Source organism: Malaclemys terrapin, chromosome 5, assembly GCF_027887155.1.
Source record: "Malaclemys terrapin pileata isolate rMalTer1 chromosome 5, rMalTer1.hap1, whole genome shotgun sequence".
Classification (NCBI taxonomy): domain Eukaryota; kingdom Metazoa; phylum Chordata; order Testudines; family Emydidae; genus Malaclemys; species Malaclemys terrapin.
This window is the reverse complement of record NC_071509.1, coordinates 124,207,397-124,473,673: the sequence shown is the minus strand read 5'-3', so window position 1 is coordinate 124,473,673 and position 266,277 is coordinate 124,207,397. Positions and strand designations below refer to the sequence as shown.

At 41.1% G+C, this 266,277-nt stretch overlaps 2 protein-coding genes and 1 long non-coding RNA gene across 9 annotated transcripts; 1 reads left to right on the top strand and 2 right to left on the bottom strand.

Annotated features, from left to right (window-relative positions):
- Positions 1-19,726: 19,726 nt before the first annotated feature.
- LOC128838356 (uncharacterized) lies at positions 19,727-35,300 on the bottom strand. Of its 2 annotated transcripts, none has more exons than XR_008445165.1 (3): positions 35,230-35,300; positions 26,774-26,867; positions 19,727-19,808 (listed from the first exon to the last, which is right to left on the bottom strand). It is a non-coding gene; the product is annotated as an uncharacterized LOC128838356 (long non-coding RNA). The 2 variants fall into 2 exon arrangements; XR_008445166.1 differs by lacking the exon at positions 35,230-35,300 and adding an exon at positions 27,262-27,331.
- A 21,956-nt stretch (positions 35,301-57,256) lies between these two features.
- HPGDS (hematopoietic prostaglandin D synthase) lies at positions 57,257-123,806 on the top strand. Of its 3 annotated transcripts, XM_054031176.1 has the most exons (7): positions 57,257-57,336; positions 66,094-66,326; positions 79,917-80,058; positions 106,741-106,833; positions 113,140-113,249; positions 121,943-122,041; positions 123,300-123,806. In XM_054031176.1, exons 3-7 carry the CDS (start codon positions 79,926-79,928, stop codon positions 123,462-123,464), a joined length of 600 nt encoding a protein of 199 aa, XP_053887151.1. In that variant the 5' UTR covers positions 57,257-57,336; positions 66,094-66,326; positions 79,917-79,925; the 3' UTR covers positions 123,465-123,806. The 3 variants fall into 3 exon arrangements, with proteins under 3 accessions (XP_053887151.1, XP_053887152.1, XP_053887153.1); XM_054031177.1 differs by lacking the exon at positions 66,094-66,326; XM_054031178.1 differs by lacking the exon at positions 106,741-106,833.
- A 3,389-nt stretch (positions 123,807-127,195) lies between these two features.
- SMARCAD1 (SWI/SNF-related, matrix-associated actin-dependent regulator of chromatin, subfamily a, containing DEAD/H box 1) lies at positions 127,196-198,116 on the bottom strand. Of its 4 annotated transcripts, XM_054029933.1 has the most exons (24): positions 198,029-198,116; positions 197,227-197,471; positions 181,943-182,117; positions 176,731-176,899; positions 173,552-173,615; positions 168,922-169,013; positions 162,434-162,523; positions 161,447-161,531; positions 158,045-158,442; positions 144,525-144,727; positions 143,022-143,112; positions 141,369-141,468; positions 139,179-139,238; positions 138,907-138,982; positions 136,130-136,265; positions 134,989-135,126; positions 134,526-134,621; positions 133,070-133,187; positions 132,754-132,875; positions 131,448-131,636; positions 130,100-130,218; positions 129,089-129,271; positions 128,336-128,445; positions 127,196-127,764 (listed from the first exon to the last, which is right to left on the bottom strand). In XM_054029933.1, the coding sequence occupies exons 2-24, from the start codon at positions 197,441-197,443 to the stop codon at positions 127,703-127,705; spliced, it is 3,093 nt and encodes a 1,030-aa protein (XP_053885908.1). In that variant the 5' UTR covers positions 197,444-197,471; positions 198,029-198,116; the 3' UTR covers positions 127,196-127,702. The 4 variants fall into 4 exon arrangements, with proteins under 4 accessions (XP_053885908.1, XP_053885910.1, XP_053885911.1 ...); XM_054029935.1 differs by lacking the exons at positions 181,943-182,117; positions 197,227-197,471; positions 198,029-198,116 and adding an exon at positions 181,599-181,740; XM_054029936.1 differs by lacking the exons at positions 168,922-169,013; positions 173,552-173,615; positions 176,731-176,899; ... (1 more) ...; positions 197,227-197,471; positions 198,029-198,116 and adding an exon at positions 164,521-165,118.
- Between the last annotated feature and the right edge of the window lie 68,161 nt (positions 198,117-266,277).

Sequence of the window (266,277 nt, the reverse complement as noted above, 5' to 3'; positions counted from 1 at the left end):
GGTTCCATGTTTGTCCCTTAAGGCCTGAGCTAAATCCCATTCAAGTTAATAGGAGTTTTTCTACTGACTTGAGTGGGAATTTTCTTGGGTCCTTAATGACAAGCACATCAAGTTGGTTCAGCTGACAAGTGGAAAAGCTAAGTTTTTAACTGCCAGCTCTACAAATTCAACATGGGATATGAAAGTCAAAACTCTGTTCCTTTTGAGTTAAGCATCACCAGGAATAATAAAGATTCCAACGCTGGAATCTATTTAACACATCTGTTGAGGATACATATGTCCAGAAAAAATAATCCAACTCACTCTTTCAGCTGTATTGGATCGGCATTGCTAGCAGGAGTAAAGAATAGCAAAATGTACTCTTCATGTTGGTCAGTAGACAGCTACTAGAATACACTTCCTGGCGAAGTTTACCCATGTGCAGTAGGCCACCACAAAGCCTATCCATCACTTAAGTTCCTCTAAGTGAGTTTAAGTGCTTCCTAAGCCTGGTGCTGGCCCTTAAGGGGCAGAATTATCGCTGTTTTATATAACCATTTTCCAACCACAATCACATTTTAAGGTCATAACTCTTCATTACGGTAAGGGACAACTGTTCCAGGTACTTCAAAGTGTATGACATGTTGAATGCCAAGAAAAATTTCTTTTAAGTATCTCTGTTTCATCTATTTTATATCAAGGGTAAATTTCTCATCTCAGATGCCTGTGGTGAACCTGGCATTCAATATCCTACTTTCCCCCTGGGAGTTAATGACGCATAGAAAGGGCAGAATGTCACAGCAGAGATCCTCCAGGTATAGTTGAGAATTTAGACCATCATGATGTTATGACGAGGAAATAGACAAAATCTTTCAGTGACTTTCATAAACTTGGGCACAGTGTTTCCAGGAGTTGGATGAAATAATCACATTGTTGTTAGCACCTAAAACTACACCAAAGTGTACACCAGAGTATCATCAAGTTATTTTATCATCCAAGTTTAGATTATCCAGTCTCTAAGATAAACAATTTATATTACACACAAAAACCCTACATTAAAAGAACATTAACAAGCACTTAGAAATTAGGAAATGCCAGAATTAAGGTGCCTATGCCTACTTTATTTGGCCCCTTGTGCATATACACTAGGATATAGTTTTTAATTACATGATCACATATTATATTTTGCAGAAGAGCTTTACCTCATTTAGTGCACAGGATGGATGGCGCTCAGTTAAAGAGCAGCTATTCAATATTTTGCTTTATTCTCATTCTTCAGGATGTAGCCCCAAGCTTTATTTATTGCATTCTACTCAAACCCTGCCCTGAAGACAGAATTAATAATTTCTTCATGGGTTTTTCTATGCTGATCATTATAGCATTTGAGTACTTCACAAATACTAATGAACTTATTTTCACAATACCCCTGTGAGGTGAGGGCGTATTAATACCCTCATGATAAAGATAGGAATGAAGGCATAGAGAACAGAAGGTCAAAAGTATCCACTAATTTTGTGTACCCAATTTGAGAAACCAAGGACCTGATTTTTCAGAGTACTTAGCATTACATAGTATTCTATATGTTCAAAGCACATCTCATTGACTTCAGTTGCAGCTATGATTCTTCAGCCCTTTTGCAAAACTGACCTTAGGATCTCAAGTCAGGTACCCAGAAAATGAGGAACACACCATTACTGACCACCTGAGAAAAGCTTGGTTTAAGTGACTTGCCCCAGTCTTTTTTCCTCCAGCCAGTCCCAGTTCTCCCAGCACACTCTGGCTTCTCATCAGATGTCTGTCTCTCCTTCCCCCTTCCTCACTTGTTCTCAGTTCCAGGTTTCTTTTCCAGCCAGTCCATTCCCACCCAGCTCCTCATCTGCATTTAAAAAAAAAAAAAGAAAAGAAAAAAAAAAACAGTCAAGCTGACAACTAGCATGCAAAAATTTAGCCTGAATGGTTAAAGTTTGGCAAAGTTATAACAAGCAACTGAAAACAGGATTTTCAAATGGAAAGTATTAGGCAACCTTAATAATAAGTGGTGTTACCTGCTCTGCATATAATGATATAAAGGTAATGGGAATTCAGTTAAAAGTCATTTAATGTTTTAGAATCCTAGAGAAGATATAGAGTTTTTATAAATGACAAAAATATAGTAGAACCAAATATATTTTGATATTTAAATTTGCAAAGTGAGGGTTTGCTCTGGTCACAACATTTATTAATATCACAAATGTATGTTAGGTGTATGAAGATAAATGTAGGCAAGCACACTGACAGTGTTTAGTAATAAAAAGCTTCTCTTTATGTGATTGTATTTTACTGTCACAAAACCAAAAATCTTTACAATATATTTTGCTGGAAACAGAAAAACATTCTGCAGTATGCAGTCAAATTAATTTGCAAAAATCAAATTCACCAAATGTACCTAGGAAATATACAGACATAAGTATACGTGAAATGTTTAAAATACTAATAGAGATGTCAATTAATTGTAGTTAATGCATGCGATTAACAAAACAAATTAAACTAGATTAAAAAAATAGTCAATTAATCGTAGTTTTAATCACACTGAAACAATAATAAAATATCCATTTAATTTTATTATAGATAATTTTGGATGTTTTTCTACATTTTCACAAAGTATACAGTGTTCACTCTATATTATTTTTTATTACAAATATTTGCACCCATACAAGTCCACTCAGTCCTCCTCCTTGTTCAGCTGATCGCGAAGACAAAAAAGTTTTTTTACATTAACAAGAGATAATACTGCCTGCTTCTTGTCTATGTCACCTGAAAGTGAAAACAGGCGTTTGCATGGTACTGTTGTAGCTGTCATTGCAAAGTATTTACGTGCCAGATATGCTAAACATTCACACACCCCTTCATGCTTCGCCTTGTAGGCTCCAACATTTTAGATTGTTTTGGTTTTGAGTGCAGTTATGTTAAAAAAATTCTACATTTGTAAGCTGCACTTTCATGATAAAGATTACCCTACAGTACTTGTATAAGATGAATTGAAAAATACAATTTCTTTTATATTTTTATAGTGCAAATATTTGTAATAAAAATAATATAAAGTGAGCACTATACACTATTCTGTGTTGTAATTTAAATCAATATATTAGAAAATGTAAAAAATAAAAAATATTTATAAGAAGTTTAAATTGGTGTTCTATCATTAAGTGTGATTAAAACTGCAATTAATTGTAACTTTTTAAAATCTTGTGATTAAAAGCGATTTTTTTAATCGTTTGACAGCCCTAACTACTATCAACACAAAGTTACAGCATTTAATAATCTGAGCCTATCACCTTTCATGCACTATTGAACCATCTTGTTTCAACTCATTTATTTCGCTTGGCAGCTTCTGCTTCTCTATCCTGAAGATGGCACATGAAATGGAGGCTTTGTATTTGCAGCTATTTCTTACAGCCAGCTCTGCCTCATCATCTTCCTGATGCTTTATTTCTTCACTCTACTTGTCCATTTGATCTCCATGATCTGCCTCTTGATGGTTATCCAAACCTCTTTGCTTTGCAGATTAGGAGTGGAAAATCTAATGATCACAGCACATTTCCTGGTTTGGGCTGGGTTTGGAATCCCAAGAGAAAATGGTTTCATTGTGTGGTAGTTCAACAGAAACCAGGAAAGAAAGAGTCAGCTGAAAGTTCAACAAAGTGAGAGAGACTAGGTGGGTGAGGTAATATTTTTTTTGGATTAACTTCTGTTGGTGAAAGAGACAAGCTTTCAAGTTCCATGGAGCTCTTCTTCAGGTCTCAGCATGGAAACAAAATAACTTTCAAACCTCAGGAACTAATTTGGGTTCAGACTGAGTTTTGGTGAAGGTTTGGGTTGGTTCTCTAACAAAGTCTGGACATAAGGTGGTGATTTTCCTCTAGCTAATGCAACCAGACAGTACTTGGGCTCAGTCCTACAAGCACTGAGCAATCTGACTCCGATATAAGAAAGCACTCATACACTTAAAGTTCAGCACATGCTTGTGTATCCCCACTGAAGTTAGCATCTAGCAAATGGAAAAAATTAAGTAGGTTTCTATGGCCACACAGTGACGTCAGAAAAGAGGAGCATTTCATGAGAAAACGATGGCTGAAAGAGGCCCCAGGCAACACACCAATAGGTTGTTTTAACAACCAATAAATAACAAATGAATAATAATAATCATCCCCAAAAGTGTGGTTGGGACTGGGGGGAAATGTGCGAGGATGGGTTTTAGACACAGCACTAACTCCGGTGCTCTGATGAGCCAGCACACAAGACCACTGAAGATTATCCAGCAACGTGGCCCCAGAAAGGGGAAGGGCAAAACCACCCATATGTGTTCGACTAGCAGCAGACAGGATAAAACAGCAACAGGCAGAGGAGTTCCCAAAGGAGGTTCTTCAAAGTGAAGGAGGTGAAATGATAAATGTGGGTCAAGATGCTGCTTCCCCAATTTAAGGGATTAACCAAACTAAACAGATATTTAAAAAATAAAAGAATAAAGGCCTGGATGGCACACAAAATACGGAGAGAAAGTATGAATTTTTGGAAAATAGAACACACTGATTTAAAATGTATAATGGAATTTTATATTTATATAGCACCTTTCATCCCAAAGGTTCCTAAAGTGCTTGGCAAATCTAACAAATTGATGTACACGCTATACTATACATTGGAATCATTTTATCTGCCACTGAAAGGTATCCCCATTGGGGTGAAGAGTGGCAGCTGTTTAACAGCTTAGGCTAATTTGTGAAGACTACTGTATCTAATTAAAGCTGCAGGGACCTTCAGTAGGCATAATATAATTAACAGTTGGAATTTGGTCAGAACCCGAGGTCAAACACCTAACTCTTGCAAAAAGCATTGCAGGATTTTTAAATGATCGCCAATGGTCAAGACCTCAGTTTTATACTGACTGCTTATACAGCCCCCATCACTACAGCATTTGAATATTATCCTCATTTTACAGATAGGGAACAGAGGACAGACAGTAAGGATACAGCTACACTACCCGCCAGATTGGCGGGTAGCGATCGATCTATCAGGGATTGATTTATTGCGTCTACACTACACGCGATAAATCGATCCCCAATCGCTCTCCCGTCGACTGCTGAACTCCAGCTCGGCGAGACGCGGAAGCAAAGTCGACGGGGGAGCCGCGGCAATCGACCCCGCGCCGTGAGGACGCGAGGTAAGTCGAACTAAGATACGTCGACTTCAGCTACTCTATTCTCGTAGCTGAAGTTGCGTATCTTAGGTCGATCCCCCGCCCTAGTGTAGACCAGGCCTAAGTGTCAAGGAACAGATTAAGGCAGAGGGATAAACCCAAGGTCACACAAAGTCTGGCAGAGCTGCAAACTGAACTCAGATCTCCTGTGTGACAGTCCAGTGTCTTAAGCACAAGATCATCCTTCCTCCATCTCATCTGAAGGATGGCAACTCCAGAAAAATGTTATCCTTCCCCAGCATAATAATTGGGTATTAGTTCACTGGAGTTTCAGACAAAAGAACAACAACAACTGAAATAGCAGCACTGCTTCCTGTGGAACCTAAGATTGGAAGCACAGTGCCCGACCAACACATCAAGAAACCCAGAACGCTGTTAATCTAGTGAGCAAAGGCAGATAGGATGGAGTGCATAGCTATGGAATGTCAAACAGACTGGACATCAAAGGAGCAGTGCAGAAACCACAGAAAAGATCCTACTGGGTATAGATTCAACAGGATGAAGAGTTTTTCTTTCACATATTAATGTCAGGAGTCTCAATCCTTTTAAGAAAAGTGTTTTTTGCCCACTGTCAATGATGCTATTTTCACCGGATGCAAGACAATGTGCACAAGCAGAGCCTGGTTATTAATTTACAAAAAGCAGCAGTCGAATAGTATTAGGTATGTGAAGTGCATAGTCACGGAATAGGTGCATTATGTTACAGAAGGAAAAGAAATGGTGTCTCCAGACATCGCAGGATGTTTAGTAGCCAAAGCCAGAAAGGAGCTGGAGAGAGCCAGAGAAATGTTACATTGTCAGAGATCACAAGATAATCTGTGATCCTTTTGTTTTCTATGTGCTGTACCACATGGGATTATAAAGCAGCATATTTGGAAATTCATCTGTTGATTTGTAGCCTAAAGCAGAAGAGAAACGTAAAACAGGAGTACCACCATGCGTCAATGAGCAAAGTGGATTGACCCGGTGGTTGGATTTGCTACAGATGAAATTTGTCAATGCTTTAGGAAAGCTACAGGTTGGCCTGCCAATTAGCATGAGCATTATTTCTGAGTCACATGGCAAATGCTCCCAAGTGACAAGGCTCACACAGTCAAGATTACTGAAAACCAAAATACTTCTACATATTTCAATAGGTTTCTACCACATTTTCACTTCAAAGAAGTAGAATTGAGAGCTGACAAGAGCCAGCATGCCTTGCTCAACGTATGAAAGAAGTACGGAACTGGAATACATTTAGGTCACATTCATTTTTTGCCTTACAGAGCTAATTCCTGAGATGCATTCCAAGTCACTGCTGCGTTAGAGAGCCAGCTGGATGTCCACTGTGTGACAAGGGAGTGTATTCATGTAGGCTGTATTTTATAATCAAGTAGCCCCTATTGAGTTGTTAAGCTAGATTTAGCTGATTTCTGGATATCCATCAGGCTACACCCTATGTTCACACAAAGGTATTTCAAAGTGTATTGAAAAGCACATGCATCTTTATTTTTACTGACACAGATCGGACAACTCCCATGCCTAATATGTTGTCAGTCAAGAAGGCAAAGTTTAAATAAGTTTGCACTATTTGATAGCTGACAAGTTTATATTGCTATGTTTAAAACAATGGATTTCTGTCTCCTCACAGCATTTTTGCCATCATGACCCACAGCTTTTGATACTCCTACTGCAGCGAGGGCACTGAGCCTACAATCCACTGATATATTTTTTAAAAAGTCACTTCAGTGTACAAAATGTATCCAATAACTTTCCCCATTTAGCAGCTTTCCTTTCACTCCTCATCTACTGAACACTCTCTCTCTCTTTCTCTCATCTAGACTTCGGACAAATCTGAAAACTAAAGTATTTCTTTGAGTTTTGATGCAAGAGGTAAAATGCTTTGTTGCTGGTTAGTGTGTATTGATTGCAAGCTAAAGCCCATGTGTACCCTTTGCAGACAGCATTCCATGAATAGCACTTAATTGATAAGGAAATAATTTTCCAATGTGGATACCTAAAGTTAAGCAGCCAAATCCACCTTTCGACGTTAAATACTCATTTCAAGCACCCAAATTAGCCACTGCTGATTATCTATGGACGTAGATGCCTAACTTGAGGACCCACTTTTGAAGAATAAGACCGTAGGATGCAATTCAACTAAGTATGAAGGCCCTTGCGGTATCCTGGGTGTTGTGAAAAAAGCCCTAAAAGTCATAATCTCTGCCAGAGCAGTTTTGACTGTGACAAAGACTTGTGACTGTCATACTTTCAACTTCCCTACTGAAGTTTTCCAAGCCTAGGCAAATGTTCTCATACTGCAACATTTTCCTTTTAATTGTTTTATTTTTTTTTAAAAAATACCTCTTGGGTAGAGACTAGACTAGGAAAGTTTCACCGGAAAGGTGAAAGTTTCAGAATGCTATACACATTGAAAAGGGGCCTTAGGTATAGAAACATTTAGGATATATATATCCTTACTCCCAACTACACCGTGACTCTACAGATTTAATTAGGAGCAGTGGAGGGGAAAAAAAAAAAAAAAGGAGACCTACCTAGAAAGGCTTCAACTTCTACAGAATAAAGCAGGTGGAAGTATACTTGGATACGAAATAAGAACCTCCAGCGTGTCCTTGAACAGACAGATTGGCAACAGTTAAAATCCCAAAGGAATATACCTTTAGCAGCAATGATGTACCACTTCTTGAATGTCTTAGCCCAGAACACTTAGCAGAAAAGCTTCTATTCCTGTTAAGTGTGAACTCTAGGGAACTTGAAATATCACCCAAGAGATCTCCAATGGAACAAACATCCCAAACGTTATGGCAAAACATCAGTTTCATGTGTAGTGCTTTCACTGTATACCTGCCAATAACAACCCAGCATCTCCTAAATGTGCTACTTTCCAGAGAAACGTTATAAAAGCTCAAGTACATCGAGACCTTTTTCTTGAGCCTTGCCCTGAGGAGTATCTCAGTGTTCAGACACCAACTCTGTTTCCATAGACCCTTCACTATTGTAGTTCAGTAGGAGATGGGCCATTTGCTGTGGTGGGTTATAGTATGGGGAACTCATTTTCTCCTTGACATTCATCTCTAAGGGATTTTGACACGCAATTCCCATTAAAACTAAAGACATGAAATGGCTATAAACTTCAAAGTCACTACCAACCCGTGCTGTTTGGCAAATGGGATGTAAAAGTGAAGAGTCTCATAGATAACATTGAGTTCCCTGAGCCATATAGGACCCATAAAGGCTATGTTAGAGTTGATCTGCATATTATCCTTAAACCAAAAGCTGAATGAAAACAAGATGACCTTGGAAGGCCAACACATCTATTCATCCCAATTTTTTGCCTATATTTTTCACTACTACAAGGAGATCTGCCCCCTGTTGGCTCTCACACCTCTCCAGGAGACCAGAGAGGAAAAAAGGGAGATTTTGGTGATAACATGCCCTCCCCTCCGTGGGAAACAGGAGAGCCTACCACCAGATTTCCTTCCCAAATCCAGAACCTCTGAGCAACAGTAGAATGGCCTTTTCAGTTGCTGCTCCTTTCTTGCACCTCACAGAAGGGTGTGTGGGAGCATCTCTTGTATCAGGCTTTTTCAAACTTACGAAAGCTGAGGCTTCTTCAGGGAAATGAACCCAATCATGGATCCCTTCAGGCCCACCACGTGTTGTTAAAGGCCTATGCATCTTAATTTATACATTCTCCATGCCCCCTCAGTTAGTCCTTCGTCTTCTCCAAGGGGACCATGCCCTACCCAGTACCACATTCTATATGTATGAACATGTGCATACACACACACACACACACACACACACGTTTGGTTGGATGTAGGCCTGGCTGATGGCATGGAGTCCTTTCAGGTACATTTATTCCTTTTGCCCATTCTTTTCCATGTGCTACATATAGCCACAGATTACTTACACTGCCACTTCAGCACATGATTTCAATACCCATGACATCATAGTACCACCAGAATTGGAGTGTTCCCCCTTCCTTTTTGATCTACTATAATCACTGTGCCTGTGGTAGGTAGAACCATTTTAGCTCTTTGTACTATGTAGGAGTCCTTTGGGGAAAAAATAGGATCATGTGGGAAACGTTTATGTTATCTGATGGACAGCTGTAAGTACAGTACGTCTTAAACTGCATCAATAGCACTGGTAATATACTACATATATAGATTATGTAGGAACGCTCTGGTGTTTTTTTCTCCCGTCTGGTAGATAAATGTAACAGCATGTAAACACACATTAAACTGCGTCCCTAGTCACAGTAATGTGGTTTAATACATGTACTTACATCTATCCAGTAGGAACAAATGAAGGCTTCTCAAATAATCCACTTCTTCTCTTCACCAAGCAGACAAGCTCCAGTATATAAACTGTTCTCTGTCAAGAGTGTAGTTTTAGTTTCTGGGCTTTTGCTCAATCTAATTCTAATGAGTTTGTGTTATCCTTATTCCATCTGGCACAGCACTCACCAGTACAAGTTTAACTTGTCCAACAGAATAGCTGAAAACACCCCACTTCCCCAAAATGAAACACACAGTATCAAACCTGTTTCAGGGAAGCAAAGAATGACTCCCCGCCCCCCCCCCCGTGCTGCACACAGGTGTTGTAGTGTATGGGGATCGTATCCCTTTAAATAAATTTGTGAACCCTCTAGAAGTGTTCACTATGTCCTATGTTTTAAAAGCCACCAGAACCCTGCCAGGGCAGTAGTATGCATTTATAGCCAGACCCTGCAAATTGTGTGTATTCAGTAAACAAAGTTATTTGGACCCCACCCTCTCTGTGTGGTTCCTTCAGCTTATGTTTGTCACGTAAAGAGCAAAAGATGCAACAGGTATATATGGACAATTTTTACATTACACAGTAAAAATTACACAGATTGACTTGAGAGTCTAAAGAGCAAAGTATAGCAGAAATAGTAAAAGTAAAGAGAGAGAAACTGGCACACAAAATCCTTCAGAAGAATAATACAAATTCCCCAGAAGAGGGAGAATATAGAGTCCTAGAATCTTTGGTTAGACAGCACTTTCCTGCTTCAATGAACTATCTCTAATCCATCCCTCCTTCACTGTGGGGAGGGTGATTCAAGCATCAAATCAAAGCATCCCTGGCAGGTGGGAGTCAGCTCTGACGGTCTTAGTGATGGCTACTCCACAGCCTCACACAGTTCAAAAGCAGAAAGCCAGTGAAGCCATGATAAAATGACAGAGGAGCAAGAGAATAAAAGGATTTTTTGAGGGCCTGTAGGGAGAGGCTGTGGGATGAAGCAAGCAGAGACACTTCCAGCACTGAGTAAGGTATTTTTTTATCCTGCTTTCCAAGTGAATTGTTGCTTCTCTACTTAATACTGGTGGTCTGAATCTATATTTTTAGCATATTTAAAATAGATTTTAAAGACCCTAATTATGGTCCCAGATGCTATTGAAAATTTTGGATTAAAGCTCTAAACACACATAAGGCACCCTGGGCAGCGAGCCCAATCTCTGTTTGTATATATGTTGGAAAGAAAATAATTACAATACAGTCTATTTCGATGTAAACTGAAACAGAACCTTAGCACAGAACAGTCCTCACACACACAGTAGGAAATCCATAGATAAAATCAGTTTGATACCACTCAGTTCAGACTTCATTTTGGCAAGAAAAATCATTTCCTATTGTAGTGCATTTTCCACACTGACGTTTGTTGAAATCTAAAGTACGTACGCCTCTATTCAACAGAAAATCACCCCTGGTCTTCCAATGACTGCTATTTTGGCTCCTTAGTTGACTGATCCTATTCAACTGAAAGCTGGTTGGCCTTCAGAAACCATATTGTTTACTATTTTAATTTCCCATCCAGAGCCCCAGGCCACTGAAGAGTTGGAAAACTCAAGCCTTCCATCTCCCTCTATGAAATTTAACCTGAATCAGTATAACCCCTTAAAAGCATTTCTGTAACCACAGAAGGACTCGAGCACAAGCAATAATGCTGCAGGACTATTCTTAAGGGAACTTAGCCTGAGGCTCTTAAAGCCAGGGGTTCTCATAAGACCCCAAGAATTCCTTTTGCTCTTCCACCCTAATTTTACCTTGCTTCCCTTATCCTCAAATGAACCACATCATAGTGATGCTTCCCACCACCTGACCACAGCTCTCTCTATCGTTCTCTCTTGCACTACCTCACACGTCCATCATATGGTTCATTCTTTGGAGCAACAGCTCCCCTTTGATCTCCCAGAGCTGGGATTGGCATCTCCATGCACAGCAACTTCTGGGGGAAAAGGAAGTAGCAGAAGAATGAGAAATAACAGACGTTAGAGATGGAAAAGACCTATTAGATTGTCTAGTCCAGCTTTCCCACTGCATCCACTGTCAGTCAATGCAAGGTGTATCCTCCAGGTGGAGAATATAAATATATGTTGGTTCTTAATTCTCTGAGACTCAGATACATTGCGATTCTCCCAAAAAAACTTAAATAAAGCAAGCAGCGTATGTCTTGTATTCTGCATATGACTAACAAATGCTCACAAACTGCCAAGTGTATTTAAGAATGTAGTACCATACTGGTCTATCAAGTTACATATCCCAACTCTGTCAGCAGCCAATAGCTAATGTAGCGGAAGAAGGTGACGTCATTCTTTCGTCTTATCCTTACCTGTTGGTTTCCCTTTGATTTTAAGGTGTTGGTTTTACCAACTTATCTAAGAGATCATGTCTCTCCTCATGAGATACTGCCCAGTGGTGATCATAGCAGCTGAACTTGAATTTGATTGATAAAAGAGCAAGGGGTCTGCTGGCAGGGCATTCACCATTACAGTGCCAAGTAATTTACTTTCCCTCTTGGCTTCTAATATCCAAGCATGTTATTCCAATTCCATGTTCATATTCCAATTTTAAGGGAATGCTGCAAAGACCATCTTTTTTTCCCTGGCTGGTAAAGAGGGGGGTGAAGCTGGGTAGTGGAGTCAGGGGAACTCTGGTAAGGATTCTGTTGTAGGGTTGTTACATTTATGTTATTGGCAGTGGTATTACAATCTGTGGGTAATTGACAGTCTGTTTATTTTAAGAGTTCATTTTTAAAGACAATGTCAAGGGTGTGCAGAGTTTGGGATAGGTGATCAGTTGTGGCTGAGTTGTATAAATGGCAACAAATAAATAAGTGGTTGGATCTACCAGTTCTACAGCTAATCAGCATCACTACAACATTAGCTCCTAACAAGTGAAGCAATCTTGTAGTGCAATTACATTCTGCACTGTTCATAAGATGAACAGCAGGGTAGATTTAAAAAGAACGTTGACATCAAACATGGCATACCTTCAGATGGCCATTCTGCACTGCCTTAGGACCTTGGTGAAGGCTGCTTCTAATAAACTGCCACTAAATAACTTTTTTGCACAGAAAATTCACTGATGGATTTCCTGAATTTTTTTTTTGATCTAGGATGTGTTTGGATCATAGTTATGAAACCTCTTACGTTGTGCAAAATTTGTAAGTGGGATGGATTCAGTTTGAACCAGTCATTAATTGTCTAGATAATCCAGATTAAAGTGAGTTTCCAAAATAAAAATCCCAGTTTCTGCACAGCTTTTATCATCACTGACACCGCTTCTGTCCTATGCATTTTATTGTTCCATCTTTTTCTGCTCCTTCCCTTTCCTTGCCAGAACTTCCACATTCTCTTACACCATCCCCAGCTCCTGATTTTTTCAGATGATGCCTTTCTGTTAAAACTCCCTGAAGGTTTCCTACTCTCAACATCTGCCCTACGTCCCCATCTGAAACTCAGACATCAAACCACTGAGAATAGGCAATAAGGGTATGGCAAATAAATCAGGCTTTGCCTATTCTAGCATTTTCTTAACCATCAATGAGACCATATTGATTTAGAATCATTCTATGTCATGATGAAAAACAGAGAGTTATTTTAAGTGAATACAATAAATGGTAGTCCTGTTCTTCCATTGTAACTAATTTTGCTAGCAGTCATAACCTGGCCATGTCGCGCCATTAGGATTTTAAGCTGAATTTCCCACTGAATTTAAAAACAACAGTGCAATACTGATCCGATATCTGCAACTAATTAACAGCACAAATGAATATTACTACAGCACCGACTTTTTACACACGTGAAAATTAGGTCGTCACCAACTATTTTTAAGATTAAAAATCAGCCATGAAATAAAATTTAAAGTAGTAAGGTCATGACCTCACCTCTGTATCCAGAGAGGCTCCGCTCCTCCCCCCACTGCCCCCAAGCCTCTGTGAGGTCACTGCCTTAACTCCCTGTACCCAGATGGTATGTCCCACGGCAGCAAGCCTCCCAGCCTGGGTTGCCAAACTTGGGCTAGAGAGGCTCATGACAATTTGCTAAAAATAGCTGTACAGACAGTGATTCGAAGCTGTGGTTCAGACTGGAGTTTGTACTCTGAAGCCCAAGCAGGGGATATGTCAATCCTTGATCCACACCAAAGCTGCCTTACCCCATTACTGGTCAGATGGCTGTCATCCTTGAATAGGTGCTTCATCAGAGCAAGACCCTCAGCTAGTCACCTACAGAATCAATTCTGGAGAGGGGGTTAACAATGTGAAGGAATTGTTAGAGGTGGAATTTCTTGGAAAGGGGAGGGGATACCCTGTGGACATGGCAGAGAGCTGGGAGGGGACTTTCAACTGGCAAACTAAGCAGGTTCACTGCCCGAAAGAACTGTCAGTTCCAATAGCTATTAAGCATGACAACAATACTGAAAATCCATCAACTCTGCCACACTGACACATAATGGATTGAGCATCAATTAATTGAACACCAGAGCTTAACTACAAATTTCAAGGGTATCTTGCACCCTGTCATTTGCAGGGGTAAGCTGTGGGGCTCATATGGTTGAGGCCGAGTTGAGTGTGCAACCAGGGTATGCAACATATTTGCACGGTGCTTGCAGCGTTGAAACTTTAATGCAGGTAAGTATGGTAGGAGTTTACTTGAAATCAGCAGCCAAATTTGAGTCATGCAGTAATGAATCACAGATGTTAGAGATGGAATGGATCGCTTAGGCCTTCCAGACCATCTCCCTGCCAGTGCAGGACATTAATATTTTGATCAGTCTAGCTTTAAACATTGCAGGTAATGGAGTTTCTACCATTTTCTTTGGGAAATCATTCCAGAGCCTGGAATCACATTTCACTCCCAGGAAGTTTTTCCTGATATGTAGGCTATAAATTTCTATTCTTGATTTCATCACATTATTCTTACCTGCACCGCTGCTTTTAAAAATGGTTAGTGCAGAAATTATTCTTTTATCAGGTATTTGTTTCACAGGAACAGATGACAGGAGTAAATAGGAAGGGGTTTGGTATTTTGAGAGACTGGATCAGATAAGCACCTGATTCCTTTACCTGGTCTACATTTCAGTGGGCTCAACAGAGTAGGGCCTGGAGTTGAGCATGAATCCCCAATATGAACTGCTAAAAATCTCTGTCTCTAGCAAGAAAATTAACAACTGCTTCAGCAAAACACAACACCAGAAACGACACTGCATGGAACAATCCTGCATTGATAATGAGATGGACTGAATGATCTAATTTTTTGTAGGTCTTTTTCACCTCACTTCTGAGATTTGGATGAATGATGAGAAAGATTCTTTTCATTATATTCCTTGGATTCTCAACAATCTTAAAATATCCAACACCAGTTAATGTCAGGATCTAAATAAATAAGAAAAACACAAATGAATAGAGAGACAAGATTTATATTTAAGAAAAGCAATTTGGAACCACCAAGTTACATATCTAAGGCTTCATTGCTAAGCCCATTGAAGTCCATGGGAACCTATTGACTTTGATGGGCTTTCGATCATGGCCATAACTAGTCAATGTAAACAGATGTTCTTATTAGTTACCCCACCTGCTTTGGGGTGCCATGCATGTCTAGGAGATTAGGGAATAGAGCAGTCCCTGCACTTTTCTTTGTTCAGACATTGCCTCCACAGATCAGAAGACAAAGCTACCAGAAGAGCACACTTGTTACAATCTATATACTTTGTTCAGGCAGCAGGAGCACTTCAATCAACATCTGGTTTGCAATTACATGTCATCAGGTATTCCCCTCCATTTCCCTGACCAGAACTTTGGAACAACCAATGAGAGAGAGACTTGCCCACAGAGAATACATTCCAAATTTTGCAAAGAGCCCAGTTCATGCAGGAGCAGGACTTTTGGACCTTAATGCTGTGTGAATACACCTGCAGTGAGTGATCAATAAAGTTCAGTAGTGTTCTCCTAGTGGCTCCATGCATTGTTTTATGAGGCTCTCAATGAGAATAGAGAGAGCAAAATATGTACAACAATGCTAATGGCACAACTATGATAACGATTTTCATCCAACAGAACCTCAAATCCTTTATGAACTATGGCCCCGATCCTGCAGGGAACTCAGGGCAGGCAGATACCTGCATATGCATGCAGCACTATTGATATCAAGGAGAATTTTACCCAAATGCCATGAATCACTGACAGACACACACACATTTTTGAAGGAGACTTGTTAAAAATGGGACTCAATGGGTCTCTGCAGGGACATGCTGCCGAACTCCCAAGTAGTTAAGCAGCGGCAGCATCTTGATTCTACCACCTTCCCTACTTGTGCACTGGTGGAGAAGTGGCAAGGAAGGTGGGGCTGACTCGCCAATGGGAGACGCAAGATGGAAGTTCCTCTTGCAGCAGCCGCTTCAGGCACACACGGGGCAGCAGCCTGCCTGAGTCAGAGCAACTGGCTCAGCGTTTTAACAAGCTTTATCCATTTTGGACAGGGCGGACAATATTCCTTTTTGGTTTGCCGTTGTTCCCCTACGTCCTGACCCCTTCCCTTCCCCCCACCCTCCTGAAAAAAAAATCTAATTCCAGTCACCATGATCACACCACTGTGCACCACTGGCTGAAGATTTTAGGAGAGGGTTGGCAAAACCCTTTTTGGGATAAATACTAAATTTAACTGACTCGTTTTTCCATTTCAAATATGCACGTAGGGTGGACAGGGTTAGATATCTTTATGTGCTGCCTGGACAACACCCACCGCTTCCCGCTGCAGAAGTGGAGCTCAGCTCCTTATTCCTTTCAACCCTAGCAAGTGATTTACATTTGCAAGTTTTTTTCATGGGGAAATGGGCTGGAGAATTATTTTAACAAATCAAAGTCAAGACTCTCCTTTGAGGGGTGTAGGCGCCAGTTTTGTTAAAAACGAGTTTACATAACCCTCCTTCTGATCATCAATACCTTGAAGATAATGACAACTTCTTTCCTTTGACTGGTGTGTAGGTTTATCTCCACACTGGGACCTTGCTTTGGGGAGAGTGACTTAAAGTTGGTCCCTTAAATATAGTCCCTTGTCTTCAAGGGAATGAATTAGTCAACTACTTGTAATGTTTCCTGACAATATCAATTAGTTGGTCCCTTACTTCAGAGCCTCTCAGGGAAATGAAAACAAGATCAATCTCTTGATCTCAGGGGAAAAAAAAGTCCCTAACTTGCTCTTTCCCAAATACCAGCTTCAGTCCCAGAAAAGCCCAGTCTCTCTGGGTCAATGAGGAGACAAAGCACCTGATATTTCACTGTCTTGCCCATTTGTGCAGGGTGGATGTAACCCCCCTAACAAATCAGATAAGTAGTGTTTTTCTCTAACTCCACACAGGTGTAAATGGTTACCAAAGGCAAGGTACTGGAGAATCAAACCAAGAGTCTCTGTATATAAGCCAGTTTGGCCCTTGACTCTAAGGCTTCTTAAATTTAGGCTTCTGACAGACAGGGAGAAGAGAGGTTCTGCTTTTCTACTTGAAAGTAACCAGGTTAAGACTTCCTAACAGGCCTCATCTGAAAGGCTCTCCTTCTATTAACGGCAGATTATACAGTTTCCGTAGTCCAAGGTAAATTCCTTTTCTCTAAGATTTTAGCCCCTAATTTGCTTTGCCCGGATCACACTGACAGAGCTATAATCAATGCATATTTGGGGCCCATAAAATGTTAACACAAAATCTAGATTTTGTTCTGGAACGTGGCCAGTATTTAACAAACCCTGACAGTGCCACATGCCCTCTGGGAGGAAGTGGATCAAAATCTATGAAGATTGTGACCTAGTGAGTAATTATCTCCAATATATATAATGTAGATGGAAAGTAATTGCTGGCCAGCACAAGTAATCACACTACCAAAACCAGACAAGTCTGTCCAAATATGAAGTGATTATAAGGTCAAAGTAAAGCAGGGCAGTCACAATAAGAGCTCTCTTCGACAGCTCAAGCAATATGGCCCAGCACAGAGATGCAGAACTAGTCTGTCAACTCATCCTTGCAGCCAGACCAGGTGTGTCCTAATAATGCCACCCTAAGAGTACAAAAGAGTTTCTGTACAGCAAAGAGAACTTGGGGGCAAGCACAGAGATAGAGCAGTTCTGCAGGGAGTCAATCTTAGAAACTGTCAAGCTCAGGCTGTAATGTATATTGTTTGTTAATTAAGTTAGGAGCAAAGGAGATCCCAATAAGAAGATACATTTGGACACTATTTCAAGTGTGTATGTGCACTGTGGTAGGAGCAGGGTGAGAATGATATCTGATTACACTATTCTTTGTCCACTATGGGAGATTTATTTGCAATGCGAGCAGGGATTACTTATGTAAGTAACCCAATTTGTCTGAATGCTTACGCAATGTAAACTAGATCTGGACTCTGAGGTGTAGCTGACAGTAAAAAAATATTTACTGAAGATTCTACAATACCCTAGACTGCTGTATCACTTTACAAGTGTGCCTGGCATATTTCAATTGGTTACACACAAGAACTTACAAGGACTTGATTTTGCCACATGATAATGGTAAAGAATTACAGATTGTCACTTTCTACTAACAATGAAAAAGGAGCTATATCAGAATAAGGAAAATAGCAGTATCCCTAAACCAATTCACTTGCTGTCTGCTTCACTACCTAGAGCCTTCCCAAAACCCTTCTTCCTGGAGGCCTGACACAGATATAAAGAAACAGCACATACTTGTTTAGTTTTCAAGATGATAAATTAACTAAAAGGATGTCTGTAGAGAAACACCTACAGATTCCAGAGAAGTGCTTAGTTTCCTTATCGCCAAGTATGTAATATCAGGGGCACACCATGAATGCTGAAACATTTGCAATCATATTCCAGGCATTCTAGGCAAAAACATTTCTGAACTCCATTTACTTGCAGGTGTTTTAATTAAATGCATTTTGGTGCTTTTAAAGCCTTTCATCTATAGTATAAGACAAGACCTTTATATCCATTGGTACAAAGTGGCAAGCAGTGGATATGGCCGAAGGGGTGCAAGATTGCTTTTAATAAATGAAAACAGTTATTAAGACTGGTGTTCACCAGTGCACTGTGACAATCACAAACCATTCGGTCAAGCCTTTGACAAGTTGAATTGTGCAACGGGAGCTGTGGTGCAAGGCGATACAAAGAGAGACTAACTAGCTTGGTTTCTATAACTTTAATTAGTGAAAAGAACTGCAATTTGGAAAAGAGGTGCAAAACTTAGGTCCAAACCTGGATTTGGAATAAAAATTCAGGTTCCAAGGTTTTGTTTCAGGCCTGTCTTTAGTCATAAGGATGAATCTGGGCAATCTCCTATTTGAATATTGTACCTCAGTAATCACTATGTATGGATGCAGAAAGCAATGATCTTTTCAAATAAGTGATGTGCATAGAAACAAAGACTTCATCTTGCCAGGACTCAGAGTTCTAACAGGAATTTTAATTCAAATCAGGTTAGTCATTTTGGCTTTGAATAGAACTTCCACCATTTGTTTTTTTTTTAAATTGCAGCCAAATGAGAATCAAAAAGGTATGAAATTATTTCTGCCTTTGCAAACAATTTAAAAAGCCCGACCTCTCCCACTTTGAGTTACACTTTGCTGATCAGTGTACAGATAAAAATGCTAACCGCAATGGAAACTCGCTTTTGGAATGTAGTATTTGCTCCAAACAGTAGAATGATCACTAAAAGCAGTGGTCAGTATAACCAGATTACACTCTAAATACCAATAAAGTGCCATGAGCCCAAGAGCAGCTTTGCAAAGGATTACTGAATGTTATTGTTATTATGTAACCATGAATGAACCAAATCTTAAGTTAATTAATTTAAACTCATTGAGCAAATTCTAGCAGAGGACGTAACTGTCAAATGTAGCCCATGCAGAGAATAGCAGAAAAAATTAAATGTCACATTACCATTTTCTTACCTATCACCTGTCTGCAAATGCATCCATTTGAAGCAATGCAGTTGCTCCTGCCACAGCTACCTTCACCACTGGAGGGGGTGTGGATGATGACTCCACATTTCCGTTTTCTTTTCTGCCTCTGCTCGAGAAGTCAGACATTTACAACGGTTAATTAACTCTGCAGCAAGTGACATATGATGACCAGCTAATTTCTGTGGAGAGATTCCTAACTGATCGTTTCCACTGCTTCCAGCCGCTGATTTTTCTTCTCAACTTCTTTAGAAAGTAGATGGTTCTACTTTTCCACTTGGTGCTGTCAATGGTTCTGACACTAGACCATCACAATGTTCTTTCTTCATTTTCTCTTTATCATGAAGGCTTTTTTAAAAATAAAGGAACACATTGAGTGCTGCCAAACCTTTACATTGTACAAAACATCAAAACATGGTTTGTATCCCAAGAGACAGACATTTTATTGTCCCAATCTGTTGTCAGTTACCCTAAAGTAAATTTTTCATGGGGTTACACTGCATTTACCTTGATATCACTAACAGCAGAATACTGATCTAAGTTTTTGTGTGTTTAGCTACATGTTACTTTTAGGTCACTGGATTTAGATTTTTAAATCCACTTCTTCCTTCCCTTTGAAATTTACCATAAAAATAGAGAGATATACACACACATGAGGAGGGGGAGCGAGAGAGTGCAGACAAGAGGAAGACATGGTCTGGACTTGAAACAATAATGGTGAGACAAAAATAACTCATCCACTCACATACAAACCCAAACATAGGAGAAAAGATCTGGGCAGCCCAATATTGTTCCCATTAAAATTAGTGAGATCAAGACTAGGACCCTATGTCTAAACACTTTATATTCGATAAAGAAGAGATCAATAGGATTCAAAGTTCACAAGAACAGAGTATGAATTCTCAGGGAGCTAATCAATGTCTGTATGCAAGTGTGTTTGATTCATCTAAAAGGGAAGGATTTGCAATGGATTCATAGAATGCAAAGCTGCTTATCTTTAAACTGCAGTTTAACAACAGGAAATGAACACATTTAGTTGAGACATGGTTTTTCACTAGTCTCTAAATGCTTCAATGGAAGTTCAGCAGAAAGCAAAACATATGGGTCACATCTAGTGCATTCTAGCTAAAGAAATGAGGGAGCGGTTTGTAAAACAGTACGAGTTTGTGTGTCAGCACTGGAGTAAAATCTGGGTCCTCTTGATCTTCTCTCTCTCTTGTTCTATAGGATAAGAGGCCCTCTAACTGGGGCTACTATTTTGAAAATAAAAAGTTGAACCTGGAAATCATTTATTAAGACATGACTACAGTAAATACAGGCTAAATATTGGAACACAGGTGTATTGTGTTATACAGAGAAGTGCAATGTAATGGTTACTAAATGGTTTCACGTGAAAGATGAGTTTTTTCTGGGTGGCCTGCTGAAGTTCAGTCTGAACAAGGTCTTCTTCATCCAGGTGCAGAGCTCATGCAAGCATTATAATGTCTTTGTGATGGCATTAGACACATCAGATCGAATCTGTTCTGAACAATCAATGTACTGTTGGCAATGGTGTCTCTCAGATTTCCCAAGCACTCTCATAGTTTTCGTCAGTGATGGAAAGTGAGAGCTCATAGGAAAAGGAGGCGTTCCCCAACACTTTCTTGGTCCCAGTTTGGAGGAATGATTGGAGCCATCAAAAGCCTTTTAGAAGAATACCTGGTACTGGATAGTAATTAGCTTATTACAAGAATAAAATAGTTCAATGTTAAGGAAATCTGTGATTAGGACTTTGGGAAAATATGAAGAGGTTGCCCCCAAATAATCCTACCAGTTTAACAATAGGGTCAGTGCACATGTTCCATAGACCTAACTGTAACTTTCTTTAATGCCGAGTTTTAGGGCATTGATTCAAGAAGTTCCCAGTGAACTGGTAACAAAAGCATCAACATACAGAATCCACATAATCGAAATTCTAAGAGAATGAAAAAGAAAACTGAAGAACTGGAGTCAGAGCTATTTAGTGATAAAACCTTTACAAGTGTCATCAGGAAAATGTTATTAGCTGGAGCACAGATTCTGGAAAGCCATAAAAAAAAGTTAACACCCCTAGACTTTTCTAAGCTATCCAGAGAGAGGATATTTTTATTGAATTTTCACTTTTTAAATCTTTTTATGAGTTTGCTCCTCCCCTTGGGTTATCTTTGGCATAGGCTGACTAATAAATCTCTTCAGCAATCTATTTTAGTAGTGCTTTTTTTATTTACTTAATTGTTTTGTATTTTTCAACAGCTAGAGGAATGGATTATGCAGGAAAATTGGGGAATGGGGGTGCAGGAATTTTTACATATCCAAATATTATAGTACATATCACTCACAATTTCTGAAAAGCCACAGGTTCACCAAAAAAGTATGAGGCCTCAAATCTGAGTTTACTGCAGAGGCTTATTCTTTGTTTTGTTTGTTTGGAGTTGATATAACTTCATATCTCGTTAAAACGCAAAAAATTATTCTGAGTTTACTGTGACGATACAAAAACATTGTGAAATTCACAGCACACGCAGCTTGACTTTTCTAAGTAGCTCTTTAAAACATACATGTTAGTATGTGTTAGCTAACATGGGTTAACACCACACCTAAAATCCTAGTCAAGACAAGGCCTTCCAGGGCAGGGAATCAGGCTTCACATCAGAAGCAAGTAGAGCTAATTGCCAATGGTACAATTTGTTCCATTTCTGAAGTTGCGTCAAATAATATTTTACATTTACACAATGCCTTTCATTCCCAAAATATCCCAAACTATAAAAGATACAGTACTGCCAGGCTAAAATCAATGGCGCTTTAATGATGTTCACCCAGCTGAGGATCTGTATTATGTACAAGTTAATAGAAGCAGTTGGAAGGTTATCCCGGTGAACGGTCTGGACCTGAAATAAAGTCTCTCTCAGAACGGTCAATCCTTAAATAAAGCTTAAATTTAATTAAAATGAAAGGAAACATTCTCCACACTCTTAATGAAATCCAAGAAACTCCAGTGCAGTTATCTAAGTAAAACTAAATCTTCTTTAAAGACTGCTGCTAAATCCACTTTTTAAAAAATTGCTGCAAACTTCTTTTCGATGTATGTGGCTAACTAAAGAAATACATCGCTGATTAACCTGGAATCTTCTGGTATCTGAGATTCATGAAACGGAGGTCATATAAAAAGTATACCGGAAGTTAAATACTTGAATCTGGAAACAATCTGCAGACTGGCTCTAAAGCTTATTGTACTGAGATCAAGAGGCTGAGGTACAACTAAGTTATCTGTTATGAGAGAAAAACTCTTATTTGAAAGAAAAGCTTGCCCAGCTTCTAGGCCTACCAGTGGAATACAAAATAAATAGTGTAGCAGCCCAGAATGTATTTTGTCAGAGCCAGATTTTGTTATTTTTATAGCATAGTTGGTATGTAAGATGCTTTACAAACAAGTAAGAAAACAAGGTCCCTCCTCTGGGCGCTCACTATTTAGATACAATAGATACCAATGAAACATGACAGACTGAGAAGAGGGAGGAAAGGTGGCAGGAAGAAGGAAAAAAATAATCCAGTTATGACATTACAACTCAGCACTGCATGATCGATGTTCTAGTCTAAGTCTACAGCAGGGGTTCTCAATTTGTTCTGGATTGTAACCCCCCACATGATCATGACTTCATCTTGTGACCCGCCCTACCCACATTTCTTTGCCATAAAGGACTGTGGGATGTGTGTCAGTAAAAACGATGGGGGGCTGGTGGTGACTGGCAAGGCTCTTGGTGGGTAACAGGTGCAGTGGCTGATGCTGGAGTTCATGTGTGTATGTGGAAACTGAATGCTGCTGTAGGTCCTTTTCACCTCAGCCTGAACGACGCAGAAATCTGGGAGTTAGAAGTCACTGCTTTAAGAAGCTACAGAGCTAGCACTTCAGTCTCTTAAGTGCTCACTTGCCCTATTCTGGAGCAGTGTGATCATGGGATAGCGGTTACAGCTCCTCTGGGTCTGCGTGTTGGGAAATCAGAATGCATGCAGGGGCAAGGGGAGAGGGGCTCCTTCTGTCCCCTCCTGGGCCTGCTGAGTCCTGGCAATGAGGGGATTTTTGTTTAATTCCCCCCCTCCCGCCCGCCGCCCCATCCGCCAGTACAATGACTCACTGGCAGGTGACCCGCATCTAGGTCACACCCCACTGAATGGGACGTACTTGTCTACAGCGCACAACCACTGGCCCACTGGGGGACTTACAGATGTTTTATAAAAATCCAGCTTTGCTATCTTCAGTCACCAAGGGTGAGCTGATAACTTGAGTGAATTGCCCTCCAGTCGAGGTAGTACAAAAGAAACAGTTATTAGTGATCTTGTTAAGAGAAATTTTGAAGATGGGAGATACAGTGTCTCTTGCCATGCCACCATCACCATCACAAGAGAAAACAAATATCTGGGTGTGACAAAGGATCATCTGATAATAGGTTGACTGACATATAACAGAACCTACTTTCCTTGGGCCAGACTTAACCTGTGGCCTACCTCCTTAGCTAATCAGCTACCCAGATCGTGGCATTTTCATATGCATATTGATGAGCACTGTTGCAAGTAAAAAGAGAAAGTTGAGAAAAAGCCATTGGTTTCTTTCATTGTAAAGAGATTGCCACAAGGTGCCACTATGACAGCGCTGTCACTGAGGAGGGACTTCTCGCAGAGGAGACAACACTTGACATGTTATGCAGACTGCCCTTCAAAACCCATCACTGGCTGACAATTATGCCCTTGGATAAAGACTCAGCTATACTATCCAAGCAGTCAAGAGACTATATATAAATATGAGAGTTAAGGGCATGATTCCCAGCTGAGAATGTCAAAACACTTATCTGTCTTGACTTTAAAAGCCTCTGGTTAAGTGGAGGATGAATCACTACAAAGCTGGTTCTGAGCTGCAAATCAAATTACAAATATGTTAGAAACTGGTTAAATGAATAACCCTAATGCACCATTGTTTTACTATATAAACACATTTCCTTCTTTGCTAGGTGTCACTTAAGAAGTCTCTGCTGTTTTCTGAAATGTACTTCACATCACTAGTTTCATCAGGCTAAATCTCTAATACATTTAACATTTCATCTTGTTTATACTTTCAAGAAGTTAATAACAATTTTTAAAAAGAGTTAGTACAAAATAAAAATATTTCTCAAAACATCTCAGGAATGAGATCAATAAAATAAGTCAATTTTCAGAAATAGGAAAAAGAAAATCTCCATAGCACTTTCTGATATAATAGTTAGAGCTGGTCAGGAGTTTTCCGTGGAAATGTATTTCTGATGGAAAACACAGTTTCCACAAAATCAAAATTTGCCAACAGAAAATTCAGACCATTGGGCAGGATGGAGGCATCAGGCTCCAAAACGACAACTTCCATGAGACAATGTTTTTTTTAAACAACTAACAAAATCATCCAAAGCATAGGAGTTGGTGGTGATGGGGGACTTTAACTACTCAGATATCTGTTGGGAAAATAACACAGGAGGGCACAGATTATCCAAAAAATGCTTGGACTGTATTGGAGACAATTTTTTTTTTTTAATTCAGAAGGTGGAGAAAGCTATTAGGGGAGAGGCTGTTCTAAATTTGATTTTGTCAAATAGGGCGGAAGTGGTTAAGAATTTGAAAGTGGAAGGCAGCTTGGGTTAAAGTGATCATGAAATGAGAGAGTTCATGATTCTAAGGAATGGTAGGTGGGAGAACAAAATAAAGATAATGGATTTCAAGAAGGCAGATTTTAGCAAACTCGGGGAGTTGGTAGGTAAGATCCCATGGGAAGCAAGTCTAAGGGGGAAAAAAAATAGAAGACAGTTGGCAGTTTTTCAAAAATACATTATTAAGGGCACAAGAGCAAACTATCCCACTGTGTAGGAAAGATAGGAAGTATGACAAGAGATGACCCTGGATTAACCAGGAGATCTTCAAGTATCTAAAAATAAAAAAAAAGTCCTTCAAAAAGTGTAAAATAGGTCAAATTACAAAATTTGAATATAAACAAATATTCAGGGACAAAATTAGAAAGGCCAAGGCACAAAACGAGATCAAACTAGCTAGCGACAAAGGGTGACAAGAAAACATTCTATAGATACATTAGACACAAGAGGAAGACCAAGGATAGGGTAGACCCGTTACTCAATGAGGGTGGAAAAACAACAACACAACATGGGGAAATGGCAGAAGTGCTTAATGACTTCTGTGTTTCGGTTTTCACCAAGAAGGTTGGTGATGATTGGACCTCTAACATAGTGAATACCAGTGAAAATGAAGTAGGATCAGAAGAGGCTAAAATAAGGAAAGAACAAATTAAAAATTACTTAGACAAATTAGATGTCTTCAAGTCACCAGGGCCTGATGAAATGCATCCTAGAATACTCAAGGAGCTGACTGAGGAGATATCTGAGCCATTAGCGATTGTCTTTGAAAAGTCATGAAAGACGGGAAAGATTCCAGAAGACTGGAAAAGGGCAAATATGGTGCCCATCTATAAAAAGGGAAATAAGGATAACCCAGGGAATTACAGACCCATCAGCCTTGTGGAGGGGGGGGGGAAGTGGTAGACATAGTATATCTTGACTTTAGTAAAGCTTTTGATGCTGTCTCTCATGACCATCTCATAAACAAACTAGGGAAATGAAACCTAGATGGTGCTACTATAAGGTGGGTGCAAAACTGGTTAGAAAACCTTTCCCAGAGATAATGACATACAGAGTACACTTATAAAGTTTGCGGATGATACCAAGCTGGGAGGAGTTGCAAGTGCTTTGGAGGATAGGATTAAAATTCAAAATGATCTGGACAAACTGGAGAAATGGTCTGAAGTAAATAAGATGAAATTCAATAAGGACAAATGAAAACTACTCAATTTAGGAATGAACAATCAGTTGCACACATACAAAATTGGAAATACTAGGAAGGAGTATTGCGGAAAGGGATCTGGGAGTCATAGTGGACCACAAGCTAAATATGTAATGCTGTTGCAAAAAAAGCGAACATAATTCTGGGATGTATTAAGCAGGAGTGTTGTAAGCAAGACACAGGAAGTAATTCTTCTGCTCTACTCTGCACTGATTAGGCCTCAACTGGAGTATTGTGTCCAGTTCTGGGCATCACATTTCAGGAAGGATGTGAACAAATTGAAGAGAGCCCAGAGAAGAGCAACAAAAATGATTAAAGGTCTAGAAAACATGACCTATGAGCATAGGCGCTTACTCTGTGGGTGCTCCGGGGCTGGAGCACCCACCGGGAAAAATTGGCAACTTCCCGACCTGCCCCCCTCACCTCACCTCTGCCTCTGCTCCGATGATCAGTGAGCTTCTCTTTCCATACCTGATCCCCATGCATGGGTTCACATATCAGCTCTGGTGAAGATGGGGACTTCTGGGTGAAAATAGAAGAGAGTGCTTTCAACTCATTCCATTATATCGTAACTTGGCATTCAAATTCTCTAAAGTCTAACTGTTCTCTCTCTTTGAGCTACTCAGTCAGAGCTATCACCTGTATACATACTTTCCTCAGATAACCCTCTATCTGTGTTCTTTAGAGAGAAAGAGGTTATTTTGCTAGTTCACATGACTATGCAGCGTGGCTACTGGAAGGGACTTTTCTTACTAGTTTAGCTGTGAAAGGAATCCAACAGAACTTCACAAAGCCTCCAGAGTCAGCTGCTAGTGGAATTGTTATTTGGTTGATAGATACACTTTGGTGAAGTCAGAAAGGAGACTTGATTTGACCAGTGGTCAAAATAACCATAACACTAGAAATAATCTCTTACCAGCCTGGCCAATAATGACGTCTCCAGTGAGTCCCCCATTTTGGGGACAAAAGAAAACGATGAAGGAATTGTACGGGCCCCAGGTCAGGAAAGATGAAAGTTGCATGCTGTGTTAGAACTTGCAACGTGTCTCTCAGAAAGAAGTTGTTTCAAACATATGCAGGTGGGACACAGTCAAAAACAGAAAGACCCAAAAGAAGCACTCAGAGAGTAGGAAAAAGGAGGGTAATGGGCAAAAACACAATATAGGGTGAAAGGAGTGCAGAGTCATGCAAAGCACTGAAGGTGAGAACTTGAGGAGGAAAGAGCATGTAGTCTAATAAACACTTTTGACCATAAATCCTGAACAGGCATGCTACAAATCTATCTGTTTCTCTCTCTCAGCATTGAAGACAATGAGCTAAACCCACCCTAGGATTTGTGTAAGTAACCCTGCCTTCCCATCCTTCAGGGTGAAAAACCCATTCAACACTTGGGCTCAGGAGGCTAGACTGGTACCATTTAAACCTCCCTGTGCCAGGATCTCTGCATATGGTCCCATAAGTGCTAGAGGTCTTAAAAGGAGGCTGCTAAATTATGTCCTGATAGTGCAAGCAAGTCAGTGGGGCAGGGTGAGGAGGTGTAGAGCAGCTTTCAGGAAGAGGGCCCTGATGATCTTGGACTCCTCTCTCCCTAGTTTTTGTAGACCTGTTTGCTGAAGCCACTGAGGCACCAAGCAAAGAAACCTAAGCATAAAAGATTAAGGAGTTGTGTTTTCCCTGAGCCTATTTTACTTGAAAATAGTCTTGGAGCTACATTTGCATTAGACAAAGAACTCAGGAGTCTACACTACTTACATTCCTTCTTCATTTTACTTTTCTATTTCTGTCCCTCATATGGCTCTGATTCTGCAAAGCACATAAGCAAGTGCCTAACATTATGCCTGTGAGTAATTTCCCAGTCCTGTTCAGCAGAGCACTTCACCATATGTCTACGGTTGTGCACATGCTTAAGTGCTTTGCAGCCCCACTGTTTCTATCGCTATAAGTCCAGTCACAACAAGACAACAATGAGATTTTGTACAGTATTTCAGCAAAGAACCCTAAAGTAACTGACAAACTCCAGTGACAGGTCTTTCTAAGTAAAACTTACTAAATTATTGGAGTGCAGCTAATAAAGCTAATGACTTCTTCGCTAATAGCCGCTGAGCTCCAACAAACAGCTAATGGCATTGATCCTAATGAGATCAGACATCAGTTCCTCTCAATCCTATCAAGTTCTATTTGATTTCATGGGTTTATTAAAAAATCAATTCATTGTTTCATTGCTTAGTCATTTTATGAGTTATTTATAAAACATGTGCTGGATATTCAAAAGATAGTAGTCAGCCAAAATATTTTGTCCAGCTAAACGTATTTTGGACATGCAATTGTTTGTGTGTGAAAATGGCATTAGTTTCAAAGGATGCAGTAGCCATGAAATGATACCAGAAATCAGAGTTTATCTGGTCAATGCAAAGCCTCATGATCACTTGGACCAGCCTTCGAGCATTTCCTGCATACCTGCTGTTTCACAGAATCTTCAAAGACAAAGATATATGGATATGTGAATGACATACCCTGTCATTCATATATTTATTTGTTTTAGAATGGCAGGGTATGTCATTCACATACGCATTATCATCATCCTCTCCAATCATCCTCTTCTTTCATCTCACAATCTTCTATAGAAGTCTCTAAATCTGTTTTCTGTGGTGAACTACATCTGCTCAGTGCATTAGATATTTTAGAAGCTAAGTAAACCTAAGCATGAAACAACAGTCAGCATGAATAAGACACACAGACCTTTACAGGATACACCATACCAAACAATGCCAAGAGCTTATCTTTCTTTACATACTTTATAAGGAATTAAAAATACTAGAGCTATTTAATGTGGATGATTATGGGAAAATATGCCCTACACACAAGTAGGACTTTCCAATTGTCTCCTCATTTCATTTTGAAGGAAATAGTAATGGTACTTTTCAGAGTAACAGCATCCGAAGAAGTGGGCTGTAGTCCACGAAAGCTTACGCTCTAATAAATGTGTTAGTCTCTAAGGTGCCACAAGTACTCCTGTTCTTAGTAATGGTACTGTACTGTACACTGGTATGTTTGTCATTTAGGCCTGGATTCAACAAAGCACATAAGCATGGGCATTCTTGGCAATCTCAAGCATGGGTTTAAGTCCCATTCAAGGAAACAATGCACTTATACAGGAAGCCAACATGTGAGTTTAAAATGCACTTTCCATGAATATTTACTAGGAAAAACTAATTTTAGTATTTTATGAAAATAAGATTCTAGAACTCATATTAGCCATCAACATAGGGAATACATTAGCCCTTGATCCTGCAAACATCTATGCAAATGCTTAACTTGATCGAAGGGTAAGTCTACATTGCATCCGGGAGCAAGCCTCCCAGCCCAGGTTCACAGACTTGTGCTAGTGCTAGTGCTCTAAAAATAGCTGTGAAGACTTGTGGCTCAGGCTCAAAGCACGGTCTAGGAGTCGTTTTTAAAGCTCTAGCACGAGCCCCACTATCACAAGTCTGTGGACCTAGGCTGGGCGGCTTGCTCCCAAATGCAGTGCAGACGTACCCACTGAGAGCTGACCTTGAAATCTAGAGCTGGCTGGAAAAAGAAATGTCCCTTTTGGGGGATAGTCTAGGTTGTTGACGTTTTGTTCCACGTTGGAATAAAATGCTGACATCCCATAATTAGGGCCAGCTTTAAGCACCAGGTGCAGGTGCCTAGGGCAGCAAATCTGAAGGGGCGGCACTCCGTCCATTCTTGGGGCAGCACTCTGACTTTTTTTTTTTCCCCTTCTTCGGAGGCAGCTTTTTCTTTTTTTTCTTCTTCAAAAGCAGTTCGGCGGCAGCTTTTTCTTTCTTTTTTTTTTTTTGCTTCGCCGCTTGGGGCGGCAAAAAAGATAGAGCCGGCCCTGCCCATAATTGCTGGCAAAATGGAAAAATCCATTTCACTCACCAACCTGTCTGCTGCCTACTGGGCAGTCAGCTAACAGGCCAGAGCGCCAGACATTCCACCCGCCCGCCAGCTGGGGAGCCAGCTTACCCAACCAAGATGGCAGCTGGACAGTCTACTTACCCACCACGTGGATAGCTGGGGAACTGGCAAATGAGGCAGCTGGAACTGGTGAGCTGGACAAAGCCCACTCTACCAGCCAGCCTGATTTCTATCAAAAGTGTAGACAGAATCAACAGGTTCTTGGAACATTTCAATTCTGCCAAAGCAACTTTTCCCAATGGAAAATGGTTCTGTCAGAAAACTTTCACCATCCCTACCTGGGACTACTGCGAGTAGTAAAGTTAAGCATGTGCTTTACTGTTTGCAGGAACAGAGCTCTTAGTGCCTATCTAAAAACTCTAAAAATCACCTGAACCAGTACAGAATGAGAGAAAAAATATTTCCAATATCTGTTTGGTCCAAATAAATCTTTGCAACAGCAATAACCTGATTCAAATTACTTTCCAATTTTGCCTCTATTTCCTGCTTATGCTATGACACCTCAAAGGTTCTAACTGCTCAAAAGATATAATCCAGAAATATAAAATTTTATCCTTGATAAATTACTATTAAAGTAAAAAAAAAGCTTCAGAATTCAGACAGACAGGACAGAAATCAGATCCTAATACTCCAGGCCATTGCCTTCTACTCTGGTGGCATAAAAACCAATATTTAAGTATCTGAATCCTTCAGAAGCAGTTCTGTCTGGAGGATGTGATTTCAGTGGAATTGGAAATGCTTTCTCTATAGCTGTCATATATTGTTCCAACAAGTTTATCTACATACTTATATGGCCACACTGTGGTAGTTTCTCAAACAAACATTAAAATATATGCACTTACTATACCCCTGTGAGGTATAATTCTCTCCAGTTTTCAAGTTGAGTTACAGATTCAGTTCCAATTACTATGCACAATCTAGAGTTTCATTACATTTTGTTTCCTGAGTTAGCGTACTCATCCTTGACTCTTAACTTGATTGGAGGTATTCAATATGGTCTATCTCTACCCTTTAATTTTACTTGTGAATCATTTAACTTATTCTCTACTTCTGTGATTCTTAAAATATTAGTCAAGCAGCAAATTTAATATACAGAGATTGTACTAAATCTAATATTTACTTCAGGAAAATATTTTAATTTTGTACGTCTTCTGCTGAAAACTTATCTTGCATAAGGGTGGCGCAGAGAGATTGTCTATTGCAATGTCCCATTCCTTCAACCCTGCCCTTTTTTAAAAGGTAGAAATCATTTCTGCAACTCCTGTTCACAGTAGTTCTTAGATATCTCCCCATTAACATGGGAGTTGCTATACTGAATCAGACCCAGAGTCCATCTATTTCAGTATCCTTTCTTTCATAGTGACCAGTATCACCTGTTTAAAGTGTACTGTGCTTTGTGAAAGCTAGCTGGTCATTAGTAAAAACAGTCACTTTCTCTTGAGAGAAAGCAAATCACAAGAGCTGGACTAAGGTCAGATCTGCTTGGACAGTCTAAGGCTACATCTACACTACAGGGGGGGGTCGATTTAAGATACGCAAATTCAGCTACGCGAATAGCGTAGCTGAATTCGACGTATCGCAGCCGACTTACCCCGCTGTGAGGACGGTGGCAAAATCGACCTCTGCGGCTTTCCGTCGACGGCGCTTACTCCCACCTCCGCTGGTGGAGTAAGAGCGTCGATTCGGGGATCGATTGTCGCGTCCCGATGGGACGCGATAAATCGATCCCCGAGAGGTTGATTTCTACCCGCCGATTCAGGCGGGTAGTGTAGACCCAGCCATAGTGAAGTACAGTTGGACTGCAAGCCCAAACCCCAGGTCTGGGAGGGAGAGGGACATAGGTCCCTGCCCACAGAGAGATGACAACTGGAGGCCTGAGACCTAAAGGGGCACCCCCTGAGCAGACCATGAAGGGGCAGAGGGACAGTTAATTCGGGATCTATGACAGAGTACACCCAGCTTTGTTCAACCAGCAGCACATTGTGCAGCTAGCTGTGCTGGGGCAGATCTAAATTTAGGTCTAGTGTTGAACAGGAAGTAGCAGATTTGCCATGATTCACTTAAAAATAAATCAGTGTATTATTAGTAAATTGCCAAGAATTTGTTCATGGATCTTGTCTAGGTGACTAGAGAACATGACTGGTCAAATCAGATATATTTTTTAGAGGAACAGCAGTAACTACAGTGAGCTTGATGACAGAAAAATCATGCTACGCTGTGCCAAAATCATCCTGAAATTATTCTCATTTGCTTAACTAAACCCCAGGTGAATCAGGGTTGCTTGTCCACTTACAAATTAGCATAATTCCATGGATTTCTTTGCACTTTATTTCAGCAGCCATCAATGTTTCTATTATTAAAAATAGGAAGCACAAGTAATATGATGAAAGTCTGATACAATATACAGATTATATATCAGAAGAGTTCCACATTATTAATACCTTTATTTGGCTGTCTGGAGAGTCTCATATAGCAAAGTGTTCAGATGCACACCCAGTTTCAGAACTTTCCTCCTTAGCTGAGTGTCTGGACAGGATGTATGCAGTTGCATTTGTTTTCTTTGGGAAAAGAAAAGCTAAGCAACAATTCATTGTGGTGAGAAGTATTTTGTAAAGCCTGTGTTTCTAGATTACTCACCCAAGCAGACGTCTTTCTTTTCTTTTTATCTAAATGAAACAGCACTGCACCTGTCTCTAGAACTGGATAAACCTGCCCTTGACAACAATTTGTGAACTGCCCAATCTAATACGAATCCCACACTTGACTCATATCATTGATAACTTCATACCAGCCTTAGTTCCAGGCCTCTGCCTTTACTGTTAACAACATCAATGAAGGATGGTTTAATACTTACCGGATACAGTATTATGCCTCTGTTTGATCAGAGATTGCCAAGTCAATACATTTAAATTCTGAGAAAGGATTTCTGAAGGGTATGGTTGCCTCTAGGGAAAGGCAGACACAAGAACTATATACTTGGTCACCATTCAATTGTTTTCATGTAATTTACTGACTTCTGAAAACTATTCAGTTTCTATAAAATGATAATGTTCCCTCCCCTATAGATTGGATTTTCATTATAGAGACACTAAATAAAACATAGTGCCAATTCCTACGATGCTAATAAACAGAACTCAAAATTTGCCAGAGACTCCAAAGTTGTAATTAGATCATAAACAAAATGGAGATAAGTCATCCTAATGACAGCTCTGGAGATAAGTCATCCTAATGACAGCTCTTAAGATAGACCTCTGAACTGTTTCCATGTTCCATCATTAGAAGCAATGAAGCAAATCTATCTGTAATGGAAATCCACTGACTTTGGTGGAATTACAACAGACATTTTCTCAGTGAGAGTCACATTAGTTAGTCAACTACACATTTCTATTAGGGCTGGCTGAAAAGCAACAGTTCAGGTTCACAAAAATATTGAGTTTTCAATATTTCATTTTGTGCTGCATCAGAACAAAACCTAGACCTTTCACATTGTTGTAAAAAATACAATAAGTGAGACTTCCCTTCTTCTCTCCTTTCCCCCCAAATTAAAAAAGCTAATAGCTCAGTGGTTAGGGTGCTCACCTAGGATGTAGAAGAGGCAGGTTCAAGTCCCTGCTCTGAATCAGGCAGAGTGCCTGCATCATTAGGCCAGAGTCAGTCTCTCCTGTTGGAGCTGTTACACTTTGTATAAATAGTTACATATTTATTTTCAGACAGACTCTATAGTCCCGTGGGTAGAGCATTCACCTGGAATGTGAGAGACCCACTCAAGTCCCTGCTGCAAATTAGGCAGAGCAGTGATTTGAACCACATCTCCGGTGAGTGCCCTAACCACAGGGGTATTGGCTATTCTGATATGGGTTGATCTGTGTATCTCTCTTTGCTTTTGTCTGTCCTTGACTTGAGGAACCTTCCCAACCAAAGTTTTGTTGAAACAGATATGATTCCATGGAAACTTCTTGTTTCGATGAATCAAAGTTCTGTCAAATAATCTCTGACCAGCTCTAATTTTTATGTATATATTTTTTAAAGATTTTTTTTTGACTGACAATGGTCTTTTGTAGTAAAAAAAAAAAAAATAATTGTATCTGGCCAGCTTTCTGAACAGGTGAATGGTGCCAATTTAGACAACATTACAGGAAATCTCCTTCAAGGAGGTGGTAAACCCCAAAGCAATAACCACAGTATCAGGCAAACCTGTTGGACTGTTACGATGACGGGACTTCAGAAAAAATATTTCCAGTTGTAAGCTAATTTGGGATGGTGGGTCCGGGTATTTACAAACAGGCTGACTATTTGTAGGTTACAGCTGTGTAGAGTAGCTTAGCAGAATGAGAAGCCCTTTGTAGGGCTCAGTGTTACGAAGTGCTGGGCGCTCTCAATTTGCATTGGCTTCTGTAAGAGTTGAGGGTGTGCGACACCTTACAGAGTCAGGTCCTAAATTTGGCCACTTCCCTCAAGCTGCTGGACACTAACTAACCTTTTGCCAGAAGCTGGGTACAGCATAAAACCCAATTTCAAGAAAAAGCACCGTTTCAAGTTTTGTGTTTTCTTTTGTCTGTACTTGGTAGCACCACAACGAAACAAATATAATATCTGACCTACTACAGTTCATTTTCTTGCACATGCACACACACATACGAACACATTGATTTCCACATCATGCGTAGCTTTCACTGTACTACAAGTAACTACAATTAGTTCTCATTGATTAGCTCTGAGTTGGTGGGTAATTTCAGGAATCTAGGTCAAACATAGCTGCAGCAATGGAACAAACCTGTCATCTGCTGCACTGCTGTTCAGTTAAAATGTGTGCAGCCAAAGTCATAAAAAGGTCAGTTTTTTTCTTTCAAAACAGCACACTGTGTTGGAAGGGGGTCCCTTGTGATGGCTGGTGATTACATTGGCTACAGAGCATACAAACCTCTATGTTAAGTAAACCTTGCCAAAGCTGTGAACCATGCCAGAGTGCCGGAATATTTGTCATGTTTTTTCCTGAAAAAAGAATACAGATGCATGTTAATTCCTGAGTTAGAGTAATTGGTCAACTCATGTACTTCTGAATGTTGAGATCAATGCTCCATGTGACGAATCATAATCAAGTTCATCGTCATGTTTAAGCTCTACCACACATACAGTCACTCACTGATAAAATCCCAGTGTGCTTGGGCTCCAGAACATTGCATTTAATCTGATTATAGTCTCATCCAACCCATTAACCTCTTTACAGCGCCATCAAAATATTAAGATAGCGTAATAGCATTATCCTACATTGTTTAGGCCCAAACTGTGGCTGACTCCTGCAGGGAACCTCCCCTTCCTGCCTGTTGTATTAAGAATAAAATCTCTTAAAAGCAGCTCAAAAAAAAAAAAAAAAAAAATCAGCGCCATCAAATTCTGGCCTGAATGTAATCTGTGAACTGCTTCCCTGCTCCTTTCCAGATCAGAGTGATCCAACTCATGGTAAAGGAGCACTGGTGTAGGAAGTGCGGGAAACAGGACTGTACCCCCCTCCCCCGTTTTTTTGCAATATCTTCCTTATAAATGACCAAGGGACTTGCATCTTCATTACTTTTACTCTCCAACTTTTAAAACCTTTAAACACATTATATTAACCTTCAAGAAAATGAAAATCTTTTCAATATTCATTATACTAGCATAAAAACTTAGAACACCTTTTGGGTGCTAATTGCTAGTTCTTTACAGGAAAAGAGAAATATGTTACCAAAAGCATGAACAGTACAGTAGTTATATTAATCTCCTTCTCTGGCTGAGAAAAAGAATCCTTCACATTTAGTAAGATTGCTGAGGTTTTGGCAGGAGTAGCAGTTTCAGGACAAAAGAGAATTTACAAGAAATAGTGCCATCCCCAGAATGTATGACGCATGTGCTTATTACCAACATTTTTTCTCAATTATTACTCATGTGTCACAGGGTACTTCTTCAGCTACCCAGGCAGCAGCACTGCCTAGCCTGTGTTCATGATCTCAGTCACACACACACACACACACACACACACACACACACACACACACACACACACACTTTATTTCTTTTCTATCACATGTACCTTTAATCCTCTGTTTTCAAACAGGGCAGGATGTAGAGCAGGTATCCAGCAGGAGGAGCTTTCCACACAGCTTCTCTCCTCCCCCTCCTGTTCCTCCCAATTATATATCCTCCCAGTTACTGAACCAATTGTCTCATTAGCCCAGCAATTGCTATCAAGCGTCAGCAATCCCTAACAGATACAGGTTGATTGGCTCCAGTTAAGCCTTCACTCATCTCTGTGCTGCAGCAACTTCAGCCACCAGGCTGCTGCAACTAGCCCGGGATGGGCAAACTTTTTGGCCCGAGGGCCACATCTGGGTATGGAAATTGTGTGGCGGGCCATGAATGCTCACGAAAGTGGGGTTTGGGAGGGGGTGAGGGCTCCAGCTGGGGGTGTGGGCAGAAATGAGGAGTTCAGGGTATGGGAGGGGGCTCCGGGCTAGGGCAGGGTGCAGAGGAGGGTGAGGGCTCCAGCTAAGGGTATGGGCTCTGGGATGGGGTTGGGGTGCAGGAGGGTGCTCCAAGCTGGAACAAAGGGGTTTGGAGGGCAGGAGGGGGATCAGGGCTGGGGCAGGGGGTTGGGGTGCAGGAGTGGGTCAGGGGTCTAGGATCCTGTGCTTACCTCAAGCAGCTCCCAGAAGCAGCGGCATGTCCCCCCTCCGGCTCCTACATGGAGGCACAGCCAGGTGGCTCGGTGCGCTGACCCATCCGCAGGCGCTGCCCCTGCAGCTCCCATTGGCCATGGTTCACGGCCAATGGGAGCTGTGGGGGTGGTGCTTGGGGTGGGGGCAACGTGCGGAGCCCCTGTCTGCCCCTACGGATAGGAACCAGAGGGGGGACATGCCACTGCTTCTGGGAGCCACGTGGAGCGGGGTAAGCCCCTGGCTGGAGTGGGGCAAGCTCTGGACCCCATTCCCCAGTGGGAGCTCGGGGGTCGGATTAAAACATCTGAAGGGCCGGATGCGGCCCTGGGGCCGTAGTTTGCCCACCCCTGAACTAGCCCTCTGTCACACCATGCTATTGTGTGTCTGCAGACAGGACATGCATGTATATGCAACCGCATATGTAGTGGTTAAAGGAGAAGGAGTTCACCATTTCTAGTAGTTACATGTCACTTTGGTGGTGGCATTTGATCATTTTTTTGGTGCAATACGACAGGGAGAAGAGAATGGGAAAGAGAGAATACATTTATCAGAAAGGAGTCCACATCCCCAAGCAAGACCACAGCCACTTGAACAGAGTGTCTGCTCACACATACAATGTGGTGCCGTGGAGGACAACGGTGTCCAACTCATAGGCCCACAAGTTTCTATGTTTGCATTTGATTATGAATTGAAAATGTGTTCCCTGAGTCATATAGTTCTTTTTAAATTCAAGTGTTTGAATTGGGTCCATTGCAATGCATAGGTGGTATAGGGAGCCCCTCCCCAGCTGTCTGCAACTGCTTCCCCTGCAACTTCAGGAGGAGTTAGCAGCCAGATCTGAGCAGCTGCTGTCCTTTTCCTACAGCCATCTTCCACATCAATGTGGAAGAGAAGTTGTTCTGGCTACACCAGTGCCTGCTTCCTTGCCAGGATGAGAGAGTTCCAGGGAGAGCAGGATGGGAGTTTGGGAGCTTAAGTGACTCTGTTTGAGGCTAGGGGAGCATCTGGCAAAGGACGGCTCCCTGCCAAGGCAGTCCAGGAGAAAAGTAAAGAGAAGAAGCTGAGAAACAACAGCCCACTTGGAAAGAAGACTCAGTTTGAAAGTTAAGTTTGGGGAGATACCTATTTTTTATTACATCTGCCAAGTACACACCTTGCTGGCACAACTACACATCCAATTTTCTATACCTTCCAAAGATCCGTGTTACAACCTGCTTTCTTTGGTTCCGTACATCTGTCAGCAAGTCACTGGAATCAGAAAGGTGCATTGTCTGAACTAGTAGTGATTAAGCATGACTTTCAAGAAACAAATCACTAGCAAATGAAAATAAGACAACAATTTATTTAGCCGTGATTTCAGTCCTGTGTAGGAAGAGCAGTGTTTATTTATAAGTGCACAGGGCAAGACACCTGCATCTCGTTTGTGGACTACATATGTACACTGCACAGATGCTCAGTGTAGAACATGGTTATAAGCCAAACCATGCACCGTGTGATGATAAGTACCCAATTGGGTCAGATTTCCACAAGGGACTAAATGGAAGAAAAAACAACGAGGCGTCCTTGTGGCACCTTAAAAACTAACACATTTATTTGGCCGTAAGCTTTCGTGGGCTAGAACCCACTTCATCAGATGCATAAAGTGAAAAAAATACAGGAGCAGGTATAAATACATGAAAGGATGGGGGTTGCTTTACCAACTATGAGGTCAGTCTAACGAGATAAATCGATTAACAGCAGGATATGCAGGGATGAAAAATAACTTTTGAAGTGGTAAGAGAGTGGCCCATTACAAACAGTTGACAAGAAGGTGTGAGTAACAGTAGGGAAAAATTTTAGTATTGGGGAAATTAAGTTTAGGTTTTGTAATGACCCAACCATTCCCAGTCTTTATTCAGGCGTAATCTGATGGTATCCAGTTTGCAAATTTCTTCAAATTCACCAAGCAATTTCTGTGAACAAAAGCTTCATAGGAAATTTTATTATTTTTGGCTAAGAAGAAACATGGATTTATTGATGAAGAAGAGATTGGGAAATAAAGCCTCATGATTGCAGCAAATGAAGTCGGTAGCACCTCAGTGCAGTTGCAGTTCAAGGAAATTGCTCTCTTGTAATACAATCAGGGTGTTGGATGAATTGGCTTAAGATGTGTCTGACCAAGTCAAATGATTTGGGTCAATGTGTCATTTTTTTCACTGGGAGTCGACAAAAATATTGTCTGCAAAATGACACAGCTCGATGTTTTCATATGGTGCAATGACAACATTTCTGATGTCACCCAACCACCTCTTGACCTACAATTGCAACACAGAACAGCAAAAGGAGAATATTTGTTTGAAGAACGACGTGTTTCTGTTGAATGTGCTATACTGCACTGGAAAATTTTGGAAGCATCTGGAACGATGGGGCCCCAACGATTACTGACTGACATTCTGAATGTGTTCTTGGAAAAATTCCTCAACAGTTTGCTGTTCAAATACCATTGCATTTTGCATCAAAAATCTCTGTGTAGCAAGTATTCAAGCTTCACAGAAAATTGTCATAATCAAATGTGGCAGAATATATGCAGAAGCCTAAAATCAATGAGCTGGGCAATGTCACTGAAGAAATGGAAGCTGGTGGAGGTGAACTGTTAATACATTGTAAAGTGAGAATGCTGCCAAAGGTGAAAGGCTCTCTCTTGATTTGGGTTTCTTAAAAATTAATCATACAGCTTATGAAAGAAAAATGTGAATTTGGGGAACTGAAAGTATTAGAGGATGATGACTATTTGAATGATTTTGCATTCCTCACAGATACTACCTCACACTTGAATCATATGAAGGGGATATTTTCTTCACCTCTCCAATGGTGATGATGAAACATTCAGAATTAGTCTAACCTTCTTTTTGAGTCATTTGCAAAACAAGAATATTCACCATTTCAAGCATTTACTATTGCAATATGAAATGGACTTTGACCATAGAAAGAAAATGTTGCAAAAAAGTTTCAATTCTGCTTTGAAGGCTTCTCTTTAGAAAGTGATGTTTGTTCAAAAATATATTCTCCTGTATGCCACAGAAGATAAAAAACAAACAAAAGTGGTCTCCAGCCTTCGTATGGAAATACTAGTGTTGAAGTGTAATTCTGCACTGAAGGAAAAGTATGATGGATTGGCGGAAACAAAAAGTCGTCTGACAAACTTGTTTCATCTGGGAAATTTTTACCTAAAAGTGACTGTTTACCAGCTGTGTAAGTTCACTCAATGCTACATTAGTTGCTTTGGAAATTACTACTTCTGTGAACAAACATTTTCAGCTATCTAATAATAAAATATTGGTCATGACTCACCTAGGTGAACTTAGCCAAGGTGCATTGGACAACATTTCCAATTCAGCCAGAAATGAACAGGTGAGAGACAAGCAAAGCAAGGGGAGGATAAGGTAGGACAACTGTTCTGTACAAAGTTTACAAGAGAGCATATTGATTGTGATCACTGACCTTTTGGAAACAACGTGTTCAGCCATCAGGCTGAGAAAGTTGGACCCCACTGGTGTTGGGGGACATAATTTTGCTCTGAATCACCTATCTTGGTGCCTGCAGTGAAGAGGAAACTCAGAGGGCCATTCTGTTTCCTCTAGAATCCGACTGGTAGAAGGAAAGGACAGGGCCTTCCCATTTCCCCTGGATGGGAGGAAGAGCTAGAAGCAGAAAGCTTCTTCCTTCTCAGTCCACTGGAGAGGAGCAAGGACCAGAAGGGTGACAAATAATACAGTAAAAAGGAGGTAGATAAGGTACTCAGAGATTGGAGAATTCAACTTCTCCCAGCAGGTTCTGGGACTCTTCCATCTCCTAGTAGGAAAGGCTCTGAAATGAATTCCTCAGCCAAACACCAACTTGGATTCTCCTGCCCAATGAAACTTCATTTCACTAGACAGTGTGAAGACAACAGAGGCAGAAAATTCTTGAAGCATCTGAGCTTCCCCAAACTGAACAGAAGTAAAGAAGAGGAGTGGACGTTACACTTTCCCATGATCCCCCTTTGGTACCTACTTAGCAACTGTGGTTTGCTGGTTGATGTCAAGGCACAGGTCTCTGTGGGCTCACTGAGCTCAGCTAGAGTTGCTAGAATGCTCGTCTAATGAGAAATGTCTGGTCTCTGTAAGGTTACTGGCTCAGCACATCTAGCATGCTGAGTGAATTGTCGAGGTAAAGGCTTCTGCAACACCACTGTCTCCACAGCTACAGTCTGCTGGGCTGATGTCAAGGCTCAGGCCTCTTTGTGGACACAAGCTCAGCAGCTGTAAAACACTGAGCTCATGTGAAGGCCCAGACTTCTGCGAGGTCTCAGGACCTCTAGTTTGACCAGCTCCCCTATAATATGAGTCAATCTGCAATTAATAGTTTTACCAGCATAACTATGTCGGTTAGGGGTGTCATTTGCTGGCATAGTTATTCTGGTAAAAGCCCTCATGTATATGCAATTATACCAGAATAAGGTGTTTTACACTCGTATAGTTTATTTCACTTTGCTGAACCAGAATGAGCTATACCAGTAAAGGCACTTTTCTATCAGTATAACTACATCTAATCTAGGTGTTTTTGTTGCTCTAGCTATGCCAGAATAGTTAAAGTGGCAAGTCTTAAGTGTAGACAAGGTCCAGGGTTTCCTTGTAGATTGTGACATTCTGTTTGAATTAACTGCATAACTCAGTAATTGGTTTGTCGCTTCTAAGGAACACAGTCACAAACACATTATTGATTCTGTGTTAACTGACTCTAAATATCAGAAACACAAAATGCAGGAAATTCCAAGTCAAGGTTCATTCACAAAAGTTTAGCATCATTTCCTTTTCCAAACATAATACCTCAATCAATACACTCATGTGTAAGCATGAATCAAAACAATTCACATAGCAATCTTAACCCTGACTACAATATCTATAAACTCAACTTTTCAAAACATAGAATTCAATACATTTCTGTGCTTATGTAACTCCTTTTCCTGGAACCCTGTTGCCACTGATACAGAGCTATGATCTGTTTCCCACTTCCTGTTCCAGATAAGGTAGCGAGCCCTCCTGGCGTGTGACCCTCAGCTTCAATTTAATTGTCAGTGAATGAAGTGAGATGCAATATCAGTTTGTACTTGCCTGAGAAAATATAATACTTAAAATCAAATAATAACAGTAATGTAATGCGAAGAAATAGAAATATGAACCAAACCATATATATATATATATATTTCATTCTGTACAAACTGAGGTGCCGTGCTGCAAACACAGCCATCAGCCCTGTGTGACAGAACCCCTCAACCTCAGTGTCTCCCTTACACCGGCTTTGTTTTGATTTAAAAAATAAAAAAAAAAGATGCATTTTTCACATTGATGTAATTATCTCACTGTCAAATCCTAATGGAGACAAGGCACAGGTAGACATAGCTATTTGAGGTAAACCTGAAGTGGAGGTAGGGTTGCCAATTTGGGTTGGACGTATTCCTGGTGATTTCATCACATGACATAATCTTTAATTAAAGATTAACCTTTAATTCCTGGAGACTCCAGGCCAATCCTGGAGGGTTGGCAATGCTAGGTGGATTTCATAGGGCTGACCTCACCTACCAACCTCAAGGCAAAAACTACTTTTGCTTTGTCTTGACTAGGTATTTAATCAAGGTAGGTATCTCATAAAAATACATATTTTTCCAGCAAAGACATAGCCAGAGTCTGTCAGGCCTCTTCTGGACTTAGCCAAAATCTGACCCTTTTGGTCAAAGCCCATCTGGCCTCTGTTTCTCAGGTCTATACACTCTCACACTTACCCCACACACACCATTCAAAATGGCTGCTCTCCCTTCAGTCTTTTCCAGACCCTTGCCAAAACCAGGGTTAAGTAGCAGCCACAAATATCAAAGAGAACCAAGCTGAGAGATGATGCTGAAAGAGTGAATCCTTTCAAGGGTTAGACGTGCAACATGTTCAGGCCACATGTGAAAAACCTCTATACTCTTAATTGTATTTGTACAATATGCCTCATAATGTAGTTACATGTACATCTACTAAACGGAGTAAAATGACAATGTAGTGAATATATTAGAGAGCACTATTGTCACAATATACATATTACTACCCAAAAGCATCACTACAAACCACAAGAAACATTTCAGAATGCCATATAAACAAAATATAGTAATGTTTGATTTACACTTTTTTCATGGACTTTAAGAATCATTTTCTATTTCAGGCATTATTAGGCAGAACCTGGGTGTGGCTAAACTGCAGAGAGCTCAGATCAGATAGTGGCAAAAACCCTCACCTTTGCACTCCCCTGAACACGGAGTTGCTCTGGGTAACCTATTCCCCTGGGTAACCTATTCCCCTGCACCAAGTTAGAGCAGCCTCAGTACTGCTCTAACTTACTCAGGGTAGCAATGGCCACAAGGGCTCAAAAACTTGGATGACTGCAGCGTATCATAGGAGTATCTCGCCCCCCCCCCTCTTTCCTTCAGCCATGCTCCCCTTTTTCCTGTTGTTACAACTGTATCCCCTTGCAAGTTGCATTAACCAAGGATTTGGCACCTAAACTTCAATTAGATCAAATTTCTACCGCAGTGATGCTTACATATGTCTAAAGGATCATAAAGAGCACAAAAGTCTCTTCTGTGTTCTGAGTACTAGCTGCTTTAAGATGCCATTTTGACATTAAAATTATATTATGGATCTCTGAGGCACTCAAGGGCTTGAAACCTTATCATGTTAATGGTTTGTAAGCTTCCGATAGAGTAGAATGAGCTTTAGGTCTTCAACTGCTGGTTTGTTTTCAGCCCCAAGCTTTTACCTTAAGGTGACCTGAAAATAGAATTCATAAATTTCATTTGCTTCAGAAGTCTATGCTGAATGCCTCCCGCTAATCAGGATTAGAGGGACATTCAGCACATCAACTAAAAACTAATCTTTTTTTTGTTTAGATCTCTCAGTGTTATGCCGCTTTTAGCTCTACCATGAGGCTCCAGAATGTGTTATTCTGAGGCATTACAGGCAACAAAGAAATCCTGCTGGAATGTGGAGTTGACCAGTCAGCTCAATGGGTTTAAAAATATAACAAATGTGTGTTGAAAACCACAACAACCATCTCTCTAGCCATGCCCCTATTGCAGCTTGTTTGATTCACTTGACCAAGACTCTCAGTTTGCTATATTGAGTCCTGGGCCTGGAAAATTGCCAAGTAAGCACTGCTAGACAGAGACAGCAGCAAAAGTTTTAGGATCAATGCTTCAGATGCAGCCTCCAAGTTTGTGGCCCTAATTTTGTACCCTTATGATTTGGGGTATGTCCTTTTAGACTCCTACATTTTGGAAGCTGAAAATGTGGATGTGCAACATATTTGCATGTGCAAACTGGGAATATTGCTATCTACCTGACACCCACACCTGAATTTTCTGCATCCAGAAATTTAGAGGCATCGAAAGGAAAGTTCCCAAAAATGTAGGGGGATAAATTATGGCATACAATACTGGAAGCTGATCTGAGGCCCCTTTGAAAATCTGACCCTTCATGTCTAGCATCTTGTAAACCAATAAGTCAAGGGGAAAAATAAAAGGCTTTACACCGCTAGAAAGCTGGGGATTGTATCGCTCTTTTACAACAGCATAGCATAAAGTAATTGTTCCTGGTTATGTTTAGAAATAGGGCGAGGTGTTTGTTCCCAACCAGAAACACCTTGAGTTAAAAATCAAAGCTCTGATTTTTATCTGAACCATGACATCAGTTCAGATCCAGTTAGCAAATGAACATAGTGAAAATCTCATGAATCACAGGTTTGATTTTTGCAAGATTTGTCTCTCTCCTCCTCCCAACCCCCGCACCGAGGACTCTCTCCTACAACATGCCAGTCACTCACCACTAGAAGCCCTTCATAAGGAGGATCCCACCCCAGGTTGCTAAGGATTCCAGGAATTCCCACTAGCCATTCTCCTGCCATTGGCAACTTTGTGGAAGAAGGCTCTCAGATTTGCAGTCTACTAGGGATGGCAGAGGCTGCAGCAAGGCACAGACTGTTCTACTTCCTGCTGTTTGTGTATGTTGAGGTTGGGGGGGGGGGGGAAGGTTGGGCCACCTACCAGCTCAAGCAGAATACCACAAAGATTAAGAGAAGGTGACAGCCTGAGCTGATCGCCTGAAAATAGTGCTGGGGGAAAGTGGAAGTATGAAGAATAAGTTAGCTGGTGCCCGCTTCCAACCATCTGGGGAGACGGCAGGAGGTTGAAGGTCTGAAGACCCATCTTCTTCCAAGGCTTCTAGTAATGATGCACTGGTGGGGAGAAAAGTCTGTGAGAGCCAGCAAGGAAGAGCAGTACAGAGAAAGAGGAATCTGTGGAGGGCATGTCTTGGCTTCAGAACTCAGAAGACAGACAGCCCATTGTGAGTTTTAGATCTGGGTTGGCTCCAGAGTCAGATCATTTCTGATCTGGAAATTGAAGTCCTAGTGTTCCCCAAGTCAATGTGGATTTGGAATATGGATTCAGGCTTATTTGATTTCCACTGTGCTTTGAACAGCTGCTGTCTGAAGAACTATTAGAGTTAGAGTTCTGTGCTTTGTTCCGTTTAAAAGTCGAATCCCAGCTTCCCGCAATATAAAGTATTCATTTTAACTTGAGTGGTTTATGAGCTGTCTGCTGCTAAAACACAATGGTAATAAGACTAATGGTTTGATCTTTTGCCTCCAGTCCGTGCTACTTACATTTTGGCAGGCCACGTCAGTTACTTTCAGGAACAGTGAACTTTTCAAAGCATGGGCCCCGAACGGCAACCTGAAAGAAACAATTCCTTCACTTACCGTCCTTCCATGTGCCAGCAGGGTTTCTGTGGTAGCTGTCACGTTCACAGGATGGTGCATTTTGTTGCATCACAAAGTGCCTAGTGTGATGTGAGCAGAAATCTCAAGTTTTAAAAGGGTTGATTTGTAATCATCACCAGTTTTCAAATGGACACATTTGCAATGAGCCAACTTGTCAAGTGTGCCACAGAGAAGCTGGGTCCATATGTGCTCGCTGCCCCTCTGGATTTGACCCGTGAGAGCATTCAGCACCAGTTTCTGACATAGATGAAACACCGTTTTTTTATGATGGACCCCCTTAAAAGCTTTTGATAATTGCTTGTTATGCCCCACATTTTTGAAACTCTGTCCCTTTTGACACTGGTGGAAGCTAAGTCAGTGAGAATTTATGCAATACGTTAGCTCAAAGCTCAACATTAACCTAATTGCATTGACCTACTTCTGCGAATCAGAGATTTGTAAAGCATATTTTACTTCTTGGTATAGTTTCCTGTGCAGTGTAACAAAATTACATTAACTTGCAGGGTTCAAGAAACCCAATGAATTAGCTGCGAAAACACAAAGACTTTTAATGAGTTTCATATTTAAATGTTGATTGCACAACATGAGAAAAATAAAGAGCCACGTCAACTTACCACCACCTATCCCTTTTATGAAGGGAGATGATTACGTTTTTTCTCTTGCTTCCTTTGGTTTGTGGGTTACTGCAAATGTTGAAATCACAAATGTGTCTAGCAAAACCAGCTGATTTTTAAGCCTCTCTCGGGATGTTATGAATACTTTGGGTTGGTAATACTGCATTCTCTCATTCTGGGTGAGATTAGTTTACCTACAGAGTGCTCAGGTATTCAAACTCTGTGGGGGTAGAAAAGGAATGAAATCCTCCCCTTCATTCCTGTAATCTTTCTCCAGACATTAATGATGGCCTCAGCCCCTCCAGACTAATTTCATGAGGCAATGAGGCCACTAGATCTGTGGCCCACCCCAGGTTACCCATGCCAGCTTACGTACACACTTTTCATTGAGATGGGGGTGCACCTCCATTGCTAGTGGCACTCATTAACAACCCCATTGTGAGGCTTGTCCTGTGCACCAGGAATAGATTTCACCCTTTGTGAATTATTATTGCTGTGGAAACTGCTGGCCTAAAGCTGAGAGTAGAATTGTTTGCTCTGAGACACAAAAAGATTGATGTGGTAGGCTCTCTTTTTATTGGCACTATTATATTTTAGGATTCAGCAACCAAACACAGACATCAAATGACAGCAAAGCTCACCCCTAAGGGCGTGCAGCACAGAAGTATACAGCTGACAGGCTACAAAATTATTGCTACGCATACTGCTGTGAATCTACTAGACAGCACATTTGCACAGAGACTGTATACTGTGTAATGCGTGAAACAATAAAGCCCCCAAAATATTAAACTTACAGGCCTCTTTTTCACTACCCGTCAGGTTACCTCCCCAACCTGCCTAATTTTGAAAGTAAATGTCAAGACACAGAGATTCTAATAATTATAAATGTGGCCTATTACTACAGTTGGGCTAATGCTACTCCCATTTGTTTGACTAAGAACTGCAGATTTGTTTCAGTGGTATTCAGACCCTTTTATTTGCTTCCCACAGACATAAGTACAAGCAAATTTTTGTCTGGAAGACTGTTGAGAGAGAGAGAGAGAGAGAGAGAGAGAGACTGACTGTTGTGAATACTGGAACAAGTTTATATTCAGATAGGCATTTATGCTGTGTTATTCAGCAGTCACCTTGACTTTTTTGTAAGGTTAGGAATTGTTCCATCAGCAAATAGAAACAATGCCATGTAATTTAGGTGACCAAGCACACAGAGAGAACAGTAAATGATTAAACTGGACCAATTTCGTATTTTCTTACTGTTATTCAAATTTAAGCCTAATTTTAACTAAGTTGAAAACCCAGTATTTTGAGTTTTTAAATTTTATTCCACCAAAGATATATTGCCTCACTGAAGCAAATTTTTAAATGTCTTTATCAGTGTGAAGAGCACCAAATGTTTTCACAAATATTTCTCTCTCTCTCTCTCTCTCTCTCTCTCTCTCTCACACACACACACACACACACACTCTTACACTTCAGTTGAGCCATGAAATAGCCTGGAATTAAATTTAAATTTAATGAAAAATATATTTTACTGTTTTCTTAATTAATATAATATTTTGAGGAAAAACTCACATCTCTGTGAGGCACATATTGACAGGAGTAATTGGTAGGATATTCTCTGTAATCTTGCAAGATCGCTTAGCTGAGATCTCTTTGTTTAGACCACTCTGTCATTTTTACTCTATGCTAATTATAATCCACTTTGTAGCCATGAAGAATAAGAAAACACCAACTGAATTAAATTACACACTAAACTTAAACTACCCAAAGGGGAATCATCAGTAACTAGCTACAAGGATAAGAAGGCAGGACTAATGGCAAATTAAAGTATGAAACAGATCCCAGCTAAGATCCGAGGAAAACGGCAGCCAAATGGGAAGTAGCAGCAGCTGATGGTAAATACAGATACAGGGTCAAATTTAGCCTTTGTAGCGTAAGTGGCCTCCGAGTTCAGTAGCTTTACAACAAAGCTGTGTTTGGCTCACAGCACTTAATAGACACTTAAGGAAAAAATATTAAGAAAAAAATTCAACATTCTAAAATATTTGTGAGCTTCCTCCCTTCCCTGCCAACCAGTAACCTCTGCCTTGAAAAAAAAGGTCATTCATCATTTACTTAGGATTTTTCTCATATCCTGCAAATACAGAATTTTGCAATTCTTGCAACGTCACCTTCCCCATTATGCATGCCAAAGCATGCAGGAAAGGGAGAGAAAAACATTTTGCTTGCCCTAGAGGCACAAGAATTCAAGTGACAGAAAGAGAAAAGAGGTGACTAGCTCATCTATTCTGAGCACCCATTATGATAGGTGCACCCACAATGAGGCTCCTTTTTCAATTTATGGAGCTCAGCCTTTGCATAAACAAATTAATAAAATTACTGATGGGTAAAGTCTCAAATGTTTGGGTGCTTATCCAAACGTATAGGGGCCCTCTCTCTCTCTCTCAAGAAGTCACTGTGATCGTCCCACCTACATAAAAGGCTCACATTATACCTTCCCTCCTCTGGCCAGACCAGGCCTGAATGACTCATTTTCTCTTTCCGGATGGGACTCTGATCATCCAGTAGAGGTCCATAAAGCACCCTGCCTTCTGGTCCTGTAAACTTCTCTCTTCTTCAGGCCCAGCTCCATACTGCCCAATTCTTTTACAGACCAGTACCATATGTCCTGTCCTTCCCTTCTGGGTCCCAGAAACATTCTTCTTTCTTTCTATCCAGGGTCACAAAATCCCTCTCTCTTTCATCAATCAAACCACCATGCTCTTCCGACCACACATATCACCTCAGAAAAGTCTCTCTCTTGGGCTTTGGAGTATTTCTTCCTTTAAGTATCATGATGTTTCAGGGCTTCCCTGTTAGTTTCAGCTCCGAGGATGAAATTTTGAAGCGGCATGGTATTTAAAATGCAAGATAGTCCTAGGCCCAGCAAAGATCCCTCAGTACTTTATTAATTGTAAGGTGGTTAAGGCTATAGGGAGATAGATGTAATTTAATCAAACTGCAGTGAACATTGGAGGTGGTTCAGGAATAAAACTGAAGTTCAAGACTTGTCATTTCCCCAATAAAAACACAAATGAATGTGGTCTCTTGCTCTTTACACAACAAAGATAAAATGAAGGAACCACATGGGCCGGGTGACGTCCACATAACTATGTTTATAAACTACATACAACATTCAATGACTAATTACATATATACACTGCTGCTTTGGCAGATTTCTAAGCATAGAAACTAAGCATGTGTCTACACCGCAAAAAAAACCCCCAAAACCAAAAAACCCTTTGGCAGCGAGTCTCAGACCGTGGGTCAACTGACTTAGGGTATGTCTACACTTACCTGGTAGTTCGGCGGCGAGCGATCGAACTTCTGGGTTCGACTTATTGCGTCTTGTCTGGACACAATAAGTCGAACCCGGAAGTGCCCGCCGTCGACTGCGGTACTCCAGCTAGACGAGAGGAGTACCGCGGAGTCGACGGGGGAGCCTGCCTGCCGCATGTGGACCGAGGTAAGATCGAACTAAGGTACTTCGAACTTCAGCTACGTTATTCACGTAGCTGAAGTTGCGTACCTTAGTTCGATTTGGGGGGTTAGTGTAGACCAAGCCTTAGGCTCATGCTACCGAGCTAAAAATAGTAAGTGGAGAGGTTCCGGAGCCCTGAAACCCGGTGAAGGGGCTGGGTCTCAGAGCCCAGGCTCCAGCCAGAGCTGGAACATCTACATTAGTATTTTAAGCCTGTGGCATGAGCACTGTGAACCTGAGTCAGTTGACCCAGGCTGTGAGACTTGCAGCTGTGGGGTTTTGTGGTTTTGATTTTTGCAGTGCAGATGGATCCTAACGGGCTTACAAACTATCTAAAGGGTAACTACTCAATTCTTATACTCTACAATGACCTACTTAAAAAACTAACCTACAATATGAAACTATTATATTATTAAACGACAAGAATAGAGGACTATGTTTAGGGGGAAGGGGAGAACTGAACAAAACTGCTTCTCTTTTGAAATTGGATCTCAGACGATAAAAGTGAAGAGAGAACCCTGAACCAGATTCTGATCTCAGTTATGTTGGTGTAAATCCACTGACTTGGCGTTACTCTGGTTCTACACCAGCATAGCTAAGATCAGGCTATGGCTCCGACTATGTTTCTTTTAAGGAATCATCTTTATTGAACACCTGGGAACCTTGTCCCCAGACAACATTACTAGAGCCAACGTGGTACATTTTATACGCCAACTATTGGGGGTGCGGGGAGAAATTACACACTAATGCCACCATCCCTGAACATTTAAGAAGCTTGGATCAGATTCTAGGCCAGAATCTAGAATACATCTTCAGTTATGTATCACCAGCTTAAAACAGTGTATGCTTGTTTAATTCAGGTCTTTAAATGGCACTTGTGAAACACTGAAAAGTTAAAATGAATTCAGTAGAGTATTGGGCTGACTTCGGAGAATATCCCAGTCATAGAAATAAATAGGTTTTAGGGAGTTCCCCACCCCTTCTCTCGGGTCTGTTTGTATCAGAAGAGAGGGGAGTCTGCTATAAGAAATATTCTACTGTACTGCCCAGGGATTCATCAGTTGATAGGAACTACACTGAAGTACAGAGGGTAGAGTTTAAGGATAGTGATTTAAAAAAATGGGCTGTTTTCGTAACTCGATTCTTTTGCATTTCACTCTTGGGGAACCTGTGGAAGGGAGAACTTAAAAAAGGACTGACAATTTGTTGTTGCCCAAAATAAACCCTGATAAATTAATATTAGAAACGTGATCTTACATACTCCAGCCCAAATCAACTAATGTTTTCCTCTCAGGTTACTCCTGGTTCTAAAGAAGATTGGTAGATGGCTGCAGCTAATTAAAGGTTTACAAAACTTGGCTTTTTACTCTCCCATGCATGCAAATGTAGTCAGACATACTAGTTGGCAGCCTACTAGCGTCATTTGTATGGAAAGCGATGGCAGTAACATTTTAAGAATTTAAAGGCCTATTCTACCCCATGCTTAATGCCCTTTGTGACATCCTGACAGCACAAAGGTGAATTAAAGCTGCACTAAAGGGTCACCTGGGGATTCCCCTTCCATAGAACAATCCCTGGGTATGTTGGCTCCTGGATCCCCCACTGTAGAGGGTGGGAGGGTCTGGGGCTGCAGCACTATGAATTCTGGTGATTCTTGCCAACATAACTGCACCTAGGACTACTCTAACTTTCACTAAGGTCAGAATAGTACCTTAGCATCCCCCAACTCAAGGGGGATGGTACTAGAGATGTGAATTAATCCCACCTTTGCACACCCCAGCTGTGTCAACTGGAGCTTTGCTGCACTTGAGAATTGAACCCTCCTGATAAACAAGCTATTCGATAACAGAGACCACGTGTCCCAAGAAAGACAGCTATGTTGTGTCATTGCTTAACTGCTAATATTGGGGCGAGGAGTAGGGCCGAGCGTGGGTGGAGTGGGACTGGGAAGGGGATCTGGATAGTAATTCAATAATATTTACAGAAACACGGAGAAAAAGGGCTGTAGAATTGTAGCATGATTTAGTGATCCAATAATAGCCCACGAACCCTCTGAAATAGACATCTGCCAAACTAAATCTTGGATTTAATTTTAATCCATCTGACTTCCTCTGGATTTATCTAGGGCTTTCCAATAAAGAGAAGAGCCCCAGAATTCATCAAGAAAGAATGTCATTTAATTAATGTCCTCATCTCCCTTAATACATCCTTCACATGCAGTCTCAAATACGGCATTTAGCTGACACTGTGACTGGAGCGACATCATCTCTAAGTAAGTCACCCTCTGACATTGCTCATGCTGCTGTGTTAATGAGAGTTTCGGCCCACTTTGATTAGTTCTGCCCTCGCACCACAAGGAACCAGGGCCCCATTCTGTATCCGAAAGACAAGCTGCTGAGGTGAAAGCAGTACCGTCACAATAGGTTAAAACTAGAAGCTGAGAAACAGTGGCGTTTGTAGAGACCTCTCATAATTAAAGACCTGTTATAGCTCTGCCATTAAGTTGACTGATTTGGATGGATGTTCTCTTTACTAGAGTAAGTCCGTGTATTTTTATTTTAATAGACTGCCACCTTGTTTTAGCAACTGTGATAAAGTTGTCTACCCTTCATAAATTTGGAGACTAGTAAAAGTTCCCTTACATGAAGCATCTCTTGCTCCAGATTGTAAATCACAGTCTCTGCTTTACTGGTCTGTAGAAGTAGGCAGTTCAGTGCTCTTTTTCATGCTGTAAACATCTGTTGTAAGCTGAAATGGAAAAATATATAAAGAGCTTAAACTGAAGGAAATCATTATCAAAGGAAGCTAAGTCTAAATCAGTTCATTGCATTACCAACTGCATCGTTTTAAACTTAATGGTATAAATCATTCCAGTTTCAGGAATCTAGTGTAATTACTTCATTGTCCTCAAATAAATTAAGCAGATATCACTGGGGCTGTGCATGATCAGAATCTAACAGAAAAAGGGGTTATTTTATTCTTCAGAATGATAAATCTACTGTGTGATCCGGCAAAAACCCTTACTCACCTGTGCAATGTTTACATGTCCAAATTGTGCCACTGAAGTTAATGGGAGTGTTAATGCACACGTAACAGTTTGCATGATCAAGATCTCCATTCACCCACTGGACTTTCAAAACTGTGGTGGGGGAAGACTCTACTTATGTAGGTTTCTTGTACAAGGGGCTGAAGGTGGGTTCCATTTAACATGAACACAGTTATACAGACTAAAACATAGGTGAAATCCTGGCTTGATAGGTCAGCTGTGGAATGGGTGAACACTTTTCCCAAAATGATCACTCTATATCTGACCTATCAAGGAAATCCTGAACAACGCTTTCAAAAGACGAGCATGGGAGCTTAAATTCATTACTAGACACTAAAAATCATGGACTGGATACTCTGGATTTATGGTTTATTACAATAATCTGTAACCCACTATCCCCTTCTTTTTGTCCTAACTCTGCAGAGGTGTTAATGGGCCACTTTAACTTGAATGGTCCCTTACACTATGTGCTAACTACTTATGCTAAACAATCTTGCATTTAGCTGTGATGCTGGGAGTACCTGCAGGTCTGGGAAAGGAGAGCTCTGTGTGGCTCAAAAGCTCGTCTCTCTCACCAACAGAAGTTGGTCCAACTAAAGGTATTACCTCACCCACCTTGTCTCTCTCTTTTCATTTTGCTGCCAGATCTGAAAACAATTGGAAACAAACATTTGGGTCAACCCAAACTGAAACCAATTTTTTCAGCACTTTTGGCCAATCAAAAACATTGGGGAAAAAAGTCTTTTTGAGACAAAATTAAACATTTTGTTTTGTGCATTTTAACCAAACTAAAGGATATGAAAGACTAGACTCACAACATTGAGGTGGCAGCGGTCCCCTTAAAGCGTTTAGCCCAGTGGTTTGGTCACTCACCTGGGACAAAGAAGACCCATGTTCAAATCCCTGCTCTGGAGGAGGGACATGAACCCATTCCTAGTCCCCCAGGCTGTAGGATATAGCCTGACTCCCAGGCTGTACCATATTCTGGAGAAGAGCTCCCTCAACCTCTCCTGTTGAAGTTGTTCCACTTTGTATAAATAATCAAATATTCCCTTCACATGGGACTGGAAACTATGTGTTCTTCCTACTCTCCAATAAATGAACTAACCACCAGGCTAGAGTCTCTCTCTCTCTGGTCCAATGAATATTTAATTATTTATACAAAGTGGACAGCTTGAACAGGAGAGACCTGGCCCAAAATACTCGAGACGCTGAGGGTCAGCACACGCACCTGGGAGGAGGTAAAACTAGGTTCAAAGTCCCTGCTCCAGAGTGGGGACTCACACCTGGATTTCCCACATCCTGGGTGAGTGTCCAAACCACTGGACCAGAGGTTACCAGGGGACAGAAGGTGCTCTGTCTCCTTGGTTTTCTGAATGGCATCCAAAGCTATCCCAAAAATATGCAAGTATTTTATTTTGCACATGTCTAAAGGAACCGTTCTGACATTAACAATTTTTTTTATTTTCTTGTTTTGACCAAAACAAGTTGCTGAAATCAACACATATTCACACATAAACATTATGGTTGATCCAAATCTGCATTTTTTTTGCCCAAAAAAGGAAAAGTTTTGGCTGAAAAATGTCACCTAGCCTGAAGTTATAGCAGTATACAGTTGGTTACCAAGCTATATTGATATCACACACAAAAAGTACATTTACAGCATATGGAAGCTGTGAAACCAGAATTAAGGTTTATTATGCATCTGGCACAAAAACTATGTGTAGACCAGCCCCTTGCAGTGAAGCTTGACTCTATGTATCAAGTTCCTCTTTGCTGTCAGAGGTTGGGATAGTGAGGGTGGGGAGGGGAGGAAAGTAACGTGTGGTGATCATACCACTGGAATGCATTTATACAACGTTTAGCAACTATGCGGCAGATGATTAATGCTGCCAGTCCTAGGAATTAAGCACCTCCTACATGCAGGAGAGCGGTGCCCTGGTTAGTCCTGCTCTCTGCATCTGTGAAGAATGCTGATCAACATTTACAAATCTTAATTAGGCCTCACAACATCCTTGTGTGCAGGGCCGGTTCCAGGCACCTGCCCACCAAGCTTGTGCTTGGGGCGGCACCTGGAGGGGGGCGGCGCAGCACTCAGGCCGCCGGGGAGAGCAGAGCCGCAGTGGGCTCGCCACCCTCCCCCAGCACTCTGGCCGCCGGGGAGAGCGGAGCCCCGGCCGGACTCTCCGCCCTCCCCCCAGCGCTCCGGCCGGTTGGCGAGAGCGGCCCGCAGCCGGGCTCAGCGCCCTCCCCTGCCGCGCTGGGGGGGGGGGGGGGGGAGCAGCGGGAGGCTTTTTTGCCTGGGGCGGCAAAAAAGCCAGAGCCAGTCCTGCCTGTGTGGGAGGTTTTATGCCTATTCTTATGGCAGAGGTCACCAGGTAGCTCTGTTGCACCATGTTCCAAATGAGCCCAGTTCATACAAATCTGTGTCTAATAGGCATGATGAGACAGGAGATTCTAATTCAATTAATGATATCTTCGAAGTGCTATAAAAATAGTTAAATTTCTTTAGTAAAACCAAAGAGATTTGCAATCGTAAAAAAATAGGGAAGCAGTTCACCAAACTGGTGGTACGATGAAAAGACTGGTCACAAAAAGAGGTGTTATAAATTCAAGGCCAATCAGGACAGAGTATCACAAGTACATAAAGATCATCCCTCACTCAGTATGGGAAAAACAGACGGACAGCAAAATTGAAGAACCAAAGCTTGGTGGTAGTCCTCAAATTTTGTTTAGGTCTGGGCAGCTAACAACAATAATGGGATCGTGGACACTGAATGTGGGATAGAAACTGTGAAGTGCACAGGAATTGTACATAGTGGCTCAAATGTAACAGTTTTTAGACCAAATAGAAGTAAAAATGCTCAGGCATGGAGCACCCAGAACTGAACAATCTAATTGGTCTCAGATTGGATTACTGTAATGCATACTTAATGGGGATACACCTAAAACAGTTTGACAACTTCAGCTAGTACAGAATGTGGCTTATTTTTGTTAAGTTAACCAGGAACAGGTTTCAAATAAAATAAACTAACATGAACTGGAATAAGTGGGTTTGCATCAGTTTACCTAAACCACACCAAGTTAGTATGTTGACAAGGGCTTACCCGCTCTCTTGAGGCAAAACAAAGCTGGAGGAGTGTCCTTCCAAACACGCTGCTGCAATTCGGGCCAACGTCAGCACTGCCTTTCAACTTGAGAAATGCAAATATACAGTAAACAATACCAGACTGTTCCTTCCCCTTAATCTTCTGTTGAATAAGCTATTTAAAGATCAAGCTGCCAGAGAAACGAGCAAGAACTTTCAGCACATACTGTTCATGGTATCAAGAGGAGAAGCAACCCTGATAGCAGTCCAGTGCAATCCCTGCTGAATGCCAAATTATGCTGTAGCGGGACAGTGGAGAAGCGTCTGGCTATTTCTTACTTTATCATCATTACAATAAATAGCAATAAATAAAAATACACCTCTACCCCGATATAACGCGACCCAATATCACATGAATTAGGATAGAACGTGGTAAAGCAGCATTCCAGGGGGGCGGGGCTACGCGCTCTGGCAGATCAAAGGAAGTTTGATATAACGCGGTTTCACCTATAACGCGGTAAGATTTTTTGGCTCCCGAGGACAGCGTTATATCAGAGTAGAGGTGTCATTAGTATTTAAAAACTACTTGGCATTCCTGTAGTGCTTTTAATCTAAGGATCTGAAAGCAATTTTATAAACACTAAGCTGTATACCACCACCTCCCCCTCTGGTAAGGTATTGTTATTGCATCCAGGTTACAAAGGGATAAACTGAGGCACAGTGAAGCTGAAATGACTTGTCTACGGTCACAGCACAAGCCTATGGCAAGTTTAGGCTAGTGGGTCGCCAGACCCTCAGCTGGTATAAATTAGTGTAGCTCCACTGAATCAAATGATTAATGTCAGTTAACACCAGCTGAGGATCTAGCCTTGAAACACAAGAGTCTGGTTTGGCTGAGTTCTCTGGTGCTGTTGACTTTTTTGTTGTATTATCTGACCTCATTTTTAATATTTCCTACAGTTAACCTTTAGATGGAATGGTAAGATAAGATACCAACAGAATTCATGTTTACGTGTGGTCCTTATCTGAGGAAATGACGTGTCTCTGTTATTCTGAAAATGTGTTCATGTGAGTGTGTGTAAAGAAACTGATGACTGCATAGTTTGAAGTGGGAGTGGTCTGCACATTCACACAGTGATATACACATAACCCTCCTCAACCCAGACTAGCATTCAGAGAAATTCCTGTTCCCTGAAGGAAGGATTACATTGACCAGACATTACTGCAATAGAAGTGAGTGATATCTAAGAATTGAATATGACAAAGAAACTGACTTCTCTCTTCTCTTTTCAATTTTCCTTTTCCAGTCTTATTCTCTCCCCTTTAAATACATTGCTGCTACTAGGTAGAAAGAACTATATTCTCCTGCCATATATGGCACTTGTACAGCAAGTACTTAAAATGTATCATTTTTGCAGTTTGGGGATTATTAAACACAGAATTGAGGGACTAATCAAGCTAGCTACAGTCAGGTATAATAATTAGTTATGTGGAACAATTCCTGTATATATTAGCTTGTAAGTGTATCTCAAACATACCTGCAATATACCTGCTATTCTGCCGTTAGGCTTTTTTTGACTGCTTGTTGCGCTGAACTGCCTGGAGGTTTTGTGATCTGTACAAACAACAAGTGCACTACGAATGAAACTAAATTCACGAACTACAGTAGGTGTCCAGAGGCAAAAAGTCAGTGCAGAAATCTGCTGAGGGAGACAGCGTCAGTTAAATGATGAGGAACAAGGGCTATTTGTTTTGATCCATTTTGATAGTCGGGATACTTGTCTAATATGAGCTAAAGAGATACTGTAGAAGAGGCAAACACGTTCAAACAGTGAAAGAACAGGTTTTTATAGAGAGCTGCTCTCATTCTGGAATAAGTTGCTTCAAAGCTTTTTATTAAGTTAAAATAATATTCTATTATAAATAAAAGCTGACCTTCATCTATGTAACCAGTGGTTCTGGAACAATTTGTATAGTGGGTGTGCTGAAAGCCATTTAACAAAACTTTAAGCCCTGTACATGATGGAAATCAGTTCAAGCCAGGAGGTGCTGCCACACCCACAGTATTCTTAGTTCCAGCACCCTATTCATGTAACCAGCCGAACGGCAGGGTAATATCAGAGGAATTAGACAGCTATTAAACAGTACTGAGAGGTTCCTTTGGGCTTCCCACTGGTCATTTTCTACACTATCCCCTCTCTTTTCATTCATCCAACCACACTCAAACTTTCAGACCCCTTGCAGCATTATTAAGCAGAAAGACAAATAGCTAAAATAGTTTATTTTAGCTGCGTTTTTCTTCCTTTGCAATTCAGCCATTGTTATTTCAGTGTCCGAATATGCTTTTCAAAATTTTGAAATCATATTGTAAACCTTTGCCCAGACTTTTACTATTCTCCTTCTATCTGGCTCCTGCCTTCGTCCACAAATACACATGTGCACAGAATCCACCTGAGCACGTCCTCCCGTTAATAGCCACTTTCATTTAATAGCAATACCTTTACTGTGCAATTTAATACACAAAACTTTGCATGATATCTTTAGCCAGAAATACCCTGCCATTGCTTTCTGTGCTCTGTGCTTTTATATTTTGGACAACTCCACCTGTGTGCAGAGACAGCAGCCATTTTGACTTACTTGCTGAAACTTTTGCAAAAGAATTTTGCACTGAATTCTCGTCTGAAGATTTTACTTTTGTTCCTTCTTAATCTAAAGTAAAAAACACCTACATGCTGAAAATATGCAGTTGCTCTTTGTGTACAGAAAAAACAACACTTAAAAATATGTTTTCATCTCAAATACGCTATATGGGGACGAGGAGTTTTTCAAACTATACACAGAGTAGAAAACACACTCAAAGTGGTTCTGTACAATTAGTTTAGTTTCATATTCCCAGGGAAAATATGACTAGTTTAAGGTTCATGCTATTCAGTTTATTATCAGATAGTAGTCATATATATCAATAGAGCCATAGCTTGTCATTTAGTTTCTTATATACATATAGATTTACAAGAGGCTTCACTCACTGAGGTGATTCAGTAGAAGTGGAGACTTCCTTCCAGTTGAATTATCCTCTTTTCATTGCATGGATTTGCTAGATAGCCATCATTCTTACCTTTTGGTTGTGTTGTTCAACGAGGAAAAATTATTTCATACAATAGGTCTGAGCTATGTGGGAGTAGAACCTGAATACCTGCATATATTGTCCATGAATCCCTTTTCTAGAATGGTTTTAAAACTCAGTATTCCCACTTTCTGCTTCTACACTTTGCAACACCAACACTCTTTTGCTACTGCTAGTCCAATTCCTGCCATGTTTTTGCAGAAGTCTCAGTACAGGAAAGGGAATTTGGGGGGAAAGGAGACATTAAGTATAATCTCATGTTCTTTGTAGTTTACTATGTGAACGTTTTCTAATTCCACTGATGCGAAATCTCCTTAAAAATTTGCATTTCGTAGATTTTTAGATTTTTTGTCTCAAAACCCAAGTCAGTACATCATAGGGTGACAAGAAATGGAACCAAGTGGTGTAATTTTTCTAGCTTGCACTGGGAGCAAAGACATCAGGAGCGTGTGGCACAATGTTCTTGGCTGCAGTTTGGTAGTCATATATCCCTACTGAGCAGATAAGGGTGGGGGAGTACAGTAATTAGATGTAATACAAGCTATCCTTACTTTAAAATGCCCTGGAATTAAAGCATCACTGGGAAGTAATTACATTTAATAGAAAAAATGGTTTCTATAAAGATGGACAAGATCTTCAGCTGGTATGCCTTCAGTAGAGCTATGTTGATTTACACTAGCTAAGGATCTGGCCTCTAATGCATATATCATTTCAAAGTGGCAAATATTCTGCATCCTATAAACATTGTACCAGATAACCCAGATGATTTTTTTCTAGTTTAATTATATATATATATATATATATTTATTTATTTATTTATTTTAGATCCCACATAATCGTTACATACAATATAATATTAATCAAAACAATCTAACTTATACGGAGCCAGTAGGTCCAGGCTCTCTAGGAACCTTACACAACAAACAAAATATTTGATCAAGGAGAAATGGTACCCTAAGCCCTAGAACATGAAAAAAGCCTTTCATATTGTCACTTTATATAAACAGCTAAAATCCATGACACTGCAGTGCAAAGGTCACACAGTAAGGCATTTTGAAATGAAAACAAATGGGCATTGGAAATATCTCCGTTACAACCCTCTGAAGTCCAAAGCACCAGTCCCTCTGACCTGAAAGGGGAAAACAGATGGCAGACAGAAACAATTGGTAACAATTAGAATAGCTTTGGACCTCTCTCTGTTTAATAATTACTAATAGAAAAGAGCAAATCAATACTTGGGTATTAACAGAATATCAGAGTATTAATGTTGTATGAAAACAGTAACCATTAGGCTGTGGGTGTGCTGAGACCACTGCCTATCATACTGATCAATACCATTTCATTGTTACCTTGTACTCTCCGGTCTGTTGTCTCTTGTCTTATCCTTAGACTATAAGCTCTTTGGGGCAGGGACTGTGGGGTCCTGGACCATGACTTGGACTCCTAGGTACTAAGAATATACAGATAATAAAGAATAATTAGGTGCTTGAAGACTCTGGCCCAGTTCTTCAGCTGGAAGCATTGAAATGATAGAGCTGTACTGATTTATACCAGCTGAACATCAGGCCCAGTAATTTTTGCTCATATGAACAGGGCTAAATTGACTGCCAAATATGGGGTCAGGAATCCATTTCCTAAAATGTTTTGTCAGAGATCTTGGTTTTTCTGCCTGCCTTTGTAATATTGGGTAAGGGTTATTTCCTACATGATTAACATCTTGTCCTGCCATGGGACTGGGACATTCTTGGACCTCAGGACTGTGTGTCACCTAGGTATCAGATTTTAGAAAACATACAGCGATGTGAGAAATGCATAAAGTGCAGACTGCATGCATGCATGCACACACACACACATACACACACACACACAAACGTGTAGCTTATTTTTACCATTCATTAAAAAACAATGTTTAAGTTTATATTGTTAGAAAAAAAGATCTGAGGCCTTTCTTGTCTGCCTTAACCATTTAATCCAGCCCATTGACCTCATCTTTCTCTTGTAAATTTTTTTTAAGCTGGTTTACTGCATCTGGCTCTTCCATACCAAGGTACTTGAAAAATGGCAGAGAGATATTTGGTTTCCTTATTCCTCTTCATCCTACACACATGTGGGCTGGAAGAGAAGATCCGCTCATTTACCACAATAAGTGAAAAGATAAACACAAAATGACAGACTGTGTTAATGCAAATGAACAAAAGGAGAGTTGAGACAATGGGCACCAATTGATTTTGGCAAGTTTACCTGCCTTGAGAAAGCCAACTAATCAGTCAGAGGAAGCCAAGAAATTGCTTTTATGGGAATTAGGCTCTTTATTATATAAAATATTCCCTCAAGAATTAATTAGACATGCATTTATCTGGAAACATACGAAATTACAAGAGGAGGAAATATTCTACAGGAATGACTAGTGCAGACAGGAATTATGCTGAGTGTTTTATGCAATGATTCCACAGACAGCCATCTAGGGATTTGAAAAAGTAAATAAATAAATAAAAAAAAAATCAGACTCAGACTTTAAGAAGGGACCATCATGATCATCTAGTCTGACCTCCTACACATTGCAGACTACAGAACCTCACCCATCCACTCCTGTAATAGACCCATAACCTCTGGCTGAGTTACTGAAGTCCTCAAATCATGATATAAACACTTCAAGTTACAGAGAATCTATCATTTGCACTAGTTTAAACCTGCAAGTGATTCATTCCCCACACTGTAGAGGAAGGTGGAAAAAAACCCCAAGGATCTCTGCCAATCTGACCTGAGGGAAAATTCCTTCCCAATCCCAAATATGGTGATCAGTTAGACCAGGATTGGCCAACCTGAGCCTGAGAAGGAGCCAAAATTTACCAACGTACATTGCCAAAGAGCCATAGTAATATGTCAGCAGCCCCCCCATCAGCTCCCCTCCCAGCGCCTTCTGCCCACTGGCAGCCCCGCCAATCAGTGCTTCCTCCTGCCTCCCCACACCTCCCGATCAGCTGTTTTGTGACATGCAAGAGGCTCTGAGGGAGAGAGGGAGGAGTGAGGGCATGGCAGGCTGAGGGGAGGGGGCGGGAAGGGGTGGAGTGGGGACAGGGCCTGTGGCAGAGCAAAGGGTTGAGCAGTGAGCACCCCCCTGGCACATTGGAAAGTAGGCGCCTGTAACTCCAGTCCCAGAGTCAGTGCCTATAGAAGGAGCCGCATATTAACTTTTGAAGAGCCGCATGTGGCTCCGGCGGCACAGGCTGGCCACCCCTGAGTTGGACCCTGAGTATGTGGGCAAGACCCTCCAACCAGACACCTACCAAAGAATTCTCTGTAGTAACTCAGAGCCCTCTCCATCTAGTGTCCCATCGCCGACTGTTGGAGATATTTGTTGCTAGCAGTGGCACATAGGCTACATGCCATTGTAGGCAGTCTCATTGCACCATTCCCTCCATAAACTTATCAGGCTCAGTCTTGACGTCAGTTAGGGTTTTTGCCCCATTTCTCCCCTTGGAAGGCTGTTGCAAAACTTCACTTCTCTGATGAAGTCAGAACTTGTCTAAACTTGTTGATGGCCAGTTTATATCCATTTGTTCTTGTCTCCATATTGACACTTAAATAACTCCTCTCCCCGCCTGGTATTTATTCCTCTGATGTATTTATAGAGAGGAATCATTTCTCCCCTCAGCCTTCGTTTGGTTAGGCTAAACAAACAAAGCTCTTTGAGTCTCCTCTAATAAGGTAGGTTTTCTATTCCTCAGATCATCCTAGTAGCCAGTCTCTGCACCTGTTCCAGTTTGAATTCATCTTTCTTAAATATGGCAGACCAGGAGTGGCGCCAGGGTTTTTGCCACCCTAGGTGGCAGCACTCCTCCTCTGAGCATTCAGGGGGCCTGGGGTCTTCAGCGGTGGGGGTCCTTCCGCTCCGTGTCTTCGGGGCACTTCGGCAGCAGCTGCCAGAGCGAGTGAAGGACCCGCCACCGAATTTCCACTGAAGACCCGGAGCGGAAGGACCCCCTGCCGCCGAATTTCTGCCTAAGGTGGCAAAATGCTGACCCCCAAATCCTGCCGCCCTAGGCAACCGCCTAGGGTCGCCTACTGGAAGCACCCGCCCTGTGGCAGACTATAACTGCACACAGTATTCCAGATGAGGTCTCACCATTACACAATGCACTGGTACTAACGGGTTTACTGTCTCCTTGCCTGATGTATCCTAGGACTGCATTAACCTTTTTCACGGACACATCATATTGACAGCTCATAGTCATCCTGAGCTCAACCAATACATTCAGGTCTTTCTGCTCCTCTGTTGCTTTCAACCAATACATCCCCAGTTTATAGCAAAGTCTTGTTGTTAGTCCCTATGTGCATGACCTTGCACTTTATACTATTAAATTTGATCCCATTTCTATTACTCCAGTTTTCAAGGTCATCCAGATCTTCTTGTATGATATTCCAGTCTTTCTCCATATTGGCAATACCTCCCAACTTTGTGTTATCCACAAATTTTATTGGCACACTTTCACTTTTTGTGCCAAGGTCATTAATAAACATGTTAAATACGACTGGTACCAAGACCGATCCCAGAGGAACTCCACTAGTAACCTCCTTCCAGCCTGACAGTTCACCTTTCAGTGTGAACTGTTGTAGTCTCCCCTTTAACCAGCTCCTTATCCACCTTTCAATTCTTATATTGATTTCCATCGTCTCCAATTTAACTAATAATTTCCCATGTGGAACTCTATCAAACGTCTTACTGAAATCCTGGTAGATTAGAACTACTACATGTCCTTGGCCTAAAAAATCAGTTATATTATCAAAGAAGGAGATCAGGCTGGTCTGGCACAATCTACCTTTTATAAAACCATACTGTAGATCATCCCAATTACTGTTTACCTCTATGTCCTTAATTACTCTCTCTCTCTCTCAAACTTTGTTTTAAGATCTTGCATACAATTAAGGGCAAACTAACAGGTCTGTAGTTTCCCAGATCACTTCCCCCCCACCTTCTTAAAAATAGGAACTATAATAGCAATTCTCCAGTCAGATGGTATGACCCTCCCCCCCCAAGTTTACAGATAAATTAAAAATCCTTGCTATTGGTCTTCAATTTCATGTACCAGTTCCTTTAATATTCGTGGATGGAGATTATCTGGGCCTCCTGATTTAATCCCATTAAGCTGTTTGACTTTGATTTCCACCTCAGACGTGTTATTATCCTAGCACCTAAGAACCCTAGTCAAGGACCAGGACCCCACTTTGCTCGGCACTATACCAACACTGATGGTCCCTGCCCAAAAGAGTTCACAATCTAAGTATAAGACAAAAAACAACTGATGGATAGGCAGGCAGACTGATGGGGAAGTACAGTCAGACAATATTGGTCATCAATAAGAATTTAATCAATTGAGAAACTGCCATAGTCATTTCCTTCTGTGTACTTTCTATGACCTCTTGTTGCCTTTTTTTGATAGTGAGAATCTTGAATATAGAAGTAGCTTATTTGCCTATTTAGTGCTCTTGGCCTAACAGATTATCTAGGGTGCTGCACAAAGGAATTTAAAACAAAATTTTCACTGGGGCCAGCCAATAGCCAGCCAACAAAATTGTACAAACCCAGAAGGAAGGACTGGGATCAAAAGAAAACCAAAACTTTCACAGACATTCCAGCCCAAAATGAAAAGCTTTGCACTGAACCTGAGCTGTAAAGGAAAAAAAATGAAGCTTCAAAGAGATCCCAACACAACATTATGGTCCAAGACATTAACAGCAGTACATAGCATCAGCCAACCCCCTCCCCAGGTTTCAGAGTCTGGGCTACACCCCAAGCCTAAACATCCACACTGCTATTTTTAGCCCCACATCACGGGCTCTGAGACTTACTGCGACGGAGTGCTGTTCCCGCCCCCCACTTTTATATAGCTTCTATATAGCCCTTTTCATTCACAGATCTCAAAGCACTTCACAAAGGTGGTCAGTAGCGCTGTCCTCTTTTTACAGATGGGGAAACTGAGGCACAGAGTTGATGTGACTTGCCCAAGATCACCCAGCAGGCCTGTGGCAGAGTTGAGAATAGCAGCCGGTTCTCCTGAGTCCCCATCCAGTGCTCTACAAGGCCCAGGGCCAGCTCTAACTTTTTTACCGCCCCAAGAACACCCCCCCCCGAGCGCCACGCTGCCCTGCCGAAACATCCCCCCCCCGAGCGCCGCGCCAAGCCACCGAAACAAAAACAATCCACCTCCCCCCCCCGAGTGCTGCCCCGCCGAACCAAAAAAAAAAAACAAAACCCAAAAAAACCCCGAGCACCCCCCGCCACCGCAAGATTGGCCGCCCCTTATAAGGTGCCGCCCCAAGCACGTGCTTGGTCAGCTGGTGCCTGGAGCTGGCTCTGACTAGGCCACCCTGCCTGAATTATTTTTACATAGTGTTCTGTCTGTGCATAGTACTAAATCTGAATGGTTAGGGTTGAGTTTTTTAAAAGCACATGATGGTGTATGTGTGACGTTATTGACATAAACTGGGACCGTATAGATCATTGTTGCAACCAAGGTCCTGTAGTGGCACCCAAATCTTGTATAAAGGGGGTCAAATGGGGTGTCTAGGACAAGGTTATGGTTTACTGGTTATGATTATGCCGTCTGTATGTATGTATCAATTTTGTAGTTGAAGTTATGAATATTGGCTCTATACTGTCTGTATGGCAAACTTATGCTATGCTTCTGGGTGACATCCCAGACAAGCTGAGATTAGCTCTGACTAGCCTGCTTAATGGCCCATTAAGGACCATCAGCTATACAATGGACCCATTGAGAGAAGGCAGATACGCCTTGTACCTCAGCAAAGTATGCAGGGACTGGCCCATGTGACTCCAGACTCCATTTTGCTGTAATTTTCCACAGTAAGAACAAAGAGGTGATCTTACACCTGGAAAAGACTATATAAGGCTGATGCCTGATCTCCATCTGGTCTTCAAGCCTGCTTCTTACCTCTGGAGGGACTTTGCTACAAACTGAAGCTCTGAACAAAGGACTGAGGACCCATCCCAGCGGGGGATGTATTCCAGAGACTTGATTTGAACCTGCAGTTTATTCCATCGCTGCTGCAAGCCTGAACCAAGAACTTTGCCATTACTGTATGTAATTGATTCCATTTAACCAATTCTAACTCTCATCTCTATCTTTTTCCTTTTATGAATAAACCTTTAGATTTTAGATTCTAAAGGATTGGCAGTAGCGTGATTTGTGGGTAAGGTCTGACTTGTATATTGACCTGGGTCTGGGGCTTGGTCCTTTGGGATCAGGAGAACCTTTTTCTTTTACTGGGGTATTGGTTTTTATAACCATTTGTCCCCATAACGTGTGGCACTGGTGGTAATACTGGGAAACTGGAGTGTCTAAGGAGATTGCTTGTAAGACTTGCGGTTAGCCAGTGGGGTGAGACCGAAGTCTTAGTCTGGCTGGTTTGGTTTGCCTTAGAGGTGGAAAAACCCCAGCCTTGGGCTGTAACTGCCCTATTTGAGCAATTTGTCCTGAGTTGGCACTCTCAGTTGGGTTCCGCCAGAACCGCATTGTCACAGTATGTGAAATGGAAAGCTACATTTGTTGTCTGGGGCTTATTTAAGGTTTTCCAAGTTTTTTGCTGCATCAGCTGCAAAATGCACAAATCGCCACTAGGTCTGTGTCTCCAAATCACTGCTTATATTATCACTGCTCTGAAATTTTCTATGAAGGGATGCCAGATATAATCTATCAGGTTAGTGTTATATAAAATCATATGCAGATATACAAGACAGAGACTTGTGCAAGCTCGAAGCAGCTGTTTCTCCACAATAGGCTTAGTTTATATGGTCTTCCCATCTGGAGTAGAATAGAAAGGCAATTCATCTTGAGTCTAGCCCAGACTTTGTGAGACATTTACTAGTCAGAATTATACTTTGATGTAAGCCCATGTCTTCTTGCTCTATTGTATAAAGAGCTCAGTGGAGAAGGTTGGATTTGTTTCAATATGTGATTATGGATTTTAAGTTGGGCAATAACTCCCATCTGCTGGGAAAACAGCTACAAATTCATCCATCATTTGTACTAGCGAGACAATGAGTAATGTTGCTGTAGTCTAAAAGCTGCCTACCCCATTCAGCTATTGCTCTATTCAAGTGAAATACTTGAGTATCATTTGATGTCAATGGGGTTGTACACGTATTGTTGAGGGCATAATCTGTCTTGCAGTATGTTTACTATGGGTGGTGATGACAATCACAATGAAGATTTTGGGGGAATTTTTCTTTTGGGTCAATATTTTCCAGTTTTTCATCAAAAAACAAAAAAGGATTATTTTTTGGTAAAAAAATTCAGTTCTTAGGTGTTTTAGTTTTCAAAAGCTGAATATTTTTATGGAGAATCAAAAAAAAATTAACCAACATTTTTTTTCCAAACCATTTTTTTTCTATTTTATTTAAGCAAACTCCAATATTGTGTGTCTGTGGAGCAAGTTTTCATAGAATCATAGAATATCAGGGTTGGCAAGGACCTCAGGAGGTCATCTAGTCCAACCCCCTGCTCAAAGCAGGACCAATCCCCAGACAGATTTTAGCCCCAGATCCCTAAATGGCCTCCTCAAGGATTGAACTCACAAGGTCTTTGAGGGAAATTCTCCACTCTCTTAGCTTTGCCCCTGGAGTGCTTGCTCCTGCTCTGCTATCTTTAAGGGAGCAGAGGGGTCTGACTCATGCCTGCTCTGCTCTCCTCTCTTAATTAATGCAGGATTTTGGATGTGGAGTTGCTAGATCCTGCTTCCCCTCCCCCAGTTCCCTGCCAGCTGCAAAGTAATGATGCTGACCCACTTCCTCCCACAGCTTCCACATACTAATTCTGATCACCCCTTGCTGTTACTATTAGGGGGCCTTAGGTGGCTCCCTATCAGATATCAAAGCCAGAAATGGGGGAGTCTTATTCCTGGTTTGGGAGGGGGAATCCCTCTGGCTTTCCCTCCCAAAAAACACACCATGCTGGGCAATTACTAACTGTCTAACCCTTACTTTTTTCAGGGAAAAAAATGCAAGTCAGCCATCCTTTAACAATATTACTTACACTTGAATAATGCAGACAGCAGGTTGTATCAAGTACTATATTATCATACTAAGACATTCCTTTTATAGGGTAAAGTCACCAAACTAAATTCAGCCCAGGCAGGCTTCTTCGCAGTTGCAAAGTCATGACAGACTCAGCACCAGTCACATGGTTGCTTCTACAATCACAGATTACTTACAGTCACAGCAAGATGGTCCTTTCCCCACTTAACTCATTACACCCACCCACATGCCCCAGATTCTCACAACAGATGCAGCTCTGTAAGAAGTACATTGTATGTCACTTCTAAGCTTAAATACAGTCTTCAGTAAGAATCATTCCTTAATCAGGGAAAACAGCAGACTAGCTGCCTCCCTGCAGAGAGATGTTTCAGTCATCATTAGAGAGGGAGAACTTGAACAATACACCTCTGCTTGTTGTTTACAATAATTCAGGCAGGTCTTGTATGCCCTGCTTTTATCCTAAATCTCCAGAATCTGCATGTTTATTATTTCAAAAAATCTAAAGAGCAAAACCTGATTAACTGAGAGGGAAGTGATTTCTAAAACTGAGGGAGAGGAGGTTGTTGTTTTAACCTCTCAGCTCCTTCAATTAAATGGCTGAGAAACTTCCAAATCCAAAGGAGACCTCCGGTAAAACACAGCAAAACAAGACAAGATATTCCTAATATTTCTAAGGTAAAATTAAGCAAGAACATCCTCCCCAGGAGCGGCGCCAGAGTTTTTGACACCCTAGGCGGCAGCGCTCCTCCTCTGAGCATTCGGCAGTGGGGGTCCTTCCACTCCGTGTCTTCCGGGCATTTCAGCGGCGGGTCCTGGAGCGAGTGAAGGACCCGCCGCCGAATTTCCGCCGAGGACGGCAAAATGCTGCCCCCCAAATCCTGCTCCCCTAGGTGACCGCCTAGGGTTGCCTAGTGGAAACACCGGCCCTGACCCTCCCCTCTCCCGGGTGGCTGGAAAAAACTTTCAGTCCACCTTTATATCACATAAAGAAGCAAAAAAGGGCACCAGCCCAGTGTTTTGCCATTTCACAGGTAGATTTAATATAATTGGCTAAGGAGACTTTCCCTTTAACATCTTACAAATTCTGTCTGCAAAGATTGACAAAAACATTGTGGCTCCCCATCCCCCTGCATGCAAGCTTCCCTTCTCTCCCCCTTCTTATACTGAATTGGGAACCTAAAACCAGCTCCCATTTCACTTTCCTAGCATAAACATTAACAATTTGCGGCACAGTGACTGGACTGGGGAAGGGAAGTGAGAGTTTCCCTTTGAAACCACATTGCTAGCATGACATAGTGCTGCTACATGATGTTTCAAGCTGATGGACTATTGGACGTCCCTTAACATGATGACCCTTCTGAGGCACTTGGACATTATGGTACAGAGCACCATATAAGGAGATATAGTATTAGCTGTCTGTAAGTTACCTATGTTGCCTCTTTCTGTTGTTATCCACCTGCTGCTAGACATGAACTGATTACAAGTAACTGATAGCGGGAGTAGTGGACCAGTTTTTAAAACCCATTTCACAGAGCCTGCTTTTGAGGTGGTAGAAATTTTTGAAAAATCAGCATCAAGGCCCTTTTGATGGGAAGAATCCCAAGATCCCAACAGGAAAAAAAAATCTGGATGAATCAGTGAACCTTCAGACACCAACTGTACAAAGCCTATCACACAGACAAGGCAACATCCCCAATGCAAACTTTGTAAGAACATTAATTCTTGGTTAGAAAGAAAATTTGCAGAACTCCAGACTTGAAAAGTCAGCATGACATGAACAGCTTCTTTAAACAACTGAAGTCTGTCTACAGGCCAGAAAAGCCGGATGTGTTCCACTCACTTGACAGTTGATTGAAAAGAATACTTTGATGGTGTTCTAAAACTACTGTCAATCGTCCTTCCAAAGTAAATGGACAACATACCACTAGTATAAACAATTCAGGCATTAGCCTAATTGTAAACAAAGTTGGCCATCAGCTCATTAATCATCACTCCACAGGCTTTAGAAGTGCACCTTCTTACTTCTCTCATTGTGGATGATGTACATTCTTCAGCAGTTATTGGCTTCCCTCTTATACCACAACAAACAATATCAAAGATGCAGTCAGACCTTGAGATATAAACAAAAAGTCACAGATCAGCACATGGAAATTAAAAAGTGACCTTCTGATATGTCAACTACTGATAAACCGCTGTCAGTGTATACAATTCGCATCAAATGTGTACCATCCTAAAGGGTTGTCTTCACTTGTATGTGGGAGTTACTCATTTGCCACTTAAATTCAAGGTACTTAACATGTTTGCAAAGACTTGTGCGGACACTCCCCACATGTGTTCCGGGATACACACAGGTATAGAGCAAAATGTTTGGAGTAAAGTATATACCGTCAATAAGCGCGTACAGTTAACGGCATTTACTGTAAAACCCGGGATCAATAGCTTTCCTTGCTGCTATTGCTCATTCCGATGAACAATGTCAAGGAACTCTACGGTATGTTGTTTTCCAATAGCCGTAGTGAATTATGCTCTGTTACTATAATTGCCACTGTTCAGGGACAGATGTGCCTTTGATCCCCTCTCTCCTTCTCATCCTTGGCTCCCCTTTCCAGTGACAGGCCCAATGCTGGCACTTCTCTCAGAGTAGAATCCCATGATTCATCCCACTTTTAGATTGGGTCTCAGTGCTACAGCCCCCCTGTTTAACCAATCATGATCCCTCAGCAGATCGAGCTGGGTTTGGATTCCCTTTGGGACCTGTAATCAGTAGATAAATGCAAGGACTTGGAACAGCTTCTTCAAAACACAGTATTATATATTTATCCATAGGAACAAAGCAATCAGAGAGAAAGGTTAAAACAGCACAAGGGCAACATGCATATCAGTCTTACCTAACCACTTAGGCACACCAACACCTCGGAATGGAGTATATTCTGCTTCCCACCAGACAATCTCCTTCTCATCTTCAGGTCTGAATCTTTTAATCCCTCCAAACCTGTTTTCATTTCCTCCTTTTGGCTTTTGTCCCTTGGGTTACCAGCCATCCTGGGGATCAGAGCATGGTAGGGGCTAAGCCTTCCAAGGAGAACTCTGGCAAAAAGCAGCGTGGAATCACTGACTTGGACAGGATGGATTCGCCATATATTTACTAAGTCAAGAATTTCAGCTGCAGTATTTCAGCCACGGTCTTCAGATCATGAAAAATATGGAGGTGATCCTGAGCAGCCTAGCAAACTGCATCTTGTCACTAGAATTAAAAGTGAGAATAGTGAGTGCAGTACCGACAACTGGGTTATTTGGAGCCACTGACTTTGGTTCCTGCATATGTGCAAAACCACCTGAGACTGACTTAACCCTAGTTTTCCTTTAGCAATTAATACCATACCCATCCAACAGAGGTATACAATCTTCATTAAAACTAATACAGATAGCTCCCATATTCTTCACAATAATAAATGAAAGATTTTGCCAACCTGCACCTCTCCTACTCCTGTGGTGAACATGAAACTGTAACTAAAAGCTCCCAGTGATACCATGTTTCCCCTTCCTCAGGAAGTTTATAACAAAGGATGCTCTTTATTGATACTGAAATCACCCTCCAATAGAACAAGCCAATTGCCATCCACAGAAAGTTCAATAAATGTGTCTGGAAAGATCATAGACTTAAAGACATCAAGTTCAATGTTTATCAGACTAACCACCTTGGTTGACAGGTTTCAGAGTGGTAGCCGTGTTAGTCTGTATCAGCAAAAACAACGAGGAGTCCTTGTGGCACTGTAGAGCTTTTGAAAACGTATGCCCAAATAAATTTGTTAGTCTCTAAGGTGCCACAAGGACTCTTCATTGTTTTCACCTTGGTTGAGATTTTCAACATAATTAATGATTTTGGGTTCCCAACCTGTGACACCTTAAAGTGCTGAGCACTATCTGAAAATCATGCACCTTTAAGGTATCTGAATTTGGAGACCCAACAATTGAGGTACCCCAAAATCACTAGTTGCTTGGTTCTAGTTTAAATATATTAAAAGGCACCTACACAACTTCTTTGTCATTGTTCAACTATTACGAGCACAAGAAAAGGAGACACATTCTTCTTAAAACGTTCTCTATAGCCCAAGCCACTTCACAGCACAGCCTGCTTAACAGTACTGCTAAAAGCCCAGAAATAGTAACACCCCATGAACAACCCCAGATCCTTCAAACCTCCCGTAACAGTCAGAGGGCTTTCCTACAGCAGGTTCGACATGCTGAGATAGATGCATCGGCAGTTGATTAAGTGAGTCTAGTGAAGACCCATTAAATCGACCACGGATCGCTCTCCTGTCAACTCCTGTACTCCACCTGAACGAGAAGCGCAAGGGGAGTTGATGGGAGAGCATCTCCAGTTGACATCGCGTAGTGTGGCCCCCATGGTAAGTAGATGCAAGTACGTCGACTTAAGCTACGTTATTTATGTAGCTGAAGTTGTGTAACTTAGATCAATCTCCCCCCGTTGTGTAGACAAGGCCTAAGAAAAATAGGTGAACCTTGCAGCATGCCCTGAAAGTTAATCTATCTGGGCTCCATGAAATAAAGGAGGTGGAAGTGAGCTCCAGATGAAAGGACTCTTTCTGGAAAATGCTTTTCCAGTGCCCTTTCCCGCCCCCCACCCTCACACTTTTAAACTATGGGACTATCAGCACAAGTGCCTCCTCCAATTATAACTACCAGTTAGCCACAGAGGCTGCCAGATAACCAAAGCTCAAACCATTTGAAGCTTTGTACTTCAAAACCAACCAACCTTAATTTCTGTCTAAGTTTTTATGTTGCCCCATCACCATTGAATCTGAGCCCTTTCCAAGTATTTTAAATAAAACCCAAACCCAGTAACACCCTCTTTCTTCCCTTCGCGTAAGGAATCAATGGCTAGCTTGATGAGAGAGGCGGAGAGGAGAAGCAGCGTTTAATTTTTTTCCAAGTGAGAGAGTGTTATTTAGATGAGGCAGGAAGAAAGGAAACAAACAAATGGTGGAGAACGTCTGGTACAGAAAGATTCCTCAAGAAGTTCTTACAAACCTATGCCATTGCTTTGAAGGAGGACACTACTTTTCCATGGCACACCACCAGCAAAACCATGCTCCATAGAACTTTTCCTGACTGTAAATTGCTTAACAAACCCGGTCTTGCTTCCACTCAACTCCAGAACCTAGCATCGCTCACTGTAAGGAACTAGCTTATTTCACTGAGAATAGCAACAGCATCTGAAAAGGCCTCATGAGTTGGGGGTAGGTGGATGCCTTGGTCAATAACTGTAGTCTGCTAGTGATTGTGGTGCTTCACTAAGGCTAGGTCTACACTACCCGCCTGAATCGGCGGGTAGAAATTGACCTCTCTGGGATTGATTTATCGCGTCCCGTTGGGACGCGACAATCGATCCCCGAATCGACGCTCTTACTCCACCAGCGGAGGTGGGAGTAAGCGCCGTCGACAGGAAGCCGCAGAAGTCGATTTTGCCGCCGTCCTCACAGCGGGGTAAGTCGGCTGCGATACGTCGAATTCAGCTACGCTATTCACGTAGCTCAATTTGCGTATCTTAAATCGACTCCCCCCTGTAGTGTAGATGTACCCTAAGTCTTCAGCTCTTTGGCCTCCTCATTGGACAGAGTTTCCTACAAGTACATTTTGAAATCTAGCAGGGTCCAGGTGGCTTCAGTGAACTATGGTGGTGGTAGATTCCTCTTGCTTGACAAAGGTAAGAGAGGTTCAGATTTTCACCAGGAGGAGAAAATAGTCTTACCAAAAGGTAGGTTAATTTGTTTTTAATATATCCATATCCAGGCCAAGAAATTACTATCAGAAACTAAAAGTGCAATTAAAGGATACTTTTTCACGACATGGCACTTCTTCATCTGTGGAGAGAAATAAACTAATAGCTGAACTGAACTATGTTCTCTTTTCTCCACAGCCTAGGGAAGAGCTCATGGCTGGCCATCACCTTGAATCTAATTTTATTTTCTTAAAAAGAAACTTATCGTGTCATCTGCATTCAGGTTACTGTATCTATGACTGGCCTGAGGAAAATATTTACTTGTACAAAGAAGTTAAGGCTGAATTTTCAAAATTAGGGGTGAAATCCTGGCCTCTAATGAAGTCCACAGGAGTTTTGCCATTGACTTCATGGGGCCAGGATTTCACCCTGGGTGTAAAGGCCCCCCACCTGTATGCACTGAAGTCAGAGGCAATGTGCAATGGATACAGGATCAAGTCTGTAAACTGAACCTGCAAAAACACATACATATCCAAAAAGAGGTAGCTTGAGCATGTAAAATGAAAGCTGTACATTTGGTAATTACTTCACAGCACAGCAGGGATATGAACTGCCCTCAAGATAGACACGTATACTGCACGTGTCTAAATCCATTGTGCTTCTAGAAACAGACTCGTATCACAAATCTCCTGTACCCAGTGGTTTCATGCTTTTTTAGTTTGAAGTGAGTCAGAACGTTTACTGTGTACTGGAACTCTGAAATTCAGCCCCTTCGGTTTTTCAAGGATTCCTGCCGACTCATTACTGGCCTTTGGTTTGTGCAGATTCTTATCACTCCAGTTTAGTTTTTGAGTTTGAGGTTTGAACAAATCCAGGAGCTCAGCTGCAAGTTGACAGGATTTGCCTCATTTTAGTTTGAAAATTGGTCCAGGCTTGCCGAAAAGTTCATAAATGCAATGTGAGTTTGGGTTTGCAACATAACCTGAAGGGTGCAAATTTTTTGCATTGCTTTACTATTTACATGCACTTTTTAAACTCTGCTTGATAGTGGTTTTATAAAGTTCCCAATAGGCTGACTGTAGTCATTAAACACACTTACCCATTGTTTAAAAGTATATTGAAATTAGTTTAACCAATTTAAAGTTATTGCAGAGGAATGTAAAACATACAGAAATCTACCAATTTAAAAGGTGCTTTTTGGGGGATCAGAATTTTTAAATAATAGAACAAGCCAATTGTCATCCACAGATGACGGACGTATGGTAACCCTACCTTCCAATTTGTCAATATCTTTCAGGAAGTGAGACTCACCAAATGGAATACAATATTTGAGAAACCTGAGCTATGCTGGAGAAGTGCTATTAAGTCAACTCTGCTTTTGTAAAAAAGCCTCACGGAATCTTTACTGATCACAGATATTCAGGAGCTTAAGCTTGTGTCAAAAATGAAACCACCAGTAGCACAGTGTCCCCCCATACTAGGATTAGTGGAAGTCAGGCTTTTCTGGTTTTCACCAAAATCAATAGAATTCTGGTCTTTGATGCCTAGAACAAACGCCAAAGTTTTGTAGTGTTTCTTTTTCAAAAGTTAGTGCACCCCGTCAGACCGAAATACCATCCAGTTCATCCCTTTCCTTGGCCAACAATGACCCGACATCCTGTATTTCCATTGTCATTTCTGGAGCCTTGCCTGCCAAATTGCACATACAACATTGTAGGTGGAATAATAAATGTGTGTCTTTTAATACAATTTCCTTTGTCTATAGTGCCTCATTTTTCATGAGGTTAAAAAAAGGTTCAACTTTCCTAACTTGGGAAACAATGACAGCGGTAACTGTTTTGAAACTATAGCAGACCTTTCATCCTTTAAGCTCAGGATGTCTGTCTGTAACTGCTTCAACTCCAGGCCATGGTCTTGGAAATCTTAAATTATCAATAATGCTTTCGGTCCCTGCTGCATGGGAATAAATATCTTTCATGGTAAATTTAGCAAACTCCCATGTGCTTATCTGCCAGGAAAATTATTGTTTTTTTGACTGCTCTCTTGCTGTGATACGAAGTAGATCCCTGTATCTCTGAGGAGGGAAAACATACTTTACATGTTTCAGAAATAATGAAGTACAACCAGTCTTTGTGTCTCCTAAACAGAGACCCCCTTCTTTGAAGTATAAAGCCAGTCTTTCATCTGCTCCCAAGAGCATATGTTTTGAATCCCAAGAGCAAATGTTTTGTACAAATCTAAATATCACAGGTTTACTTAGAGTTAACTCATTCCATGAAAATGTTTCCCTTCTACTGTAGTATTGAGAGATTCAGTTATGTGATTTATTACAAAGACTAGGCCTGCACTGTTGATCACTTCGCTATAAATAGATAATTATTATGTCTGTATGTATGCCAGACCACCACCCTCCATCAATTAAAAAAGGACTTTTAAAAGTGATCTATATATTTAAATAATGTGCCCAGCTCTATAGTATATAGGCAGTGTACAGGGCCGCCCAGAAGATTCAGGGGGCCTGTGGCAAAGTGGGGGAGCGGACATACTCACCAAGCGGCGCGCCGAGTCTGCGGCAACGGCGGCGGGTCCTTCAGTTGCTCCGTGTCTTCAGCAGCGCTGAAGGACCTGCCGCCGAAGACCCAGAGCGACTGAAGGGCCCCCTGCCGCCGAAATGCTGCCGAAGATCCGGACCGCTGCCAGGTAAGTAAAAAGGCGCCTCTAGCCAGGGAAGGGATTCTCGGCCAGGGCTCACGGGGCCCCTGTGGGGCCCGGGGCAAATTGCTCCACTTGCCCCTCCCCCCACCCCCCCCGGGGCAGCCCTGGCAGTGTACCAATCTATCAGACACACATCTTTTTAAGTGGATATTTTCTTTAGTTGCCAGTCTCCTGTCCTAAAGCAACATAGCTGTATTTCCTTACCAAACTTTTTACAAAACCCATGCAAATTTAGCAATTAGGCTTACTTGTTTTTTTTATTCTGGACCAGGAATATAATTTCCTCTTTCTACACAATTCCTTTAGTAATTGTCTTTAAGCACCAGTAAAGAGATCCTAATGGAATTCGATGTCTAACCTTTGTTCCAATTTATTTTATTCCTTTTATTCAAAGTAATGTATTTCTTCAGAACATCTTCTATTTACTGGAAATTAGCACCTATTTGCGTAAACTGTATTAGAAGCTTCCTCAGTTTAGTAATGTTTTTGAAGGACATACAATAAAACAAAATAGTTTAGCAAAACTTACAACACATATACAGCACCAACACCTACCTCCTCCTTTCCAAAACAGTTAACATATATCCAAAGTCAGCTTGCATACCATTTTATAGATAAACCACATTAAGCACACATTCAAACTAGATTTATATTATTTGACAGCTAAGTCACCCCCACACAAACACTAAGGCTTGTTCCTCAGCATTATTTTATATAGCGTGCACAGCCTAACTTAAAGGAACTCTAACAGTGTAAAATTTTAGTTAAGGCATTCGTGTAACGGGCAGAGACTCACTGCTGTGGCGCCTTCTGCTGTCGTCCTGGGAATTAGCTCATTCACAGCCTTGGAGCGCCCTCTGCGGGCCCCTGTCTTGCCTTGCTGGGCTCCTGTGTCCCTCCCGGACCCTGGTGCCCCTTTCTGCTGGGGTTCTGCCCCTCGCAGTACCCCCACAGTCTCGGTGGAGCTCCCCTCCCCAGGAAACCCCCAACCACCTATCCCCACCTTGCCTCAGTCTTCGCTACTGCCAGTCCCCATCTAGCGCCCACTCACTGGGACAGACTGCAGTCTGATTGCCACTCATCACTGGCAAGGAGGGTTTGGGCCTGCTGCCTCTGCCTACCCATGGGCTGCCCTCTGCAACCCCAGTACCTTTTGGCCTTGCACTAGGCTGGCAGCCTGGGGGGTTTCCAGGCTGGAGCTCCCCAGCTCCTCTTGCCTTCCCCCAGCCCTACTCCACCTTAGGTACCCAAGTACACTCCCCAGCAGCCAGGCCCTTCTCCCTCTAAAGGCAGAGAGAGAGTCTCTCTGCTCCTGGCCCACTACCCTCTTATAAGGGCCAGCTGGGCCCTGATTGGGGCATCGCCCCAGCTGGGCCTGCTTCCTCTAATCAGCCTGGGCTTTTCCTTCCTGCCACAGCCCTCTCCTGGGCTGTCTTAAGCCCCTCAGGCAGCCGCGGGGTGACCACCCCACTACAGTTCGTGTATGAGACAAAAGGCAAGCTTAGTTGAAACTTGTCAGTCAGAGTTGATAACACTTTTTTACTTCTCCGTCCACAAGCTATGCCGTTTCCATTGAGGTAAAGCTGTAACTCTTTCAGAATTTAAGGCATGGAATGGAGATTACATTTATTAAACTTGGATTTAATAAAATAAAACCAGCAATGGCATATTAGGGAAACCTATATTCTAATATTTAAGATACAATAGATACAAATCATGAACTCAGAAACAAGCATCTACACACAAACACACACCACCACAAGACTTTTAAAGGTAGCCTGAAAAAAACAGGGAACAGGGATAAAAAAAATCTGATGTGGATTTTAAGGAAAAAAACTTTGACACCAGTTTGAAATGTTTATTTAATGAAACAGTTTTGTATCTGTTCTTTGTTAGTTATCACGCTTTAGCATGGGTAAATGCATGTCATACAGCCTCATCAAGCACTCTGTTCCCTCCCATTTCCCCTTCTCCCTTTGTTTTTCCAATTTTCTAATCACTTTTTCACAAGGGGTCAGAAAGTGTAAACACCACCCACAAAGGCACCAGGAGGATTGGGCATACATACCAGGGCAAAACTTCGAGTGGTCATTTCTGACTGGGATGAAACACTAACATCACTAAAATCCTTGTCTGTACATGCTTAGGGATATTTTATAGAAGAAATTCAAAAGCAACCACACACTTCTCTTTGTTAACACCCTAAGCCATATTTGGGCCCTAAAATAGCAGCAACTAAACAGGAAACCTAAAAAGAACAATGAGAATCACAGCCAGTGGCAGTCCATGCAGCCACACTGGTGCAAAAACTCCATGCCTAGACATTTTTGGACTGATAAAAAAGCAACATCTTAATATTTGTAGCTGCAAAAGAGAGACTTTTTTCCCCATCTAATTTATCACCACCATGAAGCAGCATCACAAAATGAATTTCTCTGAGCTTATATAAAACTATACATTGTACACGCCTTAAAAAAATGTAATCTCTAGCTCACCCTTGTCCCACCTCACCTCTCCCAGACACTTGCCTTTTGTATTTACTAATGAGGAAGAAGTGAAATAAAAATTTACAACACAATACTTAAAAGAGATACTATCCCAACCTTTTAAAACTACCATTGGCTTGTTTTTAAAGTTTTGCCTATGAATTGCTCAGCCTGCAAACACCCCCAAAGAAACAAAAGCTTCGCTAAATGCAGTTCACAAAAATAGAACGTAACTGCATTGCGGGCTCATCATTTGTAAGTTGTGAAGTTCTTCAGATTCCAGAGAACAATATAAAACTCCCTCGTTTACAGATGGGTTTTACAATAAAATAAAATTGTAGAAGACAAGCCATAGCTTTGTAACTGCACGAAAGAGAGAGATGAAGGCTGTAGACTGACATGCCCCTGTCCTCTTCTCTTCCTGACTCTTTTAGTTGAACTCAAATGGTTGTCATCTTAGCTTTAAGCATCCAACTTGGACTATTTTGGCTATAGAATGTGGAACTACAGGTGTAGCATGTGGTGGCTATGCAGTAGGATATATTGTGGATAGCAGGCTACTGTACATGTTTAATTTGGCATTATGTACTGACATTTTATTACCATGTCACAAACACGTAGGTATATCTTCTATATAAATGTGGCAGGGTAGTTAACGTGTCAAATAATCAACATGGCTTTTTCTTTCAGAGATCCATCATGCCACACTACAAGCTCATGTATTTCAATCTGAGAGGAAGAGCAGAAATCATTCGCTATCTGTTTGCCTATTCAGGCATAAAGTACGAGGACCACAGGATAGAACAAGTTGACTGGCCCAAAATCAAACCAAGTGAGTAAAACAGATTCTTGCATCCAAAGCTTGACAAGAAATCCAGTCATAACACAAAACCACATGGGATGGTACCAATTTGCTGATTTAGGATGGGAAGAATTACTAAATGCTAAAACCCTTCAGGTGAAATCTTGGCTTCATTGGCGTCAATAGGAATTTTACCATTGACTTCAGTGAGGCCAGGATTTCATCCCTTGTCTCTCCACCAGGCAGTACGAGTCCAAGGACCAGATCCTCAGTTAGTGTAAATTGGCATAGTTCTTTTATCCTCATTGAATATACTGACACCAGCTAGGTCTCATGCCCCAAGTTTTCGAACACCGTCAGCTAGGAACTGATGGAAACAAGGTAAGCATTAACACACTAAGGCTCTTAGAAAAAATTGCCCCCAAAGGCCACGCTAAAGCCCTTAAACCAATTTCAGAATCAAAATGAAAATTAAAGCAGCAAAGAGGGGACTGCCCCTTGTGACCTGACAAGTTCTCTACGAGCAGAAGCAACAAGAGTAGCTGAAAAGGGACAATGATAGACCACAGCCTTCCTCTGAAAGGCAATATACAGCCTACTGAGAAGCTAACAGTGCACAGAAAGCTACAGGGCTCCTTTGTGTTTACAGTTCAATTAACTTGAGATTGACACAGAATGAGAATAAAATGTCAAAAGGTCAAAGCAATGTCATGTGTATGCCAAGCCCTTTGTTTACATGGCATAGTTTCTACCCTTTAAAACGGTTTAATATCTTAACTCGTCAGTGAGTCTTAGTCCAGAAAAGACTGAGATCAGGCTGGTAGTTTGGAGGTAAGCACTTGCCAATTTCCTCCATGTTGTCACTAGAGGAAATTGGCTTCTATTCTGTTACCTCCAGAACAGATTGCTTTAGTGCTTTCTACATGGGGGCTACACTTTAAGATTACAGAAAAACTTCAGCTGGGGAAAAATGTGGCTTTCCATTTGTTAAGTGGTACTTCCTGGAAGGAACACATTACATGATCAGCACTGGCTTCCAAATTCGTTCTTGGTGAAATCAAAGGTTGTTTTATTCTATAAAGCCCCAAATGCTTTGAATCTTGAATGCTTTGAACATCATTTTCTCTGGAGTGACACTGAGACACTTGCTATTAGCTGGGGAGCTCAGACTAAGACACCCCTGGCTAAAATAAGAAGGGGCATCAGGGGAACAGGGCAGAAATATAGACAGGTTGTTTTCAGTGAGGGGCCTTGGATTTTGGAAACTATGTCTCCATCAGAGCCTAATTCTGTTGACCATCACGTCATGCAGTATATCTTAGGTCTCCCCAAGGCATTTTCAGGGAAGGAGGGGAGAGAAGTGGATGGGAGTGATGGTCAGAGAGTTGGTTTTAGAGTGATTTAGGAGAATTTTTAGTGCTGGACTTTTTTTAAGTTGAATTCATGTGTATCTACAAATAAAGTTTGTTTACATTTTCTACGTGTACCTAGAATTTTGGATAGGTGATTATTAAATAAGACTAAATAAATCAGACAATATAAATGGAGACTTAGAAATTACAAATGTATTTACATCTTAAAACATATGAAAAATCAGACTTACCTGCCAAGTCCTGAGTTCAAGATGCTGTATCTCCCATGCAGCAGTTGAAGACATCACAAACACTCAAACCAGTCAGGCAGAAGGGCAGGAAAATACTTTCCAAGGTATTTTTAGCATTCAGGACATGAAGCCATCAATGATGAAGCTTTTACATTATCCAGTGTCTGTTTGCCAATATGCCTGACTGCAGCCCATCTGCACTACCATCATCATGATCAAATGATTAGGGATGCAGGGTGTGTTAAAGAAGAAACTGGGAACCAAGATTTCTAAGCTCTGTTCTTGGATCTGCCTTTACTCTAGAGCCTTGGACAAATCACTTAACCTTTGTTTCTCTATCTGTTAAATCAAAATAATACCAACCCGCCCCACCGGGGTGTTGTAAGGTTTAATTAAAGTTGTAAAATACTTTGGGAATATATGTGATGAAAATTGCTATATATACACATTGATAATATTACCATTACTACTATGACTCTGACATTTGATTCCAGAGTAAATAATACATTTGGTAAAGTGCAGGGGGAGGAAGGTTTAGCTGGTGTCCAACTTGGGGCTAGATTCAGCAACCCTCTGCTTGGAACGCCCACTGACCCAGTGGAAGATCTGTGAATGGCAAAACCAGGCATAGAGTACTTCCCTAAGGGTCATTCATTATTTTAGAAATGCAAGTAAAAGTAAAGAGAGAGAGAGAGAGAGAGAGAGAGGGAGGATTGGACATAGCAGTGATTGTCATGGGAAACTCCAAGCCTAGAAAAACAGTTGAATAGATACCTGAAAATGCCACTTTAGCCAAGAGTTGGATCCTAAATCCCTGCCTCTGGACAGCTCAAGCCTCTCATTAATGACACTGGGTGAGGGTGAGTTCATGCTGAGATAATGACACCATTCCATCAGACCAGCCAGCAGCAGAATACTTATGGGAAATATGTAGAAAATCTACTCCATGGGAAATAATTAATTATTCACTCTTTCAGTGTTTCTAGATATAGCATGGTGAAATGTGTCATGTCATATCACAAAGGTATATAAGTGCTGATGTTTAATGAATATTTAGGTACGCAGGCAAATACAATCTCCCCTCCATCCAAATGCAAGTCGATGAGTCAGATTCAAGGTTCATGTGTGTGAGTGAAGTGTAGCTCAGTGCTTCTCTGATGTTATTTGGTTGTATTGCAATTTATGCAATAAATATACCTTCTAGTTGCACGTACATAATTATCAAGAGCTATGGGTAGTAAAAGGTTACAAAGCTGAAAGTGTCAAATCAGGAGAACTTTCAAAGAACTCCCCAGCAAATGAAACTCAAATAGCCCTTTTAGCCAACTCCTCAGGCAAATCTTCCTTCCCACTCCCTCACAGATAAAAGCCTGAATAAATAGTTAGGTCCAGTCAGGTGTCTTGGAGGTAAACAAACTGGGGCCCTGCAGAGAAATCAAATGACAGACCAAGGATCCTTTAATGCAGTTGCACTGCCTCCAACCTCAACAAATAAAAGTCTAGACTTTTCTAGCTCAGCTGATTTTAACCATCAGGACGGAGCACAAAGAAAGAGGCAGTCTTTTAGCCAGGGCCCTAAGCTGTACAGGGCTTTGTCTATCAGAACTATGGTAACTCTAAGAATAGCATATAGAAACAAACTGGAAGCCAGTGCAGTTTTCAAAACACAAGTGCAAAACTCTCCATGTAAGAAACAACAGAACCACATTCTGCACGAGCTCAAGTTTATGAAGTGTATTTTGTTTTACTAGCGTCAAGACATAATTAGTGAATGTAATGTAATATAACAGAGTTATATCAATAAAACAAGACAGTCAGAACAAAATAACCTCGGCATAAAACAAGATCCAAATTAAATATGCTATCTTGCTTTTCAATTGTTTGAAAACCTTTCTGTGGAAAATGTCAAATCATTATCTTCATACAAAACATTCTGATTTAGATGAAAACACATTTTCTGATGGAATACTATTCTATCGAAAAAAATTTCCACCTACAAAGAGAATACTGACATTACCAGAACATACGTCCATGGAAATCATGTGCTGTACATTCCTTCTTATCCCTTCATTTCAAAACGGCCTAGCCTAAAAGTGGAAGCAATAAAAACTGCTATGTCCTGGTGTTTCAGCTAAGCCTCCCCAGTAAAGCCTGGATAAACAAAGCCACAATGCTACATAATCATTAAAAGACTTTCTGCTCTAAAATATCAGTTGTAATGGTAAGACGACTGCATCAGCTCAAGTGACTAGCTGTTACCACTGATACGAGCCAACAATTACACTAGTTATGTGGTTATCATGCTAGATTTCCTCATTCACACCCGCAATCGTTTGTATCACAGTTCACACAGGTCTTTAAATATTAGGAGACTTTGGAAGACTACAAACATTAGCAGAAGGAGATACAACAGTAGTGCGGTGCATGGATTATTTGCATCTCTCTAAAGTATTAATTTCATTCAGACTAGACAACAAATCCTACATAGCTCAGAATGTTTTGTGCAGATTCCCTTTTTAACATAAAAATTATATCTGAAAAAAATAGTCTATACAATATAGCAGAGCTGTGTATTTTTGGTTGCTACAAATTATGTAACTATAATATTGAAAATAGGTTGGGGGAAAGCACAGAAGCTAAATTTCCATGGATAACAACATACACAAGAATGTGCGCACATTTCTACACTTAATTTTGTGAACAAATCAGGGCCCAATTGTGAATGCTAAAATCAGAAATCAAGCCCACAATCCGACTCTTTTAAACTACTCTTTCAAGGGAAGAAAAAGGTCGAACTATCCAGGGGAAAGAACAGCATATCTTCTCTCCTCCCATTATTGCAGACAAGGAACAGATCTTCTGATTCAGAGTCTAAGGGAGCTCCTCAGAGAACGTTTTCAGATTTAAAAAAAAAAAAACCGCATCCACAGGGACCATAGCCATGGAAGCATGAAAAACCACAAAGTGGAATTTTGCTTCATTAATGAAGATGATCCAAGAATTATTATAAGACTTTTCTTAAAAAAAAAAAACGAAACAAAACAAACAACCAAGCATGGGACAAAAAATTTACTCTCCATCCTGTCTCACAAGCAAAGATATTACTGAAAAATAGCATGCATGTATCTGTGTAGAACAGAGTTTGAAACTTGGTGCCTTGCCCAGAGTTAGAATTCATTTTAATTCTCCTCCTAGGAAGACCAAGGCAAACAAACACTGCAGGATGTTAAGAGTTAATCTTAACATGCAGGACAGTAATTTAGAATGCTGCAGGTTTTACTTTTGAACAGGATTAAACAGTATGTGATTTTGGAGTGGCCAGTTTTGCCAATCTTTGAGCATTTCTCTTAACTCAATATTACTTTTCAGCAGCTTTGGCTGGACAATTCATTCTTTACTCCTAATGCTATTCTCTCTCTCTTACTCTTTCGCCGATTATTATAATGTCTTCTCAGTGCACCATAAACATGAAAGCTTTGCATGGTTTGGTTTAGGTACTTTGACAACAAAATGTCTATAATTGTACATTTCATTTATTTCCTTTTGTCACCAGTCAATCTGCTGTAGGATTTCAAAATAGTAATTTTGGGCAAAAATTCTGTAACTTCAATATTAAGGAAATTCAAGCAGACCCGTAAACAAGCAAAGCTATGTAAATGCAACTCTTCCGGGTTGCTTTTCAATAGAGTTGGCAAGAAATAGGAATCTCCATTTCGCAGGAAATTCCGAGTTGCCAATGTTTAGCTCTGTATGGGAATTTCTGACAAAATGGAACAATCCATTTCACTGTCCAGCCCGCTTGCCCCCCTGCCAAGTGGGCAGTTCATGAACTGGGAAGTCCTAGGGCTGGCAACTGGGGAACCAACCGGGCAGTCCTCCTGCCAGCAGGGCAGCCAGGACCCTGACTGGTTTCCTGCCAGCCTGGCCAGCAGGCTGCCAGTACACCAGGCAAGCTGGCCAGCCTGTCAATCTATTTGGTTTCCATCAAAAGTATCAATGGAATTGACACACTCACATAGAATGTGTCTATTCCATCAGATCAGCATTTTCCAACCGCAAACTGTTGCACTGGAAAATCTTCACTCAGTTTTCCTCTTCAATGCCTGCTCAGGACTAGCACAGACCACCTTTAGGCTAATATCCCAAAAGCGGGAAAGGTAGTGAGTGTGAGGCATTGGATCCAGATGAGCTTCCGGTCTATGTCGGAGCCCCACAACTCTTGTTATAAGCAAATAAAGCGTAACACTTACCTAACACTTGATTTTTGACGTGTTGTACAAAGTTTAATTGTTATTAATTTGGGCTTCCAGGCATGATGATTTAGGGACAAATCCTGAGAGAAGCTAACCCCTGCGACCCCCTTCAATCTCAATGCAATTATAGGCTGTCCGTGCCTCTTAAGATTTGACTTGAAATCATCACACATGCAGACTCAGCAAGCACTAGGCAACCCACCTGTCAGCCTACCTCCTCTTGATTGCCAGTCTATCTTCCCTGCATGAAGCCTCTCTGAGCTCCATGATAAATCCACCCTGACAGCATGCCTGACCTGCTGATGAGACTTGCCTCCTCACTACTGGGGATCAACCAGGAACTTGCAGCAGGGGAAAGCATTTTATGTAGTGAGTGCAGGAAGGGAGACAGATACAAGAATGGACAAACTCTCCTGTTCGACACGTGCACTATCCTATATTCTTAACTGGTTCTGCCTCCCAGCTGTCAAGAGATCCTTCCCATCTCCCCAGATGGTGCCTCTTGGCAGCCAACAAAACCTCCCAGAAAAAGTATTCATGTCCCACCTGGAAATTACCCAGTTCACAATAGTTTATGTCCACCAGGAAACTCCCTAGTTCACAAAGTGTTGAAAATACTGCCAGATCAAGAGGCTGGGGTTTGTGTTTTGGCTAGAGAAGAAAAAAAAAAGTGGGTGGTTTGGATCCAGGCTCCATGGTATTTGAACTAACAAAGTTGACAGTTGGAGTGGAAAGTCAGGGTAAAATGGTCTTGTTTCGACCTGTCCCTAAATTAAAATAATGTAAAGTGCCAACCAGTGCTAGAGAGCAATGCACTTCAAAATTAAGTGCAAAATGTGACTAAGTGCAACTATAGCCTGTCAAGCTATTTGGCTTTATCTGAAGCCACATCTAGATGGGAACTTTTGATCTGACCTCTATCTTTATAGTTCATTGAACCAAAATCCCAGGTCTATAAACTCCCTAGCTGTAAATAAATAAAATTAAATTAATGGAGATATCCTATCTCCTAGAACTGGAAGGGACCTTGAAAGGTCATCAAGTCCAGCCCCCTGCCTTCACTAGCAGGTCCATCTGCAGCATGTTGTATGAACAACTTCAAGGGGAAAGTAATGACAATTAATAGCCACTTCGTAGAAGTAGCACGGGATATTTTTATGTCATTCACTGCTAAATATTAACCATCTCTTCCCAGGGAATGCTCTGAGGCTGGAAGTGTGGTTGAAAGGTCCAAAGGCAAGTTGCTGAGTGGGTGATTATTGTGATGAAAATTAATTCTGCTGTGATAAATCTTCGGAGATGACTCTTCGGAGACTTAGTGTCTGACAGCAGGAAGCAAGCATTCCTCAGGGGATGCGCATCATTTTTCCTGAATGACTCTTGTTGGAATGACATAACATAGCTTTACAGAACACCACTCGGGCTCTTGATGAACAGTCACTTTAAAAAGAAACACGTATTATAGTACTACTTGTGTTATGGTAATATCTAGAGGGCCCAAGTTCAATCAGGGCTCCATTGTGTCCCAAACACATTTTAATGGGTAGCTCCTGCCCTAAAGAGCCTACATTTTACATACACAAGATGGATAGGGTGGGGGGAAAGAGTATTATCCCCTTTTTTACAGAAAGAGAAATGGGGGCACAGAGAAATTAAGTGACCTGCCCAAGGTCACATGGGAAATCTATAGCAGAGCCAAGAACTGAACCCAGCTTCCTTGAGTCCCAGTCCAGTCCCTTCACCACAAGACAATTCTTCCTCTCTATTGGCTTTATAAAATCCTCTCAAAAGTGAAATCTCCTTCCATTTACCCTTCCAGCAAATTCTCTCTCTAGCATGTTTCTGACATCAGACACTAATTAAGCATTTGTTTCCCATGGCTCAGTTTAAATAAACATCCACATAACGGCAAAGAAACAGATGCTATTCTTGATTTTGGGAGGTTATCATTTCAACAAACAGACAACACAGCAAACAATGCTGGATGTAACTGTTTGTCAGTCTCTAGACAACCCAAGTGCCCTATTTTTGAGGCGGTTAGGCTGCCGGATTGCACCATAACCAAATGAAGCTTTGGGGTGCACGAGAAAGCTTAACCACAGACACATCCTGGCTTGGACTCCGGCAGCTTTATAAACTGTTTTAATACTAACAAAAATGGGATAGAGGAGGAACAGTTCATGTCATAGTGCAAGCCCAGGGAAGAGAAGAGGAAGGTGAAATCACACATGCGAGAAAAAGCTGAAATGAAGGATCAGGATCAACCTGGAAAAGAAGAGTGGACACCAGGGAAGAAGGGAAGCATATGAGACAGAAGGGAAAGGTAGAAGAAATAATAATAGTCATGGAGATTTACCTTCTCCGTCCCCTCTCCTGGTCAATAGCAGGAGAGAGGTGGAAACGATTTCAAAAAGTCTGGCCCAGAAAGGGGGTTGGGTCTCCAGGGATCCAGCCACAAGAGGCAGCTTGAAAACTAGGAGGCTGCTGAGGGACACAGAGCCCTTAGGAGAGCAGGTTCACGCCAGGAGGCGCTGCAGTAGCCCGTGGGAAAAGGCTGTGGGGTGATGATTGTGGGCCATTTGCCGTGCACAGGTCAATTGCCTGTTATCAGGAGCCATGTAGGAATAGCTACATTGGCCTGGAAGCATAACACAGGTGATGTCTAATTGCCTTTGTTGGAATGGACTAAAAGTGGAATCCAAGTTACGAGGCCTGAGGAGCCTTAACCCTCTCTGTTGGGCTACCCCTAAAGGGCCAAGTAGGGAGCAGTTCTTTATCATTTGTTATGAGTGAGAGGTTGTACCTTGAGTTTGAAAGACCTTCCTTTCTATCCCCACTAGGAAACAATCCTTTCCTTGAGCAACAGGCCTAAGTGCTTATTGGAGTCATCAGGTGCTAGAGTCTACAGGAGCTAGCCAATGAAACACCTTCACAGCTTGTATCTGAGCTGAGGCACACCCAGCTCCAAACCTCTGAGGTGCACTCAATGACTTCAGTGGGTGGCAACATTATTGACTTCCAGAGGGGCTGTGTGGGATTTAGTTCAGTACAGAATTCAGGGCAGTGTGCCACACCAGAAAACAACTTGTAATCAGGAAATGAGCAAAAACAGGCAAATACACACAATTAGCTACTGAAAGCATACTTTAAAAACAGATAAGAATTAAAGGAAATAATTTGTATTAGCCAGTGACCCATGCTGTTTGCTTGTTCTCATAGGGTTACCATACATCCAGATTTTCCCGGATATGTCCGGCTTTTTGGTCCTCAAATCCCCATCCAGGAGGAATTTCCAAAAAGCCGTACATGTCCGGGAAAATAGGGAGGCATGGTAAGGGGACTGCCTCCTCCCCGGGCTCCAACTTCCCGGCTCCTGCCGCTCTCCACCGCGCGCCAGGGCCAAAGCAACTTCCCCAGCGCAGCAGCAGCTGGAGCCCGGGAAGGAGGCGGCTGCCTCCTCTGTGCCCCCGCAGATTGGGGGAGTTGTTAGTTTTGCTGAAGCCACTCGCGCTCGGGCAAAAGACGCTCAGGGAACCCCGAGTGCGAGTGGAGTGGCTGCATCAAAACTAACAACTCCTCTGATCAGGGCCAGCTTTAGCAAGAGCGGGGCCTGATTCCACCAGGAATCGGGCCGTGCTCCGACCGGGGTCGTAGGACTTGGGTCCGGGCTGGAGACGCTGGGGCTGGGTGTCTGGGCCCCTTGGAGTGTCCTCTTTTTCCAGTATTGCAATATAGTAACCCTAGTTCTCAGACTCCCTTTCTTATTAGACAGTCCTCATTCTAATCTAATAAATCAACTCGCACTCATAATGCATCCAGAGGCCTGCAGATAAGAAAGGTAGCAACTGCAACCTGCACAGCAAGGAAGGCAAAGCATTTATTTCTCTCACAGCTCAGAAATGGAAATATTTCTAGGAAGACCACAAGATGTTTTTCTGGATTCCTTTCTTAAAATTGCTCCCGTGGGAGTTTCAGTTTTTTGTAGATGAGAATTTGTATTTCTGAAAATGTGAAAAGAATATCCACGGACACTTGGAGCTAAACTGACATAAGCACATAAGATGACTCCCTTGTTGAGCAGGACTGAAAGGGAAAAAAAAGTCACATTTATGCTTCTTTCCAGCTTCTCAAGGCTCCACATGCTGAGCTTAACCCATGACTTCTCTCTGGTTGTCAATGCTGCCCAGAAACCTTATCTCCAACCTACGTAAGGCTTTCCTCACCTCACACTATTAGGGTTACCATACGTTGTGCCTCCCAAAGGAGGACACTCCACGGGGCCCCGGCCCCGCCCCCAGCCCCGCCCCCACCCAACTCCGCCCTCTCCCCAAAGTCTCCGCCCCCTTCCCTGCTTCCCGCGAACATTTGAGTCACGGGAAGCCTGAAGCAGGTAAGGGGAAGTGTGGGGGGAGGAGGCGCGGCCCAGGCTGGCCCCCGGCCGACCACCCCCGGCCCGCCCAGCACTGCGGTCCCCGGCCCGGTCCCCGGCCGAGCACCCCTGGCCCCCGGCACCGCACCGCCGGTCCCCCCCCGAGTCCCCGGCCTGGCCCAGCCCCCGAGTCCCCAGCCCGGCCCCGCCGGCACCCCCGGCCAAGCCCCCGAGCCACTGGCCCCGGAGCCCGAGCCCCCCGCCCGAGCCCCCGGCCCGAGCCCCGAGCACCTGCATGGCCGGCCCGGCATGTCCCGATTTTCCCAGACATGTCCGGCTTTTTGGGCTTTCCCCCCGGACGGGGATTTGGAGCCCAAAAAGCCGGACATGTCCGGGAAAATCCGGACATATTGTAACCGTACACACTATCATTTACTAGCCCTGCCACTCACCTTTCTCTCCTGCTCAAGTACAAAGTGCAGTAAGTGGCTTATTCTAGCTGGCCAGCTAGCCTGATCCATAACGAAGCAAAGGGACTCAAGTATCAGAGGGGTAGCCATGTTAGTCTGAATCTGTAAAAAGCAACAGAGGGTCCTGTGGCACCTTTGAGACTAACAGAAGTATTGGGAGCATAAGCTTTCGTGGGTAAGAACCTCACTTCTTCAGATGCAAGGGACTCAAGTGGCACTGAAAACGTAGCAACATTTTAATAAAGCTTCTGCACAAGCCCAGGCAGTACAAGTATGAATTTTAAAATGTTCCTTATCTTTTCATCTGTGTTGTGACTGCAGTAGCGCTACTGTGAGACATGCTAGGCCTGGAAAGGACTCATTAAGAGCCATCTACACTGATGTAACAGCAGCTTTTAAATCTGTTTTTAAGCACTCCTCAAGCTCATTTGTGGTTGGGTCATATCCTAACATGTTTTGGCCTGTCCCTGTGAATGGGGTCCAGCGTGTTTAGAATGGTGCTTAAAAAAAAAAAAACGTGCTCTCACTGAAGTCCCTCTGGACTTGTACCATGCCTTCGCTCTATTCTCAGCAGACAGTTAAACTGTGTCAGAACCTGAGTCAACTATTGCTGATTTTAAACTGTGCTTAATCACACTTTAGAAAGTTCATTATTCCAGCCCTGTATCAGACCTTTGCCCATGACCTTGCTCATTTGCAGGATTGCTGTATTCTAGAGTAAGGACCTGTCTACACTGTAAAAACATCCAAGTTGGATCGATCAGGGCTGGTCTGGGGACACCGACCAGTACCACAAGGTCCCACGTACGCTGGTGTTTTAACCCTGTTGGGGGAAATCTGTATTGTAACCAGGTTCCCTGGCAGCTGCTTTTACAAAGAGAATGGCCCTGAGACAGTTAAAATGAGTACTCTGAAAGCAGGGTCGAGAAGATTTCTTTTTATTTCAATCACTTTTGAAAAAAAAGATTCCCTTTCTGAAAGGGTGGGAGGGGAGAGCGGAGAGGCACCAATGTGGGAAGTATGATGAGCGTTGTAAACAAGGATGGGTGGGTTGGAAAAGTCTGACACCAGGGAGGAGTGGGAACAGCTATTGTACAGAAGGCAAGTGGTGGAAAGAGAGAAGGAAGAACAGAAGAGGTTGTTTTATTAAAAAGGCAAATTTGGCCCTCTGGTACTTCTTCCATTTAACATCAATAGGAAATGTGTACACATACCTGAAAGCTGATTTCTACCCAAAGTGCAGGTGATGAGAGACAAGAGGAAGAAACAGAGAGAGAAAGAAAGGGAGGTGTCAAAATGAAGAGAGAATGTTGAGGGGGGAAACAAATGGAGACAGAAGCAGGATTTCTGTCAATCAGACAGGAATTGCTGCTTCCAGGAAGGCTAATTCTCTGACTGAGAGAAAACAAAGTAAAAAGAAGAATGGAAAAAATTAAAAGGAAGCTGGAATAGGAGTAAGTAAGAGTGGGCAGCAACTCCATAGGAGATGTCCCCATCTTTGTGTAGCTTTATAGCATTGATGTTGGGTTTACTTAACAGTAACATGCATTTTTCAAACATCTTCTGGTAGTTTTGGCTTGGTCTGCTCTGCTCCTTTGGATTGTAGAATCATAGCAGAGAGCATTCTGAAGCTACCCCAGCAGTTTTGGTTGTTGTGTGGGGAGTCAGTAACTGCTGGGGTTGTGGGGGGTTGTTTTTACATTTGCCTATTGTTCTCTTGAGGAAGGAGATGCCATCAGATTTCCCCATCACATCCCAGTTGAAGTGGGACCACAGGGGAAGCCATGTTGATCAGCTAACAGTGTTAAAATACAGTTTGCCCTGTCCACATTAGGGCTTTCAAATGTGTTAGTTAAAATATGTTAACTAGTGTGTTCTTTAAAACCACCTTTTATCTTAGTGTGAACAGGCTCTGTGAGGGTAACAGAGGGAGAAACAAGGATGGAGGGGTGGGGCAGTTAATGTTTCTCTTTTAGGGAAAGGGCAAGAGAGCTGGCTAGAGCGGAACTTACCCTAAGTGCTGAGGACAATGGTGCTGATGAAATGTGGCTGCTGTAGAGATCCCTTAGGAAGCAGGCTGCCTGGGGGATGCTTCAGGTTCTGAGGCACGACTAGAGGCAGCAGCAGAGTTGGCCATCTTATTACTGTGTAAGGACTCTCAAAGATTGGAGAGAGATTCCTTTTCTCCTCCTCTGCACAGAGGAGGGATGAGGTCTGAAAAACACTGTCGAAGAGCCGTGGGAGACGGAAGGAGGAGGGTTGGCTCCATTTGTCTGGGTTCTGGGAGTGATCATGGCAGGGAACTCAAAGGCAGAGATACTATCCTTTTGCCCATCTCTCCATCTACTTTCTCTCCTTTCTTCTAGTTCTCCTTTATCCTTCCTCTTCTCTTCTTTTCAGGACTAGAAAGGGAGGAGGGGGGGAAGAGGCAGAGTTTAAAAAGGAGGGAGCTGGGTAAGAAGACTGAGACACACTCCATGCTTCTAGTCACAAGGCAGCAAAAGAGTTGGAGGGAAATGGGTGTACTGTGTGGTATTGGGGACTGTCTTTAAGGGCTGAATGTCCCAAACACAGTCTGGGAGGGGTGCTGTGAAGCTATTGCTATGCACAACCAGTTGGCTGTAGTCACAGAATAAAGCAAATCTCTTGCAAGCTCCTAAACCACTGACTGATCGCTGAACACAAGTTCCAGGACTAAAAAGGAACTATGAAATTTCTTACGTGGAAGAATGAAGCAGATAAAAATTCCACCTAGAGTCGAAACTAGACAGTGGAAGACAGCTGGAGAAGATTTAAACAGTGTTTCACCCTGCATCTTGAAGCAATCTGTGCCAGCAAAAATAAAGACAGCCACAAGGGAGCCTGATAAAAGTTTTGTGAATTTCTCTCGTGATAATTGCGGAGCTTAAAGTGGCCCAGAATATATTTAACTCATATATTAAGGAAGTGCTTGAGATTGAAGTGAATACCTCCATCCAGTAGGGAAAGTCTCCTTCCTCCTTCCCAACAATGACTACACTGCTTGAACTCACTCTTCCTCACTGGAAAATGGTGATTTAAGTCTCCATGTGGTGCCAATCTCAGCCCACAACATTTAGCTTTACATTGAAAACTATTCTCTGGTGACACTTGGGTTTTTATCTGGACCAGAACTACCCTGTACAATCAGCAAAACAAGAGAAAATTTCTGTATTATTTCAGGTATTTTAAAGGTCTGACATTTCCTGATTTGTCTTGGTAATGACACTTCCAAGGAAAAAGGCATTTAACTTTTGCAGTGTAAAGTTGAAAACATATTAGAGAAATGTAAACTTTTATAGCTCTACTCTGCCCAATTATATGGAATAATTAAATGTATTGCAGATATCTTATGGCCCGAACTAAATCCCTGTTATTCTGAGGGATAAAACTAAAGCAATCTAAGCATCTGCCACACACTCCGGTTTGACACACTACACAGACTCTAGATGAAGGATCACTGATGAAATGCCAGACCTTTACAATGGTTTATAGCATGAGTGTTTGTCTTAAGAAGTGTCAAATTAGTCCCTAAATGTGTGGATTAGTAGCTCTGCATTGGAAAACAGATTGTTATCCCGACTGTGACGGGGTTTGGTTACAGAGACCCCCTTTGGACTGTCACCTGATGTGCTGAAATTACCTCTGAGACCATTTTCCCTGATGGCTTGGGACTCCAGAACCCTGCCTAGTTGAGCCAGACATGCTAGTCTGCTGCAACACAGACCCAGATCTGAACCACACTCCCAAAGCTGCAGGCTTTAACCAAAAACTGCTGAGCAGGTCACCTCTCTCCAGCACCAAGACACCCAGCTCCCAGTGGGATCCAAACCCCAAATAAATCAGTTTCACTCTGTATAAAGCTTATACAGGGTAAACTCATAAATTGTCCGCCCTCTACAATCTAAGATGGATTCCAGTACCAGGTGACATGGTCACATATCCTGTGAGACCCCAAACCTCCATTCTTTCCGGCCTGACTCACAGGAACACAGGAAGGCTTACAAGTAAACAGAGCCATTTACAATCAATTGTTCTAGTTAATGGGAGCCATCAAGCTCTTAAGCCACCATTAATGGCCCACACTTTGCATAATTACAATAGGACCTCAGAGTAATACTTCATATTTCTAGTTTAGATACAAGAATGATACATTCATACAAATAGAATGAACACACTCAGTAGATTATAAGCTTTGTAATGATACCTTGCAAGAGACCTTTTGCATGAAGCATATTTCAGTTATATCATATTCACCCTTATAAACATATTTCCATAGAACATATGGAGTGCAACGTCACACCCACCAAATATATATAGGGCATATTCATATTTTTGTCATATATACACATACAAGAATCATGGACAGGAAAATGTAATATTCCTCTTTCCCATTGCTTACACAAGATCACATTTTGAAAAATATAATATGCTGCTGATTCAGAACAATTCCTTATATTCAAAGGTTAGATGTTAATATTTTCTGTGGTCTTTCTTTTTTGAAAAAAATCTTCATCCATGTTTGCTCATTTCAGGGGGTCTGCCATCCAGTTTATGTCCTTAGATAGTGGATTGATACTGATGGGGACATTATCTATAACATCTCTTGTACAAAGATCTACTCATCATGAATTCTAATTTAAAAAATGGGAAAACATTTGCTATAAAACTATTCAAACATGATAGTTTTTGTGTTTGAACTACAAGTGAAAAATGGGCCCATTTCCCATAAACAAAAAGAGCCATATTTCAAAAAAATTTGAGATCTAAAATGAGCCATTTCTCCAAGAAAATTTAGCTTATCTCTGAGCAAAAATGCTTTACAAATGTGAAGCTAGACATTCCCCATGTTTTCACTGTGAAAACAGCCAGTTAATGGAAAGCTGAGAGTAAACAAAATTTGAGGCTCTATAACGGGTGGCCAAACCGCGGCTCGTGAGTTGCATGCAGCTCTTTTACAGTTAAAGTGCAGCTCACGGAACCCCTCATACTCCCACCCATTCTTTGCCTACCAGACGAGCAGCTGGTGGGGCAAGAGGCTTGTGCCAGAGAGGACTGGTGCCTGCTGAGAATTGGGAGCACAATTTAAAAGTTCGTCCCCCTCCAACAGCTTGAATTGCCCTCCTAGGCATGCCCCACCCCTTCCCCTCAGCAGTTGCTCCCTGCAGCTCCCAGGTGTTTGCTGCTGCTTCTCCCCAGTCATCGCTCCCACCTTGCCAGCTCCAACAGCTGCCCTGGAGGGAGGCAGCCCAGCAGTACCATGTGATAAAGTGGGGCCAGTAAACCCTCGCAAAAGTATGGGGGCATGTGACCCCATGTGCCCCCCACCACACATTGCCTTCTGCCCAGCGGGGAGAAGGATCTTGGGGCTTCAGGCCCACAGGGCACACCTGCCAGGGCTTCAGCAGGAGTGGGGCTGAAGCCCTGAGCCCTGGTACACGCGCCCCGGCTCTCAAACTTCTGAAGATTGTTGCATGTGGTTTGGATGGTCAGTAAGTTTCGCCACCCCTGTGCTATAAATTGCCTAAACCCAGCAAAATAACAGAACTTCAGCACTTACAAACTTTGCTTATCTCATGAATTCCAATGATAAACTGCATTTCCTGTGTCTCAGCCTACATTCTCCAACTGTCAAGAAAGCAACATCCTGTACGGTTCATGTTCTTTTGTTGTAACTGACAAACTTTGAAAAGTGATTGATTCTTGTTTGTAATTTGTAGTGTAGAACAATGGTTTTCAACCTTTTCATTTGCAGACCCCTAAAAAATTTCAAATGGAGGTGCAGATCCCTTTGGAAATCTTAGACATAGTCTGCGGCCCCTGGGGGTCCACAGACTACAGATTAAAAACCACGGGTGTAGAATAATTTTGCATACTGTGCTGCTAAGTTTTAAGGGGGGGAATGAGAGGTGCCAATTATAAAATTACACTGTTTGCCTCACTATCCTTCGTAAGTGTTTGTGTAGAAAACAGAAAAGTCATTCTTTGCTCAATTCAGTTTCCAGATTAATCAAGTCTGGTTTCATAACTGCCAGAAGCTGGGGCTGGATAATAGGGGAGGGATCGTTCGATAATTACCTGTTCTGTTCGTTTCCTCTCAAACATCCAGCACGGACCTCCGTCAGAAGACAGGATACTGGGTTAGATGGACCATTGGTCTGACCCAGCATGATCATGCTTATGTTTTTATATATATATCAGTTCCACTGTATTGTGTGGCGTTTTGCTTTAGCTGCAACTGCTAAAGTTGAGTCACACTGATCAACTCACTGACTGCATGATTTTAGACAAGTCAGCTGAAATCTTGTGCTTCTCTCATTTCTTCTGGTAACTCCTTCTCTGCTGATCAGACACTGCTCCCGATCTGGTGCTGCTGTACTATTAACATTGTCAAAAACAATCACAGTTTTGAATGTAACCACTTCCTTAGGGCAGGGATGTATTGTGCAGTGCTGGTCACTAAGTACACAACAACAGTTGTTGAGAGCAGCCTTGTTCCACTGACAGCAACATGCTCTGCCTGGATATACTTGGAAGGTTCAACAGCTGATAGTGCATTTTGCCCAGTTTATCTCACTAAAACAAAAAGCTTTGGGCATTATCCTTTGTAGATAAGCCAGCTGAAGATCACACAGCTTTAAACAGTGGTAATCAGGGCACAATGCACTGCTAGCGCTCAACACAAGGCCAAGCACTTTGTCAGCTTCACTGTCAGGGTCTTTCACTTTAGTATGCAAGAATGTGCCCTTCTGTATGATTCTTAATTCAGTAACACATTGTTGTTGCCTGGAACATGCTGCTCTCTAGATAATAAACATAAGAAATCCTGTTAGCAGAATAACTCTATTACTGCGTCAGTAGTGACTAACATCATGTGCTTTCTCATCGGGGCAAAGCAATTCTAATTTTCTCTTGGCCCTCTTCTTTCTGTTATCATCATCATCATCAAAATTTATTCTGGCACCTTGGATGTTGCACTCAAAAAAATTGCTGTCATTGGCACTGTGTACATGTAAATTCTTGATGTACCTAATGAAAGTGCATACAGGAGCCCTTTAAGTTTTGTGCAGCTGTCAGCTGGCTTATGTAGAGGTGGATTTGACTCTAAATTCACTTACCCAATGTGATTTATGTACTACATGATAAAAAACAGAGCCATGAGGTAAATGTTAATCAATTTCCATATTGATTGAGCTCTTCTTGGAAGCAAGTCCTGGACACATAATGCTTCAGTGTTTTTCCTCTTTCATTCTCTCTCGACACATCTCACTGGGGACTCTAGTTTCTCCCATCCCCAAACATGTTCATTGTAAAGTATTGTACAAACTGAAATCTGGGCAAATTTGTGCCAACTGGGGAAACCGGAGTTGTGGCAAAAACGGCAAGGATGATAGTAGAGCTGAAGCAGCAATAGACATAGCAAATCACCATGAACTCTTAAAGTAGGGGGTGACAGGTTAGGCCTTGTCTACACAAAAACCTTGTACTATTGTAACTAAATCCATTTAGAAACTGATTTAGTTAAATTGGTGCAAACCCTGCATGTGGACAGTTATTTTGGTGTATATTCACCTTTGTCCAGCTTGTTTTTGTCCATCCCTCCACAAACGCAAGTCAACGCCAACCCTTCCATTTTGTTGTGAGCATGTTCTTTCCATTTCTGTCCAAAAACTTTTGTCATGGGATCGGCCCAGTGCGTTTTCAATCTGCCCAGTGGTTGTTTGTGGTCTCTGGGGATCCGGTCACTGAGGCGGGTTGTCCACCTATTGTCCTGCCTACGGAGTACATGACATGGTGTATATTGATTCAGCTTAAGTCAGTTGGAAATCAATCCCAAACTAAATCCATATAAGGCACTCTTTAAACTGAAATAAGAGCATCCACCTAAGGAGACTGCACCCATCTAATTAAACCAATTTTGAAAATGGGTACAGTTTTCTCATGTAGAAAAGGCCTTACTGTTGGGAGTAACTGAGAGGACCTCAATGGAATAAAAATGCCACTCCAGCTTTCACTTAATGATGATAGTACTCCAGGAGTTGAATGTGCTTTGTCTGTTTACAAGCAGCAAGATTATCTGTTGTGTTCTTCTCTAAGACATTTGCACTGGCAACAGAGCTTACTTGTACACACCAGCTGCATTCATCAAAATGCTCTGCCAGGTCTGGCTGAGGTTCATTTAGCTAGGGTATTTTATACGTAGTGCCACCTAGTGGCTGCACAGTATAATATAGTTTAGCATTCTATTCCATCTGTCTCTTTAAGTCCTGTATTTCTACCATTTACAGAATTTACACTATCACACTGTCTTTGAAGTTCAGTATATATCAGTCTGTTGAGTGTCTCTGAATTGTTCATAATTTCATGAGCGGAATGCATAACAACTTGGTTATCTGGCTGTTCATTAGTTGCAATGACTGGTTGTGGTTGGTTTGGTATCCTTGAGTCTTCTTCTGCATCTGCCATCTGTAGAGTTTGCTCTGTTGAGTGTTCTCTGTGAGGAACCAACTGTAGATGTCCACGGTTTCTCTTGAACTCTACACTATTGGTCTCAAATCACATATGATCTGGGTGCTGAATTCTTTTTCATCACAGCAGCTCAAGTTATCCATCTTTTTTCACCATCCAATTTGAAATAAATATGGTCACCAGGCTCTAGACCTGGCAGTTCTCTAACTGAGTGATGTCTGCTGTACAAGTGTTCATAACTCTTCCAGCCTTTTTATCCGACTTGGCTGCTCGCTTCATGTCTGGCCACTTTGGAAATAGGTTCCTTTCCAAAGTCGGAACAGTAGTTCTGTGTTGTCTTCCCATCAGGAGTTATGCTGAACTACATCCAGTAGTCACTACCAGCTTTGATTTTTAAACTCCGAAGAACAAGGAATGGATCTTCCTGCTATAGGATTTTCTTGGTTGTCTGTACAGCTCTCTCAGCCTCTCCATTCACTTGTGGATAATGTGGGTTGCTAGCAGGGCTGGCTTTAGGAGGATTCCCCCAATTCCCCAGAATCAGGCCCCACGCCTAAGAGGGCCCCGTGCCTTAGGTGCCTTTTTAATTTTTTTTTTTTTTTTTTTTTTTTACCTCACCCGGCGGCGGTCCACTCCGGGTCTTCGGCAGCATTTCAGCAGCGGGGGGTCCTTCAATGCCGCGGAAGACCCAGAGCGGAGTTAAGGACCCCCCGCCGCCAAAGTGCCGCCAAAGACCCAGACCGCCGCCGGGTATTCGAATCGGGCCCCACAGGTCCTAAAGCCGGCCCTGGCTGCTAGTAGTAGGATCGAAATCATATTTCATTCAAATGACTTAAATTCTACTGCAGTGAATTGTGGTCTGTTATCCATCACTAGTTGTTCTGGAACACTGAAGTGAGCAAAAGTGCATTTTAGTTTCTTGTTAACAATGCAACACGTTATGGACTTTCAAGTATATTATTTCTATATACCTGGGAAAATAGTCCACGACAAGCAGCTAGTCTGTTCCAAGGTCTGATTGGTAGAGATGCTGTTACTAAAGGTTCTTCTGTTGTGTTGGTCTGTTAGGTCTGTAATGCTCATATTCAGATACCTTATTCTTAATGTCCTTGCTGATGCCTGGCCCCCATGCAGACTGGTTGGCCCATTCATGGCATTTAGTCCATCATGGATGAGGTTTAGGATATCTCCTAATATTTTATTTACGATGCAGTCACCTTTAATCATGAGTCCATTTGACTCTCTTACTTGTCCACACATCACAAGGTAGTCTCTTGTCACTACCTTAACGTTCTTTGATTACTTGGGCCAGCCACCCCTAAGGTAATTTATAACTTCTTAAAGTTGTGTGTCTGTCAAGGTTGCTTTTTGTAGCTGGAGTAGTCTCTTATCTTCTGTACCCGGAAAGATAATGGAGAAAATAATTAAGAAATTAATTTACAAACATCTAGAAGATAAGGTGATAAGTAACAGTCAGCATGGATTTGTCAAGAACAAATCATGTCAAACCAACCTGATAGCTTTTTTTTTGGACAGGGTAACAAGCCTTGTGGATGGGGGGGGGGGGGGGGGGAAGCGGTAGATGTGGTATATCTTGACTTTAGTAAAGCTTTTGATACTGTCTTGCATGACCTTCACATAAACTAGAGAAATACAGCCTAGATGGAGCTACTATAAGGTGGGTGCATAACTCATTGGAAAGCCATTCCCAGAGAGTAATCATCAGTGGTTCCAGTCATGCTGGAAGGGCATAACAAGTGAGGTCCTGCAGGGATCAGTTCTGGGTCTGATTCTGTTCAATATTTTCATCAGTGATTTAGATAATGGCATAGAGAGTACACTTATAAAGTTTGCAGATTATACCAAGCTGGGAGGGGTTGCAAGTGCTTTGGAGGATAGAATTAAAATTCAAAATGATCTGGACAAACTAGAGAAATGGTCTGAAGTAAATAGGATGAAATTCAATAAGGACAAATGCAAAGTACTCCACTTAGGAAGGAGCAATCAAAATGGGAAACCACTGCCTAGGAAGGAGTATTGTGGAAAGGGATCTGGGGGTCATAGTGAACCACAAGCTAAATATGAGTGTCTGTTGCAAAAACACAGTTGCAAAAAAAGCAACCATCATTTTGATATGTATTAGCAGGAGTTTTCTAAGCAAGACACATGAAGTAATTCTTATGCTCTACTCCACACTGATTAGGCCTCAACTGGAGCGTTGTGTCCAGTTCTGGGTACCACATTTCAGGAAGGATGTGGACAATTTGGAGAGAGTCCAGAGAAGAGCAACAAAATGATTAAAGGTCTAGCAAACATGACCTATGAGGGAAGATTGAAAAAATTGGATTTGTTTAGTCGGGAAAAGAGAAGACTGAAAGGGGACATAACAGTTTTCAAGTACATATAAGGTTGTTACAAGGACGAGGGAGAAAAATTGTTCTCTTTAAACTCTGAGGATAGGACAAGAAGCAATGGGCTTAAATTGCAGCAAGGGAGGTTTAAGTTGGACATTAGGAAAAACTTCCTAATTATCAGGGTGATTAAGCACTGGAATAAATTGCCTAGGGTGGTCATGGAATCTCCATCATTGGGGATTTTAAGAGCAGGTTGGACAAACACCTGTCAGGGATGGTCTAGATAATTCTGCCATGAGTGCAGGGGACTGGACTAGATGACCTCTTGAGGTCCCTTCCAATGCTATGATTCTATGATTCTTACACTGGTGTGTATGTGTTAGCAGCATCCACATACACATTTATGTCATCTTTGAGCTCACGGGCAGTTGAGTGTGGTGCTGACTCCATGACAGAGTGTCTGTTATCACCAGATTCTTCTGAGGAACTTATTTAGCAATTGGGTTAAATCGCATTAAACTTACCAATAGATGTTGACATGTCAGCGGTGCTTGACTCAAGACTTTTCCATTGATGAAGGTTGCAAGTAGTTTACGGTCTGTTACCAGTGTAAATGATCCACTCCACACAGATATCTGTAAAAGTTCTCACATGCCCACACACTTGCCAGGCACTCTTTGCATATTGTTTTTTCGCATCTCTAAGTGTGTGAGAGGAAATGCACCAAGCTTCCACTCAGAGCCATGTTGTTGCAACAATACACCTCCTAGGCCATAGCTGCTTGAATCTGCACTAACCATTGGGGGCTTGTGCACATCACCATAGTTGAGAACTGGAGCTGTGGAGATCATTTCTTTTACCTTTTTGAAAACAATTTATTGATTTGGCCCCCATAGCCAAGTTGTTTTGGACTTTAACAATTCACTCGGTGGTTTTGTCACTGTGGAAAGGTCTTGACCTTTAATCTCCCCAGTCTGTATCTCAGTTCTGATATATTAGTTGGTGCATTCAATTGTTTAATTGCTTTACTTTCTCAGGCCTAGAACTGATTCTATATTTGTTTGTCTGTCCATCCCAAAAACTCAATTTGGGGTAGGTGGAAAATGCATTTTTCTTTGTTTAGCTTCAGTCCAGACTGATTGATTAGGCTTAGAACTTCGTTCTAAGGATTTAGTGGTGCTCTTCCATCAAAGATCCATATATCAGAATACCATACATGAAAACTACAGCTGCTAGCATTTTCTTTGGCTAAAGAAATTTGCCAGAATCTCATTGAGGCATCCAGATTGGAGAATATCATAGCTCCTTTCTCTTTGGGGAGGAAGTTGGGAGGATATATTTTTCTCTTACTTCATTAAGTGTTTTGAGATCCACACAGATTTGTATTTTTCCATTTTTCTTTATAGCTGGCTTCACTGGGGCACAATATGCTGTCAGCTCACAGATTGTGTTGATTATGCCAGTCCACTCCATTCTCCTCAACACAGTTTCCACTTCATGCAGTAATGGGATAGGAATCCTGCCAGGTCAATGTACATTGTATGGTTCAGCATTGTCTCTGAGGTTATTTGTACTGGATCTTCTTTCAGAAGTCCACTGTCACTAAAGATTATATTGAGTTCTTCCACTGTTTTCACTAGGCCCGTTATGGCTGCCACTCTGAGGCTGATAAGGCTGTTGATCGGTGGTCCTTTGATCACATATCCCCTGAATGCAGAGCTTTTGTCTTTATAAGTTATTTCTGTGGTGAACTGGCCCATGCAGTTCAGAATACCTCCAGGGCTAGACAGAGCTGTGTCAGGTGACTTCAGCTCTGGGAGGGGTTGAAGGTGACTTTAAGTCCCTTTGAGATGACTGTGACATCAGCTCCTGAGTCAATTTTAAAGTCAATAGTCTCACCATGAATATTCAGTTTCATTCTCCAGGCTGGTTCTATGTAATCACAAGTGATGATCCCAGAAACAATGGCTTGACTGTCTGTAATATGAGTCAACTCCTTGACTGCTTTTGTGTGACAAACAGTGGCAAAACGTCCATATTTCGTGCATGTATTATACCTCTGGCTGGACACGCATTGTCTCTTGGGAAATAGCTTTTTCCACACAGTGTGCATGTAGGCTGAAATTTGTCCCTCTTAGCCTGGGGGTTCTCTCTCCTTGCCTTGAGGGTTTTATGAAAATGACTTAAACACTAAACGTCTGTTTACAGCATCTATGGTAGTTTCAGGTTTTTCAAGATGCTCCTGCCTTTTGTTCTGTTTGACTAATTCCGACTGCTTTGCTATCTGTATAGCTGTGGCGAGGGTTAAATCTCTCTTCAGTTGGAACTGCTGTGAAAGGTTTTTTTCTTTTAACTCAATAACCAGACACTGGTATTTTCATGTTCTTCATTCCCAAAATCACAGTTTTCAGCCAATGTATGCAGAGCTCTTCAACATTTACTCCAGGTTCTTGAATGCTCTGATGCAAACATGCTCTTTCATAAACCATATAAAGTATGCATCAAACATAACCGCAACCCTTTCACAGTCATCTTTGTGAGTGTCTTCAATGAAGTCAAAGAATTTAAAGATATGGTCCTGCTTGTTTTCCCATAGCATAAATTAAAGAAGACACCTGTATATTGCCAGTTTCTTTGTGGAGTTTGTTTGCAGGGCAAAATTTACAAAATTTTGTTTCCAGTCTGTCCATTCTGAAGGGTTTCAAAGCTGAAGTTCTCTGGGGCATGGAAGAGTGACATGCTGATGAATATCCACGTGGCTCTCTTCCTTCTGTTTCTGTTCTTAGTTTGCTCCTGACACCACATCAAATTCTTCTGTACCAGATATGGACTGGTCAGAGCTTGCTTATGTGTTCATCCTAAGATCCTTTAATGCTCTGCCCATAACATACTGCATTTTATACCTAGTGGCTCAATGTATAATGTAGTTTAGCATTCCATTCCATTATCATTTACACTATGATCTCTTTACACTGTTCGGACAGATTAAAGGGGCTGCAAAATGAGCATAAATTAAGTTTATGTAACCCACACACCTTCTGGGCATAGTGTTCTGTCCCATCTAGTGGCACTGAGACCACTTACTGTTAAATGAGTCTTCTCTACAGGCTTAGCTACCAGCCAGTTGGCTTTTAGCTCATGCAGTAGAGGCTCATGCACTGAGCTCCAGAGGCCCCAGGTTTGATCCCCCCCGCCGACGACCGGGGTCGATCGGCATTACATTTCCACTCACTTTAAGGGGCCCTCCTAGTGCAAATAAGAATCAGACCCAATGTCTCTTGCTACTATCAACACAGATGTACACTTGTAATTTACCTGAACAGCATCTGCTTGAAATTTAAAATCCCTTTGTAGTTGAGATGAGAGAATGGTGTTAGTTCCCCACAGGCAGATTCTTGCCAGCCTAAATGCTCAGGTCTTTGTTTTAAATATTGACTCACACTACTCTTTAAAGGAGCATGGTTTCCCTCACCTTTACATCATATAGACCATTTCAGGAGATCCTCTCATGGACCATCTCCCCAAACATTTAACTCCTCAAATCTTGGTCCTCCATTTTATTCTGTGGCTCACAGTTTGAAAACTGCACCTCAGTGCACTGAAGGCTAGTATAGTCGTCAGTATATGCCAGGTGAGTACACGCTGCTAGTATCTCCCCCTCACTTTCCTTAAGAGAACAAGATCTGTCTCAACTCCTTAGCCCCTTCACTCAAATCCAAAAAGATAGAAGCCCCTCCTCCTCTGGACTGACTCATCTTACACTTCAGCCTCCTTTCCTCTCACATCCACCCAACTACCTGTTAGTTCTTCCCCATTCCCAGCTTAACTGCATCTCCAAGGCTTTGTACCAAGCCGGTTGAGTCTCCTAGATGTGAAAGTTACTAGTGACCCCCCTTAACAGAGCAGCCATTATGTCAGCCAGCGGCCATTAGGGGGCAGCAGACACTTCAAGTACACAGTAGCCTGAACTTTTCAACTGTCTTCCCTTTCAAGGCCTTAAGGTAGTTGGAGCTAGTCCCAAGCCGGTTTTCACTAACCGGCTAGCAAAAGCACGGGTCTAACAATCACCAATCAAGTGTTAACACGGCAAGGACCTTTGTCTGAATGTGTATAAAGGATCTGTAAAATGTGTGTATAACAGAGTTTTTGTACCAAGGTGCAAAGCTCTCCTTTCTTCTGCAGAATAAAGCAACTCTTCCTTATCCCTGTCTGGCTGTTATTGGCTCTCAGCTAGGTGGACCCGATATTTCAGTGACATAGATATAACGAAAGAAGAGCCCAAGCTTCTAGGTATATTACACTACTGGACCAGTGACATTTAACTCTTTTTAAACACTGGTCTCATCTAAATTTGAGTTGCACTGTTGATGCCAGAGATTAAGCCCTACTCTCTCGGAATAGCCATGGTAATTTTGTTTTGGTTAGAACTTCCCTCCTTCCCAATTTCTCAGACTTTGTGGTTTTCCTGTAGTTGTGTTTGTTTTTTTTCTAACTGTCTCTGGCATGGAAGCCAGGTCATAATGTACTGCATTAGACTTGGTGTTTGTGTCTCGGTGTCAGAAGTAGCTTGACCTTACCATGATATAGCCCTTCTGCTTCCTTTGTATTTCAACTGGTGGACTGTCAGCTGAAATGCTTGATGTATTTCCTGCCGCCATGTGGTTTTTTGGAAGAAAAAATGTCTGAGTCAGTTAATATGATTTTTTTTAAACAATAAGAGCATAATAAAAGCCCCATCTGCGTTAGCCTCTGCCCACCTCCCTACCAGCACCTTAACTCCTCCAGAGTTATAAAGCCTAGACTGGCACTTTGTCAATAACATCCAGACTATCTTAGAAGGGAAAAATATTAGAAAATTAAACCTTACTGAAAATTCTCTTTGCATACTAGTGGATCTGCAGAATTTCAGACACTGAGGTAGCAGTCAGTCAGTCATAAGAACACAAAACCGGGTTCTACTTCCTGCTCTACCATTACATCACAGAGTGACCTTGGGAAAGTCACTTACCCTTGTACCTTTGTTTATCCAGGTGGAAAACAGAACCTTATGGGTCCTGTGAAACAGTTAAGTGCTTTGAGATTCTCAGAGGGGAGGCACTATTATAAGTGCAAACTATTACACTGGGGTTGAGTTTAACATTGTTCCCATGTGTTTCATTTGTGATTTTTTTTAAAGCTATCCCATTTGGAAAAATCCCCATCTTAGAAGTGGATGGAGTTACCCTTCATCAGAGCCTGGCCATAGCCAGATACCTAGCCAAAGAAACAGGTAATGTAACACTGCTACTCTCTTACTACTTTTGACTGCTCCCGTGTTTAATGCTATCTACTAGTGCATGTTGAGCCATGCCAATACAAACAAAGAGCCAGCCTGACAAACTGAAATTAACAGAAGTCAATGTGGACAGGACAATATAGACACAAGTAGTTTTCACAGAGCAACAAAATGTATCTGTTGTCAACCTCTCCTGCTGCAGCTTCATTTAATCTGATGACAGAAATTTAAGGGGCACTGTGTGATGCTGCAAGTCCTGATGTGGTGTAGCTGTGTCATATCTGACACTAGAGCTCTACAGTAGATAATGATGGTATAAAGTACCTTTGCACCCAGAAATACTATATGGAGGTGGTCTGTGGGGAGAGGGTTGGTTTGCAGGGTTTACTTCTATAATTGTCCTATAGGATGTTATCAATGTAAATCAATTCATCAGCTCAGAACTTTATTGGAATTTCCACAGCACCTCCAATGTGGCCCTCTCCCCTCCATCTCCATTGTTCCCAATTTGTTTACCTTGCCATTATGCTCAAGCACCCATTCTTCACAACTACCCCAAAGGGCAGTAAAGTATGTGTGGACAATGTGATGTTAGCTGAACTTTGTGTAGGGCACCTGGACGGGTGTCGTCCTTCTGAATATGGGCTTGGACCATTCCCATGTCTGGATCCTAGCGGGAAACCAGAGAAGAAAATTGCTACCTCAGCTACCAAACAAATACACCTCTACCTTGATATAACGCTGTCCTCGGGAGCCAAAAAATCTTACCGTGTTATAGGTGAAACCGCGTTATATCGAACTTGCTTTGATCCGCTGGAGTGCGCAGTGCCCCCCCGGAGCACTGCTTTACCATGTTATATCAGAATTTGTGTTATATCGGGTCATGTTATATCAGGGTAGAGGTGTAATAATAATAATAATAAAAATATCAAAAAGGCACTAAACTGAAACCAGAAAAATAATTCAAAACTTACAAAGCTTATGGAAGGTACACAACACTCAAAGGTGTTCATCCAATGAGGACAAGAGTTGGGCAACTCTGCTATGCCATCTGCATTGACAAGGAGAGCGCACAGATCTTGCCCCTCATGATGCACATACAGTAATTTGTGCTAGACAGAATCATTTGCAGCATCCATTGGAACAAACCAAACATTGTGGCTAGGTGCAAAAAGGCATTCTTATACCATAGAGGATAAGGCTCTGCCCCAGAGTTAATACATCCAATGGTTCAAACAATAGGGAGATTTATGTATGATTGTTACTACCACAGTTCCCTGACCAGTGCAGATAAGACAGATGGTTTTCAATTAGCTGTGTTAGACTAGTCTAAGGTACATGTTTACTGCATAAATATCAAAATAAATCCCAAGCTTTGCCGGCCGGGAGAACTATGCTACATTGTAGTATTAAATCAAGCTGAAGTACATGGGTGTGCTACCAGGATTTCAGCTACAGTGTGGGTAACGTTAAATACACACACACACACACACACACACACACACACACACAGAGTGAGACTTCTTGCATTGGTTTCTGCCTTTCATAGAATTTAGAAAAACTACAATCCCATTGTCCAGCTCCCTGATCATGCCAGCTTGTTCTCTCCGACGTATTATAGCAGAATGCTAGCTCTGCTATAATTAAGGTTAAAGTTTGCTAGTGTTTTATCCAGTCTAGTTTTAAAAGTTTCAAGCAATCAGACTTTCACACCTTGTCATGGGAATCTAGAACTATTAGAATCCAACCCAGTTAGAAATCAGTACAAACAAATAAGAGTGTGATTTTCTCACTAACTTCAATATAAGATGATGCAGTTTGGAGAAAACTAGAGTCAACTAGACTAAATTAAGATGATAAACTCCTCGGGTCAAGGACTCTCTCTCCATGTGTGTTTATATAGTACCTAGCACAGTGGACTTCCCAATCATGTCTAGGACAGGTAGGCACTACAATAATACAAATAACTTTCCTCCTTTCTGCTCATCCTTGTTGCATCTGCAATGCAGACACGTCCCATACTGAACTCCCATCTTCTCTCCTTTAGAGCAATCAAAAACCATAAAATTTGTAAAGTCTCCCTGCTAAATTGTTTAAAGATTTCAGAACAACTGCAGCTTCCACCCAACCAGCTGGCATTGTCTCTGCTTTTCAAAAGCAACCTAGTCAAAGCATCCTCTGACAAGATCGAGCTGTACATCATCTATAAATTACAGCTACACAGTGAAGATCAACAAGATTATGACTACAGTATTTAAGGGACATACAGAGACTACATGGGAATTAACAGGTGCCGGACAAGAGTATACCTGTTGTATAAACTCTATGCCTGAGGTACGCACATTTTAAGTCACTCTAGATAGCTCCAAATTTGCATATAAATTTACCTACTTAAAAAAATTAACTATAAATGATACTCAACTTAATGTCTGCTTGAACTTATATCTCCTTGAGAGATCAGGACGCTGCTTATCATCTGAGTTTACCAGCAACAAAAATCTTACAGCTTTGCCCTCACTTTGCAGATACAGGGAGAGGATAGCTGTGGTTTTCTAAGATGTCGTGGGCTGTATTTCATCAGGCTAGGCTTTTGGGCTCTCATGCTGTGGGAAATGGAGGTTAGACATGGTACCTCTCAGTGCACGGTACTGTCAAACTGTCTTTCGAGGCTGGAAAGTCTTGTTTCTGGAAACTGTTAAACTAACCCGGCAGAGCACTTAGAAAATATGCTTAGGGCACAATTATTACTCAGCTGCTTAGACAATGTGAAATAAGATTCTCGAGTAATGTCAATAATAATCAAAGTTACAGGAACCAGGGTTTGTTTTAGGAGTTATCCATCAACCATCATTCAAATCCATTTGCAAGACTAACATGGATGAAGGAGGATATTCTCAGGGTGTGCTGAATTTATGCAAATGGATAATGGGAACTTGGTAGTACATTTTTGTTGCCTCTTTCATATCGTGAGCAAACAGATGTAATCTTCCTTTTCAAATGTTTCCAAACACTGTTATATTTTCCAGTCTGAAAAAACTCTTTAAAATGTAGTAAAATAGCCTTACCCATATGTCTGCTTCCCTGAGAAAGTCTGGCCTTCTGCAGAGTTCCTTTTTGTTTGATAAAATTGGATCATTTTGAGAGACGCACTAGTGCAATACATAAAACACCAAAAAGTGCCAAATATTAGATACAATAAAAAGTGCTGTAATAAAAACAAAGAAATCTAGTAGTTTAGTGGTTAATACAAACAGGAAAAGGAAAGAAGCATGACTGCAGAATGGAATAGCAACTAGGATTAGAGTTTCTACCCAGCTTATGTACAGTTTATTACAAAGCAGACAGAAGAAATGAAATAATCTACCTGGTCTAGTAAGAATTTTAGCTCTATGTGAGCATCCGTGTAATACAGCACAAATAATGGCTCATTTTCTTTATAAGCTGCCACTAAACCCCATACTTCTAAAAGGCATATATGCTTTGCATATGGTATCCAATAACTCCGATGTGAAGAGGATAACAGTAGAGTGGATGGAAGAAATCAAGTGACCCAGGAATCAGTCAATACGGTTCAAGGCACCTAATCTCTCTGAGTCATTTTAAAACAACTTTCATAACTGCAAAAAGATACCCAAGTTTGTGTTGATTGCATTTAACCCTTTTACCTGGTGTCTATAATTCCACCTTAAGCATCAACTAACAATCCATGTCTTGACATTTCTTATTGCTTAAAATGCGAAGGCTCTTCATACATAAATAATATTAGAACTGCAAAATTTTCATAAAACCCAAAACATCCCACATGTCTGGGCTAGCCTAGAACTCTCCTTCCCTTTCAATAACCCCTTCCTTCCCCAAAAGCCCAAGGTTTCCCCTCAATTTGAACAGTTTTGGTCATTTGGCCTTCTATGTCTCTCCCCTCCAAATGTCTTCAGAAGATGGCCCTCCCCCAGATCCTCTGACACAACATGGCAATTTCCCTAGGCCAAATGTACTTAGAAATCTCTTAGCCCCAAAGCTGAACAACAATGCTACAGCAAAAACAGTACGAATAGGACTGTTTCCAGTGCGGATGTTGTGGAACAGACTGCTAGAAGGCTGCCTATGCCTGAAGATTAACATACGTAATTGGCCTACTAGCTAACACCCATTCTGCTCCTCTCAAAAAATGGACCAGAGAGAAGACCAATGTGAGATGGGTTGAAAGCCACTGACTTCTTCTCCCCCCACAATTTAGCAGCTAAAAATAAACAGAGCCTGAGCTTTGTGGGAGGAGGGGGATGTCCCCAGGAGCTTTGCTGTATGATTTCAGCTGTTTCTCTCATTTGCTTTTTGAGTCGATGTAAACCCAAAACACAAAGTGAAACTTCTGGGTGCTGGACCTGAATGAATTCAACCTACCTGGGAGGTTTGTTGGAATCTGTGAACCTGGAAGTAGCAGGAATCAGGCAGAAGAGAGGATTTTCACAGAGCAGGTCTAGGCTATGGAATTCAGGACCAGAAGAGATAAGAATCACCCGACGATGGTCAGAATGAAATGTAGAACTCCTTTCTTAAACTTATTTCTCCCACAATAAGTACTGTATGCCTGACACCTTCCTCCCCGACTCTACACACACACACACACACACACACACACACACACACACCTCTCAATTTTAATTCTATTCCAGCATTTTATAGTCTTACCTGCTGGAAAGTAAGAGTAGAATGTTGTTGTGTTTTTAATGCTCAGACACTGCAGTAATGGCATCAATACGAAAGCAAACAGGATAAAGATAGAAGAGTAGCCTTAAAAACATTGCTGGGATTTTTAAAGCAACTCAAAGGCATTAGGTGTCCTAACCACACTCAATTCAAGTGTTGCCAACTTGTGCTTTTGGTGTTTGTCAAAGCCAAGCTCCTGGACTAGTGATTACATGAACTCACTTTTCATTAAAGCAGTACGTTTCTAGACCTGAAGGATCGAAGATAAGCTTGAAAATTTAACTCCTTATCACTCCACCAACAGGAGGCAAATAGAAAGATCAAATTTATTATCTTAAAACATCATCGTATTTTAGGGGATTGACTCAGGAAATTTGAATGCTTGGAGTTGGCAATAGGCTCCTTCAAAAATCCCAGCCTACCGGTAAATAACGTACATCTTAAAAACGCATTATTTCATATCAATTTCTCCTTCGCTTACCTACTAGGTCCTGAGTTAGGGAGTCTCGAAGTTTTCCCTACTACAGCTGTTGATCTAGCTCACTCCAAGCACTGAGAGGGATGCAGTTCCCAGCTCAGATTAAGGTTCTAAGTGATGCCGTTAACTCTGGCAGAAAAATACATGGAACCTTTAAAAAAACAGCCTTTCAGTTCATATTGAAAATATATCACCAGTGCCTGTTACATTTACATAGCTATCGTGTAGTCATTTCAATGTAACTAACAGCATTTCATGTCCCTTTTATTGCTGAGACTCATTTATGTCATGATGTAGGTTTACAAGGCTCTACGTATAAAGAAAGAGGCATGTTCCCTGCCCTGAAGAGCTTGAAATCTAAATAAGGGAAGAGAATAATTCAGCAGAAAAAGCGTAAGGGTTATTGGTGAAGGGAAAAGAGGTTGCTTGAAGAGAAGTTTGCAGAAGGAATTGGAACAAAGTGAGATGAGGACGAGGAGCCTGTACCAGGCAGCCTGAGTTAGGGCACGATGGTGGGGCAGGACAAGAAGACAAAGGGAAGAGTAAGGTGAAAAGGTTGGGAAGACCACAGGTGGCAAAAATATAATGGGGGAGAATGAAAGTGGAGCTGTAGGAGGGGACAAGGTTAAGCTAAGGAACTTGAATATAATGCATTGAGTCAGGGAAAGAGGGTTTCAAAGAGGGGGTGATATCAAAATGGAGAGGAAGGAAATGGATTTCAACTGAGGCACTTTGGGAGGAGGCAAAAGCCAGGAGAGGATGCGATTCCTGGCAGCTGGGACAAGAAAGGGTGGAGTCTGATGATAGTGAAAAAAATTGTTTCAAGGCTTTGTGAAGGTCTGGGGAGGGAAGATTGTGGGGCTGGGAGACAGGAAGGACAGACTTGTCAGTGAGTGAAGATGGAGCAGAGAGGCAGGACGATGGGTTCAGTTATGGAGCACTAGATCTGAGGCAGGTGCTGGATGTGCGGGGTCAGAAGCAGCTAGGGAGATAGATAAAAGCTCTGCAGTGTTTGAGTTTGCATTGGTATGAGCACAAATACCTTATTTTTAGGAATAACCTATTTGTGCAGATAGTGTCTCTTTACTCTCCCTTTCTAAATTTGAATTCCACAGGTCTGGCCGGTCAGACACCTCTGGAACAAGCTCTGGTTGATGCCATTGTGGACACCATTGATGACTTCATGTCAATGTTTCCCTGGGGAGAGAAAAATCAGGATGTGAAAGTAATGTGATCACTGATTTAAATCAAAGAGATTTATACCTGCCAAAGTCTCTCATCTGGGCTAACACCTATACACTGGTCCCTGATGTCACACGGTCACTCGCCCAGCTCCACTGCCACTCAATAAGCTGGGCAGCAGATAGCGAGGTTTCCTCTGCAATTCTTCCTCCAGACTACTTGAGCAACCAGCCAAGGATTTCTGCTTCCCCACTTTTCCTCACTGTGGGGAGGAGGATGCAGCCAGCACCCTGGCTTATCTTGGATGGAGGGTGCTATCTATACAAATGCCAAATATCAATACATGATTATTAAACAGGGGAGGACAGGCTGAATCAGAAAAAACTCCTTCACTCCACTGACTACTCAGAAGTGTATTTTGATGCAAGCTAGTAGTTAGCAGAAAAAAAAATTAGATTCTTTATGTAACTAGCTCTAGAAGCATAATGGCTCTATGCCATCCTATTCTTTCTGTACTTCTGACTACTGATACTCCCTCTGGTGTTCTGAAGCATGTATTGTATTCCCTTGCTCCTGCTCAGCTCAGCTAACTGTAAACATAACATAGGTTTTTAATTACAACTTTACAAGTCGTATTAAAAAGACAGTTAGACATGATTAATTCCTACAGCCACTGTGCAGCTCAATGGCCAGGAATATATTTAAGATCATTTAATTAGCTTCTAACTGTGTTCAATTTTTGGTTTGCTCTAACTTATAACATGAATAGCATTCCAACTCCCTCAAAGAGAGCAAGAGACAAAATCCACACCTGAAGCAAAATTCTGGAAATAAGACTAACTAGGGAATGTACCCCAGTTAGGTGTGCCTCTAAACTCTGTTTTCTCTAAAGCTGTAAAGAGTGGCTTAATCCAGTGCAGTGTCATGGGTAGTTATTTAGAACAGCAATATGATGTCAATGGTAATGACATGTATTAATTGCTACAGGATGAATTTTGACAGATGCTTTATAACTTCTAAAGATGTCTTCATGGCATTTCCAAGGAAACAAAGCCACATTTTATATATCCTTTTGTTTTGGTAACTAACTGACTCTAGAGAGAGCATGAAGGGCTGGACACTGATCTTAACAGATATGTTTTGGGGAAGGCGAACTGACTCATGGAATAAGTGGTGGAAGGCATGTTTGAAAAATAAGTGGACAGAAGCGAAGTTCCAAATTATTTCAGACAGCTAGCAGTATGGTGGAAGCAAAGTATAAAATGGTGTCTTCCAGGCAATATAGAACCCCCAGCTTCATCCGTCCAGTCCCAATCAGTTGGGAAGCTAACTTAATATGAAGAATCACATGTCCGAGCAACGATGGTAGGGAGGATTTGTAGGACAGAAAAAAAGGAGAAGAGACTATGAAGCAGTTACCTTTTAAATCTAGCCTTAATGCTTGCTTTCCTGTAATAATTGAAGATACAACATTCCTATAATATTTACCACTATTAGGTTACTGATGGGTACTCTCAACCTCAACTCCACCTTACCATGATTTTTATCTGGTAATTTCTTTTTTTTTTTTTTAAATCAAAAAGTTAATTTGTGAACACAAAATAGAAAACCCAAGAGAATGTTACCACAGGGAATTTCTAATCATTTGATGATGGGTAGCATCAACTTTAAGTCATGAGTTTTATTTCCCCATAATGGGCCAGATTCAATATACTGGTCTAGCTGCTATACACCATGCTGGAACAAGGTACAACACTCCAATGGTACTGGCTGGTTAAGATGGGTTTATAGCTGCTTTTTAATCCCCAGAGTAGTTCAAGCCAGCCAAAGTGTACTGGTGAACCTGATGAGGTGGAATGTCCCAAGTTTCAATGTCTCTGTGCTTTAAGAGTTCCCCTGTCCTTCCATTGCTCCTCTGACACTGCAGCCTCAAGCACTGATACCCAAACTAACATGGAGCCAGGGAAAGTTTAAGAAGCAGTCATAGTTGGGCCAAATCCTCCACCAATGAGAGGATCTTGAGACAGCTCCAGTCTAGCTCATACCATTGACACATTACAACCAGAACTGCAGCATACAAATTAGGGCTTGTCTACACTGGCACTTTACAGAGCTGCAACTTTCTCGCTCGCGGGTGTGAACAAACACCCCCCTGAGCACGGCAAGTTTCAGCGCCAGTGTAGACAGTGCACCAGTGCTGGTAGCTACGCCCCTGGTGGAGGTGTTTTTTTTAAAGAGCGCTGGGAGAGCGGCTACACAAGCCATGTTAAAGTGCTGCCGTGGCAGCGCGTTAGCGTTGCCAGTGTAGACTAGCCCTTAGTTGTAGAGGAAGGGTGATGACTTGAGTTATTTGTGGTGTCACAATAGCTCTAGTTTAAAATGACCCAAGCTCTTGATATGCCTGTACATGTAGTCTAGTAAAGCAGTAATTAGCTGCAATTGTTAATAGTTTAATTACAACCTAATTTCTTGAAATGTCACTTTAACACACATGGAAAGTTTGTGCATATTAGACTGGATGTTTAAAGAGCTTAGGTTATATCATGCAGATCATTCAGAACAAAAATGAAAGTGTTAACATGCCAAAGCTCTTAAATTTTTAAATTAATTTTAACTCAAACTAGTAAAAAAATTACTCGTAAATGCTCAGAAAATTCATTCTGTGCTCATGAGAAGTGCTGTAATTTCAGGGGAGGGTAGCACTGGACTCTTTGTATGTTAAGAGTTTGAATCCCTCTGGAAAGTGCTAAGTGTTGTCAGCTCATGATTTTTACCACAAGTCTCATACTTGTGCTTTCCTCAAAGCCCCAACTGGTGTTCCGTGATTATGCAAGAATGACAGCTTTCAATTTAAAGGAAAAGTTTCTCGCAGAGCACTGCTTGAAAACATGAACCCTAAAAGGGCTCAAATCTTAGAAAGCAGAATGCCCTCAATCCCAAATCCACTCTTAAAAAAAAATCGATTGGGGAGCGGGGGCTAACATGTTTTTTTAAAACCTTGGGGATGGCACTACTTTTGCCGTAACCCCTGAAGTGACCACTGCCTCCATAATAATTGAGGGACAGTTGCATGACACTAGCCTATACTGCACCTGTTTTATGGCTGGAGTTTTTATGCCTCCAGGGCTAGCAGTAGGGTGACCCACATGGAGGGAACATGCTAGCTCCAGCTCCAGGGAGATCAGGCTGCATTACTGTAGTGTATAGAAATATGGTACAATTACCAATGCCATTTCCGCAGCTCCAGTCAGTGGTAGAAATCCTCTTCAAAGGAGTATCTTGGGAACAGTTTTATGCATTTGTAATGGATTTCTACTTCCAGAAAGGAAGGGGACTGGAATTTTGGGAACACAGTAATAATAGAAGCAGGTGACATCCATCCAAATGGTTTTTCTGGAGGTGTGGGCCAGCCCTATAACCTGTTTAGGGTGACCAGATATCCCGATTTTATAGGGACAGTCCCAATATTTGGGGCATTTTCTTCTATAGGCGCTTATTACCCCCCACCCCTTGTCCCGATTTTTCACACTTGCTGTCTGGTCACCATAGCCAGCTGTAAAGCTTATGTCACCAGCACTAAATTCACTGGGGGGGGGGGGGGGGGGGGAAGACAAACATATCAGTGCTCAAGTTGTGGGTGGATGGGTGGGGGGGGAACAGGCACGAGGAGGTGAAACAGGAGAGATTGGAGTGCTAGAATATTGTTTCTTTAAAAACTCACCTGCTGAGCCTTCTTCCTTTTAGCCACTGCCCCCCTTCCTCCCTATTCACCGTTCAAACTTTTCTATTTTGGGTTGGAATGCTGCCATCTTATAGTAGAAATGAAACCTAGCAATTACTGTAACAAAAAAAGATTTCGAGCTTCTTGGAATGTGAGAGATTTGCAACATTTAAATAATTTACACTGCACGGAATTACATTCATTTTGTGATGCACAAAACCAGGCAGCTTTCAGACACCTGAAAAATGATAGCAGAACAGCATACCCCTACGAGAAACTTATTAATGCTATAAGCACAGATGCGTTAGAAAAAGAAAAAAAAAAAAAAAGACACCAGAAACTAAATATGGGCAATATGATGTAGTGAAAGCTGGCTATGAAAAGCCCTGATTTACTGCTTGCGATTTGTGTGCACACACTTTTTTCAACCTGTTCTCCCACCAATGCTGACGTTGCATCAGCCTTGCTGAGGATGGTGGGATGGCCTTGGAAGTTAGGAAGAGTCCATCAACACTGCAGAGGGTTGAGCATGCTGACTTGTTTCCCACCATCTTAAGGAGTGAAGGCACCTGGTAATCATGGGGCTGGAATGAGCAGATCACTAAGCTCAGGTAGATAGGGAACCCAGCAAAGATGCTTTTTAGTGACGTAGCACAGGGTATTTAGTACATAGCGAACCTGTGAAATTGCTTATAACAGTCCTTATAAATGACAAAGACCGCATAAAAGTAAGCCTAACTGGCAGCTTCTAGAGCTTGTAAAAAGTCTGCATCAGAGAAAAAGAATTCCAGGAGTGTAACGCTATAAGTAATGTTGGACAGGACTCATGTCTTTACTTGCTATGTGAAGTGCCAGGCACACGCAGGGTGCTACACAAGAATCAAATAAGAATTAAACAACTGAATACAAGTAATAAGGCAAAGCATCGATACCTCAACCCTCTTTGCCAAGGAAATATGAAAATGCTTAGTAGACTACACTGCTAACACAAATGATACAGGAAAAATCTGGCTCAAGATGAGTGCTTCTCAAAGTCCAAGTTACCAGCCCTTTTCATGTCAGACATGTAAGGGAAGGTGATACCACTCTGTCAATGACCTTGACTGCCAGTGTTATGGCTCCATCTCTTAGGACCTCCTCATGTGCAGGACTCTTCGCTACCTTTGGGTTTGAGATTGCAGCCTACTGAGAAGGTTTTAAGAGAAACAAGCTAGAGCGTCTGAGCCAGTGACATTACATCAGAATGCTTGTCGACATCAGACCAGCAAGTTAGAAGTTCTCACTGAGTCCTCTGCCTTGACATCAGCACAGCCAGTCAGAGGTGCTAAGGCAGTAACCTCACAATGTTCTGTGTCTTGTCATCTGCTCAGCACGATAGAAAGTGACATCACCTAAGCCTGAACATCTGCTCAGTAGATATAGTTACTCAACCAGTGAACCCCAGAGAAATGCCTTTTGACATCAGACCAAAAAAGTTAAGACATGCTAAGTGAGAAGCCCTCAAAGGCCTGTTCTTTGACATCAGACCAGAAGTAGTTGGTCACATCAGGCGAGCGAAACAGACAAGCTGAGCCATTAACCTCACAAAGGCTGGAAATGCTGAGGCAGTGACCTCAGAGACGTTTGTACATTGATACCAGCCCAACAAGAGAGGCAATTCCCCAGAAAACTTCAAAAAGCTTCCTTGGTATCACTACTGCCAAGGAGGTACTTAGCAATCACCTCACAAAAGTCAGTCCCTCTTGGTATTATTCATAGCAAGATGAATGTGCTGAGCCAAGTCACAAGCCTCTGAGGTCACTAACAACCCAGAAATCTGACATTACTCAACATGCATTGGAGAAAGACATTTTAAGTAAAAAACCATTAGGAGGAGCATGTGGGAGCTCTGCTGTTCTTCAGATGAAAGCATAGGGAAAGCTTTCCTAGTTCCTCCTTGGCTTGGGGGAGCAACAACCAAACACAAAAGCAACTGAGAACCTGAAAGTGAAACAGATTAAGAACAAAAATTGAATTGACTTCAGAGACTATCATTGTGAAAAGGGGGAAAAATACAAAAGGCCAGCACACAGCACTAATAGGAGAAATATGTAAGGTTTTCAGTTGACCAGACTAAGATGTTACTATCAGATAATTGTTTATTGAGTTACATCAGATCAAGTTAAGGTAGCAAATAACTTAAAAGAAATAAAGATTTTTGTTTTGATATTAGATGGGTGACAGTGAATGGATCACTTGCTGATGACCTGTTCTGTTCATTCCCTCAGGGACACCTGGCATTGGCCACTGTTGGAAAACAGGATACTGGGCTAGATGGAACTGTGGTCTGACCCAGTATGGCCGTTATATTATTTAGCCATTTTGGTACAATATTCTACTTGATGGTTTATACATGGTATCATTAGGAAGGATGGGTGGTTAATCTGGGACTTGGGAGGCTCAATTCCTTGTTCCACTCCTACTTCCCATGTGACGTTGAAACAGCCATTTTGTGTCTCTGTCCCTAAGTTCCCCAGATGGGGATACGACTACCTACTTCACAGGGGTGTTGCAAGAATAACCATATTAAAAGACACTATAGCAATGGGGGCCATATAAACACCTACAATAAGACTTCAAAATCAGTAAAACTAGATGATTGCTGTCACACAGTGGCTGGCCCATGTGAATGAAGTAGGTCCAGTGCCCTTGTGCCAGGACAGGTGCTCCCATTTGGCCATTTAAGAAGGCAATGCAGCACCTGGGAGCTAGAAAGTTTCAATGAGAGACTCAGTGAGTCCGAGTGGATTGAGTCAGTCAGGAGATGAAATCTTCCAGAAACTGACTGATGAGTTCCAATAAGAAACAAGAGAGCAGCAAGAGCAAAGGGATTTGCTATCTGGCATCCTCAAGCCAGACAGCCAGGGCCATACTACTTAAGGTAGGAGGAGCAGAGGAGGGGCTTTCCACTGACATCTTCAGGGTCCAAGAGCTGAACCTAGAGGAATGGTGACAGAGCTGGAGAAGTGAGGGAGGTTCTAAAGATGATATTCCAGCATAAAGGCTGTTGGGGTTCTTGCTGGAAAGTGTAGGATTTTAAGGACTACATGCATGGGAGGTGGCAGACTATGTTTCGGGACTTTTGTTATGAGCTGATTTATACAAAGTTTTTGTAATGAACTGGCTCCCAGGAGAAGTAATATTTAGGCAAAAGAGCCTGAATTGGAGTCCTTTGGATTACCTGCGGGGAAACTGAGGCAGACATGCTTGTTGTGCTGTGGCCTGTTACATGATGGTGCTCCATGTGGGGTCATTGTATGACAATCACACACTTCTGTAGTCTGAGTACAACCTGCTGTGCATACCAAAATGAATAAGATTCTGCTCATTGATACAGCGAACATTCCCTGCAATGTTGGAATTAAGCAGATGTGGTTTTCAGAAGTTATTGCATTACACACAGAGAAATACCAGTGAGTTGCATGTAAGGCCTTGCTTTGCTTGGCTAAAACACTTTAAACAAAGCAGTAAATAACTCTCACGCCAGTAACACATCTTATTTGATATACTATGCAAGAAGAACTCTAAATATTTCAGTTGCATGCTATGAAACCAGTTAACATACATAATAGTTTACACTTACTTTTCTTATACATTCATTGTTCTAAGCAGCAGGAATCACATAGCTATTCCATGCATTTCTCTAGAACAGCCCAAGGTTTTATTATTTTAAACCAGTGATATTCAGATAGAGGCTTGCGAGCTGCCAGTGGCTCTTTTATGTGTTTCTTGCAACTCTTTGCAGCACATGATATTAAAACGCTGATTTAATTAACTAAAGTTATTAACCAATCAGGATGCTTTTACCATGTTAACCAATTGTAGTTGATAAAATAATAATACTTAGGCAATCATTTTGCTGTGAGAATAATACATATAACACACACACACACACACACACACACACACACACAGAGGTCTTTTGGGTAATGTTGGCTAATTTGGCTCCTGAATCACTGAATTCTGAGTATCATGGTTTTAAACATTACCAATATGAGTTAGAGGCTACCATATAAGGAGTGAACGAAAATATTAGTTTGGGGGCAGGGTGGAACAAATAAGAGGGAACATGAGACATAAAATGATCGGTATGGGGAAGGTTTATCTAGGAAGTTGTAGACCCCATTACTGTGATATGTAAATATCCAATTAAACTTGCTTTTAAATGATAAAGGAAATATTTTTTTACCCAACACATCATTAGCCTGTGGGACATTGTATACAAGATATTATCATAACATAGCACTAAACTCAAGAGCTTAGCAGGGTTCAAGAAAAGATTAGACATTTATGAGAATATCCTCTAGTATATTAGCATAACATTCAAAATGGATATAACCCTGCATGCTTCAGGTAATAAACCAACTGTTAGCAGGAAGAAAACTTCACTTACAAATAGGTTATTCAAAAATGGTCCATTGCAGAGTTTCTTGTGCCTTCTTCTGCAGCAGCTGGTGTTGGCCAAAGGCAGAGGCAGATGACTAGACTAGCTGGACCAGAGACTCAGCCCATCTAGCTTGCTGATCTGACGTCAAAGGATAAGCTTCTGTGACATCCCCGAGTTGTTGGTCTGATGTCACGGTGCAGGTCTTGCAAGTCAGTGGAGGGTTCACACCCCTTCTCAAGGTGTCTAGTGTCAAGACAGAGGACTCACTAAGGCTAGTTAGGCTCATTGGTCTGATGCTAGCGAACAGGACATCGTGCACAAATGCCCTTTTCAAACATCAATATATCAAACAGCTCATCAGTTAGCTTTAATGAATATTGCAATACCTGCTTGCATGCTCAAATAAAGGTACAACTATTCAATCATTTTACCAGTAAATATTTTTCAGGCCACATTCATCAAAACAAATGACTCCATTGTAACGAAGTTTTCCAAGCCCATATTTATGCTATATTTTTTATTTCATGAACAGTGCACTCAAGAAGAATCAGATTTGACTTACTCTCCACTTACATGTGCTTTTTTGCAGCAACAGATATTTAATGACCTCCTCACTAATACAGCTCCTGGGCTACTACAAGATTTGGACAGTTTCTTAGGGGATAATAAGTGGCTGGTTGGGAAATCTGTGAGTATCTTCTTTTTCCTCTTCCAAATCCAGTTGTCACTGGAGCAAAGTAACTGGATGAAGTTAAACTATTTTCACCTTCACAGTCAGAGATCTGAGAAACATCCTTTGTTGTGTGTTGGTTTTAATTCTTTGCTTTTCTTCCTAACACACTTTCAGGCTCGGACTACACTCACTATTTCACACCCACAGGCCTGGACTCATATTTGCTGAACCAGTTTTGAACCAGACCATTTTAAACACTGCTGGTCAGTGTGAATGGAGCTAAACTATGTTTGAACTGAATTAAAAATAATTGTTCCAGCCTTTGCTTAAAAGCCTCAGGGTTCGACATTGAAAGTTTCAAAAGTCAATTTGCACAGATTGATCCTGTCCATACTGCTGACCAAAGCCATATTTAAACTGAGTATGAACTGAACTGGTTTACAACCACATTTTAAAATCAATTCAGTAAGCATGATTTCTAAACAGTTCAGGCTATGACCCCTGTCTACACCTAAATCAAGTCAGTGGATCAAGTTACAATATATTTAAAATTTATAGCATGGATAGGATCTAAACATACCACCTTACACTAAAAGCAATTGATTGTAACCTCATCAGGGGATATCTTCTGTAATTGTAGATTGAAGGTAACTACTCACACTTGGTAAGGTAACTCACGTCTTTTCATGTATTTATATCTGCTCCTGTATTTTCCCTTCCATGCATCTGAAGTGGGCTCTAGCCCACGAAAGCGTATGCCCAAATAAATGTTAGTCTCTAAGGTGCCACAAGGACTCCTTGTTGTTTTTATTTTAACAAGATAATAGCTGGCTAAGATAGGAGGGCCCAAACCAAATTTAAAGTGTGGTTCTCTATCCTCATTTTGGGATACATCTTCACTACCCACCGTATTGGCGGGTAGCAATCGATTTATCTGCATCAATATATCGTGTCTCATTAAGACGCGATGTATCAGTCCCCGAACGCACTCACCGTCGACTCCGGAACTCCACCAGAGCGAGCGGCAGTAGCGCAGTCGACGGGGGAGCTGCGGCCATCGATCCCGCACCGTCTGGACCCCAGGTAATTCGATCCAAGGTACTTCCACTTCAGCTACGCCATTCGCATAGCTGAAGTTGCGTATCTTGGATCGATCCCCCCCACACTGTAGACCAGCCCTTGGATTCAGTATACACCAACATGTTAATAGTTCTGTTATTTGATTGCATATACTAAGTGAGTAATTTTGTTTTACTCTTTTCATTTTCACCAGGTAACCTGGGCTGATTTCTACTGGGATGTGTGTAGTACAACACTTCAGTTCCTTAAGCCTGGCCTGGCAGACAACTACCCTAAACTTCTGGCTCTGAAAGATAGAGTACAAGCCCTTCCTGCTATTGCAGACTGGATTCAGCAAAGACCAAAGACTACACTGTAGATCAGCTTTTCTGGTTTTGAAGAACATGTTTATGTGGGGTTATGTTATTTTTTAAACATAACTCCAGCACCTCTAATTTCTTCTAAAGTTACTAATTTACAAAAATTAAGATGACTCAATGCCTAATTTGATCCAGTCTATTACACCTGCTTGGAAAACATCAGTGGACAGATTAAATTCTTCCTCTGTTTTGCATTAGGTTTCAGGGATAAGGAGAACAGTTATCAATGGAGAACAAGTTTTAGAGAACTTGGCCTTTAATATTTTTATGCATGTGTAATGTTGCAAGATGCAGATTAAATTAAACACTGTTATAATTGATTATAAAATGGACTAAAAATACACCAGACTGAATTTTTTCCTCTGTGACTATAGCATGGAGATTTATACTAAGACTGCATTTCAATATCTGTTTAAGCGTGTAATGATTATTTACTATATATGTCAGTGACTGATTATACTTTTCAGTGTAGAAAAGCAACATGATCCACAATTTAACTCTGTTTATGAAAGATGAATGGAAAAGTGGACATGGTAGACTGGGAATGCTATGGTGAGTTTGGAGACTACCAGCACTGTACATCACTCCCGCCCCCACCCCCCCATGTTCAAAGATTTAAAATACAGCAATTCTGAAACTGATCAGTCCAACTCTGCTTTCACTACACTTTCCAGAGAAACATGTTGGGGAGGAAGAAGAGACAATGAGGAAAGTTTCATGGACAGAAATTGTCTTGACAGTACTATTCCACATCTTTATGACTATCTCAATATGAGATAAAACTAGTTCAGAGAGGGAGGAAAGGGAAGGGACACAGGGCAAAACAGACCATCAGTGCGGGTGGGGAAAACTGTAGGAACCCAGATCCCCATGGGTTCTGTTCAAACGTGTTGTGTATGTAGGTAATGCTGGTTACTCTTTGAAAAGCAGCCAACTTTACCTTTCTGCTCCCACAGGAGAAACTCGCATACAATGCTGCAAGTGGAAGCTGTAGTAGCCAAGATTTTGTTGAGCACTAGGTGGCATCAACAGACACCTCTCAGCCCAAGGGCACACCATGTACCTATCTGATGAATGGGGGAAGTGGAGCTATAAAAGGAAGGGCAAAGCAGAGAGTAGAGAGAAGAGCCAGCAAAAGAAAAGAAAAAAATAAGGGAAACTAGTTAGAGAGAGAGACAAGGATAGAAAAGCTGAAGTAAGAACAGATACAATAAGATGGCAGCAATCACTGTGAAGAAGGGGGCACACCCATTTATCAGTCCAACCCAAGATGGGTCTCCAACAGAAGTTGTGAAACTGATATGCACAATGCCTTTTACTTGGCACTTGACAAAGATGAGTTATATACTCGTTCTATCCATGTAGAAACAGAGACATAAGTTAAATTACTTACCTGAGGTTACACATTGAGCATTTGGCAGAGTGGAGAACAGAATCCATACCTCTTGACATTCAATCCCTGGCTCTAACCCTACACTCCCAAATTGTTCTCACTATCTCCAATAACTTTTCTGAAGATAACTAGAGGACCAATTATCCTCTCTGTTCTCCCATCCTTCTGCCAGTTTAACATTGCAGGCCACAGGATCCTCAATGTGTTTTTTTTAATAACATCCACAGAATAACCACTCACTAACTTCACAGTATTGAACAAAAAACAGGTGCAACAAAAACTACAATTTTGAGCCTGTCTAAAGCTGTCTCACTCAATAGGCAGTATTCAGTAAACCAAAGAGATAAGTAAAGACAAGTATGAATGAAAGCCTTATTTCTCCTACATATCAGTTTGGTGCCACAGCTGAACTAGAGCTCAAGTCTCCTTCAAAACTAAATCTTTCCTCGGCACTTGTTAACCATTCATTTTGGAAGCTGGTAAATTAGATTAAAATAACTACCTTGGAGCTGTCCTAGAGATTCCTTAATCTAGTTTGTGCTTTAGATGACTACAGACCGGAGAGCCAATTCCTTACTACTTCTGTACTTCTACTCTAGTCTTCTCCTGGACAATGTGAAGCTCAGTTTTTTCTTTCAGTGGCAGGTTGTGTGTTCTTGTTTAATTCCAGGACTAAAGAAAAGACACAGTAGGTTTGTCAGAGAAGGGCAGGGCAACCCTATTGCAGGCAAGAAACAAGCCATACACCTACTTCAGTTTCCTCTTCAGCCACCCATACAAAGGAATATTGTCTCTATTAGCAGCAAACCACAGATTCAAACCCTTTTAGTCATATAAAGCACCACAGTCCACAGATCTCTTGCAGTAAACATCAAAAAACCCACAAAACAATTCCTCTCAAACCCCGAAAGTAAAACAAGGCTATAACACAGCAGCTCTTTAATACCATTAGGAGGTCACTATCCCTGGTCACCAACCTTAGAGTCACGAATCACTCTGTCACAGTTACTTAATCCCTGTTCCAGGGCCTCACTCTCCAGGTCTCCTACCCAAGAGGGCGAAAAACGATTCTTGGAACTCAAGTCTTCTCCCGTAGCCTCAAGTCAGCTTTCTCACAAGAAGCTCCCTACAGAATTTAATTCCCCCAGGCCTCCCTTGCTTAGGGGAACCTTCCTTGCCTATGAGTTCTACACCTGCTCCTCAGGACATCCCTTTGAAGTCAACCCTTACTTCTGGGCCCAACTTTATCCTGACCATGCTGGTTCTTCTCCTCATTCCTAGGGGCCACTGCACCAGACTTCCTTCAATTTGGCAAGGTTCCCCAGCTCTAATCCATCCTTCAGCCATTTCCTTTGAATTTATTACCAGCAGCTCAGTTACTGCTCTCCTTGAGCTTTCCTGCAGCTCTTTCCCTCAGGCAATTCTCTGCTGCTCTTTGTCTCTCCTCTTCTCAGGCCTCTCATCTGCTCTTTACTGTCTTCTCCCAGGTACACTGTGTCCCGCTTCCTCAGGCTAACTACCCATGTACATACCCAGGAAGTCAGATAGGATTGTACTTGGGTGGCTAGCTCAAACCACTGTTCATGCAGCTGCAGTTAAATGGGTTTTTAGCATTTTACTTTGAGCAGAGGTTATCATGAGTATGTCTCACCTGAGCTAGGAATCTCACCTCCCAGCTGTTGTGTAGACATACCCCTATAGATTAGCTAATTAACTAGAGTAATTATAAGGCAGGACTAGAAATTAAGAGTTTTGATCAAAATGCTAGAAGTTTCCCTAGACATGGAGAGGTCAAAGGAGGTAAAGTCCAGCCCCAACTGCAGCAAGGAAGCAAGTGAGGTGGTTGGGGCTGCATAACATTTTTATAACCTCCTCCAAAGAGCTGTTTTCCAGAGGTTTCTCAAAGTTTAGGGCCATCTTAGGTCCCACTTTAAAGAAAGAACCTTATGCTTGTAATCCTGTTAGGATTCCTCTCTTTTCCTTACCTTGGTTATTGATCTCACTTGTGCCCTGTTTATAATTAAATCTTTGCCTTACATGCTTCATTTTACACACTGAGTGGTCCCACTGAAATCAACAGAACTACCCAGTACTTTCAGTGCATAAAGTCTTTAGAACTTTCAGCCTAAGGCCATGATCCTGTATAGGGCAGGAATTCAATCTTTACATCCATGTTTCTAAGCACAGTTCTGAGTGCAGTACACATGAAATATTACCATTATTTGATTAAGCAAAGAGCAGTTAGAGTAGAATATCTGAAACAGTTTGAAAGCTGCTGCTTTTTATTTTGTTCCTACTGGTAAAGTAGAACATGGTTTCAAATAAAAAAGAACCAGGTCATCTAGACAATTTTATTTGAACAAGTTGATACAAAAACAGTACGGTACTTCAAATGAACAAAAACAAGCATAAACAGACATGAGCATTGTCAAATAAGGCACATGTAAAAAAAAATCTACACACATTATCCAGTGAAACAGACAGTTCTTATATATATTTGGGAGGTAGAAATAATTACAAAAATACTGACAAATCTTAAGCATTAGCAGATCTGGTAAAGTCATCACTAACTAGGTCCCCATTTTTAAAACGGCTTTGTAAAATATGGATTATTCAACATTTTATGCACTACATATGTGTGTGGCATTTACACATTTTGTTTTCAAGCATCTGGAGAATTCTATCAGTGTTAAAAATCTTCAATACCATGAGAAATACAGGAAAGGAATTACAAAAAGTTATAAATGTTCATAAAACTTATGGTCACCAGTAATGTAAAAGTCCATGGGTGTACCACATTGCCTTTTTCTCCCCAATAAAATCCACAGCTATTTTATTTACATTTTACAGACCTAATGAAGTTTTTAATAATGTGGCTATATCTGCTGGAATGGTCCCTTCTTCTCCTGCAGAATAAAAGCAAACCATTAATGCTGCATTAATGAAAACATTTCACATGAATAAACCCTGTTCACCCAACCAGTAAGGCTCTGTCTAGTTTTACACTTCAACAAGAAGTCCCTCCCCCTTGACTTGACTGTAGCTCTTTCAATGTGTAGAACACCATTGGGTTTTCACTACTAAGATTATCAACTGTAATCATCCATCATGCCCAGAGTATTCAGAGGCAAGCCCCTGCATTTGTGATATTCCAGTATTGAGTTCTGGGGCAGCTTCAAGTGAAATAAAAATGAAGGTTTTTATTGAATTAACCAGGAAAGTGAATATAATCAGTACAGTAAATCTGGTGGTATTTTTAATATTAATTTCTATTTTACATAAGTGCATTGCAGAAGTTAAGAGAAAACTAGGTGACAATAAGACAGGGGACAGGGGAAGCAGTCTGGATTTTCAACACCAAGGACTCAGTTTTCAAAGTATAACTGCATTTTAAGGAGAAGTAGCAAATTTATTTAGTTCTATATAGAGCACAGCTATGAAATATGATATTAACTAATAAGAGTAATAAAGACTTACCTAAATCTACTGCAGTCATATCTTGCTCTAGCTTCAACTTCTGCTGACTGATTTTGAGCATAGACTCCTCAATGGTCCCTTTACTGATTAGCTTTATGACTTGTACTTCTCTAAAACGCACAAAAAAGAGGAGTAAGTCTATTATATCATTATTGTGAATTAAGAATTACTTGTTCCTTTCCAGTTTGGAGCTATTTAGCCTGATACCTCCCAGAAAGTTATCATGCCTACCCAAGGCCTGCTAAAATCCAACTCTCTCAAATTAGTGCAATCACTTCTTCACTTCACTCCTTGACTTCTTTTCCCATTTACAAGGGACAGGAGGTGCCCATGATTCCTTGCACTCCTTTCGGTCCATGGCACAAATTCACAGGTCTTTGATTTCCAATCCTTTTCTCTTCCAACTTCTCTAACAGTCCTTCCATCATATCCTCTGTCTTTCATGGCCTATCTTGCTGTCATCTTCTTCCCATACTTTCTTTGCTGATTGCTCTTATCACATGTACAACCCACCTCAAATTCTCCAGTTTATCAAAGTCCCAATTCATCTTCCCCCTAATTTCTTCCATGTGCACTCTGTCTACTCTCTGCTTGCCTGCCATTCTCCTCTGCACGTTACTTTCAACTACCTGTATCTTTTCTTCTTCCATCTCCCTAATATCCACCATCTCCGAACTATAGAGCAGGCAGGGACAAACACACGCTGCATACACTTCTTTCAGTTTGCTAATGTAATATTAATTAAAAACTTACCTGGTCTGACCTACTCTATGGCATCGATCTTCTGCTTGCTTGTCATTGTAAGGATTGCAGTCAATGTCATGAAGAATAACAATATTTGCTGAAGTCAAATTTATTCCTAGGCCACCAGCTTTGGTCGAAAGTAGGAATACAAAAATACCCATATCTGTATTGAATTCATCTATCAGATGTATCCTACAAAATTAAAGCACACACAAATCATGCCTTGTGAAAAACAATTCTGTTAATTACAATAGCTGTTTTCTAGACAGAGGAATGGGGGGGGGGGGGGGGGGGGAATCAATATGTAAGCAAAGCAGTCAGGATGAAGAGTGATATCCTTTCAGTTCCACTTTTTTAATATAAATACACTCCTCCCCCCCACCAATTTACACATAAAAATTCATTACTCCCAAGGGCCTCACATCCTAATCACTATCAGATGGCTAAAGAGGATCTTAAGGAGAAGACTGAGTCAAGAGAGGTTAGCGGCCTTCCAAACCAGCTCAGAAAGGGCACTTTACAAATAGAAGGTGACAGAAGAAAAAATAGAAAAGACTGTGGAAGAAGCCAAGGAGGGCATTGACTGACATCTGTGGGAGAGTGGAGAGGATGATGCTTAAAGAAACAAAGGGTAGATAGGAAAGAGGAGAATATCAGGGGACCAGATGGTGAAGACAAGAAACTTGAATTTGGTTTAGTGGAGAAAGGAGAGCCAGTGGAGGGACAGAGAGGTCTACACTCAAAGGTTAAGTCGACCGAGCTATGTCACTCAGGGGTGTGAAAAAATCAACATCCCTGAGCCACCTAGTTAAACTAACCCCCCCTATGTAGACAGTGCTACAATTTTTCTGTCAATCTAGCTACCACGTCTTAAGGAGAAGGTGGATTAACTACATGATGGGAGAACCCCTCCCATTGCTGTAGTGAATGTCTACACCTGAAATTCTCAACTTTGTGGGAAAAACAACTGCACATGTGCATTAACTTACTCGCACCTTCTACAAAGAAAGTTTCACTTACCTTTCAGAAATCTGTGTCTTTCCATCCAGCCTAATATATCGGTGCTGTTGCTGTTTTAGGAGAACTTCCAAAATGTCCAGCATCATAGTAAACTGGCTAAACAATACAACTCTATCACCCTGGGGAAGGAGGAAAAGAAGTCAGTTAGGGAAGACATTAATTACATAAATATTTTATTAGAAAATCACTTATTTGCACTCTATATTTGGGCCTAAATTTTCCAACCTCTATGCCTAGATCAGCCACCAAAATCCATATTTAGACACTTAAATAAAACTGGTCTACTTTCAACAAGAGGTGGGGTGTTCGGCACCCCGGAATAGCAGATCACTTTTATTTAGGTGCCAAAACACGTATTTAGATTACTAACTTAAGGCACCCAAATTTGAACATTTACGTAATTTGGGCACTAGCAGTTAAATACAGTAAAATCTCTTATACGTGCAACTGCAAACACACAAAAACCCACACGAGTAATACTTTTACTAAAATAGATTTATTTTGAAATTGTTTTCCTTGCAACAGGGAAGAAACATAGCCTTGCTGGTCATTACTGTCCGAGGCGCCTGTATAAATGCCTAAAGTAATGAACACCATAATCTTGTCTTTGTAATCCATCATCATCTTCACCCCTTCTTCCTAGCTCTACTTGAGCCAACATGCTAAAAATAGCAGAGTGACCACAATGGCATAGGTGGTGGCTTGAGCTAGCCACCCGAGTACAATGCCACCCAACAACCTGTGTACATACTTGGGCAAGTAGTCCAAACTGTCACCATGGCCACGCTGCTATATTTAGTGTGCTAGCTCAAGTAGAGCTAGCGCAAGTATGTTTACCCAGGCTAGGAATTACACCACCCAGCTGCTGTTGAGACATACCTTAAGAGGCTATGGTAGTGTTCCAGGATGAATATTCTGATTATTGGAGGAAACAGGGGAAAACATTTAGTTTTCCCTAAGCTTTAAATATTGTTTTTGCACAGTTTTATATACACTATAATATCTAATCCTATTTATTTGTACAAAAGGTAAAAAAACAGCTTTTTCAGAAAAGCAATATGATTCATTACTGTTAGCACTGAACATTGAGCAACCCTAAACACACTTCTTTGAACACTTTTGCAGGACGGCAATTTCCCCTATTCAATCAACTGCATGTGTGACATAGAACAGCAGTTCAGTTCTATCAAATACGTGCAATAAAGTCATAAGCTATCCTGTAGTATTCTATAGAAAAATCAAGTTAGCATGTAAAAGCTGCCTGTTAATAGGGATTCAGTAAATCAGTGGTAAACAAAGTTGTGAAAAGCAGAAGACATTTAAACTAGAATATTCTTTTAGTGCAAACCTTTTCTTTAAGGTCAGAGAGGATGCGCTCAAGTGTTCTAAATTTTCCAGAATCCAAAATTGTATCCATCTCTAACTTAAAGTCACTGACACTAGCATACTGTTTACAAAGCAAATGCAGTTCAAAATCTGTCATCACAGACATATCTTCGAAGATGAGGTCAGGATTGGCATCACAATGCGTGGGTTCCTAAAAGTAAAAAAGGTAACAAAATGAATATAATGCATTCCACTGTAGGCATATTTATACTTACCTTAAAGAGCCAGTAAGATTATGCAACTACAGTTGCACCCAATATTTTTGCAGAGAACAAAAGCACCAGAAACCAGGCAAAATTAACTCTTCAAGTTCTGTTTATAGGAGATGGTGGAGGATTGATGTTTGTCATCTGAGGTAAGATTCTACAGAAACTTGAATTATGAAGAACTACTGGGAATACCTTTTACTTCACTAGCCACCAACCACACACCCTCAAACCATAGGACCTTTTATCCCTATGTCACTCCTTTTCCCTTGAAGAAATACTCCTTCATGGGGAATCCAATCCTTGGATCAATGATAGATAACATGGGAAGCCCTCACCAGGTTGTAGTGCTGGTAGAGGGATGTCATGCCAGGGCAAAAAGAGGAAAGGAAAAGAGCCATATCTATAAAGTGGGAGAGGAGATTGGAAAAAAAAAAAGGGGGGGGGGGCAAACTGCTTCATCTCCCCCCTGGAGGCCCCCCCAGCAAATTAGGCTCCAGGTACAGCTGACATGTTCACATTCAAATCTGGTTACATTTATACTTTTATTAAGGTGCCTATTATATTTTCAAATTGGTTCTTAATTTTCTTGTTTTAAAAAGAGATCTAATCCAAAACACAGTGTGAGTTAATCAAAGCCAAATTAGGAAAACGATAGTTCATGTATATACGCTTTCCCCACTTCGGTTCTCTACAGCCCACATTTGGTGACCTTCAGGAAATGCTGGCAGACCCAACTGTTCTCCCAAGCTTTTCACATAATAAGGAGATGGGTCAACCAAGAAAATGAGGGGGCTGACGAAAAGTGGTCTAATGTGGGACCAGAAATGTCTTTCCTAAGCAAGTCTTCTTAGAGCTGATCTGGAAGTTTATTTTCAAATTTTAAAATGTCTGCAATGAAATCTGGGCATTGGATAAATGCAACTGGAAAAATCTAAAGAAATAAAGTTTTACAAATAGGTACTTCTGATCAAGTGACTGGCACCCAAACATTGTTGTTCAAGATCCTGGAAAGAAGAATTCAGAGAAGTTACAGTATGTTTGTGAATCCTATGAGCATACCTTGAGCATAAGCATTGACATCATCTTCAGTTTGTCAGCTGTGTAATACTGGCGGTGTAAGAGAGGATGATTTGCCATTTTTCTCAGCTGCATCATGACATTGCCCATTTCTGAGTTTTTTTCTATGACCAAAAAAATATTGCCATCATTTCCACACATTTGATTTAATGACACAAATAAAAAAATTGAACAATTGAAATCTATGCAACTATGACCTGAGTTTTCTAAAACTAATGAGTATTGGATGTTTCCACAAATCAAAAACTTAGTACAATTTAAGAGACAGTTTGGGAAAAACAACCAGACCCTCACATACCCTGGCTGTCAATAGATTTCTTTAGTTTGTTGAAGAGGTCATAGTACAGCTGTTCCTGTTTCTCTGACATATCACACAACTCAATAAGATCTTTTTTGGGGGGTAGTTGTTTAAGGACCTGATGAGACAAGATAAAAATTTCAAGTGAATAATGATTACTCTGAATGGTTTGAAATTGTGCTTTGCCCACAAGGTGAACTGCAACAATGTGTATTTAAGAGCAACTCTTTAGGGGCCTGATCAACAGACCATTAAAAACCATTAAGTCTTTTCACTGACCGTAATGGACTTCGAATCATGTCCTAAGAATTGAAGTCTATAGACTTCAAAGTTGAAGAAATATTTTTAAAAATATTTGAAAAGTATTTTCCTACTTATCAGACAAATCTCTGCTTAGGGTTTGTTGATTAACTAGTAACAGATGGCACTAAGCAGTGAAGGGAACACATTAACAAACAGGGAAAGAAGAAATGTCAGCAAGATTAAGATCAAATTTCTACACATTAGAATGCAAATGCTGTTATAATTTGTTCGATTCTTACATGCAGGCAATCCTAGATGGAAGGGGCCAGTGACAAGCTACTTCTACCAGGGACAGAACCAAGCATCCTAATGGTCTTTGGGTTCTTAAACAGAACAAAAAAGGCTTTGAGGACCCCAAGATACTTTAAACCCACAGTTGCAGCTATACCATATATATGCAGTTAATCTTTTGATTAAAATGATGATACTGTGAAGCAGAATAGCACTTGTGATAAGTGAGGCCACTCATTTGTTGGCTACAGCTTAACAGAACAGCAAACCTCAGAGATGCCATCGGGACAATCACTTACAATGCTGTAAACAGAAAGAGGCAGGAAACAAATAAGCACCAGAAACAGTCTGGGCAAAAAGTAAAGTTCTATGAGGAAAAGAAGAGTAACTCATGGAAGAAGAGAAGTAGCTGAAGCCTCATTTTGGTGGGGTGGGGTGGTTGGGAAGGAGTTGTAGACTTCTGGTGATGAGAAGTGGACTGATTGGGTCTAAGGTAGGGGACAGAGGCTCAAGAAAATGTCACCCAAACCCTACAGAAGGTTCTTGCATATACTATAAGAATTTTCAATATCTTCACTGCTATTAAGTTTCCTAAAATTAAGTTCTTGTGTTACCTTTTAAAAGAGTTCTCAATGTTTTACACAACAAAAATAAAATTATTTCATATTCATTGAGGGAGACTAGTTGGGTGAGGTATATTTTTTATTGGACCATCTTCTGTTCATGGAGGGGATAAGCTTTCAAGCTTCACAGAGGGACCTGACAAAAAGCTCTGTGAAGCTCGAAACTTTGTCCTCTTCACAACAGAAGCTGGTCCAATAAAAGATATTACCTCACCCACCTTGTCTTCCATAGCCTGGGACCAACATGGCTACACCACCACTTCAGATTCATTAGCATAGCTGCAAGTTAACAGATTTACCTCATCCTTTACTCTTCTCAAGATAAATGGCTTTATGATCTGCTTCGCGTGAGCAATCCGCTCCTTTTCATATATACTGTGTTCTTCAGCAGCTTTCTAAGAAAAATATTAGAAAAAATTCAAAGTTTTATAATGTGAAAATTCTCAACTCTATTAAAGCCATTATTATTACTTAGTTTGCATGCTCCAACCTGAGAGACAATCATCCAGGAACCAGAGAAGGGAAAAAAGTGCCCTCCTTTGGTCTCATGTAACCAAAAATTACAAGAGAGTTTTGGGACACTGAGCTACAATACAATTTCACCCATTTGGTTTAGTTTGTATGGATGTGATGTTTTCAAGGGTGTACCAAGTTCCCAAAACTTGGGAATAACTAAATAATAACTAAACCAAACTGCGTAAAAGAGGAGCATTACAGCAATGAAAGTATCCTTTTGAAATAAAAAGTATTTTTACTGCTTACTGTTTTTGAAGAGAACATCCTCCGGATTTCACTGGTGCTACCACTGAACATATGTGGCATGACAAAATTCAAGAGAGACATTAATTCCAACAGGTTATTTTGAACTGGAGTGCCTGTTAGCAGCAGACGATTCTTCGCCTATTCGGCCAATATGAAAAGTCACAAAAATAACATGAAATGAATACCAGAGGAATTAAAATTTTCCTTCTAAAGAATAGTTTAGGCAAATTTTGTGCTGAAAAAGTCACAGAAGACAGGAATTTAGCATTCAGTTCTATCCCTTTTTTCAACCATATATTTCATGCCCACAATATGCATCAAATGGACTAGTTTCCAGTGATGTTAGTTTATTAACAAAATAAGCAGAGCACGCCATGTGGAAATTTTCACCATGGCCCCACCTAGTAACATGCCTCAAGTTTTCTGAATGGATGATATTTCTTACAGCCACATTTTGCTTCTTCTGCAAGAAATGCTGGGTTGCCTGGAAATTTTTGAAAGGGTTAAGTTGGAAATTTACCTCATGAGATTTGCTGTATACCTTACTTCTTTTCAAGTCAATTGTAGTTGAAAAGTGATTCCTGAAATCCTCATGTTTGTTCCTCCCCCAACTTTAGACCGTGGCATGTTTTCAAATAGGTTAAACAGCTCATCAGCATAATTATTGTCTCTTTTTAGACCTGCACACACATACCTCTTACAACTCTTAATTTGTATGATTTATATTAACCAGAGTAGTAAACCCTTCATACACACCCAAGTACCCTATCATTTTGGCACAATCTCTTTTCTATAGTTTGAGAACTATTTACAGGTGGTTATTGCATCTTAGACAATTTGTATTTCAGTGCAAGACTTTGAGATCAAGCAAAAAACTCTAAAATTTGACTACTACCTTAGAGAGACCCTGTAAGAAGAAGATGCTTTATATTTGGTTGGGAAATAAATCTCCATTTACAGTTACCAAAGTACGAACTAGTTCTATATCCAGACTGGCATTTAGTTGCATGCAATCATGTTCCTAAATTTGTAACATACAATGCCTTATATTAAGAATTCTATTTCTTGTTTCAGACCAAAATTTCATCATGCCCCCACGAGTAAATGGAGGGTAGGACTACTCAAAAAAAAAATCTCTTACGTTAATTGTCATTAGGTGCTGGTAGCGTACAGAACCCATGTTCTTCAACATGTGACCTTCATCAAAGATTGCATAGTTAAGCTTCAGACGGCGAAACAGGCTACGGTCATCTGCACTGCTAATTGCAGAGTTATACCTGTCAGAGGAATACATAGTAAGTGAATGTTTAATACTTCTATTAACACAGGGTATACTGCAATTTAAACTCAGTTAAATTATAAGCCCTAAAAGTATGACATACCAGACATTTAAACAAAATGATAATGTCCCAATAAGCAGTATCTTTGAAAGAGACCAACCACAACAGTTTGGAGCTGACAATTACAGAATACCAAAAAAGAAGCTGATATTCTGCATAATCAATTCTCAATATAGAACTTCAATGTCTACTACAGGGGTGGGCAAACCACCGCCCGCTGGCCACGTCCGGCCTGTCGGACCTTTTAATCGGGCCCTCGAGCTCCTGCCAGGGAGCAGGGGGATGGGCTTGCCCCGCTCCGTGCTCCAGCGAGCAGGGTCGGGGGCTTTCCGTGCGGCTCCTGGAAGTAGTGGCATGTCCCCAATCCTGCTCTAATGTGTAGGGGCAGCCAGGGCCGGGGGCTCCGCATGCAGCCCCCACCCCAAGTGCTACCCCCCACAGCTCCCATTGGCCGGGAACCAATGGGAACGGTGGCTGCGGACGGGGCAAAATGCAGAGCCGCCTGACACTGCGCCTCTGCGTAGGAGCCAGAGGAGGGGCATGACGCTGCTTCCGGGAGCTGCATGAGGTAAGCACCACCTGGAGCCTGCACCCGAGCCCCAGCCCTAGCCCTGATCCCCGATCCCCATCCCTCTGAACCCCTTGGTCCCAACCCCCAATTTGTGAGCATTCATGGCCCGCCATACAATTTCTATATCCGGATGTGGCCCTCAGGTCAAAAAGTTTGCCCAACACCGGTCTACTACATTCTGAGCAAAATCCTTATTGCCATCAGAATTCTGTGAAGGTGAAATTCACACATTTCTTGACTCAAAATATTCACATTACTTTGTTAATTTTTTTCTTTCATTTTTAAAAAGAGGGATATTACATTTCTGAGGTTTTAAACTCAGTAGTCTTAACTGAGACTGTCTCAAGGCTTAAAAAAGTTGTTTGCGAGAACCAAGTTATGCATGTTTACAAATTACTGAGTATGTGTAGAGGTTTGTTAAGTTTTAAACATGCACTTAAAGAGGTGCAAGTCAGCTTATGAACTTAGACACAGATTCTAGTAGTTAAACTAAATTCCAAACAGGTTTAATGACTCCTTGCCATCTCCAACAGCACAAGGGACAACTGGTCTTGCATTTACACATTCCTTCATCTAGTTAGGGGATGGTCCCATGGTCCTGTCTGACACCAGAACCTCTGCCCTGCATCAATCAATCAGTTCCAATTTATGTCTGGTGAGCAGGCCTCACCTTTAACTCTTCATTCCTAAGGTGAGTGACTGACAGGTGTCTTTCTGAGGAAGAGGTAGTGGGAGCAGGAAGAAGTAATCAGAAAAGCAGTCACATAGGAAGAAGGGAGAATGGGAGTGAAAGGAGCTTTAGATTAAGAAAAGGAAAACCTAACCAGCTGAAAATCTGAAAGTATAAAGCCAAGTCAATGGCAGAATCAAATAAAAAATAGAAAAAGAAAAAAAAAAAAGAGAAAAGTAGAAAACCTATGATATAAAAAAATATTTAATGGAAAGTTTAGTACAAAAATATTGAAGACAAGGCACATTCTTGTTTGATTTAACAATCTGGGGGCACATTTCTAAAGAATGAAGGGGCCTGAGAGCCACAAACGAGGACAGACACATAAGCCCCAATATTTTTTATACAGATGGGATAAAAGATGTAAAAAGCCCAAAGCAAGTTATGTTTGCATTTTGCAAATGTTGAGTATTTGTACTGTGTATTTACAAGGGGTACATGAAGGACTTTGGGATACAATAATACTGGTGACTTTAGGGAACAGTTGCTTTTTTTTGTTTGTTACAGAACACAATTTGGCACTGGAAAATTACAGATGAATGTGAGCTTACTTTTTTTTAAGTAAAATCTTCATCTTGAAATGTCTAACTTCTAAAAAGGAAGGAAATTGCACAAGATATTTCAAAACTTTCCAAAGGAAGAGAATTCCTGGGCCTTTTACTTTAATTTGCATTTTCAATCAATTACAATTCTCCATAATGGTCAAATCTAGACGGTGGCACGTACAGGAATGTACCCATACACAGCTTTCCTCATTCAACTCCCCTTAAGCGGTCTTCCATTTAAGGAGAAATCTCTGATATATTTTTCCAGTACCCTTCTCTTCCCCATGCTGTTAGTCACCATAAGACAACATCTTATAGTACTCTATATGATGTTGATATCCAACATCACAATAGTTTGTGAGCTTCTTCCACCTATCTTGAGCTACCAGTGATGGTGGCATTTCTTGTGTAGCTCCCACAGCTCTTGGTTGTATTCTAAACTCTTCCTTCTGTATTGACTAAAGGCAGAGAAAGCAGTACCATGCTGTGGGTCAGAGCAGTTTTACATATCTACCACAAAAAAGGTGCCAAGCTTTGACACTGGCCATGTGAACAGTAGGACTGAAAAAAATCAATGGACAGTACTCTCTGCTGACCCAATTCAACTCCTTGTTTGAGAGCTGAAATATGATTCTATATTCAAGAAGCTGATGATGCTCGGTAATACCACTAGAGGTCAGTAGAGCAACATTTTGATTTCGTTTACTGGTTTCTTTTAATTACAGTACTTACGTGGTCACAATCACATTGAAATTTACAACTTTATTATTAATGTCAATTCTGAGTTGCTTACGATCCTCTTGGGATCCTACAGGAAGAAAAAAATAGACACATTAGTACAATATTTTTTGTGCATTAACTATCTGTATTTAAACTATTATCTTGAAAACTCTGTCCAATGTCTATTTCATGTTCTATTATGTTGCACATGCAGCCACATTATCAGATTAGCCTTAAAACTTATGTTTTTGCTTCTGTATTTTGAACACTAATAGATTTCTTACCATAATAAAAAAGGACATCAAGAGCAGGACACCACAGATTAACCTCTCTTATCCAGTTATCTGTAAAAGATTATTAAAAAGCAATATATGAATCTTATATAAACTAATACACTTGGCAACACATTTTAGGTTTCTTCAGCACTAGACTAAAATCAGTTACAAATCAAATAAAATTATATTGAAGCAAAAATGTGATATTGTTTTATAAATTTCTGTGTTATAAAATCTTGCAATGTTAAAAATAGCTGACAAAGATACTACATATTTCCCACGTTCACTGGAAACTAATATACAGGAGCTTGGGAATTAAGAAAAGGCCAGGTTTTTTACATAATTCAAGGAAACATTTTTAAAGAGGATTTTCATTACTCCTGTACAGCTCACATTTTAGATGTAAATTTACAAGGACTCAATTTTTTTCTGCTCATTAACATCATGATGTTTGATATAAAACAGTATTAGTTAAAACTCAACTTCCCAGTGCAGAATACTCAGACTCTGGGCTGAATGGACATTTATTTCTCTAAAACAATTATTTCTAGAGACCTTTATTTACAAGTGCCTCATCACAAAACTTGATGCAGGAATTGGAAAAGGGATAGAAATTCTCTCACATCTACGTTGAAGTCCAGGCAGATAATGATAAAAAGTTGTTGCTGACAATCTTACTGAGTCAAACTGACAGCTGTGGTTGTATGTGACACATGGGTTGGTCTCAATGGACAGATGCCCAAATCATCACAACTGGCATCTCTGCAGACAGGTCTAAGGACCAAATGGGGATGGAGACTGAACTACCCTATAGCCTCCTAGAAGGGACCTTTAAGACAGGGACCTTTAAGACAACACAGCTATAGATACCTTGCTCTTGCCCTCCCCACACTATACTTTATTTTGGCCAAGGACTACCATCTCTAGAGCTATCAATTTGGCACCTTTCACAAGTCTTTAAAAATCATTTTAAAAACCCAAGAAAGCAGATCTTTCACTGTACATCTTTCAGATGTAAAGAAAAGATATCCTTTTAATTATTGGAATAGATGGACTCAATTGTAAAAATGCACATTTAAATGAAGCTATTTTAGACAAGCAAGAGGGTCTAAATTAAAATAGAAACAAGCTGGGTGAGGTAAAATCTTTTACTGGCCAATTTCTGTTGGTGAAAGAGACAAGCTATTTAGCTACATAATACCGTAAATTAAAATAGGCAGTTTAAAACCTGGAAGTTATAAATGATTTCATTTAAACATCAGCTAGGAAGTTATCCAACTATAAATCTTGCCTACGGGTCATCAAAGCAAACAAGTGGTTAAAAAATTCCACAAAATTGTTTTACGGTAAGGGAAATTTTGTTCTTTAACAACGTGAGTTTAATAATCATGAAAAAGCAAGAGATTGATAGCTCTGCACAGAGCCCGTCATTTTTAGGGATCTGGCATACCTTTGCAAGGGATTCTGTAGTGCAAAAGGGGTCCGGTAATATTTTTAAAAAATGAAATCTACCCTTAAGTTAAGTGATCGTGGTAGAGAAATAAAACACCAATTACATCAGTCTTATTCTGTGTTAAGTGACCGGAATCTACCAAAGTTAGAGTAAAATTAACACACTAGAACTGCATTAAAATTGTAGCTGCATTTTGCAAAATATACATAATTTTTTTTTAAAGTATCACTTTTGTACCTACTTACAACCTGTAATTTCAATGCAAGTGTCTTAAAAGAAATTCAGTATCAATATAGACTATGGCTTCAACTCAGTTTAACAGCTTTAGTTTCAACCACTGAGGGTGTATCTATACTGCAATTAGACACCCACGGCAGGCCCATGCCAGCTGACTTGGGCTCAGGCTGCGGGGCTATTTTGCAGTGTAGGCTTTCAGGCTTGGTCTGGAACCTGGACTCTAGGAGCCTGCGAGGTGGGAAGGTCCAAGAAGTCTACACTGCAATTAAACATCCCTGCAGCTCAAGCCCCGTGAGCCTGACTCAGCCATGGGTGTCTAATTGCAGTGTAGACATACCCTTAGAAAACTCAACATTATCGTAAAGAAATTACATCACCAACTTTCCTCTGAAGTAAACAGGATTTATATATAAAGATGTGATCGTAAAACTTCAATCTGCAGAATCTTTTTATTAGTGAATCAGGATTGTTTTATTTCATTACAAATACTTGTGAAATCCTTAACTTACCTAAAGTTGAAGCTGGCACAACAATCAAATGAGGACCTTTATCACCCTCTTGGTAGAGGTATGCCAGGAATGCTATAGCTTGTATTGTTTTTCCTAAACCCTAGGAAGAAACATTAACAGTTTAAACTAAAATTGATATATAGTCATTGTAAAAGTAAGAATAGTTGGGACTAATGAGTTGATAACTTAATATTTTTCAAGTGTTTAGATATGGTCAGAGGAAAAGTGTAACAAAAATAAAAAATATTAGTGTTTAACAGCTATATTTTAGACAATATACTTCCTGAAACTCACCTGAATAGGAGAGTAATCATCCTCTAATCATTTAATGACTCTCTTCCTCTGAACCTTACCTCATTACAGATTAATCTGTCTTTTCATTTATTCTTATCCATTTATAATGTTCTCATTTTAAATTTTAATCTGTCCGTCCCCTTTTACTTGTCTTCCCACAGCCTGTGGTACTGATGTGCAGACCATTATTTGGAATCCAGAGCACTCCTTTGAGTGCCCTATATATAAAGGACCATCTTTGTAAAGAGTATTCCGTGTATTTACGGCAAGAGTGATATAGACGAGGATTCTGAAGAGAAATTTAGTAGAAAGCTCTTCGCCATAGGAGTAGGCTTCTAGCAACTTTTACTGTACTGTCTTTGTGTGTTTTCTATTTAAAATACTTAATACTTATCTACCCCACACACAGAGGTATTAGTAGGATTAATGTCAAGTGTAGGGTGAAATACTTGGAAATCAAGGAACATTATTTGAGTCCTAATGATATCCATAGCAATAGCACCAAGCATATCACTTCTTGTAAATTTAGCCAAGAGTGTCAGAATTACAGGTGACAGCCACTTAAGAACCCAGAAATCCATAACCTTCTCTCTCAAACCATTTCAAACCCAGAGACACAGGGAGAAGGGAGTTCACTGCTGACAGCCAAATGCTGGGGGGGAAGGAAGGGAGAAGTTAGTGGGAGGATAGGGGCTCTGCTATTCTACCTTTCTCACAATCTTCTGGCTGTTTTAGAAGTGGTGAAGAGAATTTGAAAAATGTATTATGGGTTAAATTACAATCTGGTACTAGACACCTGAAATGTATGATGTCATCGCAGTGAGAAACATCTACTTGTTCAAGAAACCTTTTTGCTATGTGAGTGGCTTCCACTACCCAAAACCATCATCTGATCCCCAGTTATCCAATGCTATGAAATTCAAGCCCTTCTCTCGTAAAGGGATATTGCAATTTGAGTAACTGCGTAAAACAAAGGAACTTGTGATTTCCAAATTTAAATTAATTTTACAATACAGTATGAATGCAATTGTCTCAATCTCATTTCTACTTCTGACTTACAAAAAATATTAATGGCATAGCCCTCAGAATATTTAAGGACACTTTTTATTGTGAGATTGTGAGTAATAGTTCACTAGTTACAGCTACAGTAACTCACAATTAATTTAAGGAAAGGAAAAAAATTCAAAGCAACAGTTTTAAAGTGATTTTCCACTGGTAAAGTTTTTCAACTAAATCAATGTCAAGTTACTAATTTGTGGTTACAGAACACATCATTTAAGGGTAGTATATGAACTATTTAGATAGAAGTAGGTCAGATCAGCAGTTTAAAATTTCTTAAATATTCAGTTTTCTACTTACCATTTCATCAGCTAAAATACCATTCAATCCATGTTTATGCAGTAGCGCTAGCCAGTTCAAACCTATCTTCTGATAGGGCTTGAGCTCCATACTGAAAAAACAGAATAGTTTACAATTTTAGCCCCTTCTGATTGTTTCTATATGAAAGATTTTCACAAAAATAATAAAATTTCTACAATTATCATCCTAACAGTTTATTGTAGTATTTCCTACCATTTATTCCACCTGAGGCCCACTTGGGAACCAAGAATTGACTTTCAGGAGTCCTGAAAGTCTCTCCCAGCCCATGATTACAAACAAAACAAGTGTCACTTCAGTTTAAAAATTGTTTTTAGTTGTTTGAATCCATTACACATTTTAATAATTTTAAAATAATGGAACTATAATGATTTCCTTTAGCCCATTTATATTGGGTCTGTTTTTTTTTTTAAATCCGTAACTGGCATACAATAGTTATTTAAAAATATGGAAAAAACATTTTAGTTCTATTATAGAATCTGTGATGCAGCTGCACCTATTGGTAAAGCAGAACAACTTATTAGCAATCTCTCATACAGTGACCCTCTTTAGAAAGTTTATTTTCAGAGGTAAAAACTGAACAGGAGACTACAGAAGAAAAGTAGGGTATGCGGTCAAGAAGGATAATCCATTTTTCAGTTATAAACACCCTGTGAAAGTGTTAGCTTTTTTTTTTTTTTTTAAACACCAAAAACAAAACAATTCAACTAAAATATCTATTTGTTCTTTTAATCAGTCCATCCAAAGTTACTTCTATACACTACACACAGGGAATTTTTGGTGACCATATAGCGCACACAAGACCTTACGCTCGATTCCTGAAAATTGCTCGCTATGGGTGGGCTGCTCTACAGCACTGAGGTCAAAAGGGGCTCCTTGGTGGGTTTAGGCATCAAGCTGTGCAGAGTAGCTTGTAGGATCCAGGCCTCAGTTTGCAAGATCTCATTCAAAACAGAGCCATACAGCAAACTGCACAGAACTTATTTTTATGTGCTTTGAAAAGTTGAAAGGTTGAGTCAATTCTGACGGATTCTCAACATCAGGGCATCTACGTCAACATCAAGTCAACTTCAGCAACCCTTTCAGGTTTAACAGTACAGTGCTTTGGCTATCCCATGGCTCTCTATCGCATCCCAGCCATATAAACAACACCCAGTGCCATCCTCTTAGACACGCTAAAGCCAGGCTTTTTTATTTTTAAAATAAAAACAGCAGTAAACTGGAAGGTTTTTTGCTCTATTAAACCTTGTAACGCACAATACCCTAAGCCACTGCGGAGACTCTTTAGTAACAACATTTCAATAAAACTTGTTGAAGGGGGCTGTTGGGTGTTCAACCATTCTGAAAAAAATCAGTCCATTATTTAGGTGCCTAAACATGGTCTTGAACACCTAATTTCAGGCTCACATTTTTGAAAATCTCTGCCTTACATGACCATAGTATCAAATAATTTTTTTCTGTATGTCAGATAATATTCAGATGTACCTTTGATTCAGAATGGAAGGTTGCTCTATATTCCATCCACATCCTCCATCTTCTGTGATCCTGGTAACTTGTTTTGTCAATTTATTTGAAATGTCTTCACATTTGTTCATGAGTTTTAGAACCACGTCTCTCTCTTTAAGCAATATTTTGCAGTTCCATATAATATCTTCTGATAATCCATTTGTCTTACTCATTTTCGTAAACTATTAAAAGAAAAAAATACGCCAATTGACACGGATACAAAAATTAAAAATGACGGTCAAGGAGCTTAAACACATTGTTTTATAACTCAAATCTTTCATAAACACTGTATGAGTCATTTTTCGTAAGAAAAATACATATAAAGGTTATTACATCATTGCCAGTGTGAACTTTCGTTGCTAATGCTCTTAGCTGAATGTGCTTCCTTTCATTCCTGTTAGGAGCTGAAGGAACAATCCCTAGACCTGTTTCAAAGAGGGGCTTTTTTGGGGGGGGAGGAGGGGTTCTATCCTTTAATAATACCTGTAGAGTTTTGCGAAATTCAGCTCACGTTCCCTGAGTTCTTGAAGGGCTTCGAGACTATACATAATGGTGTTAGTGGTAAGAATTATGGTGGTATGTGAGCAGTTTGGCTCCTATCCTTTGGTCAAAGCCTTCTTAGACAAGAGAAGCAAATACTAAAAAACTGCTCCAAACATTTCTTCAATATTTCATACTGTGACTTCTTAGGTCCACTACATTGATTTGCTTAGGAACATCATTTTCTTTATGGCTTCAAGACTAGAGGTATTCAATATGTGCGCTACAGGTGCTCTTTTTATTAAGAAAAAGATTACTCATTTATTGAAAACACATACCCTAGAGCTGCTCCCCTGTAATGTTATACCCCAGCATTACAGGGTATAGATAGCACGTCCCACTGTGGCCTCTGCAGACCCAGGAACAGATCTGCTGGAAGCCAAGAATTTTAGAAGACCTGGCTCAGGAGCTTGACTGACCGCTAATGTTGATTTTCAATAAATCGCAGGAGACTGGGAAAGTTCCAGAAGACTGGAAGAAAGCTAATGTTACCTCAATTTTTAACAAGGGTAAGCGGGATGATCTGCGTGATTAGACAGACATACAGGCCTGTCAGTCAGGCCTGTCAGTCTGACGTAAATCCCAGGCAAAATAATTAAGCAGCTGATAGGGGACTTGATTAATGAAGAATAAAAGTAGGGTAATATAATTAATGCCAAACAACATATTTCTGGAAAATAGATCCTGTCAAACAATTTTTTTTTTTAAAGGAAATTACAAGTATGGTTGATAAAGGAAATAACGTTGGTGTAATATACTTGGACTTCTGTAAGATGTTTGACTTGGTACCCCGCAATATTTAAATAAAAAACTAGAATGGTATAAAATAAATACGGCAGACATTAAATGGATTAAAAACTGCCCAAATGATAGGTTTCCAAAAGTATCTGTAATCAGGGAATCATCATCAAACAAGTGTGTTTACTGTGAGATCCCACAGGAACAAGTTCTCGGCCCTACACTAACATTTTTATCAAATGACCTGGACGAAAACAAAACCACTAATAAAGTTTGCAGAAATTGAGAGAGAGTGGTAAACCATGAAGAAGACAGGTCACTGATACGGAGTGATCTGGATCGCTTGGTAAATTGGGCACAAGCAAACAATGTGTGTTTTAATATGGCTAAATGTACAAGTATTCATCTAGGAACAAAGAATGTAGGCAATACTTACAGAATGAGAGAGACTATCCTGGGAAGCAGTAATTCTGAAAAAGATTTGGGGATCATGGTGGATAATCAGCTGGACATGAGTTCCTGGGGTGTACAAACGGGAACCTTGAGGAGGAGTGGAGAGGTTATTTTACCTCTGTATTTGGCACGGATGTGACCACTGCTAGAATGCTGCATCCACTTCTCATGTCCACAGTTCAAGAAGGACGTTGATCAATTGGAAAGTGTTCAGAGAAACGCCACGAGAATGATTAAAGGATTAGAAAACATGCCTTAGTGATAGATTCAAAGACCTCAATCTATTTAGCTTAACAAAGAGAATGTTGATTACAGTCTATTAGTATCTACATAGGGAACAAATAGTTAATAATGGGCTCTTCAAATCTAGAAGAGGAAGATATATTATGATTCAAAGGCTGGAGGTTGAAGCTGGACGACTCAGACTGGAAATAAGACACAAATTTTTAACATTGGAGCTGGCAGTACACTGGTCATTTTTAAATCAAGATTGGATGTTTTTCTAAACAATGTGCTCTAGGAATTACTTTGGGAAAATTCTATTGTCTGTGTTATACAGCAGGAGATAAGACCATCACAACGATCCCGTATGACTATGTAATCTATCAAATAGAAATATACAAAAATATGAAAATATAATGAAAGCTGGCAGAATTTAAGGACATTTTTGTTCACCATTCTATTTGTCCTTCCTTTCAGATTTTAATGCTAGATATCGTAACAAACGAGGATTACTTAATATACTCACACCTTAAGCTGAGCAAGTAAAAATTACAAGCGTCACTATCAACAGAAAATGCTATAAAACTAGGGATAATATACCAAGGTTTGCACAGGCAGAATTTATAAAAAAAATTATATTCATAACATGACAATTTAGCAGGGAGTTCACAGTTTCCAAAAGTAACATTTTTAGTTTTAGATACTAACTGGATTTGAGGCAAAAATCAGACTAATTTTCACTTTTCTCCAACCATTTCCTCACTTGAGTCATGGGTCTGGCCACTACTCTGACCACTTGTGGGGCAGCATACATTTGAACAGCACCAGTACTTAGATCCAAGTCCCAGCCTATGACTTCTCCTAAAAGATCTATTCCTTCTCCTTTAGGAAGCCATTTTTTTTGTTGTTGTTTTTGTGGGGAGCAAACAGAGGAACTGGGTGGAGGGGCTCCACGGAGTTTAACCATGCCAATGAGAGTAGTAAGTAATTGGGTGCCACCACGTCACTGGATGCCACCATAACATTGGAACTGCTCTAGGCAGCCAACAATTTCTTTTAAAGAGCTACGTAGGGGGAAGGGTTTTCCCATGAATATCTCCTGACCAGCTGCCAGGGGCAGCCTCCTTACCCTGCAGTGATGACACAGCTCTCAACAGGCTCCCTAGTTCTTAACCACTGATCTCCTGCTGCCAGCATTCATTTCCCTCCAGTTCAAAGAATGCATGTGGCTTACAGGGGAGGAGTGGCCCATTTCTCTGTACTATCCTCCACCTCCCAAGCTGAAGCCTTAGGGAGCAGCGAAGAGAAGAATGCCCCTTCACACAGAAAAAAAATAATAATCACCAAGGACTATGGCTGTCAGTGTTCTGGGTGCTGCGGTGAAAGCTGCTTCCAACATCAGAGCACCATCTTGACAGAACAAGGAGCAATGGTCTCAACTTGCAGTGGGGGAGGTCTAGGTTGGATATTAGGAACACTATTTCACTAGGAGGGTGGTGAAACACTGGAATGGGTTACCTAGGGAGGTGGTGCAATCTCCATCCTTAGAGGTTTTTAAGGCCCGGCTTGACAAAGCCTTGGGTGGGATGATTTAGTTGGTGTTTGTCCTCCTTTGAGCAGGACTAGCAAAAGGACTATATGCTGCTCTCCGAAAATGTATTTCAATTGTTATTAATAAACGGGAGTGTAATGGTAGTGCATGAAGGTCCCAACCAGGATTGTGACCCTACTGTACTGGGAACTGTACAATCACATGTACAATCTGTGCTGTGGAGGACGGACTATCTGGAAGATAATGGTAGCACAGTTTCAGGAAAGTTAGAAGTGGAGTGTAGCAAAGCTAGGTGCTGGGACACAGTACTACAAATAAAATGAATCCATAAACTGAAGTAAAACAGGCACAAAAATAGTTATTTTATTATATAAAGCTCTTGTTGGACCTGATTTGCAATAACACATGCTGTTCTGCATATTAAATTTCTAAAGGGACACTGTATTTTGGAAAATATTTACAAGTTGCTAAAGAATCAAATTATTTGTGCGAAGACGCAGGGAATGTCTTGAAGGCTTAAGAAAAACACATTAAATGTTTCCATCACCTTTTATAAAACCATCCAATTTAACTGTATGCTCTGGTCTATATAAATTCATGTTCCTATTACTCTTTCCTCACACTCTCTTCTCTGTTTCTGATTATTTTAGATATCCACAAGCTCTTTGGGTCAGAGACTATAACTTATTGGGTGTTTGTACAGTTGTGACCCAATGATCTCTTGATGTCACCTGGCAGACAGCACAGGGGTGCATAAGAATTACAGGGATCCTCAGTCTGCTATTTACATTCTAGGTCACCAAAAAGGGCCATGTAAGGTTTCCACTGAAAGCATGTGTCACACTGGTGGTCACAATCTTTGCGAAATTTATGGGTGGGTAATATGTAAGGAGATGTATGTTAAACACAGGTCACCCAGAGGTAGCATCCCTTGAGACCTACTCCTCCAGACAGGCACTGGGAGACACTTATCTCCATAGCTGACCACTGTAACGACAGAAATCTATTAGCATTCTACATCAAATGCCAATGAAGATATCGCAGGGACTTTGGAAGAAAAATTAAAAGGAAGAGGTAAAAAATGGGGGGGAGGTATCCCTGTTTCATAGCTGAAGAACTAAGTACTGGTTGGATACATCTAAGGGTGCAGAAAGATGCCACGCTAACCCTCATATGGGGAAACAAGTTGCCAATGGGCTTGATCTCATGAAAAGAGGGTCTCAGTCATCCTGGTTGGAAAACGCTGTGAGAAGGACCTTGGGGGAAGCAGTACATCATTGGACAAGAGTGCATCTTGTTAGCTAAGCTTAAGTGCTAGAATATGTTATGATTTGATGTTATGTGTAACCTTTGTCTCCATTAATCCTATTTGCTATAATTTAAATATCTATTCTTTATAATGAAAACAAATATGTTTACTAAACAAACAAATCTGAGTGCTGTGTGTTAAGCGGAGCTAGAACCTAAGGTGTAACGAGTAAGCTGTGGTGTATCGCTCCTTTGGGAATAGCAGGTCTGGTAATTCTGTGAGTGTCCAGTGGATAAGGTCTCCACACTCTAAGGGGATGGTCAGAGAAGCTGGGGCTGGAATGTATCAGGTTGCAGAGGGAAGTGCTTGTGTTGCCTGTGACTAGGGGTGTCAGGAGTCACCTGGCAGAGATGGACGAAGCTCCCTGATGCTAAGGGGAGGAAGTAGCAGTGTACCTCACAACCCTAGGTATCCCCAGGGAGCATCACAACAGGGCCTAGCACAAGAAGGCAGCCTTAGTAGCCACCCTAACATAGTGTCCTAACTAGGATATGTTAGTCAAGTACTGAAGTAGATAAATTGAGATAGTTCCCTCCACAGGCTATGTCAAGTTTCTGCAGTTGCCAAATAACTGACCTTCCCAAAGCATCTGCAAAACATTGGTTGTTTTATCTCAACTTTGACTTTCCTTCACACTTCAGCTTTAGAAATCCTCAGTCATGCATGTGCTTGCCTAATCTCACTTTCTGCTGTGATAACTTCATCCTCCAAGTGAGTCTTCTCATCAGCACCCTTTACACCACAAAGCTCAATTTTCCAGTCCTTGCCTGAACACTTTCATCAAGGTTACACTGCATTATACTGAAGACATTTCATAACGTACCTTCTTCAGAGTGGCTTTCACATTCTCCAATTACTGCTACTAGAACAATTTTTCCATCTATTATTCCACATCTATTATTCCACATCAAACTTCACAGTGCTACGCAACCTCATTTAATTTCATTACTACCACCACCACTGCACATTTCTAGCATATTTCACCAGAGGCTCTCAAAGTATTTTGCAAAGTTAGTAATACTCCATTTTACAGAGGTGTGAACTGTGGCCCAGTGGTTAACTTTCCAAGTGTCACATCAAGTGAGTTGGAATAACACAAACCAGAATTCCAGAATTGTATTCTAAAAACTATACAATAGGCTCTCCTTCACCTCAGTACATTTCCTTTGTCACCTTTCTGGAGTTTACCATACATTCAAGATATAATCTAGGTCTGGGAGCATGAAGCGTGCTCTAGTTTAGACAAATAGAAGCCCAGCAAGAATAGTATTTCCTAGCCAAGAGGTTCTTAACATGTTAAAAACCAAAAATGCTTTAGGATCTCTTTGCGATCTAGCCATTAAAGTAAAGGGAGGGTTGTCAGAATCCCCCAGACCTGTTTGCAACCACCAAGTTCAGAATCCATGTTCTAGCTTATCCGTACATCACAGATAATCAATGTCTAATTTTTATTGCCTTATTCTGAACTTAAACTTAATGAAATGGAACCGAGTAACCAATTACAGCCAAAAGCAACCCTCTTATTATTTCACACTATATTTCTACTTTAAATCAACGCACAAAACTGTTCACCTGGGAATAATTTTGTGGGCCGTCAGCCACTATTTATTGCAACACGTAAGCCTCATTTCTTCTGTTACATGCCTGCTTAAAATCGACATACATCACCTTCATTTGTTTGCATTTCCTCAACACTTGATATCTTTTCACTCTGATGCAATACAAACAGAATCAATATTCGTATGGTTTTAAATAATATTTTTCACTTCCTACCACCGGAAGAAATGGTTGTTGACAAGAAATCTTGACATGTGTTGCTACCCAGATTCATATGCAAAGATGAGCTTGCAGTAATGACTGGCAATAAGGAGAGGCGGATTCTATTAAGTTCTGCCACTTGCACCATGTGTGACTGAGCACAATACTTACGTTGTGCCTCAGTTTCCTTAGCTCTAAAACTAGCAAGGCTTATCTGTCTCAAAGGGGCATTGATAGGCTTAACAGAGCCACAACCCCGATTCTTCAAGAAAACATTGGAAGTGGACCTTTATATCTACATGAAGCCCCACAGAAATCAGTGGGGATTTGCTTTAGGTCATAGGTCAATCAACACCTATCATTACAGGATTGGGGGCCATATGTTTGTTATCAATGAATCATCAGGCAGAAAACATTACATGTAAAATATATTTCAGTTTAAAGAGGGAAATAAGTATTTTTTAAACTTAAATCATGTTAAATTCAGAACACCTAAGAACACTTACATTTGCAAGTCTTTAGTATTACTACTACTATATTAATTTTTCAACATGTTCTTCACAGAATTATAGATAACGGGGTGCTCTGGTAAAATTTGGTATGTTACTCTTACTTAAAACCAGTAGTATCCGAACATCCTCTATAACTTTTCCTTCCTTATTCAAGATACCCAGTGATTATACAACAAAAAATCTGAACTTGTAAGTAGCTCAATCCCTTTCTCACTCCCCATAACTGCAGAGTTTATCTGTAAAGAACTTATATGAAATCAACACAAACCTGGTTTGCTAATGTCAATTCAACAATTAGATCTCACTTTAATTCAGTGAGTGTTCCAATAAAAGGATATCCTTCACTGGCAGTTTGCGTGTTTGGGTTTTTGTTTAAACAAAGAAGTGAAAAATCTTATCAAATCCCTCTAATTTAAGCAAAAGTGGGATCTGCATGTAGATACCTGCAAATAAGTTTTCTGAAAAACCTCTTCTATTAAAAACAGCCATGAAGAACGTGATTTTTAATAAGATTAAAAATTGCAACATTTGCCCTAATGCCTAAAGCTCTGGTTGGCATGAATATAAATCCTGTAATCTATAAATAAATGCACTGAAATTGAAGCCATCTGTTATAAAACCACGCATTTTATTTCGTATCAGCATTCGTCTCCAAGTTACAACAAGATGTACTTTATCTGCCATCCTGAATTATCTACAGGAAAAAAAAATATTACTGTGTCAGAGAAGTTCAGGTGCTTAGCTTTGTATTTACATAGGATCACTAGAGACTTAGGACTTCAGTTTTTAGAAGCGTGCACAGTTAAGTAGGCCATAATGCATTCATTTTTTAAAGTTAGGCCCTAAAAGCCACATTGTTTAGGCTACAAACTTATTAGTCCCATAAACAATGGATACAACTCAGAAGCTTTTATAGGACGCTTGTTATAATTTGGCCAACGTTGGACAGGTTTTCACAGAGATCGCAAAAGGCACATCCCTGAGACCCCCCTGCAAAATTTCAAATCTCCGCTTCAAACAATAGGCTCAGTAGAGCTTTTCAAAGAACAGGTTGTCGGAATTTTTTAATATGGGCAAAACAATGCATTTTTCTTTAGCCTCCTTGGAATTTTCCAAAACACTTCAGCCTCAGACAAACATGCAGCATGAAAATTTCAGCCCAAACACTTAAAGTTCGGCAAAGTCATAAGCAACTGAACACAGATCTTACTGAGAAATGCTGGGCAACCTAAAGAGTGATTCCCGCCCAGACAATATTTCCATCAGAAATACATCTTACTACAAATTCCTGTTGAAGACAATGGTAACAATTTCCAATTCACCTGTACTAGTAATAAAAATTCTAATTTAAGTGCCGTAGATGTGCAATGACATTGCAGAGTCCTGTCCAGAGAATAGTACTTATCTGCAGGATCTGACCCTAAGGTTAGTGCTCACTACCATCAGTAGTCACATAACTTTTAGTGGAAATATTTATGATAGCAAACACTAAAAACTCGGTAGTTGTGGGATTGGGACCTATGTTACATTAAGAATAGAGGATAAAAGTATTAAGAGCTTTTAGGTGTAGACTGGGCAGGACAAAGATGAAAAACAATAACAACAAGTGGTTGCTTGGGTGAAGAGAGAATGTTTTGGGGGTTACACAAGTTTCCATTCTTTTAGGGTATAAAAATTAAGACTACTTATATTTTAACTTTTGCATAGGGCTGATTGCAGGAAGTTATCACAGATATGGCATAAGTATTAACTAGCGTTTTTAAGGGAAAGTTCTGGAACCCACAATATTTTGAGTTCTTTTTAATGAAAATTCTTGTTATGCAACTGAAGTTCCCAAATACACTAGTTTCTATTCAAATAACTGAATGCTCTGACCAGCTCATTTGCTTGAACAACAGTTAACAGTGGAAAGTTTCAGAAGACCTTACTCCCTCCAAAATTAAAGGCCTTAGTAGCATTTACTTCAATAGGACCCAATGAGAACACAAAATACTATGTTGAGATCTTTCTTTGCCAATATATGCAACAGTGTTCACATACAAAAGTTCTACTCAGCACCTCTTCTAATTACCACAGTCACTCTGAAAATCAGTGCATGGATGGTGGTGATGGGCTTTCAAATGAAAATTGTCCTTAATTCTAAAAATGTCAGAACAGTTTGTTCAAAATGGACTAAACCCATAGGATGACATCGTCATCCCTACTCTGGCCCCTTTATGCCTGGTAAAAGGGCAACAGCAGTGTTAAGGATACCTAAAAGCCTCAGTTCTGGTTGCAGAGAAATTCCTACTGCACAGATACCAACGAAGATCATAAGATGGCCTTCCAAGGCCTGCTTTCAAACCCTAGCACTAGAGTTACCAGTTTTGGTTGGATGTATTCCAGCAGATTTCATCACATGACATAATCTTTAATTAAAGATTAATCTTTAAGTCCTAGAGACTCCAGGCCAATCCTGGAGGGTTGTCAACCCTACCTAGCACAGAGGATGATATGTCAGAGGCAGGGGCATGCGAGGGCAGGACCCAAAGCACACAGCCCAGTGACCCATAGGGCAGCCTCAAGATACTACCATAATTTAGACAGGTTTCTGGGGCTGTCTCGGTTATGATGTGGGCTATTCCAGCCAACAGAATAGTACAGGCTCAGATGGGGTGCAAAGGATACTTAAAGCCACCTTAGCCACAACCACCTCAACCCTTGGTCTGCAAATTCTGTGTTGTGTCTGTCAGAAATACAGCACAGAATCTCACTCATTGCCTCCACTGAGGTCCTACTCTACTGGGTTGTGCACACGTACCCTTATTTTACTGGCAGTTTGAATTATCTGAGAAAATGTTATTAACTTTCATAGAACTTCCCCAAAATAATTCCAAGATCTGATCTTTTTAGAATAACATCCAATCTTGATCTAAAAAGGGTTAGTGATGAAGAATCCAACACAAACCTTGGTAAATTGTTCCAATGGTTAATTACTGTCAGTTAAATATTGAAACCTTAATTCCAGTCTGATTCTATCTAGCTCCAACTTCCAGTCACTGGATCACGTTATACCTTTTAGACTGAAGAGCCCATTATTAAATATTTATGCCCCATGTACGTACTTACAGACTATCAAGCCACCCCTTAACCTTCTCTTTGTTAAGCTCAATAGATTGAGCTCTTGGAGTCTGTCACTCTAAGTCATGTTTTCTAATCCTTTAATCATTCTCGTGGCTCTTCACTGAACCCTCTCCGATTGATCAACGTCTTTCTTGAACTGTGAGCACCAGAACTGGACCGTATTCTAGCCATGGTCACACAAGTGACCAAGATAGAGGTGAAAACCTCTCTGCTGCTACTCAAAATTCCCCTGTTTACACATCCCAGGATCGCATTAACTCTTTTGGTCACAGTATCACAACAGGAGCTCAGGTTTGGTTGATGAGCTACCTGACCCCCAAATCTTTTTCAGTCACTGCTTCCCAGAATAGAGTCCCCCATTCTGTAAGTATGGCCTACGTTCTTTGTTCCTAGATGGATACATGGACATTTATCCGTACTAAAACAGTTTGCTTGTGCCCAGTTTACCAAGCTATCCAGATTGCTCTCAATTAGTGACCTGCCATCTTCATTACCTACCACTCCATAATTTGTGACATCTACCAACTTTATCAGTTATGATTTTGAAAGCACATTGAAAGACTACGAAAGCACAATCTGTATTGATGACTATTATAGTTAATGATCTTTAGAAAAAAATGAGCAGAATGACAAAAAGCATTTTTTTAAAACAAGGAGCAAAATACAGAACAGATTTTGACACTGCATAGATTATTTAAAAAAACATTTGGTCTTGAACCAAATTTTAATCAGCTGCATTTTGAAGTGGCCATACAAATATAGAGGACATTGTTAAGAGAAATACACATTGTCATTACACTGAAAGCCACTAATTTATAAGAGTAACAGGAAGACAGTATTCAAAAAAAAAAAAAAAATCTTTATTTTGGACAGAAAGTGCTGTAACTTTCTGAATTACTGGAAAAATATATTACAGTAAGTTGTATGCACATTTCTTTCATCCTGTCTTAAACTGAAGCATATACTAACAAAATTTGAATAAAACAATTAAAAACAAACTGTATATTCAATATTGTTGCAAGATTAACAATTAATGCCACTTCTCTACAGTTCTATTCCATATTCTTTTTACATATTTAACTTTACCATATTTACCATTCAACTGCCTATACTTTCCTTTACATATTTAACCACCTCCCCTTTAATGAATGAGAATTTTTTATTCCAGCACATTTTCCACTATTATATACTTGCACTTTCTACTGTTCATCAGGAGAAATGGCTATATATTCTGCCTCAGCCATTAAGATTCAATTTTAAGTAACTTCAAAATATTCCTAAGAGTTACAACAAACTGCAATTCCTTGACAAACTGCATTTAAAGATTATTGTCCAGTACAATGCAATTAAGATGCTAATTTTTCAAAACAGAAAAAAAGCATTCTTTAGAGCGGAGACTTGATTTTTCATCGAATAAGCCCTTCAATTCCATTCTCAGAAAATTAAACTTTTCCACCTATCTCTAATACAGCAATACTCTTGGTAACTGAAATGTAAGCTTTCCTGTATTATGCATTTTTGAAGCTTTTACTACAGTTGCTGAATATCTACTGTAATACACTGCTAGCCCTTAACCTAATCGTCTTTTGATTACAAGCTTTTTTCTAACACTGTACAAGCAAGGATAATTTCTAATAGTCTACCATGTATTTTACATGTGAAAAAGTTGTAGAAAAAAGAATCTTTTAGAGATTTGGCTTAGCTTTAAATTTTTATTTAAAAAATATACAAATTGTTCTATTATTCCAATGTATTAGTTAGTAGGGAAAGGACTGGGTTGCTGAATACTGGATCTTTTAAAAAACAATTAAAACTATATCCCTATTAAACATCTGCTAAAAACTAGTATGCTGTATTTTACATTTTGGGCATGTGGTTACAGCGACTATACAAACATGTGAGTGCTGACAAAGCCAATCTGTATGAAAGTAATATTTTGAATTCAATCAAACAAGCCCATACAACTTGATTCTGTTAAAATATTTTAGCAAGGAGAGAGGAAGAAGGTAACCCTTTAGCAAATACTTTCCCAAAGAATCAGCTCAGGCAAACCCCAACAAGTTTGGAAAGGAACAGAATTATGACAGATGTTCTTTAAGAAGCCAAAGGCTTCAGGCAAAACGGATTTCTTTTGTAGCATATTTGTGAAGCTGTACTTCTATATTTTTTGAATACTTTATGACTTATGTGATTATTAATGTAATTTTCTGAAAAATCTGATCCAGATCTCATACTTTTATGGTGTGAGATATTTGCACACAAAGTACTGCAAGGTTACATTGTATTACAATGTCTTCCTCTTTCTTTAAGTATAAAGATAGCTTTAAAAAAAAAACATTAAAAACATGCATACAATAGATTTTTTTTTTAAAACACATACTGATGAAAAAAACTATATCCATTATTTTTTAAAAGGGCCTATAAACTTATTTGCTCCAAAAGACGGTACCATCACACAGTAGCTTAAGAAAAACTTTTGAAATCCACAACATTTCCTGCCTGAGTGCTTCAAATTTCCTATCACAATGCTGCACAGATCAGGTTTGACGTCTTTCACTTTGTTGAAACACACAAAACTCTAAGCAAACAGACACATTATGGAACACATTTGAAAATAAATAAAACTCAGTAAGTGACAGTACATCGCATACTTACCAGTGCCTGATGTTTTCCCATTTAGTGATAGTATGTCTTTTAGGTTTCCTGATGCTTTTTACCTTTTTGATTAAAAATACTGCTGACTGCTACAATCCTTAAAATGGCCGCACTGCTTAGCCAGCAAACCCATGCTAGTGACTGAGTTGCAATATTAAAAGAAAAATAGAACAAAACATTTGCTTCTCCTATGGTGAAGCTTAAAATATCCATGCTGGCATCTTCAATCATGGAGCTACCTTGGAAGTTGCTGCTGCTCAAAGTAGCTGCAGTAAAAGTTCTGCTACATTCTTGCCTTCTGCATGGTTTTTCAGCTAAAACAGATCAGAACAGGCTAGCAAACAACTCCTTCCTAAATGAAAGCTCTAATTTCTTCTTCTGCAGTGAAATGAACCAAGTTTCTATGCTAAAGAATGAGTGACAGTATTGCCAGCCAATCAGCTTGGGTTTTTCAGGAAAATCACCCCTTAATTCATTCAAAATTAGGTCATATGACACTATTTGAAATGCTATTGGCTTAAAATGAATATAGTGTTTTACCCTAATCAGGATAAGGCCACCCATCTATGCCTCCCTAGAATGAAGATACCTTGACTATAAACATACTAGGAATATTAAAAAAAGAATGCAGACTTACCAGAGCTTCCCAACTATTAAAGGGCCGGTGCTCCGTTATCTTCTGAGCCTTTTTCTGAGAACACTGAGGAATCAAAGTGAGTTCACCTAGTGAAGCATCTTGCAGGAAGCTAACTATTTTAGTTTTGTAACCATCCTCCATCACTTCATCACCACTGCTGTAGTCCTCATCAAGGGAGCTACCGCCTTCTGAAGCTGACTCGTATTCTGAATCTTCTGTTTCTCGTTTAGTCCTCCAAACACCTTTTTTGCCTTTATCTTTTTTCCTAAAGCCATTCTGAGCTTTTGCAGAAGATTTCTGTTTCACCTTCACTTTAGTGTCATTATTATAGTGCTTTTTGCTATTTGTGGAGACTTCGTTCCAACTAGAAACTTCACTTTTGGAAGGATATTGCACATCTGTGTATGTAATGTAAAAAAGTAAATGACAAATAAGATGCATTGTTCAAGAGCAAAAATCTTCATAAGAACTGCTGCTTTTCAAAATAAAGGCTTATGTAACCGCCAACACTCTCCTCTGCTTTATATATAGCATGGAACATATTTCAGTTTAATAATTGTAAACCTTTATTCAAGCTGTATTTGGAACCTTTCCCTGTATATTTAGAAAGATGTTGTAACTAACACAGCAAATACAAAATTATCAAGTAATTGGAATCATAATGAAAAGACTTAAACCATAAGATCAGAACACTATATACAATTTTAATTAAAAGCCAAGTAATTTCAACTTGTTAAGTATCAAATATAAATTCAGAGAATCTATATTGGACTTAAGCTACACTGCCAGTCACACAATGGTTTAATTAACTGTATTAAGGCAAAAATGGTCAAAATTGTAATATGTATAAAGCAACCTTTGATACTCTAAGGAATCCGACATAGATGTTTGATTTTAATGGAATAGTCCCCCTCCCCCCCAAAAAATAATTATGCTGATAGATTAAGCAAACAAGCCTGATTTAACACATGTTTTCACCACAAAAAAAGCATAAACCTAGTCTCAATTTACTGCATCGCACAGCAGCATTACGGGCGGGACACCAAAAGCATGCACCTGTTAAAGTAACTTGAGGAACTAGAGTTTTTAAAATAAACAATGTTTTTGGTTCAGTTATAAACTTCTGATTTTTTATAACCCTAATCATGTTTTAAAATAAATTAACTCATTTTTTTCTTAAAATAAATTATCAGTCCTTTTTAGAAAAAAAAGCGTCAAGGTGTATCCTTTTGACCTCTCAATTTAAAAATATACTTTACTAAAAGGCGAAAGATTTATACGATCTATTAATACTGTAATGTCTATTCTCCTGTCTAACCCTGCTTTAGGTTCATAAATCCTAAGCAGCCCTTTTTCCTAAAAAAGGAAAGGCAATGAGCAGCTGCCTTTCAACAATGATATCTCTTCCATGGAGATGAAGATCACATAAAAAGCACTATCCTATCCCAATGAGTCTTCGAGACGCACACTTAAGTACAAGTTATTACATTCATGCACAAACCTATTATAGGTTGTTTCATAAGTAATTGGAATCCATTTATCCACCTATCAGCCTATAGCGACCCAACAGCCCATCAGACACTATCTTAAAAAAAAATTATTTTGTTGTGTTGATACACCCAAAGATACAGCCTCTGTAATCCTGGGAATAAATTCTCACCACTCTTCCTGGAACCAAGTGCACAATAAACATTATATGCTCCTAATCTATAATTTTGATTCTGTATTTTTTCCTCATATTTTACCAACATTTTCTGCCAACAAGTCTATGAAAACAAACATTCTTAAACAAAGAAAATTATAGAAATTGCCTAGGGAGGTTTTGGAATCTCCATCATTGGAGATTTTTAAGTGCAGGTTAGACAAACACCTGTCAGGAATAGTCTAGATAATACTTAATCCTGCCAAGAGTGCAGAGAACTGGACTAGATGACCTCTGGAGGTCCCTTCCAGTCCTATTATTCTATGAGAACTAGAGTAATAAAAGACCCTGGCAAAATAGCCTTTTGCATGTATGAAGTCTTGTTGCTGCAGCTGGGCCTTGCCTTTTAGATGATCAGATTAAGGAAACTCAGTTTGGAGATTTTAATCACATCACCAATGACTTGATTTAAAAGATACATTTGTTTATGTACTTGTGACATACATATCCTAATGGAAACACAACTGAAATGTTTCAGAGTAGCAGCCGTGCTAGTGTGTATCCGCAAAAAAGAACAGGAGTACTTGTGGCACCTTAGAGACTAACAAATTTATTTGAGCATAAACTTTCGTGGACTACAGCCCACTTCTTCGGATGCATATAGCTATATTCATCCGAAGAAGTGGGCTGTAGTCCACGAAAGTTTATGCTCTAATAAATTTGTTAGTCTCTAAGGTCCTACAACTGAAATGATATTTCATTTTGTAAATTCTTCAGATCAGAAATACTCTCTACTTTTGTATAGTAGAAAGCACACTGCGGTTACTGACTTTGATTGGTGCTTCTTGGCATTACTGCAATATTAAAGAATTAAGGTACAGTATCTGCTCATATTAAATATGGAGTATTTCCTTCGCAGTAGTTCGCATATTTGTCAGTGGTGTAATGCTTATTTCTACCAAATTTCATGTATTGGTATTTCACTGGACTTTTAAGAATATTGTTTGCATTATTTCACCCTAAATACAGTCAAAATATTACTTCTATGCTAACAGTCTTCTTAAATAGGATAGACTGATTTACTGAGTCACTTTTATTGCCTTGAGATTAGTACTTTGTGAACTACTTAATTCAACGAGAATCATGTTTAATGTTTTCTTATCACAAAGAATATTATATATATATATATATATAAACAAATAGGGCAGTGGTTCTCAAACTTTTGTACTGGTGACCCCTTTCACATAGCAAGCCTCTGAGTGCGACCCCCTCCTACCCCCTTATAAATTAAAAACACTTTATCTATTTAACACCATTATAAATGTTGGAGGCAAAGCGGGGTTTGGAGTGGAGACTGACAGCTCACGACCCCCACATGTAATAACCTCGCAACCCTCTGAGGGGTCCTGACCCCCAGTTTGAAAACCCCTAGAATAGGGAGTTATGCTCATAAGGGTAAATTTGCACTTGACAAACGAATGTACTTGCCTTAACTTCCATATAAAAAGGCATGCAACTCCATACAAATAGGATGCGAATTCAACATATATACTTTCTTTTTCAAGATTAAAAACCAGTTTCTTTTACATTCTTTTCCTTTCTCCCCCCTTAAAAACTGTTTTTGCACATCACTGCAACTTTTAAGATATTATCTTAATCACTGTCAGGATTGTCTTATTTAGACATTAGGGAGATTTACACTGCTCACATCTGTTATTTTATTACAGAATAAAATGGACTGTAAATCCATCTTTATTTACCCTGTTGGTCTTCTGCAAATACTTTTAAAGACTCCAGTGCTTCATGAAACACCCAGTTATGTTCTTGAAGTACATCTTTCAGTTCCTATTAAAACAGGATTTTCATTATCGCACCATTATGCAAAAAGTATATTCTTTAACAATTAGGAACAAGAGCAGCACTTCTCAAACAAGTACCTGATAAAACCTTTGATTAATCCCTATGCTTATGCACAGGATGCACGATGCATACTAAATATATTGTAACTAAGCATCTGATTTTTTAAAAAACTGTTCGTAACTTCATTTATCTCCCTATGATGCAACAGGACTTCTAATTAAAGTTAACAGTATTCTAGATGAAAATGCAAGGAAACACTGTACACAAACTTCAGAATATTGCACAACATCAATTTACCACCTTCCTAGTAAATGGTAGTATACTTGGCATTCCACATTTAAAATATAAAACCACTAAAAGCTCTTTATACAACCATCATCACAGTTTCTAATAATTCTTCCTCTAAAAACCAGGTATCCCACGTAATGGCCTATACAGATAAGCCTACTCCAGTTTAAAGAAAAAAGTTGAATTCTAAAAACAACATGAATATTTTAATGATAAAATAATGTAGTATGCCTAAATAATTTTCACATATATTCATACTGTGGGTCAGACTCTCTCGTCTAGACAACCCATGCTTAGTGCAGGACCAGAGGATGGGCCAACAGGGTTTACATATTCTAATTTATGTCCAATTGCCTACAGTCTCAAGAGACCATGCCAATAGCAGCAGCAGAAAGGTGTTCCTGCCATGAACCCTTTCCGTAGAAACACTGCTTGTGCTGGGGTCACTTGGCTGGCTCCATGACATCTAGAAATTCCCGTTGGCCAGGTAAGTGGTTAAGCAGCTGGAATGGGAGCTAAAATCTGGTCCTGTGCTGATTACATTTTTACATTCTTACATAAACAGTAGGTTTGCCCCCAAAAGACACATACTAGCTTACCTCTTTATCCAAACTGGGAAATTTATTTTGCAGTTTCTTTACAAGAGCTTCTTGCTTTTCCCATTCTTTTTGAGATTCTTCCCCTTCTAGCTATGGTTCAGAAAAGATGTAGCAATTTTAGAGATCATTTCACTTAATGCTTCGTAATACTACTACTCAAACAAAAATGAAATAACATGCCTAACTTTGCTTACCTTTTAAATAGTCACCCTTTAAATGATAAAAACAATTTGCAGAAATATCTGAGCTGTGCAGATAGAAATAAGTGACTAATACTGCTTTCTTCATTTATAACTGTGTTCAAAATGAGACAAAACCCTCCAAGAATGGTACAGAAAATTCTTAAGAGTACTGAAAGAGGAAAAAGTTTGAATTCAATAAGAAATAAGAGAATCAAAAACTTTAACCAAATTATAATAAACGGATCTTGGCCAACTTAAAATCATTTAAGTTGCTCTAAAAAAAAAATAGAATGGTTTTATATGATATATGTGATTCTTTAACAAATAGTGCTCAATCAAGTTGATTTTTTTTTAATTATTATTAAACATGAAATTTTGGAGAATATAATTCAGTCTTGACAACTCTTCTTGTGGAGAGGGAAAGGGAAGGCAGACATGGTTAAAGAACCGAAAAAGTCAATTACTCAAAAATGGCCCCTTAAAGCCATTATGAAGTTCAACTGTGTGTGTCAGAATTTTGGCAAATGTAAAATCCTAGGAAACTGAATATCGTATTAAGGCACAATAAAATTATACCAAACCCTGATAAAAGATTTCCTGACAAAAGATTTCCAACACAGAGAGAGTCTAGAAGAACTACAGTTCCTACTGGTTTGTAAGAAACAGGGAATGTGGCCTAGCAGTTAAAGCTCATAAATTGGAGCCAGGATTTCCAAATTCTACTCTCAGTTCTGTTATGGCCTCACCATATAACAATATAAGAAATCAACGTAAGAACGACCATACTGGGTCAGACCAATGGTCCACCCAGCCCAGTATCCTGTCTTCTGATAGTGGTCAATGCCAGATGCCCCAAAGGGAATGAACAGAACAGGTAACCATCAAGCGATTCATCCCCCGTCGCCCATTACCAGTTTCTGGCAAACAGAGGCTCAGGACACCATCCCTGCCTATCCTGGCTAATAACCGTTGAGGGACCTATCCTCCATGAACTGATCTAGTTCTTTTTTTAACCCCATTATAGTTTTAGCCTTCACAATATCCTCTGGCAAAGAGTTCCACAGACTGACTGTGCATTGTATGAAAAAATACTTCCTTTTGTTTGTTTTAAACCTGCTGCCTATTAAGTTCATTGGGTGACTCCCCCTAGTTCGTGTGTTATGTGAAGGAGTAAATAACACTTCCTTAGTCAATTTTTCCACACCAGTCATGATTTTATAAACCTTTATCATATCCCCCTTAGTTGTCTCTTTTCCAAGCTGAAAATCTCAGTCTTCTTAATCTCTCCTCATATGGAAGCCGTTCCAGACCCTTAATGATTTTTGTTGCCCTTTTCTGTATCTTTTCCAATTCCAATATTATATTATCATCATCATCTTTTTTTGGAGATGGGGCAACCACATCTGCACGCAGTATTCAAGATGCGGGCATAGCATGGATTTATATAGAGGCAATGTGATATTTTCTGTCTTATTATCTATCCCTTTCCTAAGCATTCCCAAAATTCTGTTCGCTTTTTTAACTGCCACTACACATTGAGTGGATGTTTTCAGAGAACTATCCACAATGACTCCAAGATCTCTTTATTGAGTGGCACTGACTAATTTAGACCCCATCTTTTAATATGTAAAATGGGGATTATGTTTTCCAACGTGCACTACTTTGCATTTATCAACATTGAATTTCTCTGCCATTTTGTATCCAGTTTTGTGAGATCCTTTTGTAGCTCTTCGCTGTCTGCCTGGAACTTAACTATCTTGAGTAGTTTTGTATCATCTGCAAGTTTTGCCACCTCACCGTGTACCCTTTTTTCCAGATCATTTATGAGTATGTTGAACAGCACTGATCTCAGTACAGACCCCTGGGGGACACCACTATTTACCGCTCTCCATTCTGAAAACTGACCATTTATTCCTTGGTCTAGATGAAGTTGTGATCTGATCTTCACACCTTGTATCTCCCAGCCCAGCCCAAAGATAAGATCCAGAGCATGTCAAACAGCAGGAGTGAAGCCAGCGAAAGTCCTAGGCCATTGGTGACACCATGAGGTACTGAACAAACACTCATGGAATTATGGTTCCGGATCATTTCAACATCCACACCAACAGCAAGTCTTGAGGACTTCAGTGTCAAGGTCAAAAAGGGCTCAAGGAAGGATGTAGGACAACATTAGGTTACTTTTACATCAGCAAGCAGGGGACACCACACGAGTCCAAATATGGGGTGCGGTAGCGCCTACAAAAAGAATAACCAGACCTCTCTACTATCCAGATCTCATTGTTGGCTCACCTGAAGCTGTGACCGAGTGGATGAAGGCCAGCAATATTTTCCAGCCGGCTCTGGGAATCACGTGCTTAACCATATTGTTAGATCACATAAGCACAGTAAGGAAGCTTCTTTAAAAATCACCACAGCAGTCAGGCCAACTTGCAATCCCTTCTCAGCAGAGGCCAGGGACAGAGCTCGTGACAGACCAAGTCCCTGTTCACCTGAGGTGAAGGTCACGATCAAGCTCACAGTGCAGCTGCCTACAATATTAGCAGTGGTATGCACGTACTGACGAATCACCAGACATACAGGCAAATCACCTTACTTCTCTCTCTCATCTGTAAAATGGTTATACTACTACTTACCTATGTGTCAGAGTTGTTATGAGGCTTAATTAATGTTCATGAAGCCCTCTCAGATGTTTAGCTGCATGATGCTAGAAGCTACTGAATTGCCCAACAGTAGTTGTCAGCTCACCTGCTAGCACTCTGCCTATGGAGCACATGGGTCCCAGGTTAATAACTACAGTAACATTTAAAATGAACACTTAGCAAGTCCAGGTACTGTGTCTAGTTTCTAGTCACTAATTAGCAAATCAAGTGGTAGCCCTTAATTTGTAATTCTCTCACTTCTGTTCATTTAGGTTGAACACACATTTTATGAAGGCTTTTTGTGAAACTGGTTAGAAAAATTCAGACAATCTATTTTTTGGTGGAACTTGATTTGTTGAAATCAAAATGTTTCAGAGATTATTTAGTTTCAAGATTCTAACAGAACACTGCCCACCAGGCAGGTTTCAAAACCTGGCTACCAGGTTTCCTTTGGAAGCCTGCCCTATCTCCTGCCAGCTCGCCAGCCCAGGTCCTCAGCAGCCTGGACCTTCCAGGCTCATGGCTCCCCAGCAGCCTATCTGGGCAGGCTAATAGGGAACCAGGAGCCTGGAACCCCAGAGTCCCATCTCCCAGGCTTGCTAGCTCCCTGGCAGCTTGGGCTCCCAGAGTCCATGGTTCCAGGGCAGTCTGGCTCCATTCCCTTTTGGAAAGAAACATGTTTTTTTTCCCCAAAATTAGAACTAAACCAGATTTCAAAATTCAGTAGATTCCACTTATTAGCAACCTCTGAGTTCCAAGAGAAAAATTGCTGTTTTCCAGAAGTTGCCAATAAGCAGAAGGTACTATTTTCAGGGGGATACACAGAAATATGAGTGTGGAACAATGATACATTGTACAATGAATTGTTTATTAACTTTCAGTTTGATACAATTTCCTAAAGAAGAAAACCAAAGGTGACATACAGAAATGGATATATTGTATAGTGTACCACAATGCGTAGAGCAGATGTAGGAAATCTTAGGTTGCTATAGGTCACAAAGACTACAGTGGCACACAATTCTATCATGACAAGCATTTAAAAAGCACCCAAGAAAACCTACAATATGTGTCTATAGGCTGAACTGCACTGTGTTTACAGTTAGTGCTCCTCATGTGTGAGAGAGTAAAGCAGCACAAAATTTTACTATATTTTATATACAAAAAATGTTTTAAGAACACCATTTGTCCATTGTTATCTTCTTTATACAGTTTGCCACCTCCAATTGTAAATCCTTCTCAATTTTGTGTGCAGCCTCGTAACCACTCTCAAAGCCATGATTCCGGCATATTCTGCAGAAAACGTCCACTGCCCGTAGCTGTTGTATAAGCAAAGGCTCTGCAGGTTCATCATCCCATCCAGTATCCACTTGTGCCTCAGCCTGTAGGCACTTGACACCTCTACTGTCTCCAAATGTTTGGCATCAGTGAACTCACCTTCATCTCCAAATGACTGTCAAACTCAACAATGGCCTCAAATTCCTTAGCTGTTAGACTGTCAGGAACTGAAACGTTGGCCAGCATATCAACCTCCACCCAAGCCAGCATTTTCTGTTGTTCATACAAACCTGCCCTTTCTGAAGCAGTTATGAACAGTCTTGAGGAGAACAGGAACCCATGACTCCTTAGCAAGATGAAGTGCATCAGTTATTTTTTTGGCAACATCCACTGCTAGTAGATGTGGGTCAGGATAGAGAGAGGCCATGATGCGTCCATTAAGACGAGCATGGCAGTGACCTTTGAAGTTTTTAATGAGACCAATCTCCATCGGCTGCATAACAGAGGCTGTGTTCAGAGGCAAAAATTTTAATACAATGTGTGACAGCTCTACAATCGAATGAGTTGGTCAGTTATCAACAAACAGGCAGACATTGCAGTCCTGGAGTCCCAACTCCCCGTTCCAGTTCTTTAGCCACTTCTCAAACAGCACATTTGTCATCCAGGCATTGGCTGAACTTCTGTAGATCATGGGCAGCTTTGAGTGGTCCTTAGGGAAAGAACGGGGGCACTTGCTCTTTCCAATCACCATAAGAGACAGTTTCTCTGTCCCATCCAGGTTTGCGCAACACAGCACTGTGATGAGGTCCGTAGCTTTTTTCCTTTCTGCAAGCCCTTCTTTTAGCATACCTAGGCCTCTTTCAGCACTAGTCTCATCCGCACTGAAAATATCACAAGGCTGGAACTCCTCTAGAATGCTAGGTAAGGCATCCACCCTCCAGTCATTACCCACCAGAAGATCAGCATCTTATTTCTTGCCGCGTTCCTTATGCTGAATGACACTGTGCTGGGCTTTCCAGCAACAGAACCAGCGATCCACAGGGTTGAATTCCTTCCCCTGCTCTGCTGCCAGCTGACTCGCTTTCTGTTTCAGCATCAGCCCAGAGAGTTGAGCGCCTTGGCCAAGCTTATGCTGAAACCAGAGCCCCAGGGCTTCACCAACATCGGTCTCCTTTCCATTGTCTTGATGCTTGCAGCCTCTTTGTGCTGTTCTCATGCGCCTGTAAAATGTTATGGCTGTTCTTCAGAATGAACGAAACAACCAACTTTGAGACAAACTTCTCAACTACTCACATTTACTTAGTGCCAGGCTCACATAGGGCCTACAGAACCCGAATTTACTGGTGAGAAATACATCCATATATTTGGAAGCCATGGCATATACATAAGTGCTCAGCTGTGCATGCTCAGAGCCAGGAATCTGATTACAGGTAGGACCGCTCCTCTAACGAGTTGTTAGTAAGCAGCATGCCTCTTGTTAGTAGCTGAATCTCATTAACATTGATGTTGATAAGTGGGTATTTAATCGCTGACAATATGTCGCCATTAACCAGAAATTGCTAATAATCAAGACTGATATTAAGCGGAATCTACTGTAACAAAATCCTCTGAAATGTAATTGCCTTTCTCCACCCATCTCTACCTTTAACAAAAGAATTCCCATCCTTGCTATACCATAGTCTAATGTCATCCTTTTGCCATGACGTCGTGTGCGTTTCCAGGGTTTGGCCTGAAGATGGGATTGTAGACATGTACATCAAATATATCAGATACAAAACTGAATGGGTCATCTTCAGAATACAGCTCCTCTTTACTAGCTAAGGTTATCAAAATTACCTAAAATTTGGTTTACTGTTCCAAGTTCCTTGTAAACATTTCCCCAAAACAACTAAATTACCATTTTATTTTATATATAAGCATCAAGATAGATAGATATATCACTGTCCTTCCTCAGAGAAATTATACAGAAAAACTTAAGCAATTTCTTGATGCTTAACTTAGGATCAAACTCTGATGCGGACAGGCTCTGCACATCTAACAGCTTCCACTGAATTTATGGGAACTGATGGCGTTGAGCACATCACAGGACCACGTCCTTAACTGTTGTTCCCTTTTTCCCATGACAATACTGCAGTTGGCACTCGGATATAATTCAATACACATAGAATATTGAAGCATATAATCTTTACAAAAAAGGGGGGTGAAAATCAAGAAATAATGAAAAAATGAAGTCAGGAGTGTTGTCAGAGAGGGGGAAGCAGACCTATTAACTCCAATAATGAGAAGTGTGATTTCCTGAGATAAGGCACTAATTCAGGAGGCTCCTGATGTTCCCAAAGCCATCAGGGATGAATTTATTTTGTGGCTGTAAGACAGAAAGGATAACACTTACAGAGTTCGTTCTTTGCTTTTTTGAAATTTGGTCACCACTGTCTTCAGAATTGTTTGTGGGTGATTGGCTTAGTTTCCTTTTTCGGGATGCAGCTTTAAAAATATAGAAGAAAAAAGCAGAATTGAAAATTACATCAATTAGAAATTCATCCTGAAACAGCAGAATCGTTCAAATCAACATTACAGAAGCTACCAATTATGTGAACTTTGAGAAATACCAGATATTAACAAACGTGAGAATTTGTGTAAACACACCCATCCTTTTAATACAAAACAGCATAGGAACCAATTATTTTTAGGCAATATAGAATCAATATGATTTTTACAACAGAATTTTAAGCATCTGGGAGCAGAAGCAATGAAACATTCTATTCTAATAAAAATTTAAATTTAAAAACCTATTCCCTTTGAACTATACTTTTCACCTCTGTTAATGTTAAGAGGGTGGAATCAAATACTGCACAAAATTTAACAATATGTAAAAAAAAAGTTTCCATTGTACCAGATGGTTTAAAGGGAATATGCAAATTATGAACATAAACATGTATTCAACTATGTGTCTTTTCTGTGATATTTAAGTAACCTAAAAATGACACACAACTTATGTAGGACTCCAAATTTAGGTTTTGTAAAGAGGAATGTTATAAAAAACTTAATATCAAATTAGTGCAATACAATAGAACTTCAGAGTTATAAACTGACCAGTCAACCACACACCCTGCATAACAGTCTCACAGGAAGGGCAATGTTTGAAGCCCAGGGATTCTGTGCTGAACCAACACCTCTGGGCTTCAGAAGAAGAACAAACAAAAGGGACAAAGAAAAACTATTGTTATTTACACTAAACCTAACTAAGAGCTAGCTAACACAAGAATTTAGTGTTAAACGCTTAAAAGGAACCATAAGCTGGAGCTCCAATTCGCAGTGGAGAGGGGGCAGTGGGGTAAGAGGAACTGAAAGGGGGTTGGAGCAGCTCAGTCCTCTACACCCTTGGTTGCATGCATGGGGATGCACTGGGGCACATGTGCTGCCCTGACAAGTACTAGTGACAACTGATCTGGTAACAAAGACCTACAGTGATATACAGATGTGCACAAGCACTCAAACATCCATGGAGTTCAGTCAATAAACACCAATATTACCACCACTTCGTAACATACTAAAAAGAAAAGTGAACTAAATTCTATAAGCCACTGATTTAATTTCATACTTTGTTTCCACTCTGTCTTTCAGGGTTGAACAGAACACTCAAATAATGTAACTATACCTTTTACATAAAATTTGAAAATTTATGTATTCAATATTTTAATCGTTAATTTTAATATTCAACAATTAAAACTGTTCATACTTCTTACGAATTGTTTAAATGAAGAAACTGGTTAGGACTCATCAATTTCTGGCTATAAACATGAGTTCTGTCATTAGCCAGAGAGAATCTGAACAACAAAAGGTAATTAAGAATTTTGCCTATTCTTCCTCTCACCCAATCAGCTGTAAACTTTCACAAAAAGAAAAAACATTATGTGTTGAGGCAGGAAAGCAGGTGTTCAGTGATGCCTCCTCTTCTAAAAACGGGCCCAAAGTCAGATGATTTATGCCACTGCATTCAGGCATGCTTACTCCTGCCTAAATCTTTTAAATGAGCAACAGATGTCATTTTTGTCAGAATTTTACTTCCTAGAACACCTGTTTCTGTGGGCTTGTAGGCAAGGACATGAAATTGCATTTTTGTATGAAAAAGTATGGCTAAAAGGTAAAGCCTGTATACTAGAAATCAAACTTGGCATGAGCTCATAGCAAATATTTTGGAATTAACATTTTAAAAATGCGATACTGACTTTTATAAAATTAATTTTAACTTAAAAATAAATTTGGTAATAATAATAAAACCCACTTAATTTAGGATTAATTTTCTTCCAGGTGGGACTTCCCTTATTTCTTGAAACCGGTCTAGATAAGCATTCCATCTCCAGCAGATCGCTAAGTTTTATCTTTCAATTACTAGCATCACAATTCTCATCCTCAACATATCATTCCTATAATGGTAATTTCAAATGCTTTTTGAGATCAGAAAGTATAAACTCACTGTAGACTCAAATACACACAACACAACACAGAAAGTATTAAAACCATTTGCTAGTACTAAGCATCTGTCATAGCTATATTATCAATAGACCAAAGTCTCAAGATGCATAGAAGATCATTGTACATAAATTACTTCCTAATGTAAGCAAGCACAGTGCATGGGAGAGATGAAAAAACTAGTTTATCTTAGGGCATAGGGACACTAAGCTGTTGCTGTGCTAATGTCACAAAACACCAACATGAAATCTTTATCATTAATGACATCTTGATCATTTAAAGCAGGGGTAGGCAAATCTTTTGGCCCTAGGGCCACATTGGGTACAGAAATTGTATGGAGGGCCAGGTAAGGGAAGGCTGGGGGAGGCTATGCCTCCCCAAACAGCGAGGCGTAGCCTGACCCCTGCCCCCTATCCAGCCCCCCAGAACCCCCACCCCCAGCCAACCCCCGACTGCCCCCCAAGACTCCCGCATCTTATCCAATCCTCCCTGCTCAATGCACCCCACGTTACCTGTGGGGTGGGGGAAAGGGTCTCAGTCTGTGTGTTTCCCCTGATCGTTTGGCTGCTCTCCCTGGCAGTCGGGCAGGGCTCGCTCCCTGTCTGGGCTTGGCTGCTGGGGATAGGGGCCAAGCATGCTGTGGGTGGAGGGGGGCCCCTGGCTTGCTCTGCCTCTGTCCCCGTCAGCAGGATCCAGGCCCCTTGACCGCTCCGCTGCAACCCCCCCTGCTCCCCGCCCCCGGACCGCGCCACCCTGGAGCACCAGGTCTTGTGCCGCCCGGCCCGAGCTGCAGCCACACTGCCCAGGCGCTGGGTGAACTGTGACTGCGAGGGAGGCAGTGAGGGAGGGGAGCAGAAGGGGATGGGCCGGGGCTAGCCTCCTCCCCGCTCACCGCACTGCCAGGGAGTTGGGCTGGCTCCTCCGCAAGCCTGTCCTGACCGTGCTCCCTGGCAAGAGCTCGGGGGCCAGAGGGAAGGGTCCTGCGGGCCGGATGTGGCCCATGGGCCATAGTTTGCCCCCCTCTGATTTAAAGCACTCTCCACACAATTAAATCGAAAGCGATCTTATTACAGATAACTTCTCACTCTCACACCTCCACTCAGAGCTGTCCCCAGGGGATGGTGAATCAGGGCGACAGCTCCGGTTCCCCATGCTTCAGGGGTCCCCGTGCAGCGGCATAATTGGCTGGCGCAGCAGGCAAATGGCTGGCTATGGGAGGCTACCCCAGCCTGCCCCTTCCACCCAAGGGAGAGCACACCGGGATGGAGAGAGCACGGGGGCGCTGCTGCAGCCTCCTCAACCCCAGGAAGGCGGGCGGCGTGGCCCCAGTCCTCTGGAGCCCAGCTGCGCTGCCGAAGCAGGGTCTGGGGAAAAGCATGCGCTGGGCCACCGCCTCCCCCACCATCCCCGGCGCAGTCGGTCCGGGAAGTGACATCACTTCTGCCCCAGGCCCTGCACGCCCCTAGGGATGGCTCTGCCTCCAATTCATTAAGGACATGGGTATCGTTCCTGCAGCTAGATGGAGACTGCATTACCAAAACTTGTTATTTCATCTCTTGTATTATTTGATCTTGACATTATTGTATTATTTGATCTTGATCTCACAGTCCTCAGGTTTTTGCATAAGCAGTAACCAACCACCAATAAAATGAGTATGATTTAATCCTGGGGAAAAAGGTTTGACTTTGGATTTATACGGAGGACACCAAGAAAGCCAAGAAGTAAGAGCATCACGTGTTTGCTGTTCCGTACCATGCCACACACTAAGATTTTCCATCACATTACTAGGCATCTCAAATGCCCATAAGGCATCTTTAAAAAAAAAAAAAAAAAAAATTACAGGATGAATTTACTCATGAAAAAGCCCTGAAGGAAATAAATTCTTCATCCTACTGCTAATAAAAGTTTATCTGAATCTAGAGATGTTTATGCCGCTTTCCTGAATTCACCGTTAATGGCAAAACTACTGAGCTAACACTCAACAGGTCTTTTGAGGAAAACTTTAAGACTTAATTCACAACAAACCATGAATATAATGCTATAAAAGGTACCAATCAATGTAGGCATTTGTTTATTCAGAATTAGAACCCAGCCAACTGGATTTTAGTGGCCAACTTCACATGGGCCACTAAACCAGATAAAATGACTGCCAATATTGACCTGGTCTGGATCTGAACAGGATCTAGAGGTAAAAAGCACTGGTACCCCATTACAGTTCCCTTGCATATGAAATTAAAAAAAAAAAAAAAAAAAAAAAAAGGCCAAGAAGATTGCTCAATTACACAATCTGCAAGTCCTGTTCTACCAAGAAGAGCAACCTTGAGCTATAGAAACTACTAAACTCTCCTTTTATTATGAGAGCATGGAAAGAATCTAAAACCATTTAAATGAAGAGAAAAACTAAACGGTGTGAATATTTTTCTCTTTGGATAAATGTCTTATTGTACTTCAATTTAAATATCCTCCCCTCAAGTTTGCTACAATGTGGAAAATCTTTCTGAATAATGCACAATTGGTATAATGTTCCAGTGGTAAAGATTACTGCATACCTTCATCATTAAACTTCAGACCAGCAGCTATTGCTTCATCCATTGTGCTGGTTGATTCTATCAACTAATAAGAGAAAAATTAAGTGATCAGTGACAAATTGAACAGAAAAAAGTTGCTAAGTAATGGTTGAAACTATTATTTCACTGCTTTACAACATTTATAGTAAAATCTAACCACAATAACATGCAGTGATTAATCAAGCCAATCAGAGGCCTGTTATTGCCTTGGAAGCACTGCAAAAATATGGATTGAAATACTACTTTTCAGGAATGCAAGTTTCACTTGTTGCATTTCTTGAATACTCTGAACATATCAGAGCTCACTTTTAATTTCTTCAAAAACCTACCTAGTTAAAATTCCAGCACTGGAAGCTTAAAATTCCATCTAGTTGTAAATATAAACACTCTCTATTTAGTAGTTTTATTACTTCATGCTAAGTCTTTCATATCGGTTGACTTCCTGGATCATGTGCATAAATAGGGTATCATGTGCTACTCTGGGAGTTTATATGTATTCTTATTCCCAATCCTAAGAACAGACCCTTCTCCTTCCCCTTACATAATATCTTGCATTTGAGGCTCTCAGTATTTTTATAAACTTGTGAACGTCAACACCTCTAAAGTGTTGCATTCATTTTACACATGAAGTAATTTGCCAAAGGTCATAGAACAAGCCAGTCACATAGATGGAAATACAATTCAGGAGTGCATGTTCTCACCCCCAGTTTTAATCATTACACAATGCCTCAGGTTGATGACAATAGGGTAGCTGTCTTAAGCAAGTACCACTCACCCTAGAATCATTCATTTCCTGAGAGCTTGGTAGGACAGGCTGTACAGGAACTTTCATGTAAAAACAGGTGACAAAAGGACTGATGTTTACAATCCCAATTGTTGTTTACAATGTCCAGAAGAATGTTGCACAGGTGCAAACAAGGGCAAAAATTAGCCCTGCCATTAGAATTTAGAAAATTCTGTTGATAGGGAACCAAAACAGAAGCCTTCTTAGTCTCCCAGTCAATTGAATGCAGTCAATTCAGCTAACAGGAGTTCCAGTTAACAGCTAAAAAAATTGTAACTTAAGTCAGCAGATATGATTGAACACAAATCAGGGAGCAGATCTACTGGGTAATAAAGTGTTTATTTATATTATTTATATTAATTAATTTATATTATATAATATTTAGTCATTTTTCTGACCTTTACTGCACTGTGAAGTGCAATTCTTCCCTGAAAAGTGACACTAAAAACAGGACTTTGTATTTTCCAGGCCAAATTTACTCAGCATACAAGTAAAAAAGAAGATTTCTTATTGTTAATTAGCATCCTTCACAATGATCCTCTGCACACTCACATTATTGAGAATATGCACCTACAGCTGAGCAGAGTGGCACTCTCAAGAAACAGTGCCAGTTGGAGCATCCCCGTACCTCAATAAACCACCAATCCACTTGGAAAGATACGAGGCATTGAGGACCAAGATAGATTTCAGGAAGGACCCAGGGAGGCTATGGTGAAAGGAGACTCAATTTGGCTGACTTAAATGCCAAGGCTTTAAAAACTAAGCTAGCCGAGATTTATTCCCTAAAACTACACTAAAACAATAAAATGTAACCATATACAGACATTAAAGTTAATTTTTGTTTTAGAACTAAGTTTGAGTAAGAGCATCCAGAAGTTCCAGGTTCATACACTAGCACATTTAGAAAGAACTAAGACGATTGAAGCAACTTGCCCCCTTTATAGCACTGCCTCAAACATTTAGAGCTATGGGGTGGGGTTTGTGGGTATTCCAACAGGCACTGCTTCTACTACACTGGTTGGTATCTCCCTAACAGTGCTCATGTGCAGAGGCCATTCAAAGAACTTCCACCCCGCCCCTTGTCCAACAACCAGCTCTGAACACTCACTGACATCTAAAAGTCAAGATGGGTTCTTTCCTATCTACACATCAGCAGTGACACCTGTGCCATCTTCAAATTAAGCCTTCACTTATTATTTAAATTCTCAGAAAGGAAGCATAGCCCAGTGGTTAGCATGTTAACCTGGGACAAGAAACGCACAGGGTTGATACCCTGATCCATCACAGCCTACTTGTGTGACCCTGAGAAAGTCATTCACAGAATCATAGAATATCAGGGTTGGAAGGGACCTCAGGAGGTCATCTAGTCCAACCCCCTGCTCAAAGCAGGATCAATCCCCAACTATTTTTTTTTTTTTGCCCCAGATCCCTAAATGGCCCCCTCAAGGATTGAACTCACAACCCTGGGTTTAGCAGGCCAATGCTCAAACCAATTCAGTTCACTCGTCAAGTGGGGAGAATATTTCCCTGTCTCACATGGGTGCAATAGGATGAATACAGTAAAGATTGAGAAGTGCTCACATACTATGGCAATGGGGGCCATATACAAGTGCCATAGATAGATACATGTGTGTAGCTCCATTGAAGTTGCACAGGTGTGACTGAGGTCTTAATCTGAGGAAAGTGGCACAGAATACATTTCAGCTAAAGGAGGGTAGAGCTGTCAATCATTATGTAGTATAGATAGGCTTAAAAGCAAGCATCCATACTGTGATAACAGCAGACAATAGGCATTAGGCAGCCCACCTGAGACTAATGAGAAATATCAGAGATGTAGCTCTAATTCAAAATGAATTGAAGCTATATGGAAATTCTCCTTCATGAAGTCCCAAAGCAGTAGTCTAGGTTTCATTTTCATTGCAGAGAACTAAGGACTAGGACTATGAAAAAAAAATTCTAGGATAACCTGTGGGACTGAAGTCCATGCCTTTGACTGTACTAGAAAAAAAATTATATAGTGGCTGATGATCACCAAACATCGGTTGCCTTACTCTGCCTGTCTAAATGGGGCTGATGATGATTTTTACTGATAGAGAGGAAAGGGCTAACCTCTATTAAACAGGTGTTTCTTTCTGTAAGTTATTTAGCAAACCGTTTAGCCTCATTTTCACCAATATGTTTTAAATATATTTAAATAAGAAGGTAAAAGCTTTAAAGGGGAACTTTTTAGGACCGTGGTAATTAAATTTTAAAATCTTACCAAATGGAAATAAGCTTTTGCTAATAAAAGAATTAAGAAGTTCTTCTTCCATTCACATGGAAGGCACTAAAAACACATATTGCCTAGGAAATAGGCTGCAAAACCAAACAGTATTACTTGTAATAATTCTTGGTCACTTCTTTGCGGAAAGAGTTCCTTCAGTGTTTGGAGTTTAGCATCTCTGATGTCTTCCTCCTCATCCATGTCTGGCAACTGGTCTGCATCATTTATATATGTAAATGTAGGTGGTACATCTTCAGCCTCTTCATCATCAGACTGTTCAGAGCTACCATATAAAGGAAAAGAAATAATAGGACTTTTTTCTTCTTAGGAATTCTGTTTTAGCATCCCCATAATTGTTCAGTGAAAATGTAGCACCACATAAGCTTATATTCATATAAGGTAGCTGTTAGTGTATTACCATTCTTTGAATGGAACTGGAAACAATTTAATAGAACTGAAACCACACATCACTGGCAGCACAGTTTAACAACAGAAAAAAATTCTCTTGAACAAAGGCCTTATTCATTCACCATAAAGCAAAAAAAATAGCACACATCCAATTTTTTTGCAAGATATCTTTGAGTCTTGCAAGTTACTAATATCCAGCATAGCAGTGGATCTGGTTGTATCTTACTTGTTATCCACTGTTCAGAACAAAATGAAGCATCTACAATTCACAGAAGTCTACTGTACATTAGCTTAGCAATACCAGTAAACCCATTTTTGATTTGAGGGTGGCAATCTGGGGTAGGGTGTTACCTATTGTGTCGCATAGCCATCTAACATTACAGCAGCCAATAGAATGTTTTACATCAATAGGTAATGTCACTATCTGTGTCTTGTCAGTACCATCAAAGTTCACTCTTTCACAAATGGAAATAGATTAAGGCATTATCTAAACTCAAATTCAGGCTCAAAAGGTCCAATATATATTTTCCCCAGAGATAAGATGATAGTGTGGACAGGGCCTTTACAAACTCACTCAGGGAAGGATCAAATCCATATCCAATATGTCATCTAAATTAAAAAATGAACCACATGAAAAGACCTACTTACAATACTTTAAATATATTAAAACGTGGCTCCATCTTGCAGTATAGAGAGAACCTAATTTTGTTTTAACTATGTCCCTGAGATATACCAAAGCCTTGGATATATCCAAATCTATAAATCTATGAAGGCTTACGCATAACTGGCAACCCTACAAAATGGAACCACATTTCAGTTTCATCTTTAGTTTTGTAGCACAGGCAGGACCTAAACATACTTATACAGAGGATAGCATCACAACAACTTAATTTAGCTAAGTGTCTGCATAGAGATGGGGCGGAAGAGAGTAAAAACTCAAAAATGTTGTTGTTTCCAACTGACTCTGGCTACATATTTTTCCATTAGACTGCAATATGTGAATAACCATCATGCTGAGAAAGTGTAATAAAGTATCTGTAAAAGATGCATGCAAAAATTTGAGAGAATATTTTCATTTTTCATCAGATACTACCCTGTTCTTGCCTACAACTAATGCTTAAAAAGCTAAGCAAACCTAAAATACACCTGGCCAACAGCACAAAGCTGTAATAAAGCAAAAAATTCCTTTCCAACTTCAGCTAGGAATCAGTTTATGCCCTTAAGCAGGAGGGTGAGTATCCCTTGTAACATTTAAATACAGCGAGGCTGCAAATTATAGTTCTATTAATATATTTTAAATTCCTTTTGCTTCAGTACCTGCAGGAAAAGAATATTTGCATTAAGTCCAAAGAAAAAACAACAACAACAACAACCATTTGAAAGGTTACATTTCCTAAATAAGGTGCTTACCAATCATATCATTTATAAAATCCCAAGTACTTGACAAGAAGGTAGTAAATAGTTAAGGACATCATAAATCTTACATTGCCCACATGATCACATTCTTATTGACCATAAAGAAAAGCATACTTAATCACAACATGGCAAGTTTAATTCTGACCCATGAACTGAATTTTTTAATATATTCTAGGCAGCTCAGGTAGTGACACCTATAGTTAAGGTTGCCTGACACTTTGCATTAAAAAGATTTTATTTTCAGTGGTTTATAACTTCACAAAATTAATGGTTAAGGCTAAAATTTTCCATGCTAAGTGTCTGCGTCAAACTGACATGGTTATAAAAGTTTTAGCTAAAACAATTTAGCTGTTTCAGCAAACAAGATTAAGGAAAAATACATTTTACCTACGATAAAAAAAATTAACAACCATTTTGCTGAAAAACTAACAGCAACACACATTGGAGCATGGATTTGAAATTTGGCAAAGGTGGTTGTGGGGGGATTGCTCAGGTATCAGAATTACCATCCCTGTAAACATCTCCCCAAATTGGCAAGTAAGATCCTGCTGAAAAAAAATTGCAGTTTGCTCAGTTAAGACTTGTTAGCATTTGACAGCTAAATTCTCTGAAGACCATTTGCATGAGCATGCTCCAACCTCAAACAGTTCCCACATACCAACATGACTGCATGTGCTATCCCACAGCGCAACTGAGCATGCTCCCAGCCCAGGAATTCAGGGGCTGAGCAGGACTTTCACCACAATTGTTACTAGCAGGGGCCAATATAGCACCACACACTGGAACTGAGAGAGAGATATTCTCTCCTGTGCTCTCAATGGTCCCCATGCTGGCACAATGGCAACTTGGAAAAGATCTATGTAGCCTCACTCAAATGCAGAGGCATGAGGAACAGAGGAGGAAGAGATGCAGGGGAAAGGAATGAGAAGCAGGAGCTCAGGGGAAAGGAAGGATAAAAATCAGAGGATAGCATCTGGAAGGATAAAAATCTGGGGGAAGAGGGATTAAAAGCTGAAGTAGGGGCTGATATGAAAAAGCTTGTGCCTCCTCCACCACACACCTTCCAACTTCGGCAAATAATGAAGCAGGGATCCTATAAACAGGTGTTTCTCAACCTTTTTGATACCAAGGTCTGGCTTGCTACCTTCCTAAATGGTGTCAGAGATCTGAGGAACCGGCGCTGGGCCATAAACCGGTTGTTGAGAAACACTGCTATAGACTTCAGAGTGGTAGCCGTGTTAGTCTGTATCAGCAAGAAGAACGAGGAGTACTAATGGCACCTTAGAGATTAACACATTTATTTGAGCATAAGCTTTTGTGGGCTAAAACCCATTTCACTGGATGCATGCAATGGAAAATACATTAGGAAGATATTTATACACACAGAGAACATGAAAAAATGGGTGTTGCCACACCAGCTATAACGAGACTAATCAATTAAAGTGGGCTATTATCAGCCGGAGAAAAAAAATGTGTGGTGATAATCAGGATGGTGCACTTCCAACAGTTGACTAGAAGGTGTGAGTAACAGCAGGGGAAAAAATTAGCGTGAGGAAATAGTTTTACTTTGTGTAATGACCCATCCACTCCCAGTCTTTATTCAAGCCTAATTTAATGGTGTCCAGTTTGCAAATTAATTCCAATTCAGCAGTTTCTCGTTGGAGTCTGTTTTTGAAGTTTTTTTGTTCGAGTATTGTAACTTTTTAGTCTGTAATTGAGTGACCAGGGAGGTTGAAGTGTTCTCTAACTGGTTTTTGAATGTTATAATCCTTGATGTCTGATTTGCGTCCATTTATTCTTTTGGGTAGAGACTGTCCCGTTTGGCCAATGTATATGGCAGGGGGGCATTGCTAGCACATGATGCCATATATTACATTGGTAGATCTGCAGGTGAACGAGCCTCTGATGGTGTGGCTGATGTGATTAGGTCCTACGATGGTATAGACCTTGAATAGATATGTGGACAGAATTGGCAACGGGCTTTGTTGCAAGGATAGGTTCCTGGGTTAGTGTTTTTGTTGTGTGGTTGTTGGTGAGTGGAGCTATAAAACAACAGCCTCATTCACTACATAGACCCAATTCAGTGCACGGGATAGGCTGTGCTCTGGAGATCAATGAGGCTGTGGTTCTGTGAATCATATAATTAACAACTGCATAGACAACCTTACTTCTGGCATTTCCCAGCTTTTCAGTGTCTGATTTTGCAGACTTAGTGTTCTTTTAGCATAGGAAATTATAAACAAAACGAAGTTTCTAAAAACAGCAAACCATAAAAAAAACAAATTCCATTGCACAAAATCATATTAAACTATATGACGTCATGAAGTAAGGCAAAAATTAAAATAAAAAAATTCAGAACAAAATTTCAAAATTCAATAAAAGGATTTTTTCCAATGTAAACAAATTTCCAAGTCTTTCACAATTGAAATTTCACAAAAAAGCTTCTATTGGTTGAAATTCCCCCCCCCCCCAACAAAAACTTTTGACAAGTTTTCTGACAAGCTCTAATTGTAACCTTTAGATCCCCAGCACACTTCTGCCACTTGAGCTAATGGTGTAACAAATAGCAGAAGTAGGTTTTCATCCTCTACGTGGCTCAGCCACTCCCTTTCCAGTGACTTCACAGCTATTTATTGGATAGCAAAGATACGTTGAGACTCAGAAATCCTGGCTTCTATTCCAAGGACTGTGTTCTAATGGTTACAGACCCTTATGCCATTGTCCCTTCCCATGTCTCTGTGTGGCTCAAAAGCTTTTCTCTCTCACCAACAGAAGCTGGTCCAATTAAAGATATTACCTCACCCACTTTGTCTCTACAATAGGACCCGTCATACGTTCAACAATTCTGCAAGTCAAGCCATGTATGCATAACTATTTTTGTGCTGAACTCTCTTCACTATATAAAGTTTATTATGTATTATGCCCTGAAGGAACACCTGACCATCTATCAACAGTGCTTCTTCAGGGGCAGAGAAACTGAAAAGCATTGTGTAATTCTGAAGAGTTCCGAAAGCTATATTATAGAAATAATTTCCATTAACTTGAGGCCTCTGGTCACTCGACAATTTTGGCACTACATGAGAACTAATCTGTCTATAAAACCAGGATGAAAGCAAGCAAGCTAAAGCAAAAGCCAATATATAAATACTTCAGCTAACCTTTTAAAATTGAATTTTGAGAAATCCTCTTGGTGGTGCTTGAATTCACTGAAAATTGCCCATAATGTGATAAATACCAGAAGTACCATTGAAACTGGGATTTCTCCAGTGAACTAGGTAGTACTCAGAGGAAGACAACTCTTTAAAGAGGTGAAGCTTTTTGAGACGGAAGCTCAATACAGCCTGGTTATTGGAGACATTCAAAACCAACATGGCATTTAGTCAGCACACATGAAATGAATTTTTTTTTTTTTTTTTTTTTTTTTTAAGTAGGGCATTAAAATTCAGAAACTCACAAATGAAGATAATGAATACTACAGAAGATTGGTATGGTAAGGACTTACATTACAATCACCTCGCTCATAGGAACAGTGTCTTGTTTTGTACTGGAACAGTTTGGTGGTCCTTGATCCTCACTATCTGAAGACACATCAATGAATTGTATCCCTCTTCGATTCTTGAAAGATGATGAATTCTTTGTCCTCTCTGCTTCTGGGGTTTCTGGGACACTGGAGTCTTCTGTACAAGTCATTTGGAGGTGGAGAAAAGAATATAAATTCAAAATGTTTCATTGCAACTAAAGCTTCACCACAAAAGTTATGATCTTTCATTGAAAAACATTGACTATTCAAATAAAGCTTACACCATTAGGTGTTGATGACTCCCCAGAATCCATGGGTTTCCCATCAGCAGACTTCTCATTTAAGTTCTCTAGTTGACCAAATTCTTATTTTTGAATACCCAATACCTTTAAACACAAAAGCCATTCAAAAACATGAATATGGCTTTTAAAGTGAACAACTACCGGGTTACAAGCCAAACTTGTATAACCCTCCTTGTAACACCTGTGACTTCATGGTTAGGCTGACCAATTAATTACTTGACCAACTTGGTCTTGGATTTGCTGAGGCATACAGCAGACTTAAATTTCCACATGAACAATGACTATGAATCAAACTCAAGATCTCCCGGTCACCCCAGACGTCATGGAACTATTACAAGTGGCTTTTCACTCTACTCAAAAGTGCCCAGACTACCTTAATTCTTGGGTTGTGTGATCAAGTTCCTCCTCTACCTTGGTGGGTCCTGCATTTATTGGCGGATTTTGCTCACCTCAGAGATTCACAGTAACCCGCAGTTTGGCCACTTTCGTGGCTCAAATTTGCTGTTCACTCAGATAACCTCATCACCGGCCAGTATGGGGAGAAAAGAGTAAGAACAATCCCCGCAGTTTCTGCTGATCCACCATGTGGGTCGGGGAACAGCCCAGAGACCTGCACCTCTGGTGGAACCTCCTGGGTTGGATCAGGAGTTGGGAGGTTTGGAGGGGAAACCCAGGCCCACCCTCTACCCTGGGTTCCAGCCCAGGGCCCTGTGGACTGCAGCTGTCTAGAGTGCCTTCTGGAACAGCTGCGCGACAGCTACAATTCCTTGGGCTACTTCCCCATGGCCTCCTCCCAACACCTTCTTTGTCCTCACCACAGGACCTTCCTCTTGACGTCTGTTAACGCTTGTACTGCTCAGTCCTCCAGCAGCACGCCCTCTCACTTCCAGCTCCTTATGCACACCTCACTAACTGGAGTGAGAGCCTTTTTAAACCAAGTATCCTGATTAGCCTTAATTCATTCTAGCAGCTTCCCAATTGGCTACAGTTGTCCTAATTAGCCTGCCTGCCTTAATTAGTTCTAGAAAGTTCCTGAGTGTTCTGGAGTAATCCCTGTTATTTTACCCAGGGAAAAGGGACCTGCTTAACCTGGAACTAACGTATCTCCCTTCGACCACTCTCTTGTAGCCATCTGGCCAGACCATGTCACAGTTGGAAATTAAGTCCCTTTGATTTGAAAAGGAGCATGTGTAAACACTGCAGCTCTGAGCTCTGTTTTCCAGCTAAACAAATGGCTCCCTACATCTCCTTTCCTTCTAAAATCTTTAGTGGCATAAATCCAAGATGGGGTCAGAGGGAGTAGATCTCCACTCAAGCCAAGCGTTCCGCATGCCTCCAGTCAGTCCTTTTTATTCATTCACTTGAGTGGATGATGGAAGTGGTGATTGGAGCACCACAGAATAGTAAGTTTGAGATTTAAGGTATATTTGGTGAGGGTGGGTTCACTTACACTACAAGCATTATCTGTAGCCTAGGCCGTGTTTACACCTGACAGCTTACAGTGGCACAGCTGTACCGATGTAAGATCGCTCGTGTAGCTGCTCTATACCAATGGGAGAGAGCTCTCCCATCAACATAATAAAACCATCTCAATGAGCGGCAGAAGCTATGTCAGCAGGAGAAGCTCTCCACCAAAATAGCGCTGTACACACTATCACTTATGCCAGTGAAAATTATGTCACTCAAGGGGGTGTTTTTTCACACCCCTGAATGACCTAAGTTTTGCCGACATAAGTAGTAGCGTAGACATAGCCTTAAATGTCATTTCACTATGCTGTTTGTTCTTTTTCAGATACCTGTAGTCAGGGAGATATTGCTCAGGCAGCTCCCATGCCAGTATGTCATACTCAGGTTACAGTCCACACTGCTAAAGCCCAGCAACCCAAGCCAGCTGATAGGGGCCAGCCACAGGCGTTTTACTGCAGCATAGACATGCCCTTACACTACACACCAAAATGTGCACTTGGAATAGGTGGGAATATTCCACATATTAATTTTGCCAATGGGTTAAAGAATAGTTTTAAGTGGTTTTCCAAAGAACACACAGGAATTATGTGGCAGTCAAGAACCCTGATCTGAGGTAGAAGCCTCATGTCTTACCCACATATTCTATTAAAAAAAAAAAATTATTTTTTTTTAAATGAGCAGAACTAGAAAAAACTGCTCAAGACAGTATGGCAAGCAACTAGAATTTATTCAGTCAAAAGCTGTATGATTTTCTTGATGAGAAAAATTACAGACCCTGGAGGCATGCAAGACTGAAGGAGGAGGGAGAGAGCATGCAGTGGAGACTATGACAGCTGTGGAAGGAGTCTGCTGTAAGAAAGCAACCGTGCAGGAAATAAATATAAAATAACCTGCAAGGTACTGTAGCAGTTTTTGACAGAAACTTAGATAAACTAAGTATATGACTTCAAGCAATTTACTGACACTATGGAAACTTCTAAAAAACAGTAGGAATTTTAAGACGTGAGGGGGAAAAACTGCCCATTAAATTGTAAAATGTATTGCTAACACATAACAGGGTTTTGTACAACAAGGCAGAGTCACTAGAAAAATCAAGTAAAAATTTGAACTTGGATCCTGGCACCATTGAACGAGTGGATCGTGACCATAACCAAGACATCTTCAACATTCTAGGGGAAAACTAAGTCATCAGCCATTAATAAAATGTAACCTTTGCATGGGCCAAGGTCTAACAGCAATTGAAAGGCCACAGGATTTAAGATAACATTGGAATATGCTAATACAAAAGGTTCTAAAGGAGAAAAGGTTTTGTATCATTCCTGGCATTTGTCCATTGAGATGAAAAAGGAAGAAAGTTCCTCTTGTGGAGGATGGCCTTGTGCATAGCTAAAAGATGAGACAACAATCCACTCTTCTCACTAAATTAAAAGTAAAAATAGAGAACATGTTTATTTTCTGGGATTCTGTTTCAATAGAGAAACTCTTCTTTTATCAAACTGATAAAATTCTCTGGAATGTTTAGACTTGTAGTGAAACTTAGAGCAGGTCTACATTACACCCTAAATCAATATAACTTACATCGCTCAGGGGTGGGAAAAAAGCTCTCTCCACCCCCAAATCCTCGAGAGACAAGTTTTGCGATACCTACATCAGCACTGTGTCAGCAAGAGGCTCTCTCCCACCAACATACCTTCCACTTCTCACGGAGGTGGAATAATTATGTCAATGGGAGAGAGCTCTCCCGTTGGCATAGCAAGTCTTCACCAGACGCGCTACAGTGGTGCAGCTGTGCCAATGTAGTGCTGTAGGATAGCCTTGCCTTTTGATTTACTGCCAGCAGTTTGATCTCGCTATCATTTTGTGATATACTTGTTTGCTCCAGTGACAATAATTTTTTCTATATGCTACTGTTCACTCTACAGCAACTGTTACGTGCCAATCTTATGATGCTTCATCTGATATAAAAAGTATTATTAAACAGAAAAGCTTTGGAAATTCAGTCTAGTTAGTGTAGATTCAAAATGGTGCACACACATGCAGGAACCGGTGCTTTCCAGCCTTCTGCTATCAAGTAAGAAACTGCAGAATCCCAACTACGCTGCGAAATTTGACTGCAAAACATAAGCTTTTGTTTTTAAAAAGTTTTTGGACAGCATGACGGCAATATGGTACCCAAATGGGAAACAGAAACCAAAACAGTGACTTCATGAATCTGCAAGCAGCTGGTAACAGCAGAGATGTTAACCTTGTTCTTAGACTTTTAGGGAGGTTAATGAAAATAGCTAGGGAGGTTGTCTGCAGCCCTCTCTTTCACCCCTCCCTTGAAAAAAACAGGACTGCTCCCCCTTCTTCCCCACTCTATAGCCAAAGGGAGGGGGGCACACCTGGGCCACCAAGCCACCCCTGTTGCACTCCCCCACCTGCACCCCAAACAGGAAGAAGGGGAGGACAGGCCCTAGGAAAGCTGCCTTCCTATGCCGCCTAGGTCTTTTTTAATTAATTAATGGAGATATCCTATCTCCTAGAACTGGAAGGGACCTTGAAAGGTCATTGAGTCCAGCCCCCTGCCTTCACTAGCAAGACCAAGTACTGATTTTGCCCCAGATCCCTAAGTGGACCCCTCAAGGATTGAACTCACAACCCTGGGTTAAGCAGGCCAATGCTCAAACAACTGAGCTATCCCTCCCACCTTCACCAGTCCCAGAGCTGGACCTCCTGCTAGGGATGATACTCCTTCTCTTCTCCCTCCTCTCTCACATTCGGCGCTGCCTTCTCCTGCCCCGCAGACTGTGCAGTGAGGGTCTGATAGGAGACAAGCCGCAGCAACTGTCAGTGGGGCTTGGGACGTCAGATTCACTGCATGATACCCAGGCTGCACACTGTACTCCAACTGCCCTGCGTGGATCCTACTGCATTGTTCAGTGTGCGTTTTTACTTTATATATAACAAAATTGCATATGAATTAACATGTGCTTGCAAAATTAGTAGGTTTAAGCCTGAATTAGTAATTTCATAATTATATGTTAAAAAAACAAAAACGGGAGGATTTCTAAAAATTGGGGAGGGTTGGCATCTCTGATGTTACTCAATTTAGTGTTAACTCTCATTTTAATGACAGAAGTTTATGCAATCTCTCTGGTCTGGCAACATCCGTGGTACAGCACGATTTTATTTTATGTTTTTTGTGCTTTATCTACTTATTTCCTTGTGCCAATACAGGAAAATTGTGTAACACTAACACTTTGTTATGAAGAGAGCCGGTAAACCTTGGCTAGGCGGCGTTGCAAGCACTGTTCCATTTATTCGCCTCGGCGATATAAAAATAAAAAGAGACCCACTCGCCACAATAGTGGCCTCCCGCAGTTTGGCAAATTTTCTGCTTCAGCACCAGTCAGGTCCCGAGGGTGCCGAATTAGAAAGTTTCGACCTGTATGTCAATGTTCCTATCTTTCACTGCTGATGATTTTAACAGAACAATACAGCTATATGCCTATCTGCCATTAAGGGAGGCAGCTGCAGATACTACCCTGTTTCCCCGAAAATAAGACAGTGTCTTATATTAATTTTTGCTCCCAAAGATGCGCTAGGTCTTATTTTCAGGGGATGTCTTATTTTTCAGTAATGAAAAATGCCTTATTATCGGTGGATGCCTTATTATCGGGGAGGTCTTATTATCGGGGAGGTCTTATTATCGGGGGGATGCCTTATATTACAACGAGAGGCAAAACTGTAAGTAGGCCTTATTTTCGGAGGATGTCTTATTTTCGGGGAAACAGGGTAGGAGAGCAGGGCAATGTCTAGTTGTTGTCAAGGGTTGATGGGATGATTAACTTCTAGTCTAAGTCCCCCAAAAGAATTTCTAGCCAGTTGTCTATTCACAAGGGGGCAAGGAGTAGGACGTATCCTCTTCCTAATGCAAAAAGCTTCAACTGATTTCTAGTTAACAGCACCCCATCTGCCCGTAGGTGCAAAAGCTCAGCTGACAAAAACCAATCCTCTCTTCCTTCCCTCTACACTGCAGTCAATGTGCATTGTCAACACAAAATTTTACAACCCTGAAAAATCAAGTTACGAAGGCAGCATAAAATTGAAAAGCATTCCAAACTTGAGATCTGTACTGAGTTTAGTATCAGCATCAACAAGACAAGAAATATTACTTCTATAGCTCCATAAATATACATGGCACTTTATAAAGTAGAGACAGGCTCCCTACTGTATTCCAGAGGGAGATCTGCGCCAAAAAAATACAAATTTTGCACACAATATTATAAAATTCTGCAAATTGTATTTGTCAATAAGTAAATGTGGCAGCTCCAGCATGGCAGTGGGGAGCACAGACCACTGGCTGCACTGAGGTCCGAGATCACCCTGCAGGCCGCATCTCTGGCACATGGACTCGGTGGTGAGGCTGCACCCGACCCTGACACAGCGCAAGGGCATGGCCTACACCAAACACATCCCAGGGCCCTGTCCCTCTGTACCAGGTGCATGAGGTGTAGGCTGGCAGGCTCAGCCTTACAGAATTCAAGTGTGGAGCAGCTTAGTGGGGGGATTCAGGTGTGGGGGGAGAGGGCTCTGTGTGGGACAATCTGAGGGCAGGCAACTCAGTGGGGTGTCCACGTGTGGGATCTGGATGCACAGGGGCTCAATGAGAGGTTCCGGATGCAGGGACAATGGGACTCTGTAGGGGGGGGTTCAGGTGAAGGTGGTTGGGGCTCAGCAGGGTGGTCCACGTACAGGAGGTGTGGGGCTCGTCAGGGTGGGGTTCGAGTGCAGGGGGAAGTCCGATTGCATGGGGAGAGGGGATCAGCAGAGGAGCGTCCAGAAAAGGTGCTCGGCAGGGGGGCTTCGGATGCAGGGTGCTTGGGTGTGTGTGGGGGGGGGGGGCCAGGCAACTCCCTGTAAAGTGACCCTTCTCCCCTTGCAGCAGAGGAGCGATGGGGGCAGGAAGTGTGTGTGGGGGGGGGGGGGAGGCAGAGCCTCCTGCAGCCATGGAAGATTTGACCTAGCCCCGGTCACCCCTTGAGGAGAAAGAGCAAGTCCTCCCCAGACCCCCAGCCTAGCCAGGATTAGCAGCTGAGCCCAGCACAGAGGAGGAACCAGCAGCTGCAGTGTCTCCAGCAAACAAACAAAACAACACCTCCCCTCGCTGTGATTTACTTCCCTGCCGGCTAGTCCGGGCGCCCAAAGTGACATGCCTGTGCGGCTGGGGAGGGTTGTGTGACCGCTCTTGTGGCTTCCCTTTGTTTTCCCATCAGAAAGTCATGTTTCTGCAGGGAAGCAAAAAAAAAAAAAAAAAAAAAATCTGTTGGGGACATGAATTCTGCACATGCACAGTGGTGCAGAATTCCCTCAGGAGTATTAGTTTACAGTCTAAATTTAGAAAAGTAACATGAAAACACAAATGGGATTAGGAAGAGGGGATCGCCAAGGACAAAGACATTATGATTGTTCAGAAGCTTGGAGCTTTGAGGATTATTGTTTTTAAAATGTTAATGATTAAAATTACAAGCCTCTTGGAGGTGATGATTTTTGATAATGGACTTACAGCACTGTTCCGTTCTTAAAAAAAAAAAAAACACGCATCATGGAGACCACATTTGTATTAATCCTTTCCAGATTAAAGTGTGCTTACTTTCCAAATAAAAAGACACTTTTCTAGTGCAAGACCTGGAAACTCAACCTAGGATGTGAAAATAAAATTGTTTTCCTCCTTTATGCCTCAGAATAATGATTTCTATTTATCCTGTGCAAGCCCTCAAGCTTTCAAATTTTGTTTCAAGTCAAGGTGGTGGGAAAAGATTGGAAAGGAGAGGGAACTAGGGATGGAATTAAAGTGTACTTGCACAAATAAGGCATACATTGCTCAATTTGTTTGTGGAAAAGAATATTTTTCAACTGATGTACCCCAGGCATAAAAGATACTAGACAATTACGTCACTTACAAAGGATAGCGTCAAGGCTGAAAAATAATTGTTTTAAATAAGATAAAATATTGCATGTAATGCAGTATCTTAATCCCTGGGGTGAAAAACCTACCTTAAAAACAAACAATTTATTTTTAAACCATTAGTGGACTTTAGAAAGCCTAGACATCACAAATCTATGGTATTAGCTCTCAGCGCATGCATTACTGCAGCCAATGCTTATGCGCTAATACATGCCTCAAAACTCCTTCTGCCACACTGAATGTCTGCTCATATTTGAGAGTATACAATCTGTTGTACTTTACACAGTTGGTTTCTATACCTTAAATACCCCCTATACAGAAGTCTACAGAGGGGAGCAAGTGAAAATACAACTTACACCATGTGCAGAACTGCTATCCACAACATGGCTTAACGTCACACCAGTCCTGTATTTTGATAATAGGGCTGTCGATTAATTGCTCATGCGATTAACTAAAAAAAATTAATCACGATTTTAAAAAGTAATTGTGATTAATCGCAGTTTTAATTGCGCCACTAAAAAGAATACCAATTGAAATGTAATAAATATTTTTCTACGTTTTTCAAACATTGATTTCAATTACAACACAGAATACCAAGTATACAGCGCTCGCTTTATATTATTTTTATTACAAATATTTGCACTGTAAAGATTATAAATAAAAGAAATAGTATTTTGCACTACAGTACTTGTATGAGGTGAACTGAAATCTCTTTATCCTGAAAGTGCAATTTACAAATGTCGATTTTTTGTTTGTTATATAACTGCATTCAAAAACAAAGCAATGTAAAACTTTAGAGCCTACAAGTCACTCAGTCCTTTTTCTTGTTCAGCCAACACTAAGAGAAATAAGTTTGTTTACACTTATGGGAGATAATGCTGCCCCTTCTTATTTACAATGTCATCTCAAAGTGAAAACAGATGTTCACATGGCACTTCGGTAGCAGGCATTGCAAGCTATTTACGTGCCAGATATGCTAAACCAGTGGCTCTCAAACTTTTTTTACTGGTGACCCCTTTCACATAGCAAGCCTCGGAGTGTGACCCCCACTTATAAATTAAAAACACTTTTTTATATTTTGAACACCATTATAAATGCTGGAGGCAAAGCGGTATTTGGGGTGGAGGTTGACAGCTCGCGACCCCTCCATGTAACAACCTTGCAACCCCCTGAGGGGTCCGACCCCCAGTTTGAGAACCCCTGTGCTAAACATTCGTATGCCCTTCATCCTTCAGCTACCATTTCAGAGGACATGCTTCCATGCTGAAGACATTCGTCAAAAAAATGTGTTAATGAAATTTGTGACTGAACTCCTTGGAGGAGAATTGTATGTCTCCTGCTCAGTTTTACCCACATTCTGCCATATATTTTAAGTTATAGCAGTCTCAGATGATGACCCAGCACATGTTGTTCGTTTTAAGAACACTTTCACTGCAGATTTGACAAAATGCAAAGGTGGTACCAATGCAATATTTCTAAAGATAGATACAGCACAAGATCCAAGGTTTAAGAATCTGACGTGCCTTTCAAAATCTGACAAGGACGAGGTGTGATGCACGCTTTCAGAAGTCTTAAAAGAGCAACACTCCGATATGGAAATTACAGAACCCAAACCACCAAAAAAGAAAATCAACCGTCTATTGATGGCCTCTAACTGAGATGTTGAAAATGAACATGTGTAGGTCCGCACTGCTGTGGGATCGTTATCGAGCAGAACCTGTCATCAACATGAACGCAAGTCTTCTGGAATGGTGGTTGAAGCGTTAAGGGACATATGGCACAATCTTTGGCACATCTGGCAGGAAAATAGCTTGCGACGCCAACTCAACAATGCCCTGCAAATGCCTGTTCTCACTTTCAGGTGACATTGTAAACAAGAAGCAGGCCGCATTATCTCCTGCAACATTAACAACTTGCTTGTCTGAGCGATTGGCTGAACAAGAAGTAGGACTGAGTGGACTTGCAGGCTCTAAAATTTTACATTGAATTAAAAAATAAAACAGTTATTTTTTGTACATAATTCTACATTTGTAAGTTCAACTTTCATGATAAAGAGATTCAACTTTCATGATAAAGAGATTGTTCTACAGTACTTGTAATGGGGGAATTGAAAAAAAACTCTTTTTTTTTTTACAGTGCAAATACTGGTAATCAAAAATAAACAAAGTTAGCACTGTACACTTTGTATTCTGTGTTTTAATTGAAATCAATATATTTGAAAATGAAGAAAACATCCACAAATAAATAGTATTCTATTATTGCTTAACAATGCAATTAATTTTTTAACTGCTTGACAGCCCTATTTGATAATTAATATATAAACATACAAACATGGCTGATATTAAAGACTGCAAAGCACGTTGTTCAGAAGGAGGATAGATATGAGGGCTGTGGATGGCCAAAGGGCAGAGGCTGTGAAGGAAAGAAAGAACACAGCACAACCTTGTTCAAAGTTAGTTATGTTTTTGTGTAGGAATAACACCACTGACAGTGGTCTTATGGGCGCACATAGTATGTAGAAGTAGTTTTGACTCATTCTTTTAAACTGTTTAGACTTAAGGTTGACTGTACGTCTCTGTAGATTTATATTTCAAATAAAATAGGTAAAATCAAAGTCTCAGATCATCACCAAGAACTTTAAAAAACATCACTAAAAGCTGTACTGTCCTGAAAGAAAGAAAGAAAGAAAAGAAAGAAAGAAAGAAAGAAGATGATTTCTCAATTTTTTTTTTAAACAGTACCTACATAATTAAATTATAGGGACCTAGGTAAAAGACAAAAGGGAGGCCACAAGCAATATCGTAAATCCAGCAGGTGGCTTTTTCTTTTTCATAATTTAATCACAAGTTATAGCTTCCTACAAACAAAACCTGAGAATGCATTTTTCTACTATGCAGCCCTCAGTACACATTATTTACTTTAAATAAGAATTAACTCATTTAAACTGGTGTATCTGAAATTAATATTCTGGTTGACGTGCAGATAAGTAACTAACACAACTGGAAAATGGCACTATGTCACAATATCGCTTAAGTAATGAAATTTTGTGCAATTTGAAAATGTAAAGCATTATGGAAGTGTGAAGTATTGGTAATTACATAAACGCCTTAAGACTATTGTTAATTAAGGCCACAGTCCTGCAATTGGATCTGTATTCATGGACACTTTCACTTTTAATGAGTCACACTGAAGTCAACAGGGCACTGGGCAGGCATAAAGGTTCACCTACACAAATGCAGGATCAGAGACTAAGCCAGTTTTATACATCTAGTTCAGCTTATTTAAGAGAAAACAGTGGTACCAGGTTTCCATTGGTTCATGCCAATATCTTTTTTATGAAGTCAAGAATGTTAATATGTGCTTCCCAGTAAACTCCCACAATACACTAGGCAGTGACCAACCACAGGAGAAGATTCCTGAAAAACTGACAGTGTGTTATGTAACTTCTATGTAAAAGCAAAAACCATCAATAGCTTATTTAGTGCTTCTCCTGCGACAGGAGAAGCACAAAACAGCTGCATGGCTCAGTTCCCTCCTTCGAATTCAACGTCTACATGAAGCCACTGGGAATAATAGTGAGACAGAACAGGCTGAAGTGGCAGTAGCAAACACCCAACACTACATCTCCTTGTCAAACTTTGCCATATTGAGAAATATGCAATATATTGCAGAAAACAGCTGGATGAAGAGCAACTGGCTAAAGCTGAACGCAGACGAGCATAAAGTTATGCTGGTAGGAAGAGACATGCATTTTGAGTACTTTCCTCATTCGTAACAACTCCGTCCATCAAAGGCATGAGTCCTTGGATTGTTACAATGGTCTGTCGCTCTTCTGCTGTCAGACACAACACTGCACTTGCTTACCCACATGAAGCTGGTTACATAAGCACCTACATTTCATCTGGATCCGGCCAGAAGGTTGAACAGATGAGAGTAAAATGGGTGCAGAGACCCATGCTTTTGTAACAACTGGGCTCAACTATGGCTATTCTCTATACCTATGAATGAAGCCTGATGCCACAAGAAAGATCCAACTAGTTGAGAAACCTACAGTCCACCTACTCACCAACAGAGGTCACTGGGAACATGTTTTCTTAAACACCATACTTAGCATTGGCTAGCCATTATACAGAGACCAAATCAAGATTGCTGTCCTGAGTTTCAAAGCCCTGGATTAATGTAGCTATTGCACATGCATGCACAGTCCATATGCTAATCCAAGAACATTATGAAGCATGGAGGGAGGGAAACTGTTGCGTATGCACAGTAGCTTTCAAATTATTTCTCCCTTAAACAGACATGGTTTAGGGTTCACAGTCAACTTGAAAAGTAATTAATTGAAACTAAGTTAAGCAGTTTTGGATACCTCGTCTGCCCCAAATCCCTTGCCACTTTTTGTGTTTACAATAATATATGTCCTTTCTCTCTTCTCTATGTGGTTGCTAAACAAAAGTCCTACAACCAGTGAGAACAGACTGATTCAAGTGGAAATTCTGACTCCGGCTTACAAACAAAATAAAAACTAAAAAAAGAAAACACTTATTCCTTTATTCTTGCCCTTTAAATATAAGATGACTATTAGCATTAGACAGTACAGCAGTTTCAGAAGTAAACAGGATTATTAAAATGACTGATTTTTTTAAATTGACAACTATTATGATAACTCAATTTCTTCACTGACTGTCTAAAGATTTGATCCAAATAGAAATGAAGTTAGCAACCAAGTCAGATAAACTAAATAAACTATTCTCTGGGCCACTGCTCCAGGCTTACATTCTTACCACCACCATCACCCACAGGATCCCTAGTCATGGATCATGTACAACACAGAACAAAAAGGCAATCCAGCCCCAAAGAATTTACCATCTGAGGCCAGGTCTACACTACAGAATTACGTTGGTATAACTACATCGCTCAGGTGTTTGCACAATCTACACCTGTGAACAATGTAGTTATACTGATCTAAGTGCCAGTGTAGGCAGCGCTCTGTTGGTGGGAGAGCTTCTCCCGCTGACATAGTTACCGTCTGTCATGGAGGTAGATTAACTAGAGTGTCTTCATTAAAGCGCTACTGAGGAGATGAGCATTTGAAGTGTAGACCTATCCCAAGTATAAGACAACAGATGTACTCTCCCTATCAGTCTGTTAGCCTAAGGATACAATGAGACAATATTGGTCAGCACGATAGGCAGTGGTCTCTGCACTCCAGCAGCCTAACGGTTACGTTTTTTGTAGGAATCATGGCAAAGGAGGGTATTGAAAGAAGGTAATAGAAAAGTTTTCTAGATGCTTACAGAGCACTCCTCCCAAATCTTAAGTGCAGCAAGGGAGAAATCACAAAGGCAGTTGTTTGAAAACCTAAGGAATGGGCAATGAAGGCTGACACCATTGATTCACTAGGGGGAGAAGTCAACTTTAACAGAGAATGAGAGATGGTAGCTAGGTGGAGATAGGTTATAAAGGGCTTTGAAAGTGAAGACAAGTGGCTTATGTTTTGATGCAACAGATGACCGGGAAGCAATAGAGGGATGCAAAGAGAAGAGTGACATGTCAAAGCAATGGACTAGGAAAAATATTTTTCAGCATTATTCTGAATAGATATATGCAAGACAGTAGTCAAGGCCAGAGAAAACGATTGTGCCGTATTCAAGATACCAGATAAGTGCTTGGATAAGAGTTTTAGCTATTGTGTATGGATAGGAACAGCAGTATTATAGCAATGTTATAAAGAAATATTAGGCAAGATTTAGACATAGCCTGGATGTGAGGACCTAGAAAGAAGTCCTAATCAAAGACAATGTCCAAGTTAGAAGCCCGAGCAACAGGTAAGCTTGGTGTGATCATCCACAAAGAAGGAAGTGGGAAGGACTCAGAAGGGGGGGGGGGGGGGGGGGGGAGTTTAAGAGCTCCAAAGAAGGAGCTGAAGGAGTGATTGAAACAAAGGAAAAAGAACCACGAGAGGAAACAACCATAGAAGCCAAAGGAGGACAAGATTTCAAGGAAATGAAGAGCATGGTAGACTGTTAAAAGTAGCTAACAGATAAAGGAGGTTAAGGATGGAGTATTGGTTCTGAGCTTTGGTTAGGTAGATGTCACTTGACACTTCGACAAGAGTGGTTGCAGTGAAATGCAAGGTGCAGAAGCCAGATTGAAAAGCGTCTAGAATGGAAATTGAAGAGAGGAATTCCAGACAGCAGTTGTAAAACACCACATTCAATTAGCTTAGAAATTAAAGGAAAAAGGGAAATGGAGCAGCAGTTGCTGGGGCAAGTGGGGTAAAGGGGGGGCGCTAAGATGGGAAGGCTATAAAATCCTTAGGTGAAGAGCCATAGAAGAAGAGTGAGAGTTTATGGAGAAGAGTCAGAGAGAATGAGAGTTGGCACAAGGGAAGGGGGATCACTGTCGCAAGTGGAGGGGTTAGAGGAGGTGAGCAGATGAGAAACTTCTGTATTAGTAATAGCAGAGATGGAGGAAAGAGTTGTGAGAAAAAGGGGAACTCACACCATATTTTGTCTATTTTCTCTTACAAGAAATCAGTGAGATCCTGTGTGGAAAAGTGAAAGCAGGAGGACAGAATTGCTTGAAGAGTGAATCAAAGGTGAAAAAAAAGCAGCTGGGATTCAGTTACACTGGAAAACTACAGCTGCTTAGCTAGGAAGCTGACAGAACTGGAGGAAGAGAGAACAAATAAGTACTGGAGGAAATTACCCTTTATCATAGGATTTCTGCATGGGGGAGTTCCACAACAGAAGAGCAGGAAGCTGGTACTGGCGGGAGCCAGAGCTGGAAGTAGGCAAGGCAGACCATGTGATGGAAGAGAGAAGCAAAAGAGTCAAGGGTAGAGGAGAGTCAAACATGGAGAGAGAAACAACAATACCAATGGGAGAAAGGGAAGAAAGGACTAAGAGCAAATGAAAAGTCATCAACGTTGATGCACTGACGTCATGGAAAGGTTGCATGCCAAGTTGCGTAGAGGTGCTGATGGAGGATGTTGAAAAAGACTACGTTATGATCAGAGGGTGGTAACTGAACAGCAGAGAGATTAAGGTTTTGTACAGCACACAACACTGTAGTATTAAAAGTACTCCATAGATAAGTTAGATCTGCCTAGTGATGTATATAGGGGATATCACATCTGTTTTTTGGAGGTTCTAGGATGCTTTCCTTGAGAGGTAGATCGGGGGGGAGGGGATGTTAAATATAAAAATGCTTTCAATTACAATGGAAATGTTTATACAAAAGGAAGGGCAACATGTTTTAAAAATTGTCAGGCTTTGGGTTAGTCTTAGTCAATGAAACACTTTATTACTGGTTCTCAGCAGGCTCCAAGCCTGACCTTTTAAATCCTGATTCAGCCCTCTATTCACTTTTATAGAAGAAAATGTTATGGCAGAGTTTGATGCTTTTAAGGCAGTTATCATGGAATAGTGGTATTTGGAAAGGGGGAAGTACTGGGAAAAAAAAGCTGTAAGTGGGGAAGATGTTTTACTCTTATAAATACATTATCAATGTGTTTGTGCTAGACACAAATCAAACACGTGACTCACCAGTTTTCTCAGTCACATCTGATCTTGGAGTATCTGGCCTGCTGCTGTCATCTGTAACCTCATCATCACCACCACCACCACCACCAGCATTGTCTGCTGCAGCAGGAGAAGGAGCAGCTGGTATCTCAGCTATGGGAAGAGAAGGAGGTGGATTTTCCTGTTCCACTTTTTTAGCCTTCTTCTCAAAGCGAAAGCGGTCCAGATTAAACAAACTCATAATCTCAGCCTATAGCTCCTGCCGCTGTCTGCAAGAAAGGAAACAGGATTGATTCTACAGTCTCTGTGGGAGAAAGGAGGGAAGACAATCACCCATGGCTTACTCAAAACCAAAAGGCACCGAGACAACAAACAGACACAGAAACTGCTACGGAAGAAGGAAAAACGAGTGGTCATTCGCCCTACTCCCCACCCAGCATGGCCCGGGACAGGCCTTGGCCCGGAGGCAAGAAGGAAACAAGCCCATGTGGAGGGAGGGAGGGAGGAAATGTAATATATTACACAGGGAAAAACGAAGCGGGAGCCCAATTCATCCCCTCCCCACCCTCAATCCGCTCCCCGAGGGGCCGGGAGAGGTCCCCGCCTAGCGCCCCCAGCCCGCACCTGTCTCACCCGGGCAGAGCCACCTGGTTGACAAAGACAAAAAGGAGGCGGGCGGGGAGGGACCGATGATGCAGGCGGGGGAGTGGGGGGGGGATGAAGCGGAAACTGGAGGCGGCTCAGCCCGCCGAGCCCCGCCTAACCCTACCACGGCTACCGCGGGCGCAGAGGCACCAGCAGCGCCTCGGCCTCTCCAGGTACCCACCAGCGCGGGTGCGGCAGGGCGAGGGTGGCGCCGGCGGCAGAGGACCCTTTTCGGAGGCAAAGCGCGGTGGCGGCGTCAGAGGACGGCGACAGCGGCGCGCTTAATGATGACTTCACTGCTTCCCAGCAGCCCCTTCGCCTGCTGGAGCTGGGCCTCTGGGGAGCGCGCGCGCGCGCCACCCACCCCGCGCCTCAAGCGCGTGCCTTCGCTGAGCTGCCAGGGCTCTGTCAAGGACAGGGCGGGCAAGGGACGGCGCTCGGTCCGGAGAGGCCCCGGTGCTGCTACTGGGTAGCGATGGGATGGGAGTGAGCTCCCTGCTCTACCCCGCAGAACCGTGACCCTCAAGTAACTGCTGAGGGGGTGCCCCCTAGTCTGCCATCCCCTGGCACCTTCACAAGCACAAAAACCGCCGTGCCCGCTGCCACAGTAAAAACTAACCCGCCGTGCAGGATAAGGTGACAAGATGTCCTGTTTTTATAGGGACAGTCCTGATTCGTGGGGCTTTTTCTTATATAGGCTCCTATTACCTCCCACCCGCTGTCACCATTTTTCACACTTGCGGTCTTGTCTGGTCACCCTAGTGCGGGAGCCCTGCTCCCCCCAAGGCCGGTGCAAGGAAGTTTCGCGCCCTAGGCGAAACTTCCACCTTGCGTCGCCCCCCAACGGCAGCAGCTCTCCGCCCCCTCTGCCCTGAGGCGCCCCCCTTCACAGCAGCTCCCCACCCCAGCTCACCTCTGCTCTGCCTCCTCCCCGAGCACGCTGCCCCTGGTCTAATTCTCCTCCCTTCCCACGCTTGCGGCACCAAACAGCTGATTGGCGCTGCAAGCCTGGGAGATGGGAGAAGTGGAGCAGCGATGGGGTGCTCGGGGAAGGGGCGTAGCAGAGGTGAGCTGGGGTGGGAAGCCCTGCGGTAGCTCCCGTCCCCCAGCCCTGAGGCACCCCCTGCAGCAGCTCCCCACCCCCGCGGCCCAGGGAGCCGTGAGGCAGCTCCCCACCCCAGCTCACCTCTGCTCCGCCTCCTCCCCAAGCACGCCGCTCCTGCTCTATTTCTCCTCCCCTCCCAGACTTGCGGCACCAGACAGCTGATTGGCACTGCAAGCCTGGGAGGCGGGAGAAGTGGAGTGACGACCATGTGCTCGGGGAGGGGGGTGTAGGAATGCTGTAAAAAAAAAAATTGGGGGCAACGCTTTTTGGCACCCCTAAATCTTGGCGCCCTAGGCAACCGCCTAGTTTGCCTTAATGGTAGCACCGGCCCTGGCTCCCCCTCAAGCCAAAGCCCACGTAGTGCAAGGAGCAGCAATGCCCCCAAAGCTGCAGGTGGGAGTGTTCGGATCAGGAGTAAAAGAAAGGCAAGGGCTTGACTCGGGTCCTGTCCCATTGCATTATAACCTCCTAGAGCCCTCACCCCTGCTGTTAGTACTATTCAAGGGGTCGGCTGCTATAGCCGCTACGGCAGTGGCTCTCTAACTTTTGTACTGGTGACCCCTTTCACATAGCAAGCCTCTGAGTAACTTTTTATATATTTAACACCATTATAAATGCTGGAGACAAAGCAGAATTGGGGGCGGAGGTTGACAGCTCGCGACCCCCCTGGTAATAACCTCACAACCCCCTGAGGGGTCCCGACCCCCAGTTTGAGAACCCCTGCGCTATGGGCTAGGGATCCACTTACACCAGCCTCTCACAACTACTCCATTGGCGAACTTCAACCCCCAACTCCCTGCCTCAAACACGTTACAGTCTCTGCCTACAGACAGACAAATGGTAGTGGACAGGCAGTATGTAAGCGAAACAACAACAGTATGTAACTATGCCCTGTGAGGTTGCATAGTGCTAGGACAGCCAGAGTGTGGTTGCTTAGAAGGGCACCTAGGATGCCAACTTTCTATTGGCACAAAACCCAACACCCTAGCCCCGCCCATTCCCCCAAGGCCCCACCCATGCTCACTACATTGCCCCTCCCTCAGTGGCTTGCTCTCCCCCACCCTCATTCACTTTCATAGGCTAGGCCAGGGGGTTGAGGGACAGGAGGGGGTGAGGGCTCTAAATGGGGATGCAGACTCCAGGGTGGGGACAAGGATGAGGGGGGCGGGGCCAAGGGATTCAGAATGTGGGAGGGGGCTGAGGGTTGGTGTGCACGAGAAGGTGAGGGCTCTGGGGTTGGGCCAGGGTTGAGGGGTCAGAGAGTGGGAGGGGACTCAGGGCTGGGGGAGGGGGTTGAGGTGCAGCGGGGTGAGGGGCCTGGGCGGGGGGTGCAGGCTCTGCAGTGCAGGAGGGAGGTCTGGGTTTGGGGGTCAGGGTTGGGGTGCAGGAAGGGGTACAGGCTCTGGGCTGGGGCAAGGGATGAGGGGCTTGGGGTGCAGGAGGGGACTCTGGGTTTTGGGGGGTTCAGGGCTAGGGCAGAGGGTTAGGGCGCAGGCTTATCTCGGGCGGCTCCCAGGCAGCGGCGCAGTGGGGTAAGGCAGGCTGCCTGCCTGTCCTGGGTCCGTGCTGTGCCCCACAAGCGGGCAGCAGGTCCGGCTCCTAGGCAGGCGGCGGTGGAGAAGGCTCCACAGCGCCTGCTGCTCTCACGTGCAGGTGCTGGTTCCCATCCAACAGAAGTGCGAAGTTGGTGCTCAGGGTGGGGGCAGCGTGCGGAGCTCCATGGACCCGCTGCCTAGGAGCCAGACCTGCTCGTCACTTCCGGGGCGCAGCGCCGTGCCCCAGCGCAGGTAGGGACTAGCCTGCCTTAGCCACGCATGGAGCACTTTGAAAATTGGACCTGCGCTGGGGCCCACCCATTACCAAAAGACTACATCATAGCCTAACATGTCTTTTTCTGCTCCTCCCCTAGGGCCTTATGACAGCAACTCTTCTCCCTCCTTTGGCACTACTGTTACTCAGTCAGGAGGCAACTGGCACTCCCCAGCTGTCATCCCCAACTGCCATGGAACCTTCTCATTGCAACATTCCATCCCTTCTTCTCTTTGAATAGGAGTAAAGAGGGAAGGGGTCTTCCCCAGGGGCAGAATCTTTAAAATGCCTGCCCTATCCGACACCCACTGTTTCATTAGCAAATCCTATGGCTGGGAAACATGCAATTTCTTCTTCTATTCCATCCCTGCAGCGCTACGGCAACACATTCAGGACGCCTGGCCTGCTGCGCTGTTGCAAGTGGGATTGGCCACACGACCAGACAACTTGTCTGTGCTTCCTCCCAATCTCTCAGCAGTATCTCCCAAATGACACAATCTGAAGGTAGTGTCCATAAAGGATTATAGTCTCCAAAACAAGACTTCAGTAATATCTAAGGGTATGTCTCCACTATGAAATTATGTCGAATTTATAGAAGCCGGTTTTATAGAAATCAGTTTTATACCGTCGATTGTGTGTGTCCCCACATAAAATGCTCTAAGTGCATTAAGTCAGCGGACCGCATCCACAGTACTGAGGCTAGCGTCGACTTCCAGAGCGTTGCACTGTGGGTAGCTATCCCACAGTTCCCGCAGTCTCCGCCGCCCATTGGAATTGGGTTGAGAGCCCAATGCCTGATGATGCAAAACAGTGTCGCGGGGGTTTCTGGGTACATGTCGTCAGCCTCCTCCCCCTCCATCAGAGCAACGGCAGACAATCGATTCGCCCCTTTTTACCTGTGTTACCTGTGCAGACAACATACCACGGCAAGCATGAAGCCCACTCAGCTTAGCTCACCATCACCATATGTCATCTGAGTGCTGGCAGACGTGGGGCTGCATTGCTATACAGCAGCAGCTCTTTGCCTTTTGGCAGTAGCTGGTGTATTACGATTGATATCCATCATCGTCATATTCCTCCGTGAGTTCAATCAGAGGCATCTGGGCAGACATGTTTTGTCTCCTGGAGACTCAGTCCTGCCGGCAATCCTATTGAACTGTCTTGACGATGATGGCTAGCAGTCGTAATACAGCATCTTCTGCCAAGCACCCAGAAGATGCCGATGGCTATCAGTCATGCTGCACCATCTGCTGCCAGCTTAAGATGTAAAAAATAGATGGACCAGATTTGTTCTGTATTCATTTGCTTCCTCCTCCCTCCGTGAAATCAATGGCCTGCTAAACCCAGGGTTTTGAGTTCAATCTTTGGGGGGGCCATTCTGTGTGACAGTTGTTTGTGTTTCTCCCTGATGCACAGCCACCTTTGTTGATTTTAATTCCTTGTACCTGTAAGCCATGTTGTCACTCGCCCTCCCTCCCTCCCTCCGTCAGACAATAGTTTCGCACCTTTTTTCAGCCCAGACGCCATAGCACTGGGATCATGGAGCCCGCTCAGATCACCGCGGCAATTATTAGCACTATGACCACCACGCGCATTGTCCTGGAGTATATGCAGAGCCAGAACATGCCAAAGCAAAATCAGGCGATTGCAGCGCGGAGACGAGAGTGATGAGGAAATTGACATGGACATAGACCTCTCACAAAGTACAGGCCCCAGCAACGTGCAAATCATGTTGTTGATGGGGCAGGTTCATGGCGTGGAACGCCAATTCTGGGCCCGCGAAACAAGCACAGACTGGTGGGACCGCATCATGTTGCAGGTGTGGGACGATTCCCAGTGGCTGCGAAACTTTCGCATGCATAAGGGCACTTTCATGGAACTTTGTGACTTGCTTTCCCCTGCCCTGAAGCGCCAGAATACCAGGATGAGAACAGCCCTCACAGTTGAGAAGCGAGTGGCGATAGCCCTGTGGAAGCTTGCAATGCCAGACAGCTACCGGTCAGTCGGGAATCAATTTGGAGTGGGCAAATCTACTGTGAGGGCTGCTGTGATCCAAGTAGCCAACACAATCAAAGACCTGCTGATATCAAGGGTAGTGACCCTGGGAAACGTGCAGGTCATAGTGGATGGCTTTGCTGCAATGGGATTCCCAAACTGTGGTGGGGTGATAGACGGAACTCATATCCCTATCTTGTCACCGGAGCACCAAGCCACCGAGTACATAAACCGCAAGGGGTACTTTTCAATGCTGTTGCAAGCCCTGGTGGATCACAAGGGACGTTTCACTAACATCAACGTGGGATGGCTGGGAAAGGTACATGATGCTCGTGTCTTCAGAAACTCTGGTCTGTTTCAAAAGCTGGAGGAAGGGACTTTCTTCCCGGACCAGAAAATAACCATTGGGGATGTTGAAATGCCTATCGTTATCCTTGGGGACCCAGCCTACCCCTTAATGCCATGGCTCATGAAGCCGTACACAGGCAGCCTGGACAGGAGTCACGACCTGTTCAACTATAGGCTGAGCAAGTGCAGAATGCTGGTGAAATGTGCATTTGGACGTTTAAAAGCGCGCTGGCGCAATTTACTGACTCGGATAGACCTCAGCGAAGCCAATATTCCAATTGTTATTGCTGCTTGCTGTGCGCTCCACAATATCTGTAAGAGTAAGGGGGAGACATTTATGGCGGGGTGGGAGGTTGAGGCAAATCGCCTGGCCGCTGATTGCGCACAGCCAGACACCAGGGCGGTTAGAAGAGTACAGCAGGGCGCGGTGCGCATCAGAGAAGCTTTGAAATGAGTTTTGTGACTGGCCAGGCTACGGTGTGAAACTTCTGTTTGTTTCTCCTTGATGAACCTACTGCCACCCCCCCCACACCCCGGTTCACTCTATTTCCCTGTAAACTAACCACCCTCCCCTCCCCTCTTTGAGCACCGCTTGCAGAGGCAATAAAGTCATTGTTACTTCACATTCATGCATTCTTTATTAATTCATCACACAACTAGGGGGATAACTGCAAAGGTAGCCCGGGAGGGGTGGGGGAGGAGGGAAGGAAAAGGACACACTGCAGTTTAAAACTTTAACACCTATTGAAGGCTAGCCTTCTGATGCTTGGGCAATCATCTGGGGTGGAGTGACTGGGTGGCCGGAGGCCTCCCCACCGTGTTCTTGGGCGTCTGGGTGAGGAGGCTATGGAACTTGGGGAGGAGGGCTGTTGGTTACACATGGGCTGTAGCGGTGGTCTCTGCTCCTGCTGCCTTTCCTGCAGCTCAACCATACGCTGGAGCGTATCAGTTTGATGCTCCAGCAGCCGGAGCATCGACTCTTGCCTTCTGTCAGCAAGCTGACGCCACCTATCCTCTTCAATGTGCCACTTGCTCTGTTCATCCCGTGATTCAGCCCACCACCTCTCCTCTCGTTCATATTGTGCCTTTTTGCACTCTGACATTGACTGCCTCCATGCATTCTGCTGTGCTCTGTCAGCGTGGGAGGACATCTGGAGTTCCGAGAACATATCATCCCGAGTCCGCCGTTTTCTCCTTCTAATCTTCACTAGCCTCTGTGAAGGAGAAACATTTGCAGCTGGTGGTGGAGAAGGGAGAGGTGGTTAAAAAAGACACATTTTAGAGAACAATGGGTACACTCTTTCACGTTAAATTTTGCTGTTCACATTACATAGCACATGTGCTTTCGTTACAAGGTCGCATTTTTCCTCTTATATTGAGGGCCTGCCAGTTTGGTGTGAGAGATCACTCACGCAGTGCCAGGCAACAGATTTCGGCTTGCAGGCAGCCATGGTAAGCCACAGTCTTTTGGCTTTTTTTAACCTTCTTAACGTGTGGGAATGGTTTCAAACAGTAGCGCCCTCATTTCCCATACCAAGCACCCGTTGGGTTGGCCATTTAAAATGGGTTTGCAATGTAAAAGGAGGAGCTGCGGTTTCTGGGTTAACATGCAGCACAAACCCAACTACCCCCCCCCCCGCACACACACAATTCTCTGGGATGATCACTTCACCCCTCCCCCCCACTGCGTGGCTAACAGCGGGGAACATTTATGTTCAGCCGAGCAGGAACGGGCACCTCTGAATGTCCCCTTAATAAAATCACCCCATTTCAACCAGGTGACCATGAATGATATCACTCTCCTGAGGATAACAAAGAGAGATAAGGAATGGATGTTGTCTGCATGCCAGCAAACACCGGGACCATACGCTGCCATGCTTTGTTATGCAATTATTCCAGATTACGTGCTACTGGCCTGGCATGGTAAAGTGTCCTATCATGGCAGACGGGATAAGGCAGCCCTCCCCAGAAACCTTTTGCAAAGGCTTTGGGAGAAGCATGAAGGAGAGCTTTCTGGAGATGTCCCTGGAGGATTTCCGCTCCATCCCCATACACGTTAGACTTTTCCAGTAGCTGTACTGGCCGCGATTGCCAGGGCAAATTAATCATTAAACATGCTTGCTTTTAAACCATGTGTATTAATATTTACAAAGGTACACTCACCAGAGGTCCCTTGTGTGCCCTCAGGGTCTGGGAGCACGCCTTGGGTGAGTTCGGGAGTTACTGGTTCCAGGTCCAGGGTGATAAACATATCCTGGCTGTTGGGGAAACCGGTTTCTCCGCTTCCTTGCTGCTGTGAGCTATCTACATTATCTTCATCCTCCTCTTCCTCGTACCCCGAACCCTCTTCCCTGTGTGTTTCTCCAGTGACAGAGTCATAGCACAAGGTTGGGGTAGTGATGGCTGCACCCCCTAGCATGGCATGCAGCTCCGCGTAGAAGCGGCATGTTTGCGGCTCTGCCCCGGACCTTCCGTTTGCCTTTCTGGCTTTGTGGTAGGCTTGCCTTAGCTCCTTAATTTTCACGCGGCACTGCTGTGCGTCCCTGTTATGGCCTCTGTCCTTCATGGCCTTGGAGACTTTTTCTAATATTTTGCCATTTCGTTTACTGCTACGGAGTTCAGCTAGCACTGATTCGTCTCCCCATATGGCGAGCAGATCCCGTACCTCCCGTTCTGTCCATGCTGGAGCTCTTTTGCAATCCTGGGACTCCATCATGGTTACCTGTGCTGATGAGCTCTGCGTGGTCACCTGTGCTCTCCACGCTGGGCAAACAGGAAATGAAATTCAAAAGTTCGCGGGACTTTTCCTGTCTACCTGGTCAGTGCATCACCACTGTCACTAAGATGGCCCAGTGCTTAAGTGAAATCAACTCATGATGAACAAAACTGAACCTAAGCAAGACAGAGGTTTTGCTGGTGGGCAAAGAAGGTACAAAGAGTTTGCAGCCACAGTACAGTCTCCTTTGGTTGAAGGTATTGTTATAATATGAGGTTGGGTGAAGCTTCACTGAAGCTTGTTGGGCATGATAGCCATCCTACATTCAAAATAAACGTAAGCAGCAGTTGAGCTCCTTTTTGGAATAAGATAGCTGAATCTATTGGAGCCATTGCCCAAAACACAGACCACATGCCAAGCTAGTCAAAGCTGATTTATGTGGTCAGAGGGGCGTCACAGAGGGCTGAATGCAAAGGCAGGGGGTTAAGTCATGTTTCGGTGAATCTGTGGATATGTCCACACTGTAACAAAATACCCACTGCACTGTTTCAGAGCCCCGATCAATTGACTCAGGCTTATGAGACTTGGGTGGCAGGATTAAAAAGAGCAGCGTAGACATTACTGCTTAAACTGGAGCCCAGGCTCTGAAAACCAGCAAGTGTAGGCTTTGAAACTCCAGCTCCAGCCTGAGCAGGAACATCCACACTGCTATCTTTAGCCCTACAAGCTCAAGCTCCCCGAGCCCAGATCAATAGACCTGAGCTCTGAGACTTGGTGCTATAGCTTGGTCTTTGAAGTGTAGACATATCCTGTGTGTGCTCAAAAGAAGCAGTCGAGGAAGGCAGCAGAAAGCAAAGCACACAGTAAGAGACCCACTAACAATGTGTCTTTCAGAGAAAATAGAGGGGGAGCTTTTGGGCAGATTGCTGTCTGGAAAGAAGCTTAGAACTGTGAGCAAAGAAACTGCCTCCTGTTTGATTCCTACTGTGTTCAGGGAGAGTGGATGTTGTGTACATTTTTTTGTTAAACAGAATTTCATTCAAAAACCCTGAATCCATCATCAATCTTTCCTTTTAATCAAAACAACCTGCAAAAAAGGGTAACAACTGTACATATCCCAATTGGTCAATTCAATCCGTAGCGTCAGAGTACTCCTAGATTCCTCACTGATGCTAAGCTCTCACATAGCAACATCTGCAAGTAACACTTTCTATAATTGCTAGTTGTCTAGAAGACTCCATCCCATCATAGTAAATGATGAGCTGGGCTCATTAATGATGGCTTTGTCACTTCTTGGCTGGCCTCCAGCAATGCAGTATACCTATGCAAGCCTTCAGTGGTAAGGAAATTCCCAACACTACCAAATGCGGCAGCGCGTCTCCTCAGCAAAACTGACCATCACAAACACATCAAAGTGGCCATTTGCTCCCTACCTCAGTTTCCCCTAGAATATGAATCAAGTTCAAATATCTCATCTTTCAGGCCTGCGTGGCACTCAGAATATCGAAAAGATTGAAAAATGTTCCAGGATGAAGACTGTGGTCCAGGGATGGGAGGTGGGGGGTGGGGAAGGGGGCCCTGGCCCCCCATTTTAAAAGGGGTGGAGGTGGGGCCCACAATTCAGGCATCTGTAGGCCCACACATACACTTCCGCCACTCCTGCTGTTGTCAACAACTTTGCTCCTCTGGCACAACAGAACTCAGAATAAAGGAGTGAAGCACATCTGCGCAGGAGACAGAGCTTTCTCAGGGCTAGCCAAAGGCTGTGGAATCAACTCCCATAGAGAGTAAGGCCAGAACAAACCTAACCACACCTTCTTCTACTGTAAGTGCAAGAGGCATTTCTCTGACTTTGCCTTTTCTAAAAAACATATAGGGGTGGTGGGTGTGTAAAAAAATACTTTAAAAATTTCACAACAGTTCACTGCACCAATTTCTGTCCCCAGGGAGAGGATGAGAGAATGAAGACATGATAATTGTTAGTCACATTACTTAATGCACTACTGGAAAGTGCGCAGATACTATGGTGATGACCACAGTGTAAAAACAGATAGAACAGAATGAAATAAAGTAGAGGCTAAGAAAAAGTGAGAAGTTGAAGAAGGGAGACAAGTAGGCAGTTGCAAGAGGGCAATAGGTAAGGGAAGTTGAAGTATGTGGGGAGTTGGGTTTGAGATTCTAGAAGCAACATTTGAGTTACCCCAGCAGCCAAACGGAGAATTCCATAGTTTTGACTCAGTGAGGTAGACTGCACCACCCACGGAGGTCTGAAGCTCTGGTAAAAGATGACAGGATTTTGGAACATAGTGGAAAAAGCTAAGAAAAGAGAAAAAATTCAAGGATTAAACCAAGTGGCAAAAGAAAAACATTAGAGAGACCCAACAACACTAAACATGTTTGAGCTTACACAATTTTGTAACAGCAGCAGTTAGCAATAGCTTAGAAAAATCGTGCGGTAGATTAGTTAATGTTTTTACAGTACTTTGAACTTGTAAAGACTATATAATTGCTAAGTATTATCATCATCATCATTATTACCTTTAGTGAATTCCTGGCAAGCAAGGCTGGCAAAACTTCTGTTTGAGATGTTAATGACACCAGCTAGGCAGCCTGCGCTTAATGGAGGACAAATAGCTTGCTATCTGCTGCTGTTACAAGGAGGTAGATTCTAGAGACAGCAGTACTAACGGTGAATTCTTGCAGAGGAGTTGTAAGATTTCATATAGGGAAAAATGTTAATTCCAAAGCTAAACAGCATGAATTTGAGAAAAATCTACTTGTATACAGAAATGTCTTACATACTATCTTGGATCTCTACATTGTGTATTTTTACTAAGTTATGGTTATGTTGCTGAGATAGTAATAAAGACAGGCATAATAAATAGTTTTCAGGACTGAGGAGATGGTTCAGAAAACCATCACAAAGTTAATATAGGACCCAGCCTTCTGATATGAAGGTGTGGTTACTGATCATCATTACTAGTAGCATTATTTATACTAGGCAATTTATCAATGATGGAAAATCGGTGCAGCTGAAACATTGCTGAAAAGAGGTGTAAACAGGATCAAATAATCTTCAACACCATTTCAGAAAGCATGCCCACGAAACTGTGCTGAATAGAGAGTTTGTTACTGCCTACACTTGTAGTTAAAACTCTTTTCAGTATCATTTCAGCTGCCCCCATTGCAAAAACAAAAATACAATGTCCTTCCTTCCAGACCAATCCAACTCAGAAAGCGATAATATATAACACAATACAAAATGAATATGGCACTGATACATAGTTTGTGGGGACAGCCATGTAGAAAGATTTTGTGATAGCAGTGAATTTTGAGAGGGCAACTGAAGGAAGATTGGCAGGATATATCTGACCTATCGATTTATTTTCTAGAACAAAGTTTTAAAATGGATTTGTGGGTATTGTGGAGGGTAGGGAATTGACACATTGAAAGAAACAGAATGGCAAAAGAATATCTAAAAGTAAGTAATATTCAGATTAGAGTAGATACTGCTCCCACTGAAATAAATGGGCGTTCAAACGTTGACTGCAGTAGAAGCAGGTCCGATTTTAATAGATTCCTAATAGCCGTTAATATTTGTCCAGTCATAGAAAAAATTCCCACTTAATTCTGTAATGTACTTTCTAAATTAAAAAGTGAAAGTTATTAATGAAAGTGTTGCTTATCACTTAATGACTGAAAAGAAAGTGTCCATAACAACTGCTGAGTGTATTTTCTTCCAATTATCATTCTGTTGTCTTTGATTCATGTCTTTTCTAAATCCTGTCATTTCAATGAATATTAGCACATATACCATAATACAATAGAATGCTGTAAGAGAGTGAGAATAAAGATTAGTTAATTCCAGTTTGAAATCATTATACTGCAGTTAGCATTGTGTTGTAAAATCAACAGGGTCTTCGACAGAGACACTCATAGCACATCTGTTGGGGCCTGCCCCCGAATATTGTGTAGCATTAGTGGGAGGTGTTTCTGGTTTGTTATAAATTGTGTGCAACAAGACAAGCTGTCAACTGCAGATGGGTTTGTACTTGATCGTAAATAAAAAAAGAAATCTAATAAAATGTTTAAACTAGCTTACACATCTGCAGTTGGACAAGTGATGGGAGTCACACGTTGTACATGACGTTGCTGTAGCAACCTCACCATACCTTAATTCATGAATATCCAAACTGTTTTGATGTGTGAGCTGCACGGTGATTACTGAGTAAGGCCTCAGGTCGGAACTGTCCCAGAGCTGTCTCCTTTCTTTCTTGCCCAAGAGAGTTTGTTCCTTTTTTTTTTTTTTTTTTTTTTGTCTGTTGAATAGACAGTGTGTTCTATTCAGGAGATGATAAAAAGGAACACCCTTTGGGTAAGAACAAGAGGATAGAACTGGTTTTGGAAAACAATATGGGTATTATTTTAAATTATTCCCATTTTTTGTCTGAAGATATTCTTGCAGTGACAGACCTTCACACTATCAAGTACATAAAGCAATTCCTATTTACTAGAAATGTGTTATTCTAGGAATTTTGAGTGACTATTTAAAGAGTCACAGTTTTCAAAACTAAAAAAAAAAGAAAAAGCAATCTTTTCCTAAAATTCTTATACCTACTATTGTTTCAAGTAACATCTAAGATTAGTCTAAATGAAGATTAGAGAACATACAAATATTTCTCTTATTTTCCCCTTTTTATTTCAATTGTGTATTTGACAGAACTCTGTCAGCATTTCAATCTTTTCTTCTGAATTAGTCAGTTTCTGCTGTTGCTTTTATGCATCTTTAACAAAACAAAAGGGAAGAGAAAAAAAACACTTAAAAATACAAAAATGTGATTTTAATACCCCCCCCCCCTCCAAATTTTCAGAAGATCTCAGGAGTTGCGGTGGTATCTGAAATTACATTGAACTTAAGTTTTAATAATTGACTAGATTTCAAGTTGGCAGTATCTTTTCAAATATCATTTATTTTATTTTCATTAGATTATTTTGGATGCTGAGGTTCATTCTCATTTCGATTTTTGAAACGTGATCTAGTGTTTGATCACAGAACGAGGAGCCAGGAACTCATGACCTCTAATTCTTACTTGGATACTGACTTGCCCTCTGGGTATAGTTCGCAGAATCGAGCCTCCCAGCCCAGGTCAACAGACTTGAGCTTTCAGGGCTCACACTACTACAGTCAAAATAGCTGTGTAGACAGCACTTAGAAGGTGTGGCTTCGACTGGAGCTCGGACTCTGAAGCTCAGCCCCATTCCTAGCTTCAGAACCCAAGCCGCGATGTCTGCAGCACAGCCTCTTTTAGCTCAGTAGTACAAACCCGGCTACCCCATCCCTATGTGTCGATCCAGGCTGGCAGGCTTACTGCCACTGGCTGGGATCTTTGGCATATCACTTAATTTCTTTGCTTTGGTTCTATGAAAATATACATTGTGACAGGTATGGGTTTACATTCCTGCACAGGGCCGCCCGGGGGGGTGTGGGGGGGAGTGGGGCAATTTGCCCCAGGCCCCACAAGGGCCCCCATGAGAATATAGTATTCTATAGTATTGCAACTTTTTTTTAATGGAAGGGGCCCCCAAAATTGCTTTGCCCCAGGCCACCTGAATCATCTGGGAAGCCCTGTTCCTGCACATGCCATTGATGTCAAAGGGAATAGGATTGGACCTTTAGAATCTAATCTTGCAAGGTTCTAAGTACTCTCCACTCTCAGAATGGAAGCTCAGCAGCTTTCAGAATCAGGAAACATGTTTGTAACATATATGGACTTGATTCTGCAGCACTAAAGCAAGTGAGAGTTTTTCCATTTATTTCAATGAGAGCAGAATAAAACCCTATGTGTATCACTGCTCTTTATCACATATGGCCCTGATTCTTCAAACACTGATGCACATTCTTAACTTTAAGCTTATGAGTAGTCCCAGGGGCCTACATGTGTGATTCTATCAGTGTCTAGCAGCTAGACAAGAAGATATAAAAGTTAATAGTATTACAAACACTAGACATTCTCCTAAAGTAAACTATATTTTAAATTTTACAGTGTAATTTGGATTTTTGCAAGACACTGCATTTACAGTAATTTCTATAGAAGACAACAGCTAAAGTTTTCTAAAAACTGTTGGAAGATTCAGTCGGTTATGCTTCTCCATACACATGGAATATCAATGCTTTTTCATTCTGAATTTCTTATTTTAGATGACAGGATATAAAATCAAAAAGTAAGCTCTATCTGAGACAGCACAGGCATTTCCTCTGTTACATGATACATCAACTGTGCCTCGTTAAAATGGGACCTGCTGCTGGATAAGCAGATCTATTAGCAACATCTAAGGGTTAGAACAGAAGAAACAGTTATAATAATTACAAAGTCACTTTTGTTACACAACCTTTATTTGAGTGTACCCTGCTAGGTACTGAGTGGCTTCTGCATAGGCCACATAGATTTCCCCCCCCCTCTCCCGTCCTCCAAGATGAAATTCACAATTCCAATTCTGTGCTGCATTTCTAGAAGGTGCAGCCCAGGGACAGAGGGGATATAAAATATAGCTTATGTGCCACTTTTTCTCTCTCTAGATTCTGGGCTACTTAGGGGGCCAAAAGAGCACCCCAAATAATGTATGGCAGCCTGTCTTAAGCAGCCAAAAGGCTGTAGTGCAGGCCAGAATCCTTATAGCATCATGCATTACAGGCCTGTCTCCTCTTGTCCTGGTGTGCCTTCTACAGTAGTGCTTGCAAAGAATGCAGCAATGCCGTGTTTGCATCAGGGAAATTTTTCTTTGGCCATTGTGGCACATGAACAGCCCCTACACGCTGCCACAGTAGCCTGCAGTGATTGGAGAAAACAGAATCTGTCCTCAATTTAAAAAAAAAATTGCTTGTAATATTCATTAATAAGGCACACATCATAATTTCAAGGTAACTGCACCTGGTCTCCTCCTCCTTGGTCCCTGTAAGGCACCCACTTAAGGTTTCATGCTCCGAGCAGTCATAATTCTTAGATGAACATCCACATCTCTCTCTTTAAGGCTGCACAGCCACCGACTACACATTGACATCTCCCGCAAGCCAATCTGCATAAAGACCAGCCTCTATACATTGCTTTCTCTAACGGCTACAAGCAGTGTATTGCCAGCAGTTACAAGTTACCACACAGCTCTTTCTCATCAGAGTACATTTATTTTAAAAGCAAAAGCATTAGAGAAAAACAAAAAAACAACAACAAAAGTTACTACATGTTTACTAATCAATGTACCAGAAATTGCCCATCAGTCTTAGTGGCCTTAGTAGTCCAAAGTCATTTAAATTCTTCAGCAGGATTGGGGGGACTCTCCCCAGGGTCAGAATGTCCTATCTGTTTGCTCACTCAAAATGAAGGCCCGATCCCATTTCAACTTAGGCTTTATAGATTCCAACTCCTTACTTTGTCCCTTAGTCTTTGGAAAGCCCAGCTTGAATCTGTATATGCCAACCACCTCAGAGAGTGGTGCTTCTCTGAAATTGTTTACAATCCTAAGATTTTTAGTTTCTGTAGGAACTGTGGTAACCCTCTCACATTGTGTTTCACTCTATAATACATAAACCATTCACAATTGTAGTACAGTTGTCTCCCAAAAATACTGCATGGGGTAGTAATATCTGTCACAATATTTATATAATTCCCAATGTGGGTATTTGTTTGTGCAAAACTGTGGGAATTGGGCATGTAAATCTGGATTGGGCATGCAAATCCAATTTTAGGCACTTGGCCTATCTGTCTATTCCTGAAAGCAGGAATTGCCACCGAGTCAAATTAAGGGAAATATATCCCATGGACTAAAGTTCAGCCTATTGACAGAATTTCACTATTTCTGAATCAAACTGCTATTTCTTATAGAATATTTTCCATTTATGAAAACAACTAAGATGTTCCATTTTACAAATATTTAGGGTTTGATTCAAAATTACTGGAATCTTCCTTTAAGAAATTATACATGTGCGTATATATCAGAGTCATTGTTTAAATGATGGATTCAGTCTAGTGAAAAAATAAACTTGCTGCTTTCAATAAATGTTGAACTAGTGCTTTTATTGTATACACTACCAACAAAAAGCAATGCCTCTTTCTTTTTACTTACCTACTGAACCACACCCAGTAAAAATACATCTGATTTTTTCCCTCATGTTCTATAAAAATGAGTGTTTACTAGTCTGAACTGGCCTAACAGGTTGATTGATGGAAAGTTTATCTTAATGAAATATGTCTTAAAACAGCATGTGCCAGAAGTCTTCAATATCTACTTTCCCCACATCCATTTGAGGCTAAAATATCAACCTGACTGGAACAATTAAACAATATTTCCATCATGTTTCATATTTTAGTCGCTGATTCTGCAATAAGCTGTGAGTGAGCACAGCAGTTCACCAGCGTGGAGCTCATTGGAGAATCAGGGCTTCTGACTATATCTTTAGACAGATCTGAAGCATTTTTAAAAGGTAATTTTCAAGCATGGTTGGTTAAACTCAAAATTTGCTCCCCCTTAACATTTCCATGATTTGATGAGAATTATATTTTGGATTCTAAATACTTAAAATTAGTATAGACAATTTTTTTTAAAAGAGCAAACAGTAGCTACTGTTTACATAGGTAGGATTTAATGAGCCAAATTAGTCACTGATGTATCTCCATTGAATTAAGTGGAGTTTCACCAAATTTAATTGAGCCCCAAATGTTATGCTTGGGCACTGGTCTGACAACCAAAAGCAGCATAATTGCACTAACAACATTTATTCTCATATATACTACCACTGACATTAACTAATTATGTTCATGGCCTATAAGAAACAGAAGACTAATAATAAATTGCCAAAAAAAGAGGGAGACCATATTGTACGTTACATTTTAAAGATTATTCTAGGAGAACATATTTCAAGCAATGGGCCTGATTCTCCACTGCATCGGCAACTTAGCACAGCCATTGGAAGTTTCCTTTGGTATAGGGGATCCTTCGGTGGCAAACAACTACCACAGCTGTTCCTATGCCAACCTCTAGCTGCTGGAGAGGGGATATACCTGGAAAAAATAGGGATGAGGTCATGGCTCACACCCAGCTGATCAGTGTCTACTAGAACGGAGTGTCAAGGCTGCTCTTTTTTAAGCAGCGACAGTATTGGCATTCCAACAGCCTCAAGACTGGAAGCTCACAAAAGTGTCGTTAAGACATCTCTTCCTCCTGAACTATACAGAATGCTCTTCCGTTGCAGCCTGGGATTTGGCCCACCATCCAGTAATAAATAAATATATAAATATGAATGCCCAAAGTTAAACACGTCTGAACAGCCAGCCAGTATATGCTAATAGTTTGTCGGTTAGATATAATGCCCCTGCACATAGTTTAAACTGGGTGACAAAACAAGTTCCTCCCTTTTTGTGTTGTTTCTTTGTACAAGGTACTAATACCAAGGGCCGGCTCCAGTTTTTTTGCCACCCCAAGCAGCGAAGCAGGGAAGAAAAAAAAAAAAAGATAAAGCCGCGATCGGCGGCAGCTCTACTGCGCCGCTTCATTCTTCCCTCCGAGAGGGACTGAGGGACCCGCCGCCGAATTGCCACCGGAGACCTGGACGTGCCGCCCCTTTCCGTTGGCCACCCCAAACACCTGCTTCCTTTGCTGGTGCCTGGAGCCGGCCCTGCTAATATCTAGTGGTCCTACTTGATGACTGAAAAAAAAAATTTAGTAAAATAAATCGAACAACAGTAGTTTACAAACAGCTAGTTAACATGAGAGCCCAAGATTTTTTCAAGTGACTAGTGATTTGAGGTGCCTCAGTTTTTGGATCACCAGCATCTTAAAGGAGCCTGATTTTCAGAAATTGCTGTGCACCGACCTTCTTAAGGACCCAAGAAGGGAAATAATCATGAGTCACTTTCGAAAATCTTGGCCAGAGTCAGTTTTCAAGGAGCTTCTGAAAGGGAGGTCACCATGGGATTTGGGCTACAATCCAGCAAATAATTAAAGCACATGCTTAACTTTAAGCAGGTGAGTAGTCCCACTTCAAGAGGGCTAATCACATGCTTAACGTGTGCTTTAGTGCTTTGCTGGATTGAATATAGCCTCCGAGGTAAAGTATTTTATTCTGTCTTTAAATTTTTCAAACGAACTATTGTGCACCAACATGACAAGAGTAGAAATGAACAGGGGAGCAATTGTCTCTTTAAATATTCCCTTGCATTTTCAGCATAAATTATTGTATAACTACTTGCCCAAACTTTATTAATGCATTTGCACAAGTTTTTAATTTTTGTAAAGTATTCCAATTAGTAATTCTTTGTCCTTTCATTTCTTACCTATCACCTTGCTGGTGAGGATAGACTGGCTTTGACTTCAGTGGGAGCAGCGCACACTTCCAACGGTGAAGTGTGGCCCTAAGCAAATAGCAATCACAGATGATCTTCTACAACATATTATTAATGTTCAAGTAGTAAGACAGAAGTGTGATGTAATGTTCTGAGTTGCACAGAAACTGGGGTCAGGAATATGCACTCTTTCATTTTACATTTTAGGTTACAGACCTTCCTTTGTCTTTACCTCATGGTTGTAAATATTAATAGCCCTGAATTTATAGCAAATAATGTGCCAGATGAAATCAGGTTAATTAAGGCCTTGTCCACACTTGGATCAAAACTGCGGCAGCTCCAAGCATGCTTTAAAATGGTTCTATTAGAGTTCTACAAGTTTACCTGGATTTTTTTTTAAAAGACGTTTGTTAGAAATATGTTATAGAACAGTGCTGTAGGCTACAATACTTATGGGGGTGGGCCTCAGTCCAGTAAAGAATTTAAGCATAGACTTAGTTTTAAATCTCTGGGTAGTCCACTTAAGTCATTGGAACTACAGCCCAATTTCAGCCCAATTCAGTTCTCACTGAAGTCAACGGAAAAGCTCCTACTGACTTCAATAGGAACCATAATCAAATTGATAGACTTCACGTCAAGGAAATGCCTATGTTTTTGCAGGATCAGGGTCTATACAGCAAATAATTTTCAACAAGACCACATTCTGCTTTGCTCCTTAGCATACTTCTATTTCCATTCCATAATATAGTGACATGAGGCCAGATTCTACACTGAGATATATATCCATACAATTACTGTTGGCTTTCTAAATGTTGTATTTACTTTTTTCAAGTTTATTATTATTTGTTATTTGAACTGTGGTAGTTTCTAGAGGCACCAGGCATATTTGGGTCTTCATTCTGCTAAGCACAAGAAAATTGAAAGATGCTCCCTTGTCCTGACGAGTGTGCACAGCATTATTATTGCTGAAGGAAAGAGGTTAAGTGACTTGCCTAAAGGTATATAGAGAGGCAGCAGTAGTGCTGGGACTTGAAATGAGCAGTTCCTGATTTCTAGTCGTTTACTCAGACAACTTGATTATGTCTCTCTCCAGGGAAAAATGATCAAAAACATAAATACAGACAGTCTCCTGAATAAAATGCTGACAACTAGATGTCAAAATCCATAATCTGGCATTTACTTTGGGAAGTTATCCTAAATACTTTGAGATTTAAGACCGCTCCCATTATTAAACTGGCATTTACCTAGCTAATTGTTTGATATTAACGGCTTTACAATTAATCATGATGGCATTATAACAACTTTCGCGGCAGAGAATACTATTGTTAAGATTGTACAATAGCTTACATTTAACTATTTTCAGACACTTATAAAAGCATTTTGGAGGGGAGGGGGAGAAGGGCTAAAACTTTCTATACGTTATCCACCCAAATGTGATTGATTAATTGATTAATTTTAAAGTGGAGGATATTTTGCTCAGCTGTATTTGAAGCTGGTGGGTGTGGGGAGAAAAACAATCTATCCCTGTTAAAGGTCTACAATAAAAACTGCTGGAGTCTGAAACAATCTTTAATGAAAAGTAGTGAATTTGCCAAATTAACAGAAATATTAATAAGTTACAAGCAATTGGAAAAAAACATCTCCTGAGCCTGCGCAGTGGGTTTCTGGTAAGAATTTTTTCCCTCGAGCATAATGATGCCTTGTTCCCTTTGTGAACCTTAACTGGGACGATTTAAACACTTTTATAATTCAACTCGGACAACTGTTGCGATTGTTGTTTTTAAAAAGAGGAAAGAAAAAAACAAACAGGAAATTAGTGTAAAGGAGGTCCTGAAAACATGGCTTTCAATCCTTCTGTGTGGAAGGGAGATTAGGAAGCAGTAAAACACTGCTGTGGTGGACACCATGGAGCACTCAGCAGGATTACTTCAAGGTAAACATCTTGGAGATTTCCTTTACTTAGACCCTCCCTTAGGTTATACCATGTAAAGGGACTAACATGACTTATACTAAGAACAACTTTAAGGCTGCATAGTTAAAATTCAAAAGGACCAGGAAATGCAAGTTAAAGTAATTACATGCATCAACATTAACTTTTCATAGATTTGTAAATTCTAAGACCAGAAGGGACCGTTGTGATCATCTAGTCTGATTTCCTGAAAAAACAGGCCATTGAACTTTTCCAAAATAATTCCTAGAGCAGATTATTTAGAAAAAAATCCAATCCTGACTGAAATACTACCAGTGATAGGGAATCCACCAGGATCCTTTGTTCCAGTGATCAATTACCCTCACTGTTAAAAATTTACACCTTATTTCCATTCTGATTTTGTCTAGCTTCAACTTCCAATCATTGAATCATGTTATACCTTTTTCTGCTAGACTGAAGAGCTCATTATTAAATGTTTGTTTCCCATGTAGATATTCATAGACTAATCAAGACACCCCTTAACCATCTCTTTGATAAAATAAATAGATTGAGCTCCTTGAGTCTTTCGCTAAAGGCAGGTTTTCCAATCCTTTAATCATTCTCAAAGCTCTCCTCTAAACCCTCTTTAATTTATCAACATCCTACTTGAATTATGGACATTAGAACTGGACACGGTATTCCAGCAGCAGTCGCACCAGAGCCAAATACAGAGGTAAAATAACTTCTCTGTTCCTACTTGAGATTTCGCTGTTTATGATTCCAAGGATCACATTAGCCCTTTTGGCCACATTGCACTGGGAATTCATGTTCAGCTGATTATCCACTACGACTCAAATCTTTTTCAGATTCACTGCCTCCCAGGATAGAGTCCCGCATCCTCTAAGTATAGCCTACCTTCTTGTTCCTAGATATATATATTTACATTTAGCGATATTAAAATCATATATTGTTTGCTTGCATCTAATTTATCAAGCAAGCCACATCACTTTGAATCAGTGACCTGTCCTCTTCATTATTTACCACTTCCCCAATTTTTGTGTCATCTGCAAACGTTATCAGTAATAATTTCATGTTTTCTTCTAGGTCACTGATAAAATTGTTAAATAGTGTAGGGCCAAGAACCAATCTCTTCAGTGCCTCACTAGAAACATACCTCCTTGATAATGAGTCCTTATTTACAATTACAAGTTACTATTTTGAGATCTATCAGTTAGCCATCTTTTAATCCATTTAATATGTGCCATGTTAATTTTATATAAGTCTCTAGTTTTTTCAATCAAAATGTCATGTGGAACCAGTCAAATGCGTTACAGAAGTCTAAATATAGGTCATCAACATTGTTACCTTTTTCAATCAAACTTCTATTCTCATAAAAAAATCAACATTCATTATTTCAATATTAATCAATATCAATATTAATTATATTACCATCCTTTAGTTTTTTATTAATTAAATCTTATATCAGTTGCTCCATTATCTGTCCTGGGATCTATGTTAGACTGACAGGCCTATAATTACCCGAGTCATCCCATTTATGCTTTTTAAATACTGGTACAACATTAGCTTTCTTCCTGTTTTCTGGAACTTACCTAGTACTCCAAGATTAATTGAAAAAAATCAACATTAGTGGTCCAGCGAGCTCCTCAGCCAGCTCTTTTAAAACTCTTGCATGCAAATTACCTGAAGCTGCTGATTTAAAAATGTATAATTTTAGTAGCTTCTGTTTAACATCCTCCAAAAATACTAGAGTAATGAAAAAAGTTATCAACCTAATATATGACTACATTATGTGTTTTTTCCCAAATACAGAACAGCAATATTTATAGAACAAGTTGCACACCCTGTCAGCTTAATATATTAAACAACACATTTCATAAGGAAAAAGAGGAATATTAAAATATATGTGCAATGTTAGCTGTAGTCAAATTAATGTTGCTGTAAGAACTTGACTCACAATTCTCAGTTCCTCAATTCCTGCATATGAGACAAGATCTGGGGAGTAAGAGGGCAAAGGTGATATAAGCCCTTTTGTATTCTGAGCCTTGCTGGAAGTCTGCCCAGCTCCTAGAGTCAGTAAGGAGTGCAAGGGTGCTCTAACTTAGATTTTTTCTGCCTTTTATGGACCCCAATAGGCCACGGAAAGCAGAAAATTACTGCATTCCAGCCACATCCCCAACATGTCACTTGTAACGAAGGCTGGGAGCAGGGTTGACTAATTGGTGAGGCCCCCTGCAAAGGAGGTATTCTCACAGGTTTATTTCCACCCCATTCAGTTAAAAAGGCAAAAAGAGACCTTAATATAATTGAGAATCAGCCTCTGTAGTTTTTGTAATTTCTTTCTTTGTCATTTTAACTGTGAAGCTTGTAATGTTACATTAACAGGGTTTTGTTTGGGTTTTTGTTTATTTAATAATGGAGATGCCATTAACAGCTTCATATTTAATGTTGGGTTGGGTTTTTCCATTGAAGTGGAGTATAAATCCCTTTGGGATGAAAACAAGTATTTATCATAACCAGTATTATGCCATTTATTCTTAGACTTCAAATTTAATTTTCTGGAAAATTACAAGTAATATATTGTGTTGCTTATATTGCAAAAGGTGAAAAGGTACATCTTCAAAATATTCCCTCCTAATACTGTTGTAGATTATTTTTCTACTTCACTGCTTTGCCAACAGCATAGTTTCTAGGCAATCATTATGTCAAGTCTAAGATGTTTGACATTTCAGTTTTAGTTTATAAGAAATGAAGCAAGGGTTTATTTTCTTCTTTATAAAGGCATAGAATAATTAAACAGATAATCTTATGCCATTGTCCTTTTTGTGAATATTTGTAAAATTGAAAGAAAGAACTTATAATTTGAGATGCATTGATACATATGCAAAAGTCAAGCTAAATGCAACTACCTTATCTGCATTAGAAGCATTCCAGCACTGCTACATTAATTTCCTCAGTTCTAACCTGAGAAAGTCTTCTAGAACAATTTGTAATAAAGACTGACTTCCATGCCAAATTATGGGCACTTCTACACCCACAGAAGTCAGTGAGTCAATTGCCTGAATAAGAAGAATATGATCAAGAACTATGGCTGTTTTTTTTTTAAATATGTTTTAATGTCCACTAGGGGGAGAAAGCTATTTAAGATTCATACCATTCACACTTACGACCCTAAACTTCACCGTAAACTGGTTTTATTAAAAAATCACCTTCTCTCTTAGTTTACAAGGTCTTTCAGAGACTGGGGATGCATGCAGTTATAATGGATGCAGACTGAATTAGCTGCAGAAAATGAATTAATTCTAACATTCTAACATTTTAAAAGAATTATTTGAAATAAAAAGTTAACTTCCTTCATAAACATATTGAAGTAGTTTAGATATTCTAAGGGGGAAATTCTTCCTCCCTTACTCATACTCAGTAGTACCTTACCCCATTAGTAGTTTATTGTTTTCAACCTAAGTGTAAAAGAATATTGCTCTAGCTGGTCACAGCAAATCTATGTAAACTACTTAAGGAGCTTATGCTCTAATAAATTTGTTAGTCTCTAAGGTGCCACAAGTACTCCTGTTCTTTTTACTTAAGGCGCATAGCATCTATTTCCTTCCCTCTTCCAATAACCTCAGAGCAAAGAAAAAGAAAAAGAAACCTAATGAAAAAGTAATGTCGATTAGTTAAATATGAAATTATGTAAAGAAAAGATTGCTTTTTTATGCATTACATTCAGAGCGTAATTAAAAAGAAAAATTCTGTGATCCAACTCTAATCTCAATATAGTGCTCTTGATGGTGGCAAATGTAACACTATATTTTAGATCTCAGTAAAAACATGTTCTCTATATAATTACAAGCATCTGATTCCTTCCTATAATATTTGTTAAAATCATGTAAATAAATCTGCATTCTTCTCTTTCTAATCAGTTATACAAGAATCCTCAAACTGTTTAGTTTCTACTGTTTCACCAAATGTTTATATTCACAGATAAAACTGGTGTTGCAGAAAACAATAAGGAATTCCTTGATTTCTTTGAAATACCGAGAAAACTTGCAATACAAACTTTAAAAAAAAAATCGGAAGTATTTTCAATGCATAAGTGATTTATCAAGATTCTTGTACTTATCCTCAGGAGTTTCTGAAGTACTTAAATATAGAACTAAATTTCCTACAAATTCATTTAAAATTTAACATTAATTTTTACCACCAGCTGGAGCTAAAATCTCACTATTAGGCAGTTGTATTCAAATCCGGCACAGTCAATTGAAGTCTGAAAATCAAATTTGAAATACTACTACAGATTTTCTGGCATATATAAACAGGCCACATTTTTCCTACTAAACAGAGGTCTAGTGATAGAACAGCTGAATGTCCACTAGATGCCAGACTTCCTTTACAGAGCAGTTTTGTGGGCTTTTGGAAAGCTTTATGGAGAGCAATCTTTCCCCTAACTTCACTGGACTTTCAATCAGGCTTAGTGAAAATTCTGACCCCATTGAGGGTAATGACAAAATCCTCTTATTTTATTGGGACCTGGATTTGGCCTTTAAATCTCAAACAGTTCAAATCAGAACAGGCCAAATAAATTTGGAAAAGTTTGAAAATGGGGGTTTAATCAACTGAAAGGACGGAGTATTTTCTATGTCTAATAAGAACAAATTCCCATGGAAAGTAATGGGGCATTAATGAGGTGTGTGATTGACTTCAGTGGGACTTGTTCTCTTTACCTTGCAAGCAAGCAGAGGTGAGCAGCTGCAATGCTGCTTTCTCAGTTTGCTCTCTATGCTGCTGGTGACATCATAAGCAAGTGATATATAAATTCTGATCATCATTCATCAGGTAATGAAGGTAGCCGTTAAAAATATGGCAAATTTATATTGTGAAAATAGGTGTTTTAAAAACCTCAGATCAGGGTTAACTGAGTGTGTGAGAGAGGCTGATTAACACTCTGAATACTTCCCTTTGAGGGCCAGATTGTGGATATATTCATGTTGATTGGCATCTTACTCTGTGATGAGTGCCATTTATTTCAAAGGGTTCTTGAGAAGTAAGGTATTACTCAAGATCAGTAAGGATATCAGAGTATGGCTTTGTGCTAATATGTAAGTTTTACTGTAAGTAGTGTGATGATTTTATTGTACTATTCCTTCTTTCTACCTAATGCCAAAGAGTAAACAAAAGGCTCCACTTTGGCATCGGTCTCTTCAGTTCAGGCCTATACTACATCCAAGAAAGCCACATCAAAGTCAGAAGCCAAATTGTTTCTGAGTTCTGAAAGTGATCTAAGCTATGAAATATTTGTGGCTATGATAGCAGATGGAATTAACTGATGGCCCAGCATTCTGACTCTCTCTTATGAGACATATTCTGATGCTCTAACTCAAGTTGAGTAGTCCCATATGCTTGAACTTCAAAAAGCTGCTAAAGTTGGTATTCAGCTTGAGTAGAGGTATCAGAATCTGACCCTGTATTGGGAATTCATAGAAAATCTGAGAAACTACCCAAGGGGATAGTTTCAAAACAAATGGAACTAAGTATAGTTCTGCAGTCATTGGCTTGCCTAAGAAAAATACTTTGGTTAAATGAAAAATGGATTTATTTAAAAATGAACTATGGGCAAAGTTGTTATAATCATGAGCTTACCAGTCACCACTCACCGATCATTGAAATAACAGCTACCAGAAGCTCCAAGAGCATACTAGATGCCATCACCTCTTCAATTTGACAAATTATATTGCACATTCTCCCCCCCCGCAAAGCCCATCAGTCATACCATAAATGAACATCATTAGGGATTTTGGGTGCATCATTGTATGAAGGAGAATTTGATGTGTATTTTAACCCTTGCTGAATCATTCATACAAAAAAGGGTGACAAGTGGGCAATAAACAAAACCATCTTGATAGGCGAGATAATCCGGACCTTTTGGGAATGAAATTCATAGGCAAACTGGATGCTGTATTTAGCAACCAGAAGTGCATTAAGGTAATAAAAAGAAGGTGTAGACACCAATTCAGCATCAACAAGATGGGGAAAATGATCATAGAAACTAGAGCTTATATTTTGATGTTTAGGCATAGCTCTTACAAATAGCCACAACCGCTTTAGTTTGGGAGAACTAGGAAAAGAAAAGGCAACACAATGACCACATCACAAGCTCTGGTGATGGCACTGCTAGTTATTGAAATCACATTGTGTAAAGTTTTGTTTAGTAAAATTGCTTAATATGTCAAAGATAAATTTGTGTCCACAGTGTTCATTAATATTAACTGTAGGAAAGACAATGTAAGTGACTACTGGTAAATTGGTAAGTTTATTTTCTTCTAATTTTGATAACTATGCATAAAATGTCTGTCTACACATTTTAAAGGGCCTTCGTGACTTTAGAATGGAATCTTTTATTGTAAGCCTTTTCCAAGGAATGCTATGGATTTATGATGGAGTTAATGTAATTAAATCTCAACAAAGATAACTACTGGAAAATGATGACAGTAGTTTTCATAGGAGAACAAAGTTCAGTTTACTGTATTCATATTTGGATTATGTCCAAATATAAATTATTCTCTTCCTATTTGGTAGTGTAATAAAACTTGTTTAGTATGCTCCCTAGCTTTATTCAAAAGGAACAGGCAACCACATTTTCTGAAGTGACTCTTATCTTTGGATACCCCACTTTAGACACCATAGGTCTGATTTTCAGTTGTGATGATCATATGCAGTACCCATTGGAGCGCTGTTAATAGAGGTGAAAAGCTCCATCTCGTTACCATTCCCCTTAGCCATCTAGTCCTCTAAACTGTATAATTTTTTATTTTTCTGGTTGTAAATTTCTTTAACAACATAATATTGCCGGTTCCTTGAACTATGCTACATCCAAAGAGGATGGAATAATGACTGAAGAGTCAGTTTCAAAATATCTAGCATCTCTAGAACCACAGTCAGATCCACTGGGGTTGAATCAGCCCTTACTCTTTTTATGGTGGATACATTGAGTACCATGCAGTTTACATGTGTTTCAAATGAGTCCAGTTGTGTCTGCTCTATATGGACATTAAAGATCTCATAACTGTTTAGAGAGTAGCAGGTTTATCTCAGTGTCACTGGCCAAACTATGTCGGCTTCTAGTGTTGTGCTGCATACTAGATAGTAGGTGTCCTCCTGCTTAGGGGTGGCTCTTGTGCTCTATATAGCAATATATAATTTGTGAAAACCTTTGGAATCTTTTATAGACTATGAGCTTGATCCTTGGTTCTGGCCAAGCTGCTCTTGGTGAAGGACCCTAGTAGGAGAGGGACAAATATGGCTGTGGGCCACAGCCAGTTCAACTCCTGGCACGAGTTAGAGCAGTCTCTAAGTTTCTCTAATTTGCATTAGCTAGTAGTGATCCCCAACGGGGTCTTACTGGGGAATCACTGTAATGCGGCAATGCTCTGGTCACGTACTATCCTTCCATCCACACTCTTGAGACACATCCTACACTGGAGGCTAGGGATGGGGGGGGAATACAGCTCTATGCCACAAGGGTTATCCTCATCTGACCCATTAGCATCTAGCCCCATAAAACGTTAATGGAGCTAACCATCCACTATGCTCATCACTGTAGTACCTGAATAGCTAACAAAATTCTAAAAACTTACTATTTTGTTCTCATACAATGATCTTACGTAAGTGCAACAACATGATAAGCTTCAAACAAGTCAACTGGAAAATTTTAAAAGTTATGGTTGTACTTTTCAGGACAAAAAACCCTATAAAAATCAGCCACTAGTATTGCTGTCAGGGAAAAACCACACGGACATTTTATTCTCAAACCTATTAGATAGCAGCTGTTTTACACTGGGCAGATCCTTGCTAGATAGAGACGTTTCTTTATTCATGTATCACAGTAAGTGGTAAATGAGGCATGCTCACACAAGTTATTTGGGATGGAAATGAGTCTAATTAGTCTATCCTACATAGGAACGGTTAAATTACAGTGTGAGGCAAGTTTGCAGTAGCTAGGAATTAACTGTGCATTGCTACTGTCATTGTAAAATATTTGTATACTGACACAGAATATTTACATAATAACATTTAATTTAAAGGAATAAAACAATAGACAAGATATTTAAAGTAGGCAAACACTTTTCAAAAGGTCAACTTTGGAAAACATTTTAATTTTTTATTATTATTTCAGGAACAGTTCTATAAGTAACTCCTTCTCCAGTCTCACCTAAGTTTTCTATTGCAGCTTAAACAAAACAATAAATAGTAAGTGTTGAGAAAGTTACTCAATTATTTTCAAGTTCTGAGACTGGAGCAGGGGACTGTGTCCTGAGCTTGATTTATACTAAAGGAAACGAGTAACTTTCCTACTTTTAAGTTTATTGAGTTCATAATAGATTATTTTTAAATGGGCTCCCAGAGCATGTATATGTATTTTATACTCTGATGAATCTTTTAATCTGCAAGAATCACATCCAGTAATGAATCACATTCTTGGAGTGAATAATTCAGCCCTTGACGCCAACCTCTGAGGGAGAATATTGTGGTCATGGTGTCTGAACAGTGTGGTAGCTATGGCTACCTATATAATTCTTAGCAATGAAAAAAAAAGTGACAATGACATTAAATTTAATCAGGTTCCCTTTTTCTGTGGTTCCCACTGGGATGAGCCACTAGTGTCTTGCCTTAAATATTCAAAGCCTTCAAAGTTTTCATGCGTTCATATACTGGGACAATATCCTGCTAATACAGAACAATAGATCTGTCATGTATTTCTCCTGTGAGTAGCCCTAAGTCTGAATTCAGTTAGTATAGGGGATTATGATTGCTTCTCCTTTAGCAATTGTCTTTACATTAGTCTTCACTTAGGAGGAGGAAGGGCAGTGGTGAAATGTAGACACTAAAAAGACAATGAACTTGGCTGTTTTGGTTTGGAAATATGGAGCAGAGGACTGTCCTCTTAAAAAGATCCAGCTTTATTTCCAGTCACACTTCATCTGATATGAATGAGCTGGTACTAAATATCACATGGTTGAATACATTTGGAAAATATGATCTAACATATATTTAGGAAGGGGTGCTTAGATTCAGTACAAAGACATGGAATTCTGAGGCAAATTTTCAGATCCTTTTCTCAGAGCTGTGAAAAAGTGTGTTTAATATTAGGTTTCAGAGTAGCAGCCGTGTTAGTCTGTATCTGCAAAAAGAACACAAGTACTTGTGGCACCTTAGAGACTAACAAAGCTCAAATAAATTTGTTAGTCTGTAAGGTGCCACAAGTACTCCTGTTCCTTTTGTTTAATATTAGTCATTAAAATGTGCACCTACATCCAGATTGGATCAATCTCTTAGAAAGTTCAGTACCATAAGAGGTTGTGCCTGACTATAAGTAGTTGCAAATAAGCACTATCAGTAGGAATTTAGACACATACTCCTATAGTCCCAATATGGCATCAGTTTCTTTTTTAAGTGGAGAAGAGAAAACAATGTTTTTTTGCCATATGAATTTGAGCAGGGACAGTAGCAAATAGCTACCTGATCCTAAAAATACAATGAATGTTATTCTCAGGTAAGCATGCTCTTTATAGATCCCCTCTCTTGGCTTATGTTTCCTTGGACTATATTTGTGACTAGGAACTGAGCAGATTTTTGGAAATTTTTTATCCTTTCTCAAACCCTAGTGGCACCTGCGTGACATTACTCTACAGCTTCGTTTTTTGAGTGGTAAAGGCAGAGTCTCTATTCCGAACATTTTATGAGGCAATTCAGGACCACATTTTTAGGAGTGCCCACACTAAATTGCACACTCGCTTTTTGTGCCACCTCAACTCTGTGCTTACAGCGTATACAAGTTAAGGGTTGTATGTACGCTCTGGAATTTTTGCATGTGCCCATTAGAACACAGAAGTACATGTACAATTTAGCATGTATAGTTTTCAAAATCTGGACCTCATTACTATAAGGAACATCTAGCCCTACTTGTATTCAGCTTCTAACACTCATGGGTGTTCAGTGCAGTAATGTGTAGGTAAAGAAATAGAAAGTTATGCACTCTTATCTATTCATGGATGTTATTATAGGATTTTATATGGCATTCTTGATCCTGGTATCTGAGCACTTGGCATAATTATAAAGTATTCATATAAAATATATTTGTCTTCCTCTTCCCTCCTTAAGAAGGGAGCAGGGGGGGAAGAGAGAGAATATGTATTCTTTCATTAGTACTTGTATTCTTGCATCACATTCTATAGTGCAAGGTGTTACTTTAACCTAGATTGGCATCTGTTTTGACTGGTAAGCCAGGACCTGTGGTAGGAGGTGCAGGTTTAAATAATCTAGTAGCCTCCAACTACAGCATGTAGTATGTGATGCAGGAATAAAAGTAGGACTCAAAGATTCTAAATTATGCTTGTTAGGCACAGATCTCTGTCTAGGGTAAGGTGGAGGTGCATCACCCAGGAATACTAAGCGGCATTGTCTCTTGGGGCCCTAAGGTTAGGTTTAAGATCAAGTAATTTAAGGAAAGCAGCATACTCCCCTGTTCCTGCTGCATTCCCTGCCCAATTGCTCTTAGTGGCCAGGGCCTTGCTCCATGCTTCCTACACAGTTGTATGTGACTTAGCTTCCCTAATGGAAGGAACATTTTTGAGGCCTGACCAGGTTGACCATACCATTTTACTTCCACTTATCTCCCAGTTACTGATTCAGATTTTGAGGCGAGCTGAGCAAAATACAAACAAACAGTTTAGTTTTTGCCAACACAGAAAGTATATTTCATGTCTGCATGTTTCATACTTCTTCTTTTTCATGCGTCTTCAAAACAGTTTTTGATATCCAAAAAGCTTTTCAGATTGCATTGAACATTTTTCATTTTGTGTCACAAATATGCCCATGAGGAAAATTCACTTCTTCCCTATTTGGGCAGTTGGAAAACTATTTGCACTAGTGCCAGTGTATGTCGATAAGATATCAAAGAACTGCTCTTCTCTGCCCTCTCAAACTGTCATCTCTAAGCTTCCCAAAAGGAAGACCAGTACCCTCCAAAGGAGTAACTGGCACCTTGCTAGCTTTCACCATCTTCATCTTCTCTGTCAATTTAAAAACCATGGCAGGACTACTCATCTGGAGAGGAAGCCAAAGTTCAGATATACCAAATACTTCTGCATCCACCTCATCCAACTTCTTTGATTAGATGCTTTCAACACAGCCTTTCTACACAAAAGGATTTCTACAATCTCTAACCTCCTCTTTTTCCCAGTCCAAAAACATATACATTTTGTCCCAGTCAGCCAAACTTTGTCTGAAACCAACTGCTGTTGTTTTGCAGCAAGTCACTTTGTTCCATATCTTACAGAAATTAAGCCTAAGCTTGTGTGACTTTTTACAGAAGGAGTGGAAGAGATGGAAATAGAAGGAAAGGCAACTAATGTAAGGGTGTAAAAAGATGTCTGTTAAAAACACACGCCTAACTCTCGCCCCTCAACATAAAAGTTATGCCACTCTACTGTCACTGATTGATGTGTCATCTACAACAGTTTGCATCTCTCCTCTGAATATAGCCCAGAAGAGCTGTCTTTTTACCCAAGTTGGTAGGGATGCCTCTGTTGCCTTGCATCTAAACTAAGATGTTTTAACAGTTGCACAATGGACACCATGTTCCTGTCTCAGATGGTAATGCATGAGCACACTACAGAGATTAGGAAAGCAGCTGGGAATATTCCATTTGCTATCAGTCCTGAGCACCTGCTAATCCAGCCTCCTAACTCTGAACATATACACATAGAGAGATACACACAAGTCCTTCTATAGCCACAAAAGCCAAATTGCACTCCAAGTGTATTGAGAGTCAGAGGGACAACCCCAAGTGGAATATTGTTTTGGGGACACAAAGACATTCAAATACATTAAGCTAATTTGAGTTTTCAGAGGCAGTGCCTACAGAATTGGCCAGAAGATATGTTGACTAGCAAACTGATTTTTCCAAGGATATATTTGCGCTCTAAGAGTGACACCTCAGGGAATATTCTTCTTCTTGTGGGTTCAAGTTAGGACTTGGGTAATAATTTAACAATGTTTTCAGTGTTTAACCACCTTTGGGCCTTTTAATGGAAGTTTTATGGTGTTGTTTCATTTAATTCTGACCTTACAAAAAGTCTTTCCACACACTTGTTTTAAAAAAAAAAAAAATTCCTCCATGTAATTGACCATTGTATAGGGTTTTTTCTCTCTCCTTTTTGGCAATGCTGTGCAAGGATTGCATTTGCCCAAGACATTTAACATACCAAATAACATACCAACATAACAAATTGTGGGTGCTGGGATTTGAATCAGCTTTCTCTCATTTTAGGACTTGTCTACATGGGTGGTGATGGGTGTTAGCATTGAGTTGATTTGTACTAGTTGGTGCACAATAGATAAATTGCACTAGTAACATACACATAGGTTGGCAGTGCCATCGTCTCATGGCATACAGATGGTGGGGGCTTTGTATTCCAGGGTCCTTGGCTTCACTGGTGAGTTGTATGCATCTGGGATTTTTCTCGCTGTGCACTGTGGGATGCATAACACAAGCTGGGTGGAAGCCAGTGGATTTCTGGGACTTGGGGTCCCACCTCTTTCTGGGTGGGCTAGTACTATTTTTGAATTTCTGTCAGCCAGCATAGACCTAACGTTGCTCTGCACCACTATTCTGGCAACCATGAATATTTAGAAGCTGTTTGGGCTTTATTTGAATTTTCAGAGCCATATGGCTTTGGTTTTGGACTTCACCTGCTGCACCACCAAACAGATGATGTGGCTAACACAGTGGCTCCTTCTGCAGCAGCAGTGGTGGAGGCAGGAGGACAAAGATGACACTAAGGAACTGTTACTACATAAGCTGTTCCTGGAGCACCTTCACGTGATGCAGTGATGTTACTGGGCTCAGAAGATCAGTGTCAATTGATGCAAGAGGATCATTCTGCCGACCTAAGATGGCCAGTAGTGGCAACAGAATTGCAGTGCGCCAATTTGAAAACATGCACAAGGAGTGTGGGATAAGGGAAGGAGACTGGGGGCTGGATTCTCAGAAAGGTCCCCAGCTCACATCTGTCAAAAATGACTGCAGCCATAGGGCACCCGGCACAGAAGCTAGCATAGTAGTATAGCATAATCAATTGCAAAGATAAATAATTACAAACCAAGGTTCCCTCACAGTGGGTTCTGCCTCCTCAGTCCTGGGCTGGGTTTCTGGCTGGCAATCAGGCTTGCTTCCTAAACAGCCACCATCAGGATTCCGAATCCCAAAGAATCATGGCTTTCCAGGGACAGCTCTTTATTGCCCTCCTCGTGTTCCTCCTTCAATGACTCTTGCTGCTTGTCCTCTGGGTAGGTGTGGGGCACCTGCATGTGGGCCACAGGGTCCACAGCTTCCTTGGCTTCTGTACTGGTATGTCAAGGCTGATTCCCCACGCTGGCACTTCGAATGCAGAAGGTGGGGGCCTGCAAGGATTCTAAAAATTAATACTGGCCACTCCAGGCTTGTATTAAACTCCCAAGGTTACAGCTTCTCTCTGACCTTGGATGGGTAGATGCTGCCACCATCCAAGTGCAAAACCCCTTTGAGGACCCAGGAAGGTGCACTTGGGAATTCCTTCCTGTGAGGTACACTCAAGCCCTTTCACACCCTCACTCTGGGGAAGAGCTGAGAAAGAAAAACAAAGGAAATCAGCTGTTGCCACCAGCTAATTAAATAACATGTGCACAAACCTCTTAGGACACAAAATCCAATCCTGTTATTAAAAAAGGTAAATTTTATTAAAAACAAAGAAAGAAAATACATCTGGAAACTCAGGCTATTGTTAGATTTAAAAACAAAACACAAGGATTAATCATCAAGAATAACTTTCTTGAGGTCCAGCTTAAAGGTTACAAGCAAAACAAAAGCATTTGGGGCTAGCACAGAGGAGTCCACAAGCCATAAAGAAATAAAAGGAGATTAGAAAGACGTGATCAGGTTTGACATTTCCTGATCTGCTTACATATCTGGGGTTTCAAATGAGTAGTTTCTAGGTATGATACCGATGATTTTCCATACCTGGCCCAAATCTTGTTATAGCATAACTACAGCCCTATCTGCCTCTCCCCAAGAACAAGACAGACAGACAAAAGGGGAGTCTTGTTTCAGTTTTAAAAAGTTCTAGCCTTCCCATTGGCTCTTTTGGGCCGGTGCCCACTCACTTCTGTTAACCCTTTACAGGTAGAGCAATTAGAGAACAGCTACTAAGAGGGATTCTATAGCTACTGGATGGCTGGGTGCCCATAAAAGGGAGCTACCCCCCATCCCCTTTCATTTATCACGTGGTGTAATTGCATAAAATCCTGTACATCTCCTCAAAAACTGGTGAAGTTCTATTTCCATTGTCTGGCATCCCTGTTTTAATACAAGTTCTGCTGAGCAGTTTGCTCTTTATCCATCATTTGTGGGTGTCAGAGTTGTGACCTCTCATGGACCCTGACTAGCAATGGCGACAAACATCTTTACTGTGGTGGCTGGCCCCCAAAATTTGCTGCATTCATGCTTCTTCCCAGAGATCAAAGAGATCTAGGGTCTTAGCACAGCATCCAAGTGGCTGCTTGATGAATATTGTAAAGGTCTGTGGAGTAATATCACTGTAATGCCAATGTATTGGAATCCAGAAGCAAATAGGCCAGTCCTATAGCAAACAGGCCAGCACCACTCCAGCTTTTAAACAGGGGAGGGGCCATCAACTCAACTTGACCCCAGAGCAGTGGAGGGCATGCAGGTAAACAAAACAGGTTGGTCACAGACACGCACAAAGTAGTATGGAATAGCAGTTGTCAGACTGCCAAAGTCATGTGCGGCAGCACTGCATTCACATGAAAAATAAACTGCACTAAACTCAATTTGCACCAACTTAGGGCACGTCTTCACTGGCAACGTTAAAGCGCTGTCATGGCAGCGCTTTAATGTGACTTGTGTAGTCGCGGCACAGCACTGGGAGCACTCCCAGTGCTCTAAAAAAAAAAAAAAAAAATCCACCTCCATGAGGGGCGTCGCTCCCAGTGCTGGTTCACTGTCTACACTGGCACGTTACAGTGCTGAAACTTGCAGCCCGCAGGGGGGTGTTTTTTCACACCCCTGAGTGAGAAAGTTGCAGCTCTGTAAAGTGCCAGTGCAGACAAGCCCTTAGTGTGCTTTGAAAGAGAACTCCAGAGTTTGCGATAAGTGAGAAGTTAGTGTGCTGTAATGAATTGTGTTGTGTGTGTGCATGCGCAGGCATTCTCAGATTGGATTAATTTGGGTTAGTGCAGGCTAGGCCCCCTGTGTAGACAAGCCTTTAGCTGCAGCTTAACACTCAATGTTCTATTTTGCTGTTGGATGCACATGTGCAATTCTCAGTGACCTCAAAGGGAACTGTGCGTGCTCATCCACTAACAGAATTTGACTGTGATGTTATCTGATTAAAATATGACCATGTAGATCCAGGGTCCTCAAACTGGGGGTTGGGACCCCTCAGGGGGTCACAAGGTTATTACATGGGGGGGTCGCGAGCTGTCAGCCTCCACCCCAAACCCCACGTTGCCTTCAGCATTTATAATGGTGCTAAATATATTAAAAAGTGTTTTTAATTCATAAGGGGGGGGGTCACACTCAGAGACTTGCTGTGTGAAAGGGATTACCAGTACAAAAGTTTGAGAACCACTGATGTAGATCATTGTTGCTAGCACTATTATATAATTGCAACAAATCTTCTACAAAGTATGTCAAGTAAGGTGTCAATAGAAAAGTTATGATTTGCTGAATATTATGTTATTTGTATCATTTTTGTATCTGAAGTTAAGATTATTTATTATGTACCTGTATTCCAAATGCTTGCTCCTGTGGTAACACACACAAGGTATTTAGCCTGCACATTTTAAAGGAACTATTTAGGTTAAATGGCCCAGCAAGGCACACTTCCTCACAATGGACCAGGGGAGGCACCTATCTACACTTAATGGACTTTTCTGTGAACTTTCTAACTAGAGTAGGGGTGATGGCCTCTACTATGACTAAGCGAAGCATGCATGGACATGTGACTGGCCCATGTTACTCCAAACACCATCTTGCTACCTGTAATTTTCCACAGTGAGAACAATGGATTTCCCTTCACTTGGCAGAAGCTATAAAAGTCCCTGCTCAAACCTCTGGACTATGAACATATACTAATGGGAGCATTCTAACCAAAGGACTGAAGACCTTCCAATGATTTGGAAGCAACCACAGACTTAACAAGCCAGCCGTTTATTTCATCACTGCTACAAGCCTGATCCAAGAACTTTGCAATTACTGTATGTACTTGATTCTTTTAACCAATTTTAATTCTCACCTTCCTTTCTTTTTATAAATAAAGCTTCAGATTTTAGATACTAAAGGATTGGCAACAGAATGATTATTGGGTAAGATCTGAGTTATATATTGACCCGGATATGTAGCTGGTCCTTTTGGATCAGAAGAACCCTTTTGTTTAGCATTGGGGTGCGTATGCCCTTTTCCCCAGCAGCTTGTCCTGAATTTGGTATTCTCAGTTGTGACCCACAAAGGCATGGTGACATTTTACTATTAAACATAATTCCCCTGTTTGTTTCATTATCGGTACTTAAATTCAAATCCGTATAACTAGAGTGCTGTGAACTCTTCAGAGCAAACCTTTCTTCATTTCTTCAAGGGAAATGGTATTTGAATTCACTATGTTTTGCAAACCTCAGGGGAGAATAGAAATTTACACAGTGGAGAAATTTATGAACTTTGATTTTTTCCTTGTTTACAGCGGTTTCTCTCTCGCTCTCCCCCCCACCCAATCAATAGCCACACATGTTCATCATCTTGTCTTTTTCCCTGCTGCCCCTAATGACCTCCAAATCTAAGTTCACCACCCTCTTCTCATTCAAATTCCTCTTAAACTTATTTATTTTGTGACACCCAAAGTAAGCAATTGTTGTGTCTTTTTCTTTTTACATGACCACCACAATATAGAAGAGCCACATGTACACAGTGGGGTCCAAATAACTGGATTTAATGAATGTACACAACATGCAAGGCCTAGCTACATGTATACATTGCTACTTGGCTGGGTTCTGATGGCTTCTAAAATATAGAACATAGTGAGCACCAGCAGAGGGCTCAAAACTATTTAAAGCGATAAAACCCTATTCCTATACACTACAAATACATTTACAAATATTTAAAAAGAACCACCAAAGTCACCCACCACCTTTGGCTTTGCAAGTGCAGCCTATCTTTTGGGCCACAAGCTCTTCAGAGCAGGTACTGCTTTTTATCTGGTGTTTTGTACAGCATCCAGCATCATGTCAGTGCTAAATAAATAATACAAGCGCTTATGGTTTATTGCCAAAACTTAGATGGAATTTCCTTTTATTACATTGCTGCTGTGTATTTTGGTGGGTCTTTGGCTATTATTGAATCTCTTTTTGAGTATTTCCATTCAGCTACCTCTCTTGGCAGGCTGTTCCAATTTTCTAATATATTAAGTATTTTTTTCTTATGCTATTCTCAAGTTGCTTTTTAAGCATATTAGACAAGAATATTTTAATCTCTTAATACCCTGGACTCCAAAAACATACATAGTCTTCAATGCGGGTGGCCTCACAGTGATGTGTATGAAGGAATTAGGAGGGCTGTAAAAATCCTGCTGGGTTCCGCCCGTACAAGCCATACAAACTGAACCCTTTAGGGACCGTTCCCAAAAGTTGGAGAGTAGGTTCCCTAGCCATAGAGTGAGTTCTCTGCCTTTTTGCTTAATTTGAAAGCAGATGCGTTTATTATCTGTTATGCTTACCATGCCCAGAGATATCTCCTTGTCTCCACTCTCCTCCCTCTTACACAACACTAGATTCTGAATGGATCCTGGGAGGCTCTCTCCAGAGATGGTCCCTCCATGAACCCCAAGGTATGGAGGGAACCACTCAGCCCCAGGAAAGACCTGGAGTGCCTCCTTCCTTCCAAGTGACACCTGAAGTCAAGTAGGGAGAGTCAGATTGGGGACAGCTTCAGTCAATTACTGACTGGAATCGGTCTCATTCCATCATAGCTGCATTGGTTCTTCAGGGGCACCAGGAGGAATGAGCGATATAAACATAGTTTACCTACTAGTCAGCAAGTATCACGCCAAGAATATGTAGGGAATAGATCTGTTGACGATGGTACTGTTTTCATTCAGCAGTTTTTGAAAATACAACAGCACTAGGAAATGTTACTTGAAAGTCACCTAGCCACATCTTCTCTCAAAAACACATCAGTCTTGTTGCATTCATTAGTCCTCATTGAGCCTAGTTGCAAGGAATATTTTAAATTCTGTTTTATGGATAAGTTGAAAAATATTTGCTACAGTAAATCAAACATCTGTGAGAACCACAGAGTAGAATCTCAATTATCTGAACTGCTGCTATCAAAAGGTCCCTTTCTAATCACTGCATGTCTCCCTGCTCTGTTGGTTCTTGATCATCCAAACACATTTATTTATGGCCAAATGGTTCAGAGAATGAGGTTTCAGCTGTATTCTTCAAAAATATTATAACTTCCTGCCCAGCTGTAACACCGAAGACAAAGTTTGTGAAGTTGTATCAGTAAGTTCCATGCCAGAAGTTGAGGCATTTCCTACATAAACTAATTGCCACCGTATATGATGCATGTTACTATGAGCTTCTGGGGAGGTGCAACTGTAATTGTCCGCTAGGAATCTGAAGATTCCCATAAGTATGCTTTGCTGACATGAGCAGACAGATGGCTTTTAATCTCTCACATCATGCCTGTTACAACCTTCAAACATGCAACCCTAAAAAAAAAAAGCTTCATGCGATGACATAGTTGTATAGCTGATACATATCAGTCAGGCAAAATGACTAGTTTGAGGGCTTGTTTTTTAACTCTCTAGTCCTCTATGGTACTACTAATGATTTTACTTTGTGACACTGCATGCATTTTTTTCTGGTAAATAATAAATCTTAGTGAGCATTACATAGATTAGGGACATCCATTTTTAGTTCACTGAACAAAACACTGGATGATATCACAAACTCAAAAAAGGAACGGTGGAGATTATTCTGTGTTGTCTCCTTAATAAAATATTGTTCGGCCTGAAAGAATCTTAGATTGCTGGATACTTTGTCATGGTAATGGCAACATAGTGCATATAATTTCCTTGAACACTCTCCCAGTCGCTTTCATCTGTTTACATCTGAAAGAGTTGCCTATGTTGCACAGATTAATGTGAGAAATTCTGCAGATGAGCTGCTCTGTTTTCAGAGACACTGGAGAATCTGAGGCACCTGATTTCTGTCCTTAGGAGACATTGACAAATGGCCCTTTGCAGTGCAGGGTTCAAGTGCCGGGATTCCTGGCTCACATGCTTTACAGGACTCCTCACTCAGATGCCCTATCAAGAGTGAACGTGGCGACAAGACATGCCAATCCCTAAGGTTCAGTGTCTGGTGGTCAGACTCATTACAATTAGTCAACTTGATATATTGTTTACAATTTACACCAAACAAGCTTGGGGCTAATTATAACTTAGACAGTTCATCTCTTTGATGTCAAGGCCCACTGCAGGAGGCCCAACTAGCAAGGAAAAATTGCAACCAGCCTCAAGTACAGGTAGAGAGACACAATATGGCCTTCAAATTCAATCTCAGTACTGCAAGTCCTCAAACATTCAAAGTGATATTAGTAGAACAGGAAGTTACCTTTTTAATTATTTAAAATTGGTATATAAATTAACAGCTGATATCCAGGCAAGCAGTGATTAGATAGAACAAATGCTGATCTATTGTGATTTTCATTTACTGGTTAGTGAATTTAAATACAGCAAGAAGCCATCTATAGCGAAGTAGAATCAAAGTCCCCAATTGTTTCATTCCACTGAAATGTATAGATCGCAATTTCAGCTATAGTTAATCTCTCTCCTTTACACTGAAAGCTGTTTTATAAAAGAGTGAGGCTTCCTCTCTCTCTCTCTCTCTCTCTCTCTCTCTCTCTCTCTCTCTGTTAGCATTTTAGATTTACTATATATTATGTGGCTAAGAAGAATTTAATATTAATGTTGTAATCCTAGAGTCAAATGTATATTTTATGATCAGATGTGATTTTTTGGGGTCATAATTTGACAGTTCGGATTATTTATAGTTACTACTACTAATGCTCTAAAGCACGAAATTAGATCTGGTGAGGAAAGCAGGGAGGGGTATAAGTAAAATGAGAAGATAATTTTCATCTTACAAAACATAGTGCTCACTCTTTTTGAGAGTTCTAATCACAATAATACTCTTTGCTGTGGGCACAACTGTCAGATAGCTGACCTTGACTCTCTCTCTCACCTTTGGCTCAGGGTGCATAACTCACACTATAGCCAATTATCCCATAGTCACGTCCACAATGGCAAGTGCAGTTGCAGTCAGAAAAGTGACTATAAATGTAACACAGCAGAGTCCCATATTATTTCTCTCTCAATGACTTCCAGATCGTATTTGCTCACTATATAACTTGAGACTCACCCGCACACAAACACACACACTTTCAGCCTTGCAACTCAACCTAGAACCTGAAAAACAAGCAGGGTTCATACTTCCTTTAAACATCATCACCCTTAATACAGATTCTACAATTAGATTTTAGTTGACCAATTTGATGATCACGCATGAGGCAGAACAGAATTCCCTGTCTTTCTCCATAGCTGTGCAGTGCTACTAGCAGGAGGAAAAATGTATCTGTGTCACTAGAGAAAGCAGATATGCAGAAATTTGTGTATCTGTTAATTTGGATTTTAGAATGCTAGTCACACACTTGGTGCTTCACACAATTTCAAATACTCAGTACTATAAACTCTAACCATTAGCAAATTAATCCAACTGCAATATTAACTCCCCACCTCCACCATTTTATCAATCTGCCCCCTCTTTAATTTCTCATGAGAAAAGTTGAATTAATAAGAAATATGGGCTGTAGCAAACCAAGAGTGTGTGTAGGGGACATTAATTGTGAAGTTGAGAGGCTTTTGCAGAGAACACCCTGCCAGCAGCCCTTCCTACTTAATCCAATGCACCTGCAGCCCGATGGCCTCTTTGGATGGTAGAGATGTGTCTGAAAGAGACACAGGGAGCAGAGATATTGGGTAAGGCTCATATTCTACAAAGACTTATGCACATGGGGAACTTTATACACATCATTAGTCCTATTGAAATAAACGGGACTACTTATGTGCACAGGTGGGGTTTGTAGGATCATAATCTAAGAAAATCTTATTTTAGGGTGACCAGATAGCAAATGTGAAAAATCCAGACAGGGGGTGGGCGGGTAATAAGAGCCCATATGAAAAAAGCCCCAAATATCAGGACTGTCCCTATAAAATCGGGACATCTGGTCACCCTATCGTATTTTCATATAGTCACTTAACAGCCACCACACATTAAGGCCAAACTTGGGTGTCTAAAGTTAGGTCTAAAGTTATCTAAATAAAGACCCTGATTTTTCAGAGATATTGAATTCTCATAGCTCCCTCTAACTCATCTGCTCTGAAAAATCAGGGCATTTTTGTGTAAGTTCCTAATTTTAGAGATCTAAGTTTGAAAACTTGAGTCTAACCAATTGCCACCATTGCATTCAGAATTTTGCAAAAATAAAATTTCCATGGAAAATCTTTTATGTCCTGTCTGCAAAAGAAATTCAGAGTAACAGTTTATTAATCCGGATTTCCCTAGAAAATCTACCCCATTCCTGAAAAGGAGTTCCAACTACCAGTATCAAAAAAGTAGAAAGAAAAGAAAAAAAAAGGAGATAAAGCAAAATTATCAACAGTTCACTTGATACTCAATCATACTCTCCTACTCATATACCATATGATGATATTTAATGTTCTCTGCCTCTAATTAAAGGGATGCTCAAAAATATAGGCCAAAAAATAAACAAAATAAGAGGGTACTTCAAAGAGCAAGATGCTTGTAAATGCCACTTTCTTGCCTACCTGCAAAAAGCACAACTGACTAGCACAGAAGAGGAAAACTTAACTCTGATAAACTATCTATGTTTGGTCCTGGACAGTCAGAAAATACCACACCCATAAAATCAATTTTGCAGACTTTTTTAAACCCAATATCTGAGTTGCTGCTTCATCCCATCACATAGATGGGGATTATCCACAACTTTCAGGCATGTTCAGACCTGGGGTTTTAGATCAGTTCCATCTCTGTTATACAAAGAAACTATATGTTAAACAGGAAGAGCCTCGGTAATACTGTGCTAACTGGCACTACACCACCCCTGCACACTCTGTAGTCAGCTTTCTTCATAGGATTTTTCAAAGGAAAGCAGTGCCTTATACTGGCACCCTTGGGCTGACATCTCTATCGGCCAAATTCTGCACACTAATCCACTTGCAATCCTATTGAAGCTGCATGTGCGTATCTAAGTGAGGAACTGTTGGTTCTGACAATTTTTCATTGTTCAAAAAATGAAGTTTGAACATTTCTACCTCAGGTACATTGTTCAGTTACAGACTTTTTTCCCTGTCTTCCAAAGCTGAGAGAACCATTGTATTTGTGAATCAGTAGCTATGGTTGCTGTTATCTGATATGTTTATTCCACCTGAAAATCTTTGACCTCTGCATTACCTGTGTAATAAAAAGAATGCAGCAGAAAAAATACATTGACACAAGACTCTACTTCTACTGGCCAAACAGTCGCAGGCATACAGAATTTGTATTAAAGTAGAAAAGCAAGTCCTTTGAGACCAAACTACTGTTTTAGTTTTTGTTTTTTTTTCCCCCTCCATTTTCCTGACTTCTTTTGCCATTGATTTACTGGTTACATTCACCTGCTCTTCTGTTAACAAAGCTATATTGTCTACTCTTCTCAGATGCAAGGGTAAAATTAGATGAATTTTATAATTACACTGTCCAGGATGAGAGACACTGGTGAATCTGAGCCACCTGAGTTCTGTCTCTGCAGGACAATGATAAATGACCACTTGAAGTGCAAAGATCAAGTGCTGGGACAGCAAGGTCAGATACTTTACATGACGCCTAATGTGACTATCATTTCTCAGAATCACTAGCCAATGGTATTCTGGCGACATGATGCACCAATCACTAAGGTACCATGTCTGGCATCTAAATTAAGTGCAGTAATTCCATCCAGGCCAAATGATTAGAGATCTAATTGCCATTGTATAATGAATTCCTTTGTGTGCATTGTATGTGTATTCAAATAAGTGTTTGGCTGAGTCTAGGAATAAACATTTATTAAAATGCAATTGTTTATATAAATTCCCCTTTTCTATTCCTAAACAGTCTCACAAATTAATAAAAAGGCACCAGATAGACATATCTATAAATAATGTAAGACTGTTTTATAGTTTTTGCTGGGAATTACTTTACTGCATATTCTAACACTTGACTCTAAGGGGAATAATATTGTCATTATTAAACTCCCATCATATATCATGTGAATTATACATTTAAATTATTTACTTTTTTAAAAAAATCATTTTTTAAAAAAGATATGCTCTAGTTCAAAATAGGGAAGCCCTTTGGCCTATATTATACTGGCAATCAGACTAAGTGATCACAATAGTCTGTCTTTATAATCTAGGAAAATCTGACTTTGGATCCAGATTTGGATTTCATCCCTCCCCTCCCCACAAATATAAAAACGGGTCATCAAATGATTATCCAAGAATATGTATTTTACTATCAGCAAAGTCTGCCTTCTCCAAAAATGGGGAGGTCTTCCAAATGCCTCTTCATATCATTTTTGATCTTCTCCTGCAGGTCAGATCAAAGTGTACAAATGTAGGCAGATAAAGTCTAATGCAAAGGGGACAGAGCTTTCTTTAGATCCTGTGATTGACAGCTAAGGGTTTGCACAGTGACTGTGTCACTTGAGAGACCTAAACTTTTTTCCCAGGTTTTCTGCAGTCTCTGGTGTCATAGGGGGACAACCTCCTGTGGTACTGCCAGGCTCCTCACTGTCAGGGGGCTAAGACCTGGACTAATTCATTGCAGTGCAGTTTAATTAAACGGCACCGGAGTTGTTTCCTTGGTAAAATAAGTGTGGGAAGAGAATGTGTGTCAAAAGAGACATGCCTCTTACTGTGTGTGCTTTATTGTTACACCAAAGCTAATATATTGTGGGAATTCCCATGGAGTCAATGATAAACTGTATTACCAAGCTCCATAAAATAGGCATTCTACTAGTGCGGGTTACTGTAGCCCGCAATTCCATTAATCCTCCTAATTTATTATATTATAGCTGTATGTGAGGTCTCATAAATTTATTATACCCCTTTCATCTCAATAAAAATGCTTGTTTCTCCTCTCAAAATGAACCCCCTTGTTATTTGTTGCATCTCTAAAAAAATAAATTTAACAGCCACTTGTAAGAAAATATAATTATTGGCTGAGAAATGTAAACTGCATTTGACATGTCTTCTGCCCTAAAATTAAAGCATTTTATTAAACCTTGTTTACCGAGTACAAATGCCAGCATATGAAGGACAATTGAATTTTTCATTTACTTTTGGCTTTTGAGTGTTACATTCTCTATAAATAGCTTCAAAAAGATTTTTTGTTTTTCGTGGTTTGAAAAAAAAAATTTAAACCTTCAAAAGCAGTACATGTTGGCACCTTTCCTTTTATGAAACGGGCCATTTTGTTAAGACAACACATTACATTGCTATAGGAAATTGATCAGTGCAGCAAATCTAAACTTCTCTTTTTGGGGAGCCTTTTAATAGGATGATTGCCAATTATTTTAGTTTAAACTATAAGCATATGTAATTGTATTAAACCAATATTAAATTTAGATAATTCAGGGTGATGGAAGTTTAAGTGATAAACTCTGTCCATCTGGAGTGTAAGCACCAATTGCAATATATTTACAAGTAGATGTCATGGCCCCCTACAGCCCAAAGAGTAAGACAGAAGACTCATCTTTCTTAGCCACAGTCTAAAGGAAGATCTTGCATCAGGCCAAGTACCAAAGCAAGTAATGTCAAACCTGGTTGGCAGTTGCCTTCTTGGACCTACGTCGTTAAAAAGAATACTAACATCCTCACTCTCTTTTATCTCCTTCCTTGCTGGCTTATATACCCCAAACTTCAGGGAGCAAAGTATCTGCTGGGAAGTGGCTAATTAGCACCCAGTACTGCACACAGACTAATCCAACCATCCATATTAACAGAGTGCATGGGAAGCTGCTGATCCTGAAGCGGCTTCCTTCTAGCTAGTTGGCCAGTGCAGCAAAAAGCTCCACTAGCTTCGTCAGCCAAGCTCTCATGCTGGACAGGTACATCAAGGTGGTCGCTTCACACTGCAATGGGGCATGGTCTGCCTGCTTACTCCCTCCTTCCCATGAGGTCTTTGTAGCAATGCACTTCCTGCTGCAGATGCACTCTCTTGGCAAGATCTTACTAGAACAATTCTGTCCTCTCCCAAAACTACTGAAGCATCCACTTGTTAGGCCTTCCATTTATTCATAGATACAAGGCTGGAGCGAAGAAACAGTCCCTCTTTAAACCCCGGCCTGTAAAACTGACAGAAAGCACCAGATACATCAGACAATCAATCAAAACCAAAATTAATACTTTTAAAATTAAATTATGGAACCAGTTCAATCATGCAGCTTTTCATTGCATCTCTTTCTTTATCCTTCACTTGTGCATTGCCTGTTTGGGCCTTGATCCTGCAGTAGGATCCAGGCAGGCAGGCCCTTGCACACCCTGAGGGGTCACCTTAGATTGTAAGCCTTTTGGACCTGGGACAAATCCAAGAGGTCACAGACTTTCTTTAACTGTCAGAAGTAACCCAAAAGAGACTTAAGAAGAAAAAGTACTTGTTGTCTCTGAACATAGCTGCAGCCCAAGATCTTACATGGCTGTGATTGATCAAGGTACTCAGTATGGTAAAAACTGGCAGCCTCCTCACGATTCCAAACCCAGTTTAATGTGAACCTACTAACAATGCTGCTTGTAACTATAGTGAAGGGAGATGATCTTGTTCAGAAGTCCTAAATGTATTGAACAAGAGAGCCTACGCCTTTGGGATTTGATAACACAAGCCTCCTGAAGGCCAGATCTGGACAAGAGGTAAAGCTAGTGAATCTACAATTTGTTAAGAGTTAATTCTTGTTAGAGATCGACAATGTGTGCGTGAGGGGTATGAAAATGTGGAGATGTGTAATTTTTCTTTAAAAATATAGCATGGAAGACAAGCATGAAAGGGCCAGGGAAGGTTCTAGGCAGAAGCTGAACAGTGAAGCAAAGAGACAGAAAAGCTTTAGAGATAATGCCATTTTCCTTATTCTAATTTCCTTGTTCAGGGTTAGAAGAAAGCAATCCTGTTTTGTTCATTTATTTACCACTGTCACACAACAAGGCCAAACAATTATTAAATCTGACAACAGAATGCTAGATTTGACCCAGAATAATTTGTTTAATTATTAAATTTACAATCAGAGAGAATTTATAGGAATTAGCAACGTGTGAGAATCTTCAATTATGCTGCTTTACATGTTTAATGGGTTACCCGGAAAAAAATTGTGAAGAATCTTTCTAAGCATTTGACAGGTACATGGCTGATAATGTTTGCTAAATATGCCTTTGCTGAATTCTCAAGAGAGGAGGATGGAACAGTTTAAAATTATACTAAGATCACAGATACGTGCACTGGAGTACCTTGTGAGCCTGTTTAATTGTTATAAGCAGAATCAGTGCTAACAGAAAAGTATGTAGTATCCTACCTGAAACTTGACCAGTGTCAGTAGAGAAGAAAAGAAAAAGTTGTTATTGCTCAGCACAGTTGCAGGTGTTTGTCACCCTGTGAGAATAGACCTTAAGTCTTCAAGTTGCACAACAGAGTTGCTAGAATAGCTTGCTGTAAATCAATAAACTAAAACAATTTGGAATATGACAGTCAAGACAGGATTCCTAGCTTCAGATTCTGATCTCAGCTACATGATTGTCAGGGCTGCCTCCAGCATTTCTGCCGACCCAAGCAAAAAAAAAAAAAAAATTCAGCGGCAGGTCCTTCGCTCCTAGAGGGAGCGAGGGATCTGCCGCCCCCGAATTGCCGAATTGCCGCAGGTGCTGCCCCTCTCCCTTGACCGCCCCAAGCACCTGCTTGTTAATCTGATGCCTGGAGCCGGCCCTGATCATTGTAAATTCAGAGTCACACCACTGAAACTAATGGAGTTACTCTCAGTTTACACTGAAGTAACTGAAATTAGAATCTGACCCAGAGAGTAAAGTTTTTATGTTCTAGGAAAAGCCTTCAGTTGCTGGAGCAAGCAGGGTGCTGGTCTGCAACCCTACATTGGTTTGACATGTTATTTTGTTTAATGATGAATTAACTCCATCTTTGGCAGCATGGATTCACAGAATGTTGACAGCAGTTTGAGTTGTGCTTAAAGCTTCTGAGGAGGTTTCAGAAGAGGAGTTAGTTACATTATTACCTGATCCCCACCCAGGGGGAACTTTCTTGAAAACTTGGCTTCAACAGGTAGGAGACATTGGATGTTATTTACATTGTTGCATTAGAGAAGAGTGAAACTGAATGCAGGTTAAATTGAACAAGAGGAACTTTATTAAACTCTGCGCACTGCTCTATGTGGCCAAGTTGTTCCACCCTAAATCCCCGCATTCCCACTTTCCACTGGTGTTTTGTCAACAACAGTCCCTCTAGGGAACATGGGTCCTCTGACTACAGTTCCACTGATTGTTATACATCTTCCCTATTTTAGGAACATTTAAACAAACATTAAAAACATACTTGACACACAGAACCCCACCTGGTGTCCCTTCAGCTAGAGGTTGCTAGTACATAATTGAATTGGAGTCTTGTCTTTACCGCAGACTTAGCTAATTACATTGTCTTTGAGATAGGTTGCTCCTGGTGTGATTGCCCATGGAGGAGGCCTAACTATCTCTGTCTCCCTGTCACCTATGTCCAAGCCTAGCAAACTTTCTGTGGAGTCGTCTCCCTCCCAATAGGGTTGGCCTCCAAATGGTTCTTGGTCTCACCACTCTGTGATGATCCCTGCAAGTTCTCTCTGGACATTAAGTATCAGAGGGGTAGCCATGTTAGTCTGGATCTGTAAAAAGCAACAAAGAGTCCTGTGGCACCTTATAGACTAACAGACGTATTGGAGCATAAGCTTTCGTGGGTGAATACCCACTTCGTCAGACGCATGTGGTGGAAATTTCCAGAGGCAGGTATAACTATACAGGCAAGAATCAGTCTAGAGATAATGAGGTTAGTTCAATCAGGGAAGATGAGGCCCTCTTCTAGCAGTTGAGGTGTGAACACCAAGAGAGGAGAAACTGCTTTTCTAGTTGGCTAGCCATCCACAGTCTTTGTTTAATCCTGAGCTGATGGTGTCAAATTTGCAAATGAACTGAAGCTCAGCAGTTTCTCTTTAGAGTCTGGTCCTGAAGTTTTTTTGCTGCAGGATGGCTACCTTTAAATCTGCTATTGTGTGGACTGGGAGGTTGAAGTGTTCTCCTACAGGTTTTTGTATATTGCCAGTCCTAATATTGGACTTGTGTCCATTTATCCTTTTATGGAGGGATTGTCCAGTTTGGCCGATGTACATAACAGAGGGGCACTGCTGGCACATGATAGCATACATTACATTGGTGGATGTGCAGGTGAATGAACCGGTGATGTTGTGGCTGATCTGGTTGGGTCCTGTGATGGTGTTGCTGGTGTAAATATGTGGGCAGAGTTGGCATCGAGGTTTGTTGCATGGATTGGTTCCTGAGTTAGAGTTACTATGATGCAGTGTGTGATTGCTGGTGAGAATATGCTTAAGGTTGGCGGGTTGTCTGTGGGCGAGGACTGGCCAGGGCCGCCTGGGGGGGGGGGGGGGGCAAGTGGGGCAATTTGCCCCAGTCCCCGGGCCCCGCAGGGGTCCTTCGGGGTTTTTCGGGGCCCCGCAGGGTTTTTCGGGGCCCCTGGAGCGGGGTCCTTCACTCACTCCAGGGGCCCCAGAAAATTCTCTCGGGGCCCGGGCCCCCGGAGCTTCTTCCACCCCGGGACCCGCCACCGAAGTGCCCTGAAGACCCGCAGTGGGGGTCCTTCCACTCCGGGACCCACTGCCGAAGTGCCCTGAAGACCCACGGTGGGGTCCTTCCGCCCCGGGACCTGCTGCCGAAGTGCCCTGAAGATCCATGGCAGGGGGTCCTTCCACCCCGGGACCCGCTGCCGAAGTGCCCTGAAGACCCACGGCAGGGGGTCCTTCCACCTCTGGACCCGCCGCCGAAGTGCCGGGTCTTGGGCCGCAATTTGGCGGCCCCCCATCACCGAAGACCCCAGGCCCCCTGAATCCTCTGGGCGGCCCAGGGACTGGCCTGCCTCCCAAGGCCTGTGAAAGCGAGGGATCATTGTCCAGGATGGGTTATAGATCACTGATGATGTGTTGGAGAGGTTTTAGCTGAGGACTGTAGGTGATGGCCAGTGGAGTTCTGTTGTTTCCTTTCTTGGGCTTGTCTTGCAGCAGGAGGCTTCTGGGTACACATCTGGCTTTGTTGATTTGTTTCCTTATTTCCTCATACGGGTATCGTAGTTTTGAGAATGCTTGGTGAAGATTTTGTAGATGTTGGTCTCTGTCTGAGGGGTCGGAGCAAATGTGGTTATACCTCAGCGCTTGACTGTAGATGATTGATCGTGTGGTGTGTCCGCAATGGAAGCTGGAGGTATGAAGGTAGGCATTGCGGTCGGTGGGTTTTCGGTATAGGGTGGTGTTAACGTGACCGTCACTTATTTGTACCGTGGTGTCTAGGAAGTTGACCTCCCGTGTAGATTGGTCCAGGCTGAGGTTGATGGTGCGGTGGAAGCTGGATGTTGTGTCTGCTGGCTTGTGTCTCCTGTTCCTTCACATCACTTGTCCCTCTTGCATAGTCACCGCCTATCACCTGGATGCCACTGCACCCCTCACAGCAACTTTAGTCCTCTCCGGGTGTCACTCCAATGGATTCTCACAGGAGTGCCTATCTCCAGAGCCAGTAGATCCTTGGCTGACTGGTCATACTCTAGTGCTTGTTTTCTCTGATTGTTGGCCATCTCCAGTTGGCAGTGTCTCCATCCTTCCGGCTGCAACTGGTCATCAGTGCCTGCGCTGGATTGTTTTGGCATCCCTGTGATGGGGTATTCCTTTGTGCCAAAAATGCTAACAAGGATGTGACCCAGAAGAAACAAACAATCTTGTGTAGCCGTCACATAGCTGTTTCTACCTTACCATTACTCTGATGTGCTGGGGAGGAGATGTAGTGGTCAAACTCCCATTTGCATGCAAATGCCTTTCATTCTTACCATGCCAGTTGCAGTTCATTGCCAGCGAATACAGTGTCTGGAATGCCATATCTCGCAAAGTGGGACTTCAGTTTGCAAATCACTGACTTGCTTCTTGTATCATGCAGGACATCAGCCTCCCAAAAATGTTAATAGTAGTCCCCTGTAATCAAGTACTGCTTTTCCTGGAAGGAAAATTAGTCAGCTCCCACCTTTTCCTAGGATGTAGTGGGCAGCTTATGTCATAGCAGTCTTTCTGCTGGCAGTTATCACACAACCAGCCAGCAGTTCACCATTCTAGCAAGGCGTGAAGTTATGTATTCATTCCCAACCAATAAGCACACCCGTGAGCCAGTCTCAGACAGTTGACAATGCCTAGGTGTGAGGCATGTATTTTTTGCAGCATATCCTTAAGTAATGAGATGGGGACAATGGCTCTGTCCTTAAAATATGATTCCATCCTGCACACCCAGCTCATCTTGAATTTGGAAATAGGATTCTGGTCCTATCAATACTTGGCTTTTTGCATGTGGCCACCCTGCTAGTATCACTCTGACTGCTTGTATTTGGAAGTCCTCTTCTGTAGCTTTGCTGATGAAACAGAGATTAAATCCATTAAGATACTGCACTATGGCCTGATCCCTTCCCCCATATTGCTGATTCCAGACCTCTATGCCCTGCTCAGGCATCCACCACTAGTCGTCCTGAAGAATATCTGATCTTCACCTGGTAGCACTGGAGACACATCAACATGTGTTGCAATCTCTTTGGAACACTGAGAAGGGGGTTTGCCATGACTGTGTCTAGGGATTTGTGGTTTGAATGTACCATTACTGGGTGGCCATAATCTCTCCATTCCAAATACCACAGCCAGAAGCATTTTTTCCCTGTTTGGGTATACCCTTATTCAGAGGTCTGCCGGCATAAGGAAACTGCAGCTCCTGCAGAAGAGCTATACCCAATCCCTTTTCCAGCATTACATTGACATGTCAGTGATTCTCCGATCTGGACAGGGCAGGGCCATTCATTATCACCCATTTCAGTGTGTCAAATGCTTATTGTTGGGGACCTGCCCAGGCCCTCTCAACATCCTGTTTTGTGAGCTGATATACAAGTTCAGCTACCGCAGCCACGTGCAGACAGAACTTGGACAGAAAATTTGTCATTGCTATGAAGTGTTGTACCGCTTTCGTATCCACTGGAGCTGGCATCTCTCTGACTGACTTGATCTTGTTGTGAGATCTGCTTTTAGTCCCTCTGCTATGAGCAGATGTCCAACGTAGGTCACCTTATACTGTCTGAGTCACATTTTTTTCTGGGTTGAGTTTTATGTTCTTGTCCATGCATCACTATAGAAAAGCTTGTCAATTTCTGTCATGTTCTCGTTCAGCTTCTGTATCATTGCTCCCTTCAGCTACAGAGAGGATATCACCTGCAATTATTTTCACCCTAGGCAGTCCTTCCAATGCTTGGGTGAGTCTCCTCTGGATCATCTCTGGTGCTGGGCTTATGCCCATTGGCACACGCAGATATCTGTAGTGACAAATAGTGTCGCAAAGGTTGTCAGCATATTGAACTCTTTATCCAGGCTTAGGTGAAACAACCAGTTCCTCGTATCAGACCATAAAGATTCTGGCTTTGAAAGATGTCATCAATTGTGGACAGTGGTATTTTTTCAATGACCAGTTCAGAGACTTTGTGTCTATACAAACATGTAATTTGCCTGATAGCTTCTTTTACCACCATCATCACACTGCGTACTCTGCCTGGACTGGCCTCAAAAGGTGCTATGGTGTGCTTTGCAGACTTTCAAGGTCCTTGACGTACTGGATTATGTAGTGCCACTGGAATTTTCCCTTGGAATAAGCACACAGATTCCATTGTGGGGACTACTTCCAGTAGCAGGTTTTCTCCAAAAGGACCATTGTCTTTGAAAGCATCTCCACAGGCTTTCAAAACTGACCATTGTCCATGCAACTCCCCCTATTTCTTCTTGCACTGGAGCTATAAAAAAAAAATAATCGGACACTGCACTCTGATCAAATCCCTGGCATATATGTCTGTATTTCCCCAAGAGGTATCTGTGGTGCTTACCCTTCACCACCACAAGCTTCTGTTGATAGCATGTGTTATTCTTCACGTTTGTTACTATGAGGTCACATGTTGCTGTGGGCTGCATTATGTTCTCATCATTACACTGTGCCTGCTCTTTGTAATGGGTGTGCAAAAGCCCAGTTCGCTCAGAGGAATTGCATTGCAAGACGCCCAGGGCATTTCCCTATTAACATCGTTGCATGCATGCAAGATGGTATTTTCCCTTGTTGCTTTCCTCTCCTGACAGCCTAAACCTGATATGTTCTCAGACTCAAGGATGTCTGATGTGCCCCTTCTTGTACAAGTCTGACCCAATCTTTCTAAAATCTTCTTATGCCCTTACATACATTGCTAAAATGGTTCAACTTGCCACATTCTTTGCATGTTGTCCTAGTGTAGGGCACTTCTTTACCTGCTCATGCAGACTGCCACAGTACATGGATCTCACTATGAGTAGAGCCCTGGCCACCTTCTCTCCCTTGGTGTTGTCTCACTGCAGATACTACTGGGCATGTTGTGCCTCTCAGGGCTTCCATCGTTTCTTGAGACTTCTGCTGCACTCCCCAAGTCTAAGTATCAGTGGAATGGGAAATTATCTTCCTGGATCAGCAACTTCTGTGGATGGTGATCCCAAGTGCTGCAGCCTATTCTGTCCCAAATTAGGAACACTTTCAAGTCCCCAAAACTGCATGTAGCAGCCAGTGTGCAACATTAAGCACATGAATACTACCCAATAGCCCAACTGAGCTCCTACTGGATTGGGCCCCAAATGCCCTGAGGTGCATTTAGACTATGGCTTTACATTTCTATGTATGACTATTATGCTCTGTAAAACAGTTCTTAGACTGTTGAGCACAGTGATTGCATCTAATATCCAACAAGGGTTCAATACAACAATCAGACAAGTGGGGAACTGCAAATGGCATACAATCTGAAAATTCAGAGCATCCTTTTGTTCTCCATCTCAAAAACTCCAATCCTTCTTAAGGCTTTCACAGAGCAGGATACTTGGGACCAAATCACATACATAGGCATCAGTACTTGACTCCACATTATGACTGAGCCTTTGTCTTCATCAAATCCCTAGCACATGTCTGGCTCATCAAGTTAGTTCTCCATCTCAGCTCTCCTCAGCCAGATGTCAAGGGCCAGGAAACACGTATTAGTTGATCCCATGGGCCAAATGTTAGCTTTCTTTAATACATATGTGGTCTCTGCCATCCCTATGCTTTTTCAGTCCTGGACTGAGAGATCTGTTATACCTACTTTTGCATCCCTAGAGGACTATAGAATTAGTGCATTTCAGGACACTAGTTCCAATATCTCACTTCTTAGTGCAGCTCATAGACTACTGGAAACAACAGGATTGCCATATTACAAACAAGCCTTCATCTTCCCCCTGCAGTGTTATTTTCCTTCTATCAAAAGTGGTTGTTCTTTTTCAAGTGAAAAAAAAAGTACTGCTTCCGATTCTGACAACTCTACTACACAACATGGGCCTTTGCCAAATTAGTTTGTAGAATTCTACAATGTCAGTACAATGAACGACAGAAAGGAGAGCATGGAGATGGAGAGAGTATGGAGCCATCAATTCTGTGGGAGGAAGGGTATGCGCTAATATGCAAATGAAGCCTGGGAAAGCACTGAGGCAGATAATGTACCAGCAGAATTGTTCAAAGTTATTAGTGGCAATAGTATTGAAAATTTGCAACAGTGTAGGCATGATTAGAAATTGCTGGATGAGCAGATGAAGAACATCTTACTGTCCTTACCAAAGAAAGGAAGTATGACAGACTGTAACAACCATTATATCATCTCCCTGATATTACACACAAAGCTCTGCTCTAGATTATCCAGGATTGCATGAAGCAAACAATAGAAGCACCACTTGTTTCAGAGAGAGATTAAGCACAAATGATCAAATTGCTAGCACCAATCACATCATTGAAAATGAAATTAAAATGACCCAATATGTTTCACCAACAGCTCAAAAGCGTTTTTTTTTTACAATTTAACATGACCATCTTTGGAGGACACAGGGATTCCAGAGAATCTCACTGAATTCATCACAAGTCTCTACTGACAACAATAGACCACAGTGCTAACAGCAGCAGGTGACAGCAAGTGGTTTTCCCACTAGGCAGGGTGGAAACAAAGGTGTATTCTGTCTCCAAGCCTTCTCAATATGTACACAAAATTGATTATGAGACAAGCCCTGGAAGATTTGGACAAAGTGGAAGGAGCTGGGATTTCCACAGGTGGACACTTCTGAACCAACCTCAGATATGCTGATGACATTTTGCTACAACCACAAATGCAGTGCAAACCACAAATGTTGGAGTCTGTCAAAAACGTTAGTGAGGACTGTCCCTGAATCTGGTGAAAACAAAATGCATGCACATTGACATGATTAACAAAAACAGGGTGCAAACAGACATCACAACTAAAAGTGAAGTTGTAAAGACAGTAGATGAATTCAAATTACCTGAGATCATACATCTCCAACCAAGGAGACTGTTCCAAACAAATTGGAAGACGACTAGAAAAGGATCACTCAGCCATAGTCTTTCTTACAAAAGTTTGGAAAAACAGACATCTCAAAAATATATGAAGGTTTGAGTGGTGAAAAACTTATTTTTTCCCCATAGTGACTTATGGATGTGACTGGTGAGAAACTAATGCTGCTACGAAAATTAAAACCTTTGAGATGTTGTGTTGGGAAAGACTCTTGAGTATCTCCTGGATGGTAAAGACTGTGAATGCTAATTTTAGAAATATTATTGGAAAGAAGCAGACCTTGATGTCACAAATCAACAGGTGCAAATTTACGTTGTTTGATGACATCAGAGAAGGAAAACCTCTAGAAAGTTATCATGGAAGGAATGGGGGTGGGTTATCATAATTGGGGATGACCACAAATGAGATGAATAGGTGGTGTGCAGCAGCTCATGGGGATATCAGCTGTTGAGTGTTTGAGGCTAGCAATGGAACAAGAGAAGACTTCCAAAAATTCTGCTATGTCATCACCAATATTCACACATGAGTCAAATAACTGTATTCACGTACTCTGCAGTGTCAGTCCAGGAGTGGTAGGGGCCTACAGATGGTCTCCTGCCCCGAAGAGCCTATCATTTACAGCACATCTCCCGAACACTTCCTGGGATAATTTACAGCCATCACAATTTACCAGAGAGACAGTTTCAGATCATGGATTACAGTTGGAGTTCCTTTACTATTGAGCATTATTCTGTGGTTACTATCATGACAGCACTGTCTGAGCTTCACATTTCACTTCTCACTCACGCCCGTCACCGCCAACCACAGATCTCCAGAGTCCTCTATCTTGGGCCATTTGCTCTAGCTGGTTCCAGGTATAGCCCATTTTTATGCTATCAGCCTGAAGGTCGCGTCGCCAGGTGTTTCTTGGACGGCCTCTTTTCCGCTTGACTTGGGGGTTCCACCGCAATGCCTGTCTAGTGATGTTGGTTGGCTGCTTGCGTAGTGTGTGTCCTATCCAGCCCCACCTTCTCCTTCTAATTTCTTCCTCTGCTGGAAGTTGACAGGTCTTCTCCAAGAGGTAGATGTTGCTGATGGTGTCTGGCCAGCGGATCTGGAGAATCCTTCTAAGGCAACTATTTATGAAGGTCTGGATCTTCCTGGTGGTTGTTTTAGTTGTCCTCCAGGTTTCAGCTTCATACAATAAGACTGATTTCATGTTGGAATTGAACAGTCTAATCTTTGTTGCCAAAGACAGCTCTCTGGAGCTCCAGATGTTCTTGAGCTGTAAGAAAGCTGCTCTTGCCTTACCGATCCTTGCTTTGATGTCTGCATCCGTGCCACCCTGTTGGTCGATGATGCTGCCTAGGTAGGTGAAAGACTGCACTTCTTCCAGAGGGCTTCTATTCAGTGTGACTGGGTCATTACTGATGGAGTTAATCTTGAGGATCTTGGTCTTGTCCTTGTGGATGTTGAGGCCAACCTGTGATGATGTGGCTGCCACTACATTAGTCTTCTCTTGCATCTGCTGTTTGCTATGCGAAAGGAGTGCAAGGTCGTCGGCAAAGTCCAGGTCATCAAGCTGGGTCCACAACGTCCACTGGATTCCGTTCCTGCGCTCATAAGCGGATGTCTTCATAATCCAATCAATGACAAGGAGAAAGAGAAATGATGACAACAAACATCCTTGTCTGACTCTGGTTCGCACCTGGAAGCTGTTTGTAAGCTGCCCTCCATGGATCACTCTACAGTGTATGCCGTCATACAAGTTCTTAATCAAGTTAACCACCTTTACTGGGATGCCATAGTGCCGAAGGAACTTCCAGAGAGTCTCTCGATCCACACTATCGAATGCTTTCTCATAGTCAACAAAGTTGATGTACAACAAGGAGTTCCATTCCACAGACTGCTCGACTATGATGTGGAGCATTGCTATCTGGTCCGTGCATGATCTATTTTGCCGGAAACCTGCCTGCTCATCTCGTAGCTGTGGATCGATGGCATCCTTCATTCTCTCTAAGAGACCTCGGTTGAAGACCTTCCCTGGCACCGACAGAAGTGTGATTCCTCTGTAGTTGGCACAATTGCTGAGGTCTCCTTTCTTGGGGATTTTAATAAGGTATCCCTCTTTCCAGTCTGCCGGAATCACTTCTTCTTCCCATATCTTCTCAAAAAGGGGGTACAGCATTTCCACTGAAGCATCCAGATCTACTTTCAGGGCCTCTGCTGGAATATCGTCAGGTCCAGCCACCTTCCTGTTCTTCATCATAGTGATGGCTTTTCTGATCTCATCTCTGGTTGGTCTATCACAATTGATTGGAAGGTTTTGTTGGCTGGGTCAATGTCTGGTGGATTTAGTGGTGCTGGTCTATTTAGGAGTTCCTCAAAGTGCTCCGCCCATCTATTCATCTGTTGTTCTATTTCTGTTATAGACTTTCTCTGCTTGTCTTTAATGGGACGTTCTGGCTTGCTGAACTTTCCAGACAGTTGCTTGGTGATGTCATACAGCTGTTTCATATTACCATTGTATGCTGCCTGTTCTGATTCTGCTGCCAGTCCATCCACATAATCTCTCTTATTCTTCCTAATATTCCTCTTCACTACTTTATGGGCTTTAGCATACTCTTCTTGCGCTTTAGCCTTTGCTGCTCTAGTCCTGCTGTTATTAACTACTGCCTTCTTCTTCTTTCTATCTTCTATCTTAGTCAAGGTCTCTGCTGTGATCCACTCTTTCTGCTGGTATTTCTTGATTCCAAGCACTTCCTGGCATCCTGACCTAAGTGTCTCTCTCACTTTCTGCCATCTGTTGGATACACTGTCTTCCTCAGACCGATCCTGTAGTACTGAAAACTTATTCTTCAGTGTCAGTCCAAAATCTTCCTTGATCTTATGATCCTTCAAAAGGCTGACATTGTACTTCGCTCTTCTATCTGACGCATCTATCTGGTTCTTCTTCAGCTTCAATCTGGCCACCACTAAGTGATGGTCGGACGCTACGTCTGCTCCTCTTCTAACTCTAACATCCTACAAAGATCTTCTGAACTTCTTACTAATACAGACATGATCGATCTGGTTTTCTATCGTGCCTGCTGGCGATACCTAGGTACTCTTGTGGATCCGCTTGTGAGGAAAGAGGCTACCTCCTATGACCAAGTTGTTAAGTGCACACAAATCCACAAATCTCTCTCCATTCTCACTCATCTCTCCCAGAGTGTGGGTCCCCATGACTTGTTCATATCTTGAGCTGTCAGGTCCAATTTTGGCATTAAAGTTTCCCATAAGGATGGTAATGTCTTTGTCTGGGAGAGTCTCTAATATTTTCTTAAGTCTGTTGTAAAAATAGTCTTTGTCTCCCTCTTCACTGTCATTGGTTGGAGCATAGCACTGTATAACATTCATCTTAATCCTCTTCATTTTAGTTCTGAAGGATGCTGTGATGATCCTGGAACCATGTGCCTCCCAACCAATCAGTGCTCTCTGTGCCTGCTTGGACAACATGAAGCCTATTCCCTGTGTGTGGGGTGCGTCGCTCTCTTCATGTCTGGAATACAGCAACAGCTCTCCTGTCAACAATCGTCTCTGTCCAGCTTGCGTCCATCTTGTCTCGCTAATGCCTAGTAGGGTCAGGTTGTAGCTCCTCATCCCTGCTGTGACCTGCGCCGTCTTTCTTGACTCGTACATGGTCCTCACGTTCCATGTACCGATGGTTGCAAGAAGGGTAATCGGCTTAGTGGCTTCCTCACGACTTTCACCACCCAGCGTCATGCGTCTTCGAGTTGAAGGCCCTTCTTTTTCCAGGCTAAAAGTCTCTGTTATCTCTATTGTTGGCGTTTCTGTAAAAAAATATTTTTTTATGGGGTGGAGTTGCTAGCCCCACGCCCAACCCTCCTCCTTTATCCTGACTTGCGACAGGCAGATGGCCCCAAAGAACCTCTCTGGTGGAATTATTTCACTTCTAGGGTTGGCTTTTAGTTCATCAGAGTTAGCAGCCAAATAAATCAACCAGAGCAGAAATCTTTAGTCAAATGTCAGTGAACTTGTTCAACTCCGACTCTTCTCTGATACAGCAGAAAGTGCATATAAGAAGAGAGTGCCTCAAAGACAGGTGGATTACCTGTTATGCAGTAACTATTTAATAGAACCACTGTCCAAGGTCATCTCTTGCAGTATTAGTTTGAAGAGTGTTTTTGACAGTGAATATAAGATGGTTCAATTCAATTACAATAACAGATTCACAACATTTTCCCCCCACATGGAGGATATATTAAACTACATGTGTGCTGTTTGCTTATTTATAGGTGTAGAACTCAGTCGTGGACATTGGAAAGTTGAGATGTATCTATGAGATGATGGGTGACATGCTTTTGAACAAATGGGGGAAGTTTGTCATTCTAGCATGATGCCGAAAGGGTTGATGCCAATATTTTACTAGCTCATGGAATTGGTCCTGTGTGGTTTGCACTGGTCTACTGTTTTAGGATACCTGTGTAATATGCTTTGCTCCAGCTTCCATCACCATCTAGAGAGATACCAGAAGAGATTTTCACATGTGTCCAAAACAAACAAACAAACAAACAAACAAACACCCACCATCTCTAGCTCAAGCTATTGAAGTTCTCCTTTGTTCAGAAAGTGTTTTGCTTTTCAGGGCTTTTTACGTCAAAGGAGAGAACAAACCAGTCCAGAACAAAGTACCAATAAAATAAAAGTTCTGATTTTCACCAACAGCTCCAGTGGGTAGATTGTTAAGCCACTGGATACACTTACACAATGAATATATAGTGAGACAGACTGCTAAGGGGTTACTCCAATTAGAGCCGAGTGCCTTCATCTTCCATTTAAGTCAATAAGCATTAAGGGGGGTCAGTACTTGCGATTCCAGTGAGGGCCTATGGACATGAGTAATAGGATCAGGAGGCTATTAAAGCCTGGTTGGCCATATGAAAAATGGTGAGTTCTTAACTTGAGTTAACTAACAAAGTAAAATACTAGCAAAGATAAGGTACTCTGTAGTTTTCACATGAGTTAGCAGGGCCAGATAAACCCTAGGTTCCCCCATAGTTTTTAACTCAACCTGCTAACTTATGTCAAACTGCCTTGTCTTCACTAGGCTTTTATCTTATGTTCATTAACTTGTCCTAATAATGCAACTTTTTTCCTACTGAAGATGCACCTTCAGAGAAGTCATGTTAAAACATGCATTTTATAGGTACTCGTTGCCATAGTACCTAAGCATTGTGGTATACAGGACCCAGCACTGTTTGACTTTTCGATATGGCCACTTCCTGTGGAAAATGCTAACAGGTTTATTATTACTGAAAAAAGATGCAAAAGATATTCATACATTAAATTAACATGTAGTTGTACCTTTAGTACTCTACAGGAGGAACAATTATAAACTGGGATCAATTTATGAGAATTAAGGAGAATTTTTATTAACTGTAATATGTGGTAGTTTTCACTAATCTACAGCTGATATGTTAGATTTTATTGTTATTTATTTCAATTTACAAAAACAAGCATCCATTCCGTGCACTGGACACCTTGGTGTAATTTAATTTTCTCTTTGCACAATGGACTGTTATAAGAGATGGCTCATCACATTCCAGCAAACTAAGGCTCTAGAAGACATAATACACTGCAGATATTAATAAACTCCTCCAGCCCTCAGCTCACTTCCTCCACAAACATCTGGGAGAAAATATGAACTTTGCAGCATGCCCAGAAAGTTATATCTGGGCACTGGCAGAGGAATTCATTTTTAAATTTGAGGATGCTGCATGAAAAAACAGCCTGCCAGCAACCCTCTCCATTTGCAAATCAAGGGACTCCAAGGGAAATCAAGTCAGCTACTCTGCTGGTCAACTGTGACTGTGAAGCGTGTGAAGAAAGGAGTTAACATAGGACAGTTCCTCTAGTGGTAACATGAAGCAAGCTGTACATGAAGCTTCCCTTTTACTTGGAATACTAGAACTATCATATTGGGTTGGTTTGTTTGGGCCTGAAAATTTAGCTGAGAAAAATCGAAGCATATGATCTGGTGCTGAGGTGCAGGTGCAGGGGGAGTCAAATGAGGTGAACCATTCTGATAAAGTTTAGTTGAGAGAGTTCTAGGTCACATATATGTGTTCAACCAAGGTTCCATTTTTACTGGCAATAGTTCTGAACCAGCAGCTTGCAGTGACTCCTGCATTTAAATGCCCTCTGATGACAGTAATTTGAAGAGGTTGTTCAGTTTAAAAACCGACTGAAAATAAAGTTACTACTCTCCTTGTGTGGAGAAAGGTTCAGGAGAAAGAAATAGGATCAATAGAGCTGTACCGTCAGGCAAGTTAAAAACAAAAATCTAATAGCTCTAATACAGCTACATTACAGAGTTAGGTCTTGTGCTTCCTGCTATGGGGAGAACTCTAGAATTTTCCTTTTTTTTCTGACAAATTCTTCCACAAGTACTACTTGGTGGTATTTTCTTTTTAAATGCAAACTCTTCTCTTCTATGTTATGTTATAAATAAGTGCTTAACATAATACTTGGTAATGGACCAATACAGAGGAAGAGAAGGTCCCTGCCCCAAGGAATTTAATCTTTACATATATATTTATATTAAATGTTTTAATTAATGTTTCAGTCTTTTATATCATGCAATGTGCCTTAGGGTTTTGGCAAGAGACTAGGGTTAGGACATGTGAGGTTTTTTATCAGTTTTGTTACAGATTTGCTGTGTGATCTTGGACAAGTCATTTAGCTTCTCTGATTCAATTTAGTCACCTGTAAAATGGATATAATATCAAAGGAGTGCTATCAGACTTAATATTTGAGAATGTGATAGGATCCCTCAGAACAAGAGTTGCTGCACGTATTTGTATTTGGTACTTTGCTTTCTTTATATATATTTTCTGGAGGAGAAGAAAGAATAATTTCTTTAATTTATTCTGTTCTTCACCTGGGTGTATGTATGTTCTTGAAACACTGTCAGGATCAGTGAGCTGCATACAGATCTCAAAATCAGACATTTCCCACCCCCTAATGTTGATGGTGGAACTTCCTAACAGGATTGAGCAAACACCTTCCTCTAGTAGATGCCAATGCTCCTCATCTGGTAGCAAATAAAACAATTCAACTTGGATTCTTCCTTGGGAGGCCAATTATTTCATCCCCATGGGAAATGGGGAAAAAATGCTCTTAATTATAGCACTTCTATAAGCAGGTGTCCAAAGGAAAGCATCTTATTATCCAGTGCCCTAAATAAAAGACCACCCTTTCTCTACTTACACCCCTTTCCCTCATTCAACACTCAACCCTGCTTATTCACCATCCACCCTCCTGACTGATGCAGAAGTCCTGTGGAAAAGAAAAGCATGCGATCATATAAATAAAGACATAATACATATGCACAAAGGCGCCGAATTATGGTTGCACAGGCAACCTTAATTCTGGCATCTCATAATTTTTGTGCTCTTGACTTTTCAACCTTACATTCCTTTTCACAGAATTTTTTGTATTGTCATCTGTGCCTTTTAAAAGTGAGCAAGACAAACCACTAGAAATTATATTGCAGACAACAGTCCTGCCTCTAACTTCCATACTATTCACAACAAACAGTTCTCAGTAAACTCTGAAATCCACATGGAAAGACTTTCCACTAGTTTTTCTTTTTTGCTTTAAAAGGAGACAGACTATTTTCCTGTAACTGACATGCTCACGATCTCTTCTGCAATAAATAAATCCAAAACAAACCAAGATGCACAAGACATAAAATTTATTTTCACATCTCCACCCTGCCGCCAGGGCTGGTATAAGCCTTGTGTGTACACTTCCAGGGGGTGGTGACAGCTCTCAGAAGAAAACAGTGTATGAAAAGGGTACATGACAGGGGGTTCTGTCTGACATGGACCTTAGCAGCATGGGATAGGTTGAGGGAATGGTTGAGGGAGAGAGCACAGCCTAGCAGGGGGACAGGGACAATCAACATTAATTCTCGCCAACAGTCATAGCTTTCTATCAACAACTCGAATCAAAACAGGTTTGTTTTTAAATCATAAGAAAAGGTTATGGGTAACAAAGCAGGCAATCGCATAGCATGTTAGTAAACAATGTGCACTATAATAAAACAGAAGTTAAAAACTAATGAACAGTGACTTTCATTTTTTATCAAAACCAAGATTGTTTATTTGCTTATACAGATCAATATTTTTGGGTAACAGGATAATCTTGTTTCAGAGGCTGGTTTTGTACATTGCTGGTTTGTTTACAACTTCTTGTTGTTGGGGCTATTAAGAATTTGCAGTAGCACACAGCAGCGGTATACTCCAAAACAGACGCTTCCAGGCCATCCAGATACTATTTATGTGGAAATGACCAACTCTCCCTTTTTAGAAGGACAGAGACAGGCTAAGAATTCCTGGGGGAATTTTCCAGGATGCATGTTTCAGCTGTGGAATATCTCTAAAACTGATTTTATTTTAAATCATAAGCAGTAATTAATGGATAATAAATAGTTTAACTTCAGCATTTAGTATTTGTGTTAAATTCTGCAATAATTATTTACTTGAAAAAATGAGGGTGATAGCTGCTATGTTTTGAGTATAACATATATTTCCTTGCTTAAGCAATGTTCTTCAGAATAAACCAGGAAAGGAAAATACACACTCTTAGGGAACATCTTAAAAAACAAACAAACAAACAAACAAACCAAAGCAAAACCCCTAACCCTGGGCACAAGTAATATTTTAAAAACCAGTAACTTTACTGACAAGAGCATGCACAATCCTTCTGTTCAAAGGAGTATTACTGATTCATTTGAAGAGAATCCATATATCCTGGACAATTCTTGAATTTCCCAGAACCCTGCCTCCCACAAACAAAGCAAGCTGACAGAGCAGAGATAGCACAGTGATGTGCACTCACTTATGTGTGACACAGACAAACTTACAGATCAAAGAACAGCTGATATTATGGGTCCAGTGTTGGGTCTAGTAGCCTGGACACTGTCCTTTTAAAACTTCATTGCAGAAATATGTAGAATTCTCAGACACAAACTACTTTATGGTGAGGTTAAAAGTTGACAGCACATATCAGTAATTTAGGGCAAAAAGACATTCCAGTGATGCTGTAAGGTATAGAAATGCAGAGTTAATGCAACCAACCACCCTTAATTCCACCCAGGATACCATGAAATAAACCACACTATTAGAATTATGGCATTTTAGTGTTTATGATCCCAAAACAATTTAAGCTGATTTTTAAATTAGATTTCTTTCCTCCCTCAACCATGAGGTCACCAAAGGATATAGTTAATGTTGTAAGGGTATACAGGACATCAAAAAGAACAGCCCGATTTCAAAATAGACAGAACTTCTGTTGGTGGAAGAGAAACAAACTTTCAAGCTGCACAGAGCTGTTCTTTGGTCTGGAAAAAGTAATCAGCATCACAGCAAAATACAAGATGGTACAGACGCTTATGCGTAAGGAGTTAACACATTGCAGGAGACCAGCTAAAGTGAAGTGGGCAAATAACACCTCTGCAGTCATAGGACAGTTAGTAGGTTACAAATTGTTGTTGAGCCATAAAACCAGCATCACTGTTGAGCCCATGATTTCCATTGTGCCTACTTCAGTTCCCCCACAGTTTCAGCTCCAAAATAATTACTTGCCTGTTCTAATTGTTGTGTATTATTATGTGATGTTAAGTAGCTGCAGTGTTCCACCCCAGAGATAGCTGCATAACAGCGCATTGAGAGCATAGTTTGTAAATCACTTTGGGATGTAAGGTGGAATATAAATATTAGGTCGTCATTGGATAATTATTGCCCTCCCCCCATAGTAACCAGTATGTTTTGAGTGTAAAGTATATAAGGTAAGAGTTTCATTGTACTTTCTATCTTTCACTCTTCTTAATTCCCAGACTAGCTCTTCAAGCTATCAAAAATTTATGGGACAAATTAGGAGTTTAACAGAGCAAAATTTGACCATGTATGTTTAAAAGTATTTTGAGGGAATGAAGTAGAAGAGAAATCCACTCAAAATAAGTCAGCTGGACTCCAATCACACTGAAAATGGGCTTGAGCACAATGTCTCTCCCAGCTGACCATGGAATAAGGCAGTAAATGTTAAAACCTGAAATGGGAAACAGAGAGATTATTCTCCTTTTATTGAGCTTTTCCTTCTTGTCAAACCACTAGGCTACGTGTTGTATTCCTGGTGTGTCACTGATAGCCTATCACAAAGCCCCTTCTGTTTGGATACCATCCTTGAAACGTCCACTAGCCAGCAGAGCATAAACACTAAGATGGAGCGACCATCCAAAAAGCTCTCTCACACAATAGCGGCTGCTGTCACAGCAAGACAATCAAGCAGATTTCATGTTGGTATATTTTTCTCATCATATGCATGACAGAAAGTCTAATGGGTCTTGTTAGATCCTTAGTAGCTTTTAAGGCCCTATAAAATAGCCCAGTATCAGTTCAATCTGTGTTCCCAAGATGTCTACCTGAATGTCAGAGTGCATTGGCAACAGCTATGTTTTTATTTCCTCAGTCAGCATGGAATAGATAAGACAATTAGTTGAGAAATTAAAGAGGGAAACTATTAGCATCACATCAGTAAAAATGAAAGCTCTGATCTCTTTTCTGATGGGTAACACCCTCTTAATAATGCCTTTTAAATTATTTTTGTTGTGTATATTTTAGATGGGAAGTCACTTATTGCCAACTGTACACACTAGTAGAGGATTCATTTAGTGTTGTCATGTTTATGTCTTATGAAAAATGCAATATGCTTTGACATTGTATTTTATTTACAGTAGAAATATGTAATTGCATGGGGAGTTATATATGCCTGTTTCTGAGTGAAATAAGGTAGGAATATACCTCAAAACTAGTGGCGATAGATCCTCTAGATATTGAGATTTAGATAAGCAATATTTTAATTAATATTTTATGGCTCACCATTGAAGCTACACATCTATCCCTCGCTAAACCGCATGTACCCTGTGAGATGCTCTTTATCAGTTTTCACACAAGCCACCTCCACCTGATACCAGCTCCTTTTGTAGAGGATACCAAAAGTCCTGCTACTCCCCTCTAGCATTGAGTCTTCTGTAAGGAGATACTAGACAATCTTCTTCTTCTCCTCCCTGGCCTTTGGTGTCTTCAGAGGGCCAGCCAGGTGTCCTACAGTACCCTAGTCAGACACACAATATTTTGGGTGCAAAAGGCAGATCCCATTCAGCAACTCTAGTGCAATACAACTAAGAAACTCCAATCCTAGGCCCAGGCGAGGTACCGCTTTCCACTTCAAAATGTGTACAAACTCCAGTGCACATTGTAAGAGTCAATGCTATCATGAAACTGTAGAACGGACTCCTCCCTCCCTTCTGTGTCCTGCTCCTGAAATAATGCTGAACTCTCTCTTAGTTCAGTGAAAGGAAAGGAAATTAATTGAGCATGTCTATTGTCTGAACTACTATTAATGCTGGGCCAGATTCTGCCATGCTTACTCACTGTGAGTAGTACCTTCCTCTGTGAGTAATCCCAATTCCTTTGCCAAAGTTACCCATGAGTAAGGTGCAACGTATGAATAAAGGTAGCAGACTTTGACCTTTTAGTGTCAAGAAGCTGGACTGAAATAAGAGATTGGCCAAAGCCAGAACAGCAGCTCACAATGATCTTGAGCTTCTGGTAAATCACAGGTTAAGCCTGTTTCCAAATGGCCCCAAGTACAACCCCAAACTTTGGGGAAGTTCAGGTTCAGATTCATTTCCAGAGGTGAATTTCATAACTCTGACATTTCTAGTCTGAAGTAAACATTGCAGAAAGTTTGTAGGTTGTTATGTTAGACCAGGAGTACACTAAAATGTTAGGTCTACACACATACATCACTCAGGGGTGGGAAAAATCCATACCCCCCTGAGCAACGTAGTTAAGCCAGCCTAACCCCAGTATAGACAACCCTAGGTCAACAGAAGAATGTTTTTGTCAACCTATCTACCACCTCTCAGGGAAGTGGATTAACTATGCTGATGGGAAAACCCCTTCCATAGGTATAGGTAGTGTCTACACTATGCCACTCTAGCGTTTCAAGTGTAGACAAGCTCATAGTAGCAACAAGTTGTATTTGTACTATAAATCAGGTGGATCCAGAGAGATTTCTGCTCTGTGATTTGTATAGCAGAATTCTTTAGAAATCGGTTTGTTTTTCTGGGGAGGAAAATCTTGGTTCTGTGGGGTAAAGGACTGTGCGTTTTGGCAATACGATATAGGAAGAATTGGTTTAAAAATATAATGAGAGGAATAGATATGTTTATCTTCTCTAAAATAATGCAAAGAACATTTGAAATAAGTAAAGTAACCAATGTCAAGGTGAGTAGGCAGAACAAAAAGACATCATGCATGAAAAACAAGAGGTAAATCCTTGGGAAGGACTGGATATCCATGGAGACTGCCAGTTGCCAAGCACTTCATCTTTAACCCTTCATGAAATGTTCCTTTTCCCTGCCCCGGGACAAACAAAGCAGCTCTGACCCTTCTAAGCGCAGCCTGTAGCCACCACTCTCAATGGCAACCACCACCACCAAAGTTAGAGAGAGCGGTGGCCAGCAGTAGCCACTGCAGTTTCCATCTCCCGTCAAGTGCCGGCAGTGCGCCAATTGCTCAAGTTTAGGCAGTCATATACCAATAACAGAAAGATATGACAATATTCATAGCAGTCCACAAATGTGTTATGTCAGATAACTAGCTAAGGTAAGCCAGAGGTTCACATGCAGACAGGTTACCCAGAAACCAAGGACTAAAACAAACCCCTTTTCTTTGGAAATAGTTCTGTTCTACCACCACCCCTTTCCACAGAAACCAATTGCTATAAAACAATAAATGCAAATAGAAGGATTTCAAGCACAAGACTTGTAAAATCATCATCTGTATGAATACACAGAATGGAGTAAGCAAACATAGTGAAGCTGTTGAAACAGAGATGCCATAAATTCATATTTTTCAGATGCTAAGTATAAATGCAGATATTGGTCCCCATTAAAGTTAAGCATATGCTTAAGTGCTCTCCTGAATAGGAATGGACTGAAGCAGAAGCTTAAGTGCGGTTCTGATTAGGGAGGCATCAGTTCAGGAAAGCCTTAGTGGGTGGGAGCAGGAGTCCAGAAATCTCTGAAGTTAGGGATGGAGAAGGGAAGACAACAGACAGGCACAGGATGGAATGTTTCCAAGAGTAGGTGAAGGGGTTGGAGACAATAGGAAGCCAGCACACAGAACAGCTGGGAATTGTGCTGACTTTCATAACC

What these genes read in the sequence shown, in the direction of transcription:
- SMARCAD1 (XM_054029933.1), bottom strand. Translation starts at nt 197,443, where the DNA reads ATGAGTTTGTTTAATCTGGACCGCTTTCGCTTTGAGAAGAAGGCTAAA. An exon ending in TGATGTCCTTTTTTATTATG is followed by an intron (nt 138,983 to 139,178) that starts GTAAGAAATCTA and finishes TTCTTCCTGTAG; the next exon opens with GATCCCAAGAGGATCGTAAG. An exon ending in AAGACACAGATTTCTGAAAG is followed by an intron (nt 129,272 to 130,099) that starts GTAAGTGAAACT and finishes TTAATTTTGTAG; the next exon opens with GATACATCTGATAGATGAAT.
- HPGDS (XM_054031177.1), top strand. Translation starts at nt 79,926, where the DNA reads ATGCCACACTACAAGCTCATGTATTTCAATCTGAGAGGAAGAGCAGAA. An exon ending in AGAAAAATCAGGATGTGAAA is followed by an intron (nt 113,250 to 121,942) that starts GTAATGTGATCA and finishes GCTTTTTTGCAG; the next exon opens with CAACAGATATTTAATGACCT. An exon ending in AGTGGCTGGTTGGGAAATCT is followed by an intron (nt 122,042 to 123,299) that starts GTGAGTATCTTC and finishes CATTTTCACCAG; the next exon opens with GTAACCTGGGCTGATTTCTA.